The 226,101-nt window shown below is 45.6% G+C and overlaps 16 protein-coding genes and 1 pseudogene across 31 annotated transcripts; 9 read left to right on the top strand and 8 right to left on the bottom strand.

Annotated features, from left to right (window-relative positions):
- Nucleotides 1-11,688: 11,688 nt before the first annotated feature.
- COPS6 (COP9 signalosome subunit 6) lies at nt 11,689-14,377 on the top strand (the record flags this gene model as incomplete). The annotated part of the gene is given in 11 exon segments (XM_081054506.1): nt 11,689-11,706; nt 11,709-11,823; nt 12,046-12,171; nt 12,387-12,518; nt 12,840-12,928; nt 13,029-13,091; nt 13,383-13,430; nt 13,507-13,621; nt 13,713-13,805; nt 13,903-14,003; nt 14,122-14,377. Coding segments are annotated over 11 exon segments (1,041 nt in total). The 3' UTR covers nt 14,263-14,377.
- Nucleotides 14,378-15,322: 945 nt separating this feature from the next.
- On the bottom strand, nt 15,323-22,812 carry MCM7 (minichromosome maintenance complex component 7). 6 transcript variants are annotated; one of them, XM_081054497.1, is made up of 16 exons: nt 22,075-22,203; nt 21,429-21,508; nt 20,918-21,082; nt 20,638-20,762; nt 20,385-20,565; nt 19,927-20,064; nt 19,437-19,586; nt 19,136-19,250; nt 18,926-19,057; nt 18,603-18,686; nt 17,990-18,383; nt 17,614-17,697; nt 16,790-16,958; nt 15,905-16,014; nt 15,564-15,729; nt 15,323-15,460 (listed from the first exon to the last, which is right to left on the bottom strand). In XM_081054497.1, exons 3-16 carry the CDS (start codon nt 21,050-21,052, stop codon nt 15,455-15,457), a joined length of 1,989 nt encoding a protein of 662 aa, XP_080910623.1. In that variant the 5' UTR covers nt 21,053-21,082; nt 21,429-21,508; nt 22,075-22,203; the 3' UTR covers nt 15,323-15,454. The 6 variants fall into 6 exon arrangements, with proteins under 6 accessions (XP_080910623.1, XP_080910624.1, XP_080910619.1 ...); XM_081054498.1 differs by lacking the exon at nt 22,075-22,203 and adding an exon at nt 21,828-21,960; XM_081054493.1 differs by lacking the exon at nt 22,075-22,203 and adding an exon at nt 22,678-22,812 and having other exon boundaries at nt 15,381-15,729.
- A 151-nt stretch (nt 22,813-22,963) lies between these two features.
- AP4M1 (adaptor related protein complex 4 subunit mu 1) lies at nt 22,964-26,989 on the top strand. Its single transcript, XM_081054505.1, has 15 exons — nt 22,964-23,182; nt 23,292-23,380; nt 23,751-23,857; nt 23,937-24,033; nt 24,150-24,260; nt 24,346-24,426; nt 24,637-24,699; nt 24,785-24,851; nt 24,962-25,015; nt 25,165-25,271; nt 25,368-25,462; nt 25,765-25,809; nt 26,052-26,102; nt 26,238-26,349; nt 26,542-26,989. Exons 1-15 carry the CDS (start codon nt 23,125-23,127, stop codon nt 26,764-26,766), a joined length of 1,362 nt encoding a protein of 453 aa, XP_080910631.1. The 5' UTR covers nt 22,964-23,124; the 3' UTR covers nt 26,767-26,989.
- Nucleotides 26,963-35,728, bottom strand: TAF6 (TATA-box binding protein associated factor 6). Of its 6 annotated transcripts, none has more exons than XM_081054500.1 (15): nt 35,428-35,728; nt 31,648-31,871; nt 31,459-31,545; nt 31,169-31,322; nt 30,900-30,956; nt 30,678-30,797; nt 30,303-30,448; nt 30,117-30,194; nt 29,903-30,004; nt 29,614-29,796; nt 29,262-29,336; nt 29,011-29,136; nt 28,274-28,447; nt 27,820-28,017; nt 26,963-27,535 (listed from the first exon to the last, which is right to left on the bottom strand). In XM_081054500.1, the coding sequence occupies exons 2-15, from the start codon at nt 31,801-31,803 to the stop codon at nt 27,155-27,157; spliced, it is 2,037 nt and encodes a 678-aa protein (XP_080910626.1). In that variant the 5' UTR covers nt 31,804-31,871; nt 35,428-35,728; the 3' UTR covers nt 26,963-27,154. The 6 variants fall into 6 exon arrangements, with proteins under 6 accessions (XP_080910626.1, XP_080910630.1, XP_080910627.1 ...); XM_081054504.1 differs by having other exon boundaries at nt 35,631-35,722; XM_081054501.1 differs by having other exon boundaries at nt 34,986-35,720.
- A 2-nt stretch (nt 35,729-35,730) lies between these two features.
- Nucleotides 35,731-40,034, top strand: CNPY4 (canopy FGF signaling regulator 4). Of its 2 annotated transcripts, XM_081054490.1 has the most exons (7): nt 35,736-35,984; nt 36,257-36,452; nt 37,893-38,019; nt 38,118-38,214; nt 38,429-38,551; nt 39,049-39,166; nt 39,256-40,034. In XM_081054490.1, the coding sequence occupies exons 2-7, from the start codon at nt 36,320-36,322 to the stop codon at nt 39,423-39,425; spliced, it is 768 nt and encodes a 255-aa protein (XP_080910616.1). In that variant the 5' UTR covers nt 35,736-35,984; nt 36,257-36,319; the 3' UTR covers nt 39,426-40,034. The 2 variants fall into 2 exon arrangements, with proteins under 2 accessions (XP_080910617.1, XP_080910616.1); XM_081054491.1 differs by lacking the exon at nt 36,257-36,452 and having other exon boundaries at nt 35,731-35,984.
- Nucleotides 40,035-40,156: 122 nt separating this feature from the next.
- MBLAC1 (metallo-beta-lactamase domain containing 1) lies at nt 40,157-44,503 on the top strand. Its single transcript, XM_081054489.1, has one exon. It carries the CDS (start codon nt 40,715-40,717, stop codon nt 41,516-41,518), a length of 804 nt encoding a protein of 267 aa, XP_080910615.1. The 5' UTR covers nt 40,157-40,714; the 3' UTR covers nt 41,519-44,503.
- Nucleotides 44,504-45,416: 913 nt separating this feature from the next.
- LOC308500220 (paired immunoglobulin-like type 2 receptor alpha) lies at nt 45,417-61,116 on the bottom strand. Its single transcript, XM_081054492.1, has 5 exons — nt 60,942-61,116; nt 60,214-60,603; nt 56,352-56,534; nt 46,027-46,057; nt 45,417-45,885 (listed from the first exon to the last, which is right to left on the bottom strand). Exons 1-5 carry the CDS (start codon nt 60,997-60,999, stop codon nt 45,855-45,857), a joined length of 693 nt encoding a protein of 230 aa, XP_080910618.1. The 5' UTR covers nt 61,000-61,116; the 3' UTR covers nt 45,417-45,854.
- On the top strand, nt 47,326-51,432 carry LOC308500156 (melanoregulin-like; annotated as a pseudogene). Its single transcript has 2 exons — nt 47,326-47,407; nt 50,733-51,432. The product of its transcript is annotated as a melanoregulin-like (transcript).
- A 7,302-nt stretch (nt 61,117-68,418) lies between the features above and the next one.
- LOC308499985 (NXPE family member 3-like) lies at nt 68,419-93,326 on the bottom strand (the record flags this gene model as incomplete). Its single annotated transcript, XM_081054021.1, has 5 exons — nt 68,419-68,951; nt 79,787-79,999; nt 80,374-80,453; nt 87,302-88,056; nt 93,258-93,326. 5 exons carry the CDS (start codon nt 93,324-93,326, stop codon nt 68,419-68,421), a joined length of 1,650 nt encoding a protein of 549 aa, XP_080910147.1.
- A 10,984-nt stretch (nt 93,327-104,310) lies between these two features.
- Nucleotides 104,311-107,543, top strand: LAMTOR4 (late endosomal/lysosomal adaptor, MAPK and MTOR activator 4). Of its 4 annotated transcripts, none has more exons than XM_081053682.1 (4): nt 104,311-104,396; nt 104,914-104,994; nt 106,723-106,840; nt 107,195-107,543. In XM_081053682.1, the coding sequence occupies exons 1-4, from the start codon at nt 104,394-104,396 to the stop codon at nt 107,290-107,292; spliced, it is 300 nt and encodes a 99-aa protein (XP_080909808.1). In that variant the 5' UTR covers nt 104,311-104,393; the 3' UTR covers nt 107,293-107,543. The 4 variants fall into 4 exon arrangements, with proteins under 4 accessions (XP_080909808.1, XP_080909810.1, XP_080909807.1 ...); XM_081053684.1 differs by having other exon boundaries at nt 107,178-107,543; XM_081053681.1 differs by having other exon boundaries at nt 104,393-104,772.
- Nucleotides 107,544-107,793: 250 nt separating this feature from the next.
- Nucleotides 107,794-112,186, bottom strand: TRAPPC14 (trafficking protein particle complex subunit 14). Its single transcript, XM_081053679.1, has 11 exons — nt 111,545-112,186; nt 111,234-111,329; nt 111,001-111,130; nt 110,756-110,842; nt 110,477-110,597; nt 110,232-110,379; nt 110,015-110,097; nt 109,761-109,924; nt 109,079-109,233; nt 108,664-108,857; nt 107,794-108,551 (listed from the first exon to the last, which is right to left on the bottom strand). Exons 1-11 carry the CDS (start codon nt 111,950-111,952, stop codon nt 108,398-108,400), a joined length of 1,740 nt encoding a protein of 579 aa, XP_080909805.1. The 5' UTR covers nt 111,953-112,186; the 3' UTR covers nt 107,794-108,397.
- Nucleotides 112,187-112,396: 210 nt separating this feature from the next.
- GAL3ST4 (galactose-3-O-sulfotransferase 4) lies at nt 112,397-118,229 on the bottom strand. Its single transcript, XM_081053680.1, has 4 exons — nt 118,113-118,229; nt 116,583-116,881; nt 116,111-116,414; nt 112,397-113,852 (listed from the first exon to the last, which is right to left on the bottom strand). Exons 2-4 carry the CDS (start codon nt 116,705-116,707, stop codon nt 112,821-112,823), a joined length of 1,461 nt encoding a protein of 486 aa, XP_080909806.1. The 5' UTR covers nt 116,708-116,881; nt 118,113-118,229; the 3' UTR covers nt 112,397-112,820.
- A 1,147-nt stretch (nt 118,230-119,376) lies between these two features.
- On the bottom strand, nt 119,377-125,136 carry GPC2 (glypican 2; the record flags this gene model as incomplete). Its single annotated transcript, XM_081053396.1, has 10 exons — nt 119,377-119,651; nt 120,384-120,559; nt 120,674-120,813; nt 120,897-121,043; nt 121,293-121,423; nt 121,660-121,822; nt 122,595-122,675; nt 123,493-123,815; nt 124,135-124,293; nt 124,971-125,136. The coding sequence occupies 10 exons, from the start codon at nt 125,134-125,136 to the stop codon at nt 119,401-119,403; spliced, it is 1,737 nt and encodes a 578-aa protein (XP_080909522.1). The 3' UTR covers nt 119,377-119,400.
- A 1,587-nt stretch (nt 125,137-126,723) lies between these two features.
- On the top strand, nt 126,724-153,344 carry STAG3 (STAG3 cohesin complex component; the record flags this gene model as incomplete). The annotated part of the gene is made up of 33 exons (XM_081053395.1): nt 126,724-126,899; nt 127,946-128,048; nt 128,432-128,545; nt 132,064-132,160; nt 133,296-133,372; nt 133,662-133,866; nt 134,293-134,444; nt 136,906-136,979; nt 137,988-138,111; nt 138,631-138,729; nt 138,939-139,018; nt 139,351-139,458; nt 139,737-139,851; nt 140,011-140,116; nt 140,301-140,404; nt 140,661-140,753; nt 140,879-140,968; nt 142,524-142,724; nt 142,841-142,911; nt 143,011-143,098; nt 143,606-143,686; nt 143,754-143,861; nt 144,006-144,174; nt 144,298-144,434; nt 145,178-145,279; nt 145,810-145,958; nt 146,197-146,325; nt 146,425-146,582; nt 150,376-150,550; nt 150,808-150,909; nt 151,224-151,302; nt 152,590-152,649; nt 152,917-153,344. 33 exons carry the CDS (start codon nt 126,724-126,726, stop codon nt 152,923-152,925), a joined length of 3,735 nt encoding a protein of 1,244 aa, XP_080909521.1. The 3' UTR covers nt 152,926-153,344.
- Nucleotides 153,345-157,458: 4,114 nt separating this feature from the next.
- On the top strand, nt 157,459-161,833 carry PVRIG (PVR related immunoglobulin domain containing). The gene is made up of 5 exons (XM_081053382.1): nt 157,459-157,666; nt 157,752-158,102; nt 158,191-158,314; nt 158,399-158,456; nt 158,557-161,833. Exons 1-5 carry the CDS (start codon nt 157,606-157,608, stop codon nt 158,869-158,871), a joined length of 909 nt encoding a protein of 302 aa, XP_080909508.1. The 5' UTR covers nt 157,459-157,605; the 3' UTR covers nt 158,872-161,833.
- A 20,050-nt stretch (nt 161,834-181,883) lies between these two features.
- Nucleotides 181,884-199,019, top strand: PILRA (paired immunoglobin like type 2 receptor alpha). Its single transcript, XM_081054330.1, has 7 exons — nt 181,884-182,070; nt 182,406-182,795; nt 194,201-194,416; nt 196,876-196,906; nt 198,013-198,062; nt 198,273-198,304; nt 198,476-199,019. The coding sequence occupies exons 1-7, from the start codon at nt 182,013-182,015 to the stop codon at nt 198,593-198,595; spliced, it is 897 nt and encodes a 298-aa protein (XP_080910456.1). The 5' UTR covers nt 181,884-182,012; the 3' UTR covers nt 198,596-199,019.
- A 591-nt stretch (nt 199,020-199,610) lies between these two features.
- ZCWPW1 (zinc finger CW-type and PWWP domain containing 1) lies at nt 199,611-225,500 on the bottom strand. The gene is made up of 17 exons (XM_081054329.1): nt 225,271-225,500; nt 219,618-219,676; nt 218,600-218,850; nt 218,114-218,192; nt 217,186-217,303; nt 216,724-216,881; nt 216,399-216,521; nt 210,410-210,526; nt 209,547-209,667; nt 208,857-208,932; nt 208,074-208,178; nt 207,245-207,328; nt 206,534-206,600; nt 206,053-206,144; nt 201,213-201,273; nt 200,607-200,741; nt 199,611-200,058 (listed from the first exon to the last, which is right to left on the bottom strand). The coding sequence occupies exons 2-17, from the start codon at nt 219,643-219,645 to the stop codon at nt 199,745-199,747; spliced, it is 1,929 nt and encodes a 642-aa protein (XP_080910455.1). The 5' UTR covers nt 219,646-219,676; nt 225,271-225,500; the 3' UTR covers nt 199,611-199,744.
- Between the last annotated feature and the right edge of the window lie 601 nt (nt 225,501-226,101).

The following is a 226,101-nucleotide window of genomic DNA, read 5'->3' as shown; positions in this document are numbered from 1 at the left end:
ATAAAAAGGATTCATTTGAAATATTGCTGCCAACATTGAGTAGGTGAACAAATCCTTTCTGATTCAAGTGGTTCCCTATTATTCCCCTCCAATAAAATGAGAGGAGGCCAAAAACCATTTCTGTTGATAGATCACAATGTGATTTTGGCATATAAAATTGAAATTGCTATTACCATAGCTCTTTTACCACTCATCTGCTCATTTATGTGACAATGCAAGAACCCTTGTTCTGGATATATATATACACACACATATATAGCCAAAAATGTATACACATTTTAAGAAAGGAAAAAACTGTATTAAAATTGTAATAATATATGCTGATAATAAAAGATGCATATAAGTCACGTTTGACTTCTGCAATTACAAGAGATGCTCAAAGTGGTTACATCCGCATAATTTTAACACAGTTTTTTCCTTTCTTAAAATGCATATACATTTTTTGGCACCCTCCGTATATATCATATATTATGTATGATTTCCTGCCTAATTGGCCTTAAGAAAGATTTTTTAAAAAATTGTCATAGTTGGGCGGACAGGTGGCTCAGTTGGTTAAAGCGTGAGCTCTGGGCAACAGGGCTGCCAGTTCGATTCCCACATGGGCCAACGAGCTGTGCCCTCCACAACTAAAATGAAGTCAACGAGCTGCTGCTGAGCACCCGGGAGGCCAGATGGCTCAGTTGGTTGGAGCACGTGCTCTCAACCACAAGGTTGCTGGTTTGACTCCCGCAAGGGATGCTGGGCTGTGCCCCCTGCAACTAACTACTGGAGCTGAACTGCGCCCTCCACAACTAAGATTGAAAGGACAACAACTTGACTTGATGGAGCTGATGAGTCCTGGGAAAAGCACATGACTGTTCCCCAATAAAAAGTCCTGGAAATACACACTGTTCCCCAATAAAGTCCTATTCCCCTTCCCCAATACAATCTTCAAAAAAGAATTGTCATAGTTTAATTGAGAAAACCATAAGAATTACAAAAAGTTCTTCATAAGAATTACAAAAAAGTAAACATTCATCAAGGTCATGAAAGACAAAGAAAGAATGAGGAAATATGAAAAGCTGGAGGTAACAGGAGACAAGACTCCAAACTGCAACATGGATTCTAGATCAGAAAAGGGACGTTGTGAAAAACAGGTGAATTTCCAATAATGTCTGTAACCCCAGTGATCTGCTCTACCCACTGAGGGTCACAGCCCATCCCAGCACTGGAGCGATATCCACAGCCTGCTTCTGTGCACTCTTAAAAGATTTTAAAATAATTATTATTGAAGTAAAATAGAACATAAAATTTCCCATTTTATCCATTTTTAAGTGTACACTTCAATGGCATTAAGTACATTCACATTGTTGTACAACCGTGACTACCGTCATCTCCAGAACTTTTTCATCTTCCCAACCAGAAATTCTGTACTCACTGAACAACTCCTCATTCCTCTCTCCCCACAGCCTCTGGCAACCACCATTCCACTTTCTGTTTCAATTTGACTACTAACATACTCACAAGTGGAATCATACAGTTTCTGTCCTTTTGTGACTGGCTTATTTCACTCAGCATAATGTCTTCAAGGTTCATCCACGTTGTAGCAGGTGTCAGAATTTCCTTCTTTTTTTTAAGGCTGCATAAGATTCCACTGTATGGATAAACCACTTTTTTTAAATCCATTCATCCTTCAATGGACTTGGGTTGTTTCTACTTTTTTACTACTGTGATTAATGCTGCTGTGAGCACTAGCGTACAAGTCCTGCTTTCAATTCTTTGTGGGTATTTCCAAAGAAAGATTTAAAAACTTTCATTGCCATTTTTTCTTTAGCAAGAGAGGTATCATTTAGGGAGAGAAAATCCCCATGAATTACTGGTCTTTGTTCATTGAAGACCCTGGAGTGGTCTCCCTGAGTTGTATAAATGTGGGCTGCCTTTGTCTGTGGTTTAGCAAAAGCTCCATTGTCTTGTGGAGCTGGTTGCAAGGGAGAAAGTGAATCTGTTTGCATAATAAGTGGACCCCTATCTTTTCCTGCTTCCTGATATGGTTCCTAGTTAGGGAGACTGATCAAGGTCTCAGTAGCAGGAAACAGCACTAGACCTCCGAAATAAACCTAGAAAGGCTGAAGAGAGAAGGGGCCGTTGAGGGAAAGAAGAGGGAACAGGATACTCTGAGGTGGCAAACACTGGAACTGGTCCTCTCTATGCCTCCTGGGCTAGCTTGAGCCCTGGGAAGGGTGTGTGTGTGTGTGTAGGGCTGATGCTAAGATTTGGGGCTGGATAATTCTTTGTGGTGGGGCTATCCTGTGCGTAGTAGGATGTTTAACTTACTCACTCACTAGATGACCTCTACTCACTAGATGCCAGTAGCACCCACTCCCACTTGTGACAACCAAAAGTGTCTCCAGATAGTACCACATATCTTCTGAAGAATACAATCACCCCCAGTTGAGAACCACTGGGTTAGGGTGAAAAGCTCTCTCCATGAGCTTAGTTTGGGGTGACTGTCTCAAACAACTTGAAGATGGGGAAGGGCACCTTGGCTCCAGAGGTAACTGCTGGAGTTGATTACCAGATTCAACAACCAGACTCCAAGCATGACTTTTGGAATAAGGTCGTTGTGCATGCAGTTTGTGCCTTGGGTGGGAGAGATTGAACCACATCTCAGCCACTTTAGGCCAAGCTTCAGCCTCATGCCTGAGACAACTGACACGGAAGCGGCTCCATCGCCACCACTCCAGGGCAGCCTAGCACCCTGGATGTAGGAAAAGACAGAGCTGCTGATTTTAACCCATTTGGTTGGGAGCTGCCTTTACTGAGTGACACACTGCACAGAGAGCAGGTGGCTGGCCTGCACACGCGGTGGCCCTGAGGGCTGGACCCCATACTAGATCCAAGGCCAGCCCAGAAGCAAGACTGGTGCTCTGGAATCCCCACCACCAGGCCAGTTTCTTCCCATCACCTGGCCCCTCCAGCCCAACATTCCAATATAGGACCCGATAGGACATGCATCTGCGTACTCGGGAATCCCAGACTTGTAGAGCGGGAGCAGGCTGAAGCTATGGAGAGGGACAGACAGGACATCCAGAAGTCCTTCTGTTACAGCTCTGTGGGTGTAAGCATTGTGATCAGGGATCCACTTCGATCTCAAACAGAATTAGAGGGCCATTCCAGTTTGTTTTTAGTTATTATTGGAAATGGATGTGTGATTCTATAGTTCTCTTTTACCTTTAAATCAAGTGCCTTAAGATTCTGTATGGGGATGGCATTCTCTGCATGATTTGAATAAAAGGGCCTTTTTTATGTAAACAACAAATACTTTATTTATTTATTTGTTTGTTTGTTTGTTTATTTATAAGGAGGGTGCAGCTCCCACTGGCCCATGCTGGGATTAAACCAGCAACGTTGGTGTTATCAGCACCACGCTCTAACCAAATGAGCTAACCGGCCACCCCAAAAGGGCCCTCTTAATCCTTACCTTTCGGTCAAAACTAATTCCTTTGGATCAGCGCTTTACAGTCCACATCCCCACGGCAACAGCAGCTCTGCCCAGTAATCCTGCAGTGGTTCTGGTGCCCAGGAGTCAGTGCTGCGATCCAGTGCCTCACTGGTGTGTAATAGCCACTCCAGACTTACTCATGAAAAGAGGAGCAGGGGCAGGTGTAGGGCTACAGAGAGCTTATGACTCCAAAGGCAGGATCCCAATCAGAGTTGGGGCTCATGGAACTGCAAGGGAAGCAGCCAGTCTCTTAAGGGATCTGACCCACCTTTCTCCTTTGTTCTCTTCCCTGTGCACAGCCCTCCTGCTTACTCCTGAGCATGCACACAGGACCCCAGGACACATTTGGAGGCACAGTTAGGGGCTCCATCACACCTTATCTATAATGAAGGCTTCCCTGAGGCTAGAGGAAGTGAGGAAATGTATTTTTATATCCAGGAGTGGTTCCCACTGGTGGCCACAGGACAAAAAGGGTGATGTGGGTGCTTAGCTCTGAGTGGGCTGGCAGGTGAGGTCAACTCATTTGTCAGATAGATATTTTCAGTTGTGGCCAAAACTCATATGGGTTTTATGCAATCGTTTCAATGTTGGATAAACAGCCAATGTCCCTGTGATGGCACGTCCCATGAATAAGCAGCTGTGGCTGGGCTGGAGCCCAGAGTCTCTTCGCTTCCTGTGGGTGATGGGCTTTGGCTACCTGCACCTGGCAGTCATCTCCAGGTGGTCACCACTGGGCTGTGGCCCATCCATTTATCTCTACCACTACTGCTCATTCTACTGGGCAGGCCTGTAGCCACTGAGTCATGATTGGCTCCTGTAAGCTGTTCCAGTGAAATTATAGTGAAGTTTCATCCTCTACAGGACGAAGAGATTGATGTAGATGTATATATCTTCTAGGTTAGGTTAGAGATCAGAAAGTTGAGGTAAATCATACCGGAGAGCCTGTATTTTCTGTTAAGCAGGAGGCAGCGTGAAAATAAAGGGTCAAGATTGTGAAAAACGGGGTTCCCACCAGGTGCCCCAGCCTGGGTACCCAGATAAGTCACAGGTAGGCAGAGACATTCTGGGCATTCACGATGGCCCACTCACACTGGCCCAGCAGGTTTTAGGGCATTGCCATCAGAAATAGGAAGGCAGAGGTAGGTATGGGAGATTTTGTTATCGGGAAATGACGTTGAACCTCAGCTCTTCATATTCTTGAAGGAGTGAATTCAATCAAGAGACAGAACTTCGTGCAGCAATGAGATAGCAAGAAGTTTATTAGAAAATGTGAGTATGCTCTGAGACACGGAGGGGGCCGACCCAAAGGTGGGAAGCAGTCTCGCCTTACATTAAGTGAAGGCTTGGATTTCTATGAGTAGAATTGCCTCCCCTTCTCCCCTCTCTTATCTCTCTTTCTCCCCCTGAGGCGCCCCATCCTCTGGCATTTAGCAATGCATTTCTTTGATTAGGGGCATGTGTAAACACATTCCTTGGGGTATGTGAAAACCTGGAATCCTACTGGGCTAGTAAGGTATTGGTGGTTGCGAAAAACAGAATGTATTCTCTGATAAGCTGGATGTCTGTCTCTCTTCTAATGTGTTTCTTTGATTTAGGGACATGTGTAAACACATCCATTTGAGGTGTGTGTAAGCCTGGAATTCTGCTGGGCAGCTGCAAACAGTCTTGACCCAAGTAGGAGCTTCAGCAAGGGGTTTTCTAACCGGGACTAAATTTCTCCTTCTCCTGCTCATTTCTATCTATTTACCTACTCTATCAATTTCATAGAGCTAAAAACAAGAGCACTTGGCAACTGATTAAATATCGAGGATGAGGGACATGGAGGAGAAGAAGAGATTATTATGTTTTGACCATCATTGTGCTGGGACGGGTTCAGGGTCTACTAGTTCCTACAACACCCACTTTGCTCACAACACCCACTTTGCCCACCCACTGCTCACTCTCTTTCTCTAGATTGCCACTCCTAGCGGAGAGGCACATGGACAGATTTATCCTTGTACCTCCACAGAGCCTTAATCAATTAGAAAATTAATTGTCAGTTTATTTACAAATTAAACTCTTCTGGCCACCTCCAGACCTAAATGAAGAGTGAATACCTTATGTCTCTCAGCACTTCCTCCTGGATAAAGAGCTGTAGAGAGAGAGAGAGAGAGAGACAGAGAGACAGAGAGACAGAGAGAATGGTGGTTTGGGTGGAGAAAGTGCCCAGAAGATGTGGACTGCCCGTAGATGACTAGCCCATTGTGGGTTATAGGAACTTGCTCGAAGCCAGTAGCTGGGACAGGGATTCTGTGAGCTGCAGCTGGCCTATGGACCTGATCCTCCCGCCACATGGGGCACTGCCAAAAGTAATGGACTCAGGAGGCCTTTCCAGCCCCTGCCCAATAACAAGGCCACTAGTTTTCATTAAGGGAGTTGTCATAGGTGGCCTTGTGGGACATCGCTTCTCTATGTAAGGCAAGGGTGTCTGTACAGTCACCTTTGCTGCATAAGCCAGTGGTCTGCATGTCCTCTGGGCTGGGCCCACAATCCAGCTGCAGTACCTGGTTCCTGCTGCAGCCCAGATTGGCTGGCAGTATGGACAGGATGCGGGGCACAAGGGTGGCTGAGGTGACAAAAACTGCAGAGTAAAATGCAGCAACATGCACAGGCAAAGAAAGAAAGGGTTCCCTGGGCCGAGGCATTCCTAGGACATCAAAGGGGGAGCGCTGGTCCTGTGAAGGAGGAAGCAGTACTGAATTGTGAGTGCCAATTCTGGAGTGCCAGACCAAGGAAGGAAAAGACTGACAGTTAAATTTCCTCTCTGCTGCGTCTGCCATGCTCTGTAGGCTAGCCCCCCCCTCTGCCCTGCGCTCTCAGCCAGGGGAATTAGCATTGTCTGATACTTGTAGCCCCTGACAAACGTTTGCTAGATTTCTTGGTCCTTGTTCCTGTAAGGGAAGACACGCCCAAATTCAACAGATGGGGTTTGGACAAGGTTTTCAGTGGAGAAGTGAAGCTAAAGTGATTTTGTGTGGAGCCCTATGTCTCTGCTGTTTCTAAACCTAAAGGTGTAGTTGGAATCGATGGGTTATATGCTTGCACTTTTCCAACCTCTTAAGTATTAAAAAAATTTCCCATTCAGGGGTTGCCATATGTAGAGGGTGACAGTGGGACACACAGATCACTCACCAACCCACCTCCCTTTCCTCTCCAGAATGGTCCGTCAGAAACAATAAAGAATGGGGAGGAGAGAAAGGGGAATCACAGTTTTACTTACAAACTCAAGCTGCAGTGTTTGCCGAGGCCATTTATCAGTGCAACATCGCCACCTGCTGGACACATCCATCAGGTACACCTGCTGCTGAAGAACTCCAGACCCAGGAGGCTTTGTAATTCTCCAGCCTGATACCCCCCTTTTGAGGTGAATCGAGTTGAACCTCACGATTAACAATATGGGAAGAGCTTGAAAGGCTTTGCTAGTCAAACAGAAATGGTAATTTTAAGGGTGCAGTCAGCCTGGCCCAAGAAAGGTTTTACATGAAAAAGTGGTAGCTACTGTTTTGGGAGAAACCACTTGAAGCAAAAATGTGGATCAGTGGGGGCCCTCAAGTCTCAGAGGTTCCTCTAAATGCCTGGACTTGGTTCCCTGAAGGCTTAGCTAAGGTAAAACCTAATGGGGTCCACTGAGTGGCTGCTGCTGTCCAGCCTGAGGGCCAGCTATGTAAAACTGAAAGCAGATGTCCCCGCTGTGCTCAGTGTGCAGAACTCAAGGCCGTTCTCATCATGTCCGGCCAGCACCGCCCCTTAATGAGCCGTGTTACATTTTACAGACTTGGGCTGTTAGCCAATGGCCTGGCTACCTGGTCCACCACTTGGAAGATGACAGACATGGAATATTAAAGACACACCCTGTGGGGTGGTGAACTATGGAAACATTCCTTGGGTCTATCTGACAGGTGCGTCACTCATGTGGATGCCCAAGGTGGGGACCTAGTGGTCTCTGATCAGACTGACTGGCAACAAGCTGCTGATCAAGCCTGCATTGCCCAGAAGCTCCCTCCTGCTCCTCTTAAATTGACTCCATTGAACCTTTGACCTAAGGGTTCTCTTGGTGCCAGGGTCCCTGTTTCAGTCTGAACCCCTGACTCAGGCCACATCACTATGGACCTTGAAACTAAACTGTGTCATGTTTCAGGCTTTGCAGACCATCAACAGTCTGACACTGGTGTACCTTTTGTCAACAAAAGCCACTCAACAATGAGCCAAGAGTCAACATTCCACACTCCCTACCACAGGCAGCATCTCATTGCCAAGCACTGGAATGGCCTCCTCCAAAATCAGCTCTACCTCCCTCCCCTCCTCTTGTCCACACACCTTAGTAAGGCAGGCTGGTCACTGAATGTGGCCATCTCCCAAAAGCATTTGTCTCCTCTTGGTCAGTCATCCCTTGGGTAATGATGAAGATAAAAGGGCTGGGGAGCTCTCTAGACTTATTCTGAAAATTAAAGATTCTGCCCTGCCTATTCCTTGGCATGACAACCCCCCCCCCCCCGCCTCCCCTTATAGCTTATAGCCTGGTTGGTAGGCCCTCTGGCTACAGCCAAGCTGCAAGGGAGCCTAGGGCATGCTAATTTAATTCCGGTCTAGCCACCAGCATTCTCTTATTGTTTTGACATGGTTCTAGATCATTTGATTGAGGACACTGCTCTCCTGCTTCCTGACAGTGGCTCACACATGCTGTGGCAGGCTGAACAAGATCCCCCAAAGATATTCAGGTATAATCCTTGGAACTTGTGAATGTTACTTTATATGGCAAAGAGGATTTTACAGCTATGATTAAGTTAAGGATTTTCAGAGGGGGAGATTATCCTGGATTATCCTAGTGGGCACTAAATGTAATCCCAAGTGTAACAGAGTGGTAGGGAGAGATTTTACTAAGAAGGCAATGTGGTGATGGGAACAGAGGGACAAAGATATATGAAGATGCTGCTGAAAATACTGGATTTGAAAATGAGGAAGAGGCCATGATCCAAGTAATGCAAGGAATATAGTTCCAGAAGCTAGAAAAGATGACAGGAAACTAATATATGTGTCAAGGTGGAGGGTATAATGGCCTTTGCAAATTTTGTAAAAATACCCTCTTTCACTCACACCTGACCCTTCTGGACTAAAGGTCTGTATGCAAATAGGGGATAATTGGAGGAAAAGCTACTGGGATGTGACACATTAATTTTGTGGCCATAGAAGAAGAGCAATAACCCAGCACCTGGAAGGGGAACACCTTAGACCCGGGAGGTGCAGGGAGGTGGGAGGAGGATCGCTTAACGTTCTCTTTGTCGTCTAGATCTAGCACCATTGCAGCCGAGCAAGCCCATCTCATGGCTACCTGAGCTAGGCAGCAGCTCTGGCTGGGTTTGCCTGCACTGAAACTCCTCCACGTGAACCCCTCTCCCATTCCGCATGCATGCTGACACACAGACCAGCACAACCTTGTTTCAAACCGACTACTACAAATTCATGCGCTTCTCCTGAGGCCCAAGCGTCCTTGAGTCAGCAAATCCTATTAACTCTACTTTCCAAATGTATCCTGAATTCAATCAGGACTCACAGGTTTTGCCCTGTCCAGGGCAGCTGGGTGAAGGGGCAAGTGGGGACTGAAACCCAGCCTGAGCTTAGAAGAGACGTCCTTTTTTCTTTTTTTTTGGAGAACTTTTAAGATTTCCTCTCTTAACAACTTTCAAATGTGCAATACAGTGCTACTAACTATAGCTGCCGTACTAGAGACTTTTTCCACTACACACCAGGGCATGTGGATAGCTGCAGGCCAGAGTCATCTCCCACCTCTGCCTCTACTGCCCAGGTCCAAACCATGGTCATCTCTCACCTGGATTAGGACAATAGCTCCAGTTTTCCATGTTTCTATGTCCCCTATCATCCGTCTAACCTCCATGCATCAGCCTGGGTGACCCTTTACAGCCTTGAGTCAAATCAAGTCATGCATCTGTTCAGACTGAAAGCCAAAGTTCTTATAATGGCTCACGAGGCCTCACATGGTCTGACGCTGTTACCTCTCTGATTTCATTTCATCTCAGCTCCAGTCATTGGAGAAAGTCATTGACTTTCTCATTATTCGTGGAACACATCATGCAGTCTCTTTCCTGAAGACCTTCGCACTTGTTCTGTTTGGAATACTCTTCCTCCAGGTATCTTTACACCTTGCTCCCTTACTCCATTCTGGTCTTCCCTTCCATGTAAAACACCACCCCTTGAATCCCTTTTAATATCCTTATGTGTGCTTATTGTCTGTTTCTTACAACTGGAGTGTAAGTTTCATGAAATCAGAACTTGGTTGTGTTCAGTGCTGTAACCCCAGCACCTGGAATTGTGCCTGCTGCATAGTAGGCACTTCTAAATATTTGTGAAGTAAATGAATGAATGATGGATGGATGGATGGATGGATGGATGGATGAATGGATGGATGGATGGGTGGATGGATAACCACTGACCCCAAAGAATAGAATTTCTTGACAACACCACAGATTCAAAGCGATCGGTGACATAGTCTGTGTTCTTTCCTGGAGGGCCTTCACTTCAGTCCTTGGTATCTTCTTTGCTGACTCTCTGAGCAGCTATTCCCCACCAGCCCATTTACCTCCACTCTGTAGAAGGAAAAGTTAACAAAACGACAAAATGATGCATTATGTTTAATTTTGTTGGAAGGTAGAAAGAGAACTGTGGGATAAGTTGCCTTAACACAATTTCAACTTGAGTTTTTCTTAGTAGATTTTTAATACAATGCACTTTTAAGAAATGCTCAGTGAGCTTACTTCCAAAGCATGTATAATCAACTGATTCAATTTCAAAATCATCCTGGAATTTCACAACAACCACTGTTTTATGGGTTGTATAATTATCTGTGCAATTTCAACAGCATTTGAAACAACAAAAAGACAAAGAAGTACTTTAATGTGTGAAACAACAACACAAACTGTCAACTTTATTAAGCCTAAAATAATTCTTGTCTTTGTTTTAGCCTTCAATCTAACTGAGAAACTCCTTAAACGCTGCCTATCATGTAAAAGAGATAGATTTTTCTGACCTCATTTTCCCTAAAATGGCATATATGCTTTTCTTCCGTAACTGTCTCGGTTGGCTGGAATGTTTTTCACTGGAGATTAGAATGAGATAAACTCTTTCTCAACTTCCCCTTGGCCAGAAGACCCTTATCCCTGCAGGCTTTCTCAGGCCTCTTCCTTTGAGTGTTGCTGGCCCTTCAACTTTCCTTTATCCAGGCTCCTAAGTGGAGAGATTGCTTAATTCATGTAAGTTATTATTATCACTAGAAAACATCTCCGGTACCTGCTAGTTCTGGGTACCAGAATAGGCTCGCGGGGTCAAGAAACAGGTCTGTACCTGCTTTCTAGAGCTTACATTTTGGGTGGGGTACAGACACATATTAAAAAGCCAACCAGACATGTTGGGGCAGCAGAAGGGGTAAAGGCGGTGTACACAATTTGCATACATGTAAGAGTGGGGAGAGGGCTGGAGTGGTCTTTGCCAGAGGTGAGATTTACGGAGATGGAGAGCACAGGGAGGGTGGAAGGGGTTAGGAGATTCTGGGGATTCCCCTAATACTGTTGTTAATAGTATGATTTGGGAGGAGGAAAGATAGGACATGCAGAGAGCTACTCAAGACCAGGCTCCACCCCAAATTATTCATCCATTTACTCAAAAATTATTTAGGTACCCGTGTAACCCATTATAACCCCGTGTTGTCTTAGGGGTTATAATGATGAACATGACAAAAGGCCCTTAAGAGTTAGTGGGGCGTGTTAAAGGAACCGGTGTGAGAGCTAGTGTGGCTGAAACATGGGGACCAGGGGGCAGAAGCAGGGGCCGAATCATACAGGGCCTTGCAGGCCGCGGTTAGCAGCTCGGATTTTATTCTGAGGGCAGTAACACGACATTTCATTCATTCTGCAATAGACTTCGGAACTAGGCAATCTTAATCGAATTCTGCTGACGAAGACGGAAAGTCTGGCGTAGGGTTAAGTAATTTGTTTAAAGTCAGTCGCCGACGAGAGCCTGGGTCAGGGTCTACGAAACCCTGTCGGCTTCCGGGCCATGCGGGCGTCGGACTTTCGCCGCCGGAGGGCTGCGGGCGGACACCGGGCGGGTAGGACGGCCGCTGTCTCGCGCCACAGCAGGCGCGCGCCCCGGGGACGATGCGCATGCGCCGCCCCGGACGGAAGCCGGGAAGGGGGCGGGGCCGAGGCCGGCGGGCGCGGGGAAAATGGCGGCGGCGGCGGCTGCGGCGAACGGGACTGGGGGGAGCAGCGGGATGGAGGTGGATGCAGCAGGTAACGGGCCCCGCGGGGGCGGCTTCTGGAGACGGCCTTCGAGGTGCGTTAAGGCCGCCTTCCTGGATCCCAGGAGAGGACAGGAGGGTGGACGGTAACATCGCTCCCTGGGATAACTTGCGGGAGGCATATATGGCCCGGCTCTGCCATCTCCCACTGCCGTCTCCTGGGAAGGGCGTGGGGCCCGGAGTCTCACTCTGTCTCCTTTTCCTCCACCTTTAGTAGTCCCCAGCGTGATGGCTTCCGGAGTGACTGGGAGTGTTTCAGTTGCTCTTCATCCCCTGGTCATTCTCAATATCTCAGACCATTGGATTCGCATGCGCTCCCAGGAGGGGCGGCCTATGCAGGGTGAGTGTTCCGCCTAATTCTGCAACCTCCTTTCGCTGGTCACCTCCACCAAACAGTGGTCTGTTCTCCTTCCTTTCCTGAAGATAGTTCTTCCTCGGCCAAATCACCATTTCCCCTGTACTTAGTTCACATTGACTTCACACCCTCCGGCTGTAATGATGAGGTAAGTGTTGGGATTCTTTCCTCTCACCCCTATGTGTCCTTCTCTTCCCCAGTGATTGGGGCTCTGATCGGGAAGCAGGAGGGCCGAAATATCGAGGTGATGAACTCCTTTGAGCTGCTGTCACACACCGTGGAAGAGAAGATTATCATTGACAAGGAATATTATTACACCAAGGAGGAGCAGTGTGAGAGGGGAATAGAAGTGGAAGAGAAGAGTGGGAGGAAAAACAAAAGCAGAGTGGGGAAGATGGAGAGGGTTGGGGAAAAATAAACAGGACATGGGATGAGAACGGTGGGAAAGTGGAGTGCCTGAAGAAATCTCAGAAAAAGAACACATTCAGGTATTCTGCCCCCCAAAAATGAAGGATGAGAGAAGAAAATAACCATTCTAAAATGAGCCAGGATTTGAGGTGGAGGGGAGAAGCTGGTGAAAATACACCAGGAGCTTCAAATTAAGGAAGGATGGTTTAAAGAAATGCTTTGTGCTCTGGCCCCTTCCTCTCCAGTTAAACAGGTATTCAAGGAGCTGGAGTTTCTGGGTTGGTATACCACCGGGGGGCCACCTGACCCCTCCGACATCCACGTCCATAAGCAGGTATACATGCTCACACATGTGCATGCTGGGATAAAGAACAGAGGATGAGGGAAAGAAGAAAGATGGGCATTGACACTTGTCCATCATCCCCCTCTTCCAGGTGTGTGAGATCATCGAGAGCCCCCTCTTTCTTAAGTTGAACCCTATGACCAAGCACACGGATGTGAGTAACACTGACCCAATGCCCATTTGGTCATACTTGTCTATCGCTGTGCTTATCTTTTTTACTCATCCCCTGCTATCTTTTACTGTATGACATCTCTGTTGAATTGAATCTTCATTCTGCCATTTATTAGCTGTGTCTTTGGATTAACCTGCATTTTTCTTATGTGTAAAACAGTGATAATCTGTCCTTCATTGGCCCTTCAATGTGAAACTGCCAATCCCAATTTTTGGCACACACTATAGTTTCCGGTGGATTTGGTGTAAGAGCTGTTCTCCATCTCCTTTACAGCTTCCTGTCAGCGTTTTTGAATCTGTCATCGATATAATCAATGGAGAGGTAATGCCCTACCCTTCAACCCCCAGATCCTGCCCCTGATGTTTCCTGCTTTTGATTCTCCCTATGTGCCCTGTAGGCCACAATGCTGTTTGCTGAACTGACCTACACTCTGGCCACAGAGGAAGCTGAACGCATTGGTGTAGACCATGTCGCCCGAATGACAGCAACAGGCAGTGGAGAGAACTCCACGGGTAATGGAGGCTGGAGGGGCGTACTTGGAAGTGGGGGTGGAAGGAGTGGCCACAAGCCTTTTCAATTATGGCCTGTCCCTGCCCCCTACAGTGGCTGAACACTTGATAGCACAGCACAGCGCCATCAAAATGCTGCACAGTCGCGTCAAGCTCATTTTGGAGTATGTCAAAGCCTCTGAAGCAGGTAGGACGGGGTCTCCCTGGCACTCCTACCACTTTTCCACTCCCTCCTGGGGAAGTGACAGCATCCACATTAATGCAGCCTCTCTTTGTACCTTTAGGAGAGGTCCCCTTTAACCATGAGATCCTGCGGGAGGCCTATGCTTTATGTCACTGCCTCCCAGTACTCAGCACAGACAAGTTCAAGACAGACTTTTATGATGTGAGTGTTAAAACCAGGAAGGTGGGTGGGGCTTGTGCTGTCATTTCTGCATGCAGGACATAGGCCTCAGGTGTTCCCTAGGCATGCTAGGGACCTGGATCTTTCTGTTCCCTCCCAGCAATGCAATGATGTGGGGCTCATGGCCTACCTTGGCACCATCACCAAAACGTGCAACACCATGAACCAGTTCGTGAACAAGTTCAATGTCCTCTATGACCGACAAGGCATCGGCCGGCGGATGCGGGGGCTCTTCTTCTGAGGGTACTTGAAGAGATGACGCACAGGGATCAGAACTGTTCCAGAGGGGATAGGTGTTCCACTCCCCTTAGAGAAACCTGTCATTAATAAAAGGGGAGTGCCCCCTCAGCACCCCTTCCAGTGGCTCTGTCCTCTGTTAGGCACGCATAGGTTTCTCAACTTGGATCTTAAAGGAGGCCCTTGGTTCCAGCCTTGCTCAGAGGCATGACTCCCATTTTATCATCAGTTATTCTCAGCACCTTTCAGTGGTTGGGAGCTCACTGCCACTTGAAGTGACCCCAAGTCTGGTCAGGTAGACTGTCTACATTGAGCCAAAGACTGCCTGCTTCCACCTAAGCAATGGGTTTTGCTCTTTAGTATCTTCCTGTAAACAAATGACCCCTTTCCCAAGCTATTTTTCACACACAAAAAGGGAGATTGGGGGGGAGCGGGATATTAAGCACATTTCTACGAGGGACAACTGAAAGTCTTGATCCTATAGTGAGCACTGAGTATTGCCAAGAGGGAGATGTTTCCCAATTACTGCTAATGTTTGAGTGCTTGCTACAGAATATGTACCTGACCCAGCAGGCACCTCAGCCAGCCCTAGGAGGCAGATACTAGTGTCCATGTCATTTTAGAGATGAGGCCAGATGTAAACATGAAGACTGTCCTATGCAATTACTTGTGCCTCCCTCCAGGTCCTTGATTTTCATTCCCTAACCAGGCCTTTCAAGTTGTATTTGGGGACGAAAGAGGTGGGAGTACTGAGGTGTCTGTTGGAGGTATTTCTGAAGGTAGAAATGGAGGAGCGGGCTTAGAGACTGTTTCATACTGGCAACTGTATCCCCCAGAACTAGAAGGGAGCATAGCACTAGACTCAATATACATTTGAATCTAGAGGGGAGTAAGAGCAGGCAAGGGATCGGAGTGGAGATCCAGTGCAACAGGCTGTACACTGGGATTCTCATTCCTTGCTGAATTCCCAGTGTCTGTCTTGGTATCTGGCAGGGAGAGTAGGTAATTAATATATTTACTGAGTAAATGAAGACGAGCATAAAAGGAATAAGATATTAATCTATAAAATGTACAATACCCAGTTTTATTAGAAGGTGGCAATCTACACACTTTATTAGCAAAAGGAATGTATAAAAACATGTGCAACTCAGGAAAACGGGGGCAAGGGGTGTCCTCCTTTATCCTCAAGGGCATCGTTAGACCTTTAAAGAAAGGGTGGTATTTAGCACGGTACGCAGAGTAGACCCCAGTATCTCAAGTGGGCTGGAATCAGACAAAAGTGATCCGTGTGCGGGCAGTATTAACCTGCCAGACGTTTAACTCCTCATACTCATCTAGAGCTGCCTGGAATTGGGCAGGTGTGAAGCCCCGGGATACGCAGCGCTGCTCTGCCTCAGAAAACCGGACACTCCGGCCCTCTGAGACCAATTCACGGACAGTGGCAAATATCACATCTGCTGGTCTCTGGGTCCTGAAGGAAACAAGTGTGGATGTGTAAGGTCAGGCTACCAACAAAAGCACCCAACATGTCAGAACAGTGGAATTCTGAGGCAATCATATATGTGATTGCAGAAGCCACAAGGATAAGTGGTCTGCTCAGGAAAGTCAAAGTGACTTCTGATTTCCTTCTCCATTAAACCACTCACCTAGCTGTTTGTCCTTTGTCACTTAAAAGTGAGTCCTTTGACATCTCCATTAACCTGATGGCTTCATTCACATCTTCCTTCTCCACTGTGTCCACCATTCGCAGACGTGCCTAAGGGGAAGGTAGGGAGAGATGGGAACGGGAGGAGGGGAGTGGAATAGACAGGGGACCCCCGTGTTTCAGCTTTAAGGCTGGGCAACTCATGGGGTGCCTACGCACAAAACAGGTGGAGGCCCCCTACCCTCCCCTGCAAACATCCGCAGTGTGGGGCCGGCACTGTCAGACCGAGACAAGTGCAATGCCCAGGGCAGCGTCCAGCAATTGCCCAAGTCTCCGCCTCTCAACACTGGCCAGTCCCGGTGTTCAGCTGTCCTGTGAGGGAGACCAGACCCTTCTGAACTCCACTGGGCTCCCCACCATGACAGATGGAGGTTGGGGAGCTCAGCCTAGCAGGTGATTGGCAGAGAGATTGTGTCCCTGGGGCTCGGGAAGTGCTAGCTCAGCAGTAGGTCAGGTAATCACACTACCTGCACGAACAGCACTTTGGAGCCCCCAGGACTAAGTAAGGTCCAAGAGGTGAGGACAGAAATGAACGTTTCTAGCACAGGATTTAGGACACGGGGAATGAAATTCACCCCTCCCACACCGGCAGTGAGGTTTGAGAAGCCAGGCCTTTCCCTCCATGGATGCTGTGCGTGCCCTGCTGGAGCAGCAAGTACCCACAGTGCGGTAGCACGGAGAGGACCACTATCTGCACTGTCAGCACTTTAGCCCCGGCAGGGCTGGAGTGGGAAAAAGGCGGCAACGAGAGGACAATGTTAAGGCAGGCTGCCCAGTAAGTCAAAGCAGACCACCCCTCTAGCAGAACAAAGGATCGGAAACTCACCAGGGCCGTTGACAGTCGCAGGATAGCCAGCAGGGTTCGGGCGGAAGTATAGGTGGCATCCTTACTAGCCCAAGCCTCTCGCCTCATCTCCACGTACGCTGCTGTGATATAGTCTGCCAGAGACTCGGGCACTGTGGGCTGCTTCTCCTGGCACATAGCTATGTAACGTCTGCAGGAGAGGTTCATGGCAAAGCAGAAAAGGAAGATGGGGAGAATATGGCTTTGTTTCTGTGTAAGTTTCCCATTTAAGAAAACTCTTGGGGGTAGGTGGGGAACTTTTAAGTAGAAAAAAAATTAGTGATTATTTGCGTGGCTTGAATATCACTGATGGATTTATCTAAATGGTGCTTTTCAAATTATTTCCAACTTTTAAGGAAAATGGCCTATGCATGAATAAGACATATACACCTGTTACTAGAGATGATCAAGTCCCCTCCTCTGAACATGTATAGTTAAAAGCAGCAAAAAGATACTGTGTTCACTTTGAGACAATTGTTTAAAGAGAATAGGTAAGTGGAGGGTTTACTGGGGGGCCGCGCACAGACCTCTAGAGAAATTTGTGTCATTAAGTATCCATGGAGTAGAATCCAGCTTTGCCTCAAATCTGAACCTGCCTCACCAGTCAGGTCAGGCTGATGGTGTGAAAGGTTGGTTTGGATGTGTTGTGTGGCCAGGATGGGGGTTACCTAGACTCGTGTCCTCAGACCCAGGACACAGAATAGGGCAGAGTGGTGGTGAAACATGTACAGCCTAAGACTGAAAGTTTTTCAGGACACACACACGGCGACTGGTGGAGCACACCTGTCCTTACCCAGCTCTCCTACCTCATAAGCTTCATGTCCAAAGGTTCAAACTGGGTGGGAGGCTGCCGGCTGTGCTGGTGCACATAGGTGATGTGCTGGGCCAACCTAGGAAGAGTGGAGGGAAGGAGGAATACTTTTTGGTGCTATACACACACACACACCTTGTACCCCAACTCTGTATCTTCTCCCCTTAGCTCCACCGTCTCCTCACAGTGTGGCAGGGATGAACTAACTTTTCCCGGAAATCCTCATCTGTGTTTCAGCCCTGACCCACCACTTCCCTAAGAACTGTGGGCCAGTATCCACAAGCAGGGAACTGGAGAGCTTTCCAATTTCTCTTCCCTCCCTCCCTTTAGATCATTCCTAAGGGATGTCTCGAGCATTGAGCTTCATTCACCGTAGGTCATTGTCTCGGTCAGGCCGGTCCTGGATCAACCAGAGGAGGTCAAATCGGGAGAGGAGTGCGGCAGGAAGCTGTATGTTCTGTTCCAGGCTGCGGCGAGGGTTGTAGCGCCCATAGGCAGGGTTGGCGGCAGCCAAGATGGAGCAGCGGGCATTGAGAGTAGTTAGAATGCCTGCTTTGGCAATGGAGATGGTCTGCTGCTCCATGACCTCGTGAATGGCTGTGCGGTCAGCCTCAGCCATTTTGTCAAATTCATCGATGCAGCACACGCCCTGGTCAGCCAGCACGAGGGCACCACCCTCTAAGGTCAGTTCTCCAGTCACAGAGTCTCTGAGCACAGCTGCTGTAAGCCCCACTCCAGAGGAACCTCGGCCTGTTGTATACTGGCCTGAATGGCACGGTCAGGAAAAGAGGACACAAGGAATGGGGACAGAGAGGTGAGGCCTGCACTGGACTGATGTTACCTACCCACCCAAACCTTCTGGGGAAAGCTCTGTGGGGTGTGGGTACTGGCAACATCTGCCTCAACCCCCAAGGAAGAGAATAAACACGGGATAGTGCTATCCCTATCTTCTACATTCACCTCTTTCAGGATCTGATTACTCACTGCGGGGGGCCAGGCGATCAATGTAAGATAACAGCTGAGATTTAGCCACTCCAGGGTCCCCCATCAGGCAGATGTTGATGTTGCCTGAAGAAAGGAAGCCCCCGTATGACTATTTTTTCATGGAAGTTGTCCAACAGAAAATACTTTTGAGGTCTGCCCCCACTCCCATACTCAGCATTGTTTCTTCTGATCCCTCCCTGTGCCCATAAAGCCAAGATGCCAACTCTTTTATTTTGTGACATACAAGGGCACCAATTCTTGTCATCCTTTCCTTCTCCCAAATGTATTCCCTTACCCTGAGCCTCTGTCTCATTTCCTCTTACCCCTGATTTTCATGCCTCGAGGAGACTGGTCCACACCTCCCACCAGCAGGAGCAGCAGCGCCTTCTTTACATCTTCATGCCCATATATTTCGGGAGCGATGGAGGCTGCCAGCTTTTCATAGAAATCCTCCTCTGTGGGAAAATGAAGGTTAGGAAGAAAAAAATGCTAGGAAGAAATTCCCATTTCCGGTCTCCCCTCTGGCCCCTCACCTGCTATTTGCCTCAGCTCCTCTTTGCTCAGCTCTTTAGACCCAGACTCATCATCTTCGCTCTTATTCATCTTCACAATCCGATGGGCTTCCAGGTAAGTTTCCGAGAGTAAACCCTTGAACAGGAAAAGAACAGGATATGAATGAAGTCTCTTTAACTTGCCTATCCACATGATTCCCTCAGGATTTCCTAATAAACCCTTTGTTGTATTTTGCTTTGTTGTTGATAGTATTCTCTGTGGATGTGGTGGGCAAGGGAGAAAAGGGAATATTTCCTCCTCGTTTCAAACTCCCTTTCTTACCTGTACCACCTGTCGGAACCCAGAGCACAAGATTGGCAAGAAGATACCAGTGACACTGACGTGGTCCCCGGGCTGGGCAATCCGTGTGTTCTCTCCTTCTACCAACACTGTGATGCTACGAGGGATATTTCCCACGGGCACTTGGTCACTCTACAGGAGATAAGGGTGCACAGACAAGCAGAAAGGAACATGAGGTCTCCAAGGACGTAACCCTCTTTGCCAACGTATCCCACTCTTCTACTTCTCGTATCCCACTCTTCTACTTCTTGGCATGCCCAGCCTCAGAAGATAAGCCAGACGAGGAGGGAAGCGGAGGTTTCTTTATTTCTTCCTACTCCAATCAGAAAGTTTCAGTCAAACCTCCCTCCTGATCTAGGTGACTTCTCTGCCTCAGCTCTTCTTTTGTTCTTTCTTCCATTCAGTGAGTGAGTACAGTATTTGAATGGACTCTCAAGCTCCACCTTCCCTGGGCAACATATCCCAAACTCACATGTTCTTGCATCTTCATCTCCTGGAATTTGATGAATTTGGAGCCACGTGTCTGCAGATATAGCCGCCCACCAGAGCGGTTGGTCTGGCACTCCTGGCTTGGGCACATGATCAGAGGCATGAAAGTGGGAGATTGGATCTAGGATGTAAGAAAGAAAACACCAAAGAAAGTCAGAAGCAAATGAGCCAATTAGAGTCAGTCACTTGAATCACATTTCCTCTTGATGGCAGATAACCATAAATTGTCAAGAACATCTTGAACTATTCTGGGTCAACATGGATAAGCACCAAGAACACAGAACACATGGAAAGACTACTACATATCACAAAAAGAATGAGAAATATACACACAGATGTGTTTCACGACAGAGAAAATAACAGATCAGCCTCAGCACACAAAACCCTTACAAAAAATACTAACAGAGTTAAGTGTGTTCCTGTTCCTTGCTCCATACATACCGGCTGGTAGGTCTCTGCCCCACACTGGTCACAAGTGTAAGTGGCCACTACCATTCTGGGTTTGACTTCAGACACACGAGTGACGATTCCACGCACAGTCACCAATTTCCCCAGAGAGTCAGCCCGTACTTCCCGGATCACACGAGGCTTGTTACTGCTTGGGCCTTCAAAGTACAGCTCACTAAGGGAAAAAAGTCATTAGCAAGGTCCTGGAGGACAAATTTCCATACCCTTCCCCACTGAGACCACTCACAATCTACGCATGAGTTCAGGAGGGTACTGGTTCTGGGGGCTTCGGGCAGCCGCAGGGTCCCGGCTCCGCTGCTCCATCATCAGCCGGTGCTCAATGTAAACATCCAAAACATCCTTATTTATCACCTACAGGTATACAGAGGAAGATGGGAAAAATGAGTGGCAGGATGGGGCATAAAGAACATCAGGCAGAAATTACTGCCCCCTTCCTCAGTTCAGAAAACGTGAGAAGCTTCCTGACAGAAATCTAAGTTCCTTGCCCTACATTTTCCTGCACTCACCTCCCTCTCCTTGTACTGAGGCAGCAGCTCTTGTATGGTATCAGCAAAGAGCCTTGCATAGCGCTTGGTGTTTTCACAAATTGAGTCCACCAACTCAGGGTCCTCCTCAGCCACATCATCCAGGTCTATGTACATTGCCACTTGCTCCCGATGAGCCAGTTGAACCTGGGGTGGGGAAGAATCAGCAAAACCCCAGAACCAAGTTTATCATGCTCACTAGTGTTCACGTGCAAAGACATATCACCCTGAGTTCAGCATACAGGTTCCAGGCTTCCAAAGGCGAGAAAGAGCGCTGTGAGACAGAGCAATACTCACTTCTCAGCTACCAAAGGGCAGCCTCCCAACTCCTAAAAACACCTTACTTATCACAAATGTAGTATTATATTCACTTAGCATACCACATGGCTGTAAACACACCTCACTTACCAATGGACTTGCTGAAATGAGTCCAGCCTCTTCTTACAGCTCCTGTAAGCAACCAGCCCATCCCTCTACCTCACTGTAGACTTACCAACTGGTTCCCATACTTGAACTGCTTCTTGCCAAACTCATCATCCTGGTAAAACTCTTGTAGGAACTTCTTCACCTTTTCTATAAGGTAAATGTAAAATGATGAGAATCAACCTTGCTTTCTTTCAGATACCCTACTGCAAACCACTCTGATAGAAATCTAAGAAACTCACTTCCATTTAAAACATTTCATTTAAAAAAACTAGTCATATGAACATTTAAATAACCCTGCATAATCCTCCCCAGACTGGGCAGAACTCCTTTTCACGAGTCAGTTTTTCACTAGAGAATAGTCAGGGGCCCCGGACAGTTGAGAGTACCCTCCCCTAGGGGACTTCCAGTCTCTGCCTTAGAAATCTCAGTGCCCTTTCCCAAAGGCCTCCCACTCCCAGCAACACACTCAGGTTTCAAGGTTCTCAGCTTTTCTTCTATGCGTACGGAAGATTCCCCCTTTTCTTTCGTTCCCCTAAATCTCTGCCACTAGGCCCATCCTTCACCCCACCCCCTCTCCCGCCACTGCTTCCGCTCTTAGTAAACAAAGAAGCACATGGGCCCAGATGCCGCCGCCTCACAGCCCGGGATTCCTCCGCTCAGGGCGTGAGCCCCTCCGACTACTGGCCAGCTCGTCCGGGGCCACTCGGTCCCACCTGTTACCTCCTCTCTCGGCCTCTCACTAAAACTCCCAATTGCAGGCACTCCGCAACCCTCAGTAGCTCTCTCCGAGGCCACCGCGCGGAAGGACACTGTTTACACACGACACTCCCTCCAGAGGCGCCGCGCAACTTCCGCCCGCCTGCACTTCCGCTTGGAGGTTGGCCTAACATGGCCAATCCCCGCGCGCAGCGGCCCAGGCCCGCCCGCCCCCGGAGCTTCGGCGCGTCTCAGGAGGACGCGGGCACTCGGAGTGCCTAAGAGTGCGGATGAACGTGAGCCAGGGAGGGCTCCACACTGCGCCTTGGACAGGGTCTCCTGAGGTCCCGGTCTCTCCTGGGCGCGACCCTCCCCACTGGAGCCACCAAGCCGGGCGGCTTTCCCTCGCCCCACTTTTTTCCCGGGCACGGTCACCAGGTCTTCTCCGACCTTAGTCTTCCACGTGCCTCCCAGGCAACGTCTTCCTCAGCTCCACCGCTTCGGGCTCGGGGTCTGGCCTCGCGCTGAGCCCGGGCCCCCAGGACGCCAGCTCACACCAACAGGTGTTGGTCGGGACGCTTCCCGCGCAGGACGCCCCTCCCAGACTTGCAGACCCTCACCTTTCTCAAGCGCGTAGTCCTTGAGTGCCATCGCTGCCGAGAGCCCTACGGCAGCAGTTAGCGGGCTCAAGGATCACCACTTCTCCCCCAGCAGCGAACGTCCGCGCGGCGGACTGTGGCTGACCAACCGAAATTGGCGCGAAACGTCGCCCAACACGTGACCGGCGCCGCTGCGAGCGGGCCAATCCGAGAAGAGGCCCTCCGTCCCTCCCACTCACCGCAGGCTCCAGCCTCCGCCAATCACCGAGGGAGCCTGGGCTGAGTGACGGGGAGGTGGTGCGGCCGTCTGAAGGGACAGATTGGGCAAGGCGGGGCGGGCACCGGGTTTCCCGCGTTGGAGGAGAATCGCTCTTAAAGGGCCAGTCCACGAGCGTCCTTTTGTTCCCGGATAGCAGGGAGGGGCAGGCCCAACATTCGCTGTCTCCTTGTCTACTCTCCAGAACGGCAATGATTTCCCAGTTCTTCATTCTGTCCTCCAAGGGGGACCCGCTCATCTACAAGGACTGTATCCTTGACCCACAGGTCCGTGGGGGGAGGGAGGGTGGGCTGGATGGGAGTAGTGCCCCAGAGCCAGTCCGTGTCGCCAGCTCCTTAGCTGTCCTTCAACCCGTCAGTCCGTGGGGATAGTGGCGGCCGGGATGTGGCTGAGCTCTTCTACCGGAAGCTGACGGGACTGCCCGGAGACGAGTCCCCGGTTGTCATGGTAACCACACGGGGGTGGGAGTGGTACTCCAGGCAAGCTCGAGTAGGGGGGCGCCTCCTCCCTCCTGCGGCTTCCTTGAGAGCTTCCCGTTGGGGGATGCATACCTCCAAATAATATTAACGAGTTTACTGAGCGCTAACTATATAGCAGGCACAGCTCCTCCCACGTCTTAATCCTCAGCACCTCTGGGGTAGGAACTATTATTAACTCCACTTACTCTTGGGGAGCGGGGCCCCGGGGAGATTTCTAGTTTGCCCTAGGTCGCACTGCTCTGAAGTAGGGGCATCAGGCCACCAGCCCAAGTCTCCTGGGTCCTTAAGCACAGCTTTGTTTTCCTGACGCTTTCTCCCCCTCCCCGCCTTTGCCTCAGCACCACGATGACCGTCATTTTATTCACATCAGACACAGCGGCCTTTATTTGGTGGCCACGACTTCAGAAAACATTTCTCCCTTCAGTCTCCTAGAGCTGCTCTCTCGGTGAGGAGGGCAGGGCTGGGCAGCGGGGCTTGGGGGTCTGAGAGGAGGAGAAGATGCACACTCCATTCTTTCCCCTCAGGTTAGCCACTCTCCTGGGCGACTACTGTGGCTCCCTGGGTGAGGGCACCATCTCCCGCAATGTGGCGCTTGTCTATGAACTCCTGGATGAAGTGCTGGTAAGGCCCAAGGATTTTCCTCATTGTCCCTGTTCCTCGGATGGGAGGCTAAGTTCACTCCTTTTCACCCCTTTCCTCCGCTGGTCATGCAAAGACTGTTCTTCCTGTGCCCCTAGGACTATGGCTATGTACAGACCACATCCACAGAGATGCTAAGGAACTTCATCCAGACCGAGGCTGTGGTCAGCAAGCCCTTCAGCCTCTTTGACCTCAGCAGTGTTGGCTTGGTCAGTGGAGGAAAGAGGACCAGGAGGGGGAAGGGATGGCAGGGAGTGTCAGACCTGAGGACTGATTGCTTTGGGTGCTTTCCAGTTTGGGGCTGAGACACAACAGAGCAAAGTGGCCCCCAGCAGTGCAGCCAGCCGCCCCGTCCTGTCCAGCCGCTCTGACCAGGTGAGAGAGGGATGGACGGGTTCAGACCCTCGGATTTTTTTCTGGGACCTCAGAGTCTACTTTCCCAGTGTATCTTTCCACCTCCCTCAGATGTGGATGATCCAACCCCTTCTCTTTGTGTTCCCGCCCCAGGGCCCTAGCCTCCACTGCCCGGTCCTTTAGCACGCAGGTGGTTCAGCCTCCAACCCCCCAATCTCCTCTCTTCCTCAGAGCCAAAAGAATGAAGTGTTTTTGGATGTGGTCGAGAGACTGTCTGTGCTGATAGCATCTAATGTAAGTTCTCCGGAGCTGAGGTCAAATGTATCTGGGAAACTAGTGGGGAGGTTGCCGCTGGGCATTAATCTCCGGCCACTCTCAGGGCTCGCTGCTGAAGGTGGATGTGCAGGGAGAGATCCGACTCAAGAGCTTTCTTCCCAGTGGCTCTGGTGAGAAGTTTGCAGGTTGGGCCCAGGGTTGGGTTTGGGACAGCCTCCTTGATGATATGTGCGGTGGTATTTGGTGGCCTTTTCTGACCTGATGTCCTTTCCTCTGACAGAGATGCGCATTGGCTTGACAGAAGAATTTTGTGTGGGCAAGTCAGAACTGAGAGGTGCGGAGAAAGTGGGTCTTTCTCTCCTAGGCATGGGTCACTGCCAGAGGTTTTGTGGAGAGAAGTTAGAGACAGATCCCCACCCCACCCCACCCCTGCTCTTCTCTCCCAGAATATGGGTTAGGAGAGGAGTCCTTTTGTCTTTCCAGGTTATGGGCCGGGAATTCGGGTGGATGAGGTCTCGTTTCACAGCTCGGTGCACCTTGATGAGTTTGAGTCTCACCGAATCCTCCACTTGCAGCCACCTCAGGGCGAGGTCAGGATGGGCTGGCTTAGATGTTCCATCTCCTCGGGACGGGAGGCAGCTCAGGTGTAAGGGGACCAACCTGGCTCTGTTCCTCCCTGGTCTCAGCTTACCGTGATGCGGTACCAACTGTCAGATGACCTCCCCTCCCCGCTCCCGTTCCGGCTCTTTCCCTCTGTGCAGTGGGACCGAGGTTCTGGCAGGTGAGACCATTTCCTCTGTTCTAGAACTTCTGTAGAACTGAAGCCAATATATATGTTCCCAAGTCTTATTGTGGAGGGGTGGTGGTGGTAGTGGTATAGAATACAAGTTAGAAAAAGGTACCCTCCTCCCCAGTGGACTTAGCGCCATGAACTCTAGTGACTAGTGGAGTTGGGTAGATTTCAGCCTTTCTCTCTCCTTCCTGGGGCACAACCAACACAGCCACACATGGGGGCCTTGGGTGGAGGATGGTGAGACGCCAGTAGGATATGGCCCAAGTAACACTATCTGTACTCTCACCTAGGCTCCAGGTTTATCTGAAGTTGCGATGTGACCTGCCCCCAAAGAGGTACGAGTGGGGGTGGTAGCCAAGACTAGTTCAGCTATGGGGGGTAGGAGACAGGGCCCAGATACCTATTGCTTCCACCTTCAGATGCAGCCACCAGCTTCGGAATCCAGTTTAGTTTGAGGCTCGAGAGTTTGGGAAGGGGATGAGGTGGCCCTTGTACTGCATTCCAGCTGTGACATTAATGAAGTGTGGGGACAAGTCACTACTTTCCTGGGGCTGACTCTGTTCCTTTCACTGTGCAGCCAGGCTCTCAATGTCAGGCTGCACCTTCCCCTACCTCGAGGGGTGCTCAGGTGAGTGTGTGTTTATTGTGGGGGTTTGCTTGGGTGGCTTTACTAACTTCCTTGGACAAGAAGGTGGCATTGGGGAGGAAAGTGTGCACTGTGTCCTGTCCCCAAGGCCCAGCACCTTTCGTCTCCAAACTCCAGCCTATCTCAGGAGCTGAGCAGCCCAGAACAGAAGGCAGAGCTGGGGGATGGAGCCCTTCGCTGGGACCTGCCTCGGGTACAAGGAGGTTCTCAGCTCTCAGGCCTTTTCCAGGTATTAGCGGCTGATTCTCTAAAGCCCTCTTGTCCCACCTCCATTTTCAGCCCCCTGACCCAACCCTGCTAATGCAGTTGCTGCATTGTTCCCGCCAGCATGGTCAGCTTTCTGGCCCCTTGACTTCCCTGCCCACCTTCCTCTCCCTCTCTGTGCCTTCAGCACCCCTCCCCCTGCCTCTGCCTCCCACAGATGGACGTCCCAGGCCTGCCTGGGCCTCCCCGTCAAGGGCACTCCACCTCAGCCCCTCCTCTGGGGCTGGGCCCGGCAAGCCTCTCCTTTGAACTTCCGCGGCACACGTGCTCTGGCCTCCAGGTTCGCTTCCTCAGACTGGCCTTCAGACCCTGCAGCAATGCCAACCCCCACAAGTGGGTGCGACACCTGAGCCACAGTGATGCCTATGTCATTCGGATCTGAGGCTCCCCAAATGAGGACATAGGCAGCAAAGGCGGTGGTCCATGGCTGGGGAGGAGGATGATACTGTCTATTCCAGGCTTCCGGTGTGTGGCTATGGATCTGATTGGAAGAATCTAAGTCCTAGAGACCACGAGGGCTCAACAGGTTAGACCCTCTCATAGTTCTGGTCACAGGAAAGACTGAGGTGGAACAGAACTTATAAATCAATCTTTTATTCTGAAAAGCTGGCTGTACAATATCTAAAAAGAAAGTTAAGGTGGGGGAAGCAGGTTGCTACTTCCTTCCATCTAGTAAGTGTGTGTGTGTGTGTGTGTGTGTATGTGTGTGTGTGTGTGTGTAGGTTGTAAGAGAATCTGAGGAAGAGAATGTTGACAGATGTTTGACTGCATCAAGGTGCAGGCTGAGGAGAGCCAGATCCAGGGGGTTGGGAGCCATTAGCCTTTGGAGTCCCTGGAGCTGGAGGGGGGCTATCTCCAGCTTCCTGTTTCCCCCCACAGAGGGCACTGCCCCCAAGTGGGGAGGGGGCTGAGGATGGCGGAGGGACTGGAGAAGGATGGGAGGTGGGGCCTCCTTTGCCCTCCCCTGTTGGGGGAAGAGAGACCACTATGTATTTCTGGACACTGCCGGGGCCCGAGGGGGCAGTGCTAGGGGGAGCAGCTGTGGCGGTGGAGACCAGCTTGACAATGGGCTGCACGCTGGGGACAGTGGTGGTAACGGGAGAGGTAGTGGTAGAGCCTGAGCCAGGAGCTGAGGTGCTGAGGGACAGGACCTGGGGAAAAAAGGAAAGGCAGTGCCTGTTGCCTCGCACCCTCCCCATTCCCCAGGCCTGGGGGAATCTTCACTTGCTCCAACCCAACAATCCACCCTGAGTCTTGCTCAGGAGTAGCCACAGCCTTGCAGGCCCCTAGGAAGTGCTCCTTCTAGTTCCTTCTTTGGGCCCAGAGGTGACTGGGCTCTACTCTGGGGCCCACGGGGTGCTCTGAGGTAACCCCAGGTTTTTCAGGGCAGCCTGGTGACATGCTCCCCACCCCTGGTCCCACACACTCCACGTACCTGTTGGGTGGATGAGGCGCTGGAGGAGGATGACATTACAATAAACTTAGTTGGAGGAGGGGAAGGCTGAGGTGGGGCAGCTGCTCGTGCAGACACCAGCGTCTGGACAGGCAGTGCGATGGAGCCGGGGACCTTCAGCAAGCCAGGCGTCCGAGGCCCAGGCTGAGGGGCCTGTGAGAGGGTCAGCGTGGGCCGGGGCTGCAGTAACAAGAGGCAAGAAGACAATGTCAACATCTAAGAAAAAGAAAGGCTCTTGGCTCCTCGGTCTGTCTCACTGGGATTGAGGGGCGAGCCTCCCCCAAGACTGACTCAGAGGGCCCTGGGTTTTACACAGTTCATTCCCACCCTGATGGGAACCATGGCTCTACCCCACCCCACCCCACCCCCTTTTTCTTCATGTCTCCTTACTCCTCTCCACTCGGTCACCCTTTCTCCGCCCTGCACTGTCACTGACCTGAGTGATGGTCAGAGTAGTCCTGTTGACCTGCTGAGCCTGCAGAGCAGCTTGGGCCCGGGCCTTGACCACATGGGAGCAGAGGAGGGGTCCAAGGGACCCAAATTCGCCCCGATAGGCATCCTGATTATCAGGCGGTGGGCGCAGCTTTGCCAGGACAGGGGCACAGTGTTTCTGCAAAGACAAAAAAAAAAAAAAAGCCAGGTAGAGGGAGGGTTGGGACGAATTGTGGTGAGGGGGTGAAAAAGGACATTACCCATCATTTCATTATGTTCCTCTTGGAGACCAAACTTATTTCACTAAGTTCCTGTTGGAGGTCAAATTGCTGGGATAGCAGTGTGTGCAAGGAATGCCGTGTTGTTTTTTTCATGAGGAAACACAGGCACCAACTGGTGTGAACAGAGAACCTGCTGAACACCCTGGTAATATCTAAGGGGTGGTTGGCCCATAGGGCATTTGCCTTGCACAGAAAGGGCCATAGTGATGCAGAAGCGTCGGGGACAGTGTGTCTAAAAGTCACAGCTGAGGTTAAAACCTCATTTCTTACTTAACCCCTTTGTGCCTCAGTCTTTCCATCTGCAAAACAGTATTGGACTGTGAGGTGTGCTCTGAATAAAGGAGGCAAAGATGGGATAAGTGAATAAAAGATACCACATGCTTGCTAAACATTGCACCTATGTGTGTTGGTGTGTGTGTGTTGGGGGGGGTTAGTGGGAAGGGCAGGGGGCTCTGGTCACCAGAAGGAGGCTCTGCACGTGGTCAGCTCCGATGCGGTCAATGTTGCTTAGCACAGGGCCGTCCAGGACACTGCGGATCCGCTCCCCCTCCTGCTGCAGCCGGGGCAGAATCAGAGTCTTAATCACCTGTGGGAAAGCAAGGCGAGAAGCCAGGGGGCTGGGGTCACCACGGGGCTTCCCATGTCGAGGGCTATTACCCACTATGCCCTCGTGATACCTCCCTCCCCCAGTGCATCCCCCTGGGGTCTGACATCATGTCCCAGCTCGGCCAGGCCTGCAATGGAGCCGTATCGCGTGGTCCACGGCGTCTTCTCGTCCACCCAGCTCTGTAAGGGGATGGAAAATAAATCCAGAATAAAGGGGCCTGAAAGGCTAATTGGTAAGGACCTAAATCTCTTATAAACACTTCCCTTGTAGATCACTAAGTCGTTAGGACCGGGCTCAAGTCCCAGTCCCACTGCCCCTGGCCTCTGCTGCTTGTTTTCAGAGTCAATGCCCCCAGCCACGACTGATCTCCCACTGGTTTGGGTGAAGCTGTCGTGGTGACAACCCGTGGTAGAGATGTGAGAGGGCTTCCTTCCGCTCCTTGTTCCCCTGGCTCACCTTGGTGAAGGTCTTGGTGATCCGGGACTGGATGTTGTTCGTGGTTGTGCTGAAATGCTTGCAGATCTGGGCTACCAGGCGGGCAGCGAAGTCCCGAAGTGCCCAGTGATTGTCCACATCTGGCCGCAGGCACAGCTGTCTGCTCACGATGCAGGTCATCACAGCTGGAATCAACTCATGCACCTAAGGGAGAAGTGCCGAGTCAGCTAATTCTGACAAATGGCTTCCTGTTGATGGCAGTGAGGTCCCTGAACCCTGGCCTGAGAGGCGGGTGGGCAGGACCACTCACGTATTTTTCTAGATACAGCGTAGGGTTATCCATCAGTGCCTTCACCATGCGCATCAGGTAGATGAGCAGGGCCAGGTTGTTCTGCACCACGTTCACACGGACCTGTGGGAGGGAGAAGTGACAGGGCAGTGAGACCCTTCAGATGAGCATTCCCTGCCACCTCCTCACCCCCTGGAACCTCATCCGAGGTCCTGGCCTTCCTTTATCTTCTCACCCCCTCTGAGATGAAGGTGCTGAATCGTGGCAGCATCTGATACAGCCCCGGGTCTGTTGCAATGCTCTGAAGAGCTTCCTGTGGGAGGAGGGGAATGAGTGACGTGGGGACAGACACCATGGAATGAATTTGTGCGGCCTCCAAGAGAAGGAGTCTCAGGGTAAAGGCAGGATGGTTGGGCCTCACCGCTCTCTTGGCTTCACATGACCCCACACAGGCTTCGGTGATCTCCTTATAGTACAGCTGCTGCTCCACAGACAACTCATGGATACTTCGAGGCTTTAGTCGCAGAGGACCTCCTTCCAGCAGGGGTGGTGCCTTCTTCTCTTTCCCTGTGTGTATTGGGAAGATAGATTTGAAAAAGAAAGCTCTAGAAGAAGCCTCAGTACCAGACAAACCCTGACCCTCCACTCCCCCACTTAGAGAGACCCAGTTTCCATTAGGTTCCTTTCTGAGGCTCTCTGGTCTGAGGTCTCTCTCCTTACCCTGACCTCACCAACTTTTCAAATGACCACCTGGCTTTGGGGCAAGAGCTGAGAGGCCTGGCCTACTAGGACTGACCTTTGCCATCAGCTGGAGCAGCCCCTTGACCTTTGCCTTTCAAGGGTCCATCTTCCTCCTGGCCTGGCTTTGCTGACTTCAGGGGTTCTGTGGCTTCAGCCTTCTGCTGCTCTTTGGGAGCTGGTGGGAAAGCAGTCACAACAGGAGTGTCGAAAGCGGCAGATGTAAAGCAAGAAGGGAGAGTGAATATAGAGAGAGGTGGGCTCTGGGAATGGAGGTTACCTGGGGGTGGGTTCTCGGGGATAGCGGGCTGGCAGCCTTCAATGCTCAACCAATGAGCTGCAAGGAAGGAAGGTGTCAAGTTGAACTGCTGGACATGGACACTAGGGAGTCACTCCACACTAAGGAATGTGTTTTCAATCCTGTGCCCACTTCCTGCAACTCACCAGGGATCTCACACTGAGGGTTTCTTCCTTGTGAGCTTTCTCAAACCCATGTGCATTGTGCCCCCCTTTCCTTCTCCCCACCACCCTGCTCTCCTCTCCCCCAACCTTTGAGGCAGACGTCCAGGGGTACCCGGGGCAGAGGGGTATTGATGATGTCACTCAGGTCAACCTCCTTCTCCTCGTAAAAGTAAAGCTCCCGGCCCCCACCAGAGGCAAACCGGAAAGGAATGAACTCCTGAGCGTGGAAGCCATAGAGTGGCTAAATCAGGAGAGAGAGAGACAGACACTGGGATGAGAAGGGAGCCCCTGGAGGCATGGCGGAAGGCACATGCAGTGTCTGGGAGGACTGCTCTCACCACCCTGCCCCTCATCTCTGTCCTGCGCGTCTCAATCACCTCAACATTCTTAAGCTTCAGTGCGTAGTCAATGTCACTGGTGGTGAGCTTCTGCCGCTTCCCCATGTGCATGAACTTCAAGGCATCCTGGAGGTGGGAGAACAGATGTCAGCCCAAGACCCTGAGGAAGAAGGGGGCCTGGGTAACATCCTCAATACAATGCAGGGCTTGGTAGAGGGGCCACATTACCTGTGCAATCTCCTTGATGCGGTAGCTGACCTCATCCGTCAGCAGCTGGCAGGTTTCCTCCTGAATCTGGGCAATGCCCATTGACTCGGCCACCACCTTCATTGACTCCGAGGGCAGCACCGTATTGCTGAGCTTAAGCTTCTTCTCCTCAGCCATTCTGGAGCCCCTCCTCCCTCCCCCGAAGGATGATGCCCCCAGGGTGAAGAGATGGAGAGATGGAGACCCTGGCAGGGGGGGTGGGGGAAAAGAAGAGATAAAACGAAACGTGAGACCCAAAGAAGAGAGGCTATCTAGCCAGGAGAGGTCACAATAAATGAAGGGCAATGGGGATGCAAGGGAAGTAACTCAGGGTGTCTTCTGTCCGTCTCAACATGAGTCAGCACTGGGTGTAACAGAAGGAGCTAGCAACACAATCCAATTCAACATAATTTATTGAGCTCTGGCAGGCACTGTGCATGTGAGGTACAGAATGATCTCGGCCCTCAATTTAAATCCCAGCCCTAGCACTACCTAGCTAGGTTACTTGGGCAGATTACTTAAATTGTCCCAGTTTTGGGTTTCTTCTCTGTAAAATGTGGAAAACGCTTTTTTCCTAAGGTTGTTTAGCGCATACCTTCATCTCTCTTGCCCCTTCTTGCATCATTATTCATGCTTGACACAAACACAATATTGGTTAAATACAATTCTCCCACTCTGAGCTTATATACCCATACAATTCAACGTGATGTGAAAAACATAAAACCATCATGACTAATTCCCACTTTAAATTAACGGCCATAAACTTCAAGTGGGTCCTTAATGCTGCCAATCACCTATACCTCTATGCACTCAGTTGCCTTCTGTCCTATGTGACATCTTTTTTCCTTCCTCACTTTCAGCCATCAGAAGGGACCGCCACACACTCCCAGCACCATGTCCACCCCCAGCAGCACTGGTGCCCACATACTCTGCCTTCCCACCTGTTACTACCGTGTTCCCCAAAAATAGGACCTAGCCGTACAATCAACTCTAATGTGTCTTTTGGAGCAAAAATTAATATAAGACCTTATTTTACTTATAGTAAAATAAGACTGTTTTGTCTCACATAATACCAGATCTTATATTAATTTTTGCTCCAAAAGATGCATTAGAGCTGATTGTCCGGCTAGGTCTTATTTTCGGGGAAACAGTGTATAAACTGTTCATGCTAGTGATCAACTCAAGCTTTGCTCCAGCATTTCTCCCATCTCCCTGCACCATCAATTTCTTAACCTACCAGATTGTTCCCATCAGCCTACAAAATGCAGTTATTTCTCCCATCTTAAAAAAACAAAACAGTGGTATATGTACAGTGGATTATTATTCAGCCTTAAAAAGGAAGGAAATTCTGACACCTACTACAACATGGATGAACCCTGAGGACATTATTCTGAGTGAAATAAGCCAGTCACAAAAGGACAAATATGGTATGATTCCACTTGTGTGAGGGTCTCAGAGTAGTCAAACTCAGAGTCAAAAGGAGGGAGGGAGGATGGGAAGTTATTGTTTAATAGGTAGACTTTCAGTTTTACAACACGAAAAGAGTTCTGGAGATGAATAGTGATAGTTGCACAACAAAGTGAATGTATTTAATGCCACTAAATTACACTTAAAAGTGGTTAAGATGGTAAGTTTTATGTGCCTTTTCACCAAATTATACATTAAAAAAATACTTTCTTCATTTCACTTTCTCTACATCATGCTATACCCCATTTTTGGCTCCTTCTTGCAATAAAACTTCCTACAAGAGTTGTCTTAACTCTGTTTCTAATTTATCTCCTCTCTTGGACCTATTTCAATCAGGTTTCTCACCCCACTGGGTCCCTGAAACCGCTTAAGGTCAATGACGCATCACATTGCCAAATCTGAGGCCCACTCTCCGTTCCATCTTCCTTACTCTCTCAGCAGCACAGGGCATAGCTCACTACTCTCTTCTGCCAACACGTTTTTAATCCACTGCTGCACCACCATCTCCTGGTTTTCCTCCTACCCCACTCCCTTTTGGTTTCCTTTACTGGTTCTTCCTCTTGTCTGTTTAATGTTGGAATGCCCTACACTCAATCCTTAGTCTTCTTCTGTAGCTATACTTACTCGCTGGTGACCTCAACTTCTGTTTTCAGTATCCCTTATAGGCTGATGATGGCCAAATTTATCCCCAGCACAGAGCATTCTTTCTAGCTCCAGGCTTGTATGTCAAACTGTCTACTTAAAATCTCCAGGCTTGTATGTCAAACTGTCTACTTAAAATCTCCACTAAAACTGAACTTCTGATCTCCCCCTACCCCCTCCTCCAGCCTCAGCTTTCGTCTTTGTAGTGCCACCATCCATGCAGGAGCTCACTCTCTATGTGAGCCCTCACATCAAGTTCACCAGGTGACCCAAACTGATTCCTCCATTCCCACTACTTGGTTAGGTCCCCAACATCTATTATCTGGGTAACTTCAATAGCCTCCTGATAAGCTTTTCCTGCTTCCTGCTACATCTATTCCCAATATAGCAGCCAGAGTGATTCTGTCAAATTATAAATCAGACTGGGTCATTTATCTGCTCAAACCCTGTAATGGCTCCCCATTTGCCATCGAGTAAAATCCAAAATTCTCACATGGTCTACAAGGCACTGCATGATTTGTCCTCTCCATTACATCTCTGATCTCCTTTCCTTCCTTCTTCCACCTAGATCCAGCCCCACTGTCCTGCCTGCTGTTCAAAACTGACAGGCCTGCTCTTGATTTATGGGCTTTGCTGTTCCTTCAGCCTGGAATGCTCTTCCCCAGATGTCAGCTTAGCTGCCTATTCCTACCACCCTATTTAATACTGCACCCCCACACACACACACTGCTCTTCCCCCGCCCCGGAGCACTGAACATCTAATATATCCTGTATTTCTTATTGTTTATCACCACCACACACATCCCCTCCTGCACCGTGTGGACATAGATCTTTGTTATGTCCACTGATATATTCCAAGACCACAGACTGTTGCCTGAGACACCTTAGATAACGCACATTTGTTGAATAAATGAATGAATGGTGAGGTTTAGAGATGTACATACTCAGTACCACTATTAAGACGAACAAGACACAGGCCCAAGTTTTAAAATCTATTCGGCGGTAAAAAGAAAAGGGGCTTGCTTGAAGCTGGCATTAGGAAGACTAATGTCAAAAGTGTTTAGGGCTGATTGCAGGGTGTAGGTGGGGGCGTGCTGGAGGGGTGAGAGGATAGAGGCGAAAGAGAATTTGGTTCTTCTCAAACCATCCCAGGTCTCCTCTCCCACTTTTGTAGGTTTTATCTGCGGGGAACACATTTATTCAACACATACTCTGTTCCTGGAACCGGGTATCCAAGAAGCGGTCGTGTCCCAGTTTCCTGGCGAAGTCCCACTAATCCTTCAATACCCTGCGGTACCCTCTGCCAGTAAAGGCTCATAAAACACGTGACGGCCTAGGAGCCCCTCAGGTCAGGGGAGTCGGCAGGAAGGCTTCACAGAGGAGGCTTAACTTGATCTAGATCTTTGTAGTTCCCTCAGCAGGGAAGTGGGTCGAAGATCCCCAGGCAATGGGTCCAGCGCGAAAGAAGCAGCAGAGAGCCCACCTCATCCCCCAACATCCCTCCAATGCAAATACACAGAATCCACGCGCACGGACACACAACCAACCGTCTTCCTCCGGGTCCCCACACAGGCCCGTCATAGGGTCTATTCTCAGGTACCACTCAGACCCACCCCCGCCAGCCGAGCGCCCCGCTCAGGAAAAGACTCTCACCGCAGCCAAAGCGCCGCTCACCCGGCGCTCGGCGCCATGTTGGCCCCGCCCCCTCCCGGGAGCAGGTCCTGGCAGAGATGGGAAGCAAGTCACTGCCCTTTCTCCGAATCGGAGTAAGTCCCTTAGGCTCACGGCCTGAAACGATATAAAAAACGCTGTTCCGCTGTCTACGTGTAAAGAGCACAGCCCCCTGCTATAATTACTTCTGTTTATCCCTTCACTATCGGGCGGCCAGGACCTTCGCGAAGCGCCACAAAATTGAGGTGGGGATGTCCTGAACACAGAGAGGCCCCACCCCTTCTTGGGCCGGCACTGCGCATGCGCCTCCTGTGCTAGGCTGGATTAAAGTTAGCGCTGACAGCCTTGGAATTTAAAGGGCCCGCTGTCTTCCCGAAGTTGGTTTGAAGGCAAAGGGTGGTTGGTTGTGGACAGCACTTCTGTCATGGGACCTGTGCGGTTGGGAATGCTGCTTTTCATTTTGGCTGTGTACGGTGCTTGGGCTGGGACGCCGAAGGAGGAGGACGATGACACAGAACGCCTGCCCAGCAAATGCGAAGGTATCTGAAGGGAGTAGCCCCTATTTGCATCCCTCTGCCCCAGTCCTTTGTCTGGGCCGGACCAGAAAGACCAAGACGGGTGGGTCACTGGACCTCCTTAAAGATCCGAGGAAGGTTCTGGTGGAGTTTGGCGGAAATCGAATGGGATCAAGGGAGGCAACTCATAGCGCTACCCCAAAATTATGGCACTATAATTCCCGTGAGACACCCAGAAAGGGCCCGCTTTTTCTGGCTGGCTTGTGACCCAATGGTTTGTGGGAATTCTCGTTCAGGGACTATCTGCGCAGGACCGCCCACTCTACTGAGCATCTTCAGTGTGTGTGTGTGTTTCCCCCATGCCACTGGACCTAAATCTGGAGAGCCTGCAGGAGCGTGGTGTGACGCTCATACCTTGTGGACATCTCTGCTCCACCCCGGCAGAGACGCTCCCAAATTACAGGTCCCACGTTCTCCTGAGGGGGTTTAGAGGTGAGTAAGTCAGCCCTTGAAGCTCATAAGTAAAAGAGGAGGCCACACAGCTAGGAGAGGTTCCCCATACGTTTGAGGCTTTGCAAAGGTTGTATACTGTATGAATTTTACAGCAGACAGTATCTTCTGTGGCTGCATGAAGTTTGAGGTCCAGCTCAGAGGGGGCACTTCAGAGCTGGACCATTGAGTGCTGTGGTTCTCTAGTTTGTTGGCTTCCTGACATTAATTTCTCCCCTGAATTCTTTTACCCTTAACCTAAATTTCAATATCAGTGTTCCTCAAGACTTGGTCCTACTCTTCTCCCCCCATCTCTGTCAGTTTTTCTAAACATATACACAATCTTGTCAGTCCTTCCGTCAGTCCTTGTTTTAACACCTCTGCAGGCCTCCTGCTGTGTTCAGACTACAGCCCACATTTTTTTGGGCAGAGCATATGTCTCTTTATTGTATGCCCCCACCTTTCTTTCATTTCCGTACCCCAACTCCCATCCTCAAAGTTCCCATGCTTAAGCCACACTGAACTTCTTAGTGGTCACTGAGCTTGCCTTATCTTTTTGAACCTCTGTGCCTTTACCGTTGTTTTTCCCTTTGCCTGGAATGACCCTCTCCCTTCTGTATGTGGTTCTTCAAGATCCAATTTAAATGTCACCTCCTTTGGAAGTCTTGTTTCTTATCTATCACCTCCAACCACATTGTAAGCCCTCGGAGGGAAGGAGAGTACCTGTGTCTCCCAGATCCTAGTATAGTGCCTGGCACATTTTAGGCACTTTTGTTACTTGCCTTTGTGTTTAGTTCACTTGGCACTTTTGTATAGGCCACACTCCCTTTCTTGAGACCTATCACATGCCAGGTCACATGCTAGGTGCTGGAAAGACAGAGGTGGAACAGATGCAATGCTCGCCTTAAGGAAATTGCAGGTTAGTAGGAAGTCAGTATGTGACCACTGAATGAATTTTGCATTTTCTAATGAGATTATGTCTCTTGGTCTTAATCCCTAGTGTAGGGTCCTGCACACCATATTGTTGTCTTTTATCTGTCCCCAACAATATTGGCAGTGTCCCATGGATAGAGATCGTGGGTTTTATTGTGCTCTGTATTGCTATTGTGCATCCAGAAGGAGCTCAATAAATAACTGCAGAACAGCAACAAAGACTAATACAGTGCTCACTGTGTGCCTGGCACTAGTCTAAGGGCTTTCCATAGACTGATTTGTTTAATCCTGACCACACCCCTGTGAAAAGGTACTGTTCTCTATTTTAGAGGTGAAGAAACCAAGGCACAGCAGGATTGTCATACAGCTACTAAGTGGCTGACTCAGGATTGCAACCCAGCTGGGCTGGCTCCAGAGTCTGCACTTATAACTATCATGCTCTATTGCCTTTGCTCATCTGCAGAATGAGTTGCTGGCATGTTTATTTCTCACCTTCCCTTTAACATCTAGTGTGTAAGCTGCTGAGCCTGGAGCTACAGGAAGAGCTGAGTCGCACTGGCCAATCTCGAGAGGTGCTGGAGCTGGGGCAGGTGCTGGACACAGGCAAGAGGAAGAGACATGTCCCTTACAGCGTTTCGTGAGTCCTTCTTGGTGCCCCTCCACCTTCCAACCCCCAAAGGAGTCCTAGGAGCTCGTACAATATTCAGGGAATCTTTGTTTCTCCTTTTCCCACAGAGAGACAAGGCTAGAAGAGGCCTTGGAGAATTTATGTGAGCGGATCCTGGATTACAGTGTTCATGCTGAGCGCAAGGGCTCACTGAGATATGCCAAGGTCAGACTCTTCCCCAGGGGAGGATCCTACTTCTCAGACCTGTATTCTCTGGGGCCCACCTCCCCCAGCTCTCGACTGTCCCCTCCATTGTTAAGACTCCCTCATCTCACCCTCAAGAATTCACCCAAGTCTCCAGTAGTTGACAAATCTGATATGGTGGAAATGGACAGAGGTGGGTAGTGGGCTGTGCTGATCCCAAATTCCCATCTCTCAGGGGCAGAGTCAGACCATGGCAACGCTGAAAGGCCTGGTACAGAAGGGGGTGAAGGTGGATCTGGGGATCCCTCTGGAGCTGTGGGATGAGCCCAGCGTGGAGGTCACATTCCTCAAGAAGCAGGTAAGATAGGATACTGCACTGACCAAGGAGGTGAGAAGGGAACCTGAAAGGGGTGCTAGGCCCTAGGGAGGTCTGTCCCTGAGCAGGGAGAAGGGGCGAGAGTGAGGACTCTGCCATTAATTGCAGGAGCATATCAAGAAGTAATAATGAGGCTAATAACATATACTACCACTTACCAAGCACCTACTGTGTCCTAAATTCAAAGCTACATACATTTCAGATGCTGCCTCATTTTATCCTCACAATAGCCTTATTACCATTTCCCATTTTACAAGAAAGGAGCTGAGACTCAGAGTTTATTAATAACCTACCCGGCAGAGTAGGTGCTAGTAAATGTTTGTTGAATGAATGAGGATCACATATCTAGTAAGCCCAATTTAACCTTCTGGCTACCTGTCTCTCTAAGGTGGGGTGGGGAGACAGGGAGTGAAGAGCAAAGAGGAGGGTTTCCAAAGCCCAGGGGAGCAGATACCCTTCTGACCCTTCTACTTGACCAGTGTGAGACGATGCTGGAGGAGTTTGAAGATGTGGTGGGAGACTGGTACTTCCACCATCAGGAGCAGCCCCTACAGCATTTTCTCTGTGAAGGTCATGTGCTTCCAGCTGCTGAAACTGGTAAGTGTGTGGGCTGGCCCTTTCCTGCCAGGTGACAACATCCCCTACCCGCAGGACACATCTAAATTGTTTCCTATTACGCAACCTAGCGTGTCTACAGGAAACTTGGACTGGAAAGGAAAAGATCACGGATGGGCAAGAGAAGACAGAAGGAAAGGAGGAGCAAGAACAAGAGGAGAAGGAGGAGGAAGAGGAGAACGAGGAAGAAGAGAGGACCAACACACCAGGTCACTCCAAGCATGACCCAGAAGATCTTTGACCCTTGCTTTTGATCCCCAGGAAGGGCAGGGCTCACAGAGAAGAACTCTCTGAAGTCTGAGTTCTCCCTGCCCCCTAGTTTTAAGGGTGATGTTGTGAGTGATCCAACCAAGAGCTTGTAGCTGTTCTCTCCCATCTGGTCTCAGGCAGGATCCTGATGGTACAGCATGGCTATGGGAAGAAAGGTGTGTACAGTAGGTGAAAGCCCAACCCCAACAGATGAGCACTCTGCTTGCTGACTAGCTCCTTCGTTGTAGGTGTGTGTGGTGACAGTATTGAAGGCTTTCCCCTTTAAATATCTTTACTACTACCCCTCCCCCCGCCCACTAGAGGTCAGGATGGTATAGGAGTTGTGGGCCGTGGGAAAGTCACTTTGCCCGTTTTTTTAGACCCAGAGAGTATTCTCTAGGACATAAACACCGCCTGCATCCAGGTTACATGCCAACAAACTGTAACCGAGGGGACATTGGATGGGGATGGGGTGATGTTGGTAAATTAGGTGGAGTAGATACTTGATGTACTAAGTATTCATTTCACCGAGGGCCCACCACATAATTTCACAGGTGCCACATTTTCTATATCGCTAGTAAACTTAAAAAAATACACATCATCTGGGTCCAAAGTTTCAAAACAACTGCCGAGCACACAGCATACCTAACTGGCCCACGTGGCAGCGCCCAGAGAATAGGGCCGTGGGCCGCCTTCCGGGTAGAAGCGAGTAGAGCTCCGTAATGCTGCCACCGGAGGAGGCTGGTGGGGAAAACACGGCTGACGGCCCTATTTCCGCTTGGCTCCGGGCAGCCCCTGCCTGCGCACGTCTGAGACTGCGCGGGGATTCCAACTCTGTGCGTGGTGCCCCCCCCCCCCCCCGGCCGCAATAAGTGGATTTACGGCACCTCGCACAGGACAAAATCCTTCCCGCCTCTCCGATTTCTGTTCTTTCCTTGGAACGAGGCAAGGCCCAAGGGAGACGACAAAACTAGGTCTAAGGTAGAGTGGCTTCCATTAGAGCGAGGGAAATAAAAAGTCCATCCCCGGGAGGATGACGAGTGCACCTACCACGCGAAAGAAGCGGGTCGGGGGCCGAAAACGCTGACGTACAGGTGGATTAACGCGGAAGAAAGGGGTGGGCGGTACCATCTTCGGAAGGGTAGAGGGAGATACCACCTTAAAGGTGCAAGGGGTTGGCAAAGAACTGAGATTAGGAGGTGCCACTTGGCCGAGGCCGGGGGCGTGTTGGAACCCGAGAGTACTGGACAGTCGCCCACAGCCCCACGTCTTTCTCCGGCCATGAGCAGTCTACTGCGGACCGAGCCGCTGCGCGGGGAGCTCCCTCTGCGAGTGTCCGGCGACCCCTACTCTGTGGTGGTTCTGCTGCGGGGCTACGCGGAGCCGGAGGGCGCGGGCGACGCGGTGCACGCCGACGGTTCTGTGACCCTTATCCTCCCCGGGACCTGGGGCTCGGACTCCAGCCATCGAGAGGCCCGGTCCACGGGCGGCGAGGCGAAGACGGCCCTGGAGGAGGCAGCCCGTGGCCCCATCCTCGTGGACACTGCGGGGCCCTGGGCTCGGGAAGCGCTCCTGGGGGCCCTTGCCGGGCAGGGAGTGACCCCCGCAGACGTGACTTTGGTGGTGGGGACCCATGGACACTCGGATCACATCGGGAACCTGGGGCTGTTTCCCGCGGCGGCCCTGTTGGTCTCGCACGACTTCTGCCTCCCCGGAGGCCACTACCTCCCCCACGGGCTGGGTGAGGAACGGCCCCTGCGGCTGGGGCCGGGACTCGAGGTGTGGGCCACGCCGGGCCACGGCGGCCAGCGGGACGTGAGCGTGCTGGTGGCGGGCACGGCCCTGGGCACCGTAATGGTGGTAGGTGATGTGTTTGAACGCGATGGGGACGAAGACTCGTGGCAGGCGCTAAGTGAAGACCCGGCGGCCCAGGAGCGGAGCCGGAAGAGGGTCTTAGGCACTGCTGACGTGGTCGTGCCTGGTCACGGAGCCCCCTTCAGGGTGGTCAGGGAAGCCTGGAATCCAGACACAAAGGGTCCAGGGAACAGCCGGCGGGATTCCGCGGTTGTAGACAGGCGCCCGTAGTGCACGGATAAGCCCTGGAAGAGACTGGGCTCGTGTCAGGGAAGCTCCCCCGCCCCTCAGCCAAAGAACCCCCGTCCAGGACACTGAGAGGACCCGGTCGGCCAGAGTCAGAGAGTCAGGGTGGCAACTACCAGCCTTTCCGGGAGGCCGCTTTTCCAGCTAGGTCAGAGTGCTTCTGCCACTGCTGTCACCAGTACCGTGATTTTTGCAACCAAACTGGGACCAAGGACTGGATCTGCTATGTGCCACCTCTCCAGGCTCCATTGATAAAGTGGGAGAATGTTCTTGGGAGGGTCCTCCCAAATAAAAAATAGGGAACTACATTGAAAATGATAACTGCCCTGTTGTAACCCTGAAGCATTAATAGTGACAGTCATGCAAATGTGATCAGCAACTGCAACACTGGCCATTGCTTATTTCTCATGGGATGCGTGTTGCTGAGAGAAGGTTCAGGGCATGGAAGTAACAGCTTAGTCATCTGACTTTCATTCATTCGTTCAGTCAATGAATATTTAACACCTGCAAGGTCTCAAGCACTGCTCTAGGTAACGGGGATACAGCAGTGAGCAAGCTAGACAAACTCCCTGCCCCTCCTGGAGAAGAGATTCTACCGAGACAAGTAACAATAATAGTAGTAAACTAAATAATTACAAGTTGTAGTTAGTGATAGGAGAAAAAGGCTGAGAAGGGGATAGAGTGCTGGGGTGGGAGAGTGGGAAGGGAAAGCCACTGAGGAGATGATGTTTGATCAGAGAACTGAATGAAAAGAAAGCCAGCCATATGAGGATCAGGGAATGGGGCCTTCAAGACACAGGAAAAGCAGATATAAAAGCCCTGAGACAGGGCAGCTTGACCTGCTTGAGCAGCAGGAATCCATGGGGTTGGTTGAGTGGCAATAAATGAGGATTCAGAGTTAGGCAGGGCCTTTATGCAGGGCCTCATGGACCATGGTGAGGGGTTTGGATTTTTACTGGGCTCGAAACTTTTGGGTTTTGAGCAGGCTAATGACCTGGTCTCATTTATGTTTCAAAATAATTACTTGTTCTGAGTGGAAAAGGGGTAGGACTGGAGCAAGAATAGAATCAGCTGTAGTTAGGAAGTTATTGCCATCTTCCAGGGGAGACAAATTGATGGTACCTGCCCGTATCCCAGAAGTCCTATTAGGACAGGTCCTCTTCACAACTCTCCCGGTATCCAGGCCCTCTATCCACGCAGCCCCAGGACTGACAGAAGCATTCGGGGGGTAGATGAGGAAAGGAGGAAGTCTGCCTTGTGGATGATGAGGCGCCCTGGGTGGCTGCGGTTGGGCATGGCCAGGCTAGAGGTCATTTCCCAGGCGTCCACAAAGGCCACACAGGTCAGCAAAGGCAGCTCGGAGGAGCTGGTTCAGCGGGAAGATGAATCATTCGCTGCCATACACAGACTTGTAGCTGGTGTTGACCAGCTTGAGAACCACAAGATTGCAACCACAGCGGCCCAGATCCCTGTCAGTCATCAGATAAAGAAGGATTCAGGGAAGGTGATAAAGTGGGCCCCAGCACTACCATGCTTTGGGAGTCCCCAGCCAGGTCCCCCAGCTCTGGGGCCACAGAGTGCAGGGAGACCGCTGGTGTGCGGACGGAGCGCAAGGGCCTGACAATGCAGCACTATGTTCCGAGTGGTGTCCACGGCCATCAGGGGCCCGACTGATATGTGGCGTGTAGATCCATGGGCTTTAGGGCTGTGGAGAGGAAGAGAGAGGAGAGGTCAGGGGTTATTTAGAGCTATGCACTGGGAATGTGGACAAATAGAAATTCCAGCCCTGACTTACTTTCCACAACATAGGTATTCTGCTCATGACTCAGGCCTGGTCAGGACAACACATCCCTCTGGCCACACTGATTGTCTCCAGGTTGGATGGGTCACCCGAGCTAGTCCACTCTTGGTAATCTTGCTGGAGCCAGTGGAAAAGAGTCTAGTTTTTTTCCTGCACGATTCATGTGGGAGGATGGAACATCTTGCTACCTTCTTGGGAGAGCCCCCTGCTGCTGGGGCCACCAAATGGGGACAGAATGAAGCTAAACAGTAGGGGGCAGAAGTGAGCAGTTAAGAGAAACAGACCTGAGGACAAGTTTGAGCCTTCAAAGTCAGATCTACCGCTTAACCCATCAACTTCTCTCCTGCCTCAGCTACTTTGTATTTTCAGCACCTTGCAGCAAGAGGAGGCCTGAATGGATACAAACACTGGTGGAAATGATCCATTAGAGACAAGCAGTGAGGACAGTGTGGAGAGAGGTTTGATAACAGGGAAAGCAGTACTTAAGATACTGTGAGGTTGGGCCTAGAGTGTACTCTTAGAAGTTTCTTTCAAGCTTTTTTTCTTATTTCTTTTTCTTTCTTTCTTTCTCCTCTCTCTCTCTCTCTCTCCCCCCCCCCTTCCTCCTTCCTTCCCTCCCTCCCTCCCTCCCTCCTTCCCTCCCTCCCTCTCTTTCCTTCTTTCTTTTCTTTCTGAAAACTCTCAGGAAAACTTGACCTATATGATTAGATTCCTCTAATCACAAATATTGAATGGCTTCACATAGCCTGCAGAATAACCCAAACTTTCTCTCCTAGTCCTTTTCAAGTGAAGTCTGCTCCAGTTTGCCTGGACTGCCTGCTGCCTTCCACACAAGCCAGCATCCTCCTTCTCTCCTCCAGGCCTTTCATCCTTTTCTCCCCTGCTGTCTTCTCTTTCTTCTCCACCATCCCAACCATCCAGGCTCAGCTCAGCTCATCACTTACAGAAAACCTACCCTGATTGTTCTAACCGTACTTTAAATTCTTGTAATGCATTCTCTGTATTATTCTCTTAGCATTAGATAATGCTGGTGTTGGTCATTTTTTTCTGGAAATGTCCTCTCTTCACGGTCCCCCTTGAGAGCAGAATTTATGCAAGATACTTCTCTGAATGCTCCAGAGCTGTGTTTCGTCTATAAATGCCATGAAATAAATACATGCTGTGTCTGATCTACCTAGTTTTTTGTTACCTGTGGCCCAGTTCTGACTCCTTGTCCAGGACTCAGGTATCTGTCCCTGCCCATCCTCTGAGAAGTTCCAACATCCTGTCCATTTTGCAAACAAAGGGGTGTTTTCCAAAGCCCACTCTTTTCACCTCTTTCTTTGTGAGGCTCCAAGTGTCCTACCCTCTCCTGTCACAGCCACTCACAGGGCACAGTGTTATGTAGATACTTCCTCCACTGCCACAGCATGGAGTCCCGCATCACGTGGACCACATGGCCAACCAGGCAGCCTAGGATGTTGTCAACAGTGAAGAAGTAACAGCTGGAGTGGGACAACAAGTGCACCATATCTCACTGGTAGAAGCCAGAGGGTTTGGGGGCCGGGAACCCGGGGTGGAATGGGTTCGAGGTGCCAGGGCTACAGAAAAGGAGTAAAATGTAATAGGCTAAATAGTAAAAAGCTAAAAATTATTGCCTGTGCTGGGTTCATGTACGATAACTGTCCTCTTAAAAATAGATAGGAAAATTAAATGAAGCGAGTTAGTAAATGTCAGAGTAAGCATGTGACTTTGGTGGTGGGTACCCATGGACACAAGTTTAATTGACTCAAGTCAGAGTTGTGCAGTTTATGGGTTAAACAGTTTAGTGGTTTACTTGGTTTGGTCATCTCTAACAAGATGCTCCCTTTTAATTTCTCTTTCTTGTCCATGTTACTGACATCATTTCTGGTGGGAGGCCTGCACAGTACAGGAATCTGGGAAGGCAATGACACCTGAGTCCTGGGAGAAGGACATCGAGAAGGGCAGGTTTGGGTTCAAATCCTGGCAAACCATTTACCAGCTGTGCTGCCTTGTGAAAAACACCGTAACCATTCTGGCTCCTTGTTTCATGCCTCAAATGAGTACTTTCTATACCATATTCAGGGTTGTTCATTATCTTTAATAAGGTAATACACACAAAGGCTTAACATGATACATGCCAACTATTATTGTAAGGGGAATAGACGGTTAAATTGGGGGCAGACCTTGGGTTCTGGGCTGCCTACCGGTATCTGGAGACTTAGTGTTTTCAGGCCTGAGGCAGTCACTGGACAGGGGTACTAGAGGAGGGATCTTATAGTTTATTTTGGTGAGAAGGACAGATGTTGAAGGTGATATCAGTTTTCTCCTTAGATGCATTCAGGCAAATCTTACAGGTACTTTTATTTTGTGTGCAAGAGTAGGAGGTTGTACAGGAAATTGGAGCAGATGGCTGTTTCTCTCAGTTCCTTGGTGGCTTTCAACCTCTGCTGGCTTCTGAGTTGTCAGCGTCTGGCCGGGGTCATTATGGGAAGCGATGATCACTCTGTTCAGCTGACTCTAAGGAGCTTCAGGAAGTGAAGAGCCAGGCCTATCGGGGCATATGAGGATGTGAATAAGAAAGTGGAGGATGAGAACAGCTGAGAAAGTCTCCCCAGTTCTCTTCTCATAAAGACACTGTTTCCGAAACCACACCTCCCCCCACCCCAGCCCTTGGAGGACAAGCACTCACCTGGCTGGGGCTCTGGCATTAGTCCGCAGACCTGTAGAGGGACCAACAGAGTGTCAGTGTGCCATCCATGGTGGCATCTCTCCTCCCTGCCTTCTATCCTCGTCTGACTCTGAGACCATCCTTGGAGAGATCTGGGCAGCAAAGCGGCTCTGCTGACACCCATCTGGGAAGAGCCTGAGACTCAGAGCGGGCACCCAGCTGGCACCGAGGCCACCCACACCTGTCCTGCTATTGTCCTCAACACCAAATGAGGGGAGCAGCTCTTCTCTGCACCCTGTGTCCCTTTATCCTGCCCTCTCTCCCCCACCTTTCCCTGTGCATTCTTCTCCCTTCCTCGAACTCTTCCAGGATCCCACAACCTGTTCCTTCCACTGCTGAGCCCTGGTCCCCTCCTCCCCCATCCTGTCACAGGCACCACTGCTCCCTCCTGCCCTGACAAACCAGCTTCTTGCGCTTCCTCTGAGTGGTGGCTGTTTCTCTCTCCCACCTCATAAACGTCATGGCTGCAATCTGTGTTTGCCCTGCAGCCCATTCCCCTCCATTTCTTCCGCTGAAACCTCTGCTGTTCCTCCCGGACCCTCCCCCCGCTACAACCTCAAGTGTCCCTGCAGCATTTCCCAAGGATTTGGCTCCAGTTCACACCCATCCTCTCCATCACCCTTCACCTTCCTGGGAGGATCATCCTCCATGGGACAAACCTTTAATGCACTGGACTTGCCTGTATCCCAACTCCAGTGACCTCCACTCCCCTGAGTTATACCCTGGACTTTATATGTGTAATCACGGGGACTGCTGAGGACTCTGAAATATTAAATGATAGTATCGTTTTTATGCTACAGCTTTCTTTCCTTCCAGTTCTCTCATGTCATCATCCCCTACACCTGCGCTTTGATCTCCCTGAGTTCATGTTCCTTGATCACCCACTTTCTTTGAGGTTATTCAAGCTCCCCGCTGAGCCCTCCACCCTCTCACCAGCTCCTTGACCTCCTGCCTTCCCTTGTCCTTCTGCCACACTGAGTTGACAAATTCCAATCCTGCATGTCTCCCATGGCAGGCAGTGCTATTTGCTGTCCTAATATCCACTCACTTCTTACTCAGTGACAGAACCTTGATTTTATTTGGAGTGGCAAGCGCTCCCCTACAGTTAGATGTGGGACATATGACCAAATTCTAGCCAGTAAGATATAAGGGGGAGTGTGGGTGCGACTAGGAAGGCTCCTTAAATTGAAGACAGACAACTGGGGCATAGTCTTTTTTCCTGTCCTCTTTCATTATGTTTCCTGCTTGGATTCAGAAATAATGGCCAGAATCTTAGCAGCCTTCTTGGACGATGAGGCAATCTTCAAGACAGAAGCTGGTATGCAGGAGAGTGAGCAGAGAGGTAGGAGCTTGAATGCCTAAGACAGTGGCCTCTGCTGTTTGCCTCCAGGTCCTTTTATATGAAGGAAAAACTATAAACTCTGTGGTATTTAAGCTATTGTGGCTTCAGGTCTCTAGTACTAGCAGCTAAACAGAACTCCTAATTGACAGATGCTAAAAGTTACTAAACTACATGGTTGAATACATGTGGGGAAAAACACAATCATGTGCAAAGATATCTCTGCTGATTCATGGCTTCTTATGTGAGTTGAGTCATTAAATAACATCTTCCATTTCCTCAGTGACAATGTCAGATTTTCTCTTCAACTTTGACCCTCATTCTTACTCTCAGGAGAAAACTATGGGTTTTTTTTTGTTGTTGTTTGTTTCTTTTCTTTTTTCTTTTGCAGTTAAAAAAACAATTTATATGGAGTTGAACTTATCAGTATTTTTATTCACGGCTTTTGGGTTTTATGTTTTACTTAAAGAGGTCATTTCTGCTCCACGATTCTACAATAGTCTCGCATGCTTTCTTTTAGTACTAGGGTTATTTTTCCCCCTATTTTGAATCTTTGACCTTCATGGAATTAATTCTGGTGCAAATATGGGGTATGGAGATAGCGTTATTTTTTCTCAGATTGCTACGCAATTGTTCCAACACTATGTGTTGAATTACTCACCTTTCCCCATTGATTAGAAATGTTACCTTTTGGAGTTCCAGTCACATTGGTGGAGTAGATAAACACTTCTTGCATCTTCTCCTGACCACATCAAAATCAAAACTAAACTACAGAACAACCATCAATGAAAATTGCCTGAAGTCTAGCTGAATAGAAGTCCTGCAGCTCAGGATATATAGAAGAAGAAATATCAAGATAGGTAGTAGTGGCAGAGATGTAGAATGGGCTGGTCCCACACCAGCATGGCAGTCGAAAATCCGGAAAGGGTATTTTGGCTGTGGAGGTACCCCCTAAGGAGTGAGGGGACCCAGACCCACACCAGGCTCCCCAGCCCAGAGTTCCATGCCGGGAACAGAATTCCCCATTAGGGAGGATAAAGAGCCTAGGGAACCCACCCCCTACAGAATATAATGTGAGGCACCTACATAGTTTGTTTCATTTCACAAGAAACAGTAACCAGCACCTGCAACTAGAGAAAAAGAAGAGAAGAGAAAAACAAGAACAAGTTTTATCCGGCAGGGCCAGCATCCCTGACCAGAACCTATCCTTTAGCTAATTTTAATGTCATTTACATTGTGGTGACTGTGACTCCCATCATGCATCTGATGCCATGACAGATCTGGAGGAACCAAATAAGGAAGAAACAGCAGGAAACAGAGAGTCCTGCCCAGGGATAGCAGAAAACAATGGGATGTCATAAAGTCCTCCCCTGGGAGGGATTAAAACCCCCTGATCAGGACTTCCTTCAGGTGATTCAATTTCTGAGTTCATTTGCAGTGTTTTTTTTGTTGTTGTTGTTTTTGCTTCAATAAGCTCCCTGTGCTTTCCTGCATCTGTCTCACTCTTGAATTCTTTCTTGGGTGGAGACAAGAACCTTTACACCATTGCTCTGGGTTGAGTCCTGTGTTGGACATCCTGTGAGCCTCTGGCAACACGCACAACTTCTGGGTGTGAAAACAAGAGGAGATTGGAGCTGAGTTAATGGAAGGCGGCTGCACTGCCAGATGCTCCTCTTAAAGGGCCCGTGCGTGGACTTACTCATTGTGGACTCACTCGCTCTGAGCTCCAGTGTTGGGGCAGGAGCTTGAAAGGTGCCAGGGACATACGCAGAGGAATTGAATTGTCCGTCTTCAGGTCAAAGGCTTGAGGGTCAGCTTTCTCCCAGAAAGAAGTGCTGGCAGAATCCATTATTCCTTTGTTCAGCTGTCCTCCTTCTCAACATGCAGACTTAAGTGTGTGACGTAGCTGAGTTTCCATCAACATACCTAACTCTCTTTGCCCCACCCTGGTGATTCTCTGAAACCCTGCCCACCCCACCCAACTTTCAGATCCACCCAACGGAGCTTCCCGTGGCTTTTCTACACAACTGGACTGTCTTGGCGCATACTGCAGACTTTCATAAAATCTCGCAAAGTCTAACAAACCCCAAACCAACAGCATATGGCCTTCGCATACCCTGTACCTCTTGCTGAGCAGCCCCAAGCCTGGTAGCGGCAGAAGCGGGCCTCAATTCAAGTCTTGGCCTCCCCCAGGCACCACCACGCCCAGCATGTGTGGTGGCCACCTGCAAATTGCTTTATGTCTCATACCACCTGGCATTGTGAAAGGCTCAGGGTGTGTTGAACTTGACCATTTGTGAGGCCATGCCCAAGAGGCCCCAGGACCAGCACACCAAGTGGCCAGCTTCAGACTGAGCTGGAGCACCTCCCAAACACCTCCACACACAACACACCCAAAGGGCTGACTTGGCAGTCACTAGAACACCCCTAAAATGAATCCTGCTCTATAGGGTCAGCGCTTGCCAACACCTCCTCTACTATAGCCACAAAGAGTTCTCACAAACAATCAGCATGAGGATCAACCCCTTCCATTGATGTACAAAGAGCAACCAAGGCTCAACTACAACAGGAGGGCACATGCAACCCACACAAGGGACACACCTAGAGCACCTCGCTCAGGTGGCCAGGAAGACTATGCCACTAGGCCCCACAGACGCCTACTATATTAGGCCACTCTATTAAGTCTGGGAGGCATAGAAGCCCTGCTTAACACATAGAAATAAACTCAGGGAAGCAGCCAAAAGGAGGCAACAAAGAAACATGTCCCAAATGAAAGAACAGAATAAAGCTCCAGAAAAAGAACTAAACAAAATGGAGACAAGCAATCCACCAGGTGCAGAGTTCAAAACACTGGTTATAAGAATGTTCAGGTTTTAGCTTTGGTGGTGTCAGGCAGACTTGGAAAAACAGGATGGCTCTGAGAACCAGTGGATGAGCTGTGTCTGGTTCCCTGTAAGTTTCTCTTTTCCCCATCGCTCTGATCCCCCAGTCACATCCTAGACCCCATACTTTCTGAACTGCACCTGGAGAGATTTAAGGAGCACTGCTCAGCCTCCAGTCTCTCAGCCTTCTGCCTGACTCAGGTAGACAATGTCCAATGTCCTTGGAGCCCTCCTGCTGGCTTGGGTTCCAAGATCCCATTCTCTCTTTGCCCCAGTTTTCATGCGTGGGTCCACTGGTTGGCTCTCCCAAATCTGAGTCCTGACTGGTAGCTTGATCTGTACCCCATCATTTTAGTGCTGGAGCCCCTCCCTTGCTGGGAGGGTTCCTGCTGTTGAACCCCAATTTGGAGACTGGGACATCACATCCTGTTACAAGATTTCCTTAGTGCCAACTTGTGAGTATCTCAGTGACAACAATCCATATTCTTCATTTGGAGCAACTCTGGTGAGGGATGATGAAAAGAATTTGTGGAGTGTGCCTCACAATGTGTCCCACACAGAGGCAGATGATGACAGAATCCTGTACAATTTGATAGTCGTTTGTAATCAGCAGGCCAAAGATTCAGAGGAATTGGCTCACACAATTGTGGCAGCTTGGTGAATCTGAAATCTGATGGAGGGGGCTGCAAGCTGGAAAGTCAGGGAAGAACTGCGTTTCACGTCCAAAGGCAATGTGCTGGCATGATTCCTTCTTGTGCAGAGGAGTGGCAAAAACTCAACCATGATATCTACAACTTGTGACATATTCGAAGGGAAGTGAGAAACAGATGAAAACGCATTTTATAAGATTTCAAAAAAAAAAAAAGCAGACTCTTTGTTGTCAGTGACGAAGCTCAGCACCATCAGTGATTCTGAGAACACAAGAGGAGCTTGGGAGATATTGGTAAAACTGGCTGAAAAGACCACTATTTTCCCAAGTTAGGAGTTCTCAGAAATATATCTCTGTGTTGTGGACCATCTCATCACTCATAATGCTGCAGAAGAGTTCTTTAAAATTGCCCTGTGAGCCTATCCCAAGCTGCCTGGGGTGCCATACCTGGCAGATGGCCAGAAGAATTGCACTACCTTCCATTTCTAAGTCCCTAGAGGAAAGGCTAGAAGATACAATTGGAATTCTTCCACTGGAACTCAGCAGCCAACCACAGTTGGACAGGTGCATGCAGATGAGAGTGCACAAATAGAGGACCTAATGAAAAATGATTCTGAATTCTACAAAAATCTAAGGATTTGGATATCTGGTCTTCACAAGTACTTTACTCTGTGAGATGTTCAGGTTGCATTAAAATGCCCTGGTGATCTTGCATCAGTGAGTCGGTCATCAGGATAGTTCATCATGGGTGATTAGATTCCAAGAACCCATTGCTCTTGTTTTGTTTTTTGTTGTACAGCAGGCCCTAATGATTAATTTTATTGAGAGAGTGGGATATTCTAGTTAATAAAACAATAAGATTATACTGACAGCTCTTATTGAGCACACCATGGAATACCAATTTTTAAATAATTGTTATATAATATAGGCCAACGCCAAAATAATACCAGGCACTATGTGACCTTTCTTTAATTTGGAAGAACCTACAGACCTTGGAGGGTGTCAGAGGCATCATTTTTGAGTGTTAGTTATTATGGTTATTCAGAAATACCAAAATACTAGATAATAGAAAAGACTAGAAGTGCTGCTCAGATGTGAGTTCCAAATAGAATGATTCCAAGTAGAGCTTCCAGCAGCTACATAAAAAAGGCTCTGTCTTCAGGCGTCTATCTTCTCAGCATTATTGATATCTGATTACCTCCTTTGTGCTTATTGTCCATTTCTCGTCCAAAAGCTCTTGGTATTTTATCCAGGATAGCATCTGTAAACAGAAGTCTTTGACCTCTACTTTCCTCTCTTTAATCTATTTCTGGCTTATCGGCTAAGACTTGCACCTGCCCAGGGACCTCTAGTGGAGACTTGCAGCTGTGCAGGCAGTGATGCACCAAAGGAGGTCATTGCTGGACTTTCATTCTCAAGATGGAGCCGTGCTGCCAATACAACTTTCGTCTATCCACAGATTGAGACATCCAGCTGTAGAAGTTACTTGCCCCTTAGGGAAGGAGCTTGCCAAGAAATCCTGGTTCATTTTATTGAAAAGATTTTCAGAATCTAGTAGATTGCTGAGAAGAATGGCAATATTGTTACTTTCACAGATCTTGCTCTTCTGATTTCAGGTTAACAAGTAACTTGTTGTTTTATCTATCCCAGGGGATTGTGGCTTGAAAATTTCCATATCCTCACTAGCGATTTTGGTAGTGTCTACACTGTTTTAAGCTATTTGTTACAGGAGATATATGTTCTGCATTGATTAATGTGTTGCAGACCAATTTAACTGGCATGTTTCAGGAAAATTCTTCCTAGTTTAATAAGTTAGCTAAAAGTCTTATTTTTTCATACTTAGTGCTTAGTCCCTCTCATGTTGTTTAAAATTAACCTGCAAATGCTTTCCCTCACTTCCGTGAGCTCTTGCAAGATAAACATACAAATAGTGACACAAACAATAAAAACAAACAATAAAATAAGTTTAAAAACTGGAAAATCATATTGTTTTCATCTCTGTTTTGTCTTTCTGCCTTTTTTGATGTCAAAATAGATGAGATTGTTTGCATCTATAGATAATAAATTGTAACCATAATCTTTATTTTTGGTAATGAATGAGTAAGGATAAGATCGTCTCTATGATTATAAAAACAAATGGAATTATCCAGGAAATTTCCCTTTCCAGGAATTAAAAGTTTTCCATATTAAAAAAAAAAAAAAGAATGTTCAATGACCTCAGTAAGAACTTCAAGAAAGGGATAAGAAACATAAAAATGGAGAGAGAAAACAAAAAGCAACCAATCAGAAATATAGAATACAATAACGGAAATGAAGAATTCATTACATTGAATCAATAGTAGATTAGATGAAACAGAGGATCCAGTCAGCAATTTGGAAGACAAGGTAGCAAAAAGCACCCAATCAGAACAGCAAAAAGAACAAAAAGAATCTATAAAAAATGAGGGTAGTTTGAGGGACTTCTGAGACAACATCAAGTGTAACAACCTCGTATCATATGGGATACCAGGAGGAGAAGAGAGAGCAAAGAATTAAAAACCTATTTGTAGAAATAATGATGAAAACTTTTCCTAAGTTGGCAAAGGAAATAGACATACAAGCCCAGGAAGCACAGAGTCCCAAACAAGATGAACCCAAAGAGGACCACACCAAGTCACATTTAGTACCCATTTGATATCATACATACTTATTACAATATTATTGATTCTATTCCTCATGCTATACTTTACATTCCCATGACTATTTTGTAACTACTAATTTGTATTTCTTAATTCCTTCCCTTTCTCACCCAACCCCTAACCCCTCTCCCATCTGTCAAAGGTTAATGGTTAAAGACAAAGAGAGAATCTTCAAAGCAGCAAGAGAAAAGCAGTTAGGTATCTACAAGGGAGCTCCCATAAGACTGTCAGTTGATTTCTCAACAGAAACTTTGCAGGCCAGAAGGGATTGGCACAAAATATTCAACGTGATGAAAAACAAGGATTTACAACCAAGGATACTCTACCCAGCAAGCCTATCATTTAGAATTGAAGGACAGATAAAGAGTTTCCTAGAAAAGTTAAAGAAAAAGTTAAAGGAGTTCAATAACACAAAACCAGTATTACAAGAAATATTGAAAGTTCTTTAAGAAGAAGGAAAAAAAGGGTAAAAAAATATAATAAAATGGCAATAACTACATATCTATCAACAGTTATTTTAATGTAAATCGGTTAAATGCTCCAATGAACAGAGTTGTTGAATGTATAAAAAAAACAAGGACCTTATAAACTCTGCCTACAAGAGACACACTTCAGATCGAAAGACCATACAGACTGATAGTAAAGGGATGGAAAAATATATTTCATGAAAATTGAAATGCAAAACAAATAAACAAAACAAAACTGGTGTAGCATTACTTATACTAGACAAAATAGACTTTAAAACAAAGGCTATAGCAGGAGACAAAGAATGACCCAGTAATTCCACTTCTGGGTATTTATCCAAAGAAACCCAAAACACTACTTGGAAGGGACATGTGCATCCATATGTTCATTGTAGCATTATTTATAAAGGAAACAAACTCATAGATACAGAGAGCATTTTGATGTTTGCCAGATGGGAGGGAGGATGGGTGAGAAGAGGGAAGGAATAAAGAAGTATAAATTAAATAGTCATGGGCATGTAAAGTATAGCATAAGGAATATAACCAATAATATTGTAACAAGTATGTATGATATCAAATGGGTTATTTTTAGATTAATAGGAGTGATCACTCAGTATGTAATATCAATTTCTAATCACTATATTGTACACCTGAAACTAATATAATATTGTATATGAACTGTAATTAAAAATTATTTTAAAAACAAACAACAACAACAACAAGAAACAAATGCGACCTTTAGCCTATAAAATTCCTATATACATTTTGGCCTGTTTTCACACTACCTATATTTGGATTTTTCTCTTTTCTTCCACTGATTTCTCTATGTATTAATATGCCAACATTACATCATTTTAATTACGGTAACTGAAAAATTATAAGTGCTAATGCTCATATGGTGCTTACTCTGTGCCAAGATCTATTCTAAATACATTATATTTAATTGTTATGACAATCCCAGGTCATGACTATTATTATCCCCATTTTACTGACGAGTAAGCTGAGGCACAGAGTAATAGTACCATTGTGCCAGAGTTGACCCATCCAGGATTGACTTCAGGAACTCAGATTTTATGCTCTTCACCTCTGTGCTTTAATATGTAATATAGCAAATCTCCTTTCATTGAAAATTTTCTTTAAAATCAATTTTGGTGGGTGTTGGGACACAAATAATTAATGCCTCTAGCTCTGTCCTCTCTGCGCTGTAAATGGATACATCCAGATTTCTGGTGGACATCTCTATTCAGATACAACAAAGGTATCTTAAATATAACCTATTCCAAATTAGAGGAGGTCACTGACTTCCTGTTTCCTGATGCACTTAGTGGTTTCATCACTCCCTCCTTCACCCAAGTTGTAAACATAGGAATTCTTCCTGCTCCCTCACCCCTACATCAATCCAATCCCCAAGTCTTACTGTCCCCTCTTAACCTTTTTCAGAATCTGGCTCTCTCCCTCCACCCACACTGCCACTGCATTAGACTGGCTCAAGCCTGGCCCACCTCCATCCTTTCCACCACAGACTGATGTATCTGCAAGGCAGTGAGGTTGTCCCTTGGCTGCTTCATGTTGGTTCTGGGATCCGAGGCTCTTGGGTATGATTTACAGTGTCCTCTATTCCTGCCTCCTCCAAAGCACTGAGCTGCTTACAGTCCCCAGAATGGTTTCCTCTGCTTGGAAAAACAGTGACTTCAACACCACGCTCACCACTTCCCTGGCTAATTCCTTTTATTCTTTGAGAATTTCTGCCGGCATCACTTCCTCTGGGAAGTCCTCCTTGATTACTCCTCCTTTATCCCCAATGAGGCAACTTCCCCGTCTCCTGCTTTATCCACTGTGTTCCTTCAAATAAGGGCTTCTGCTTTACTTACTAGTATCTCCAATCACAAGCCAGACCCTAGAAAATGGGCATTTAACCAATATTTGCTGAGCTGAGCTAACTTCCATCTGCTCTCTCCTTACTTTTCTCAAGGCAGACCTTTCCCCTCCCCATGAACCAAAAGGTGAGCACTGATGAGAAATGATTAGGTCAAGAGACAACTACTTGAAAATGATCAGATTAGTGGAGAGGGATCAGTCTGGAGCGGTAGTTCTCAACCTTGCTCACTCAGAGACTCCACTGAGAAGACTGTTAACACTGCAGATTCCCATGTCCAGACCTCACCCCGCAGGGATTTGCATGTTTAATGGGCACCAGTGGTCATTCTGATGCAGGTGGGTTCTCAGAAAGATCCAGCTGGGAAGCTTGGGAGAGAGGGGTCTTTGAGCACTTACCTTTGCTTCTGTTCCACCTGAGGTAGACCAACACTCCCAAAATTGCAATTTTGAGCAGAGCGATGAAGAGTGCCACGACGACCACAGCTTCTGTACTCAGGCAAGACCCTGAGCTCCTTTTGCCCCCAGTGACACAGAGGCCATCGGCGGTGTTGGTGGGGCCTTGGGTGGTTTTGTTGGGGGCTGAGAAGACATGAGAAATAAACAAATTCTCCCCTGGAGGACTGGAGGTATCTGGGTGAAACTGTCACACCTTGTTCCCCAGTTTGGGGAATATTGGGGGTGGGGAGCAACCCTCTGAAGCTCTCACACAGGGAGGGGAGTAACAAGGTGAAATGCTGAAGGCTGAATCCACATTACTCATTTTAAATCCTGACTCTACCACTGATCTGTGGTCTGACCTCAGAACCTCATTTCATCACTCACAAATAGTGTCGTGCAGGGCGGCCTGCAGGGTCTTTAGTCCCTCTCCCCACATAAGAACGCTGGATATGGTGAGGCCATAAAGGAACACCCACGGAGCCATAGGTAGGGGAGTCATACCACTATATTCTATCTGGTGGCATCCGCCTCTCTGCAATCCGCTCTTGCTAGCTCCGCCACCATCTTCTTGTTAGCCCCCATCTTCCTGCTAGCATAGCCATGGCAGTTATATTAGTGGCCAATGGCTCACTGGTTACAGCTGCCGGCCAACTAGCCACAGCTGATGGCCATTTACTACCTGAGCCAGCACTTTTCTATGTGAGGCCGAGAGCCTGAAAACTGCTCTCTGTGGCTCTGTCCCCACACTCCACCCATACAGGGTCTTGCCTCACAATCTACGCAACAAGCGTCTTCCGCGAGGGGCCCTGTGCGAGGAGCCTGGAGCTGAATGCAATATCCTGGACACAGCCAGGCTCTCTGGGCACAGCCAGGGCTTCTCAGGGCACCACCAGTACTTCTGGGCACAGCCAGACTTCCTGGGCTTCTTAGGGTACCACTAGTCTTCCCGGGCATAGCTAGGGCCTCTCAGGGCACTGCCACTCTCTCTGGGCACAGCCAGACTTCCTGGACTCAGCCAGGACTCTCAGGGCACTGCCACTCTCTCTGGCACAGCCAGACTTCCTGGGCACAGCCACAGGGCACTGCCACTCTCTCTGGGCACAGCCAGGGCTCTCAGGGCACTGCCACTCTCTCTGGGCACAGCCAGACTTCCTGGGCACAGCCAGGGCTCTCAGGGCACTGCCATTCTCTCTGGCACAGCCAGACTTCCTGGGCACAGCCAGGGCTCTCAGGGCACTGCCATTCTCTCTGGCACAGCCAGACTTCCTGGGCACAGCCAGGGCTCTCAGGGCACTGCCATTCTCTCTGGACACAGCCAGACTTCCTGGGCACAGCCAGGGCTCTCAGGTCACTGCCACTCTCTCTGGCACAGCCAGACTTCCTGGACTCAGCCAGGGTTCTCAGGGCACTGCCACTCTCTCTCTCGGGGTACCGTGCTGAAACAACAGCGGCTCACAGTCAAGATGCTTACATATTCTTGATGGCGGCTGCTCAAGACACAAAGGCAAATATCCGCCAGTTCCACTACACGGTGGTATGTTCCCAAACAAACAGTCAAGCAGTCCATTAAATCAGGGTTAGAAGGCGATTCCCCATAGTCCATAGTCATTCGCCAGGGCTGTCCTGAGGGTGAGGGATGACCTTGACCTCACCCTCATCTCCCACGGAGGACTCAGCAAGCGTTTCCTCCTGGGACTACAAGTCCTGCATCACAGCTGCCTCAGCAAGCACCTCCCAGCCCACAGGGCTGCAACGACCTTTGCTTTCTCCGGCCTCTGCTGGTTAGGGAACCATCCACGTCTTCCCACCCCTCCATGGGGCTCCAGCTCTCCAGCAGCTGCTCCTCCTGGTCTTCCTGAGACTGAGTGTTCATATGCACAAACTGCTCACTGCCCTTCGGAGAGTTTCAGCCAACACCGTACCCTGCTCAATGCTCCACGTGTGGTGCGGGAAGTCACGCAGGGCGGCCTGCAGAGTCTTTAGTTCTGCTCCCCACATAAGAACGCAGGATATGGTGAGGCCATAAAGGAACACCCACGGAGCCATAGGTAGGGGAGTCATATCACTATATTCTCTCTGGCGGCATCCGCCTCTCTGCAATCCGCTCTTGCCAGCTCAGCCACCATCTTCTTGCTAGCCCCCATTTTCTACTAGCGTAGCCACAGCAGTTATATTAATGGCCAATGGCTCACTGGTTACAGCTGACGGCCAACTAGCCACAGCTGATGGCCAACCATTCACAGTTGATGGCCATTTACTACCTGAGCCAGAACTTTTCTATGTGAGGCCGAGAGCCTGGAAACTGCTCTCTGCGGCTCTGTCCCCACAAATAGTAAGTGATGAACTATAACTTACATTCAACTATAACACAGGTTAAAGAATTTTATTGTGGTAAAAGACACATAACAAAACTCACCACTTTAACCATATTTAAGTATACAGCTCAATGGCATTCGGTACATTCACATTGTTGTACAACTCTCACCACTATCCGTCTGCAGAACTTTTTCATCTTCCCAAACTGAAACTCTGTCCCCACTAAACAACAAGTGCCCCTGCCCTTCATAATGTCTAGTCTACTTTCTGTCTCTATGAATCTGCCTACTCTAGGGACCTCACCTAAGTAGAATCAAACTGTATTAACCCTTTTACAGGATTGTTTTTCAATGAATGAGAAAACATGTGTAAAGCTCCTAGTGTACACTGGAATGTGATTTTGGTGTTAAATTAATATTTAAGTCCTAGAAACAGCATGGTGGTCAAGATGGGGCCGTGGTTTACCCAGGAAGGGCACAAAGAGTGTCCTCCCAGCCGGAGCAGTAATTCATTACTGTCGTATTAATACTTTAGAATTAGCAGGGCAAGTGATTATAAAAAGCAAACCAATTTAGTTAATTGTTAGTTTTCTAAAAAGTTTTCTACGGACAACACACCCACTCATTGCCTCCGCCTGGGAGACAGCCCCTCCCCCACTGCCCTGGAGCCAGATAAATCCAGTTCAAGTTCTGATGCCCACTGAGTAACTAGGAAGATCTATTAATGCAACACCCTCCATCGTTAGGTTAAAAATGGGAAAAACCACAAGATGATCAAGTCAGTAAGTGAGGCTGATTGGCTCTTGGTTAAGAGAGAAGACTCTAAAGTTAAACTAGTTTCAAATCTCACCTGCATCACAAAAGCAACTTTGGGCAGGTGTTTAGACTCTGCAGGCCTCAGTTTCCCCATCTGGAACAGTACCCGCTGTTATTGTGGGGTTGTGCAGGTTAACTAGCGCAATGCAGACCAAGGTGTCAGCCGGGTCGTGACGCACAGTAAGTGGGAGCTGCTGTTATTGCTGCTACAGAGGGGCCTCTTACGACCAGGACAGGGGAGCAGGATCAGAGTGGAGAAGGGGACAACACAGGGCCTCCTGTGGGAGAGGTGGGGACTGGGGGGTCAGCGAGAGGCTAGGAGGGTAAGGAGGATGGAGACAGGAAGAGGGAGATGGCGAAGGGGAAGAAAGAGATGGGACCAGGGCGGGGAGCACTGGAGGCCGTGTTCTGGGGAGCAGAGTGGGAGAAGGAAGCAGGGGGATTGGGAAAAAAGGTGATGGGATGTTACCAGGGAATCGGGGGCTCCTCAGGGCGTTGTTGGGTACGTATTATGTGTGTCAGGCTGAGCTCATGGCTTCGGGGAGACACAGATATGGGAATAGCTGGACAGGAGTAGTGGCTAGGGAAAGGAGTTTGAGAGAAGGGTCAGCGAGTGGCGCCTGGAGCAGGCCTAGGGGATGAGGACACCAGTGGCCATCGAAAGCCTCAGCCAGGGCAGCGGGACTCACCGGGGGTGATGATGAGGTTGGTCCCATGGATGGACTGCCACGTCTGCTTGTCATGATTCTGGGTGGTCAAGTGCACTCGGCAGAAGTATATACTCTTGTCCTGCTTCCGCAGGTTAGAGATCTGGAGGGAGCCGTTCCTCCTGTTCTCTGTCCAGTTCAGGAAGAGCCGATTCTCGAAATCCTTATGGATGAAAGGTGGGGTTGTGCTGTAGATGTACTCCCCATGGAAATGTTTCCATCTCCGGGATATATTCATGTTAAGAACACTGGGTAACTCCGGGGGGTGACACAAGTAGAAGGGGATCTGGATGGAGCCACCTTCAGGGGCTGAGAGTTGCTCTGGTTGTTTGACGTCATAGCGCAACTGAGAATTGCACTTTGTTGAGCGACCTGAAGGTGAGATGGAGGGGGAGAAACCTTCAAGTGGGGGTGGTGGTGGGTGGGGGACAAAGAAGGAGCCGCGACCAGCTGGCACCCTCACCCAAGGGCAGAAATGTGACAGATGGTAGGAATGGTCCTCTATCTGGGTGTCCTTCTCTCCAGATTAGGGGGTAGGGGGAGGATTAGGGGTGGGGATCCCAGCACTGTGGGACCAGCCCTTTGCTTGTGGGGGATGGGAGGCCTGGCCGGCCACCCCAGAAGACACCTTCTCCAGACACCCAGCATAAGCCCCTCCCGGGGGCTCCCCCATGGCCCTGGGCAGAGCCAGGACGGTCCTGGCCACTCACCAGCCTGCAGAGACACCAGCAGCAGCAGCAGCAGGGGCAGCAGCAGGGGCAGACCCATCGCCTTGCTCTCCTCCAGGGAGATGAGAAGACAAGCACAGACCTCAAGGCCAGAGAGGAGGCCCGGCAGAGGGGCCACCTCAGGGAAGTCTGGGCAGCAGGAGAGGGACAATCCGGCTCCTTCAGAGGACAGAGGAAGGGTGGGAGCCTTCCCCAATTTGGTGTCCCAGGGTGACCAGCACTTCCTGTATCAATCTAGCTTCTTCTTTTCTTCTATTGCAAAAGGGCCTCCCTTGTGGTCAGTGCAAAGGGAGCCATGATGTAAGTGTCCAGCCTCCATCTTCATACTGAAGGGCATGATCCTGACCTTGGCTTGTTGGGGCCTCTCCTCTCCCACCTCAGCTGCCTGCCTCTGCCAGCGCCCTCCTCATCTTAGTAGTCAGTCTCCATCTCTCTCTGTCTCTCACTCTCTCTCCCTTTCTCCTCTTCTCTGAGTGTCTCTCAGCCTCTGTTTCTCTCTCTGACCCCAGGGGGAGGGGCAGCAGCAGGACCAGCTCAGGCTCCTTCAGGAAAGGGAAGGCGGCCCTGAGTCTCTGCCCAGCTACAGCCCCTTAGAGGGAAGGAGGAGGGAGCCGCTGTGGTCAGATGCCCTCGGGCGCCATCCCCAGCACCAGGGGCACCCAGCTTGCTCTTGGCCCCTCTCCCTTCCCTGCAGTCCCCAGGGTGAACCATGCCCAGCAGGCCAGTCTGTTCCCCTGGGCAGTGTCTCACCCTCCCTGAGGTTAAGAAGTGAGCGTGGGCTCACACTCCCACCTCCCCGGAGAGTGGGCCTCCTGGAGGCCATGTCTCCCCCCACGGGACCTGCAGGGCCCTCTGGCCTCTCCACTCTACAGATGTGAGACCAAAGCTCGGGAGACTCTGCCCCAAGTCCATGACTCAAGTGACAGGTGCGGGACTCGAACTGCAGTCTCGCTGACTTCACAGAGCCTTCTGCTGCTTCTGGATGTTTCTGTCTGGTTGTTCCACTGAATCTCTGGGCCTCAGCTTCTGAGTGCAGACCTCTGGGGGTGAGTCCCAGAGGCTGTGTCTCTGTAATGCTCCTAAGGTGATTCCATGGACAGCTGTTAGAGCCCTGGCTAATGCAGAGCCTTCCTTGGACACAGGGGATGAAGACTCAGAGCAGTAACGATTCACCCCAGCGACAGTCCCTGGGACTGCCTCCAATCAGGGCACTGCCAGCCTGTGACAGGTGGTGGATGGGCTGAGAGGTGGGGGCTGGGACCACTGGTGACCTACAGGGCTGGCTCCACAGGAGCCCCTGCCCAGCCCTCTCCAGGATGAGGTGGGCATCAGCCTACTGTGTAGACCGTGGGCCTGGGAGGACATGGTTTCATCAGAGGACGTGGCTTTGATCTCCTAGAGGTGGAAGCAGCAGACCGACTTTCTTTTTCCTTTTCTCAGTTTCTTCCCCAATCCTAATAGCTTTCTTCTAAGCTTTCCCCACCGTCAGCCAGGCAGCCCCCGCCCTCTCTCTGTGTCTGCTTTTCTTATCCCTCCTCCCAGGCCCAAGAAGAGAGGTTCCAAATTTTCATGGAATCTGCTTATCTGAGCCAGGCCCTAAACATCCATTGCCTCATTTTCAGTTTGACAACATTCTGTAGTTGGTATGTCGTTATCTCCATTTTACCCTTGGGGAAACTGAGTCACAGAGCCTTGATGTCATGGAGTCCTCTGGGCTGTGAAAGATGCTTGAGTCAATTGTTAAGAGCTGGAAATGTGGACAGAAGAGAGGACAAGGGACCCACTGGCTTGGCAGCAGGACCCTAAAGGGTGGCCTGCCCTATTTGAGGGGTGATTTCTGGGTTCTATGCCTGCCGTACCCCACTAACTGTGGGACCTGAATGGATAGTCTCTTCTTTTCCAGGCTGCCAGAGGAGGGTGCTGCACCCCACCAGGGGTCATAACTGCTCATTCCATTGGGCAGCACAGACCATTTAAAGAGGTTCTGGGTAATCTTCACAGAGTACCTGCTGTCCAGGTGCCTCCTGCCCAACTGCTCCCATGTCTGGTCTCCCTAGATGCAAGCTGCGTATTTCATTGATCCCCATGAGTGTGGAATTGTGAGGTGTGATTTGCACCTTTTGACCTCCTTCACCCATTTCACTTAAACGTCATACCCCACCCTTGGCAACCACCAGTCTATTCTCTGTCATCTGTGAGCTCATTTTTTTGGTTCTTTTGCTTTGCACATGCAGGTGAGATCATATGATATTTGTCTTTCTCTGTTTGGCTTATCTCACTTAGCATAATGCCCTCATTGTCCACCCATGTTGTTGCAAATGGCAAGAGTTCTCTTTTTTTGTTGCTGAAAAATATTCCATTGTGTGTATATATCACATCTTCTTTATTCATCCATGAATGTACACTTAGGTTGCTTCCGTTTTGAATATTACAAATAACGCTGCAATGAAAATGGGCGTGCAGATATCTTTGTGAGTTAGTTTTTCCTTTCCTTCAGATAAATACCCAAGAGTGGAATAGCTGGATTATATCTCATACCAGAAATCTCTTGTCTGAATGAAGTTTGACTTTTGTCATTAATTTAGAAAATCAACCATATTTCCTGAGTTAGTAGATATTGAAATGTTCGTGTGTTGTTTTGTAGCTGAATAGTACGTAAGCGGAGTTTAAACTTCCTATAGTTTTTAGTGTGTGGGCTTTGCAAGCATTGTTCCACTGTCTTCTAGTGTTGAATGTTGCTGCTTATTAATCTAAGTCAATATAAATTTTTTCTTATAGGTTATTATTTAAACCTTTTTTGCTTCAATGCCCAAAGGATTCTTTATTTATTTATTTTCCCCCTCTTCTTCCGCTCCCCTACCCCCTCATGTTCAAGCCATTGTTTCTGTCTAGTTGTGTAGGGCACAGCTCCCTGGCCCATGCTAGTATTATGAGCCTTGCGCTCCCGGCCGGCTGAGGCAGTGGGAGGGTGGTCCACTCACAGTGGCTCTCCCTGCCTGCTCACGATGGTTGCTGGCCATTCACGCTGACTGCAGGCCGCTCCTGGCAGCACTTAGCAGCCCACAGCAGCTCCCTGAGACCTCCAGCTTCTCATGCAGCCCAACTCCAAAGAGAGCTGTTGTTCACAATCATAGCTGTAGAGGGCGCAGCTCACTGGCCCGTGTGGGAATAGAACAGATGAACTTGGCATTGGGAGCCCGACGCTCCAACCACCTGAGCCACCAGGCCAGCCCGATTATTTCTTTATTTTTAAAAGCCAGTGATTTTATAAGGGATGCCCTGATGTTGGCTGTTTTGTGTTAAATTTTCTTGTATGCACGTAATAACATGAACTTCAAGCATGTGAACGAAAAATGGTCTAAATTGCAAGAAGTTGAAAAATCCACAACTGTGCGAGTTGTGCTCTGAGTTCAGCTGTGAATTACACAAACAAACAAATTCCAGGAGCTTACACAAATTAGAAAAAAATCATTTTTCTCACATAATGAGAAGTCTGGAAGTAGGCAGCCTAGGACTGGCTCAGCAGATCTGTGATACCAGTAAAGACCCTAACTCTCTGTATCTTTCATTTCAACCAACTTTAGCATGTGCTTTGTTTCCTGTGGTCATAAGATTCCTGCCCGGGGCTTCCAGGCAGCTGTGGCTGCGCCGCTGGCCCGGGAGCCCCGCACTCTCGTGGTCATCAAACTGGCCAACACTGCTTTCAAGTCCGTATATGGCAGCGACTGGTTCACCTGCAGGTGAACTGGCTCCTCCGAGCTGCCTGTGCTGACCTCCGTGTGGCCTTTGTGGATGCCTGGGAAATGACCTCCATTGTAGTCGCACAATAGCCTAGCCAACTGTCCCCCCGTGTCTTTCCTTAAGGAAAAAAGAGTCTGTAAGACTGCCTTTCTGGGACTCTGTTCCATCCTTGTGTTTACCCCTTGTGTCTCTCTGTCTGGTCCCCAAAAGATGGTTTGCAGCCAAAGACGGGTAAGATATCTCACGGGAGATACAACCTAAGCCAGGCGGAGCCGAGTGGGGACCCCCAATGAGCTGCCTTAAAAAAATATGGGAAAGGGCCTTGCCTCCCCATCCCCTTGCCTGGGAAAGTCTGTTGCGGGCTCTGGCTTTTTCCTTGCACTTGTTTGTGAGAGAAGTCATGAAGACAATAAAGATCAGTTCTCTTCACTTACTCAACGGAGCTGTTACAATGTGAGAGACTTGACCCTCAGAAGGTACATACCTTAGGTAAGGCATCATGGAAACTTGTGCTTTGGCTGTTTACAGACAAAGGGTGATTGGAATAAACATTTTTCTACTATGATGTAGGAGTCTCACAGACCTTGTAAGAAGCATTGTTACTTTCTTGTATTTGTATACCTATCAATAAAAACCTTCAGTCTGCCTTATTCTGGGCTCCAGTCCTCTGAGACTGAGAGACCCCTGGCCTTCTGAGAGATTTAACTACATTAAGTCTCTGTTTGTTTCTTTCTTAAAAACTTAACCCAGTCACCCCTTCTCGCACCCTCACTTCCCGTGTTGCGCTGGACGCGACACTCCATCCTGGCTGTATCCGACAACATCCACCCAGGGAAGCTCAGCATCGTAACTGCCTCTTAGGAGACAAAAATAAGAAAGACCAAAGAGCAAAAGACATTTACCAGCCAAGTCTCTATGCTTGCTTAAGAACTTTTCTGAAGCCCAATTCAGCTCATACAGGTCAATGGCTAGAACTGTGTCACATGGCAATCTCTAGTTGCAAGAAAGTCTGGGAAATATGGCTTTTTTCACCCAGTGATTGGCTACCCTAGGGTGGAGGGGGTGGAGGGGCAGGAAATCAAGATTTTTGTTGGTAAGGAGGAAAGAATGGGCTTGAGTGAGAAACTATTAGCTTCTGCCATATTGTCCCTTTAATTTAAACTTTAAATAATAAAATATTTGGAAAAACTTGACATTGCATTTTGTTTCTTTTTTAATCTGGAAATATAGTTCAGCCACATGGGGACTGTGGCAGCCATGAGAAAGTGGCTCACAGACATCCAATTACATAATTGACCAAGGGTCCACTGCCATGCTCTGAAAGGGCCAGTGGTCCATCCTCACAGGTTTGGATGTGTAGTGCAGGAGCAGATTTCCTTTTCCTGCCTGCAGAGCCTGAGCCAGCACTACTATCCTGGAGCTTGTTGATTATAGTCCATTTGGGGATCCACAGAATCCCACACAGGTTAGCTCCCAACTAGGCGATGCACTTCTCAGAGAAGGAGTCGTGGGATGAGGCCCTGACTATGGAATCCCCTGCTCATATCACATGCTACCTCACTCGGAGGCAGCCAGCCTCGCAGAACCCTTGAATGGCCGTTGTGAGGTACCGCAGAAGCCCCAGCCTGGAGGAAACACTCTGATAGGATGACATGCCATCCTTCAGTGTATTTGTTAGATCAGAGACCCCTATGTGGGGTTGTGTCTCTGTTAGGAATCAGGGGTTGGCAGCATCGCACCCAATGATTCCCTGGGGATTCTGTGCTTCTTATCCCTGCAACTCTGGGCTCTGTAGAGTTAGAGGTCTTCATCCCCAAAGGGGGCACACTCTTGCTCGGGGATACAGCAACGATGCCATTGAATTGCACACTTACTGTTGCCATCAGGACACTTTGGACTCTTGTGCAAGAGAAGTCATCAACTTGGCAGGGATAGTTGATCAACAAGGGGAGATGGGGCCACTTTCAAACCATGGGAGCAGGGAAGAACCTGTGGAATGCAGGTGGTCCCCTTGGCCACCTCCTGGTACTGCATACAGCACTGTACCTGTGAACAGATACGTGGAGCAAACCCACTGTGAGAAGGGCATATTATCAATGGTTCATGTCCTTCAGGGACAAAGCTTTGGACCAACTACCAAGTAAGCCACCAAGATATGCTGAGGGGAGAACTGAGGATGAAGGAATGTAGAATAAAGAGTGGAGGAAGGAGAGGCCGGCCTGGTGGCTTAGGTGATTGGAGGACCATGCTCCTAATGCTGAGGTTGCTGGTTCAATTCCCACATGGGCCAGTGAGCTGCGCCCTCCGCAACTAGAATGGAGTCAATGAGCTGCCACTCAGCTCCCAGGTGGCCAGATGGCTCAGTTGGTTGGAGCACATGCTCTCAACCACAAGCTTGTCGGTTCGACTCCAGCAAGGGATGGTGGCAAGGGATGGTGGGCTGTGCCCCCCTGCAACTAACAATGGGCAACTGGATCTGGAACTGAGCTGTGCCCTCCACAACTAAGATTGAAAGGACAACAACTTGACTTGGAAAAAGCCCTAGAAGTACACACTGCTCCCCAATAAAGTCCTGTTCCCTTTCCCCGATAAAAAAATATAAATAAATAAATAAGAATCATAGTTAAAATTCAGTGAGCACTTATGTGTCAGACAGCAGGCTAAGTACCTGACATGTGTTATCTCGCGAAATTCTCAAAAAAAAAACCCACAAAAAACAGTGGAGGAGGGAGAGAACGAGCACCAGTTGCGGCCCTGAGACCCACTGCAGCAAAGGCTCATACTTGTAGGTACTTCAACAGTGATTATCTCCCAGTCATGGGATTCTAGGTAATTTTTATTTTCTTTGTTAATTGTTTCAGTCTTTTTCAAATTTTCTACAAAGAGCATGTATTACTTTTTTTTAAAAAAAGATTTTATTGGGGAAGGGGAACAGGACTTTATTGAGGAACAGTGTGTACTTCCAGCATTTTTTTCCAAGTCAAGACGATGTCCTTTTAATCTTAGTTGTGGAGGGTGCCGTTCAGCTTCAGGTTGCTGTCCTTTCAGTCTTAGTTGTGGAGGGCGCAGCTCAGCTCCAGGTCCAGTTGCCGTTGCTAGTTGCAGGAGGAGCAGCCCACCATTTCTTGACGGAGTCGAACCGGCAACCTTGTGGTTGAGAGCCCAGTGGCCCATGTGGGATTCGAACTGGCAGCCTTCGGAGTCAGGAGCATGGAGCTCCAACCACCTCAAACACCGGGCCGGCGCCAAGCATGTATTACTTTTGACAAAAAGGAGAAATATTTTATTTTACCAATCAGTCCATAAAAGTCTTTACATATACATTCAGGCTTTCCACTAGGGAGGCTCTGATAGACTGCAATGGAATCCATGTCTTAGGCCTTTGCAAGGCTTGTTGACACTCCACAGAGAAACTCCAACACATAAAATGACAATCCTCATATGCACTGACGTAATAGGTGTTGCCAGCTCTGTCCCTACCCTCACCCTCTTAGCACTGCTTTTCCGTGTGGGAACTAAACCTCTCAAGATGCACTGGACCACTGCGAGGCTGCTCTCCCCGGCCACCACCTACATCCCAATTCTTGCTGGATGATTTTATGGCCTGTTCATTAGAAACAGGTCAGGGAAGGGGTACAGTCTGCTCAGGGAAGGGCTTGCAGGCTTGATCATCCCACCAGCTTCTCCAACCACACAGTGCCAAGACCCGCAGAAGCGCTCAGGTGGGGCAGACGAAGGACAGGAGGAGGTCCACTTCATTGCCCACGATGAGCCGCCCTGGGTGGATGTTGTCGGGCACGGCCAGGCTGGAGGTCATTTCCCAGGCGTCCACAAAGGCAACACGGAGGTTGGCAAAGGCAGCTCGGAGGAGCCGGTTCACCTGCAGGGTGAACCAGTCGCTGCCATATACGGACTTGTAGCCAGTGTTGGCCAGTTTGATGACCACGAGAGTGCGGGGCTCCCGGGCCAGCAGTGCAGCCACAGCTGCCCGGATCCCTGCCAGCCGTCGGGCAAAGATGGATGGAGGGAAGGTGGTGAAGTGGGCGCCCAATCCCAGCACCACCACGGTGTGGGGGCCCCCCGCCAGGCCACCCAGCTCTCGGGCTACAGAGTGCAGGGAGGCCACTGGTGTGCGGGTGGAGCGCAGAGGCCAGCTGTGGGCCCGCCAGTGTAGCACTATGTTCCGAGTGGTCTCCACGGCCATCAGGGGCCCTGTCTGATATGTGGCGTGTAGATCCATGGGCTTTAGGGCTGTGGAGAGGAACAGAGAGGAGGCCTAGGGGTTAGTATAGGACTGTATACCATCCTCTTGTACAAATGAAATTTCTGGTCCCCAAATCCCAGGGCATAAGCATTCTGTCTCTAAACCCTTACCTGCCCCACCCCCAAGTTTTCAAGGTTGCCAAGGACCTCACTATTATCCATCCAAATGCCTATTCAGTTTCCTTTTATTTCTCTAAGACATTTGACTTCTCCATGTTGAGTGACCTCTTGCAGAAACGTTTCTTTCTTGCCTTAACACTACATTATCCCATTTTTTTCTACCATTCTAGTCACTGTTTGTTCAATTGTTAGCTTCATATTTTCTTTGCATTCTGTAAATGTGGTATTCCCTAAAATCCTATCACTATCATCCACATTTCTTTACTATCTTCCCTTTGGGGAATTCATTCACTGCTACCTCCTCATTTTCTGTCTAAGCCCTGATGGCTTCCTGAGCTTGGATTCCACACTTCCAATTGTCCAGGCAATATTTTCTCTCTAATGGCCACCATGGTTTTGAATATTTTGTACATTGCCTTGATAGATGAATCTATCATTTTAGCACGCAAAATCTCTCTCTATGTCCTGAACTTCCCCTTACTGTCCCACACCAGTCAGCTCTTGCTTTGGTGACTTTCCAATGTGTTGTTGTTTTTTTCTTAGCTCTCCATGGGGAGGGCTTTAGTCATATTTAATTCCTCTCGGTGTCTCAGTCTGAACTCAGATAATTAACCAAGTCTCATTCATTATTCATTGTTAAGATTTGCTATGTGCAACTCCTTCATCCAACGTTTAGTTTAGGCTCTTAGTAACTCTTGGCTACATTGATCTAGCAATAACTTACATGTACAAATTGGCAGTGTTCTGGGTACTTTTGTATACAATGGTGAGAAAGAGACAGACATCCTTGCCCTCAGGGAGATTACTGTCTCTAGGGAGAGAGAGATTTCCTGATGCAGAAGGGAGGTTAGAAATTGTGAGGAACTGAAAGGAGGTTGGTGCTCCTGGAGCGTAATGAATGGCACGAGGTGAGGTTAAGATATAGGCAAGGTCTGGTCACGTAGTTCCTTATAGGTCATGTTAATGATTTTGATTTTTGTCTCAAGTAAATTTAAAGTGAAGCTGAATAGCATGATCCAATTTACATTTTAAAAAGCTTTTGCTTGCTCCTTTGTGAAAACCTGGGGTGAAATGGGGAGCCTGGTTTAAAGGACTTTGTGATAGGCTTGGCAATGGTCAAGGATGAGGAGAAATAGGAATAGAAGCAAGAGGGTGACATTTATGTATATATATTTTATATGTATATATATATATACACACACACACATATATAATATATATACACATATATATAATATATCCATATATACTATATATTATAATATGTAACTTTTTTCTTTTGGTAGCTAAATTTTTCCAACTTTGTTGAAGTATAATTAACAAATACAAATTGCCTATATTTAAGGTGCACAACAGGATGTTTTGAGAGGATTTACCACAATTAAACTAATTAACATATTTTCCACCTTACAGTTACCATTTTGTGTGTGTGATAAGAACACTTAAGATCGACCTTTTTACAACTTTCAAATATACAATGCAGAATTGTTAACTTCAGTCACCATGCTGTTCATTAGATCTCTAGAACTTTCTCATTCTGAATAACCGAAACAGATATATTTTTGATGTGGAGTAGACAGGATTAGATAAGTAATTGGAAGCTAGCATCAAAGAACAGGAGGTATTAGTGAGTCCCAGGTGTCTAGTTTTAGCAATTGGGAGATAATGGTATGTGTTACCTTTTGCTAATGGTGCACTGTGAGACTTGGTCCACATACCCTGATGAAGACAATTTTAAAAAGTAATTTTAAAAGTTTTTAAAACTTGTAAAAGAAGAGAGCCAGAATTGAAGATCAAAGAGATAGATTAGGGGCCGGCCCGGTGGCTCAGGCTGTTAGAGCTCCATGCTCCTAACTCCGAAGGCTGCTGGTTCGATTCCCACATGGGCCAGTGGGCTCTCAACCACAAGGTTGCCGGTTCAACTCCTTGAGTCCTGCAAGGGATGGTGGGCAGCGCCCCCTGCAACTAAGATTGAACACGGACTGCACCTTGAGCTGAGCTGGCGCTGAGCTCCCAGATGGCTCAATTGGTTGGAATGTGTCCTCTCAACCACCAGGTTGCCGATAAGACTCCCTCAAGGGATAGTGCTCTGCGCCCCCTGCAACTAGCAATGGCAACTGGACCTGGAGCTGAGCTGCGCCCTCCACAACTAAGACTGAAAGGACAACAACTTGAAGCTGAACAGCATCCTCCACAACTAGGATTCAAAGGACAACAACTTGACTTGGAAAAACATCCTGGAAGTATGCACTTTTCCTCAATAAAGTCCTGTTCCCCTTACCCAATAAAAATCTTTTTTTAAAAGAAGAGATAGATTAGAGCTGATTCTTAGCTGGGGTATTTGTGAGTAAAGACACCAGAGAAAGGAATACTTTTTCTGCTTTTGGCTGAGACCCCAAAAGACTGACCTGGGATCATTTTCCAATCCATGGAAGTTCACTGAAAAGCAGATATGTATTCTGGTGGCTTTGAAGGAGGGAAATTAGCATCCCCCAAAGGGGCAACCCTTGTGTAATATTCCCTGTACTGGGCTAGAAACAGAAGAACTTTACTATGGATGGTGGTATGTACTGTACTCAGAGGGATTATCTAGATGGTTCACAAAACTTCGAACTTTGTTTCTAAACTGTAAGCACTCTTAGATGTCTGCCACAATGAAAACCTTTCTTCAAAATAAGATAACATTGCCTTAGGTCTTACATTATACACAAAAGTATTTCGTCAAATAAAACATCCAGAAAACAATAAAATATCACAAGACACTTGAAGAGGCAAAAAAAAAAAAAAAAAGATAAATGCAGTAGAAACAATAGACAACAGAAAGAAGCCTATGGGGACTCCAGATACTGGAATTATCAGACACAAACTGTAAAGCAACTATGCTTACTATGTTCAAGGAAATAAATGTCTATTTTGAAAATCTCAGCAATGAACCAGAAACTATAAAAGAGATGTTGAAGATTTGAAAAAGAATCATCTGAAATTATGGAAGTAAAAAAAATACAGTAAGTAAAACTTAGAACCAATGGTTGGGTTTAATAGCAGGTTGGACACAACAAGAGAAAGGTAGTGAGGTGATACACAGATTGGAAAGAAAGACCCAGAATGAGTGAAGAGGGAAAAAGATGAAAAGTACAGAAGAGAGGGAAGATACAGAGAAGAGAGTGAGAAAAATAGAACACAATATAATTGGAGTCTCAGAGAAAAGGATGAAAAACAGGAAGAGGTAATATTTGAAAAGATCGTGGCTGAGAATTTCCCAGAAACAATTAAAAACATAATGAAAGGCATCGTCTACTGTTTCAAAGATCCCAACAAAGCCAAAGTAGAATTTGTTGAAAAATCCATATCTAATCACATTTGATTGAAAATACAGAAAAAATCAAATGAAAATAAGAGAAGACAAAAATTACCAATGTCAGGAATAGAACAGAGGCTATCACTAGACTCTGCAGGCATCAAAGTATAATGAGAGAGTACTACAAACAACTCTACACACACAAATTTGACATCTTAGATGAAATGGACCAATTTATCAAAAAGCACAAACTATTACAATTCACCTAGTGTGTAACAGATAATTTGAATAGCACTATAACCATTAAGACAAATGTAAGAAACTTAACCAAATGCAATGTGTGTACCTTGCTTGAATCTAGAAGAAAAAAGATAAAGCATGCAAATAGTTACCAAAGAAAGTTGACACAGACCTTAAGGCAACTAGGAATAAGAAATTCTTTTTCAGAATGATAAAAAGTCCAATTTTCCAGGAATTTGTAATAACTCTAAAAAGCTTTGCATCTAATAATATAGCATTAAATAAATAAATAAAGCAAATTTCAAAATACACGTCAAAAAATGGGAAAAAATCACAATCATTCTGGGAGATTTTTACACTTACTGGCAAATCGTTGTCTACTTACGGGCAAAGTAAGTAGACAACAATTAGTAATGATGTAAAGATTTGAACAACATGATTTAAAAAACATCCCTATTTAGACACTGAAACTATCAATTGCAGAATACCTATGTGGAACATTTACAAAATTGATGGTATACTGGTCCAAAAAGTGAGTTTTCATCAAATCTCAAAATATTTCAAAATTTAAAACTATGTCCTTTGGTCACAATGCAATTACATTAGCATCAATAGCTAAAACAGTATTAACCGAAAGATATATCATGTTCAAACATCTCAGTTGGAAGCAAATTGAACTACAGGTTCAATATAATCACAATTAAAATCACAACAGGAAATTTTTTTTTTCCAATTCCATAAGTTGCTTAAAAGGGTCGTATGGCAGCACAAAGGACCACAAAAAGGCCAAGGCTCTTTTAAAGAAGAGTAGAAATGTAGGTCCTGTCCACCAGAAATCCAAAATTATTACAACACTATAGTAATAAAGACTGGCTTGTATTCGTGCTGATACAAGCAACTAGATTCACTAAACAGAATAGAAATTCCCCCAAACAGACATAAGGACACCTGCTTTATGACGAAGGACACCTGCTTTATGACGAAGGACACCTGCTTTATGATGAAGCTGCCCTGCAGAACTCTGGGGAAAAGATGGTTTGTCAGTCAACAGTGCCAGGTCAATCAGATACCCCAATATCCAAAACTTAAACAAAAATAAAAGGTGTTCTCTCATGACTAATCAGAAAAATTCAAATGAAAACCACACAAGCCATTGCTACACATCCATAATTTTTGCCAAATATTAAAAATGATAATATCAAATGCTGGGCAAGAATGTGGAACAAGAACCACTGGTGAAAGAGTAAACTGGTAAAACCACTTTTTAAACATTGGCAGAATCCAAAAATTCTAGATACACCTACTTTCTGATCAGCAAAACCATCACCAGGTGACATCCTACAAAACCACAAGCTCATGTGGACTTGTTAAGTTACTTGTACAAGAACATTTATAGCAGCATTTTTCATGATAGTCCCATCAACAGTAGAATGTAAAAATATAGTGTGATATAATCATACAACGAAATACCATGTAGCAGTGAAAATGAATGGGCTACAATCACGAGAAAGACTATAGATGAATCTCAAATACAAAAAAAAAAAAAAAAAACCCAGACACAACAGAAATCATAGTGTATATTTTCATTTATATGAAGTTGGAATTCAGGCAAAATTCATCTAGTTTATTGTTTTTATGAATGCCTAATAAGTTGGCAAAACTATAAAGAAAAACAAGGACTTAAATATTATAACAGAATGATGATTTCTAGAATAATGGGAGAGAGAGAGAGAAAGGGAGTTATAACTCGGAGGAGACATGGTATCAGGAGGGCTTCTGGAGTGAGAGTCTTGTTCTCTTTCTTATTTGGGGTGGAAGTTATATAGATGATCATTTTATAACAATGTAAACTGTTTTATGCATTTTCTATGTTTTGTTATATTTTATAAAATTTTTGAAATTATGCACTTCCATTAATATACAAGGTCTATCAATTAAGTTCATGAACTTGCCACCTGCACTTATATAGGCAGCCCTGTACAAACAGCTCGGGAAGGTTTCCTAACTTTGGTATGTCAGTGTCTCACAGGTATGTTCACGTCGATGTGTGAAGGTGTCTTGCTGGGTGGTGTTCATTATTGTTGTTTCATGTTTTTGTGTGCTGTTGCGAAAATGTCTGAGTTTGAATTAGAGCAACAAACAAACATTAAATTTCTTGTTAAACTTGGCAAGAGTGGAAGTGAAATCAGGGACATGTTAGTACAAATTTATGGAGATAATACCATGAAGAAAACAGCAGTGTATAAATGGAGTAAATGTTTTTTTCAGGGCAGAGAAAATGTTACTGATGACGATAGGTCAGGGCAGCCAGTAAGGAGAAGAACTGATGAAAACATTGCAAAAATGTTTCAAGTTCTGTGTCAAAATCATTGGCTCACTGTGAGAAGCATAGCAGACCAGGTAAACATCGATAATGAAACAGTTAGGAAACTCTGAACTGAAAATCTTGGTGTGAGAAAAGTGTGTGCAAAAACGGTCCTGAGGAGCTCACTGATGAACAAAAGCAAAGGAGAGCTGAAGTTTGCCAAGACCTTTTGGAGAGGCAAGATGATGTTTTGGGCTGTGTTATCACTGGTGATGAAACATGGATGTACCAATACGACCCTGAAACAAAGCGTCTAAGTGCACAATGGAAGTCAGCCAATTCTCCACAACCAAAAAACTTCATTCAGTCTAAACCAAAAGTCAAAACGATGTTGCTAATCTTTACTAATATCTGAGCGATTATGCATTAGGAATTTGTACCAATAGGACAAACAGTTAACCAACTTTACTATTTGGAAGTGCTGAAAAGGCTGCGTGAAAAAGTTAGACAACCTGAACTTTTCACCAAAAATTCACGGCTCTTGCATCACTACAATGCACCAGCTCACATGGCACTGTCTGTGAGGGAGTTTTTAGTCATTAAACAAGTAACTGTATTGGAACACCCTCCCTACTCATTGATCTGGCCCCCAGTGACTTCTTTATTTACCCGAAGATACAGGAAATATCGAAAGAAAGACATTTTGATGACATTCAGGACATCAAGGTTAATACTATGACAGCTCTGATGGCCATTCCAGCAAAAGAGTTCCAAAATTGCTTTGAAGGGTGGACCAGGCGCTGGCATCAGTGCATAGCTTCCCAAGGGGAGTACTTCGAAGGTGACCATAGTGATATTCAGCAGTGAGGTATGGGGCACTTTTTGTAGGATTAGTTCGTGAACTAAATTGTCCGACCTCGTATGCTGATGGGAACGTGATGGAAATTATGCTATTGAGAGGGAGGGTGATTTAGGAGAGAGGGGAGAAATTGGCAGAGAGATGTCCTTGAATGGGCAAGAGGGGAGGAGACCTAGAGCTGAAGTAGAAGGAGCATGGAGAGTTCATTTTCAAAAACAGGTGGGAATACAGAAAATACTAGTACAGATGCTGGTAAGAGAGGAAATGTGGTGGTGGAAATCTGATTGCTTTGTTTTGTAAAGTAAATATGTAGGGTCAGCAGCTGACCGTGAGGATGAAGAAGGTTTCGGGAAAGGAGAAGCTGTGACATGGTCAACAAGGACGGTGGTTCAGTCGTCCTAGGACAGTGGCTCTCTAACTTCAGTGCCCATCAGAATCACCTGGAGACTTGTTGCAACACAGACTGAGCATCTCCCCAGCATTTCTGATTCAGTAGGTCTGGGATGGGGCCTGAGAGGTTGCGTTTCTAACAAGCTCCCAGGTGATGCTGAGGCAGCTGGCCTGGGGACCACGTCTGAGAACTGCTGGGATTACTGTGCAGCATTAGTGCATCCTAGAGGTGTGTGGTCATGCATTTCTAGTGAACAGTCAGCATGCTGGAATGAAACTGCCTCAGAAGCATCTTTCCCGACCATTTATCTATCTTCCTCTGCTTCACCACCTTCTACTTTCACCGTATTTTTTCTCACAGGACTTTTCACTATCTGTGACTTGTTTCTGAGTCTTTCCATCACCGTTTATGCACAACAAAACAGGAATATTAGTATTTTTGTTGTTGGTCACTGTTATGTTTCCAGAACATAGAATAGAGCCTGAATATCACACGTGCTCAATAAATATTTACCAATGAAAAACAAGAAAGGATGGAAGGAAGGAAGGAAGGAAGGAAAGAAGGAAGGAAGGAAGGAAGGAAGGAAGGAAGGAAGGAAGGAAGGAAGGAAGGAAAGAAGGAAAGAAAAAAGTAAGGAAGAGGAGAGGAAAAACAACTTACCATACAAGCAACTAAAAAAGGAAGGAAGAGAAAAAACAAATTATCATACAAGCAACTAAATTATCGTATTAGTTTTGACTATAAAGAGAAAAATATTTACATAATTATAAATATAAACACAGTTCACTGATATGTTTAAAATTAACATAAATATATTGGAAGGGTGGGAACAGGAAAATAGCTAGTAGCTTACCACTGTATTTTCTTTTCCTGACGACTATATTTCCCAAATTCTCTGTTTGGACCATGACTGGGTTATGGTCATTGGAACTTGAGCAGTAAAGATGTACGCCACTTCCATGCCTGGACATAAAGCACCCAAACAAGTCTCTGTTCTCTCTCCCTCTCCCTTTTCCTCTCTTTCTCGGTCTCTTTCTCCTCATCAATGGTTTGGACACAGAGGATCCAGTAGCGATCTCGCAAAATATCTAGTTGGTTCTTTGTAATATATGAGGAATTCAAAGTAACACATACATTGATTAAAATACAATTCACTCCAGGAGGGATCCGAGTTTCCATTCCCACTTGGTAGCAACATGGCATAAAACAGGTGGAGTGAAGAAATGCCAGTTGGCCCTGTGCTTGCCCACCCCTGGTGTCAGTAGGGCAAAGTGTGGAGCTAAACTTAAACTTGGACCTTCACCCCGTGGCAGCAAGGCCATGGAATTGGTGCTCCATTTTCACTGGGATGGCATCAGCAGGACCCAAAAGGGAGCTGAACATACACCTGGACCTGCATGCTACACCTACACAGGGCGAGTGCTTGCTAAAAAGAACAAAGGTAAAATAAGACCCAGAGTCTCACAACATAATACCCACAATGTCCAGTAAACAATAGATAATCATCCATCATACCAAAAATCACGATAATCACAAATTTGAATAAGAAAAGACTATTGCCGGGCCGACCCGGTGGCGCAGGCGGTTAGAGCTCCGTGCTCCTAACCCTGAAGGCTGCCGGTTCGATTCCCACATGGGCCAGTGGGCTCTCAACAAAAAAAAAAACAAAAAAAAAGTGACACTTTAAAAAAAAAAAAAAGAAGAAAAGAAAAGACTATTGCCAAGTGCCAACACCAAGGTTCTTTAGATGTAGGAATTATCTGACAAGGATTTTTAAAGCAGCAATCATAAAAAATGCTCGAGTAAGCCATTATGAACACCACACACCTATTAGTATAGCTAAAATTTAAAAGGTTGACTTTTCCAAGTGTGGGTGAGAATACAGAGCAACTGGGGAAATATATGGTGGAAACATAAAGTGCTATAGCAAGTTTGGACAAGTTTGGCAGTTTCTTAAAAAATTAAACATATACCTACCATATGATCTAGACATTCCATCTTCAGGTATTTACTCAAGAGAAATGAAAGCATGTGCCCATACAAACATTTGTGCACAAATATTCATTTAGCTTTATTTTCAATAGCTAAAAATTGGAAACAGCCCAAATGTGCATCAACAGAGGAATGGATAAACAAATAATGGTATATCCATCCATACAATGGAATACTACACAACAACAAATAGGGAACGAACTATTGCCACGTTCAGAAATGTGAACAAATCTCAGTATAATTATGCTGAGTAAAAGAAGCCACACACAGAAAAGAGTACACATTGTGTGGTTCCATTTATATGAAGTTCTAGCAAATGCAAACTAAACTAAAAAGGCAGAAAGCAGATGTGTGGGTTGCCTGGGGACAGAGAAGGGTAAAAGGGAGGGATTAGCAAGGACTACCAGGAAAGCTTTCTGAGTGGTGGATATGTTAATTGTCTTATGTGTGGACATTGTTTTCCAGATGTACATACTCGTATGTTATAACTTATCAAGCTGTCTACTTTAAATATCTGCTGTGTATGACTTGTCGGTTACACCTCGATAAACTGTTTAAAATAAAGGGGAACCTCAAATTAGGCCTAGTGTCTGAGGGTGACGATATGGTAAATTTCTAAACTTTGCAGGAAGACAGGATTGTATCTGTACCTCCCACCCGAGATTGGAGATAATATGCTGAAGTGGACTTTCCTCACACACACGGTAAGTAAGGACCACAAGTAGCCGGTTGCTAACTTGACAACTGAGTTCACAGAAATTAAGACCACTGAATAGTGGGCCAAGTCCAACAAGCATTCAGGCTAGCTTTGCTGTTCTACCTTCCCCCTCAGGTATCTTCAAGACTTGTAGTAACTTTGGAGTAGGTGCTAGATGCGTGGATATAATTTTATTTAAAATAACCACTATAGATGCTAAGTGTTTGTTTTCCTTTTCTAAATGAGAGGTTATTCACAAGTTCTGTCTGTGATCATTTTCTGTTTTCCATTAATCTTGACTTTTTAGAAAAATGGCACACATGGAAGAGTTGAGATTGGATTAATTTAACTTTGGAGGGGCTGAGGAAATGACGCTCATTCAGCAAAAGTCAGTCAGGTTTTAGGTGCTAAGAGAACCATAGCTCTATCAGCTCCTGGTCAAGACACAACAGTGAGGGAAAGAAAGGAGAGAGAGAGAAAAGAGAGGAGGAAAGGAGAGGAGAGGGGAACGGAGGGAAAAAGGAAGGAGGAAGAAATTGAGAGAGGTAGGGTACAAAAATCTGAACTTTATTTCTTTCATGTTAATTTTACTTAAGAGAGTAAATGGGGATTTTATTTAAAGACTACATTGGGAACTGTTCTTGTATTATCAGGAATTGTATTATTTGAAAGGGTTTTCCTTTAATGCTGTCACATGAGTTCATTACGTAACTTCTGGTCAACCAAACTGGAAAGGAAGCTTGGTGATGATAATTACATTCTCCCAGCTCTGATTCCTTTGCTCATTTGCCCTTGGAAAATTCCCAGCGTACTGCCCCAACTTCTGCAAGCATAGGAGTCTTGTCTCGCAAAGCCCTCCCTGTTCACCTCTTCCTTCCTGAGGCTACAGGTATCCCGCCCTCTCCCCTCAGGGCCACTCACAGGGCACTTTGTCACGCAGATACTCCCACCACTGCCGAAGTGTGGAGTCTCCCATCATGTGGACAACGTGGCCAGCCAGGCAGCCCAGGATGCTGTCAGCAGTGGAAAAGGAGCGGCTGGAGCAGGACAGCGAGTGCCACACTTCTTGGTGGTAGAAGCCAGAGGGTTTTGTAGCCGGGAGCCCAGGATGGCATGGGGGCCGTGGGGACAGGGCTACAGGAAAGGGGAAAACAGAATATAGCTAACGTTTATAAATTACAAAATGTCAGGTACTCCTCTACGCTCTTTACATATATTATGTTATTTCATTTACTCTTTGACAAAAATCCATGAAGTAGTATTCTTATCTTCATTAACAAGTGGGGACACTGAGGTCCTGAATTATTAATTAATTTACCCATCATCAAGAATAGTGACTGGCAGAGATAGCATTTTAATCCCAAAAGTCTGACTTTACAGCCTGTGTTACTAACCACTAATCTATACTGCCCTATCAGGAGGGGCTGGGGCTCAACTCCCAATCAAGGAACAAAACCCCTCCAAATCTATTACCCACCCAACCCCCAGCATGTGCCAGCCCCACTCACCCAGACTGCTGTTCCCTGGGGCTGCCATTCTGACCTGGATTGGAGAAATGCCCTGAGGGAGCACCTTGTCTGTTACTTTCCTGGAGAAACACCAAAAGCGAGCATTGAGGGAGGGTGACCAGGTGAAAGCTGGAGACTAGTATGAGAATATGATGGTTGAATTGTGATTTCTACTCTAAGTCCAAAGTTTGAGGTCGGTACAATACAATTAGCACATTTACACTGTGAAGCTATTACAATAAAGAGTCAAAAAATGATGGAAGGAAGAGAAAAATCATACCAGGAATCTGGACTTTATGCAATCAATCTACCCTTTGTTTCTTAGTCCAGGTAATAAAAGAACATCGAAGCTGGGTTGTGTAGTTCTCTTTCTCTGATAAATGGAGGTACCCAAGCATGCCAGGAAAGACAAACTTCCTGGAAGAAACACTAAGCAGAATAATTTTCTGTTACGTGAAAACTCACAAAGAGCACCATGTGGAATAACCAGGTTAATATCAACATTTGTAAATCAAGTTGCTAGTATGTACCCTTGATACGATGTGATGAAAACGTAACCTTATCTCTGTGATCTTCCTCCCCCAAGCTCATAACCCACCTCCGATTATACAAAACAAGTCAGACAAATTTCAATAGAGAGGAATATTACAATACGAGTATAATTAACCAATACCCCTCAAAGCTGTCAAGGTCATCAACAACAAGGAAAGTATGAGAAAATGTCACAGCCAAGAAGAGCCTCGGGAGACATGACAACTAAATGTAATATGGTATTCTGGATGGGATCCTGGAACAGAAAAAGGACATTAGATTAAAACTAAGGAAAGCTAAGTAAACCATGGATTTTACCTAATAATAATGTATCAGTATTGGTTCATGAATTGTAAGAGATATAACACACTACTCCAAGATGTTAATAATAGGAAAATTGTGGGGGAAAGTGGATATGGGAACTCTGCATGATCTGCTCAATGTTGTAAACCAAAACCATAAGCTCTAGTAATAAAAAAATTCCAGAATTCCACACACAGGTGTTTATCTAAGAGAAATGAAAATATTTGCCCACAAAATTGTTGTAGGCAAAAATTGTTAAAGTTAAACAAGAACTCATAGACACAGACAATAGTTTAGTGGTTACCAGAGGGTAAGGGGGGTGGGGGGAGGGAGATGAGGGTAAGGGGGATCAAATATATGGTGATGGAAGGAGAACTGACTCTGGGTGGTGAACACACAATGGGATTTATAGATAAGATGTAATACAGAATTGTACACCTGAAATTATGTAATTTTATTAACAATTGTCACCCCAATAAATTAAAAAAAAATTGTTAAAGTTGCACAGAGTTGACAGCAACTTTATTCATAATAGCCAAAATCTGGAAACCCAAATGTTCATCAAGAGGTGAAAGGATAAACAAACTGTGGTCTATCCATACAATGGAACACTTTTTATTAATAAAAAAGAAAGAAAGGAGAAAATTACTGATATGCAACAATATGGATGAATCGCAAAAAAATTTTACTGAGAAAAAGAAGTCAGATACAAGAGTACAAACTGCATGATTCCATTTTTATGCAATTCTAGAAAAGGCAAAACTAACACATACTTTCAGAAAGGAAATCAGTGTTTGCCTGGGTTGGGGGTGGGTGAGGGAATTTGACTGTGAAGGGACACAAGGGAATCCTTAGAGGTGGTGGAAATGTTCTGTATCTTGGTTGTGGTGACAGTGACACAAGTGTACACATTTATCAGAACTCAATGACCTGCACATTTGAAACAAGGACATTTCATTGTATATAAATTACACTTCAATAAACTATATTTAAAATTTTTTATCAAAACAAAAAATTCAGACAATAGGATTATGAACTGCTGAGTAGTCTGTAATTAAATAAATAGCTATTAAGAATAAGTATCTGTAGCATGAATGTATGAGTGAACTGCTGTCTCTAAAATTGATGGGCTAGAGTTCCAGTGAGGCAGGAAGTGCTGTTCGGCTATCTTTTTGAGTGTTTCCACCTTAGCTGTCTCTCCCAGTCCTCAAAGCTGAGATTGGCCGCTTACCGATGTTTCTTCCCTTGCTTCCCAAGGGAGGGGAGAGAGGGGCAGGGGCAGCATTTTCATTTACAGGAGCTTTCTCAACATTAACTCCCTTACCAGAATATATATCAACCGGCACCCATCCTGACTTCCTACTCGCCGCATTTTGGAGAAGAGGTGACACTGTAACCTAATGCTACCTCCTTCTGCAGCTTTTAGATTGCACCACTTTCTTTCATCCTCCTCCTCCTCCTTTTTTGCACCATCTTCAACTTCCCTCCAGTTCTTTTTTCCCCAGAATATAAATATAATTACATGTGCTGCACTGAATGAAACACCTCTTCCACTACCTCTTCCTGTATCTACAACTCAGTCAGTTTCCTTTCCTTCAAAGGACAACTTCTTGAAAGACTCATCTGCCCTTGTTACCTGCCTTATTTTCCACTTTTTATGCACATTTTTAAAGTTACTTTATTATGTACCCAGCATCTAGCTCTATAGGATCTTAACATTTAGCCAGGTTTGAACTAGATCTCTCTTTAGATATAAATAAATCAATCACTAAAATAAAAAATGATGTAAAGACCAAATTTTGGGGAATGTCGCGTCTTGCATGACGAGAGTTGTGTGGAGTCAGTAGGGCGGCGCAAGGTTAAGAAAAGACAGCAGCCATGAATGGAGTTGAAATGTGGAGACCAAGGGACCGGCAGCCTCAAGCTCTGCACTGTGACACCAGGTCGTGCCTGGGCAATAACTTTTATTAGTTAGGTGGGGAAGCAAAGGAGATAAAACTTGTCAATCTCAAGAGTCAATCACCCTTGCCTGCAGACAGCTGGACCTTAAGTCTCAACTTCCCCAAGGGACAAAACCTATATGCATATGAATAGATGGAGAGCCCCTCATTGAACCACTTCCCTTGCAGGTTCTGGGAAGGAATGCAGCCACAGAGGCTGAGGCTTTCTTTAGCCTGAGGAAGGTCGGGGGCTGTGCCCACCTCCTTGAACCCCATGGATTCTCTTGTTGGTCCCCATGACTGGGTTTGACTTGAGTTGTCCCCCATGTGGGGAATCTTACTCATCATTGACTGTCCAGTCATTTTTCTGGGACCAAACAGGGAAGCATAAGGTGCAAACACAAAGGTTTAGCAAAGTCCCTGAAAGGATCCATCTTACAGACTCTCCTTTCTTTGGGGGCAGATAGAAGGAAACAAAACGGTTAAGCTGTTGCCTGGAGAGATTAAACTGCTGCATGGTGACAGGGTAGTGTGCAGAAAAACTGGACCTCTAAGACATTGCTGGTGGGAATGTAAAATGGTCTGGCCACTCTAGAAAATAGTTTGGCAGTTTCTTATGAAATTAAATATCCACTAATTACACAACCCAACAATTGCACACAGACATTTATTCCAGAGAAGTGAAAACTTATGTTCACATAAACATCTACCTATGAATATTCATGGTAGCTTTAATTACAATAGTTACAAACTGGAAACAACCCGAATGTCCTTCAATGGGTGAATAGTTTAAAAAACTGATATGATGAAATATCAGGCTGCCATAAAAAAGGATGGATTATTGATGTATGCAATAACTATTTTCTATTGTAAGTACTAATTCTGTGTCAATTATGTGTGTTATAGATATAATCTCCCAGCTTATATCTTGATTTAAACTATGTTTATGGGACTTTTTGTCATGGAGAAGTTTTTAATTTATATATCACCCCCTAATGAATATTTTCTTTTATGATTTATGCCTTTTGTTATGTCTAAAATAATATTTTCATAATCCAAAATCATAAAGATATTTTCTGCTATAACCTTTTCTGAGTTTTAAGGTTGCTTTTTTGTATTCAGGTCTTTAATCCTCCTGACATTGATCTTTATGTATATACACTGAGGTTCAGATCTAGTTATATTCTTTTCTGTTTATTTCTATTCAATGCATTCCCCATTGGTTTGAATGCCTATTATGTTTAGGTAAAGTTACTTATCTTCATGGATCTAGTCTTTTCTATGATTTATTTAACTACACCTAAACAAATGCCACATTCCATGTCAAGAGACTATTTCACACACACAAAAACATTGAAATATAAAAAAAAGGGGTATGCCATGCCAATTCTAAGAAAGTGAAAGCTCTTCTAGCAATATTCATAGTGTAAAAATTAGTACTTAAGACAAAAAGCAAGAAAGTAACACAAATAATTTACCATTATCATAAAACAATCACAAAGTTGAATGCATTTAACAACAGAGCCTTGAAATAAATAAAATGAATACTTCCTGAATTACAATGAGAAACAGTCAAATCTACAAACCTACAAACACAATGTAATATATTTATGTCTGAAACTAATAGAGTAAGCAGACAAAAAAAATAGTGTAGTTATATGTGTTTGGAATAAAAAACTTAACAAGTTAAATCAAATAGGTTCAGAATTTCATTCTGAAGAAATAGAGAATACAAATTATTTTTAAGGGAATATAGAATACAAACAAAAAATTAGTCATCTGTTGGGTCACAAATAAATTCTCAACAAATTTCAAAGAATCAATACTAGAAACCATACTTCTAGTCATAATGCAAAGAAATTAAGAAAAAATACAAAGATGGCTGCCTCCCTATCCTATATCCAGAAACTAAAAATAATTCCTAAATAATTCATGGTTTAAGGAGGAAATCACTGTAGTGTTGCGGAAAAGCAGTGAAGACCGAGAGACTCAAGCAACACGCAGAGATCAGGGAGAACACAGCTTTATTACGCCCGTAGGCTCAGCGGGATTGTTCTCAAAGACTGATCACTTACTGGGGTCGGATGCTTTGTTTTATAGTGTTAGGCCTCCGGGTTGGGGGCGGAATCTGGCCGGGGTGCCCGGGAGGTCCGTCCCTAACAGCTGAGATCCCACAACACTATTTTGACAGGAAAGCTTCTAACTGCTGTGTCTGCAAGAAATTGCTCCGATAAGGTATCGGAGGAGGAGGGGGACAGAAAGCTCCTACCGGCTGTGCCCGCAGGAAAAAAAAAATCCCGTCAGTAGAAGTGATAAAACATATAATACTGAATAAAATGAAGCTCCCATATGCAAAATATGGAGAATACAGCTAAAACTGTACTCAGAGGGAAAATTTATAACCTTAACTATAAATTTTTATCCCATATAAAGAGGATTGATATATTAGTTAATTGTTCTGAATCGTGAAATTAGAAAAGGGAAATAAATCTTAAAAGAAATAGAAACAACAAATACTAAAGTTACCAACGGAAACAAATAAAATAGAATGGGGACTTAATTTTCCTGGTAATATGGCAGACCCAAGTATTCACAACAACCTTTACACTGAGAACTACTGAAAATTCTGGACAAAAAGTTTTTTAAAAAAATATTTTTAAAAATGGATTTTTAAATAATTGAAAAGCTAACAAAATAAAGAAAAATCAGATGAAAAGCTTAGTGTAGGCAGGAGTTTAAAGAAATGAATGATGCACTCCAGCCACTTTTGCCCTGAGGTCATTCACTCTGCCTTGAATAGTTCATTTCTTGTCTTTCCTGGAGAATTCCAGATCAACTGTAACCTTCCTAACTGGATAGCCGGACTAGGTTTTTGTGATATATATACTGTGTTTCCCCAAAAATAAGACCTAGCTGGACAATTAGCTCCAATGCATCTTTTGGAGCAAAAATTAATACAAGACTTGGTCTTATTTTGCTATAAGACCGAGTGTTACATAATATAATAAATATAATGTAATAATCTAATCTAGACTAATCTAATCTAATCTAAGCTAATATAATACCGGGTCTTATATTAAGTTTTGCTCCAAAAGACGCATTAGAGCTGATTGTCCGCCTAGGTCTTATTTTTGGGGAAACGGTATCTATGTGTGTAGAAAAGTCTGTCACATAACGTGCTAAAAAAGCATGTGTTGAATGAGAGTATAAATAAATGAGGGTGTAACCTGGGGAGGGCCATTGGGTCACAGGGACAATATTGAAAAGGAAGGATGTGGGGGCCCTCGCGGGGGGAAGCTGGCCGGCTGCCACGTGACCCCGGCTGGGAGAGGACAGGCAGATCCCGGAGACCCACGGGCAGGTGCAGGGGACCGGATCGCAGCCTGGGGTCGCGGAGGAGGCGGCTCCACCCTCCCTGTAATTCGCTGGGCAGACCGCTGAGTTCTCTCTGGAGGAAGAGGGAGGGAAGGGGGCTGCCTTCTTGAGCTGTTCCTCTGGGTGCGGGAAGGGAGGAGGCTGCGCAGTTTGTGCTCCATTACCGCGTGTATCCCAGCCCAGGCCCCGCTAAAGATGCCCTGCAGATAGAGCGGAAGGGTGACAAGGGACGTCGGGGAATCTTGGGCAGCGGAAGTTGGGCCCTCGCTGCCTTTCATTAATCCAGTTTACTACTTTGCTAGGTGCTGAACAAACAGCACAGTGGAACGGGATGCTGTTGTCGCTAACCTCGAACTGCTCGCACTCAGACTGTTTAGAGCTGGGAAGGACGTGACTACCTGATTCAAACCTACATTTTACGGATCAGGCAACTGAGGCTTAGAGGGCATTGGTGAAGACCTCCCCAAGGTCACACAGCTAGGTAGTGGGAGAGCTGGGACTATGGTTGAATTTCTGTGGCTACTAGTCCTGAAGCATGTGTTGGGGTGCTTCTGCTGACAAATACTGGTCTCTATAAACTGTAAACTCCAGGACGGCTTTTCGACTATTAAAGACTATTCGACTTTAATACCTCGTACACTGTAAATGCTGAATAAAGGTGTTCAATACATAAAAATAAATAAATAAATAAATAAATAAATAAATAAATAAATAAATAAATAAATGGAAGGATGTGGCTTAGGTTTGGGGCAGGTGTCCCAGATTCTGGGTTTTCTTACCATGCCAGCAGGGCCTCATCATGTGGTGTAGTCACGTTCAGGTAATGCCCACTTGAGTGCCCAACTAAAGAGTTGCAAGGCAGGGTAGGGGGTTGAGCACAGAACCAGAGGTCACCCGAATCCACATCCCTGTACTGGCAGGTAGGCCGTCTTGTTCCAGTTGACTGGGGGTCAACATTGCAAATCACTGTCTCTTCAGTTCCTGTGGGGCCCCGAAAGTAGCCCACAAAATCAACTGTGGCCCTTTTCTCTCTCCAGATTCTTCGCAGAACCCCAACTGCCTCGCTGGAGTGGATCAGGCGCACCTGTACTTGGGCCTTCCCAGACCAGAGCAGGGGGAAGGACAGCAAGTATGTGCCGTTCTCCAGATCCTCGACATCCCCAGGGACCCCAGCCTTCAAGTCAGGACCCAACAGCTGCGCCCGAAACAGATCCCCACCATGGGTCTTGGGTCTGCCCCGGTGGTCTCTGGCAATAAGGATGGCCTCTAGGTAACCTCTCAGGGCATAGCTGGTCTGGGCAGGACCCCTTAGGTGGTAGGTGGAGGACTGGGGGCTGGTGGAGGCCAAAAAGTCCCCCTCATCTTCTGGGGTCAGAGGCCAGTACAGGAGGTGGGTGAGGTTAGCCAGCTCCTGGGGGAGAGAGTCCAAGAGGGAGGGAGATTCTGTGGACTCAAAGGCAGATTGAGAGGCAGGGCGGGGTGCTGGGGGCCGAGGGACGGTGGCGTCAGGCCAAGACATCTTGAAATAGAGGATCTGTGGGTAGAGAAAGGAGAATCTATCAGTGGTTTGTGTTTCCCTCACTTTCTTCTGGGTAGGAGATGTCCACTCCCCAAAGCTAGTCCCCTCTGCCAGGAGTCCTATCCTGCCTGCGCCAGGCTGTCTGTCACTCATCAGCCTAGTGTCTCAGTCATTACCACATTCATCTTGTGTGAAGGTAAAGTTATGTCTCTGGATCTCAACTGTCTCCTTATCTCAGCCTTATTTCCTCTACTACCGCCTTCCCCACCCCCCACCTCCCCCCCTTAGCAACAACATACACAGAGATAAGTTCAAGTCTGTGTCCAACTGTCACATCTATAGCTTTCCTCACGCCTCACAAGTCTTGCTTTCCTTCCAGAACCTGGCATTCTGATTAAGTGTCCTCTTTTTTCTTCCTAGTCCCTCTCTCCCATCATCTGCACCCTAGATTTCCAGCAGAGTTGTGGGTGAGCAATCTCATGACTCAGTGCTGCAGAGGGTTAAGAAGAAGGAGGTTAGACCATTCCGAGAGAACTCCCTCTCTAACTGGACTCAGATTCAACTATAAAAAACACTGGAAAAGTGAGAAGCTATAGAAAGGCACTGACACACGAGTGAGTTTGAAAAAGGACTGAGATATGGCAGATTCTTTTCTAGGAAGAAATGGTGTTTGCTACAACAAACAGTCTCCTCCGGGGGCTTAGAGCTCTCTGGTATCATCTTCTGAGAAACACAACCTTATAAATACAGACCAGAGAAGTGTGAGGATCCAAACAGGAAGAGCAGTAGAGAGAGGCCATGTTCTGTGTAATGGAGGGTGGTAACAGATGTGAGAGGAAGCCTGTGTGCCTGGCCTATCAGATACTCGCCTACACCCACCATAGTCCCCTCTGCTCAGACAAGTGTTATTCAGACAAGTCTCAAAATCCATGGCGGCACATGGAGGGTGTGTTTGAGGCTGCAGTCTCTGATTTGATCGCTGGAGGAGAAACACTCACAGGACTGGCTCATTTCTGGGCTGGAAAGGAGCAGGAATGAATATCACAGAGTCTGGGCTCCAAGTCCAGTACTGTGTGGTTCCCTGGGATGCTTGGCCCACACAGGCCAGTGGCATCTTGGGGGAAGTACAAGCTTGGACAATTAAGTTTGCGAACTCATCGTAGAAAAAGTGCTACATACATCATTGCTGAATATCACTATGGTCACCTTCGAAGGACTCCCCTTGGGAAGCTATGCACTGACGCCAGCGCCTAGTCCACCCTTCAAAGCAATTTTGGAACTCTTTTACTGGAATGGCCATCAGAGTTTTCATCATATTACCCTTGATGTCTTGAATGTCATAAAAAATGTCTTCCTTTCAATATTTCCTGTATCTTTGGGTAAAGAAAAAAGTCATTGGGAGCCAGATCAGGTAAGTAGGGACGGTGTGCCAATACAGTTATTTGTTTACTGGCTAAAAACTCCCTCACAGACAGTGCCATGTGAGCTGGTACATTGTCATGACGCAAGAACCGTGAATTGTTGGCAAAAAGTTCAGGTTGTCTAACTTTTCCACACAGCCTTTTCAGCATTTCCAAATAGTCAACTTGGTTAACTGTTTGTCCAATTGGTACAAATTCATAATGAATAATCTCTCTGATATCAAAAAGGTTAGCAACATCGTTGCAAAAAATTTGCGCGCTTAATTGTCAGATGTTGTACACCTTGTAAGGTGCCTGATCCTTATGGAGCCTGTTCACAGGCCCTCATCCTGGGCTGGGAGAATACCAGGAGGGCCACTGAACTGGGAGATCATAGATGAGAATGGCTCCCTGTCCATCACTAACAAATGGCAAAAAAAAGTGCAGGTGAACATGACCCATGTTCCCAGAAGCAGAGACTGTTTTTCCTCCTGCCACTTGCAGCTTTGCCACCACACAAAGGGTCCTGAAGATTTGAACTGACCAGTAATAGAGGCCAAGAGTTCTGGTTACAGCAAATTCGAACAGATCGGAGAGAGAAAGACCAAGAATAACTGTGTAACATGCAAAGAATTATTACGTATGGGAGTATACATGGATGTTTGTTTTATTATTCCTGGTATGTCATATACATTATATATAATATATATATACATATATATATAAAATGTGTATGTATGTATACATATAATGTGTGTGTATATATACACACCATATATATACCATATATATATACCACATATATACATATATACCATATATATATATATATATATATATATATATATATATATATATATATATGTATTCTTTGGTATGTGCAAAGTATTTCAAGTTTTAAAAATCCTCTGCTTAATTTCTCTTTAACCAAAGAGGAATTATAAAAAGAAAAATACAATTTGTGTACATAGAAATAAAAAGAGAAAACTTCAGGAGTGACATCTTTTAGGTGGCAAAGTAGGAAGCTCTGGATCCTCTTTACCTCCAGGAACACACAGATTCAAGAATAATTCACAGACAAATTCCCTTTGTGAGAAATAATAAAACTAACTGAGAAGCTCCAACACTCTAGGCCCACTTGAAAGCAGACTTACCTAAATTGGTAGAGAGACTCAGGACACCCTCTTGCCTCAGTACACTGCCTTGGGATCAGGAAGAGAAACCTTAGCTCACAGCTTCAAACCTGCCTGACTTACTCCCCCTTTCCTATATCAGAAAAAGCTAACCTGAAGTTAGTGCAGCTGTCCACGCTCAGGCTCTGGACTCTGCCCCTGTGCACCCCAGCCCTTGACACTCCATTGGTGTTTCTCTTCTTATTACCCGAGGCAGCCGACATCTTTGGACACTGCCATGGGCATTCTCTCTCCGCCCTAACTTTATAAAAACTTCCTTTGTGGAGTCTGTGGATGCTTTCAGCTTTTGTGAATGACCAGGGGTTAATGCCACACCAGGACTGTTACCATAGCTCCTCATCTTGGCTCCACACCGTCCCTGTGCTGTGTGAAAAGCCAGTCACAGAAAGACGAATATCACATGATCGATTCCCTTTATATGAAGTATCTAAAATCGTCAAATTTATAGAACAGAATTGTGGAGTGTTGTTTGCCAGGGTCTAGGGAGAGGGGGGATGGGGAGTTACTAATTAATGGGTAGAAAGTTACAGTTAAGCAAGAGGAGTAAGTGCTACAGATCTGCTGTACAATACTGTTCCTGTAATGTCATGTTGTATATTTTAAGAAATTGTTAAGCAGGTAGATCTCCTGTTAAGTGTTTTTATCACAATAAAATAAAATTTAAAAATAAAAAGATAATTTCTTTTAATCAAAAGACACTATTAGAGAGAAAGGCAAGGACAACACTGAGCTGGAGAAGATATTTGCAACATGTACAACAAATGGAGGAGCTTGTATCCCAAATCTGTAAAGAATTTCTACAAATTAATAAGGAAAGACAGACAACTCAATTACAAATGGGTAGAAGATACTTTAATAGCATTTCACAATAGAGGACCAATGACCAATAAACATGTGAATAGGTGCTCAGCTAAACTGGTAAGAAAAGGAATGCAAATTAAAATCACATATTCAAAGAAAGGCTACAACTAAAAGACGACTATACCAATGTTACTGAGGATCTGAAGCAACTGAATCTCTCAGATCATGCTGGTGAGAGCATAAATTGCAGAAACCACTTGGAAAACTATTTGACAGTATGTACTGAAATTTAACAGATGCATGCTTTAGGACCAAGCAGGTTAGTTCGTATATCCAACAGAAAGGCATGCATACGTGCACGAAGCTATATTTAAAATAGCCCTCCCCAAAAATCCATCTACAGTAGAATGGATAAACAAATTGTCATATATTCATACACTGGAGTACTAGAATGAAATGAAAATTAACAATAATAGCCTTACACTACAACAAAATACTTCCTCAATTGCTCTCCCTTCAATCTCTGCCACATAACCATTATGATGTTTATGATTTCCATATAAGTTCTATATCAACCTAAAATGTATCCATCAAATATATATGTACATATACATACACACAAAAAATATGTGTATGTAGATGAGTCGCAGAAAAATATTGAATGAAAGTAGACAAACATAAAAGAGTTCATAGTGTATGATTTCATTTCTATAAAATGCAAAATCATGCAAAAATACACTATAATGTTTATAGTTGAAAAGAAGAGAAGGTAGTAGTGATGGAGAGGGAGGCAAAAGAGGGAGTTTCTGGGTGTACTGATAATTTTTAGTTTTTGATTGAATGATCATTATACAGGTATGAGATCTTTTATTTAGTTGAGCACTGTGATTTATATATTTTTTATGTATGTTATAATTCAACTTTTTTTAAAAGGTGGGATGTTTTGACTGCTGCACCAAGATGTCTTCTCTCTCTCTCACAATGAAAGGTTACTCTGGTAATGCAACCAACATTTTCTTTGGACCAGTTTATTAAGGAATTAGGATTTCCCTGCCAAATTCCCTCATGCTCTTAGAATAAAGACCAATTTATGGACCTATCTTGCCAGATCAACCACTTTTTAATAGAGACCAGAAATCCATGTTTTCATGTGAAATCTCCTACTATTTAATTATCCAATAACCCATTTAACTGTTTTAAACCTGAATTTAAACAGGCCAAACAAAGTCCATCTATAGCTACATTAAGCACCACAACTCCAGTTTTGACCTAAGGACAAAAACGGAAAAGCCTTTTCGTGGAGGTAACTCACCATAGCTGAGTTCCCAAAAGACACAATAAAGGTCACTCCAGCCAATTGCCCATTCTTTCCAGACAAAGATTTTTCCCCTAAAGTCCTATCTCTTTTTCTCAGAGTTTTCCCCTGACGCCCTGTCTCTTTTTCTCTGTGCTAAAAAGCAGGACTGGGCACCATAGAGGTCTACCTCTTTCTCTTACAGTTCAGCAGAAAAGGTGAGAGAGCCGAGAACAATGTGAATAGCTTCTTTTTTTCTCCACTGTAATTTCCCTGAACAATCTCTTCCAGGTTTGTGTTTCTAATCCCCTGATAGACCCCAACACCCAACCACTCACCCGCCTCCTACGGATGACATCCCACCCTGCAATTGCTGACATGGAGTCACACAGGGGCAGAGAGAAGATTGAAAGCTCCCTCAGTCCCTTCTCCCAGATTGAGGCAGTAATCAATCCATATTTGTGGCTACATAAGGAGACAACAAATAAGCCAGTGATCAGAGGGAGTGGAGGCAAGGGTAGTACTCACCCAGACCAGAAAGACCAACCCCACAGTCAGAATCTTGTACCCCTTACACTGCCGGATGGATGGACCCATAGCAGCCTAGACTCTTCTCCGAAATATCCAGTATGAACCAGGGACCCACGTGGAGCATAAAACAGTAACCGTTTATAATAGCCCCTCCCACTTATAGAGTTTGTTATCTCTGGTAATTTTCCAAGAGGGGTACATGTTCTGCCTGATACTGCAAACTATTTCGGGCCCTGTGTCTCTCAAAATCCACCATTCGAAACCCTAGCTTTCCCCTAGAATTTAGAGTTTCACTTCCTGGACTTACAAATCATTGCAGCTTCCTGTAAGCAAGTAGATTCTATTTGGGGATGCTAAGGTCACCCCTGGGTCTTTGCACTAATGACCTCTTTCACAATTATTTTAGATAATAATTCACCATACCCAAAAGTCATCAGTGAGAGAACTTACATTTTTTCATTCACATGTAAATTTTCATAAAATATATTTGGTGTTCATTGTAGATTTTGTGATTGATATACTGTGACTCCATAATGGGAGGGTTTGGGCATAAGGGAAGAGAAGGCATCTACCTGGGAGTCAGCCTGGGTTATTCCAGAGAATAATGGAGAGGTGACTGAGGTCTGCAAGAGTCAGGGCGGGATTCAGCATGTGTCAGTGCTCACTGCCCTGAAATACATAAGATGAAATAATGTAAGGTGGAGTAGAGAACTGGAATATCAAATCTAAAGAAAAAGAATACAAATATGCTAAAACAATGACCAATATTGTGATTGTTGATTGAACTTCGATGTAGTTCTGAGACCCTGAATCACCTGGAGTAAAAAAAGGGACAGTGAAAAGTGTATTGGTATTTTCCAACCTCCAGTCATGCACTAGGAATTTCACATGATTTTGTCATACACATATCCTGTCTACACTATTTTTAACTTAATGTTTTTCCTTAAAGTTACTTATTGTAAAAATTCAAAGACAAAAAGAATAGAAAAGCAATGATGCCTACAAAAGTAAAGGAGTAGGTATATATTATATTTATGAAAATTTCAACTTACAGAGAAGTGTAAGAAAATAACAACAAAATGCCCTCCACCCAGCTCTATCAAATTGTAGTTTGCTACACCTCAGATTTGTGTAAAGAAATGAAATGTGTTCACAATTGCTCTCCCTTCAATCTCTCCCAGATAACCATTATGATATTTATGATTTCCATATAAATTCTATATCATCCCTAAATTGTATTCATCAAATATGTATATATGTAATATATGTATATATACATATACACATAAAAGATGTGTGTATATGTACATGTATATGATTGTCTTTACCAGACAAACAACAACATATCTGTTTCTGCAATTTTTTTCAATATGTTTTTGAGATTTATTCCTGTTGATATATGTAGCTCTGGTTTCTTACTCATCCCCTTCCTTGTTTCCTACTTCTCCCTCTTTCTGCAGTGGTCATATTGTCATTTCTTTGAGGCGAGCAGAGTCACCAAATTTGGCTGCCTTACTACCTCTTGTGTGTGGCTTCATGGAAGAGGAGGTGTAGATGAAGGGGAGGGAGATAGCTATTCCTGCTATCTGGAAAAGAGATACATGGAAATTATGTTTGTCGACCTGAATATTGTTTTATTTGCTTTTGTTTTGTCCAATTTTGAGACAATATTGCCCCAGTTTATGAACATGTTCTTAATTTGGAGGTTTCTAATAGCAGCCCTGAGCTGAGGTTTCGTGGATGAAAAGAGGATGAATTGACAGTGTCGAACACAAGTAATATAGAGCTATTCCTCCACAAATGCAAGAAAAAGGTTATTTAATAAGTCCACAGTGGTACCAATGAACCAAAGGGACTCCATTCATTTTACCCCCATGGGGTCATGTGCGCTAGCCGCTCTGGGAATAAGACATCTTCATCTTACCACCAGATTCCTTTAAATACAGATGCCTGCCCCAACCAATATCCGCTCACCTTCTTTCTAATGGAGCCAGGAAAAAAGCTCCTCCTTACCCTAGCTCCCAGTCTGCCTACTCACTTAGTTGTCACTGACTGGCTGTCCCTGGCTTGGTCCTGTGGCTCACCATACTACTCCTCTGAGATCACGTTTGCCCACCCTCCCCTGCCTCACTCCCAGATCCACTTTTTTTTTTTTTTTTTTGCAGTGTAAGTATTTATTGGGAGCCAATTGGAACATTATTTTTTATCTTTTGTGTTGCTTTGCAGGTTGTTATTCTTTACAGCTGCTAAAGTCCAACTTAAATCATTCTTCACAGTCACACAGGCAAAGTCAACATTACTGATAATTGTGATAGCTCAGTGGTCACGAAAACCCTGATAAGAAAAGGTCAGCCCAAAAGATTACCAGTGTTCCATGGAATAAGTGTCCAATTAAAAGTCTACTGCACATGAACATAGAGATTTTTCCTTTAAGCTAGTAAATGTACTTTTTTCTCTTTTTAAGATTGTTGATCTTATCAATAGGTTAAAAAGCTAAGAAAATATAGTTTCATATTACACAATAGCTAGAAAATAAGTTAGTTGCCAATAAGCAATTTTTTTTTAATTTTAATTAATTTATTTATTTATTAGTTTCAGGTGTACAAAACAAGGTAATACTTAGACGTTCATCATTTATATCCCTCATACTGTGAACCCCCCTCCCCCCCAGATCCACTTTTTTGACCAGGAATGAATGTCAAGCTAATAATTTTTCAGGGCCTTTCAGATCCCACTGCAAGTTTCTCCTGCTATCTGTCAGCCACCATGTCCGTCCTTTCACTTCTAAACAGTGTCAACTCCTGACTCAATCCATCTAACTCACCATCTGTCCTAACACTCAGCGATTTCAAACTCCATGGAAGTGAACCTTTCAACATTATGGCGTTTCAGTTCTGGAAGCTGAATGACCTTGTCATCCAGACTTTCTCAGCTATTCCCTCTTGGCTAACCATTGCACACCTGAGTCTGTGTTTTCAAACTCCAAGTACTCCACCTCATCCTCTCTCTCAAAGACCATGGTTCCCACTTCTGAAAAAATGTTACACACTCTCCCGCCCACAATCTATCCACCTATCAGCATCTGCATCCATATAATCAGCCTGCCCGTCTCTTACCATGGATGAACTGTCTATACTCTTATCTAACCCTTCGCTACACTCTATCCTTTCTCACCTTCACGAGGACATTGCCCGAGAAATTCTCCTCACTCTTTCTCTCTTGCAGATATTACAATGGTCTGTGGCCTTTCAGGGCCACAGTACATCAACAAATATGTTTTATCTGTGGTACTAAAATTGTATGGAAGGGTAGCAATTAGGAAAATAAAATCTAGAAAGACTCCTAAGGAGAGCCTTTTAAAAGGTTAACAACCACTAACTCAGAGGAAAAATAAAAAATTTACATGGTCCTTCGTAATCTGGTCCCCAGTGCCTCCCTGAGGTCGGCTCCTACTACTCTCCCGCTTGAACATTCAGCTCCAACCACATGGCCTCTTTGACAATTCTCAAATATTAATACCTTAGGCGAGCAAGTACATCCGCGCACACTGAACCTTTGCGTTTGCTGTAACCTCGGCCGTGGACATCTCTCCCAGGTTTCCTCCAGATGGACTTCCTCACCTCCTTCCAGTCTTTGCTTGACCCTTCTCAGTGTCTCCTCAGAGAGAACTACTATGATCCCCCTATTTAATATTGCAGCATGCCCCCCTTACATCCACACTCTGGGCCCCATTTACCCTAATCTACTTTTGCTTCTTTTTTTTCATAGCACGTACTATCTTCTAACATACTGTTTCATTTTCCTTTTATGTGTACTGCTTGTTTTCTGTCTCCATCCACTAGAATATAAACTACATGAAGGTAGAGATCTTTGTCTCTTCTATTCACAGCCCCTAGAACAGTACCCCGCACAGAGTAGCTCTAAATGATGAAACAAATGAATTCTTTCCAGCCTTAGGGGGAAAAGCTTAAGTCCTAGAAGAAGCTACAAATTTACTGAGTTGAATCTATAACTGGGTAGAAAGTATGAGGCCAGGGCTGAGGCTGTGACTCATGACCACATAATTCATTCTGTCTGGCACCCCCCCCTCCTTAGGGCTGTAAGAACAACTAGAAATTGAGGCATGTTAAAGATGTTTCTGGAGCCTAACGCAGGGCAAGAGGGACTTTTTGCCTGGTCCTCACATTCATGAGAAGCCTCAGATGTAGGTTTTGAACATTCTCTCTAAAGGGGGGTTCATTATATATTCAGCCAGAGTAATACCCACAAGAAAGGAAAGAGATTTTCAGTTTACAACTTAATGGTATCTCATTACAGCATTCTGTCCCATGGATCAACTTGTTAAACCCTGTAATTATCGCATGACTATCAAAATCATAAAGCTTTATAAAATGTCTCTGTGTTAAAAGCATTCATTTATTAAATATAACTATTTCAATTATGCTACAATTTTGGAACCCTCCTTTTATTTCCCTTTGGTTTTTTACATACTGCTAAATTTGAGAAATGGAAGACACCTGGGCTTTAAAAGAGCCTGAGCATATCAGATTGGCTATGTCCTCTCTTGGCCACAGAGAACCAAGGAGGTGGACACTGCAATATTATATGAGCTCATGGCACTTACAGGCTGCTGCGCCCCAGACACTCCAATGCCTCCTTCCATTCTGGCTCACCAATGCATCCCCAAAATATGTACTTACAAAACATATTCCTTCCCCTGTGCTCCATTATCCCACAATACTCCTGGGTGGGGGCAGGAATAAAAGATGGAGAACCAGGGAGGAGAACTCAGAAGTGTAGGCCCACATGTAAATGCTGCTACGGAGACTATCCCAGGAAAGGAACAACCGTCCTCTCTGGGTTTTGTGGCTCTGATGGTTCATTTTATGTGTCAGTCTAGCTAGGCTATGGTACCCAGCTGTTTGGTCAAACACCAGTCTAGGCGTTAGGCGTTGCTGTTGAAGGAAATCACAATATGTCACCGTAAAATATGCCTCTTGGACAAAAAACTATTAGTTTGAGGTAAAAGGTATTTTTTTAAAAAAAGAAACAGTAGGTGTAAGAAGGGCATTCTGACTCTCCCCTTTTTCTTTCTGAAAGCAGGAGCTAAAACTAACATATGGAAGATGTCAGAAGAGAAGTAACATTCTCTTAACAAGAATAGGAAGTTCACACCTAGAGAATTCTGTAAAGCAGGACTTATTAAAATAATTCTTATCTTCCTTTAGCCTTCTCATAGTTTAGTCACATTTCCACAACTACTTCTCTTTTCTCAACCTAGTATAAAAGCATTTAGCTTTTGCCACTTCTTTGGGTCTTCATTTCCTTATGAGTGCTCCTGTGTCACATAAAATTTATATGAAAGAAGTTTGTATGCCTTTCTCCTGTAAATCTATGTCAATTTAATTTTCAGACCAGCTGAAAACCCTAAGAGGGCAGAGGTAACATTTTCCTCCTGTCCACTGTGAAGGTCGTTTTTAGACACGATGAATATTTAATTTTGAATAAAGCAGATTAGCCTCCATAATGTGGATGGGCATCATCTAATTGTTTAAAAGCCTTAAGAAAAAGGACTGAGGTTTCCCAGAGAAAAAGGAGTTCTCCTGAAGACTGAAATAACATAGAAACACTGCCTGAGTTCCAGTCTGCTGCCCTGCAGAAAGAATTTGGACTCCAGATTGCAACATCAACTCTTGCCTGAATTTCCAGCCTGCCAGCCTACCCTACAGATTTCAGACTTGCCAACCCCCTGTATAGAGCATTAATTATTAACATAACATCGACTCTAATAATTCCAATGGCTATGTCAGTCAAAAAGTGACAGCCATGCCAGAGCATCACGTGCAAAGCGCACCCAATGAACACCCAAATCAGATTCAGGGTGGGGTGTGACCACTGCATGGCTTTATGGGACTGCAGATGGGTGCACTGCACCCAGTCTTGAGCATAAAATCAGAGCTCTCTGGCGGCTTCTCACTTAGGCCTCAACTGAGGAGCTGACAGCCGCATCTGCACTCGTTTCAGACGGAGCGCTTGGCATATCGCCTCCTGGTGTCTCACCAGCCCTGCCCGATGCCCGATACTCCACACCCCAGCAACTAGGGACTTTCGTTGAACACCGGACTCTCTCATCTTCTTGCATAAGACTCTGTTTACCTTGCCTAACCCTATTACTTGCAAACTTGTGTGACCCTTTTGTGTGAAACCGCTGTCAACTATTGGAGACTATCCTCTGGTCAGAGCCTTGGTTAAGGCTCATGGTAAACTGAGTCAATAGGACTAGATCCATGGCTTTATTCTAATAAAGTCTGACATTGTGGAGAGACACAAACGTGTGTGAGACTGCTACTTTGATAGACACATCCCACACACAACACCCCTATAATTGTGTGAGCTAATTCCTTAAAATATCTCTCTATTTCTCCCTCATTCTCTGGAGAACGCTGACCAATGTAGTGGTTAACTTGTGGCTAGTTTCTGTTGGTTTTGTGTCTTTGCTGTCTCCTTTAGCACTCTTCTTTTTTGTGTTTGTTTGCTTGAAACTAGACCTCCTTGCCTCTCGCATACACCCTCCTTTTCTCTTCCTAATATCAATTATTACACTATTAAACAGCCATCAACAGACTTCCCAACCCCAATTCTGCCTTTCTTGGTTCTCTTAACCCTGACACATTCATTCAACCAGCACATTTCAAAGATTACAGGGAATAAAATGTTGAAAACATCACAGCCACTCAGTGTGCCAGTGAGCTAGGCAGGCAAAGAAGGAGTTGCAGTGAAGTGTAGTAAGTGGCTATACTAGAGATATGAGCCCCTTAGGTCCTGGTGGGACAAGCGTTGTGTGTTGGGAGGGGCTGAGTTGGGAGTAAATAAAGGCATGCATGGTTTTCAGTCAGGATGCTCTACAAGGCTGAGAGAGGGAGAGTTGGCATCACATGGAAACAGCTTGCACAGGAAGGAGGAGGCCAGCTCTGTCGCTAGAATGGATGGAAACACGTTATTTCACATCTTAGAATTTGTTCCCTCCTCTTCAGAAGAAGAAAGTACCATGGAAGGGTAAAAAAGCAGAGTTAGAGAGAGACCACGAGACCAAAGGAAAATTCTCTAAAACCAGACGGGAGCCCTGGAAGCAACTGGAACAATAAAGAAAAAACTGTTCAATTTTTAGGTTAGCAATGTGCTAGGTACTGAGGTAAACAGTGGAATCTCGAAGGCAGACCAGGGCCTACTTTCAAGGAATTCATAGACAAGTTGCACAAGCATTCACCAGAATATTCTTTCCCCAGTAGATAAATAACAGCATGGTGCATTCCTCCAGGTCTCTGTTTAGTTGTCACCTCATCAGAGAGGTTGTTCCTGCCCACTTGATATAAATTCGCACACACACTGCCCTCCACCCCAACCTTCTATATCCTCCCTCTCAACCTTTTTAAAAATGTTTATAGTAAACTATAATACACATACAGGAAAAATTCATATCATACGTGTACAATTCACTAAATTTTCATAAACTGAATGCACACAAAACAGGTATGTAGCACTTTTTCTAGGATGAGTTCGCAAATTTAATTGTCATACCTTGTACATCCCTATTGTTTATATATATATTGTTTATATATATATATTGTTTATATATATATATATATATATATATATATATATATATATATATATATGTATGTATTGGGGCAGATGGTTAGCTCAGTTGGTTACAGCGCAGTGCTCTTAACAAGGTTGCCAGTTCGATCCCCACATAGGGGATCCCTGTCTTAACATGGAGGGGCTGCGCCCTCCACAACTAGATTGAAACAACTACTTGACTTAGAGCTGATGGGTCCTGGAAAAACACACTTAAAATAAATCAAAGTTAAAAAAACGAACAAACAAACATGTATCTCCCTAAATAATATATTATTTTGTTTTTCATGTTTTTCAACTTAGTGTAAATGGAACTCTTCTGTATTTTTCTTCATAGCACTTCTCAACAATTAACATTTATTTTCTTATTTATTGATTGATTGATTGATTGTCTGGCTCACCCTCTCCCTCACAGCTTCTTGAAAACAAAACCAAAAAAAGTCTTGTTTTTATTCACTATTGTACCTTCAATTCCAAGAAGAGTGCTCAATTAACACTCGTAGAATGAAAGAATGAGAAACTTGGCTCTCTACATGACTAGTATGATTTAAGCTGTTTGTGAAAATGAAATAATTTTAATGATGGCTGATAAGCATTGCCCTGCTAAGCATTCCTTTGTGTCGAGAAAAATGAGTGCAGAAGTTCTGAGGTAATATTAAATGTAGCTTTAAAATAATACTAAGTGTATTTGGCCCATGGAGCAATAGAAAAAGCATCAGCCTCACCGTCAGCAAACTTAGACTGGAATCTGGCTCTGTCACTTATCAAATGTGTCCCTATGAGCAAGGCTCAACCTCTCTCAAGTTTCCACTTCCTCATCTGCAAAATGGGGATAGTATTACAGGGTAGTTAACATGAAGGTAAATGAGTGCATGGATGAAAATACTCTGAACAGTAAGTGCAAAAAACATGATGTTACAAACTGTCATCAATATCTTAAATCCAGGGAAGGCTTTGCAAATTAATCATCTCCACAAAATTCTTTCTCTCTATGTTCCCTCCAGTTTAAATTTTATATTATAAACATACCTCATTTTCAAAAGGGCAGCCATCTTCTCTAATTAGCTTTCCCCTCAAGAAACACTACACAATTTTATTTTATTGAGATATAATTCACATACAGTAAAATTCACTATTTTTAAAGTGTACAATTCAATTGTTATTACATTCACAAGGTTGTGCAATCATCATCACTATATAATTCCAGAGCATTTTTGTCACTCAAAAAGAAACCCCCTAACTCATTAGCAATCACTCCCCATTACCCTCTTCCCCAGTCCCTAGCAATTACTAATCTGCTTTCTGTCTCTACGGATTTGCCTAGTCTAGACATTTCACATGAAGAGAATCATACAATATGTGGCCTTGTGTCTGATATCTTTCACTTAGCATGTTTTCAATGTTTATCCATGTTGTAGCATGTACAAGGTGTGATCAAACCATACGGTGAATGTTTAAATTAAAAAAAAATATTACAGTAAAAGACACATTGCCATTAATCCGCCTCAAAATACTATCCTCTGCTCCTCTGCTTCAAACACACTTATGGCATCATTCTCGCCACATTCTGAAGCAGTTCTGGAAGTCCTCTTTCGTGAGTGTCTGTCATGCAGGGAGGGACTCTGCTCCCGCTCCCCACACAAGAATGCAGGATATGGTGAGGCCAAAAAGGAACACCCACGGAGCCATAGAGGAGTCATACCACTATTGTCTCGACAGCAGCTGGGTTAGAGACACAGGAAGCAGGAGCCACACGATCCAGTCGTCCACTTCTCTCTGCCAACCAAGCCCCCTAGCGTAGCCATGGGTAGTTATATTAGTGGCCAATGGCTACCTGGTTACAGCTAATGGCCAACTAGCCACAGCTGACAGCCATCTACTACCCAAGCCAGCACCTTTCCATGTGAGGCAGAGAGCCTGGAAACTGCTCTCGGGGGCTCTGTCCCCACAGTGTCTTTAGTTGCACTGTTGTGGCTGCCTCGATGTCCAATGTCCTGAATCGATTCAAAACATTTACCTTTCATAATCATTTTGACTCTGCGAAAGAGCCAGAAGTTGTAGGTGCCAGATGTGGTGAGTAAGGTGGATGAGAACACACCATAATGTTTTTATTTGACAGAAATTGCTGTATATTAGAAGCAATGTGTGACACAGAGCATTGTCATGATGGAAGATGAAGGTAAGATACTCACAAAAGAGACTTCCAGAACTGCTTCAGAAAGTGGCAAGAACAGTGGGATAAGTGTGTTCGAAGTGAGGGGCAGGATTTTAAGGGGGATTCATGGCAATGTCTTTTACTGTAATAATTTTTTTTTAATTTAAACATTCACCATATTGTTTGATGACTCCTCATGTCAGTATTGCATTCCTTTTTTATGGCTAGATAAAATTCCTTTGTATAGATATGCCACGTTTTATTTATCCATTCTTCAGTTTGTGGATATTTGAGTTGTTTCCATCTCAGGGGTAGTATGAATAATGATGTTATAAATATTGTGTACAAGTTTTTGTGTGAACATGTTTTCAATTATCTTATATATCTAGGAGCAATTCCATATTTAACTTTTAGTAACTCCATATTTAGTAATTCCATATGTAACTTTTAGTAACTCCATATTTAGTAACTCCATATTTAACTTTTCCAGGAACCGCTGATGTTTTCCACAGCAGCTGAACCAGTTTACATTCCCATCAGCAACGTAGGAAGACTCCAATTTTTCCACATCCTCCCCCAAGTACTTACTATTAATAGTTCTAGAATCCGTTTTTCATTTCACCTTTCCAACGCTGCCTGTCACATTAGTATTGCAGCCGGTTTAGAAACTAAATTAAAACAAAAATTCCTATGTGATACTCACATATTAAACAGTAACTCCAAGGTATTGTTTCTAATTTTTCCTGGCAGAGAATATTCAGTATTAAAATTGTCTTGCCCAGCGCGGTACTCAATTTCCCATCACACCGTTCCTCACAAAACCCCGTGAGGAAACGCTTTTGGGGGAACAAATCCCTGTCTTAAACGGAGAGCTGTCTCGAATAGGCAGAAGAGTAGCATTCGAAAGGCTTTTCACACGCACGTCACGCCACTTCATTTAACTCTCTTGCTTCTGCTCACATCCGTGGGCAGTCTCACCCCGGCAGAACCCGTTCCCCTCCCACACACACTAGGCGCGCAGGCGCACAGCCTCAGCCCACCCTCTCCCTCCGGCCCCGCCCCTCCAGGCCTTCCCCTAAGCCGACACTCCCCCCTACCGCCCAGAGCTCTGCGGTTGAGGGGCGGGGAGATGGGTGTTTGCGTGCGTCTTGGAAAACAGGCTTTCCGCATTGGCAGATTAAGTCTGATGACGTAGTCAAGCTCCAATCCGTATTCTGGGGGCGGGACTAAAGTCCGGCGACGCAGGGCAGAAGAAGACCTCCCCGTGGAAGCACGTGACCTGGGTCTGGAGCCGGAAGCTACCTATCTGGTTTGGTGTTTCCCCAGCACCTAAGGCTGAGATGGTGAGTGAGGACGCATGCGCGAGAGTACGCTTTGGGGGGTTCCGTGTCCCTGTTCCCCAATCTCTTTGGGTGCCCGTTCCTCGGCCCGCACTTCGTCTTCCCCTCCTCTCCGTCCCGGACAGAGAGGGAATGGAGATGGCAGGGATGGCGATGTAGAGAGCTGAGGAGCGATCTGTGGGAGGGTGTACGGGGGCTGGGGAGTAGTCTGCGGACGACGGGGGGCCACATGGGGAATTGGAGAGGGAGCTGGAGAGGGGCCAGTGGGGCTGCTGAAGGCGTCCGGTGGTAGCAAAGGTGGGATGTGAAAGAACGAGGGAGCCCAGAGGGTGAGGACAGATGGAGGTGCAGGAAGATGAGTGTGGAAGGCCATGTAGAGGTAAGAGGGGCTGGAAGGGCCCTAACTGGGGAAAGGGGTCTGGGCGCGGCGGGTCCTGTCATGAGAGACGGGTTGCAAGTGAAGAGTATCGAGGGCCATCTTCCTGGCATGCTTGTCACTGATTGCATCTTTACACGCTAGACTTCTGCACTGACCCAGGGGCTGGAGCGAATCCCAGATCAACTCGGTTACCTGGTGCTGAGTGAAGGCGCGGTGCTGGCGGTGCGTTCTGGGCAAGGGAGGGGGTCCCCCCACGTACACATGGCCCGGTGATCGTTTCTGACATTGCCCAGTTTAGCCTAATTTCCCGCTGTTACTGATTTTAGTTGGTATCATGCCTGGCATGTAGTAAGCTTTCAGCAATTAAATGAATCTCTGGAATCGTAGTGTGGTAAATGTTCTGAGGTAAAAGGGTTTACTAACTTTACCCAAGTCAGACAACTGGCTACAGGTTGGTTGCTAACTGATTACCTGGGTTATTCTCCAATATGCCTTTGTTTGGTATTTATTAAAGAGCCTTTGTATTTTGTTCCATAGTACAATAAAAGGTTAGCTCTCTAGAAGTTTTTTAAAATTTAGCTAGAGACAAGGCTTAAGGTTAGAAGTTGAAAGCAATGTGAGTAGTAAAGAGTACTGAAAGAGTCCAGAAAATGAAAGATTCAATCCTTCGTGATATAACTTGTGTTATGACAAGGAATCCTTCTTGGAGGAGGTAAAAATCCAGCCGGGCTTAAAGGATGGATGGTTGTGAACAGGCAGAAAAGGAGAGTATGCAGGATGTATTTGCAGGAATGTGACATCAGCCTGTCTGAATTGGTGGATTTGTGTTAAAATTTGAAAAGGTTTAGGGGAAGAGAATATAGTAAGGAAAGATCTGATTATGGAGGACTTTCAAGGCCAAGTTAACACATTTGGGGTAATCTTGAGGATAATAGGAGCTTTGAAGGGTTTTTGAACAGAAACATGAGCTGATGAAATAGTTGAGCAAGATTGTTCTATTAAGTATGACGATGGGCTGGAAGGGGCAGGACCCAGTAGCAGAGAGGCTGCTGCGGAAATCAGGTATGAGATTGAGCTGGAGACACTGAGGAGCAAGGAGAGAAGAGAATTTAAAGACTGAGCATGTCTTGGTAATGACTAGAGATACTTCCACCCAGTAAGACTTTGAACGCAAGCCTAGGATGATGGTGCCTTAATAGGAAGTTATTAAAGGAGGTTGATTGGGGAGGGGGAGAGGTAAGGGAATTTTGATGGCTTGACTTTAGACATTGAGTTTGGTTTGACATAGAATAAGAGTAGTTAACATATATTGCTAGGCGCTGTTCTGAGCAGCTTGCCAATATTATCTCACGTAACCTTCACGAGCCCATAAGATAGGTACCGTTGTCTCCAAGTTACAGATGAGGAAACTGAGTGACCTAGTGAGAGGCCCATATTGAGGAGGTAGGAAGAAGTTGTGACAGTCACCAGAAAAGAGGAAGCCCGGGCCACTGTCACATCATTACCCAAGGGCTAGGTAATATGAAGGGGTTCAAGGACAAAGGGGACGTTTATTTCAGATTCCGCAGACAGGGTAACAAGTAGGAAGACTAAGGAAAAGCAGCCTTGAACAAGCCAGTGGTGAGGGGCACTGATTTTGAAAATATGATTTTACAAATAAGTGGGGACAGGGAGAGATAAGGAGTTTCAGGGATTAGGAAAGAATGGTCAGTAAAGAAATGGATGAGAGTCACTGCTCATCGGGGAAGCCCAGTATGAGAAACGATGGCATCAAGGGGCAACATCATAGGAAAGTTTTAGGTTTGTTTTTCCAAAACTGGGGTGACCTCAGGGGTGCCAGGACCTGGTGAGGGAGAGAATACCAATGCTAGAGCCAGAGTGACTGTTCCCTAGAAATTGCCAATTCTGTTCCCTAATTTTTGTCATCCTGTCTCCTCCATCTTCATGCAGTCATCTGGGGATCTAGAGAATGATGAGCAAGCAGCCAGTGCCATCTCTGAGCTGGTCAGCACGGCCTGCGGTTTCCGGCTGCACCATGGCATGAACGTACCCTTCAAGCGCCTGTCAGGTGAGCCCTAGTCCCCGCCCCTGGTGGTGGTGATAGGAAGTGGGATGCTCCCAGAGGTGGGGTGCGCTCCTCGGGGGAAAAAACACTTATCTCCTCCCAACCTCCCACCATCTCCCCTTGGCCACTGTCTTCCCTTTGGGATTCACCACTGCATCAGAAGTATGAAAAAGCAAGAGAAGGAAGGGGATTGAATGGAGACCTTCCATCTTCAGATCTCTGAGCCTTGAACCATCGGATTTGTTTGGTGTTTGATCCCAGCCAGGTTGTGTGTGACCCGATGGAGGCCACTGCACTCCACTAACTGTGTGTTCCCTTCCCTCTCTCGGGGTGGGGGAAGGTATATCTCCCCTGCAGTGGTCTTTGGAGAACACACGCTGCTGGTGACTGTGTCAGGACAGAGGGTGTTTGTGGTGAAGAGACAGAACCGAGGCCGGGAGCCCATTGATGTCTGAACCTGCCAAGGGCGAGGGGCAGAGGTATACTGGGTCCATGAGCCTCTGCGATGAGGAAGATACAAACTTCTTCCACCTTTTTCTTGGCCTGCTGCTAGAACTAAGGCTTTCTGTTCACCCACTGCCCCACCCGTTACCTGGAAGGGCAGAGGCCTGGGGACTCTGTGCTGTGTTGAGGATAGTGAGGACAGGGGACCTCCCTCTTCCCTCCCTTTCTCCCTCCTAATAAACATGTATCTGATGTTCTCAGGGCCAGGGATGTGTGTGCTGTTGTGTGTGGTGGGGAGGGTATTACACCTCATCATGTCTTATACTTTCTGGGGAGAAAATCGAAAATCATGTATCTCAGCCCAGAGGGGTGGAGCTAGGCCATCTCTGGGAATCAAAAAAAAAAAAAGGTGGGAAGAGAGCTGAGAGAAGCTATTTGGTATGTATGCTGAAGGGAATCATTTTGAGCCCCTGGGTCTCTGCTCCTGCCACCAACACACAAACCACATTCTTCTCCCTCCTGAACAGGCATTTAATAGTCTTATTTCAGTTGGAAGCAGTAGTTGGAGAATAAGTTACTGGAACAGACCAAAAAAACAAAAACAAAAAACCCACACAACTTAAAGTGCTTCAGGCTGCAAACGTAAACATGAGGGATGGGAGGAGGCCACCTAGCTATCGTCCCTCACCCCTGATATAGGAGGGTCATTATCAGGGTCCCGTTACCATGACCACCTTTTAATCTCAGCCCTGGGGTGGATGGGTGGGAGGGAATGTCAAAGGTGGGAAAGACAACTTAATAGGAATGAGAAGACACTTTGTAAACTTAGAACCAGGGTGCAAGGCAGGGGGCAAGGGAGCTCTTGGAGCCCTTGCCCTGGCCAAGAGGAGGGGCCAGCCCCCCTCAGGAAGTCAGGGAAATACTGTTGGCGTAGTGCTGCAGCCATACCCGCCCATTTCACAGCTTCTTCCCTCATCAGCAGACACAGACAGACAGCCCAGTTGGGCCTCCTCACCCACAGTGGGAGGCATCCCTGGGGAGGCACAGCCTAGAGCGAGGACCCCCACTGGGGGCGTTGGGTTTCTGGGAATGTAAGAGGGAGGAGTCCGCATGGTGCTACTTGACAGGCTCCACCACCAGGACCTTGCACTCACGCTTGGCAATCTTGTCCAGAGAGAGCACAGCCTTGTCCGGGGGCAGGTAGAGGGGACGGCCGACAGGGGAGGCCACAGGAGGCGTGATGGCCCTGCGCTCCATGACGCTGCCCGACCTGGGAGAACGCAGAGGCTTTGGGCTCTGGTTAGACCTCAGGACCCCTTCCTGCTTCCTCTCCAATTCTGGCTTCTACCGAGGCCAATAGCACCCCTCCCGAAGTTCCATACCTCATGAGGTGGCTGCGGGAAGGCTGTTGGTGGGAGAAGGACTGAGAGCGGCCCAGGCTAGCCTGGTGCCTCTCCACCAAGTCCCGGACAGCAGGGCTGCTGGGGCTGCTCTTGCGAGAGAGGGGCCGGGCCTCAGGAGGAGGGTGGGACACGCTGGCAGTGAACTGCAGCTTCAGTTTCATATGCTGGCTCAGCTGGGATGGAGACACACCGGTCAGCATTCCCACTCAGCTTCTAGGCCCCAGGCCTCCTCTCAAATCATTGTCCCCCTTGATAGGCCAATGCTGGATCTAAATTCTACCTTTCCTCTGCCTGGCTTTGTAGTACCACGCATTGTAGAAGCTAGCAGGCCTGCCACCTCCTACGCCGACATTCCACATTACCCACCACAGCCCCCAGCCCCTCCCCAGCCCACCTCAAAAAGCCCCGTCCTTAGAGCCTGGAAGGCCACACTGAAGGTGAGTGCACTGCCTTTCCGCGAAAAGCCAAGGTTGTTGAGGGGTGTGTGGCACACAATGGAGTCTAGGGCGGCCTGCATGGCTCGGCGCTCCTCCTCACACAGCTGCTTTCCTGGGGGGCAGAAACAGCGACCAGTAAACATCTGTACAGTGTTGCTCATTTCACAAAGCAACTCCATGAGCAGTTCTTGTTGGATCTTCAAAGCCACCCTGTGGAATACACTAAGTATATCTTTTGCCTATTTTATAAATAACAACATACAGCTAATGTTTACTGTATGCTAAGGTCTATTCTAACCATTTCACATATAATATATCTTTAATGCATCATAATAACCCCATGAGGTGTTATTTTTTTTCTGTTTTAGAGATGAGAAATCAGAGGCTCAGAGAGTTTAAGTAACCTACCCAAGGTCACACAGCTAGTAAATGGCAGAGGTAGAAATCAAACATACCAGGGAGCCCAACTCTAGTGTTAGGGCCCTTAAATCATTCTGCCCCGCTACCTCTCTAAACTCTCCATCTGTGACACTGGAGACCACCCAGGTACAGAGCCAAAGCAGCCTGCTACAAGTCACCTACCTCCATGATTTCTTCCTTTCCCCTCCCCTTCTTTGGGACAGTCTGGCAGCAACCTACCAGCCTGTGCGTGCTCCGGGGTCCACACGAGCCTCACAGCAAGGAAGTCTTGGAGATTGTTAAGCAGCGTGTAGGTGACAGTGAAACGCTCGTAGGTCCGAACAGGGGACTCACATGAAGCAGTCATCACAAAGCACGGACGGTCCAGGCGGATGCTGGGCAGGCTAGAAGCAGTGAGAGGAAAGCAGGATGTGTGTGCGAGTTGCAAAACAAAGGTGAACGGAATGGTGCCCTGGGGGTTCCCACATACTCACCGGTAGTGGGTGTAGATGCTCTGAGTGAAGGGCAGCTTCGGGGTGGACCACTGAACCACGGCGATCAGGGGGACTTCTAGGCCCTGTGGGATGGACAGAGGAAACCACAAGTATCAGAGGTTGTCCCCCTCTCATCTTTAGTCACTCCCCCTGGCCTTTCCCTCCTACTGCTTTTCCTTAACCTTTTTCCTTGAACACACCAGTCCCTTATACTTACCTCCTTGCCCCCTGGAGGTGGCTGCTCACCCCCTCTCAGCTGAAACAGGAAGTTGTGTTCCTCCAGGGCACTGAGCGGGCAGGGGAAGCAGCCAGAGGTACCAGGGAGCCGACAGAATGAGCCCATGGAGATCTCCCCAGACTGGTGACTAGTTCAGAAGAAGGGACAGAGCTCATCTTTCCATGCCAAAGTTCTCAGCCCCCATTCCCACCATTCCGAAGCCCTGTCCCTCCCCAGGACCTCACCAGACATTGTCCACCAGCAGCACAGAGCCATCCGGCATGACAGGTAGATAACTGGCATTGAAGTTTGGGAGAATGCGGATATCTCGGATGGAAATTTCCTCCTGGGAGGAGCTGTTCAGCACTGTCGGAGGTAACCAGCTCAGCTCAGAGTATCTGGACCCATAAGACCCCACTTTAATCCCCCCAAAATGGACCTATCCCCACCAGCCTGCACAGAGTAACTGCCACCCAGTCAGTGCCCTTGCTGCTGCCCAAGACCTGAGCCACGGATCTGCTCACCCTTGAGAACGGTCAAGTGTTTTCCAGCCACAGTGAACTGGCGGCATTTCAGAACTGGAGGGGGCAGCAGAGTCAGCAGGGTGCTCACTGCAGGAGAGGGCGAGGCAAGAACTGACGGGCTGGGCACAAACCTCACCTCTAACAGTTCTAATCTCCCTCTTCTCAGATCAGGCACTCGCCAACATCAACCCTCCACTCTGTTCCCCCAATTCCAGACTAGCGTTTTCTTCCTGAATTCTCCCCACCTTGGGCCTTGAAAGCGCTCTGCTCGCCCCGAAAGGTCTCCCCAGGAGATCGGGTCTGTAGCAAGCGCAGGTAGCCTTGATCTCTGACCTCTGGTGCCTCAACCTCCCGCTTCCACACAGTCACTACAATCTGAGCAAAGGGGACACAGGACCAGTCAAAAGGAGAGACAGCCAGCCAGCCTTAGAAAGAGCATCTGAATTAGGACAACAGCTCCACCCCTTGCCAATCTTACCTTGGCCTTAGGTGTCCCTGGGGGCAGTCTATCCAGTGAAACAGTAAGTGGGAAGATGACCTCATCTGTGGACACAATTGGTTCCTCCACAGGCAGCTGGGGGCAGGGGTGTGTGAAAAGGGGTGAAGAGGTCAAGAGAAAGAGGCAGCCCGCTGCGTTCCCTTTAAGATCTGCGGTGCGTGGTTCTTCTTTCCCTCCCCTCTTCATCCGTCATCTGCCTCTTGCTTCCCTCCAGCGTCCCTCTCTTCTCCCGTCTTTGGAGCCCAGCAAACCTCCCCGCCGCCCTGTGCCGTGTCACCCCGGCTCCTCACCGTGGTCGCTCCCCCTGAGGTAGCAGGGCCCGGGCCGTGGGTGAGAAGGGGGCTGCAGCCTCGAAACAACCCACCGCCGGGATCCCCGCCCCCTGGGGGTTCAGGATCCTGGTCGCCGGAGCCACCGCCACCGGGCGCCCCGCCTCCGGCGCTGACCGAGGCCAGGGCGGCCAGGGCAGTCGCCAATTCCGCCCAGGCCCCACGGGACCCCAAGCCCGGGCCACCCCCGGCGCCGGAGCCCGCGCCGCCACGGCAACGCAGCACCAGCAAGAAACGGACAGTCTCCCCCAGGTAGAGATGGTTGCGCCGGGGCAGCGCCCGGTACCGGCCTGGGTCCCCCGCCAGCTCCGCGCGCGGCGGCAGCGGCACGGCCGGGAAGTACATCGAGTAGTCGCACTGGGACTCCATGGGGCGGCGAGGACTGCGCCGGCCGGGGGCGAAGTGGGCCGGGGCGGCGGAGGGCGAGGGGCCGCTGGGGTGGGTCCGGGGAGCCCGACACCTGACGGGGGCTGCGCGCGGCCGCGCCGGTTCAAGAGACCCGTTGGGGCCCGGAACCGGCGCAATGAACTAGGAACCGCGACCCGGCGGGGCCGGAACCGGGTGCGGGGCCGAATGACTGGGGAAAATCCGGAAGCGGAAGGGGCGTGGCCTCTGAGGCCCCGGAATTTGTGGGTGACCGGACCCTGGAGGAGCGGGGCGGGGTCCGGCCAGCGTTCGGCTGCAGCAAGAAGGATTTGGGAGAGACTACAGACAGACTTCCTAAAGAAGACATATTAAAGAACTCTCTCCAACCCCGCTTCTCCCAAGAAAATGTTCCATCCCCTCCCCTTTCCTTCCTACATAAAGCAAGTCCAAGTTTCAAATTATTTATTCATTCAACAAACATTTCATAGTGAAATGAGCATAGCTCAGTAACAAATGTTTCATAGAGAAATGGAGGTATTATTCCAATCCACCGAATCCCAAACTTTGTCTGGTTTACACCATGGTTTGCTCCTCCAGGGACCCTTTGAGAGTGTTACACGGACCTGCCAGGCGACTGGAAAGGGTTAGAGGCAAAATGGGGGTTGGGGTTGCTGCTAGCTGCTGATCGACTAGATTCCTTGGCACAGGATTGGAGTGCTTTGGGCCCACCTCCGTGCAAACTTCCATTTGTCCTCTAGGGAGCAGATATGTTTTCTGACGGAAGCAGAAATGTCATCTGGCTGCCCCACACTAATCACTTGTGTCCTTGTAACGTAGCTGGTCTTCAACCTAAGACTTAGTGGTTTAATGCTTAGGGGGAGAATAGCCTTGAAGTCTTGAGGGGCAGAGTGACTGTTGGGGGGAACTGCTTGGCATCTAACTTGTCTTTGTACTGTAGCTCAGGGGTGGCCAGGCGCTCACACTCCTTCTGGTCATGGAGGCTCAGTCCACTCTGAAGTACATAGCCTAAAACCTTACCTGACCCAAACTGGAAAGGGCGGAACCGTTGGTCAGTGATGTATTTGGGGTCTAAAGCCTCACCCCCCACCAGACAATGTTTAGCCAGGGCCTCTCGGCGAGCCCGGAGCTCTGCCACTGCACTCTCCAGCCGGCTCTGGCCATATTGCTTTATTCGTGCCCACAGACTGTGGTTGAAGTGAACATAAAGGGCCCAGTCCAAGTTGTTCCAGGCTCGGGCCCGTGCAGTCAGATGCCTCTTTTCAGCCGTCAGTCCACCATCGCTGCCAGCGCTTGTGCCCTGCTCGCTTCCAGCCTGGGCATTGTGCATGAAGCCCACCACATCATCTAGACCCCAGCACAGAGCATCTGCCAATAGAACCAATGACTCGTCAAAGTACTCAGCCACCAAAACCAGGTCAAAGACAGAGTCCAGCCAGGCCAGACTCCACTGAATGAAGGACGAAGACCCCAAATCTAAAGTGATAGGGCTGGATGTCTGGCTGCGACCATCAGCAGCAGTGGGAGCAGGATGGAAGAGAGCATTGGGATCCAGGGTGTGGACTCGAGGGCCAGCACCAGAAGGCAGGACACGCAGTTGTGGGGGATTAAGGTCTCTGGGAGGATGAGGATTTCCTCTCTTGGTCCTCATCTCTGGAGGGAAGGGGAGGCCAAAGTCAAACCATAGCAAGTTGCGTGCATAGTGGTCCCCACGGGCCCCAGGCCGGTAGAAGGCTCGAGGATTGGCCAGGAAAGCAGCCAAGGAAGGTGCCTTGCGGAAGGCTGACGAGGTGGATTTATAGTAGGAGAAGGCAGAGCGGGCCAGAGCTGCTGGGTCTCGGACAATGGAAAAGAAGAAGCTGTCAGAAGGCATGACCTGGAGTACCTGCAGAGGAGAAAAAACATATAGGGAGAAAGAACTGGGCCAGGAAGAAACTAAGTGCAAGCCCAATGCCTGCAAATCGCCTAGCCTTCTCAGACCTCTTCCTGGCAGCTCTAATAGGAAACACCACCTCCCACCCACCCCCACCCCCACCCTCGCCATCTTCTTTCACTAGTTGATAGATCTTGGGCCAGTTACTTAATGCCTCTGAGAACAGTTTGCTCATCTTCAAAACAGGGATACTCATACCTTCCTCCCAGCTGATTATGGAGGTTGCATGAGATAAAGGATATAAAGGAACCTGGAACATGGGAAGCTCCTAGAGAACATTTATTTTCTTGGGCCTTTCTCTCTGCCTTGGTCAGTAAAACTTCTAGGAATCAAACTTTGTGTTCATTTCTCCAACAAAAAACTATTGAGTACCTACCGTGGGACTCTTGATCACAGCTCCAAGAAAAGAACGGGCCTTAGGCCTCCTGGGGGCCGGGGAGGGGGAGTTCACAGGCAGCAAAGAGAAAGGAGAGGGGGAAACTATAATGTTGTCTCAGGTATAGGTGTCAGGTGAGCAAGATGGCCAAAGGACAGGGCACTTCTGGGGCTTTTGGGCATCTTGGAGAACAAAAGACACCCCTGGACTGGACACTGGGAAGCCATGGCCACCTGGTAGGGGGCTTCCCTGAGGCCTGGGCCATTTGATCATACTTCTTAGCAAGAAGTAATGTGGGAATTGGACTGAGCCAGGTAGATCCATGTCAGAAACCAGCTCCTGGACTTCTGGAAGTGTTTTTGCCTCTGAACATGACGTCTGTCATTGAACCTGACTCCATCACTTGATGTCCTCCAATTTGATCTGCTAATGTGGGCATGCCTGCAGGGCAGAGCCTATAAATTGTGTGTCTCTGAAGGCAGAGAAGAACAGTGCAGAGAATGGTCTGTGGCATCAGGTGGACCTGGAATAAAATCCCGATTTAGCTCTTTACCAGTTATGTTAACTTTGGGCAGTTTATTGAACTTCTCAGAGCCTTCATTCCTCCATCTATAAATCTGAGTTAATATTTACCCTGAAGAATGTAGAAGTAGATGGAACAAGGTAGGTATTCAATAAATGGTGGTGACAACGAAGGTCATCATCCTAACCTCCAGAGAAATCTCCCTCAAAGATTGTTGCCATCACCTCACTCCTAGCAGTGGCCTCTTGCTAACCATTAGATCACACTCATGCTCCTCAGCCGCTTTCTTCAGCTCCAGCTTCAACAGGAGTGTGTTTTAGCCCCCGCTGAAGTTCTACCTCCTCTATACGCTCCCCCCTTAAAACCACCACCACCATCACCACCACCACCACCGTCTTTGCCGACATTTTGTTCCCTCTTAAGTATGCCGGACGTTCTCCTTACTACAAAATCATGTCCATCCTTTCCTTTAAAACCTACCTCTCCAGAAAGCTCCACCTCTTTTGATGAATATTGTCCCCACAGTTCCAAATACAAACATACATACACATGCACACATGCCATAGAAGGCGCTTTGACTTTGGAGCAAATGGGCCTGGGTTCAAATCTGGTTAACAGAGACCAGTCATGTAGCCTCTCTGAGACTCGATTTCCTCATCTGTATATAATGGAAACACAATGCTTTCCTGGCAAGGTGATGGTGAGATTAATACTTAGCACTCAAGAAGTATTCAATAAAAGTTAGTCCCTGTATGTTTTCATTTGCGCATTGACTTTCTCCGAGAGCTCTCGGGTTCCTGTGTTGTACATGTGAGTGCATGTACTCGTCTCCCCTATAGAAGTAAGGCTCTAAGGGGCGAGGGCTTGGCGTATAACTGATCCTTAAAATCTGGCAGACATGGTGAGGGGAGTGAGAGTAAGATGGGGCAGAGGGCAGTGGCTGAGCAGAGGTCCTGGTAGTGTCAGTGGAAGGGGCCAAGAAGGGCCAGGGGACACCTGGAGGGAGAGTTCTGGGTGGGGCGGGTGGGGTCAGAGCTGGCAGGGCACTGACACCAGCAGTATATATTGGTTAAGAAAGGAGACTGAGTAAGCTCCAGATGGGAGAGGGCAGGACTTCAGCTCTCAGAAATTACTGAGGGACAGCTGAGTAAAGGAGAACAGGAAACCTCACCTTTGTGGCCCCAATGCCCAACTTTTGGGTGAACTGATGCCTGGGGAGCCCCCAGGCCTGGGGCCTCCTCACCAGATTGTCTTGTCCACAGACCTGATCTCTCTCCAGTCCCACCCACCCACCCCTCTACACCCCCTCACCTCTTTCAGGTTGAACCTCATGTGATGACAGAGGATGTCGAAAGGGGGCTGGGTGCCTCCACCCTCAGGGTGGTAGCCTTTGACCCGAGAGGCCTGGAAAAGCCTTGGGTAGCCGAACTGGTAGCGGGCAGGGAGGGCAAAACGCAGCCCATGTCGGTCCCCGTAGCGATGAAGCAGGCTTAACACAGAGCTGCTCCCGGATTTATGTGTCTTCAGGAACACCAGTCGCTGCCTGGGAGGGCAGGATGGAACAGCTGGCCCTGGGGATGGGACCCAGGGTTGTCGGAGCTGCAGCCCGGGTAGCCTGGGAAGAGACAGGAGGGGAAGTGTCCTGTCCCTCACCAGAAGGTGGATGGGTGTCTAGTGGAGCAAGGACAAAGGATGTGGAGTTCCCAGGAGTCATAGCTCCAGGTGGGATTGGGAGGAGCAAGTGGGCGGCATCTATGGGGCGCTGGGAGAAGATGAAACTCACCTCCTCTGGAAGGGCCCCCCCCAGAGCTGGAGGGCAAATCCGATGGTCATGAAGACTCCCAAAGCCACCCCCAGGCTCCGAGGCCCCCAGAGACGCATGGTCCTGGTAGGAGACAGAGGGCCCATGTGGCACAGGGAAGGGTGACAGGGCGATGGCCAGGCACAGAGGCAGAGACAGCTTGAGATAGCCGTGCAGCCACAGAAGGCGCAGGTTCGAGATCAGGGGTCATTCCCCAGGCCTGCTTGCAGCCCTGGTTGAGTCTGCCCCCTGAGTTAGCAGATTTTTGCCTCTGTCAGCGTCTAGAAGGGAAATGAGGGGAAGGAGGGGAGTCTAAGGAGAGGGTAGAGCCTTCTCTCTGGCTGCTGCAACTGAAACCTAATTCATGCAGCGGGCTGGCTCCGAGAGGGGTGTGTTCACTATAGACATATCTTCGAGGCGGCCCCACAACTACTTCTCTGCTGTCAGCCTCCATCTCCCTCAACCACCACCTACAGTTTCTCCCTGAGCCTCAGGGATTTGGAAGGGAAGGAGAGAAAGACAGAGACCCTGTGAGAAAGATCAGACCACTCTGCTCATAAGACACTGAGGTGGAGGACATGGCCAGGCCACTGACTTCCTTCTCAGCCTCTGTCTGTGACGGATTGGGATGAAGAGCCCCATTAGGAGGCTGAAAGCGGTAACCATAAGGAAAGAATGCGGGTCAGATGAAGCGGGGAGGTGAGGCCACAGGAGGGAGTGTAATGAGTAAGTCAGCCATCTGGTCTAAACTCAGACATCTCTTTTCCCTCTTGGAACAGGGCAGTCCCCAGTGTGGAAGGGGCAGGGGAGACGTGGGGTTACTTATGAAACCCAGTTCCCGCAACACAGCCCCACACACACCCGTTCCCACTTTCCAACCCTATCAATGCACCCAGAAGAGATTGAGAGAGTGGGGCTAGGGGGAAGGAGGGAGGGAGGGACGGAAGGAGGAAGGGAGGGAGGGAGAGAGAGAGAGAGACAGAGAGAGAGAGAGAGACAGAGAGACAGAGAAACTCTGGAGACAAAGATACTGACAGACACAAACACTGAGCTTGGAATTCTTTCCCAGGCCCCAGTTTCCTAATCAATTGGGAGTCCAGACCCACCCCTTCAGATTATAACCCACAAACACAGGCCACAGCCCCTCCAACAAGCCTTGGCAGCCCCCTTCCAGCGCCAGGAGTAACCCCAGACAGAGAGAACCCATACTTGCTACCTAGAGACCCGCCCCCTCTGGCATCACTCCACAACTCCCTCCCCCAACACAGCCCCCAGGATCCAGCCCAGCACAGGACTCCATATCCAGATTTCTTCTATTCCTTCCACCCATCTCTGTCTCCTCCCGTTACCCTTGATTCCAGCCCTCTGTCCCCTCCAACCTTGGTGACTCCTCAGTCACCAGCCCTTTGTTGGCCCCTCTCGGGTGCTATGAACCCCCTCCACCCAAGACTCCTCCCATAAATTCCAGAATCCCTCCACTGGCTGCAGCCTAGGTGTCACTTGCCCACTCACCATGCCACCTGAGGAGCAGCAGGCAAATCGGGGTCTGGCCCTCCCACTCACCCACCCCAGACACCGCCCGGCTCCTCCTGCTCTGCTCAACTTTCCCCATAAACTTTCTCAGTGCCCAGGCTCCTCCCCCTCCCTCCCTTTGTCTGGCCAGTGCCTGCAGCTGCTTCAGCTTTGATTGCTTCTCTGGGTCTCTCACTCGCTCCAACTTTTCCTCCTCAGGGCACCCAGCCCACTCTTGGAAGACACCGCTTCTCTTTCACACTTAGGAATCAATTATACCTTTTTCTCTCTTCCTTTTTCTGCAGAACAAAAAACTCATTCAGGAGACAGAAAGAAAGGAGAAAGTAACAGACAAGAGTTGAAAGCAGACATTGTCAAAGACTTTTGACAAGGTAGCCAGAGGCTGACTTGCAGAGAACAGCCCCCCAGCCTGGAAGGCAGGGCGCAGTGGGGTTGTAAAATATCGATTCCTGGTGTTCAAAAAGAATTTTGCCAGTGACAAGGTGCTTCCTCACACAGTTCCTATTTGGGCCCCACCCCTCTCCCCATTTTATGGATGAAGGTTCTCAGATCTACAGGGTGGACAGCTTGCCCAAACTCAGTATCAGGGGTTCCATGACAGGAGAGAAGCAGGCAGAAAATGAGCCGGTCACGGAGGCTCTGGGGCCTCTGCCAGGAGCCAGGGCTCAGGGAGGGATGCTGAAGTTACAGAAAGTCACACTTGGGGTCCAATAAATTATTTATTTGTAAAATGCAAAATTTGTGAAGGATGTGGATGGCAGAGGTCATGAGTTGTAACTTTCTTTTTTGTATTTTAGTTTAAGAAATTGATACTGAAAAAACGCAACAGAACCCAGACCTGTAGATCCTGACTTCCTATTCACACACTCCAGTCCCCTGCCCTGCACCTGGTCAGCAGCCAGCTTTGTCCATTTCTGAGACCAGGTGCTCCTACCCCTCCCCACTTCCAACTTCCTTCAAACCCCACCCACCAAATGATACCCTAAAGCTTCTCCCCTTCTCTTCCTCGGGGCTCAGTTGGAGATCACACCTCCTTCCTAAATAAATACCCCACCACGCCCCGTCCCTAGACACCAAATGAAAAAAATAAATACTGTGAACACCTACACACTCCCAATGGGAATCTCCTGGACTTGGGGCCCCAGCCATTCACCCAAAAAGTCCCTTCTCTATCTTCTCTGCAGCCCCTTCAACTCCTCCCCAGACCCAGCAGAGCGGGGAGGAAAAGGGCCATGAACCCTTCTAATGCCAGGGCACCCCTCCCCTGTTATCGGGGTCCAAGTAGGGCCAGGGCTGAAAGAAGGAGAATGAGGATGGGTTGGGTGTGAAAACCAATAGATGTCCCCCCAGTCCTGCTCCTGCCCTGGTTGTGTCGGATGATGACACCTCCGCCTTTGCCTCCAGCACCATCTCTTCGAGGAGGGCGAGGAGGCCGGGCTGGGGGGGCCACAGCTGCTGCCCCAGCCATCCAGTCATCTGCATAGTGCTGTCCCTCTCCAGAGCCGCTGGCGTCCTCATCTGCAGGGAGGGAGAGGATCAGAGGGAGAGAATCAGAGACAGACAGGGATCGGTAAGAGGGGCAGTGACAGACAGAGCGAGAGAGATAGACAGAAAGATGAAAACAGTAAGAAAGAGAGTGGCAGGAGAGACACAGATAGATAGTTGGAGGTTGGGAGGAGGGAGAAAGTGACAAGAAGGCAGGGAGAGAGAGATCAGGCAGAGATGGGAATGAGGGAAGGTGATGGGAAACAGGAAAAGAGACAATGAGACAGAGACAGAAAAGAGAGACAGATGGGAAGAGAGGGTAGACAGGAAAAGACAAAACAGACATACACAGAAGCAGCCAGCAGACAGCAAGAGGGGTGGGGGAGGAGAGACGAGGAGACACAGAGACAGACAGTGGGAGAAAGAAAACGAATGTCCTTGCCTTGCTTCTCTGGCAAACTCTACCTACCAGGCGGAGCCACCGAATGGCACTCCCACCAGGCTCCCCTGCCTTGCTGGCGTTGCTCGCCCTTGCCAACCTCCTAAAGCCCTTTGCCCATTGTTCTGTAAGAATATTTTGGAGTCCTCCCAAAGAGACCCTCTCTCTCATTGGTTTCTACCACTTACCTGTAAGGTAAGTAATGCTAGTTTGTAAAATGAATGAGGGAGTGAATGAATGATAACTGAGATGAGAGGGGAGGGACTCAGAAGGCAGTGGGCGGGGCCGGGTCTAATCACAGGCCCAAGGGCCCTCCAGGGTCTTACCCCAGTCCTCCAGTTCCAGGTCGCGTCCCAGAGCGGCTGCCTTCATCCTGATGGTGGCTGCCCGGAGATGCAGCCGCCGCGTCCGCGTCTGGAGGTCGGGGTTCGAAGCTTCCACATTCACCTCTGGGTTGTTGAGCTGCTCGGTCAGAGAGCCTCCGACCACGGGCAACAAGTACCTACGAGCAGAGCAGCCCCCGAAGGATCCCGCCTGACCCGGCGGGCCCGCCCCGCCCCCAGATTCGGGTCTAGGCAGCCCGCAGCCGCCGCCCGCCTGCCCGCCCCACTCTCACCGGCCCCGCCCGGTTCCAGTCCAGCAGGGCGCGGCCTCCTGCGTGATGTCCGCCGCCATGCGGGGGTCCCCGCACACCGTCAGGGGCAGCCCGGCCCAGAAGCCCCGGACCCGGCCCAGCCGCTCGCGGAGCTCCCACACCTGGACAAGCAGAGAGAGTGGGCGGAGCTGCAGCGTGCCCACCCACCAACCTGATGCCCCCGCGCTGCCTGCCCCCCACTCACCAGCCGGGGCAGGCTGTTGCCCGCTGCCATCGTGGGCCGCTCCTCCTCCACCCCAGCCGTCCAGAGCCGGCCCACCTCTTCCGGGGGTGCCGGGGCTCGGCGGGACCGGGCAGGTGTCTTTGGGGGCCCCCCACATTCCTGAAACACCTGTAGCACAGGGAAGAGGAGTACCCCAAGCGGTGAAACCCACACTGTATCCCTGCTCCAACACCTCAATCTCCCCTGACACCCCACTTTCCCCAGATACCCAACAGTGTCTCCCTGACACTCCACAATGTACCTCCAACCACAGGTCCTCGCCTCCACATTCTCTCTCCTGTACCTGAGCTGACACCTCCATACTATCTCCCCTACCCTCGGGGCTGGACACTCCCACGCTTCTCAAGGCCCCTGTACCTGGGTGGACACCGCTACACTGTTCTCCTGCAGATACATCAAACCTTCTGAGATCTTCACCCCAATGGACTGGGCTGCCTGCTCAAAGGAAAAGGGGCCCTGGATCTTCTCAGCCAGAAACAGGAGACCATCTTGAAGGAGGGGGAGAAAGACAAAGGGTGAACTGAGGGGACAGCCAGGGAAGTACCCACTGAACTAAGAAGTTCCCACAAATCCTGACCTGGGAGCAAGGTGTTGGACTGGGAAGACTCACATGAGAAGAACTACCACCCCAAATTCCCCTTCAGTGTGGCTTAAAACTCCCTCCCAGTCCGTCCCCATTCACCCCTACACAGACAGCCTTCCAAAGGCTTTCCTGTGTCCTCACCCAGATAGGCCCCCCAGTCAGGGTCCAGTCCCTGGCTGCTGAGACAGCCGTGGGCCACGTTGAGGCAGAAGCCCCGGCAAGGCAGCAGCAAGGGGACCCCCCGACAAAGGGGACAGCCCGTCAGACGCATCACAGCCCGCTTGCAGCTTGCGGACATGGGCACCTGGGGGAAGAGAGCTGGGCTGTGTCATCCACAAACACTGAGGCTGCCCTCAGCCAAGCTTGGTGCTGGGCACAGAGAGAAATCAAATACCGCACCCCACCTTCCCAGGCCCTAAGTGGAGAACTGACTTGAATGGCTAGGGTTGGTGACTCCATGTGGAAGCAGGTGAGACCCCAAAAGACTGAAGGGAAATTCCTAGAGGTCAGGTTGCAGATATGCCTCTTGGTAGGGATGAAGCTAGAGAGGCAGTAGTGGTGGTGGTGGTGGTGGACAGCCTCTGAGAAAAGGTTTAAAGACAAGAGTGAGTCCATTATGGTTGGGGAAGGAAGACGGGATGCAGGTCATAAGGCTGGGAGGTTGGGAAGAGACTGGGCAGTGGAGACAGAGCCTTGAAGACCAGGTCAGGAATCTGGCCTTCAGTAGCAGGGAAAGTGGAGCCACTGAGGGGGTGTGGAGGAAACCAAGGGAGCCAGTACTCCCATCTCGGGATGCTATGGAGACGGCAAGGCCCCTGGAGGCTGGCGGAGTATGTGTCCTCAGAGGTGCAGGAGAGGGTCAGAGGTGGGAGGTGGTCATGAATCATGACACAGGGGAGACTTCACTTTGGCCCCCTTCCTTCCTGATTCATTCTGGATGGACGCCATGGCCTCAAGGCTAATAGGGGAAGGCCATAGGTCCCTCCTGCCAGCTGGCTCCTAACTCCTCCACAAGGGGCACCTCCTACTCCGCCTCTCCCTCCCTGAGCCCCACCTACACTCAGGCCCCCTCTAACCTTAAGCGCTTCACTGACCACATCTCTTCCGGTCTCCAGGCCCTGGATAAATGCCCGGGCAGCCACCATAGCCCGGGTAATCTGGGGGAGAAGAAAGAAGGTAAGAAAAACCACAAGATTATCATGTGTCAGTCAAGACTGTGGCCAAGAGATTGCACCAAGGGGACGAGGGATGGGGTTAAATTTGTGGAGTTACCTTGGGATGGTTAGGAGTGTCAAGTGGTACAGGGAGGCAGGTTCAAGAGGCTCAGAGGATTATAGTCTGGAAGGATGAAGGGGAACTGGGCTTGGCAAGAGATGGAGGGAACTGAGTTTTATGGGGTTTGGAGACAGACTGCATAGAACAAAGACTGAACTTGAAGCCAGAAGACAGGGGTATGAAACACAGCTCTACCATTTACTGGCAGTGAGACCTTAACTTCTGGGAAGCTCAGTTTTCTTACCTGTATAACAGGGATACTACCATCTACCTTGCAGAGTTACTATGACAATTAAATGAGATACTATAAAATGAAAATCCTTCTCAAATATTAGTGCCTAATTCACAATTAGTTGAACCAAAGAAAGTCAAGATATTAGGATGAGGGAAGAATTGGCAGAAAGGTGGCTGGGGGCCAAGAGCAGGTGAATGGGTCAGGGATGTGTGTGAAACGATAGCACAGGATAAGAGTGGGGGTACCTCCAATTAAAGGAGACTAAGGAGCGTTAGGACAGGCAGGGGTGGCTGGGGCTCAAGATAGGGGTCATCAGGTCAGAGACGGCTGCCATGCAGGATGTGAGGATCACCAGGTCAGGGGTGACTGGGGCAAGAAGGAGGGTCATTAGGTTGGAGGTGAGTACACAGTTCAGAGGTTACAAGGTCAGAGGTGGCTGAAACTTAGGCCTTAGGACCCCTCACCTGCAGGCGGAGGCGGCGGGGTGAGTCCCCAAAAGGCTTCAGAGAGTCATCAGCAGAGGAGGCGAGGCGTGTGAGGCAGAACAGGTAGTCAGGGGAGAAGATGTACTGTGGGTGCAGCAGGGGGAACATTCTCTCCAGGAGCTGCGCCCAGAAATCCACCAAGGCGTCATCTAACCCCTCACCGGACTTCTCATAGTAGTCCCGCAGCCGAGAGAACAGGCTGCTGAATAAGGGGGTGTGCTGGGAGTACAGGCGGCCATAGGAGCGGTGGAAGAGCAGGGCCAGGGAGTGCTCAGCTGATGAGAGCATCTCCCGAAAAACCTCTGTGGCAAATGTGAAGAAAAGGATGGGAGGTGAGGTAAGGCCAGAGAAAGATGGAAAAGTGGAAGGGCAGAGGCAGGAAGAGATTGGGGGTGGGAGAGAAGAGAAAAGACAAGTGAGTTAGAAACTGAGCAACTCGCAGAGACCTGGGCAGACTGGGAATGGGATGGGGCAGGACCCTGGAGAGAGCCTGTGGTGGCCGGGCTAAGCCAGGGCTGGGGTGCCTTACTGATGGAGTAGGAAGTGGGGACAGTATGCTTGCTGGGGTCACGAGCACAGAGAGGAGGTGTGTGGCCAGGTTTGGGGACCCCAAATCCTCACCATCAAATTTCCTGTGCCGGGCAGCCAGCGTGTGTACCAGGAAGGAGCCACTCTCCTCCACCAGGCCTCGGAAGGTAGCCTCAGTGTCCCAGGTCAGCCTCTCCTCTATCTCACTGGAACAGCAAGTGTATTCCTGGGGACAGATCCGGAGGTGCTCACCTGGAGAGAGGAGACACAAGGAATGGTAGGAAATGATAGGGAATGGTGGGAGGTGATGTTATAAAATTCCTTCCTTCTGCCTATCTCTGGGGGCCATCCCTTCTCTTTCACCTGTCTGGTTTCTTTTCTATTGTCTGCACCCTCATCCCCACTTGACCCTATCCCCACATTATTCCCTCACCCATCCCAAGTCCACTGTCATTAGCCAAGGGATGAATAGTGATGGGCCAAATTAGTGATCAGAGGTTCCTCAGGGGACCTTCCCCAACATCACATACCCCAGGCCTCTATAGACTTACAAGGATGGCTTACAGGGCAGCTTCTATGGGAAGAATGGGGTTTGGAGAGGCGGAGTTACTTGGTGAGCAAGAAAGTATTATAGTAGTGCTCTTAAAAATAGAGAGGGGAACAAATTGGGCTGTAAAGAAACAGAGGCGGATGCTAATTACTAGAAAGGTATTCCCGGGGTGGGGGTGGAGTAAGAGTGCCATTATGTGAACAGGAGCGTTATTGTGATCCTGGTAAGGAAGTTCAGAAGGAGGAGAGATGTTATTACTATGGGATTTAAAGATTATTATAGCGGTCACTCTGAAGAGGAAGAATTATTGTGAGATGAGGAAGACCCGCCCCGCCCCCTCCCTTGCCCCCAATTCTCTAGTCTTCCTCTTTCTCCTCACCTGAGATCAGGGCGGGAGGGAGTAGGCTTAAGCTATATCCCCGGGCGCCCAGAATCTGCCGGGTCTCAGTGCAACTCCGGGTGACCTTTGCCTCGCTCCCGCGTCCAGGACCAGGACCGGGACACAGAGGCAGCAGTAGAAGCAGAAGAGTTCGCAGCGCGAACATAGCTGCTGCGACCCTGGAACAGCAAAGTGAGTCTTAAGGAGTAAAGAAGAGCCGCCCGAACTCAGAAAGCCGGTTCTCTGCCGTGGGAACCTCCCGCCAGCCACAGAAAGAGCACGACCTCGGAAAACTGAACACCCACCACGATAGCTAGAACCAGAAGCATCTGCGGAGACAATGGGAGCGGGGAGCCGGACAAGGGGCGGGGCCGGGGCGGAGCTCTGCCAATGATGGTTAGGAATAGGCCTCAGGGGCGGGGTCAAGGGAGAAATTAAGCCAATGTAGTGGGGAAGCTCGGCAGAGGGGAGGGACTCGGTTGAATTTAGGAGGTTGGTGGGAGCGTGGTCTTTTTCAGGGGCGTGGCGACCCGGTTCTAAAGGTGGGGCCTGGGTGGAGCCCAGCCTATGGCAGTTGAGAAGCCAGATTGAAGGAGCTACTGGTAGCCTAGTGAGAAGACCCGCCGAAGTGGGGGAGAGGGGAAAAAGGGGGCGGAATATTGAGGGTAGAGGGGCGGGGATGGGGTGGAGGAGGGTTGAAGCTGGCGGCCAGCGCGCCTGAGCCCACGTGATAGGGCGGCAGGCGGGAGAGCTGGTGGCCGCACGAGGCGGCAGGAGCGGTGTGACTGGAACGTGGTGAGCACGAGCTCTTACACGTCCAAACCTCGCGACAATTACCAACCCTGGGACTAGACGTTGGGCTCGCGCCTGCGCGCAACGCGCCTCGTGCATTCCCGCGTTTTTCTGGATTCTTCCGCCACCAGAAGGGAAGCGGCAGGCGCCTCTGCCGCAGGTGGGGTGACTACAGGGACCCGAGGGACCCCAGGCGGTGACTTTTCCTCAACCCTGCTCTCCCAGAAGTCGCTGTTCCGGGTTCAGAGAGTGAGGCTTCTCTTTAACCCAAGAATACGGCCGCCCCCCACCCCCATCGCCGCACTGCGGTCTCTGAGATAGGGACCTCCCTCCTCCATGAATCCGTAGCTTCCTCCACCTCCGGTCCCCACGAGACTGATAGTCACTCTTGTGAGCGGTTAGAAGGCTCCTCCGCCCAAAGAAACTTACCCTGGGGAGGGTTAGAAGTACCACTATCTGGAAAAGTAGAGAAGGAGAGCTTTCATTTACTCCTTCAGCGTTTCTGGCCCTATTCTAATCGCGCCTCCACCTCCAAAGCGTCCCATTAAGAGCGTCCCATTCCATTCCATACGGAATCAGGTAGCACTAGCTTTCCAGAAATGAACGTCTGGGTTCTTTTTAATTTATTTTTTGTTTGTAACACGTGAGCTGCTGGTTCACTTACACCAGGCAATTTAGCTTCCGAATCGGGAGAGGGACCTGCTTTAAGCTGCTGTGGTGTGTGCCTTGCTCTGTGCTTGGAGAGCAACTCCAAACCCGTGCTCTGCGTCTGGGGCGGTGGTTTCTTTAATCTCCTGATGCCTTAGTCAAGACTCTCATTTTTGTGTGTGTCTCCCCCACCCCCCCGCCAATCTGAGTTTCAGGGCAGTTCCCTTGGAAAGACGGGCTGGAAGGGGCTGGGGAGGGAGGAAGTAGTGGGGTAGGAGCCCCTTTCTCTCTTTCTTCCCTCAGTTGGACCACCATGCCTACCCTTCGATCCTCCTCCTCCAGTCTCCGTAGCTCCGCCTCCCCGAGCAGTGTGTCCTCCCCACTGCAAAGAGCAATGGGAGGTGGGCAGAGGGGCTTGTTGTCTGCGTCTTCTAGTTTGTCTGCCAGTGTGCCCTGTGATGACAGGGACTTGGACCAGATTTCAGAGGGGTGAGTAGAGTTGGTAAGAAATTGTTACTTGGGCGGCGTTCTCCGGCATCATCGGCAGCTTTCCCCTCTGTCATTTTACGGCCTTGATAGTAATATGCGTGTGACTGTATGAAAACGTAAAAGATGATCTGCGGGTTCACAATGACCCCCTGCCAGCTTTGCTGGCTGGTTTTGGTTGCCCTACATGTTGTAGGCATCAGGAATAATACATCTTGTTCTAAGTCCATCACCCAACTTGTGCAAACCTTTCTCCAACACATTTATGTTCAGTGTGTGCAACTTCTGGTGGGGGTGGGGAGGTAGGGGAAGAGGAAGTAAAGAATTATTTTTTGTGGCCTGACAAATAAGGGATACTTTATAGTTGGTGTCCTGTAGTTTCTTTTTGGGGATTTTATATACAGGTCCATCTATCTTTATTTGTTATCATTTATGAGCTTTTTTTGGTGAAGGTTGTAATAATATATCTTGGTTTTTCTAATCTTTCCAGGAAAAAATTAATCTCATACAAGATCTGGTTTAGCCCCTGGTTATTTTAATTGTTTTCCTCTGAATCATGTCTGTTTCTGTCAGTGCTAGTGTTGAGGGCCAGTTTATGTCTGTATTATTAACTCTAAATCAATTAGACATGTGAATTTGTTTTAAGGAGCGGAATTTAACTCCAGGTGCACATTAATCTCCTGTTTATGTGTGAATAATATACGACTTCCCAACCATGCTGGTTTTTCTCCACACAGCAGTGATCCTTCTACCTGCTTCCGTGAATATCATTTGATTTTCTTATTCAGAGACTCTCAGGAAAGGGTTATCCTTCACCCACCACAGTCCCTCATTCTTTATCTCCATTGCTTTATTCAAGTGAAAGTTTTCTTTTAAGACTTTGTCCCTACTTTCTGGTAACAGTAAACTCATCTCTTCTTAAAGAAAAAAAATAAATATATTTTTCTAATGGAGAGGGGTTACAGCTAGAAACAAAGAGAAATAATAATTACCCTTTTCTATGGAGGGACTGGGGTGTTGTATCTAAGGAGAACCATACTCCTTCATAGGGATAGTGATTCTTTGTCAGCTGATGAAGGCAGTGACTTCGAAGACACCTTGAGACCCAATGTGAAGAAGAGAGCAGCAAAACGACCACTCAAAACAACCCCAGTGAGTCAATTGGTTTTGTTTTGTTTTGGAACCTGGTCTGGGGAATGGCAAAAGGAAACCTAGAAGAAACTCAGGAGATATGTTTGATGAAAGGGCAAGACTTAAAGAGTGTTAAGAGACAAAGTAGGAAGAAGGCAAATTTTGAAGAGAAAAGAATGAAAGAGGACGGTATTAGGATTCAGAGGAATAAGAGTAGGGCTAAAGGTCTTTTATAAGGAGAAAAAGAAATAAAGTTCACAGTATAAAAATCAGTTATTTTAAGTCTGTGATAAACTCGCCTGTGTTATTGGCAGCTTAAGCCTACCTGTGTGATCATGAGACCAAGTGTTAATGTCACTTTCACTTTTTAAAAATATTTCTGATCTCTTTATACTTATTAGGTGGCAAAACATCCAAAGAAGGGGTCCCAAGTGGTACGTGGTCATAGCCAGAAAGAGTCAGAGCCACTAGCCAGTGATCTCTTTGAGGCTGTGAAAGCTGCCAAAAGTGACATGCAGGTAAACCAGTGTCTCACCTGTTTCTTAATACCATCCACCCCTTGTAGGATGGAAAGATAAGGACAAGTGTCTACAAACTTGATTTAATGTGAACATTTTAATGAACATAACCTATATCAGGAAAGACAGGTAAGACTCTGGAGTGAATCCTTGGAATTATATAAGGGAGACCTGGGATGAGAGAGAATGTTTCTTTCCTAAAATTATCAAAGAGCAAGATTGATTTTGCTTTTATTGATTGATAAAGGAGGCAAGGAGAGGCATTGGATAATCTAGAGAGAAAGCTTGAATGTGGGTGGCAGCTTGTTCACCCTTGTCACTTTTTAGCTCCATTTTAGCAATTATACCTAATTCTTTTTCCCTCCCCACATTTCTTTTTTTTATAACTTATTGTAATTTTATTTCATCTGAAGGTGTATAAAGGCTTATAAATAGTTTACAAAAATTTTAAATGATCACCCAAAAGTGAAACATTAATAGTGCTTTAGAGGCCCTTGTATAGCTTCTCTTTACCCTACCCCACAGTCTCCTCACCACCCAGAGATAACCACTAGAGTGAACTTTCTGTTAATGATTCCCTTGTCTTTTCATTATAGTTTTATCACGAATTAGTGTGTTCCTTAGTTTAAATAAATGAATCATTTTCTATATAGTCCTCTGTGACTTAATTATTTCGGTTGTTTAAGATTCACCCATATTGGTATGTAATGTAGATTTTTATAGTTTTTAGAAAAGTTTTAAATTTTTAAACATGGAGTTTTTCTATATTTTTGTTGTTTCATATTTTTGTTACTGATTTCTAACTGTATTGCATTGTAGTCAGAAAATGTGGTATTTGAAACTTAGAGAGATTAGCTTTATGACTTAGCATTTAGTCCTTTTCCAAAACGATTTTACATGTTTATGAAGAGAATGTGTGTTCTCCATTTGTTGGGTCCAGTGTTCTCTTGGGTGAGATAAAAAATGTTAAATGTCATACTGCTTTGCTATTTCTACTAGTCTGGGTTTTGGGAGGTTTTTTGGTCTGTGTGATATATCAGTTAGAGAGGTTTGTTAAAAAGGTGATTTTTCAATTCTTTTGTATTCAGACCTATCTTTGCTTTAAATATTTTGAGGCTTTGTTTCCTGGTAAATCAAACCTTTTATTGTTATATACTGACACTTGTTTATCTCTATACTTTAAGACAAAAATTGTTTTTTTTTTTTGTATTAACATATTTATACTAGCTTTATTTTTGGTTAATATTTGCCTAGTATCTTTTTCTTTTCTTTTTTACTTTCAATCTTTCTATGTATGTTTGGAGTCTGTCTTCTGCATACAGTATATATCTGGATTATGTTATTTAATCCATTCTGCCAATCTGTCTTAACAAGAGTTTAATTCATTTGTATTTGTTGTTTGTACTGATATATTTGAATTTATTTCTTCCATTTTATGTGCTTTCTCTTAATCTTGCCTTTCCTGTTTCTTTTTCCCTTTTTCTTGCTTGCTTTTGGATTTCTATCTTCTACAAGGACCTAAGCACATTTTAATTCCCATTTCCCCTTCCAGTTTACATGCTGTTGTACAGTGTTTTAGTTCTATCTATTCCTCTTCTCCCAGCAAAAGAGACATTACTATTTTATACAATGTTTGTTTCTACTTACTTACATTTTTATCATTTTCTTTGTCCATCATTCCTTCTCAAATCTTCTGTATGGAATGATTCTCTTGCTGTCCAAAGTTTATTCTTTAAAATTTCCTTTAGATACAGTTTATTAACAAACTCATGTTTTGCTTGTATAAAATGTCTTTACCCTGTTCTTGAAAGATTGTTTGCTGTGTATAGAATTCTAAGATGATCTTTTTTCCTCTGAGCACATTAAAAAGATTATTCCACAGCCTTCTAATTTCCTTTATCGCTGCCGAAAGTCAGCTGTCAAAGTTAGCACTGTCTAATACAACAGTTTGTAAGTATGAAAATGTTCTATATCACCATTGTCTAGTACAGTATTCTTTAGCCACATGTGGCTATTAAGCACTTGATACGTAGCTGGTGTGACTTAAGAACTGGATTTTTAATTTTTATTTGATTTAATTTTAATAGCCAGATATGGCTAGGGGGCTACTGTTTTGGTTTGTAAATGTTAAATGCAAATCCTTTGTAAGTGATCTCTTTTTGCTATTACTGTTTTCAAGACTTTTTCTTCTTTTGTGTTATGTTTTATATGATGTTTTATTTCTCATGCTTCAGATCTGTTAGCTTTCTGGCTCTGAGAATTGGTGTCATTCAACAACTACGGAAAATTCTTTTCAAATAGTGCCTCTTCTTCATTCTGTTACCTTCAAGAATTCAATTAGACATCATTTGAATTTCTTACTTTATTTTCCATGTCTCTTAATAGCTCTTTCATTATTTTTGTTAGTCTCTGGACTGCATTTTAGATAATTTCTTTGACTTAATTTTCCAATTCACTCATCTTCTGTGTGCTGTGTCCAATCTGCTTTTAATTCATTCATTTAAATTTTAAATCTTATATTTCTTATTTCAACAAATTTTTTTGGCCCTTTTCAGAATTAGTTGTTCTTTGCTTCTACTTTCAAGCTTCTCTTTCATTTCTTTAACCATAGTAAGCATAATTTATAATCTGTGATAACTTCAGTGTCTAAAGTCTGTGAATATAATTCTACTCTCTGTTTTCCGTGCTGATTCTTACTTTCAGTGCCTTGTTTCTTTACTAGGTTTTACTGTAAACCACTCATTTCCAATGGAATTCTATATGTTAGAATTCTTTGGGGTCTGGGTTGAAGGTGGGTTTTAAGAGATGAACCAGCATTTGCTTCTGGTAGTTGCCTGGGGGCACTCCAGAATCACTTTTAAGTAAATTGTCTGAGTGAGCTTATTCTGATCATATAGGTAGTGTGGATCTGGACTGAAAATCCAGATCTGAGAGCTGGTTTATGGTTATGAATTCTCAAGGAAAAATTCTCTTTTTTCCCTCAACCCCACACTGAGGTCATAACAAGCTAGTTTTCTTGCTGTTCTTTTCTGACCTATAGGTTTATTTCTCATTCTTGCTGTCATGAGGATGTGACTCTTTGCAGGTTATAGCTTTATGCAGGAGCCTCCTTTTGGACCATTCTTGGAAAGCCCATAGGCTTGATCTCCTGTGCTCTGCATTCCATGCAGCCATCTAGACAGAAAGTCAGGGTTCCCAGGGTTAATAGAAACCCTCAGGGCAAAAGTCAGCGTACTTATCTTAAAGGATTGCTGCCTTCACTTTGTTTTTAGCCTATGTGGAGTTCTATTAGGTTGGTGCAAAAGTAATCATGGTTTTTGCAATTTTTTTTTAAAACCTTTTAAACTGAAATTACTTTTGCGTCAACCTCATACCTTTCATTCCAGTTCAGCAATACATTTTAAAAGATGTTTTTAATGTTTTAATCAGAAGTTTAAATGCTTCAATTGGGAAGATCGTGTAGGATTTCTAGTCTGTCATATTGCTGGAAATAGAAGTCATCCACATTGTTTTCCCAGTCTCTGGTGGATGAGTGGCTGGAGAACTACAAGCAAGACCAGGATGCAGGATTCCTGGAGCTCATTAACTTTGTCATCCGGTCGTGTGGATGTAAAGGTGAGCCAAGTCCTACCTCTTTCTAGTCTCCAGCCTTCTGCTCCTATGTTATAAAACTTTTCCTCCATTTAGATGACTAGGATTGGGCATTCCCTAAATGAAGGGTGAAGGTAAAGCATAAGCAAAAGTTCAATTATTTAACTATATTGTTGATTGGCAAATATGGAAGTGATCCAGTAGGGAACTGTGTTGGTTGGAGACAAGACTCTTTGCAGAAAAATAATCATGCTAGGGCTGGGCCAGTGGCTCAGGCGGTTAGAGCTCCATGCTCCTAACTCCGAAGGCTGCCAGTTCAATTCCCACATGTGCCAGTGGGCTCTCAACCACAAGGTTGCCGGTTCAATTCCTTGAGTCCCACAAGGGATGGTGGGCTCTGCCTGCTGCAACTAAAATTGAACACGGCACCTTGAGCTGAGCTGCTGCTGAGCTCCCAGATGGCTCAGTTGGTTGGAGCGCGTCCTCTCAACCACAAGGTTGCCGGTTTCGACTCCCACCAGGGCTGTGCCCCCTGCAACTAGCAAGGGCAACTGGACCTGGAGCTGAGCTGCGCCCTCCACAACTAAGACTGAAAGGACAACAACTTGACTTGGAAAAAAGTCCTGGAAGTACACACTGTTCCCCAATTAAAAAAAAAAAGTCCTATTCCCCTTCCCCAATAAAATCTTTAAAAAGAATAATAAACATAATCCTGCTAATAATATTCACACATTTAAAAATGGACCATCAGATACCTTTTAGTCTTCCTTTCTCTAGATGAAACAATTTTCTTAGTCCTTATTTCTCAGCCACTAAATTGCGTATTTCTCCACTGAAGCTGTGGACCCCCTGAGGCCATGACCTAATTTATTGGGGCAGATAGTCTTAGGCAGGTTGTGTTATAAGAATCCAGAATCTGGTATAGTTTTTCTTTCTTTATTTGTTTGGATTTTTTTTTTTAATAACTAGTTTTCCACTGCTCAATTCCTTTGGGTTTTCTAGAGTGGTTGCATTATAGCAGATACACGGTTAGATGCTAGCACATTTGGATCTTCTGATTCCCCACCTATGCTCTTTTCAATATATTCCCTAGGTCATCTTCAGATGTCTATTAAATAGTCATGGTATCCTGTTATTTTTCTTATCCTCCATTCCTTAGGCACTGTGACCCGCGAGATGTTCAAGAAGATGTCCAACTCAGAGATCATTCGGCACCTAACAGAACAGTTTAATGAGGTGGAAGGAGATGACCACGATTACCATGCCACTCTTATTTCAAAATACAAGGCTTATCAGTCTCTTCTTTCTGTTTCTGGGAAATAAAATAGCTTTTCAAAGGAGGAATTCAGTCTCTCGGGGGCAAAGGACACCCATAGATATTATCTGAATATGCCTCAAGAGTTGAGAATAGCAGGAAATGAAGTATAACAGAGATAACATTCTTACTGTACTATTGGGTTTTGACATCCAGTGTCCCTATGGCCTGGTAATAACTTGCCCATCCTTTTCATAAACCCTTCTGTAGGACTCAGGAGACTATCCCCTGATAGCTTCAGGTCCATCCTGGAAGAAGTTCCAGGGAAGTTTCTGTGAATTTGTGAAGACATTGGTCTTCCAGTGCCAGTACAGCCTCCTGTATGATAGCTTCCCTATGGACGACCTCATCTCCCTGCTCACTGGCCTCTCAGACTCCCAAGTTCGTGCCTTCCGTCACACTAGCACCCTGGCTGGTGAGCGCTCAGTTTTACTCTATAAATGTTCTCCTGGAGATTGGTAGGCCTTTCCTCTCTTCTCCAGTCCTGGATCTTCTTTCCTACCTGCATCTTCACTCTTGATTTCAAGGCCATGCTTCTTTATTCCAAACCCAATTGAGTTTCTCACAAGTGGAATTGTAATAAAAGGGTGGAACACAGTGACAATTTACAGCTATAACATGTTTCTTATAGCTCATCACGGGGAATATGCTGAGGATTAAAAGATGCCCGAGAGAGAGAGGCAGAAAAAAGTTTACTCCAGAACATTAAGTCTTGGGATTTAATAGTCACCTTGCTCTAGCCTTTTATTTTCATTGCCCTTTAGTTCCTTCTTTTTTGAACCTACCTTCCCTTCTCTGACTCAAGTAATGATTTCCATATCTTGTTTTTCCTGACTGCAAGCCATGAAGCTGATGACCTCTCTCGTGAGAGTTGCCCTCCAAGTGAGTTTGCACAAAGACAACAACCAGCGTCAGTATGAAGCTGAACGAAATAAGGGGCCGGGACAGAGAGCGCCTGAGCGGCTGGAGAGCCTGTTAGAGAAACGCAAAGAGGTGAGAATTGTTCCCTGCCTCTTTCTTCCCTCTCTACCAGCTTCCATCCACTGCTTCCACAGCCCACCTTAACAGTTCCCAGGAGCTTCTCTCTGGTGAGGCACAGATCCCCCAGCAACCTTAATGGAGGCTGGCAAGTTTAATAGGCCCATCCTTGTCAGAGGTCATTGGATGCTCATCTTGTTTCTGGGATGCAGGCTCAGTTATTATCATTTCTAATTTAGAGTAAACTTTAGAGATCTCTATAATTCAAAACCTGATCTCAGTTTCCATTGTCTATATTCTTTATCAGAAGTGTTTAAGTGTTGTGCCTGTGTCTCATGCAAGGAGTTAAGTTTTGACTTTCATGTCAAATGTACAGTATACAGGTCATCATAGGAGTGTCAAAGGCCAGCCACTGACGGGGAAGCCAAGTTTTTAAGAAATAGAAAGGGCAGTGGCCTTTCAGTCACTCCTGAGTAAATTCTGTTCCAGTTAGCTACTAGCTCCATGGCCTTATGTAACACTTCCAAGCTTCAGTTTCCTTTTTTTCTTTTTTCAAAAGGGGAATAACTCTACCCTTTTGTGAAGATAAAATGAGATGATGAATAAATTGCCTAGCCTGGCACATAGTAGGTACTTGCTTAGTTCCCTCTTTAAAAAAGACCAGTGGAATACATAAGACCTCACGAAATCTTTTATACTAATAAAACCTTCAAACTGCTGTCTATCATGAGACAGACATGATTTCCACCGCCGTCCTCTCCCTTAGTATCTGAATCTCCCCCAGCGTGAGGTGGCAGGAGTCACCATGTCTAACTGTACCACCTGCCTTTTTCCAGCCCTCACCAAAGATCTCTTCTGTGCTAAATCATTATAGGAGGAAACTTTCTATTTTCCACATTTTCTATTGTCACTGTCAGTATGCTCTTAAACCTTATGTATATTCTGTCTCAAATCTTAGTACACTAGTATAAGTCTTTTTTTTTTTACTGCTCTAGCCTCTTGCTTCATCAATTACCATTCTCTTTTTTTGTCTTTAATCTCTCCCTCCCCACTGTTTTCTTCTCTCCATTTATAAATATATATATATATATATATATTTATAAATATATAAATATATTTTCTTCATTCCTCTCCTCTGTGAGCTACATTTCTATCCTTTTACAAAGTGTTTCCTTACTGCCTTAATATCCAGTACCATCCTTTTTGCTGCCTAGCTTCTCTCCTCATTTTTCATTGAAATTATTCTCAAACCAGTGATGACTTTCTAATCCCTATAGCCAATGGCCTTTTCTCAATCCCTCTTTCCCAAATGTCTATAGAAATTGGTACTGATGACCCACCTTTTTCTCCTTCCCTCTTCCCTCTCCTTTTTCTTTCAAATATGAAAATTGTCAAACATTCAGAAAAATGGAGTCACTGGCAGAATGAACACTATATACAAATTATCTAGATTTAACAACTAATATTTTACTATATTTACATCATTTATTTTTTTACTATTTTATAGTAAATTATGGACATATTGGTTTTTCAACCTAAAGACTTAAGTATGTCCTCTAAAAAAAAATGGCATGTTCCTACATAATCCCAGTACCATTTTCACATCCCAAAATATTAAGTGATTCCCTAAATTGTTCTTAATTCTAACTTATATTAAAAGTTCCCCATTTGCCCCCCAAATGCTTTTTATATCTGATTAGTTCCAACCAGAGTTTAAGGACTATGCATTTAATTGTTATGTTTCTTCAGTCTCTTAGTCTTATACGGAACTTTACTTCCCCTCTTTTTCCCCCAATATGTTGATTTATTGAAGAGGTAGAATTAGTTGTCTTAAAGAACATCTCCTTATAATTCTGCTTCCCTGTAATTCCTGTAATTCTTATAATTCTGTTTCTTTGGTACATGTTATTCATCTAGTCTAGGGTTTCTCATTAGTGACAGTTGACATTGGAGGGCTGTCCTTGCGTTGCAGGATGTTTAGCTGCATTCCTGGCTTTTATCTGCTAGATGGCAGTAGTAACCCCCCAGTAGTAACAACCAAAAATGTTTTCAGACATTGCTAAATGTGCCCTGGGGGACCTCCAGTTGAGAACCACTGACCTAATCTCTTCCTTCTCCTTTTTTGCTAATTCCACTTCTATCAAACGAACTGCATTTGTTAAAATTTCATTTCCCCAGTTGTTAGTCAAAATCATATGTAACTACCAGCTAGGGCCTCTGAATAGCCAAAGATAGTCAAAATAACTGGACACAGAGGGGATATTATTTTTTCCAAACACAAAGAAATCTCTGAGGTATTAGTTGACTATACAGCTTCTTCCATAATTAGAAGGTTTAAAAGGGAACATAGGGTACCAAGGGTTCAGACTGTCCTGTGGTAAATAGAAGTACGGTGGAAGCCATACTTTTCCATATTTTTATGGCCTTATGTTGTTGGGGTACAAGAGAGATTGACCTGCTCCTTCTTGTCCTCCAGCTCCAAGAACATCAAGAAGAGATTGAGGGGATGATGAATGCCCTCTTCAGGGGGGTCTTTGTACATCGGTACAGGTGAGTTAATAGGCTCCTCTAGTTTTTGGTTATAGAGTCTGCAGAAGTAACAAGGCCCTCTCCTAACTCTGAGTTATTTGGTCAGTCCCAGAGCTAATGCAGCTGGAGGAAAAACTAACACGTATTTCAATTTAACGAGGTTTAGTTTATCCCCACCTACGAGGGATTTTGTAAGCTCTTCTGGGAGAGAAAATGAGGATAAGGCATTGCTGAGTATTCTTCTGAACCAGCTTTGCCCAAGGCCTTCCCTCTCACATCTTCCTGGGACTAGAGACTTAAGAGGACAAGAGTAGAGAGCCAAAAGGCAGGGCTTTTCGGAGGGTATGCAGCTTCGCAAGCCTTTTCCTAACCCAGCCTGCTGTTTCGCTGCTAAAGGCAGGGAGTTTTATACTGTTTAAAGAGCGGGTAGAATTAAGTTTTAAAAAGCAGCTGTATTTGTTTCTCATTCTTATCTAGATTTTATCCTTTGCCTTTTCATAACCCTTCAGCTGATTTAATTTTTTTCTTGAAGTGGAATTAAAACACACACACTGTTCGGCCAACAGTTAAAGTAACTTCCAAAATCAGTTTTTAAAGGGGGCATGGAGGATAAGTTCAACTACCGTGTTTCCCCGAAAATAAGACCTAGCCGGACCATCAGCTCTAATGCGTCTTTTGGAGCAAAAATTAATAAAGACCCAGTCTTTATATTAAAGAGTCTATATTAAAATAAGACTGGGTATAATATAATATAATACTGGATCTTATATTAATTTTTGCTCCAAAAGAAGCATTAGAGCTGATTGTCTGGCTAGGTCTTATTTTCGGGGAAACATGGTCTATGAGCTGGTTACAGAAATAAAGTATTTACTTTTTTATATGTTATATTTACATCTGGAGGAGGAAATGAAATACATGGTGCATGGTGTTTAATCAGGAAAATAAATTCTCTGACAAGGAGATTATCTGGTTGGATGGAAAATGAGTTAGGAGAAGGGTGATCAGGTCAATTTATCACGCTGTGCCTAGGGACGTCCTTCCTGAGATCCGTGCTATCTGCATTGAGGAGATTGGGTCTTGGATGGAAAGCTACAGCACTTCCTTCCTCACTGACAGCTATTTAAAATACATTGGCTGGACCCTGCACGATAAGGTGAGTCGAGTCAGTCTCCTTTCTCCTATTCCCCGCATCCTCTTCCCTGCCCGAGGACACTTCAGCTTTTCCTGGTTCTACCACTTAGTGTTTCACTAGTGATCAGTAATCAACCCATACAGGCACTGAACCTTGAAACTTCCCTAGTATCGAGGAGGGTAGGATAAGGTAAAAGAGAGAAAGACCTATCCAGTAAATTAAACGCCTCAAAACCAGAGTAGAGAGGAGAAAGACTTTCCCTATGAAAAAGCAAGAATGTCATTGATGGGTTGGTAATACAGGTGCTCCAGTGGTAAGCAGAGGATCCTTTTCATCATGGTTGCTAAATTTTGCTGTCATCCTTCTTTTTTTTTTTTTTTTTTGAGTAAGAAGACAGCTGTGCATTGTCTTTGAGGTATCTCAGAATCCTCAGTAGAAGGGGACACCCAGGCCCAGAAAGAGTAATCCGAGAGGGGAGTATGGGGGCCCAGTGAGGGTGAGCACAGGAGTAGTCAGTCATACTTGCGTTTTCCTCAACAGCATCGAGAAGTCCGTCTGAAGTGCCTGAAGGCTCTCAAAGGGCTGTACAGCAACCGGGACTTGACAGCACGTCTGGAGCTCTTTACCAACCGCTTCAAGGTGAAACTGGGACAGTCCTCCTGTGCTCGATTCTTTCTTCTGCTTCCTGTTTCCTCACCTCATCTTTGTGTTTCTGTTGCGCTTACATATCTGTAGCTACCCCAGCATCTTCTTCTACACCCTCTCTTTAGGAGTCTCTGGGATTCTAGGAGAACATAATTTAGGAGATGGATACAGTGAGGTTTTGATCAGTGTTCTCCTTCCTGCAGGACCGGATGGTTTCCATGGTCATGGACCGGGAGTACGATGTGGCAGTGGAGGCCGTCAGATTGCTAACACTTATCCTTAAGTGAGTCCTGGGAAGAGGGGGTGCAAGCATCTCAGACTTTTAACTTTTCAGCATCAGACAAACCCTTCCAGAGTCCTATCCCTCCACCTAGCATAAGTCGACTCTTCCTTATGTACAGGTTGAAAGACAGAGGTCATTCGTGAGTTGCAAGACCTCCAGGGGGAAAATTTCCTATCCTCTCTAACTCTCCATCTCCTCTGTCTTCCACTCTTCATTTTAAAGTTATTTGTGAGTTAATCCTCGTTGTTTTTGCCTCTTTTTGTTTCTAACCTTAGTTGTGCTAGAAGACTACACCCATATCTACCTGCTCTTTCTCTTTTTTCTCTTGGCAGGAACATGGAAGGGGTGCTGACAGATGCAGATTGTGAGACTATCTACCCTGTTGTGTATGCCTCTAACCGAGCCCTGGCCTCTGCTGCAGGGGAATTTCTGTACTGGAAGTGAGTGGGCTTCTTTCCTTTGTTCCTTTAACACCATCCTCTGTTGTTTTCTCTCCCTCATCTGCTGCTGCTTTTCCCAAGAACTCCCCACACCTACTAAAACCTATTAAAGTGTCTCTTAGGGGCTCCTTTTCCCTCTCACCTCCTTAGGGCTTTCTTGAGTTCTGTATCTCTTTTTCCTTTATACCTCTCCTTGGATTGTTTCTTCCCTCCATGGTGGTTATTCCACTCCTTGTTTTCTTCTGTGCTGTGCCCTTTCCTTGTGTCCATTCTACCAGGCTCTTCTACCCTGAGTGTGAGACAAGAACGCCGGGTGGGAGACAGCGACGCCGAAGTCCACATACCCAGAGGACTTTCTTCCACCTTCTGCTGTCCTTTTTTGTGGAGAGTGAGGTGACGTATAAGAAGGAGCTGTTTGGCTGTTGTGCATAAGACCTGCAGGTGGAGAAGGATGGGAGCTGGCACAACAGGAAGGAGAGACATGGTTAATCACTGGGCACTTCCTAGAGTTTTTAATGTGACCAGTATCTTCACGTGTACGTCCTTCCACAGCTCCATGACCACGCTGCTTACTTAATAGACAGCCTGTGGGACTGTGCAGGGTCTCAGCTGAAGGACTGGGAGAGTCTGACGAGCTTGCTGCTGGAGAAGGACCAAAGTGCGTGTCACATGGTACCCGGGGAGGGGACCTTTCACCTCCTAGTAGGAAACCAGGAGAGATTTCTTTTCCTGTCCTGTGAAAGAAAGGTGTGGTGGGCAGTAGGGAGGAAAGGGTGGGGGAGGACTTGGAGTTGGAGGGTGGCTAATCTATGATTCTGTGTTTCATTCTCCTGCCAACCCAGACTTGGGCGATGTGCAGGAGAGCACGCTGATAGAAATCCTTGTGTCCAGTGTCCGGCAAGCTTCCGAGGGTCACCCCCCTGTGGGGCGGGTCACGGGGAGGAAGGTATGGCGTGAGTGGTGGGTTGGATTGATTGATGATATTAAATCCAGACGAGTATTATCCATCCTTATCTTCAGGTCTTGGCTTAGGGAGCCCCTTCCTCTGCCCTGCAAAGAATTCCATCTTAAGAAAAAGAAATCTGAAGGGGGCTCCTGAATTCTCTTTTCCTTCCTGGGCAGATAAGTTTGTGGGGAGGAGGGACACACACACACCCTCTGGACCCAGTGTTTCTCCACACCCCAAATGACTCTAATTCTAGGGCTTAACCTCTAAAGAACGTAAAATCCAAGCAGATGACAAGGTGAAGCTGACTGAACACCTTATTCCGCTGCTACCACAGCTCCTGGCCAAGGTGAAGCTGCCCCACTGTTCAGCTGCTGGGAGTGAGACTGAAAGAAAATGGTCTCCGATGAGGAATGGAAGTAAGAATTAGCAACAGATTAGCTAATAAGTCAGTCTCCCTCTCAATCACCACAGTTCTCAGCTGACGCAGAGAAGGTTGCTCCCCTGCTCCAGCTTCTCAACTACTTTGACCTCAACATCTACTGCACCAGGCGCTTAGAGAAGGTGAGGAGGGAGGACAACACATGTCCTCTGCCTTGCTGCTTCCCTGCTAGGGCCAAAGGTCCTACTGCCAGTATTTGGTTCTTCTCAAGAACCTGGGTTTCAGAAAAATCAGTAAGTCTTCTCTTTCTTAGGTATCTTACCCTTGAAGTTGAATGCTTTTGATCCTATTTTTTTCTTTTGTTAAATAATTTTTTATTTTTCATTATAAATAATTATAATTGACATACAACATTGTATTAGCTTCAAGTGTGCAACATAGTGATTAGAACATTTATATAACTTACGAAGTGATCACCTCAATAAGTCTAGTGCCCGTCTGACATCATACAGTTATTACAATACTGTTGCCTGTACTTTATTTTTTACGCTGTACTTTATGTCCCCATGACTGTCTTGTAACTACCAATGTGTGCTTCTTAATCCTTTCACCTTTTTCACCCAATTCCCTAACCCGCCTCTTGTCTAGCAACCATCAAAATATTCCCTGTATCTATGAGTTTGTTTCTGTTTTGTTTGTTCATTTAGATTCGTTCTTTAGATTCCACGTATTAGTGAAGTCATATGGTATTTATCTTTCTTTGACTTATTTCACTTAGCATAATACCCTCTAGAGCAGGGGGGTCCAAACTGCGGCCCGCGGGCCAACTGCGGCCCGCAATCCATTGGTAATTGGCCCGCAGCAAATTCCAAAAATATATTTAGTTTACTTAAATAAACCAGGTGAGGCAATACGTACTTCACCTCGAGTGAGTGGCCCGGCTGTTTGTGTATTTTACCGCATATGGCCCTTGGTGAAAAACGTTGAAAAAAGTTTGGATACCCCTGCTCTAGATCCATCCATGTTGTTACAAATAGCAAGACTTCATTATTTTTTTATGGCCGAATAATATTCCATTGCAAAGAAGTACCACTTCTTCTTTTTCCATTCCTCTACTGATGGACACTTAGGTTGCTTCCATATCTTGGCTGTTGTAAATAATGCTACAGTGGAGATACGGATTTATATGTCTTTTTGATTAGTGTTTTGGGTTTTTTCAGATAAATACCCAGAAATGGAATTACTGGGTCCTCAATCTCTTGTTATTATCTTTGTTTTAAAGTTTACTTTGTCTGGTATAAGTATTGCTGCCCCAGCTTTTTGTTGTTGTTTCCATTTTCATGAAGTCTTTTTCCATCACTCTATTTTCAGTCTCTGTCTTCTGAGCTGAAGTGAATCTCTTATAAGGATCTTGTAAGGGTCTTATTTTCTTATCCATTCAGCCACTCTGTGTCTTTTCGTTGGAGCATTCAGTCCCTTTCCATTTAAAGTAATTGTTGATAGATATGTGGTTGTTGCCATTATTCATATTTTTGATCATTTTTTTCTCCTTCTTAAAGAAGTCCCTTTAACATTTCTTATCATACTGGTTCGGTGGTGATGAACTCCTTTAGCTTTTTCTTGTCTGGGATCAACCCAATTTCTTATCTCTCTTAGCTGTACTCCATTCCAGAAGAGTTGTCTTCCCCACTTCTCCAAAAAACTACCTAGCTTCTTTCACCTTCTCTTCTCTCTCAGCACCTGGAGCTGTTCTTGCAGCAGCTCCAGGAGGTGGTGGTGAAGCATGCAGATCCCGCAGTGCTCGAGGCTGGAGCTCATGCCCTCTACATGCTCTGTAATCCCGAGTTCACGTTCTTCAGCCGGGTGGACTTTGCCCGCAGCCAACTGCTGGATCTGCTGACCGACCGCTTCCAGCAGGAACTTGAAGAGCTGTTGCAGGTAGGAACTGGGGCTGAATGACAGGACACCTCAAACTCAGGAGGGAGAGGGCCCCAGACGGGGACCATGGGTCTGGGAGTTCTCGGGAAAACCTCCTTGCGCACCTTTTTCTTCAGTCGTCCTTCCTCGACGAGGATGAGGTGTACAGCCTGGCGGCCACTCTGAAGCGCCTCTCTGCCTTCTACAAGTGAGCAGCTCACCTCCTGCTTCCTCTTCGATGTCTCCTGCCGTCCGTAGAACTGATTCTGTTCCAGTATCACATTGCCCTCCTCTCTCGCCCCTCAAGTGCTCATGACCTAACACGCTGGGAACTCTCTGAGCCGTGCTCCCGACTCCTCCGGAAGGCTGTGGACACAGGAGAGGTTCCTCACCAGGCAAGTGCACAAGTTGGAGATGTGGAGGCGGAGAGGAGCTGTTAAGGGCCCTGTGTCCTAGGTGACTGTGGAACCCAGGCAACTGCAGTACCAGAGACGTGGGGCAGACACAAGGGAAGAAGACGATGTGGGTATTGCCCCTCCATTGCACCCCGGAAGGTGAACTGTACCTTCCAGTGCCCACAAACAGCCATCCTCTCTGGGGTCCTGGGAGTCAAGGATAATACTGAAGGGTTCTAGGAGACTTCAGATAAATTCAGGAGAGGTGACGTTTTTACCTAGGATAAAATCCTCTAAAGATTGTCTGGAATCACCTCTTTTCCTCCAGAAAAGGAATTGGGGCTCCCCTAATCTTATTTTCTCTCTTCTTCACTGATTTTGTCTCTATTCACTACTTTGTGTGTGCCTGCCTGTCTGTCTCTCCCTCTCTCTCTCTTCCTCTCCCTCCCTATCTGCCCCTTATTCTCCGGACACATCCCTCATTTTAGTAATATTCGGTTGTTACAGGTGATTCTGCCAGCACTGACTCTCGTCTATTTTTCCATTCTCTGGACACTAACCCATCTTTCCGGATCAGGTGCTTCCCAGGTGAATATGGGTCTGAGAAGGGGAAACAGGAATGAAAGAGCCTGTGGCTTCATTCCTCCCCTTGAAGCCACTGTCTCCACAGATGCAGCTGTTGAGTTTGAAGGGCAGAATGGTGGCCTTCTGTGAACTCTGCCAGAGCTGCCTCTCAGATGTGGTTCCTGAGATCCAGGAGCAGGTGAGCATTTACTTAAGTGGGACCAAGGAGATAAGTCTTTCCGCATGGTCTGAGGACTCCTCATTCTAAGATGAAATTAGGTGTGTAATTTCGATGTTAGTCAATGTTCTGTCCTTTTTAAGCATTCCTTTTTTCCCCCAACAGGCTTTTATCTTACTAAGTGATCTACTTCTCATCTTCAGCCCTCAGATGATTGTAGGGGGCCGCGATTTCCTTAGGCCCCTTGTCTTTCTTCCTGAAGCCTCTCTCCAGTCTGAGCTAGCCAGCTTCCTCATGGACCATGTCTTCCTGCAGCCTGGAGAACTGGGCAGGGGTACAAGGATCCTATACCTGGGGCTCAGAAAGTGGCTGGGGCGTGGGCCTGCCTCAGGCACGTAGGGCAGGGGGCCTAAATCTGTGGTTCTGATATTTCCATTCTGCATTTGCCATGAGCCAGGTCATTCCCAGGAGGACCATTTACAGATAGAACAGCTGCACCAGCGGCGCCGCCTCCTGGCCGGGTTCTGCAAGCTGGTCCTTTACGGGGTGCTAGAGATGGAAGCAGCCTCCGATGTTTTCAAACACTATAACAAGGTACAGTGAAGCCCTCGCTTAGACTGCAGGCCCTGTATTACTGCAGAAAGGAGGGTGGGGAGAAGAGGGCATCAGGCTTAAAGGAGAAACAGGAGGGAAAGGGCAATAGAAGTTTAGAATAAAGGGACAAAGAAAGTGTTAGGAGGAAACAATTCATTGGAGGGGAAATATCTTATTCTTCCTGTCCAGAATTTTTTTTCCCTGTGAATCCAGTTTATGGAAGGCGGTAATGTAAGAAGGAAAAATAGAATGGAAGAGGGGTCAGTTTTCACAAGATACCTAGACGTGTACCTCCGTTTCCTCAGCCTCCATTGTATTGGTTTCTGTTTGGTGAGCACCTACCCCGTACCAAGCACCATTCCCAGCACTAAGGACACAGCAGTGAACAAAATAGACACAAGTTCCTGCTTCATGGAGCTTCTGTCCTAGTGGGCTGAAACTAGAAATGAAGGCTTCAGAGCTGGATGAGAGTGGGCACTGGCAGGCTTACTACTCTTCTCCAAGAAATGGGTTCAGGGCAGAGTGTCTTCCCTTATTTATTTGGCTAAACTCTGATTTATTTTGGGCTTTACACCTATTGGCTAGAAATGAGGTCTAGTCTGGGTTGTTTTATATTATACTCATGTTTTCCTACCTAAGTCACTTTTGGAAGGAGACGTAATTAGGAAGGTGAAGGAAGGCACAAAACAGAAACGGTCTTTTCCTGTGATCAGACACTATCTCCTCCATTTCTCCTTCCTCAGTTTCACAGTGACTATGGGGACATAATCAAGGAAACGTTAACTAGAGCAAGGCAGATCGACCGAAGTCACTGCTCCCAAGTCCTGCTGCTGAGCCTCAAACAGGTATTCCTTCTGCCACGAAGGCCACAAACCCACGCCGTGCCGTCCTTGTAGCTGGCAGCCTCTGTCAAGCCCCGGCCGTTCAGGATGTGAGATCCTTAAGAACAGGAACTTTATCATTTATTTTGACTGTTACTTTGTATGGCCATCTCTTTCATAACTAGTAGAGCCATAGAAAGTATTTGTTAACTGACTGGGTAGTTTCCACCCCACCTTGATAGAAAGTCAACTTAGAAGCGCTGACAGTAAAGTGATAGGAAATTCCTATTTTTTTTCTAATCTGTTCTCTCTCAGTCTCCTTTGGTTACTATAGACATTTTTATTTCTTGTTACGGAGCAGAGGTGAAGGCTCTCTCTGCTGTAAGGGGTAAGGGGTAGGGGAAGTGTACACTAGGAGGAAGGAAAGAGTAAAAGTAGCAGATGGCATCCCAAGCCCTTCAGAATTTCTAAGCAGAGAAGGGAATGTTCTACTTTTTTCCCTGTTTCCACCTTGTTCCTCCCTCTCTCAAATGTACCATGTCTCCTGGACACAGGTGTACACAGAACTGCTGCAGGAACAGGGGCCCCAGGGCCTGAATGAGCTTCCGGCTTTCACTGAGATGAGGGACCTGGCCCGGAGGTTTGCCTTGAGCTTTGGACCCCACCAGCTACAGAACCGTGACCTTGTGGTCATGCTACACAAGTAAGGCAGTACTGGTTGGAAGTTAGTGTACTTCAATTTTTTGGCTAAGCCAAAGGCTATATACCGGGAGAGCTGGGAGTAAGATCTTGGAGGGAGGATAGCATGTTGAGAAGTAGCGATCAGGTTGGCAGGGGGATAGTTCTGGGAGACAAGCTGGGAACGGGTTTGGTTCACTTGGACAGCCCTGGGACTGAAGTAGGAAGGGACTATCTTCCTAAAATAATTCTGCTCTACCAAGGGAAGGCATCAAGTTCTCCTTGTCCGAGCTTTCACCAGCTGGCCCCTCTGGTCAGCCCCCCAATCTGGCATTCTTGGAACTCCTTTCAGAGTTTTCCCCCCGGCTCTTCCATCAGGACAAGCAGCTACTGTAAGTTATGGGTAGGTGGATAAAGAAGTGGATTAGGGAAGAAGGGCATGGTGAGGGCCCGCTGATCACTTCAGCCTCCTCATCCCACCCCTTCATTAGATTGTCCTACCTGGAAAAGTGTCTGCAGCCTGTCTCCCAGGCACCTGGCTATCCCTGGGGTCCAGTCACCACCTATTGCCACTCCCTCAGCCCTGTGGAGAGCACAGCAGAGGCCACCCCTCAGGGCTACCCCCACTCCAAGAAGAGGCGCATTGAAGGTAAAGTAATGCGTGTGTATGCTGTGTGTACACGAATATCAGGGTCCCCAGAAATACTTCCTTTATGCCACTACTTAGGTAAGTAGTATATGGCCTTTTGCCACCTTCAAACTTTTGCATTTGGTTAAGTAAAAAAAATTTATTGAGCATGTACTATCATTACTTCATAGCTTTTTACCTTCAGATCACTACCTGTCTTATAATTTATCTAAGGTTTTTTTCTTTAAACTGATTTTTCTATTTTATATAGTCTCATCGTAAGTGATAATATTGTAGAAATCACAAGTTTGATGTGTTAGTACGTTTTCTCTAGTGACATTTAAAGATACTGATAGTCATTCCCCATTTTCCCCATACCCGCAACCCTTGGCAGGACCATTAACCTCCTTCCTATCTCTGAATTTGCCTGTTTTAGACATTTCATAAAAACGGAATCATACAATATGTGGCCTTGTGTGTCTGACTTCTTTCACTTAGCATAATGTCTTCAAGGTTCATCCATGCTCTAGCATATAACAACAGTATCTCATACCTTTTTATGGTTAAATCATATTCTATCGTATGGGTAGGATACATTCATCCATTCATCAGCTCATTGATATTTGGGTTGTTTCCACTCTGTGACTATTATGCATAATGTTGCTATCGACATTCATGTACAAGCTTTTGCATGAACATATGTTTTCAATTCTCTTGAGACATACCTAGGAGTGAAATTGCTGGATCAGATGGTAACTCCATGTTGAACTTTTTGAGGAACTGCCAAACTGTTTTCCAAAGTGCCTACGTCATTTTGTAATCCCAACAGCGATGGATGAGGACCCCGTTTCTCCATGTGCTTGCCAATACTTGTTATTGTCTGTCTGTATTCTATCCATCTCCCAGTGGCTGTGAAGTGGTATCCCGTTGTGGTTTACATTTGCATTTCCCTAATAACTAATGATGTTGAGCTGCTTTCATGGGCTTATTGGCTGTTTGTATTCTTCTTTAGAGAAATGTCTATTCAAATCCCTTGCTCATTTTAAAATTGGGTTATTTGTCTTTTTGTTGAGTTGTAAGAGACTTTATATATTCTAGATACAAGTCCCTTGTCAGACATATGATATACAAAAACTTTCTCCCGTTCCATGGGTTGTCTTTTCATTTTTTTTATGGTGGTCCTTTAAAACACAAAAGTTACTAATTTTGATGAAATCCAGCTTATCTAGTTTTTCCTTGGTTGTTTGTGCTTTTGATGTCTTATGTTAAGAAATCATTGCCTAATCCAAGGTCACAAAGATTTACATCTATATTTTCTTCTAAGAGTTTTCTAGTTTTAGCCCTTATATTTAGGTCTGTGATCCATTTTGAGTTAATTTTTGTATATGATGTGAAGTAAAGTGTGACTTCTTTTTAATGTCTTCTACATACCACCTAAAAGTATCCCTTGTACCCCCAGGAAACTTTAATCAGTTAGCTCATAATATTTGTTAAGGACCTACTATGTGCAAGATACTGTGTTAGGTGTTTTAGAAATCATGAAGGATCCTCAAGTAGCTTACCATCTAGTAGAAAAGAGAAAAACATATTTATAGAAAAGTCTGAATTATAAACAGTCACCAGTAAATAATTTCTTGAGGGTTTGAGAATTGACAGATGAATGCTAAAGAATACAAAGAAGGAAGTTACCGCTGTATGTTTAGTTGATCTATGAAGGCTTCCCCAAGAATATGGAATTTAAGCTGGAGCTTAAAAAATGGGTAAGATTTATATAAGCTGAACAAGGGAAGAATGAATATCATGGGTTAGCAGAATAGCATAAGCAAAACATAGGAAAGTATGTGTTAGCCAGAGCACGTGGATGTATTGGCTGGTTTGCCTAAAACAGGATTTGTAAAGGCAGGATGAAACTAAAAAGGTCGGTTCCGTTGTTTAGTCAACAGATACTTATTGAGCACCATGTGCTGGGAATACAGTAGTGAACAAAAAAGATACTGTCGAGTGTCAGGTAGTGATACGTGCTGTGGCGCAAAAGCAGGGAAGAAGATAAGAAATGCAGTTGAGGTGGGGATTGCGGTCTTATAACGAGTGATCAGGGGAAAGCCTCACAGAGAGTGTGAATGTTGGGCAAAAACCTAAAGGAAGTGAGGGAGGGTGCCTAGTGTATATCAGAGTAGGGTATGAGAGGGGGCAACCAGTCCAAGGCCATGATGGGGGATGTGCCTGGCATGTTCAGGAAACAGCAGAGAAGACCAATATAGCCTAATGGAGAGAGTGGGCAATAAGGCCAAAGAGGTAGTAGGAATCCAGAACATAGGAGTGAGTAAAGACTGGACTTCACATGGAATGAAATGGGAAAGCATTGGAGGATTTGAGCTGAGGAGTGACGAGATCTGCCTCTCGTTTTGAAAGCATCCTTTCTGGCTACTGTGTTGAGAATTGACCAGAGGGCAAAGGGTAGAAGCAAAGGAGCCAGTGAGAAGGCTGTTGTAGGCTTCCAGACAAGAGCGTCGGGGCGTAGACTGGGGCAATGGCAGAGGTGGTGAGAAGTGGCCAGTTTCTGGATATATTTCCAAAAAGATACCACTAATAGGACTTCCTAACAAACTAGAAGTGTGATGTCAGACAGGATTTGAGCATGACTCCATGCATTTTTGCCTAACAGTTGGAAGGATGGCATTGATAGCAACTGAGATGGGGAAGGATGTGAGATTAGGGCGATGGTTATTAGCTGTGTTCTCACAGGTGGGGGTGTTGGACAGCCAGCCGGGGATAGGAATCGGAAGTTCAGGCTAGAGGCAGAAGCTTGAGATGAACTTAGGAGTTGACATTTAAAGGCATGAACGTGAATGTTGAGGAAGCCAGTGAGGGTGGAGCAGAGGAGAGGCCCAGGGGCGGATCCCTTGGACGTTACACCATTAATAGCCTGGGAGATGAGAAGGACCTGCCTGGGAGCCGAGATTTCCTCTCTGGGGTTACTACAAACTCAGGGGTGTGGGTCTTTCCTGTTGTCTGGAGCCCTCTGCTTAAACCAGCAGCAGCTTACTTTCTGGGGTTTGGATTTCAGCTTATAAACGTTGCCATGGTGAGGAAGGGTAATGGGGGTGTGACTATTGAAGGTTGAGAAATATTTATATTAATATCAATTTGACTCATGTTTTAAAATAGTATAACGTGGGTTTTCAGAGACATTTTAGATTCTTTCCCCTCCTCCACCTCGTCGGATCTCTGCAGGAAAGAGATTTGTAACATTTTGAGCTTCGGGTCCTCCACTTACCCTTCATACCAGCACTGTGTTGATATTACAGTCATCTCATTTTGTTTTTCTAGCTTTTTGAAAATCCAGTCTTCCATTTTTCTGTTCCTCCCTACTCTTCATACTTCCGTCCTAGCATCAGGTCCCAAAACTCTTATTTGCAATTTCAAGCTTTTTCTCACCACAGAAGTCTTAAATGATTAGGACCTCAAATGTCTTCGTTGACTCACTGAAACTTCTGTCTTAGGTGAGTCCAACCCTCTCTGCCATTCGTGTCCAAATGTTACTGTTTATGTGTGAAAATATATCTCTTTCCATCTTGTTTTCTAAGCTGTGTGGTAAGTTTTTCTTGATACAAGTCTAGACATAATTCTGTAAACCTTATTCTTAGTACATAGGGCTATGCTCATGGTTTTAGGCATAACATAATGCGGCCATATACGTTTTCCATTCCCTTCCTAACTTTCACTAACCAAATCCTAGGCCGGTCTTGAAAAATGAAAACCATCTGCGGCGGTACGTGGTCTGCAGTTACCATGTGCATCTGCTTCTTCTCAGGCCCCTCAAGGCGGCACAGAGAGGACATCTCTTCACCCCAGGAGGAAAGCCTGCAGCTGCACAGCGTCCCGCCCACACCCACCCTCACCTCCACAGCTGTGAGGAGTAGGCAGCCCCTGGGGGGCGTGGAAGAGATGGAAGAAGAAGGCAGCTCAGAATCCGAGTCTACCCAAGGGTGAGGGCCGAGGGAGAAGAATCTGGGGGTCTGATTGCCCAGTTTGGTGCCTCGCCATCTCCATCTTACTGTTTCTGTTCTGTTGTTCTCTCCTGCAGCACTCGCTCATTCTTGAGTTCTTCTCCAGTCCTTTTCCAGTTGTTTGGCTTTCCTTTTTCTGCACTCTGAGCTTTCTCCCTTTAATGCTGGCCACCTTCCCTCCTCTTTTTACCCTTGAATTTTGTTTACTGTCACTTATCCTACATCATTCCCAACAGCCAGCCCCTTTCAGGCACCCAGACGTCAAGGTTCTTGAGCCCACAACATCTCCAGACTCCACTCAACCCCTCAGGGCCTGGTCTGGGCAAGCAGCTGACCCGGTGAGCTTTTCTCATCATCTTCTAGCTTTACTTCAGATCTGTCAGCCACGGTGAGGAGATTCTCCTCTTATCCAGTGCTTCTATGCCAGTGCTTTTTGGACTTGTTTTAATCATAAAACACTTCCTTCCAGCATAATGTGGGACCCTAGTATGTAAAACTGATATGAGTAGAACTGTTGATTAAAGCAGGAGTGGGAACCTAGAGTCCTGCTCTATTTATTGCCCAACTCTTCTCCCCTGGGGTGCCTCTGAGAAACTGTCAGGGGTCTTTAAAGAGCAGTTTGGAAACCTCTACTCTTTGCTACTGCCATCAGCCTCAGCCTCATGGAAGAGGACGAAGAAGAGTTAGAAATTCAGAATGAGTCAGGTGAAGAATGGCAAGATCCAGACGAGGTGAGTGAGCCCAGCATCCCCTTCTCCCTCTAGAACTAGAGGCAGATACGAGAAGAAGAAATGAGAGTGATTCTCCTCTATCAGCCCTGATGATGCCTTTGTCTCTGAAAGCTGCTTAGGACTTTTTGAAAGAATCAAAGTAGAGAAGGGAGGTTTGCATTTTGCTAGGACTTTACTTTTATTAAAGAAAGAGAGTAAAGAAATTAAAAATACCAGGGGTGGCCGGTTTTCCCAGTGGTTAGAGCGCTGTGCTCGTAACACCAAGGTCCCTTGTTCAATCCCCACATGGGCCAGTGAGCTGCGCCCTCCACAACCAGATTGAAAAACGACTTGTCTTGGAGCTGAGCTGCGCTCTCCACAACTAGATTGAAAACAACAACTTGACTTGGAGCTGATAGGTTCTGGAAAAACACGCTGTTTCCCAATATTCCACAATAAAATTTTTAAAAAATTAAAATACCAGAAAGGACTGGAGTGGCACTACCCCTCTCAGTCCCCAAATAAGAATTGAAAGGAGTCCTAGAGCTAGAGCTGGGGGGTCATCTAGCCTAGCCTTGTAGCCCATGCAGTCAGTTTCTTCATAACGCACATGCACACACAGGCACACGGGCACCCTGCCTTCCCTCCTGTCTCCTAGAGGGCTGCCCTGGTCCCTGTTTCTCCACTCACTCTGCTTTCAACCCCAGCCTGACTGCTTCCCCAAGAGAACATGCCAGAATAGTAGGAAGAGCGTGGAATTTGAGTGAGGTGACCTGAGAGTCCTCAGTCCACCTCTTTATCAGGTTAGCTCCTGAGCTGCTCTCAACCTCCTCATCTTTGCAATGGAGCTTTTACCCAAACACCAAGTGAAGGCATCTTATAAACGGAAAAGGATTATGTGTCTGCTGCTGCTATTCTGCTCCCTTCTCTGCTCTTTGAGGAGGGGGAAAGGACAGGATAAAGCAGGGGAATGGAGGTCGTGTGAGACTAGAGAGCAAGGCCCCTGTTAGAATACTGTAATCTTTCCTAAGTCCTCTCAGGAAAAATCCCATCTGCAGGTCCCAAATCTGCATGAATGTTAGGGGCTCAGTCAGCAGGTCAGAGGAGGCGCTTCTTTGATGACTCCAACAAGTCTAGGCCTGAACCTCCTGCCCACACTGCGTTTTCTAGTCTGCCCTCCATGACTGCTTCAGGGACCCCTACAGGCCTTGCACTTGTTACTGTGAGACTGGGAGGGGAACTTTGTTACTTTGCCATGTGACGGAAGTGGGGGAGGACCTTTCTAACTTCGGACCCCATTCTCTCTAGCACTCTTCTCCAAGTGAGCCTGGGCTGGACCTCTTAGATTCTGCAGAGCTGAACACTGAGGTGAGCATACCCCGAACAGACTGCGGAAGGAGGAGTTGTGGTCCTTGGGAAATGCTGGCAGGGAACCCAAGTATCTGTCAAGTAGGTGGAGAGAAAGGCCACAGCCCATGGCCTGTGCGCTCAGCTGTGTCCAGAGATTTAGGAGTAGCCCTGGACAGAGGGCAGGAGGGGAATTCGAGTACTTTCCTGGAGGACCTTGCAGCCATCTCTTTGCCCCATAGTCTGTCATCATTTCTCTGTGTTTGCCTTTTATCTTTCTCCTTACAGGATTTCTGACAGGACTCGTGCCCCTCCGCAGCACCACCCTCTACCTCCAGGACATGACCACTTGGAAAAGGCTGACAGGAGAAGGGAACAAAAGGAACCATTACTTGAGGCCCCACCCATGGTCTCTGAGGGGAAGGAGAGGTGGGCTTTGCCTTTCTAACCTAACCTTTCTCGCATTTTGTTAGGATAGAGAAGCCTTAAGCCCGGTCCTTCTTTGTGCACCGTGGCTCTGGCCCTCCTTGTTTGAGCAGAGTGCCCATTTCCAGCTGTGTTGGAGGGGTGGGGGCTTCACCTCACTATCTGAGAGGGTCACTGCCTCCCTGTGTTTAATGGAAAGAGCCTAATATTTCTCCTGTATTTTGAGAACATCTTTCCTATCCTCTTTTGTGCCCTAGTGTTAGGTCAATAAATACGTTTGAATCAGCTGTTCCCAGAGTGTGCCTTGAGATTGTCAAACTGGTGGACGTCAGGTCTTTGCTGGTGTCTCAGGCAGCCCTGCCCAGCCCCATGGCCCAGTGCAGGTGCAGCATTGTGTACCCCCAGGTGTTAGTGTACTGGCTCCTGAGAATCCATTGCTTAGTCCTGAGAGACTGGGTGGGGCATAGGAGTTAGGGAGAGACACTGGCTGCCTCCAATAGTTCAGGCTGAAGAGAGGAGGTAGTGACTTGATCGCCTGGAGGGTAGACCTGCCTGTCTCACCTACATCGAGGCCAGGCCAGTCCACAATCTTGGCAGAAATCTTGCCAAGAAATCTTGGCAGCTTTCACCCAACAGTTCTTTCCAGGGGTAATTTCGTGCCCTTATCCCAAAAACACTTGTCATAATTTGAAATTTTATAGAATCTCAATATCTGAAAGTCAGGAGGAAACTTAGAAGTTATTCTAAATGTCTGATCCAAAAACCCAAGTTTCTGACATCACCTCCTTTATCCTTACCTTCCCCCGCTAGTTCTCACCAAGTCCTGTCAAGTTGTTCTCCAAAATATCTGTCTGATCTGTGTCTTTTCTCCTTGTCGCCATCGTGTCTCACCTAGACGGCCACAACACAGCCTCTGGAAACCAGCCTCCTTGAAACTCGGACTTGTTTGTTCTGCCTTTTGGGGCAGCACAGCACCTCTGTTCTCTCTCCCCCCTGACAAGCAATCACATATATGAAGACATTTTTGTCACTTTCTACTTTGACTGTTTTCTTCTGTGGTTTAAGGAAACTTCAGCCTCTTCTTTTAGATAGAATTTCCTGTTCTTTCCTGTCCTGGGCATCTGATTTAATTCCAAGTTCTCACTGTGGTCTCCCAGGCTGAAGACAGTCATCCAGCTAGTGGTCTCTGTAGGAAGGAATCATGACTTCCTGTGATCAGATGGTCACTCAGCCAAACCCATTTCTTCCTCCTTCTCCCTTTCTCTCCCCAGATAAAAGCTAGAAGTTGGGTTTGTGAGTCTCCTTTTGGAAAGGCAGCCTACCAGTACTCTGGGGGCAGCCAATCCATTCAAAGATCTTTACCCCGAGAGAGAGGCGTCTTTTCTATGGGATCTGGGAACAGAGTGGGAAAACTGAGGTGAAGATATGGAGGTCACTAAGCATCCCGGAGGGGAGAGATGCCTGGGTTAAATACCAACCAAGCTGAGGATACTTCACAAGATCAAAAGAGAAACTTTTACTTCTGAAGCTCTGTAAATGGAGATCTTTATGTAGCCAGACAGCCCAGTGTAGTGGATTGAGCCCCAAGCTGAGAATTCGTGCAAGTGTTATACCATGCTCCTCAGACTGTTTGCTGCTCTGTACTAAGAGATTGGATTCTAAGTCCTCTCCCCTTGAATGTAGGATCTGTGATTGCTTGATTAATAGAATTTGGTGCAGTGATAATGCTATGCCAGTTTCCAAGCCCAGACCTTAAAGAAACTGGCAGCTTCCATGTCCTATTTCTTGAGATAATCACTCTTGAAACCCAGTCACCATGCTGTGAGAAAGCCCCAAACAGTCGCATGGTAAGGCCATGTGTAGGTGTCCAGCCAGCAGCTCTAGCTGAGGCCCCAGCCTACTTCCAGCATCAACAACCAGACATGATTCAGATGTGAATCAGACCCTGCTTTTGAGTCTTCCATCTGAGGCCCCAGGCATCAGGGAGCAGAGATAAGCTATCTTTCTGTGCCTTTCCAAAATCCTGAGCCATAGAACCTATGAGCATGATAAAAGGGTGGTGGTGTTTACACCACTAAATTTACGATGATTTGTTACGTAGCACTAGGAACTGAAACAGAACCTTGGCTTCTTCAGACTCAAATATTTGGGCTTTATCAGTTAAAACTTTTATATGTTATATTAACATCTACTATTTGTTTTATTTACTATACACATTAAAAATATGGGGCTGGCCCGGTGGCTCAGGCGGTTAGAGCTCCATGCTCCTAACTCCGAAGGCTGCCAGTTCGATTCCCACATGGGCCAGTGGGCTCTCAACCACAAGGTTGCCAGTTCAACTCCTGGAGTCCTGTAAGGGATGGTGGGCAGCACCCCCTGCAACTAAGATTGAACACGGCACCTTGAGCTGAGCTGCCGCTGAGCTCCCGGATGGCTCAGTTGGTTGGAGTGCGTCCTCTCAACCACAAGGTTGCTGGTTCGTCTCCCGCGGGGGATGGTGGACTGTGCCCCCTGCAACTAGCAACAGCAACTGGACCTGGAGCTGAGCTGCGCCCTCCACAACTAAGACTGAAAGGACAACAACTTGACTTGGAAAAAACTCCTGGAACTACACACTGTTCCCCAATAAAGTAAAAAATAAATAAATAAATAAAATATAAAATATAAACTTTAAAAAAATCCAGAAATGATAAAAGGTTGACAGCTTTAACTTCATGACAATTAAAATGAGGGGAACAGGGATCAGTAGGCTAGTGAAGGAGAGTTTTGATATTTTCTAATCTTCTACATTGTTTGAATCGTATACAATGAGCTTATTGAGGGAACAACGTGGCTTATAGATGGGGAGAAAATGGAAAATGTTGGTGAGTAACTTTGTGCCATGGCCTTTAATCCATTGATCACCAAGTATTGAGCTCCCTTATGTACTAGGACTGTGTGGGGGTGAGTAAAAGAGCCACCACTAGGGCCTATCATCTGTGAGTCAGTTGTCCAAGAAGAAAAAGTTCCTGGAGGTAGAGGGATTTGAGCTGGGCCTTGCAAAGTGGGGACGATTTCAGTGGGTCCAAAACAAGAGTCTTCCAGGCTAGGGAGGCTGAAGCTGGCAGTGCCACGTGTCCCAGTGCTCTGCACCCACACTGGGCTGGGCCACCTTGAAGTGAGTCAGCGCTGCATAGGTCTCCCACCCCGTCAAGGGAACGCAGTGGAGGAAGTGGGGAGAGCAGATCTGAGTCAGGTTTGGAGTTTGGGACATCAGGCCTGGACGAAGGTCAAAGGTTCATGAGAACGCTAAGCTGGGAGCAGTGAACTGATTGGTCTTGGGGTCCTGCTTAGCTACGTTCTCAGATGTGGGTAGGGTGACAGTTTCCCCAAGAGACTGACTGTTTATGGCTAACACCACAGGATTAAACAAAGATGCTGAATCAGGCAAGTGGGCAAGCCAGGCCTCAGAAAGGTGACCACAGCCCTGGGGCAGGGCCACCTCTCAGTGCTCACCACACCCTGAGCAAGAGAGTCTTCAACACCCCCGCCCCCTCGGCTCTAAACCTGAGCTCACCAAGCTACTCTCATGGCAGAGTCAAGTTCAGCACAAGATAAGCATTCTGCTCACTTGTCACTGCTTATACAGCAGCATTCTGGTCAGTTTGCAGTCTGTAAATGAATATAAACAGAAGCAATTTGGAGAAACACTTGGTGGAAAGAGATGGCCTGCGTCAGGGAGGTGGCAATAGGAAATGGCAAAAGGTTAGGTAGTCACAATGGGAAGCCCTCAAAATTTCCTGATGGGCTGGAGATGAAAGAGAAGGTCACAGATGATGATGCTTTGGGCCTCAACAGCTGGAAACCAGTGGCCCTGGACTGTGGTGGAGGGGAAAGGCTGCAGGCGGGGCAGAGTTCAGCTTGGGGAATGTTTGTGATGTTTGGCGGGAGGGAAGTCTGGGCTGGAGATTTAAACAGGATGGGCAGCAAGGACAGTGTGGAAGCCTGTCAGGTGTCCTCGGTAGATAAGTGATGGGTCAGGCGGGGCTCCGCTCCTGGGACCTCCCCTGCTGTCTTCCTGCTTGCAGGGCTTCTTCTCAAGTTCCTTCACATTCCCTACCCCTTAGCTGGGGAGGGCCAGAGGCAGAGCCTTCTTCCTAAGGAGAAACCAGGGGCCCCACCCTCCTGAGGAAGGAGATTCTTTTCGGTCCCTCTGCAAAGTTCTTCCCTACTCCACTCCTCACCCTTCCCCAGGGCCTAGTCTGCCCAGGTTGTTACCCACAGACAGGGCCGGAAACGAACCTGAGCTGCCTGCCCTGCTCACACCAAAGTACAGCGTGCGGACAGGAAAAACCTTGTCACTGTCACTTTAAGTCTCCTGAGGGAGGGGGTCCATCACCCCGTGTGCACTAGCTGAGGTAGACTGAGAGAAGGAAGTGGAGCTGGGTGGCAGAAAGCACCGGGCGCAGCTGCTCCTGGGCCTGCTCACACGTGAAAACTTCCTGCAATGAGCGGAAACACAGGTGCTGCCCCCACCACGACAGCCCCCAGAGCCCGGGTCGGCGGGCAGCCATGGACAGGCCGCGGGCCCTGGTTCTGCTCCTGGCACTGCTGACGCTCTGCATCACTGCTGGTGAGTGGGAGCCAGAGAGAAGCAGAGGTGGTGGGGACATGGTGTAGACTCAGCCCTTGGCCCTTCCTGTGTCTGTGCCTTACAGGGACCCCGGAAGTGTGGGTGCAAATTCAGATGGAGTCCACCGAGTCCCCATTCTTCACTGTCCGCTGTGGGTTCCTGGGATCTAACGCTATCACCCAGGTGACTGTGAGCTGCAGGGGGCCCGATGCTGCTGGAGGGACCAAGCTGGCTGTGTTGCACCCAGAATTCGGCAGCCAGAAGTGGCCCCCTGCTCGCCAGGTCCGCTGGGAAACCAGAACGAGCATCTCCCTCACCATGGAAGGGTCTGAAGGGAGAAGCCCTAGTCCCAACACCACGGTCTGCTGCACGTTTACTTCCTTCCCCGAGGGCTCCCAGGAGGCCTGTGGTAACCACCTCCTCGACTCAGACCCAGGTGGGGCTGATAAGGAGCTGGGCCCAGGGAGGGCAGGGAAGGCGTCGGGGCACTGGCCGCCATCTGCTCTGTCTTTATCTGTGCACAGGGCTCGCTGCCACTAGCCCCGACCCTATTCTGCGGGCTGACTTGGCCGGGATCTTGGGCGCCTCAGGGGTCCTTCTCTTTGGCTGCGTCTACCTCCTACACTTACTTCACCGGCAGAGGCACTGGTAAGATACGCCCTGGCCAGGCCCAGTCTAAATCCCCACAGCGCCGGGTTAGACACATGCTTTGCTTCTGACCCCCTCTCTCAGGTCCGTCACAAAGCTTCCGCCATCTCTCAGCAGGCCCCAGACACAGACAGGAGCAAGGGTAAGTGTCGGGAATCGCTTTGGAGCCGGGAACAGAGTGGCTGGATCTGGGGGCCCTGAGGTGAACCTCACTTGAGCTTCTTTCCCCATCACCCCTGCAGGCAGCCAGCCAAGTCTCCCTGGCCTCTTTCCACACCCCCTATGCCACCGTTACCACCAACTACTGCCCAGCAACTCTGGACACGGTCCTCCCACCCCAGCCCCTGTCTAGGTGGGTGCCACTCCCCACCAACACGGCACGCCAACCTGCCCCGTGGGCACCTCTGCCAGCCTCTGCTCGAAGCAGTTTCATCTCCGTCGAAAATGGACTCTATGCTCAGGCAGGAGAGAGGCCTCCCCACACGGGCCCCAACCTTATCTCTTTCCCTGACCGTCTGGGGCGCAGAGTTATGGAGGGGCGTTTAGAAGTTCGATGACAGGAGCCCCAAATCCACTTGACCTTCCTCCCCTCCCAGGCTTCTGGGACTCTTTTCTGTTGATGTCTGTGTCTTGGGCACCCACCGTTTGCACATTTTATTAGGCCTCCAATAAGTGTCTCCACACATACCTGGCCAGGGCCCACTTGCCGCGGATGTGGTCACCGTGTGTGCTGATGTAGGTACATGTGAGCACACGTGTGTGTACGAGGTGACAAAACCGCATCCTAAGTTTCCTGTTTTCAAGTCCCCAGCCCTCCCAGTTGATGTCGATAATTAAGTGAACAAAAATGGTTTCTCTGGGGCCACGGCTGGGCCTTTTCTTTGGGAGGTTGAGGTTAGAGACAGTTTCAACCCCCAGGAGACAGGCACCAGGTTAGAGCTGGAGGGGAACAGGGTCTCAGCACCAGTGATCTCTCCTCTGCACCCAACACCCCGCCCAGCCAGGGGGTTCCTGGAACTGGCAGGGGACTCCTGACCTTGCAGACCTTGCTGAGGGACACCAAGTGGGAAGACAATATTAGGGGACTGGTGGCCTCAGGCAGGATGGTCCATATCAAATCCCACCATGTCCTAGGACGGCAGAAAGGGATTCTGGGGTTTCAACCCAAGAAAAGGCCCTGTGGTCTGACCTGGTGTCCCTATGACAGGGTTCCCTGAGATGGCCTGGGAGTGGAGCCCTGATGCCCCCATCCAGAGTTGACACTCAGAGGTGGGGAACCCACCTCATATCTGCCCAGAGTGTCTTCCTCTGGCTCCTCTCCTTTTACTAAGTCACCAGTACTCCTCCCCATGGGCCCCTGGAAGACAGAGGCCCACTTGACACAGGGACATCACAGGGTGAGGGGTGGTGAAGGGCTTATTGGACCTGCCTCCTTCAGCCAGTGACCATCATTCTCTGAGAAGGCCTCGGCACTGGCCTAGACAGCTCAGTAGTCCCTGCAGGCTGGACGCTGAAGGGAGAGAACAGGGGTGCTGCAGAGGTCCCTGAGGGGGCTCAAGGTGTATAGCTCAGGGCCCAGCAGCCTTGGGACCATGTCAAGACCAGGAATGGATGAGGGGGCAATGGAGCTTGCAAGGTTTCAGGAGGTTTTGGAGGAGCTCAATTCCCTAGGAAGGGAATGCTCATGGGACAAGGCAGGGGGCCCTGAGGGGATCCCCAGCCCTCAGCCCAGCTCCCAGCCAGGCCATTTGCCTCTCATGGAGCCCAGGGACAAGCCCCATAGCCTGCTCAGGAAGCCACAGCCCACCCTGGTCCCAGTGGTTCGTGCAACCAAAAACCTGGGGACCCAGGAAGTTTCTGCCGCTTCCCTGCTCCCCCCATCCAGCCCCAAGTGCCAACCCAGTAGTGCTGAAGGGACCAGCTGAGAGAGACATGTGGTGGCACGAAGCTGTGGGGACAAGGCTGGACACAGCCCCAGAGATCAGTCCATGCCGCCTTCTCAGACCCACTGTGGGACATCATGCTCCGATTTGTTCAACAAGTGTGGAAATTGAGGCCCAAGAGAGAACACTTGCTTAAGGGGATAGAACTGAATCAGCCCAGCACCTCCAGGGGCAGGTATCCAGCACATGCCCTCAGCCATAATCCAAGATAAGGCTTGCGCTTTGAACTGACCAGGTTTGCCTCCCAGAGTCTACTCCCTGTGTGTGGGACTTGGAGGGTTTACTTAGCCTCTCCCAGGTCCTCTGCTCATCTGGCACGTAGTAAGGGTGATAAGGCCTGAGAAGAGTGTAAAGATTGTCACCAAGTCCAAGTGCTAAGCAACTTTGCACAGAGTATCTCATTTAGAACAACCCAGGGGGAAGGTATTTTCAGTAAAGTCCATGTAACAGACGCGGAGCCTGAGCTGAGATGCGCTTTGCTAGAAGAGGAGGCGCGGGTCCACCAGACTGAGCCTGGACGCATTCGCTGCTGGGCTCAGCCTGCGGCGCGGCCTCGCTGGGCCGGTGGGGAGAGGCCGAGCGGAATGTCGGGGACCCTCGGGAACCCAGCCGGGCCGGGGGCGGGAGGCCAGGCGTGCGGAGACCACGAGGAGGCCCTCTGCTGGTGGCCACGCACAGGAAATGCGGGCGCCACCAACTGCACCGCTGACACCGGCTGAAGTGGTACGGCTGCCCCAGGAGTCCCCGGAGGTCCTTCTGCAGAAAACGCCAGCCCCGCCCGAGAGAATAACATTTTCAGAGACGCTGCAGGGGTCGCGGGGACAGAGTTGTGATCCTCTCTGCAACGGTCCCGCAGCCCCACGGTCGCCCAGCACCCACGCTCGCCCCCACCCCTTGACCGCCTCCACCCGCGGTCAGCTGCTCGGCCCCAACGGCACCTCACTACGGTCCAGCCCCGGGTCCTAGAACATGCGCGCCCCGAGAGTCTGTCCCTCCGTGACCCCGGAGCCTTCCCTCCGCTGTGCAGCCCCAGCTTCTCTCGGGCTCGTCCGCACCCGTCCAGCCCGCAGTCCTCCTCTCCCCACCCCAGCCCGCGCTCACCCTCCGTGTGGCCCCGTGCTGGTCTCAGCCGTCCCTGCTGCTCACGGCTCTGAACCCTCAGTTGCCATCGCCCTGTCCGGAAATCACAAGTCACGGATCAAGGTGCGGGGCAACCACCTTCCGGGCCCACACGTCTGTCCCTCCGGGGACCCACTGAGAAGAGCCACAGACCCAGGCGGAGACCGGGGCACCACGACCATCCGCCGGCTGTGTGACCTCTGGCTGCCTGTCGCCCTGGGAGCCTTGGACCCTTGCAGGGTGCGCTGCAGAACGCTGGGCGACGCCTTGGCCTTGCCCGCTGCCCTTTGGGGGCGCCCACTCCGCTGGTGCTGAGGTGGCCGGGAGACGGAAACAGTGAATGGAGAAAAGTAAATAAACAACATCACAAACGTTCAAAGGAAAAGATCAGGGTGCTCTGAGAAGGAATAATGGGGCCTCTCTGAGTAGACATTTAAAATAAAACTGAAGTGAGAGTTATCTATGTTAAGATTGTGGGGAGACCATTCCAAGCAGGGAGAGGCAAGTCCAAAGGCCCAGAGGCTGAAAAGAGCTCAGCATTGCCAGGACCCAACGCAGGTCAGTGTGTTTGAAACAAGGGGAGTGAGAGCAGCAGCCAAAGCCTACAGACGGGATCTGGCTTTTATTGTGAGGGCATTATTATAGAATGGGGTATTAAGCAGAAAACCCCCGTGTGGGAGGGAGGACAGAAAAGTGGAAGTAGGAACAATTGGTAAGCTACGGCAGTAATCCAGGAGGGAGATGGGGGTGTTCAAGTCAACGTTGGTGGAGTATAGATGGCAAGAAGTGGGCGGATTCAAAATGTGTTTCATAGGCAGAGTTGTTCCTGGCTGCTGGGAGGAAAATCAGGATGGTCTCAAGGGTGATGCCCAGTTTCCCAGCTTGAGCCACTACCGTGTTTCCCCGAAAATAAGACCTAGCCCTACAATCAGCTCTAATGCATCTTCTGGATGCAAAAGTTAATATAAGATCCGGTCTTATTTTACTATAAGACCGGGAATATAATTCTATATAATTAATATAATATAATAAATTAATATCATATCATATCATATCATATATACCGGGTCTTATATTAATTTTTGGTCCAAAAGACGCATTACACCTGATTGTCCGGCTGGTTCTTATTTTCAGGGAAACACGGTAGGTAGGAGAAATGCCATTCACTGAGATGGGAGATTGAGAGGAGCATGTTCTAGGAGAAGAGGTGACAATCAAGGAGCCAATAAGAAGCGGCTTAAGTTGAGATGCCTGAGACACAGATGAGCTGTGGGCATGTCGAAGCCTCCTCAGAGCCTTGGCCTTGTCTTAGCTGAAGGGGTAAAAGTTGTATGCAAAAACCTGATGAGAGAAATTAAAGGTTCTAAATAAATGGAAAGATGTACTATGTTTATAGATCCAAAGGCTCACTGTTAAGAGGTCATTTCTCCCCAAATGGATCTACAAAATCAAAACATTCTTTTTCTTTCTTTTTTAGATTTTATTGGGGAAGAGGAACAGGACTTTATTGGGGAACAGTGTGTACTTCCAGGATTTTTTTCAAGTCAACTTGTTGTCCTTTCAATCTTAGTTGTAGAGGGTGCCGTTCAGCTTCAAGTTGTTGTCCTTTCAGTCTTAGTTGTGGAGGACACAGCTCAGCTCCAGGTCCAGTTGCCATTGTTAGTTGCAGGGGACGCAGCCCACCATCCCTTGGGGGAGTCGAGGAATCCAACTGGCAACCTTGTGGTTGAGAGCCCACTGGCCCATGTGGGAATCGAACTGGCAGCCTTTGGCGTTAGGAGCACGGAGCTCCAACTTCCTGAGCCACCAGGCCAGCCCCCAAAACATTCTTAATTGAAATTCCAGCAGGCTTCTTTGTAGAAATTGACCAACAGATTGTAAAACTTACAGGGATAAACAAAAGTACCTAGAAAAACCAAAACAATTTTGAAAAAAAAAAACAAAGTTGGAGGACTTATACTATTGGATTCAAAACTAAAAGCTAAACAATTCCAAGGGTTTGGAGAACTGTGAGCCAAGAACTGTGGATGAAGAGCACATATATATGAGAAAAAAATTTGGTCAACTGAATGACCCAATATATATTTATCAATCACAATATCACAAACGTAAAAGGCAAGTTGCAAATGAAAGTATCCCGGAAGATATCTTGTATCAATCGTTCAATCCCCAGGGACCCAAACATAAAGTCTGGGCTTTAGCTGGCCTCAAAATCTCTAATGACAAGAAACAAAGCCTGGGCCAGAGCAAGATGTACATCAGATGAGACCTCTGCACAAAACAGGACCAAAACACTAGACCCTCAGATAGCTAGAAGAAAACTGTCATGAAAAGGAAGGTGTAGGATTGATTCTTGGTTCTGGGGAAAAAATGAAAAGTCTCTCGCAAGAGCACCCCTAATCACTCATCCACACTCTTGAGGGTTTAGGTCAGAAGTCACAGTGCCTGTGATGCTTGAAAAATACAAAGCCAACAATATCACTTAATGTGACCCTCGATGGGTAGCACACCTGCCCTGGGCAGATGTAAACACAGATCCTCTCTGGAGAAAGGTACTTACAGATAAGCCTCAAAGAATTCCCACAGATTGTGTTCACCACCCAGAGTCAGTTCTCCTTCCATCACCATATATTTGACATTCTTTACCCTCTTCTACCATCCCCACCCTGCTGACTATTTGGTAACCACTGAACAGTTTGTCTGTGTCTGTGAATTTTTGTTTGTCTTGTTCGTTTGTTGATGTCAGTTTTATATCCCACAGATGAGTGAAGTCATATGGTTCTTGATGTTTTATGTCTGACTTATTTTGTTAGTATAATAATCTCAAGTTCCATACATGTTGTTGCAAAAGGCAGAATTTTATCTTTTCTTATGGCTAATATTCCATTGTGTATATATACCACATCTTCTTTATCTAATCATCTATCAAAGACACTGGTTATTTCCATGTCTTGGCCATGTTACTGTTTTGCATAGTGGCTGCACCAATTTACATTTCCTTGGTTTTATTTTTAATCCCACCCAACTCTGCCCTGAGGCAAGTCCATGTCCCAAAGATGCACTCCTGTCACTGTAGTAGCAACATAGCAGGAGCAGCAGCAGCAGCAGTAGACTGACCACAGTGACAGAGAAACTAGGAGAGGAAAAAAACCTTCTCTCTGACCATAAAAACTGGTGAAGGGAGCCCTCGTGGTGGAAAAAGTGTGGGGGAAATCCCCTTGCAATTTTCTCTCCCTTTTTTCCCACTACTTCCCCCCAAGAGGCAAATGTAGTCACAGGAAGTGGCATGACAAGAAGTGCATGAGAAAACTATCTTTACGAAAGCTTTTTCTATTTTTCAAAGGAGGAAGCTTGAGAAAGGGATTCCATAAGCTGCATATAAAGTGCCAAGCCCACATCCAAGATACACATACATGGAACTGGTCCATAAAAACATACCTAAGGCTTTTAGAACTAAAGTGTGATATAGATTCTCACCCCATCTCAGAATGGCCCAGGTGCAGGGTGCGGGGGACACGGGAGAGGAGGGGGGGTTGGATGCATGCACAGCACAGATCCAAACACCACAGAAAAGTTTTTGAAAATGGAAACGACATTGGAACCACAGTCCACAGAGGACATGTTGGAATTTGTGGTCTGAACTTAACTCAGTTGTCTACCAAAACAGAGAAATCAACATTCTCTAGAGGATTTGAACAGGGCACAGCATCTCATAGAATAATACTTTAAATATCCTGGATGTAATTTAAAATTATTTGACATACAAAGAAACAAGTAAATCTCCACAATGCACAGGTGAAAGACGCTAAACCCAAAATGACACAAATGTTGGAATTATTAGACAAATACTTTAACAGATATTTGCACCATGCTCCATAAAATAAACACAAACAGTCTTGAAATAAATGGAAAGACAAACATTCTCAGCAGAAAGTAAAAGCCATAAAAAGAGAGCCAAATGGAAATTTTAAAGCTGACAAATATGGTAAGTGAGACAAAAAGTTAATTGGAAGAGTTCAAAAGCAGTGTGAAGATGAAAAAGAAAGAACCAATAAACTTAAAAATAGATAAAAAGAAATGATCCATTAACCAATGTTACCCCAATAGATTTAATAAAAAAACAAAAAAAAAATGATCCAACCTGAACAGCCAGGAAAAACAAAATTTTTAAAAATGAACAGAGCTTTAGAGACACATGGGACAACATAAAAAAGTCTAATGTATGTGTCATTGGAATTCTGGAAGAAAAGGAGATAGAGATCAATGTAAAAAAAAAATTTGAACAAGCAATAGCTGAAAACTTCTCAAATGTGGTGGCAGACATAAATTTAGAGATTTAAGAAGTTCTCTTTCCCAGGCAGGATAAAATCAAAGAAAACCATGTCCAGACACAGCATAATCAAACTACTGAAAACTGAAGATAAAGAAATGAATGTTGAAAGCAGCCAGAGAATAACAAAGCATTACATGCAGGGAAACAACAGTTTACATGACTGCAGGTTTTTCATCAGAAACTGTGGAGGCAGGAAGATGGCAGAACTGTGTTTTTAAAGTGCTTGAAAGAAAAGAACTGTCAACCCATGATTCTATACCCAGTGAAAACATCCTTCAGTAATGAAGGTGAAATGAGGGTATTCTCAAATGTTTCTTGTAGTATCTGTCTTGGCATAGAATTAACCCCTGGTGGTTTGCAGAACATGAAAGCATTCACGAGACTACAAAGCAGGAGAGCAAGAAAGCTTTATCAAAAGTCAGGCAGAGAGAGAGAGTTCTGTTTGGAACTAGCAAAAGGAGTTTTGTCAAGGCAGTCTGATAGGGAGAGCTGCTTGAGATGGGGTGGGGGTGGGGGTAAGAGAGATACTGGCAGAAGTTTGCCAGGGTAGAGTCTAATGGAGATAGGTGCGCTGATGAGGAGTGCTGGGTTTTTATATTTTCCCATGCAGGATGTAGGGTGCTTGTCCGTTTGCAGGAGGGCTATCGTTACAATTATCTTCTCCTAGGAACTGTTCTGTTCCCACCTATGATGGATGTAAGGTGCTTGTCAGCTTGCAGGTGCAGTGCTAACCAGGGCAGTGAGAGCCAAGGTTAATTTTTAAGCTAGTTCCTGCTAACTCACAAGCTTGCTCCGGTTAACTCTTTGCCTGTCCCAACCTGCCAGCTCACAAGCCCAGTCCTGTTAACTCTTCACTTGTCTTATCAATATCCTTAACTGGTTTTGATAAGGGTAATATTGGCCTCATAAAATGAGTTTGGAAGTGTTCCCTCTTCAATTTTTTGTAGAGTTTGGGAAGGTCTAGCATTAATCTTTCTTTAAATGTTTGGTAGTATTTTCAATGAAACCATCTAATCCTGGGGGCATTTCTTTGTTGGTAGATTTGTAATTACTGCTTCAATCTCCTTACTCATTATTGGTCTGATCAGATTTTCTATTTCTTTATGATCTGACATTTGTAGATTAAATGTTTCTAGGAATTTATTTTTTTCTTGGATATGCAAATTTTTGGTGTATGATTTTTTTTTTATAATCTCATTTTTTTGTATTTCTGTAGTGTCAGTTGTGGTTTGTCCTCTTTCATTTATAATTTTTTATACTTTTATTTTTTAAGTAATTTTTTCCAGTTTTATAATTGACATACATCACTGTATAAGTTTAAGGTGTACTGCACAATGATTTGACTTATATCATGAAATGATTACCACAATAACTTTAATTAACATCCATCTCAGTTTTTTTTCAGAAGACATTGTCAAATGAAGGAAAACGAAATGGATTTATAGACAGCACACATGCTGTAAAAAAAATGCTAAAGAAAGTTCTTTACAGGGAAGGGAATGACACCACAGGGAAACTTGGAACTTTAAGAATGTAGCATGAGCAACAGAAATGATAATTATCTAGGTAATATAAGAGATTCTTTTTCTCCTCTTAAATTCTTTAAAATATATATGACTATTGAAAGCAAAAATTATAACATTATCTGGTGGGATTTTCCATGATTGTAGATTTTATACATATGACAATTACAACATAAAAAGAAGAGTCTAGAGGGATCTATATGGTTGTAAGTTTTCTTCATTTCACTTGAAGTGGTAAAATATTAATTCTAACTAGACTGTGAAAAGTATATATTATAATCCCTACAGCAATCACTAAAAAAAAACAAAACAAAACAAAAAACTATTCAAGTTGTCTTCAATAAATGGTACTGGGATAACTGGATATCCACGTGTAAAAGAAAAATTTAGGGTGATGAAAAAGTTTTGGAAATAGATTGTGGTGATTGTTGTACAACATTGAGAGTGTAAGTACTGATGCTGAATTATACACTAAAAATGTTAAAATGGAAAAATGTATGTCATGTATATTTTATCACAAGTTTTAAAAATTAATAGTGTAATATGCCCAAAAACTTTGAACTGTACACTTCAAATGAGTGGGTTTTATGGTATGTGAATTATATCTCAATAAAGCTGTGTGTGTTTTTTAATGGGACCAAAAAATTCTTAACTCCATGTACTTGAAAATGAAGAGACACAGTCTCAAATAACTCTTGAATCAAAAAGAAATTAAAATGGAAATAACAAACCACTTAGTAATAAAAAGGAAAACACATCATAACCAAACCTTGGGACACAATGAAAGCTGTATGAAGAGAAAAACGTCCTATCTTAAAAGCAATCATTATTAAAGAAGAAAGCTGAAAAAAATAAAGTGTGGGGATTTGGCAGAGACTGTCATGTGTTCCTCAAAACCTAGATCATTTTCCTACTAGACACACAATAGTGTGGGCCCTATGTACATGTTTTCATGTATTTTTAATGGCTAATTTTTAAAGAACATTAAAGAGCTGTAAAAATATTGAAAAATTGAAAAGGAGATCTATTAAAACTCACAACACTATTTTAAGTTTAAATATTTTATTTATACCCAAAACAGAATTTATTATAATTTTACCTTCCTGGCTTTAATGAAAGCTGACTCATTAATATTTTTAAAAATCTACTGAGTTTTTTGGCATCCCCTTAAGTCTTCAGTTCTCCCTTGCCTCACCAAGATCCTGGTCCCACATCTAAACACATTTCCTAGCCTCTCACAGATAGGGGGTCAGACAACTGATTTCTGGCCAATGCAGTGTGGGAGGAAGTGACATGCACTACCTCCAGAGCAAGTGATGTAACCCCACTGGTGCAATCCTCCACGTTCTCTGTCTCTCCATTTGCCAGGTGGATGGAGAGAACCTGAAGGCACTAGAGGAGGTGAAGCTGCAAGATGGAAGAAGCCTCGGTCCCTGAATCACTGATTGGATGAGAGTTGCCCCGGAAGCCTTGGACCAGAAACATCCACACTGGAATGTTATATGATCCAGGACTGAACTTCCACTGTGTTAAACTACAGGCACTTGGGTTTGTTTGTTACAGCAGCATTAATCTTTCTTATGGAAATCATACCAATCCCTTACATACCAATAAGTAGGGTTTACTTTATTCCATGTACCTAAGATCCAAAAGTGAAAAAACATAAGATAAATCTTCTAATGACTATAAACCCCTTTTCTTCCTGTCGACATTGTGGCTCTTTCCCAGTCTACATTGTGGCTCTGCTCTCCCGCAGCATGGTTTTCTGCAGTAAATAGAACAAAGAGCTGTACATTTCCCTTTGTTTCTAACACATTTTGCCAACAGTGAGTTCACATTCCACATGCCTTTGTCTAGTCAAGAAACAGGGTGGATCCTGGCTGGAAACAGATGGTCTCCCAGATGAAGACAGCTTAAGAAAGGGGATACTTGACCTGAGTAAGGTGCGGATGGTTCCTGTCATCTCCTTGAAGGCCATGTCTGGCCCTCACTCGGTGCTAGTACTAGGGGTTATTGTAGGGGAGAGACTAGAACAATGGCGGGGAGCCTCCCTGGAGGCACAGGTAGGCGCCTAGCGGGTGGGTGCCAGGGCCTGTGGAAGCTTCTGTCTGGGTGTTCCTGGATGTTAATGTAAGGCTCACCCTCCTGCCCCCAAAGTGGTTGATCATTGGAACGAGAAGAAGGCCATGTTCAAGATGTATGATAATGTCGAGATCTTGGGAAATTTTGAAATGCACCCCAAAGAACTAATCAAGGACCCCAGATGACTTTGAGATTGGAAGGGGAGTGAATTGCAGTGATGTATCCAAAATAAGAAAATGGCTGGAAATCGGATGTTCCTTGATGACCTGCACATCAGCTATCTCTACAAACACTTTAACCGACATGGAAAGTAGCAGTAGAAGAGAAAGCTAGAGACTGTGGAAGAGGCACATCCGTTACCCCGGAGAAGGGGAACAGTACTTTTTCTTATAAGGAAAGGGATTGGTATGATTTCCATAATAAAATGGGGTTCCTTTGGGAAAAATGAAAGAAAAAAAAAACAGAAAGGAGATATTTATAGCGGAAGGGGTGGGCAGGGTGCAGGAACACTAGAAGAGACAGCGTGGTGGTCCAAGGCCGGTCCAGCAAGTCTGCTGTTCCACCTCTAGGCCTAAGGGAGTAGTTACGAGAATACAGAGAGGGAGGGAAAGAGAACTGTGCAGAAAGTGCTGCCTGACAGGAGCTGGGACCAGCGCCACCCCTAGAGTCAGGCAAGGGGAATCCTACCTTGACCCCAGGCTCTAGAAAGTCTTGAACACAAACACACAAGTGAATTTATAAAGCACATATGAACATCTGGGTCTAGCACTACCTGTAACCTGTAAAAAGGAATCTCATGACTAACAGCCCTCTGGTCCCAGAGAAGTGCTTCTCCCCACAGTCTGCCCCATCCTGACCCAGGGGGACTGGACCCAAATGCCATTAGGGTCTGGGGGGTGTGCCCTTGTTGACATAGAAGACTGTCTTTGCAAGGCGCCTGCGTGAAGGAAACAGGCAGAGGAAGTACAGGAGTAACAGAAAAGACAAATTCATTAACCTGTTAAATCTTTCCCTCAGATAGCTGGAATGCGATAGAGTTTTGCAAAACAAATAATTGTCTTCTAGTTGTGTCAAACATCACTTTTTCTTCTCTTCATGTTCCAATTCATGGTTCCAGAGATACTCACAAATTGGCATGCTATGCATAACAGTTGCACATGGCACTGCAGAACTTTAAACAATTCTTACTACATATCTACATACATGCATATGTATGTATATATACATATACGGGTTTGACATATCTATCATACATGAAGCAAGCTGCCAATGTTGCTTTAAAAAGTGGTTAAGATTGAATGATCTAAGTGATAACAATTTGCATCATGAAATTAAAGCATTTAGTAATATTTTCTGTAATAATAACTTCTGATATGTGACCATACTGCAACACACTGAATATGTTGTATAAAATGCATGACATTTCCAAATCTAAGTATTGCTTCTAGAGGTATATTGACAATTCCAGTTGCTGCCTTAAGAAAGAGAGAAGTTTCTCCAAATGAAACGAAAGTTAATAAAACAAAACCACCTCAGAACTACAATGATTCAGGAAAGGTTGTTTAATTTGGCATTACCATCCATAAAAAACAAATTATATGAAAATAGTGGTTATAACAACATATTTAGTGATTTTACTGAGAAAGATAAAAAAATGTTTTACAAAACAAATATGTAATAATTTAAGAATTCCATATGTCTTAATTTAAGAGTCCTGCAAATATCACCAGCCCTTTAACAGAACATCCAGGCTCATGCAATAATAATTAAATACAGGCGTCTTTGTGTTGCTAACTTTCATTGGTATATGTTGTGTCCTGCACGACAAGAGCTGTGGGAAGCAAGAAGGTCGGCACAAGTTTAAGAAAGACAGTAGCCAAGAATAGAGTGCAAGCAGGGCCAAGGGACTCAAGCCTCAAGGATGGAGCCCCAAATCGGGCCAACACGCCAACGCACAGCTTTTATTGGTTAACAAATGAGGAAGAAAAACTTGTTAATCTCAAGATCTGTGACTTATGTGCCTGCTGGCTATCTTTCCGAAAGTCCCCACTGTGCTCCAACACATACTGCGCCTTCACACACACGCATAACTCCAGGGGATCCATTAAAGGGGAGGGACAGATATTATTTCATCCATCTCAGTGTGCCGAGACACCCCCTCAAGGGAGCTTTATTGATATCTTTTCATCGAGCCTCAGTTTGCTGAAGCACTCCCTTGTGAAATCCTGGGAAGAGCCCGGGGCAACAAATGGTTTGGCAGCTGTAAGGCAACAGGTATAAAAACATATATTTCTCAATTTTGTTTCAGGAAGGTATGCTTCTCAGGGCAGAGAGACAGAACATCTCTTATTTGGCAGATACTGAGCTTGATCGATAACTTAAATATTTTGACATAAAGCATGTGGGCCTCTGGCCATGCTCTGGCCGTGGTCCCACAACTGGAAAGGACAAGCCCACCATCCGCAAGGAAGGTGGCCAGCTCCCGTGAACCTGACCACAACCCTGCCAGGCAGCCCAGGCAGGGGGCCAGGAGACACCCCCTGGGGACCTCACTGTCCTCCCTCCCTCAGATCAGGACCCCACCACTGCTTCTGTTGTCTGAGCACAATAAGACCTCAGTCCATTAGCCCTTGGGTGTGTGTGGGGGGTGGGGGGGGGCAAAGGGGTACATCTCAGTCAGCAATGTCATCCTAGGTCCAACAGTAGGACATGCCCTGTTTTGTTGCAGGAAGCAGAGCTCTGTTAATGCCTTGGTGATTGTGGTATCGTCTCCGCCCTTAGAAACAAAATTCACCAATTTGCACTGAGGCATTGATTTGTGCTTGTACCAAATAATTAGTTATCTGCAGAGATCACAGTTTAATAAAGTCCCAGGACAGATTATGAACTAGGGATGAGGATTGCAGGTGTGCTGACCCCAGTTTTCAGATCCCAGCCCTGGACTTGTGAGAAGCCTTTCTCCTTTATTTTCTCATGTGGAGTCGCCACCCCATCCTTGATCACTCGTCTCTGCAAATACAAACTATCTCCCTTCTCTCTGGGGTCCCATTCACTGTGACAGGTTTGTGTTGTATGCCAATCAGTGTTAACGGTTTCCATCACAACTTCTATGTATCCCTCAGTGAACCACTCGAGAGCCATTGACCCATTTTTGTGAACTGGGAACATAGTGAAGCCCAACTGTGACACAGTAGACTTGGGAGGTGGAGATAGGATGATGAATCTACCAGCCAAGGAATGAGGGTGTTGGAGCCACCTAAAGATGGAAGAGGTGAGAAAGGATCCTCCCTTAGAGCCCTCTGGGAAGCACGACTCGGCCAACACCTTGCTTTTGGACTTTCGGCCTCCAGAACTGTGAGAGAATACATTTCTGTTGTTTCAAACCAAAAACAAATAAATACCACAGGCCAATGACATGCAATGACATGAAATTCTGTGGGCTGAGATGAACTGCAACCTGTGCTCAGAACCTTGGTTCTGAGCCTTGTTAGCACATGCTCAGTCTTTCAGAGTGGAAGTTACTAAAAACACATTTAAAAAAAAGAAAGAAGGGAGGAGAGAAAAGAAAAAGGAGGATTTATGTATCAATCATAATTTGTCTTAAATTTGAATTCTGTGAAATGCACATAAATAAAATCATTTCGTGGCTTTTTCTTCTACTTTTGCCAAGCTACTTGAGGACCAGTTGGGGGACCCCACAGACCGGGGTGTGCTGGAGCTGATTATTAAGCTTTGGGGAATGTTGTGAGCCGTTTGTTAAACACAGCCATTGTTAAAAATTAAATAATATGCACACAACAATGTGAATGTATTTAATGCCAGTGAACTGTAGCTTAAATGTAATTAAAATAGTAAATTTTATACTATATATATTTTATAATAAAAAATTTTAATCAAGAAACAATAATATAAACTTACAAGGGAATAAATTGTATTAAAAAATGAAGGAAGCTCATCCCTTCGTACTTATTTCACCGTGTTTTAGTATTATCTCTGCACTTGAGGTTATTTATGCTGTTGTATCTGCATGGTGGGAGTACTATGTAAAAACTATGCACGTTTCTTCCCAACTCCACGTTCAGTGACTTCACATTGGTACAAGTCAACTCGAGCTGCTACAACAGAATACCACAGACTGTGTGGCTTAAATAACAGAAACTTACTTCTCACAGTTCTGGACGATAAGAAGCCCAAGATCAAGATGCTGGCAGGATAGATTTCATTCTGAGGCCTCTTCCCTTGGCTTGTAGGTGGCCACCATCTTGCAATGTGTTCACATGGCCTTTCCCGACATGGAGAAAGAGTGAATGCAGCACTCTGGTGTCACATCGTATAAGGACACGAATCCTGTTGGATCAGAATCTCTCTCCCCATGACCTCATTTAACCATAATTATTTTCTTAGGGGTCCCATCTCCAAATACAGCCACACTTTCAACATACAAATTTCCAGACGGGGGGACACAAACATTCAATCCGTACAGAACTTAGATCAGTTTTGTGGGAGTTTTGACACACCATGGAAATTGGCAAATGCTACAAATCAGGGTTTCTTTTCTGGAGAGCTGTTTATTGAACATCTACCAGCACACTACTGCCCTGAGGGGGAGGGCAGACCATGATCTGTTCCATTCTCTGTGAGTATCCTTCTCTTTTCCCAGCCTGGTTGCTCAGCAAGGTCAGAGATCAGCCTTTGCTTCCCTGTTCTCAGCCTTTGCTTCCCCTCTGCTCTCATCTCTTAGAAGCTCATTTGGCATTTGTCAGATTGATCAGGAGCTGAAATGTAGCCTGGTGGCATGAGAAGGTGGCTGCCATGTGAGGAAATGTCAGTCACATGACAAATGAAAGTTGTGAATGTGACAGAAGCAGAAGTTACAGATGGCAGGCTCTGGAGTCAGACTGCTGGGGCAAATGACTTCCATTTCCTGAGCCTGTTTTCTCATCTGTAAATCTGTAAAGCGGACAGGCCCCCTGAGAGGGTCTGAAGACAGAAAGGTAACACAGAAAACACTGCCCACTACCTGGAAAGCTACATGGATCATCACACCTGATACTCATCCTTTAAAGAACTCTCCATTCTTTCCACACACATTGGTCAGCACTCACTGTGCCACACACTATGCTGTATGACAAGGACCCAAAGCTCTATGAGCCAGTGCCCCAGTCAGTCCTCAAACATCTCCCTGTGGAGCAGGAGGACAACACAGAAAGGGGAACTCTTGGTTGTTATGTGGCCCAGAGGACTGTTGTCACTGATGGGGAAGTGGTTAGGAGCATGTGCTCTGGGCCCAGACGCAACACCACAACAGACATTAACTGGCAATGTGATTCAGTCAAGACTCATAATCTCACATGGGAAATCAATTTCCTCTTGGGTAAAATGAGGACCATAACAGGCCCTGCCCACTTCCTAGGGTAGTTGGGAGAGTTCAGTGTTATTTTAAAATATACCCTGGATTAGTTTCCATCAGATATGGTAAGACACACAGACACAGAAATGACTGTTATGAAAGAAGATGTTTATACTCACAGATCCCTGAAAACAGGAGGCACAGCACGTCACACAGGGCCACGCAGAGAGTCAGGAGGCAGAAGGAGCCAGAGGAAAACATGGGCAGCAGCCTTTGTTGTAGTTTCTGTGCAAAAGGCAAAGCAAGGTAGGGTGAACAGATTAGGATCGGCTGGTTTGGATAATTGCTGTGGTCTCTGGGAATTAGGGGCTGTCCCTCGTTGTCTGGTACCTGGCCCTGGGTGGTAGGGCAGGGGAATATTGCCTCCTGAAGCACAAGAGCTAGACAGCGAAGGTGGTTCAGGCTGTGGGCTCTGGACTGGTTGGTTTACATACGAAAGGCATGCTCCTGGGCATGTCTATTGCTATCGCTGAGAATTGGGTAGCGCTGGTTAGTGAGGCCCCAGATGTCAGAGCATCAAGAATACAGCAAATAAGGAAACCTCCTGAATACAATTGCAAAGCACCCAGCACCCAGTAAGTGGGAGATAACATCCCCACCTGTTTCAGCACTAGCTTTATGGGGCCTGAGCCTCCCTCCCTCTACTTGTTCCACATGGAGAGTTTTCTCTTTTCAGCTGGACTCTAATTCCTGGAGGATTCATTGTAGGCCTGAGCTTAACCAGGGGCAGGACCAAGCCTCCCTGGACCCTCCCCCAGAGGGAAAACAGGAGGAAGTAAAGAGAGTGCTGATGTCAGCGGAGGCGCACTGACAGTTCATGAGGAAGGGCAGGGACCACGACCTTGCCCCTCACCTCTCCTCCTTCCCTGGCCTTCAGAGAAGATTTGTCACCTGTCTATGGCTCCACTCACCTCACGGGCCTCACTCACATCCCTCCTGCCTTTGTTTCCACAGACCTTGATGAGTGGCAGCTGAATGAAGCGCCAGTGAACAACCCTCTCTAGGAAGGGCTGTGGGAGGAGAGGGGAAAGGAGGGAGGTTAAACTGTGGGGAGTTGAGGGCAATCATTTGGTTACGCACCCAGTTCACAAGGCAGACAGACCTGAACGTGGTCCAAACTCTAGACCTGGACAGTGGAGGAAACCGGAGTCAGTGAGGTGACCTCTTTGAGCCTCTGTTTCTTTCTCTGTCAGGTGGGAATAAAATTTCTTTACCTCACGGGATACTGTGAAACATAAAGGTAACACACAAGGCAGGTCCTCTATCAGAGTCAGTTTCCTTGCCTTAGAGCAGTGGTTCTCGAACTTCAGCAGGTCAGGTGTGGCCTGAGAATGAACATTTCTCACAAGTTCCCAGGTGACACTGACGCTGCTGGTGAACACTGTGATACCTGTACTTGGTATGACTCGGTCATCTAGTAGGTGTGTGTTTAACTTTTAAGGAATGACCAAAGTAGTTGTACCATTTCACGTTCCCACCCCTGGTATGTGAGAGCTCCAGTTGCTCCACATCCTTGCCAACCATCCTTGCCGACGGGTATTATGGTCAGTCCTTTAATTTTAGCCATTTAATAGGTATGTAATGATATCTCAGTGTGGTTGTCATTTGCATTTCCCTAATAACCAGTGATGCCACATATCTACTCGTATGTTTATTAGTTACCTGGTTATCTTCTTTGACACAGTATTCAAATCTTCAGCTCATTTTTTAAATTGGGATTTTGTTTTATCAAATTTTCAGTCATCTGTATATTCTGGATACAAGTCCTTTGTCAGTTATGTGATTTGCAAATATTGTCTCCCAATATCTAGCTTGTCTTTTCATTTTCTTGATAGTATCTTTTGAAGAACAGAAGTTGTTAATTTTGATTTTGATGAACTCTTATTTATCAATATTTTCTCCTATGGATAATTCTTTTGGAGTTGAATCTAAGAAATCTTTGCCTAACCCAAGGTCACAAAGATTTTATCCTATGTTTTTTTTTTTAAGTTTTTTTTTTTGGGGGGGAGGGGAACAGTACTTTATTGGGGAACAGTGTGTACTTCCAGGACTTTTTTCCAAGTCAAGTTGTTGTCCTTTCAATCTTAGTTGTGGAGGATGAAGCTCAGCTCCAGGTTAGTTGCAGGGGGCCCATCCCTTGCGGGAATCGAACCGGCAACCTTGTGGTTGAGAGGACGCGCTCCAACCAACTGAGCCATCTGGGAGCTCAGCGGCAGCTCAGCTCAAGGTGCCGTGTTCAATCTTAGTTGCAGGGGGAGGAGCCCACCATTCCTTGCGAGTTGTTAGGAGCGTGGAGCTCTAACCGCCTGAGCCACCAGGCCTGCCCCTATCCTATGATTTTTTTATTGAGTTATATAATTTTAAGACTTGACATTGAGTTTATTTTTTATATGGTGCACTTTTTCAACATATAAATGTTCAATTGTTCCAGTGCCATTTGTTTAAGACTATCCTTTCTCCACTGAGTTGCTTTCTCATCTCTGTTGGAAATTAATTGACCACATCTATGTGTGTCTATTTTGTACTCTGTTCTCTTCCATTGATCTATTTGTCTATCTTGATACCAATGCCTTTTCATCAACAAATGAAACAAATTCCCATTCTGTTTATTTTTAATACTGACCAGATGCTTAAGTTTTCTTGTACTTCATAGATTATGGTAAACCTGATTAGATTTTTCCTGCCTCATTATATTTCCAGGCTAGGCCATGATACCAGACCCTAGTAAAACTGTCACCTTCTGGGCTGGACTTGACTAGTCGAATCTTAAAACCATTTTTAAAATGATGTATATACATATAATTAGAATGGTGACTTACCCACTAGTGATATTCCTACTACTGAATTGATAGTTAGTGAAAGTTTACACCTGTTTGATGTGTACTATTGCAGAGATTACTGTTTTTAATAAACTTTTGAAAGTTTAAAATGCTTATTGTCACTGATAGAACAATAAATAGTTGAATATCCCAAGTACTTGGAATTGAATTCTCAAGATCAGGGTTTTCATGTATTTTCTGACCGGTGTGCTTCCCTTTCCCCATTTCCCATTATTCCCGTGTGCAGAGTAGTATAGTGGAGTGCATTTGCGATATGGAAGAGTACTAGGAATAGGAAGAGAGAGGCATAAGTAAGTTTTCTAGGACAGGAGGAAATAAGGTCCCAAAGCCTTGTCAATGAGGAATGGAGAAGGAGGTTTGGCTGCCAGGTTTTACTATAAAAGTTTATTTTCATGAACCCTGCTACTGTAGCCCACTTTTATTAATGTTTTCCTGATATTTACCCTGTTAGTTGAGGCTCTTCATTGTTCCTGCACTGAGCTATAGAATTCTCTTTTGTTATAGATTTGCAAACAAGACTTTCCCAACAGACTGAAAGTGAGTTGAGTTTTTTATTTGTCTTTGAAATATGTATGTGTTGCAAGACATAGTTGTTTATATTATATTTATTATTGTAGTTTGTATTTTGGATCACTTTTCATCACAGTGCCTTTATAATAGGTCTTGATGTTGGGTAGTATAAATCCTCCAACTTGGTTCTTCGAAGTTTTTTAGGCTATTTTGGGTACTTTGAATTGCTGTAGGAATGTTAGAATTGGCTTGTCAATTTCTACAAAAAAAAAAGCAAAAGAAAAAAAAGAACACCTGCTGGGGTTTTGATTAAGATTATGTCAAATCTACATATTAATTTAAGGAGAATTGACATCTTAATAGTATTGAGTCCTCTCACGTATGAAATTTCCATTTATTAGTCTTTTTTAATTTCTCAGCATTGTTTTCAGTGTTCAGATATTGCACATCTTCTGTCATATTTCTTCTTAGGTATTTCGTATTTTTGATGCTATTCTAAATGGTATTGTTTTCGTGTCAATTTCTAAATCTTTGTTGTTAGTATATAGAAATACAATTAATTTTTGTATATTTATCTTGTATCCTGCAATCTTGTTTAATTTACTTATAATTCTAGTGTAAATTCCACTTTGTAAATTCCATTGGATTTTCTGCATAAACAATCAAGTCATCCCTGCATAAAGGCAGTTTTTGCTTCCTCCTCTCCAATCTAGATGACTTTTGTCTCAATTTTTGTACTCACAGGATTTTAATTTATAGAGGTGACTGAGTGACAACTCAGAAAGGCTAATTCCATTGAAAGGTTTGTATCACTTACATTTCCTGAGGAGAGGGGGCAAGCCATGCTATACCTGCTCACCTGGTGAAACACAAGCATCAGTCAGGAGACAGAAGCAAGAACAAGGGGAAAGTATGACCACAGCCTTTGTTGTGTTTTCTGTAGGAAAAGCAAGGCAAGACAAGGGAAACAATTTAGGATTGGCTGGTTTGACAAATTCCAGTGGGTTTGGGGCTTTTGGTGCTATTCCTAGTTGTCTGGTACCTGGCCTAGAGTTGATTTAGGACAGGGGAAATGTTGGCTTGGTGTGTGAGAGTTAGATAAAAGAAGTAGTTTAGAGTACGGGGGCCCAGGACTGGTTAGTTTGCATATGACAGGCATGCTTTCAGGAGAACCCTTAGCTATCTCAGAATTGGCTAGCCATGGGAGGAGGGGGGAGTGGAGGGAGGCAGTCTCTCCCCAGGCAGGAAGGCCACAAATGCCAGAGCATCAAGCATATAGAAAATAAGAAAATATGATTAGTACAATTGGCCCTATGATGACTAGATGCCAAACAGATAAGTTCAGAATCTAAGAAAATACTGTTAGAACACTTTTATTTTTCTTTCCTATTGCATGGGCTAGCACCTCCAACACAAGGAAGTGAGAACAAACATCTATGCCTTATTCCTGATCTTGAGGGTGGGGAAGCAGGAGAAGGGTGACCTCCCATGGAGAGGCAAGGGGATAAGACAGTTTTGGGAATAGCCAATGAGGAGAGGAGAATAGAACCTTGGAAGAACTTGGGAAAGATCTAAGGCAGTGTCTTAAAATGTGGTTCATGGATCATACCCCTCCCTCTGTCCTGCTCCTGTTCACACTGCTTCTGACCTCTCCCCCATGGCTACCTGCTGAGCTAAAGAGCTTAATTTAAACTCTTAGCATCACAATCACCAGGCCCTCTTCCTTCCAACAGCCCCTTCAGTGAGTGCAGTCACAACCGAAGGCTGATTCCCAGGCCTTATCATTCTTGTTAGGGGACGAAAGAATGAACAAACCAGGTGACCACATGCTATCTCTGAGCAGAAATCATGCCTCACAATTTCTAGCCTCATGGGGATCAAGCTTGGTCCAGGGGTCTGAATGTGACGTGAAATGTGCAACTTACATCTAGGGAGACCAGACACGGGAGCAGTTGGGCCGGAGGCACCTGGACAGCAGGAACTCTGTGAAGATTACCCAGAGCCTGTTTTGTAAATGGTCTGTGCTGCCCAATGGAATGAGCAGTTATGACCCCTGGTGGGGTGCAGCACCCTCCTCTGGCAGCCTGGAAAAGAAGAGACTATCCATTCAGGTCCCACAGTTAGTGGGGCACAGCAGGCATAGAACCCAGGAGTCACCCCTCACACAGGGCAGGCTACCCTTTGGGATGTTCCATGGGTCCCTTGTCCTCTCTTCTGTCCACATTTCCAGCTCTTACCAATTGACCCAAGAAACTTTCACAGCCCAGAGGACTGCATGACATCAAGGCTCTGTGACTCAGTTTCCCCAAGGGTAAAATGGAGATAACGACATACCAACTACAGAATGTTGTCAAACTGAAAATGAGACAATGGATGTTTAGGGCCTGGCTCAGATAAGCGGATTCCATGAAAATTTGGAACCTCTCTTCTTGGGCCTGGGAGGAGGGATAAGAAAAGCAGACACAGAGAGAGGGCGGGGGCTGCCTGGCTGACGGTGGGGAAAGCTTAGAAGAAAGCTATTAGGATTGGGGAAGAAACTGAGAAAAGGAAAAAGAAAGTCGGTCTGCTGCTTCCACCTCTAGAAGATCAAGGCCACGTCCTCTGATGAAACCATGTCCTCCCAGGCCCACGGTCTACACAGTAGGCTGATGCCCACCTCATCCTGGAGAGGGCTGGGCAGGGCCTCCTGTGGAGCCAGCCCTGTAGGTCACCAGTGGTCCCAACCCCCATCTCTCAGCCCATCCACCACCTGTCACAGGCTGGCAGTGCCCTGATTGGAGGCAGTCCCAGGGACTGTCACTGGGGTGAATCGTTACTGCTCTGAGTCTTCATCCCCTGTGTCCAAGGAAGGCTCTGCATTAGCCAGGGCTCTAACAGCTGTCCATGGAATCACCTTAGGAGCATTACAGAGACACAGCCTCTGGGACTCACCCCCAGAGGTCTGCACTCAGAAGCTGAGGCCCAGAGATTCAGTGGAACAACCAGACGGAAGCATCCAGAAGCAGCAGAAGGCTCTGTGAAGTCAGCGAGACTGCAGTTCGAGTCTCGCACCTGTCACTTGAGTCATGGACTTGGGACTGAGCCTCCCGAGCTTTGGTCTCACATCTGTAGAGTGGAGAGGCCAGAGGGCCCTGCAGGTCCCGTGGGGGGAGACATGGCCTCCAGGAGGCCCACTCTCCGGGGAAGTGGGAGTGTGAACCCACGCTCACTTCTTAACCTCAGGGAGGGTGAGACACTGCCCAGGGGAACAGACCTGGCCTGCTGGGCATGGTTCACCCTGGGGACTGCAGGGAAGAGAGAGGGGCCAAGAGCAAGCTGGGTGCCCCTGGTGCTGGGGATGGCGCCTGAGGGCATCTGACCACAGCGGCTCCCTCCTCCTTCCCTCTAAGGGGCTGTAGCTGGGCAGAGACTCAGGGCCGCCTTCCCTTTCCTGAAGGAGCCTGAGCTGGTCCTGCTGCTGCCTCTCGCCCTGGGATGAAAGAGAGAAACAGAGGCTGAGAGACACTCAGAGAAGAGGAGAAAGGGAGAGAGAGTGAGAGACAGAGAGAGATGGAGACTGACTACTAAGATGAGGAGGGCGCTGGCAGAGGCAGGCAGCTGAGGTGGGAGAGGAGAGGCCCCAACAAGCCAAGGTCAGGATCATGCCCTTCAGTGTGAAAATGGAGGCTGGACACTTGCATCATGGCTCCCTTTGCACTGACCACAAGGGAGGCCCTTTTGCAATAGAGGAAAAGAAGAAGCCAGCTTGATACAGGAAGTGCTGGTCACCCTGGGGCACCAAGGGTGGGGAAGGCTCCCACCCTTCCTCTGTCCTCTGAAGGAGCTAGATTGTCCCTCTCCTGCTGCCCAGACTTCCTGAGGTGGCTCCTTCACGGGGCCTCCTCTCTGGCCTTGAGGTCTGTGCTTGTCTTCTCATCTCCCTGGAGGAGAGCAAGGCGATGGGTCTGCCCCTGCTGCTGCCCCTGCTGCTGCTGCTGCTGGTGTCTCTGCAGGCTGGTGAGTGGCCAAGACCGTCCTGGCTCTGCCCAGGGCCATGGGGGAGCCCCCGGGAGGGGCTTATGCTGGGTGTCTGGAGAAGGTGTCTTCTGGGGTGGCCAGCCAGGCGTCCCATCCCCCACAAGCAAAGGGCTGGTCCCACAGTGAAAGAACCCCCACCTCTACTCCTCCTAACCCCTAGTGTGGAGAGAAGGACACCCAGATAGAAGACCAGTCCTACCATCTGTCACACTTCTGCCCTTGGGTGAGGGTGCCAGCTGGTCGGGGCTCCTTCTTTGTCCCCCACCCACCACCACCTCCACTTTAAGGTTTCTCCCCCTCCATCTCACCTTCAGGTCGCTCAACAAAGTGCAATTCACAGTTGTTCTATGACATGAAACAACCAGAGCAACTCTCAGCCCCTGAAGGTGGCTCTGTCCACATCCCCTTCTCCTTTTGTCACTCCTGGGAGTTATCCAGAAATTCCATCATGAATATATCCTGGAGATGGAAAAATTTCCATGGGGATTTCATCTACAAAAGGACCCCGCCTTTCATCCATAAGAATTTCAAGAACCGGCTCTCCCTGAACTGGACAGAGGGCACGAGGAACGGCTCCCTCCTGATCTCTAACCTGCGGAGGGAGGACATGAGTGTGTACTTCTGCCGAGTGCACTTGACCACCCGGAATCATGACAAGAAGGAGTGGCAGTCCATCAATGGGACCACTCTTACCATCACCCCCGGTGAGTCCCGCTGCCCTGGCTGAGGCTTTTGGAGGCCACTGGTGCCCTCATCCCCCAGGCCTGGTCCAGGCGCCACTCTTGTTGACCTTCTCTCAAACACCTCTCCCTGCCCACCCCAACTCTCCCCCCAGGCCTGTGCCAACTTTATTCTTTTCGTCTTAATCTTCCCCAAATCTGCACTGTCTTGCCCTTTCCCTCACTACCTGCTCCAGATCCAGCCCACACCCTCATCCCCAGACCTCCGCACTTTCTGGGCTCCCCAGTTACTTTCCCTTCTTGCTCCAAATGGGGGCTCCAGCCCTGCCCCCACCCTCATCCCACATCTTCAAGGTGGACTTGACTTCTTCAGGATGTGGTCTCTTTTCTTTTGTCATGTGTCCGTGTGGAGCTCCAGCTATTCCCATATCTGTGTCTCCCCACAGCCATGAGCTCAGCCTGGCACACACAATAGGTACCCAACAACGCCCTGAGGAGCCCCAGATTCCCTGGTAACACCCCATCACCCTCTTTCCCAATCCCCCTGCTTCCTTCTCCCACTCTGCTCCCCAGAACACAGCCTCCAGTGCTCCCCGCCCTGGTCCCATCTCTTTCTTCCCCTTCGCCATCTCCCTCTTCCTGTCTCCATCCTCCTTACCCTCCTAGCCTCTCGCTGACCCCCCAGTCCCCACCTCTCCCACAGGAGGCCCTGTGTTGTCCCCTTCTCTGCTCTGATCCTGCTCCCCTGTCCTGGTCGTAAGAGGCCCCTCTGTAGCAGCAATAACAGCAGCTCCCACTTACTGTGCGTCACGACCCGGCTGACACCTTGGTCTGCATTGCGCTACTTAACCTGCACAACCCCACAATAGCAGCCAGTACTGTTACAATGGGGAAACTGAGGCTCACACCTGCCCAAAGTCACCACTCATGATACAGGCAAACTTTGAACGCAGTTTAACCCCAGAGCCTCCTCTCTTAACCATGAGCCAATCAGCCTCACCTACTGACTTGATCATATTGTTGTTTTGACCTATGTTTAACCTAATGATGGGGTGTGTTGCATTAATAGTTCTTTCTATATTACTCAGCGGCATCAGAACTTGAACCTGAGTTTATCTATCCCCAGGGCAGTGGGGGAGGGGCAGGCCATGGGGATGGGACAGGTGCAGAACGTGAGTGGGTGTGTTGTCTGTAGAAAATTTTGTAGAAAACTAACAATTAACTAAGTTGGTTTGCTTTTCATAATCACTTGCCCTGGTAATTCTAAACTATTAATATGTCAGTGATGAATTACTGCTCCTGGCTGGGAAGGACACTCTTTGTGCCCCACCCAGCCCTCCCTGGGTAAATCACTGCCCATCTTGATTACCAAGCTGGTTTTAGAGCAATTAGAAAATGTCTCACCACCTGGATTAAATGAGAAAGCCTTGGATTTATATTTCCTGCACCTCTTCCATATCTCCTTAAGAGATTATATCTCTTTTTAGAACCATCTTCATGTTTCCCTTATTCTTCCTTTTCTCATTTCTCTGTCACATTTATTAATAGTATGAGTTTTTCATCAATAAATTAACTTTTTAAATTAACACAATTAATAGGAAATCCAGGCTCATTATTTAAAAAAAAGAAATACAGGAAAGTAATAAAAAGAAATGTTTTTAATCCAAGTACCACCATGCAAAGACATAACATTAAGGGAACAGTTGCAGCAAATATAGGTTTGTGATTGGCTCATTAATTTTTTTCTTTTTCTTTTTTTTTTTGTTGTTGAACAATTTTAATCATAGAAGTGAAAGGAAAAGTTTACATGATTATATAAGGCTAATACTTACATTATAGATTTTTTTTAGACTTTTTTTATTAGTTTCAGGTGCACAAAACAAAGTAATACTTAGACATTTATCATTTATATCCCTCACACTGTGTGAACCCCCCCATCCACTATCCCTCTGACATCACACAGAGCCATTACATTTCCACTGTCTCTATTCCTAATACTGTACTCCGCTTCTTGTAGCTATTATATATATAAAATTATAGTTGACATTCATTATTGTTCAGCTTCAGCTTCAGGTGTACAGTGCCGTGATCAGGCATCTACATCATCCCTGAGGGGGTCTCCCTAATGAGACAAGTGTCATTAATTTTTTTACATACAGGTGTTTTCTTTTGTAGCCAAGTGTAAGAGTATTATCCTTTGTAATCTTTTTCTCTCATTTCTTTTTTTTTTTTTTTAAAGATTTTATTGGGGATGGGGAGCAGGACTTTATTGGAGAACAGTGTGTCAATGTTAGTTGTGGAGGGCGCAGCTCAGCTCCAGGTCCAGTTGCTCTTGCTAGTTGCAGGGGGCGCAGCCCACCATCCCTTGTGGGTGTTGAACCAGCAACCTTGTGGTTGAGAGCCCACTGGCCCATGTGGGAATCGAACCGGCAGCCTTCGGATTTAGGAGCACGGAGCTCCAACCGCCTGAGCCACCGGGCCAGCCCTTCTCTCATTTCTAAGCACAAAACACTCTATCCCACTGGGGGTTGAAACTGTTTTAATTTCTTCTAATTTTTGTATGATTTCTTTTCACAATCAAACTCTTTAATGGAGTGAGAATTTATTTTGGTATATGGTGTGAGGTAAAGAACTAAATTGATCTTTATACCAAGAAACTAATCAATTGTCTCAATCCCATTTATTGATTTACTGAATATTCTTTCTCTTCTCCACTGATTCATAGGCCTGACTTTTAAGTTCTTCTGTAGAATAGTATCCATTTCTGGTCTCTCTATTCTGTTTCACTGGTTTTCGTTTGTTTATTTTTCACAGGGTCAAATATTTTTAATGTTCTTTACATAGTTCCTCTTAGAATACTACCCCACAATTTTTTTCCAGTTTTATTGAAAAATAATTGGCAAACATCACTGTACAAGTTTAAGGCATACAGAATGATGGTTTGACTTACAGATATTATGAAATGATTACCACAGTAGGTTCCACTAATATCCATTTGCTCATATAGATATAATAAACAGAAAAGAAGAAAAAGAAGAAAATAATTTCTTGTTGTGATGAGAACTCTTAAGATTTACTCTCTTAACAACTTTCCTATGTATCATAATCAGTGTTAGCTATAATTATTATGTGTATATTGCATCCCTATTACTTATTTGTCTTATAACTAGAAGTTTGTACCTTTTAAATTTCTGATTTTCCCTCCCCCCACCCTCTGCTTCTGATAACCAGACATCTGATATTTTTTTCTATGAGTTTGGTTTTCTGGGTTATTTTTTTAGATATCGTGTAAAAATGAGATCATGCAGTATTTGTATTTTTCTGTCTGACTTATTTCACTTAGCATAATGCCTTCCAGATCCATCCATGTAGTTGCAAATGGTAGGATTTTCTCATTTTGTTATGGCTGAATAATATTCATATATATGTGTATACCACATACCACAACTTCTTTCTCCATTCATCCATCATTAGACACTTAGTTTGTTTCCATGTCTCGGCTTTCGTAAATAATGCTTCTATGAACATAGGGGTGCAGTTAATTTTTCAAGTTAATGTTTTCATTTCCATTGGATATATTCCAAGGAGCAGAATTGCTAGAACATAAGGTTGTTCCATTTTTAATTTTTTGAGGACCCTCCATACTGGTTTACATTCCATGGCGGCTGCACCAATTTCCACTCCCACTAACAGTACACAAGGGTTCCCCTTTCTCCATATCCACTCCAGCATTTGTTATTTCTTGTATTTTTATGATAGCCATTTTAACAGACATGAGGTGATATCTCATTGTGGATTGGGGTGTTTTCTTTCACTTTTAAATCAGTCTTTAATTTTCAATTCGTATATATATGTGTGTGTGTGTGTGTGTGTGTGTGTGTATACACACACACACATATATATATTCAAGTGATAATTCCTATAGTCACATAGCCCATAATACAGCATTTGTGTTTATTGAGAGGAGATGCCATCATTATTAATGGAACATATCTCATTGTGGTTGTAATTTGCATCTCCCTAATGACTAGTGATGTCAAGCATCTTTTCAGTACCTGTTGCCCTTTTGTATGTGTTCTTTGGAGAGATGTCCATTCAGGTCCTTTGCCCATTTTTTAAAAGGGTTTTTTGGGTTTTGCTATTGAGTTGTATGAGTTCTTTATATTTTTTAATATTAACCCCTTATAAGATACGAGATCGGACAATTAAGTTCCCGAACTTTCCACCATACGCTTAGACGGCGGAAAGTTCACAAACTTAATTGTCCGATCTCGTATGTGTCACTTCTATTTTCTTATATCAGTACCACTTGTTTTATTTATTGTAACCTTATCCTATTTCAGTGGCTGATAAGACCACTTCCATCTCAAACACATTACTTCTTCCTCAGCAACTTTATTATTATTGCCTGCCTATTGTTTCACATAAATGTTAGAGTAAGTTTGTTAGAGTAAGTTAGAGTAAGTTCTGAGAAAACACTAATGAGGATTTTTAAAATCAGAATTGCATTAAACCTATAAAGCAATGGACAGACACTAAAATCAGTGTAATATATACAATCTTCCCACCCAGAAACAGGTCGTATTTTATATTCCTCTGTAAAACTTGGTAGTGTTCTTCTAAAGCTCATCTATATTTCTCACAATGTTTTACCATTTATATTCTTGATTTTTATTATTAATGTGCAATATTATTTTTGAATGTTTATCTTTTATAATTTTCATGGTGAAAATAACGTATAAATCTGACCAAGATGGTGGTGTGTTATATGCACATATTTACCTCTACTGCCTCCCAAAATGAGTTAAAATGACAGTAAAGGGAATTTTTTTAAGACAAAAATCCACAAGGACAAAAAATGTGAGCAGGTAGACAAAAACAAAATACAGGAAGCTGAAAACAAATAGACTAATGTAACTGGCTTAGGAGATCATAGGAGCTAAACTCTAAACCAGCAGTAGGGAAACCCAGAAGCAAAGCAGTCTGCACTGTAAATCCCCTTAAAGATTCAGGAATGGCAACCCCAAATACCCCTGAAAGTGGGAGTAAAAGGGCGTCTGAAATCTAGAGGACTAGCTGAAAATCTATTTAGGGAGCAGGCAAACCTCCATACCCCTATCCCCCACCCCAGCAAAAGATTGGAGATTTGCTTTCCAGAAAGAATGAACCAGATAGACACTGGGGTGGCAGTGGTAGGGAGAACCAGGGGCACAACTGGGTGCGAGGGTTCAGCCCTTAAAACTAAAGATTGGGTGAACTGATGAGACCTAAACACCCCCACCCTCTTAGATGCCTTCCTGGGACTCAGGCTGCTGTTCCTCTACCCCAAAAACAAAAGATCAGGAGATTCTCTCTGGGAAATCTACGTGATGGGCTAGGGAAAGATCTAGAACTCTAATACATCACTCTACAACCCACTAGCTGACAAGCACTTTCTCCCATACCACACACACAACTTCCAATTAGCGTGGCTTTCTGCACGCTGGGATCCAACGAGGCAAGGAAATTGGGGTCTCAGCCTTGCACCAAATCCCCCAGCACTGAGGATTGTACCCGCTCTTCAGCTGTGCTTGGGATGCTCAAGGGTAGAGACGCCATCTTAAAATATGGTTAAACATTTAAGGGAAGTTTCTCCCATGAAACATGGAGACCAAAACAAATGGGGGTGGCGAGGATGGGAGGAGTGGTAAAGAAGAACCTGAAAGAAACCAAAACAATGGAGGGAGAATAATACTGTCAAGTAACTCTCATTCTCAGGTCACCCATGCATGTGACAAGAAAGGGTGCTTTATGAAGGAGCTTGCCATACAATAATGGAGTTCTTGGAAATTAGAGATATAATAGCAAAGATGGAAAACTCAATAACAGGCTTGAAAGATAAAATTCATGAAATCTCTCAGAGGGTAAAACAAAAAGGTCAAAGATTTGGAAAGTGTAGTAAGTTGAATAGAGGCCTCCCAAAACAATATGCCCATATCCTAATCCCCAGAACCTATCAATATTCCCTTATATAGTAACAGATGCAATTCACTTAATATAATTAGAAACTATAAGGAAAGATAAGAAAAAATGGGATTGGTCCAAGAGGTCCAACCTCTGAAAAATGCAAGTTGCAGAAACAGAGAAGAGAGAAGCCATGGGGAAGAAAATATCAACACAATTACTCGAGAAATTATTCAGAACACAAGAGCCCAGCAAATGGGTAAAAATAAAAAGACCTGCCTCAGGGCACCGCAACATGAAATTTCAAAATGTCAGGGATAGAAAGAAGATCCAACAAATTCCCAAGGAGGAAAGAAACAGGTCACATGTGGAGATCTAGGAATCAGAATGGCTTCAGATGTCTCAATAGCAACACAAGAAGCTGGAAGATAGTGGTTGAATGCCTTGAAATTCCAAGGGAAAATTATTTCATTCATTCATTTAACAAATATTGATTGAGTGCCTACTACGTGTCATTGCTAATCTGGGCACTGGGGAAACAGCAGTTAAAAAAATTGCCATCAACGATGGATCTTACATTTGAGTGAGAAGACAACCCCCCAAAAAGCAAACAAATTAATTCTATCTGTGTGTTACGTGGTGGTGAAAAGAGAAAAGGAGGAAAATAAAACAGAATCGGTGGGATACAGGTTGCTAGGGGTGCAACGTTATTCAGACGGAACAGGGAAGTCCTGGGGACACTAGTCAGAGTCCCGGCAGGAAGCAGCCATTACCCGGTAGGGAAACCAATCTGGGATGATGAGACACCTCATCAGGAGGAGCAGCAGAGGGAGTAGGTACGGGGCCCCAGTGGGGAGCTGTGGCCTCTGGGGAGATAGAGTCAACATGACCATGATGGTTAGTTTTATGTGTTGACTTGGCTGGGCTAAGGGATGCCCAGATGGTGGTTGAGACATTATTTCTAAATGTGTCTGTGAAGGTGTTTCCAGAAGAGACTAGAGGTGGGCATCACCCAATCCGTTGTGGGCCCAACTAGAACAAAAAGTGCAGGAAGGGGAAATTTGCTCTCCACTTAAGCTGGAACCTCCGTCCATCTTCTCTTGCCTTCAGACGTCAGAGCTCCCGGTTCTCGGGCCTTCAGGATGGACTAGAACTACATCACTGGCTCTCCGAGGCTGTCTTCTTGCAGAAGGCAGATCGTGGAGCCTCTCAGAATCTCGTGAGCCAATCCCTCATGATAAAACGCTTATATCCTATTGGTTCTGTTTCTTTGGAGAACCCTGACTCATACAATACTTATCAGGGAGAGAGCAAAGGGCTATGCCCTGACCTACCCTCTCCGTCTCCTGCTGGTGACCTCCACTGGCCACTGAATGGGAACCAGGGGGCGAGAGAGCCCATGGATGGAGTCTACCAAGACCAGCCTCCAAAGGCACAAAGCTGGTAGAGAAGCCAGCAGAAAAATCCAGATCTGGAGGAAGTGAGGGAGAGGGTCTAGAGACGAATGTTCCAGTCAAAAGGAACCAGCAAGGGCAAAGGCCATGAGCTGGGAAAGTGTGGCTGAAGCAAAGGAAGAGGCTGAGGTGGCAGGAGGTGACATCAGAGGTGGCAGTGGGGCACATCTGGTTGGCTTTGAAAGGCAAGGAAAGAACTTTGACTCAGTGTGAAGACAGCTAGTGAGGGTTTCCTGCAGAGGAATGCAGTGACTTGATTTACACTGTAAAAGTGTTCCTCTGGCTGTTGGATGGAAAACAAGACTATACAGATGAGCAAGGTCAAAAGCAGGAGCACCAGTGAGAGGCGATGTGGCTTGATTAGGGTGTGGGCGATGGTGGGCTGAGAAGCGGCCAGATGCTGGTTACAGACTGAAAATAGAGCAGGCTGAATCTACAGATGACTGGATGTGGGGGGTGAGAAAGAGAGAAGAACCACGGCTGACTGTAAGGCCTGTGACCTGACTCGTGAGGGATGGAATTGCCATTTCCTGAGAAGGGGAAATGGGACGGTGGGGCAGGTTTGGGAGGAAATCAAGAATTCTGTTTGCACATCTTAAATTTGAGATCCTGCTAAACAAACAAACGTAGGCGTGATAAGCCGCAGGACAGATGAGTCTGGAGTGCAGGGCGAGTTGGCTGGATGTGTATGTTTGAGGGTAACCAGCATTCCACTGGTAATTAATGCCGTGGGGCTGTGTGAGACTATCTGGGAGGTGAGTGGAGATAGAGAAGAGGTGCTAGGACTGAACCGTGAGTGGCTCAGGTGGGGAAGACAAGGAGGAACCAAGGAAAAAGACTGAGGAGGAGCTGCTAGGAGGCAGGAGAAGAACCAAGAGAGAATGGTGTCCCAGAAGCCAAGGGAAGAACCCATTTCATGAAAGAGAAAATATCAAATGCTGAGAAGTTGAGTAAAATAGAGAATGGGGGTGTAAAAGATCTAATTCCTCAATTTCAATACTAGGAAGAGAATACATGCTACCTAAAACAACACACTCAAGCAACAGCAGTAAATGCACGTGATTGAGAAACATGAGGTTAATGCCAAAAGAAATAGCTAAAGGTGCTGAAAATAGCTGTCTTTGGCAGAGTGGGAAGGGAGTGAGGAGGCTTATTCAGCGAGTTGCTATTTTTATAAGCTGTCTAGAATTTGTGGACTATTAAAATTATGTGACTATACAACTTTGATAAAAACAAATGTTACATTTTAAAATTAATAAAGTTACTATTAATACTTATACATAATAAAAAATGGTCAAACAACACAGAAGGGAGTCAAATGGAAAGTACATTCCTCTCTCTCCACTTTATCTCCCCAGCCACTACTTCTTTCTGCAGAAATGTTCTTTCTTACAGAAGTGGATGTAGATATAGATATAGATATACATACAAATACAAAATATAGATACATACGTAGTGTGATAAAAAAAATACGGTGAATGTTTACATTTAAAAAATTTATTACCATAAAAGACACATTGCCATTAACCCCCCAAAATACTCCCCCTCACGTCGAACACACTTATCCCATCATTCTTGCCACTTTCTGAAGCGGTTTTGGAAGTCCTCTTTCGTGAGTGTCTTTAGTTGCTCTGTCATGGCTGCCCCCATGTCCTGAATCTACTTGAAACGTTTACCTTTCCTGGTCATTTTGACTTTGGGGAAGAGCCAGTAGTTGTACGGTGCCAGATCCGGTGAATAAGGTGGAGGAGGACACACCATAATATTTTTATTTAACAGAAATTGCCGTACCAGAAGCGATGTGTGACACAGAGCATTGTCATGATGAAGAATGAAGTAAAGACACTCACGAAAGAGGACTTCCAGAACTGCTTCAGAAAATGACATGAATGATGGGATAAGTGTGCTCGAAACGAGGGGGAGTATTTTGAGGGAGATTAATGGCAATGTGTCTTTTTCTGTAATACATTTTTTTTATTTCAACATTCACCGTATGGTTTGATCACATCTTGTATAACACCAATAGAATGAAACTGTATGGTATTCTGCTCTATAACTTGCTTTTTTAGTTGATGTACTTCAAGTATCTTTCCATTTCAGCACATACACATCTGTGCCTTTTTTTTAAAAAATGGCTGCATTTTAAAAAAAATGGCTGCATGGCTCCATTGTAGTCATGTAGCATAACTTACTTAGTTTTCTATTTAAAGACAGTTAGGCTGTTGCCACAACGCAATAGTGCAGCAAAGAACACTCTTTAACGTGGGCCTTTCAATACTTACACCAGGATTTCCATAGGACAAATTCCTAGCACTGAAATCACTGGGTCAAAGGGCACGCATGGGTATTTTACACTTTGATAGATATTCTCAAATGCATTCCCACAGGTTGTGCCACTACTGGGTATTATTCTCCACTCAGATCAGTTTAAAAAATAGCCTTTTGTTTTAATCTTCATTTTTTAAAATTATGAATGAATATTAGCATCAGGGTTATCATTTTATGTAATGAATTAGCATTGCATAGTTTTCCATATTTCTCAATGTTCTGGAATCTTCTGTCTAGGAATTATCTGTTCCTTACATTTGTACAAGAGTTTACCCATAAAATCACCTGAGCATAGAATCTTTATGAAAAATTGTTCCTTAATAGTGTTTCGCTTCTTTGTCTACCTGTCAGTTAAACTTTATTACTTACTAAATCCATTTTTTAAAATTTTTGTTTGTTTCAGAAAATCATCCATTTCACAGAGTTTTTTAAATGTATCAACTTATAATTGAGCATACACTCACAATTTAAACAGACTCTTTTCTTGTTCCAAGAGTCTTGTCTGTTTTCTTGTTTTTTTCCCTAAATAACCACTTCCTATATTTATTCCATCTGCTGTTCTGCTTCCTAATAAGTTTATTTCCACATAAGTTTTCATTACTTTCAAACTGTGAGTTTCCTTAGGGCTGGTTATTTTTTCTTTGGCTGGTTATTTTTTATTTTTTAAAGAAATTTTAAAAATTTCTTCCCATTTTAAATAATGAAAGCATTTAATACTATGCATTTAGCTTAGAGTGCAGTTTTAATGATATTCCAGGAGGGTTTTTGAAATATATATTGCTTTGGTTTTTATTTTCTAAATAGCATGTTGTTATAGATATAGATATATAGATACATATTTCTTTGACCAAAAATTTAAAATTATCTCAATTGACAGATGGTGTTTATGGTTTTATTATTAATTTCTAACCAATGTGGACAGAGAATTTGGTCAATACTAATCTGAAGATTTTATTGGAGTAGATATATTTTCTGCAGCTTCATATTATTTCAGTTTTATTTTTTAGTGGTGCATTAAACATCTACAAAGGTACAACCTGTTTGTAAGAACTAAAATTCAATATATATTAAATTAATGTTAAAAACATATTTCCAATATATATTAGGTTCTTTACAGATGTTTTCTCACTTATTAAAACAATCCTATAAAAGGACACATACTGTTTGATTCCACTTACATGAGGTATCTAGAGTGGTCAAATTCATAGAGATAGAAAGTAGAATGGTGGGTGCTTGGTGCTGGGGTGGGAGAATGGGGAGCTGTAGTTTAGTGGGGACAGAGTTTCAGTTTAGAAAGATGAAAAAGTTCTGCAGACGGATAGTGGTGAGAGTTGTACAACAATGTGAATGTACTGAATGCCACTGAACTGTACAGTTAAATATGGTTAAAGTGGTGAATTTTGTTATGTGTCTTTTACCATAATAAAACTCTTTAACTCTGTGTTATAGTTATCCCTATTTGTAAGTGATGAAATGAGGTTCTGAGGTCAGACCACGGATCAGTGGTAGAGTCAGGATTTAAGCTGAGTAATGTGGATTCAGCCTTCAGCATTTCACCTTGTTACTCTCCTCCCTGTGTGAGAGCTTCAGCGGATTGCTCCCCACCCCCTACATTCCCCAAACTAGGGAACAAGGTGTGACAGTTTCACCCAGATACCTCCAGTCCTCCAGCGGAGAATTTGTTTATTTCTCATGTCTTCTCAGCCCCCAAGAAAACCACCAAAGGCCCCCCTAGCACTGCCGCCTCCACCACCGCCACCACCACCACCACCACCACAGATGGCCTCAGTACCACAGCTGGCATAAAGAGCTCTGGACCCCTGACTGTAGGAGCTATAGTCGGGGTGGCACTGGCTGGTGTTGTGTTCATAATCGCTATTTTGGGAGTGTTGGTCTACCTCAGGTTGAAGAGAAGCAAAGGTAAGTGGTCCTGCCCTCTCCCCAAGCTTCCCAACTGGGTGTTTCTGAGAACCCGCCTGCTCAGAATGGCCACTGGTGCCCGTTAAAAATGCAGATCCCTGCAGGGTGAGGTCCGGACATGGGAATCTGCAGTGTGGACAGTCTCCTCAGTGGAGTCTCTGAGTGAGCAAGGTTGAGAACCACCACTCCAGACCAACCTCTCTCCACTAATCTGATCATTTTCAAGTTCTGTCTCTTGACTTAATCATTTCTCATCAGTGCTCGCCTTTTGGTTATTGGGGAGGGGAAAGGTCTGCCTTGAGAAAAGTAAGGAGAGAGCAGAAGGGACAGGAAGTTGGCTCAGTTCAGCAAGCATTGGTAGGGTGCCCATTTTCCAGAGCCTGGCTTGTGATTGGAGATATAAAAAAGCAGAGCTCTTGCTTTCAAGGAGCTCAGTGGGGGAGGGGGAAGCCTCAAGGGCTAATTGCCTCCTTTGGAAAGAGCTATAGTAGGTTGGGAGGAAGAAGGGGAATCAGGGAGGACTTCCCAGAGGAAGTGATACCAGCAGAAAGTCTCAAAGAAGAAAAGGAATTAGCCAGGGAGTGGTGAGGGTGGTGTAGAAGTCACTGCTTTTCCAAGCAGAGGAAACCATTCTGGGGACTGTAAGCAGTTCAGTGCTTTGGAGGAGGCAAGAATAGAGGACACTGTAAATCACACCCAAGAGCCTTGGATCCCAGAACCAACGTGAAGCAGCCAAGGGACAACCTCACTGCCTTGCAGCTACATCAGTCTGTGGTGGAAAGCATGGAGGTGGGCCAGGCTTGAGCCAGTCTAATGCAGTGGCAGTGTGGGTGGAGGGAGAGAGCCAGATTCTAGAAAAGGTTAAGAGGGGACAGTAAGACTTGGGGATTGGATTGATGTAGGCGTGAGGGAGCAGGAAGAAGTCCATGTTTACAACTTGGGTGAAGCAGGGTGTGATGAAACCACCAAGTGAATCAGGGAACATAGGAGGTCAGAGACCATGTTTGGGAAAGAACAATGCTTCCTCTAATTTGGGATAGGTTATATTTCATATACCTTTCTGGCATATGAGTAGAGATGTCCATCAGAAATTTGGATGTATGTATTTACAGCTCAAAGAAAGGACATGGCTAGAGGCATTAATTATTTATACCTCAACACCCTCCAAAACTAATTTGAAATTAAAGAAAATGTTCAATGAGAGGAAATTTGCCCTATGAGATATTAAAGCACAGAGGTGAAGAGCATAAAATCTGACTTCCTACAGTCAGTCCTGGATGGGTCAACTCTGGCACAGTGGTACTATTACTCTGTGCCTCAACTTACTCGTCATTCTCCACATCTATCTGTAGGGGAGCGCTTGCCACTCCAAATAAAATCAAGGTTCTGTCACTGAGTAAGTGAGTGGATATTAGGAAAGCAAATAGCACTGCCTGCCATGGGAGACATGCAGGATTGGAATTTGTCAACTCAGTGTGGCAGAAGGACAAGGGAACACAGGAGGTCAAGGAGCTGGTGAGAGGGTGGAGGGCTCAGCGGGGAGCTTGAATAACCTCAAAGAAAAGTGGGTGATCAAGGAACATGAACTCCGGGAGATCAAAGCGCAGGTGTAGGGGATGATGACATGAGAGAACTGGAAGGAAAGAAAGCTGTAGCATAAAAACGATACTAGCATTTAATATTTCAGAGGTCTCAGCAGTCCCCGTGATTACACATATAAAGTCCAGGGCATAACTCAGGGGAGTGGAGGTCACTGGAGTTGGGATACAGGCAAGTCCAGTGCATTAGAGGTTTGTCCCGTGGAGGATGATCCTCCCAGGAAGGTGAAGGGTGATGGAGAGGATGGGTGTGAACTGGAGCCAAATCCTTGGGAAATGCTGCAGGGACACTTGAGGTTGTAGCGGGGGGAGGGCCCGGGAGGAACAGCAGAGGTTTAAGCGGAAGAAATGGAGAGGAATGGGCTGCAGGGCAAACACAGATTGCAGCCATGACGTTTATGAGGTGGGAGAGAGAAACAGCTGCCACTCAGAAGGAAAGCACAAGAAGCTGGTTTGTCAGGGCAGGAGGGAGCAGTGGTGCCTGTGACAGGATGGGGGAGGAGGGGACCAGGGCTCAGCAGTGGAAGGAACAGGTTGTGGGATCCTGGAAGAGTTCGAGGAAGGGAGAAGGACGCACAGGGAAAGGTGGGGGGGAGAGGGCAGGATAAAGGGACACAGGGTGCAGAGAAGAGCTGCTCCCCTCATTTGGTGTTGAGGACAATAGCAGGACAGGTGTGGGTGGCCTTGGTGCCAGCTGGGTGCCCGCTCTGAGTCTCAGGCTCTTCCCAGATGGGTGTCAGCAGAGCTGCTTTGCTGCCCAGATCTCTCCAAGGATGGTCTCAGAGTCAGACGAGGATAGAAGGCGGGGAGGAGAGATGCCACCATGGATGGCACACTGACACTCTGTTGGTCCCTCTACAGGTCTGCGGACTAATGCCAGAGCCCCAGCCAAGTGAGTTCTTGTCCTCCAAGGGCTGGGGTGGGGGGAGGTGTGGTTTCGGAAACAGGAAGTGTCTTTATGAGAAGAGAACTGGGGAAGACTTTCTCAGCTGTTCTCATCCTCCACTTTCTTATTCACATCCTCATATGCCCCGATAGGCCCGGCTCTTCACTTCCTGCGGCTCCAGCTCTAAAAAAAGAAAAACCTGAGAACAGTGGACCTAAGTTTCGGGCACTTTCTCTGATTCTTTCCCAGAATGTCTCCCCTTGCTCTTTCTCTGTTATCCACTTTTCTCCTCCTTTTGTCGCCATTTCTAAAGCTTTCCCTTCTTTACATCCTGTGACGTTCCCACCTTGAGCATTACCCTTCCTGAACACATCTGCCTCTGCCACATTTTCTCCTCTTTCTTGCTCATCAGGCTAGGTCTTTTCCCCTGGTGATGTGTCCCAAGGGGCCACAAGAACCCTCTGCCTCCAGCTCCTCTACCTCCTGCCTTTTCTCAGGAGCACCTTCTCCGCTCAGCTCCCAGCCTGCTCTCCTCTCCTCTGCACCCGGATTCCCCTTCCTTTCCTGACCACTGGTCCTCCTAACCCTCCCACAGCTTTCCTTTTCTCCATCCTTCTCCCCATTTCTACACTCTCCCTTCCCACAGGCCATCCCTCATTTCTCTCCCTCCCTGACTTTTGTCAGCTGCCTTTCTCGGGTCCCCTCCCAGGGTGGTGCCTCCTCCTGAGGACCAAGACCTGAGCACCCACCCAGAGGACCTGAGATTATCTTTGCTGGTTTTCCTTCTCCAGTTTTAACTGAGCCAGTGCCAACAGAGAGGACAGGAGCTCACCCTTTCAATTTCTCCTCCTTGTGCTCCTTTCAACAAAAGTTGCTTCTCTAGAACAATCCACTTTAGCTGGGACTCAGGGACCTCTCCTGGGCTACATCCAAATTGCCCCTCAATCCTCTTCCAAGCAGCCTCCTGCTGAGCGTCTTAAACCTTTGCACATAACTTCTCAGCATGTCCAAGCAGATGGCAGAGCCTCCCAGAAGAGAACGAGCCCAATGCATGTTTGAACTCTTTTTTGCCCAGCATTGGACACATTTTCCACCCTTTTGTTTCCATGCAGGGGATTCTTCCAAAACACCGAGGAGAATTATGAGAACACTGGGAACAAAGGTCAGTCCCACCATCACTCCCCTCCTTCACCTGGGCCCTTCTTTCTTCCCACACACATGCCCCTCTGCATTTTCCTCTTTCCCATGCCTCACCCACCCCTCCCTCGTGCCCTGGTCCTGACCTAATAGATGACCTCACTGCTGAGTCCCCAGCCCATTTCTCTATCCTGACTGCCATACCACCTGACCCCAGCACGTCTTTTCTTCCTAGGACGACACAGAGAGCCCAAGCTGGACCCCAAGGTAAGCATTCAGACTAGGGCCTGAAAGAATTAAAGGGAAGCTTGGAACAGGTGGGGTGGAAGAAATAGAGCGACTGTGGGATTGGCAGGGCACCCAGGTGTGGGATCGCTGCTGTAACACGGGGACAACTCCCCCTCCACTGTCTAACCCCTTCTTTCTGTTCTTACCCAGGATGACGTCCTCTATGCCTCCCTTGCCCTGTCCAGCTTGACCTCACGGTCAGCACCTCCCTGCCAGCCTCCCGAAGAGAATCCCCAGGGAGAGACTCTGTACTCTACCCTAAAGAGCTAAGGAGTGGGCCTGGATAGTGACCTCCTTAGCGTAAGCTGCACAGAGGGATCACTGTTTCCCATAATGACCCCTGCCAGACGCAGACAACTCAGAAGCCAGCAGGGGTCGAAAGTCACCAAGGACCTGAGAGAAACAGCCATCTGCTCCAATTCCTTCTACAACTTCCTGCTCTTGCACACAAAATAAAAGTACCTGTAAGATTTGCCTGAATGCATCCAAGGAGAAAACTGATGTCACCTTCAACATCTGTCCTTCTCACCAAAATGAACTATAAGATCCCTCCTCTAGTACCCCTGTCCAGTGACTGCCTCAGGCCTGGAAACACTAAGTCCCCAAACACTGGCCGGCAGCCCAGAGCCCAACATCTGCCCCCTAATCTAACCATTCTGCTTCCCTTACAATAATAAGTGGCATGTATTCTGTTAAGCCTTTGTGTATATTACCTCATTGAAACATCATGAACAACCCTGAATATGGTATAGGAAGTACTCATCGGAGGTATGAAACAAGGAGCCAGAATGGTTACGGTGTTTTTCCCAAGGCAGCACAGCTACCGTGTTTCCCAGAAAATAAGACCTAGCTGGACAATCAGCTCTGATGCATCTTCTGGAGCAAACGTTAATAAGACCTGTTATTATATTATATTATTTTTATATTATATTTATTATATTAAATTATATATATTATATTATATTATATTATCATACCCGGTCTTATATTATAGTAAAATAAGACCGGGTCTTATATTAATTTTTGCTCCAAAAGACACGTTAGAGCTGATTGTCTGGCTAGGTCTTATTTTCAGGGAAACACTGTAGTATTAAGTGGTGAGGCAGGATTTGAACCCAGACCTGCCCTTATCAATGTCCTTCTCCAGGACTCAAGTGTCATTGCCTTCCCAGATTCCTATACTGTGCAGGCCTCCCATCAGAAATGATGATGTGCCACAGTGACACGACGGAGGAGGGAGAGAAGCCAAAAGGAAGCATGTGGTTAGAGACAAACCAAATCAATTAAGCAGGTAACCTATTTTATTAATACATAACCCACACAACTGACTTTAGCTGATTAACTTTGTAGTCAATGACCAATCTCAACAACTCTGCCTCGTGCTCCCAGGGAACAGGGTGAGAACACAAGAGCACAGAACTACTCCTCAAAGAAAGTGAACTCCTCTGCGTCATCTCTATGCTGCGGCTCCACACTCTGCTCCAATTCTTTTCCAATATCTTCCATGAGTTGCTCCAGGTCCAGGTCACTGGAGCCTTCATCGTCAGGGAGGAAGCTTCCAGCCTCCTGAGGTGGTGGCTCCTGGGGTCCAGGCCCTTTCTTCCCCACCGCAGGACAGGCCCCATGATGACCTGGTGGGATCAGGCCCTTTGGCACCATTCTAACCTCTTTTTCTTCAGACAAGCTGGTTACTGAGACTTTGCTCTGGGGAGCTTTAAATTTTTTCTTAGCACCTAAATGAAATAGTGACAAAACTGAGAGTCTTATTAGGTCATCTGTCCTTACCTTTTACAAATCAAACTGCTAAATTTCTATTTCCAAAAAAGTCTCTGGAAAAGATTACCTTTCTCAATAGAAAGAAATAGGCTTTAGAGTCAGAAAGTCCGGGATTCAAGCCATGGACTGGCTATATGCTAGACGTGAGTCTTGAGCAAATTTTAAACTCTTTCAAATGGCAAATATCCAGTCATAGAAATATTTTAAACATTAAAGAGAACAAGCATGGAAGTATCTATCTAGCTAGTGCATTGCAATACTCAGTACAAAAAAAAAAAAGCCTCCTTAGCATTCTCCTGTCCCCGGATCAAATCAAATCAATAACCATTATGTTTCTATAGTATGTGCTGCATTTTACAATCTGAGAGATGCCCTTTTGGCCTAATTTTTGTTCTTTTTGAAGTAATGATAATCAGTAGAATTGTTCAAAAAGGATCCAGGGAGGGGAGATGCAGACAGAAACCTCATTTTCCCACTGTTTTCCGAAGTTTAGATAGAGCCTTACCTGGCTGTTCAGGGTCTGAATTCCTGTGTACTTCCTTACTCCCCGTTATGGGTACAGGAGCAGCTGCAGGTTCATTTACCAGAGATCTCTTCATAGGCTTCCTTTGTGGGGTCCCATCTCGTCCAGCTGCTATGCCTACATCACCCCCAAACCCCAACCATGAAAGACATTTGTTTATTTTTCTCTAAATGACAGCTTGGAAAGGGTCCATGGGACTCCCCACATTTAAGTCTTCTGCCTTGCAGTTTCTACTAATCTTAATCTAGTAAGTTCTCTCAGTTCCTTTTTTTTACCCCCAAATATTTCTTTTTTTCCCCTGTTGGATCTTCTTCTCTTTATGATTCTCCTCAGAGCCTACCTTTTCCAGGAAGTCATCCTTCTTGGCTAAGAATTTAAAACATTCATTCCATCTTTAACGTAAGATTTTATAATTCAATATACAGAAGTGAGGAGGCTACAGCTTCTCCAATTACACTAGCATGAGTCTTGCCTATTTTCTTTGGTTCTGGAGCTGAGACAGTCAGGAAAGTCCAACTACCTGCAGACCCATTCTATTCTTTGCTTCTGCCCTACCTTAACTGTCCCATTTCCAGCTGGCTTGCTTACCTCTTGCATTGGGTTTTTTTGTCTGAACTTTGGCTGGCTTGGGACTGGACAAAGTTAGGTCCTAAGAATGGGGGAGAAAAATTTAAAAAGATAAATAAAGAAAATTGTGTTTTTAACAAAATGGAATGCTACTGAAATGATCGGTGCACGTAATGGACTCAAATTAGATTCTGTGAGCCTGATACTATTTTAATCAATGACAATAAAAATAAAAATGTTCATCCTTCCCATTCTATTTGATATTAATCAATGCAAAGCTTTCTGCACGAGAAGGAAATAAAGCTAGGCCGCAAAATGAAAAAAAAAATGGTAAATTGAAAATTAAAAGAGAGTGAAAATCTATATTTTAGAACTTCAGTTTCCAGTTCTACATATAAGGAGTTTGGAAGTTGCCACTCTGTTCTAACAACAACTAAAAAGCTAAACAGACTAAAAATCCACAACTCTAATTGGATCTATGAGAGGTAAGGACATAGGGCAAACTGCTGCCTTCAAGGCTGAAGAGACAGAGGCAAATACAGGGAGTCATGGCTTACCAGAGCAGAGACTCACAAGCACAAACCACCCCAAGAACCAGTGCCAAGGTAGAAAAACCTCAGCAGCAATAAATGAATTGTTGGAGGCTCAGTGTAAACAAGTCTGAGGGTTAAAAACTCCAGGGAGATCCAGTCATAGGGGGCTCCAGACTTTTGTGAATTTTACCTCCAGCAGCCCTACCAGGTTCTTACAGAAAATAATCAAAGAAAAATTCCTTCATGTTTCACACAGCGGGAGAGAAAAAGAAACCATTTTGAAATATACCAAAGCACTCTGTTTTTCTTAAGGTCTGCCCTCAGGAGAAACTACTTAACAAGGGCCTAAACTATGGGATGAAACCAGATCTGGGGGAGGGAAATACCCAATTCCAGCCCAGTCTAACCAAAACAAAACAAAACTAAGAAACACTTGTGAAGTTCACAGTCCAGAGGCATAGGTTCATTGAAAGACAGAGACCTAATCATAGGACTATAGAACACTTCCCCTCCCCTGACACGTTGCCACATTACTAAAGATATTGACAGCAGTTCCCTTTACAAAGTACATCATGTCTGGCAATCAAGAAAAAAACTACAAGGCATATCAATAAGCAAAAACCATAAATTTGAAGAGACAGAGCAAGTATTAAAACCAAACCTGGCATGAAATTACCAGACTGAAAATTTAAAGCAAATATGATTAATATGCAAAGTGCTCTAATGGATAAAGTAGACGGCGTGCAAGAACAGGTGGGCAATGTAAGCAAAGAGATGGAATTCCCTAAAAAGAATCAAAAGGAAATGTTAGAGATCAAAAACACAGAAATGAAGAATGCCTTTGATGGGCTTATTAGTAGACCATACCTGGCTGAGGAAAGAATCTCTGAACTTGAGGTTCTCTCAACAAAAAACTTCAAAAATGGACAGCAAAGAGAACAAAAACTGAAAAAAAGAATAAAAAAGGACAAAATATCCAAGGATTATAAGATAATTACAAAATGTGCAACATAAGCACAGGGGAATACCAAAAGGAGAAAAAAAAAGAGTAAAGAACTGAAGAAATATTAAAAACACTAATGACTGAGAATTTCCCTAAATTAATGTCAGACACCAAATCACAGATCCAGGAAGCTCAGAGAACACCAAGAAGGATAAATGCCAAAAAGTTACATCTAGGCATATCATTTTCAAACTACAGAAAATCAAAGAAAAAGAAGTCTTGAAAGAAGACTTGAAAGAAGCCAAAGGAAAAAAACAACACCTAACCTGATATGCTAAGGAAGGGGAGAAAATGGAATATAAAACACTTGATCAAAACCACAAAAGGCAGAAAAAGAGTGGAAGACAAAAATAGGAAGAAAGAACAGGGCAATAAATAGAAAACGTAACAAATATTATAGATATTAATCCAAGTATATTAATTATTACTTTGAATGTCAATAGTCCACATGCACCAATTAAAAGAGAGTTTGTCAGAGTAGATGAAAAAACAAGACCCAACTGTATGTTGTCTACAAGAAACCCACTTTAAACATAAAGACAAATATAGATTATGAACTTAAATAAATGGAGAAAAATATACCATACTAACACCCAAAAGAAACCAGAAGGAAGAACTATAACTTTCTTTGTAGATGATATGATGGTCTATATAAATAATCTAAAAGAATCAACAAAAAAACTCCAGGAACTATTAAGCAATTATAGCAAGGTTGCAGAATATAAGGTTAACACTACACAAAAGTTAATAGCTTTCCTATATGCCAGCAATGAACAAGTAGAATTTTATATTAAAAACACAATACCATTTATATTAGCATCAAAAAATGAAATACTTAGGTATAAATCTAACAAAATATGTACAAGATCAATATGAGGAAAACTACAAAACTGATGAATGAAATCAAAGAGAGATAATCCATGTTCATGGATAGGAAACTCAATATTGTCGTGATATTAGTTTTCCCAGCTTGACCTATAGAGTCAATAAAATTGCAGTCAAAACTGCAGCAAGTTATTTTGTGGATATCAACAAACTGTATGTGGAAAGGCAAAAGATTCACAATAGTCAACTCAATATTGAAGGAGAGAAAAATAAAAGTTGGAAAACTGACCCTAGCCAACTTCAAGACTTTCTATAAAGCTACAGTCATCAAGACAGTGTGGTTTTTGCAAAAAAAAAATAGACAAATTGGTGAGTGAAACAGAATAGAGAGCCCAGAAATAAACCCATATAAATATAGTCAGCTGATCTTTGACACGGAGCAAAGGCAGTAAAATGGAGTAAAGGCAGTCTTTTCAACAAATTGTGCTGGAAGATCTGGACATTCACATGCATAAATAAATAAATCTAAACTCAGATCTTATGACCCTCAAAAAAATTAACTCCAAATATATTATAGATCTAAGTGTAAAATGCAAAACTATTAAACTCCTAGACAATATCATGGAGTTAATAACATGGATAAAATTTAGATGACCTGAACATAGTAATGACTTGTTATATACAATACCAAAGGAACAATCCATAAAAGAAATAATTGATAGGCTGAACTTCGTGAACATTAAAAACTTCTGCTCTACGAAAGACAATGTTAAGAGAATGAGAAGACAAGCCACAGACTGAGAAAAAATATTTGCCAAAGGCATACCTGATAAATGAGTGTTAACTAAAATATACAAAGAATCCATAAAACTCAATAGGAAAATAACCCAATTAAAAATGGACTAAACACCTTAATGGACTCCTCACCAAAGGACATATACAGATGGCAAATAAGCATATGTAAAGATGTTAAACATCACATGTCATCAGGGAAATGAAAATTAAAACAATAATGAGACAGTACTACACACCTATTAGGATCGCCAAAATTCAAAACAAAAACACTAACAAACATCAAATGCTGGCAAGGATGTGGAACAACAGGAAGTCTCATTCATTGCTGGTGGGAATGCAAAATGATACAGCCACTTTGGAAGACAGTTTTGTGGTTTCTTACAAAACTAAACATAGTCATACCATACGATCCAGCAGTCAAGCTCCTTGGTATTTACCCAAAAGAGGTGAAAACTTAAGTTCCCACAAAAACCTGTGCACAGATGTTTTTAGCAACTTTATCCATAATGGCTCAAACTTGGACATAATCAAGATGTCCTTCAGTAGGTGAATGGATAAATAAACTGTGGTACATCCAGAAAATGGAATATTATTCAGCAAAAAAAAGAAACGAGCTATCAAGCCATGAAAAGACATGGAGGAACCTTAAATGCAAAATTCTAAGTGAAAGAAGCCAGTTTGAAAAGGCTATATACTGTATGATTCCAACCATATGACATTCTTGAAAAGGCAAAACTATGGAAATGGTAAAAAGAACAGTGGTTGTTAGAGTTTGAGGAATATGGCGGGGGTCGGAGGATGAATAGGTGGAACACACTGGATTTTTAGGGCAGTGCAAACACTCTATATGACACTATAATGATGGATACATGTCACTGATACATTTGTCCAAACCCATAGAATGCATAATACCAAGAGTGAACCGTAATGTAAATTATGAACTTTGGGTGATTATAAGGTGTCAGTGTAGCTCCACTGATTATAAAAAATGTACCACTCTAGCAGGGAATCTTGATAACGGGGAGGGCAGGGGGCAGGGAACTTGCTTGGGGGCAGGGAACTCTGTACCTTCCTTTCAATTTTGCTGTGAATCTAACACCATTCTAAAAAAAAAATCTTTAAATATGAAAAACAAATCTATATTTCACGTGCCTGAAAAGAGACGAAGAAAACAAGTGAATAAATATCCTAAGTGTCCATATAGGGGATAGTGAAGAGAGGCAACCTGCTATTCGCTGAAATTGCTCCAGTAAGAACCAAAGAACTACAGTAGGAACAGAGATGATAATCAAGAAATAAATTCTTGGAGAGGTGGTATATTAGAAAGAATAACTGAGGGGCAGCCGAATGGCTTGGTTGGTTGGGGCGGGTGCTCTGAACAACAGGGTTGCCGGTTCGATTCCCACATGGGCCGGTGGGCTGCGCCCTCCACAATTAGATTGAAGGACAATGACTTGGAGCTGATGGGCACTGGAGAAACACACTGTTCCCCAATATTCCCCAATAAAATTTATAAAAAAAAAAAAAGAAAAAGAAAAGAAAGAATAACTGAGACTCTCCTTCCCTGGAGACCCCTAAGATATAAGACCTATCAGTCATGGCTACCGTGAGGCAGGGCCTGGACTGTGCCTTAGTAAATATAAACCGATACCAACCAGTTGCCCGATAGGAATTTCCTAAAAGGAATCCGAAAGATCAATCTTACTTTTTCCTCTTCCTCCTCCTCCTCCAACTCTGACTCTTCCTCTTCTTTCTCCACGGAGGAACTTGAGCTGTTAGCCCCAGAGAACATTAAATCTAGAACAGGAATAGGAAGGAAAGGCTAAATCATTCATCCAATAAATGAGTTAATGGAGCTGAGCTCCGAGAATGAATCTTCTAATTCTATTTTTCATGTCTAAGTGTTATTTTCTCCATAAAACATGATCCTAGCTTATCATGGTTCCACTCTTTTCAAAGTCCCATCACTATTCAATGTGCACCCTCCCTCCCCACCCCCTTTTCTCCTCCACTTCTCTCTCCACTCATCCATACGTCTATCCATCCCAGACACTTGGTCAATGGGGAGCCTCCTGTTATAGAGTCCAGAACTAAGCTGATGACATCAGATATAAAGATTCAGTTGTTGCCCTCAGGAAGGAATCCCTCCTCGCCCTCATTAGTCCTCATCCTCATACTGACCCTACCTTTTCTTTCCCCACTATTGTCAGATCCACGGTATCGGCTCCAGAAACCAAACAAGTTAACCCGTTCCTGAGGAAACCAAGACACAAAAGCATCATCCACTACTCTCCCAGGGGCTATTGCTGCCCTCTGTCTTCACCGTTTTAGTTACGGAATTTGTATTCCTATTCCATACCATTTTCACTTGAAATTTCACATTAGATTTATCTAGATCTTTGTCGAGATTAACTATTATAATACATTATAGTAAAATAACATATAGTTATATAGTATTATAACATATAATATTATAATGTCTTTTCCCCCTGTATTTATAATTCAGTAAATAACTGGGAAGGGAAAATTCACTGTTTGTCATTCTCCGCCCCACCCCCAAAGGCAGAATTTGAAGGTAAAAACTGACTCTGCATAACAAAGAGGTTAAGGTACATACATGTGAGACTTGAAATCAAATAGGGGGGATGATGCCCCCTACCACAAACTGTCTCTGTCTGCGCTGAGAGAAGATTCAATTTGTCCAAGGGTAGGGAAAAGAATGGAATGAGTTAAGGAATCAAGGGAATTTGGCTTGGGAAGAAAAGGCTATGCAGTTCTAAGACTAACACTGTGTAATATGGAAGGACAAACCAGTTTTCTGAAGTAGGGAATGTATGGTTTGCTTTGGGTCCCAAGTCCCAAAGAGGAGCAGGTATGTGATCCGAATACTCTCCCACCTGAATACTGATCTGTTCTGCTTCTTGAGCCATTATCAGGGCTGCCCTCAATTTGTGGCTGTAGTCTTTGTTCTTGTACTTTCTCTGAAATAGAAGAAGATTCCTGTCAATAATAAATATCAGAGAAGTGACCACATCATGCCGCGACTCACGAGACATTTTCTTTAACTACATTTATTTCTGGTTCCTGGTATTCACATGATACTCTTATCCATCTTTTGAGCTCAAGGCCTGTAAGCTGCTGGGCTTCTGCTCTTTTGTAAGGCTGGTCAAACCCAAAGTGAGTAGAGGAAAGAACTATTATTTAGTTAATATAGGGGTTCTCAACCAGAGTAGGTTTTGCCCCCCAGAAGACATTTGGCAATGTCTAGAGACAATTCTTTGGTTTTCACAATTAGGGGTGGGAGTTGCTACTGTCTAGAGGATAATAGAGCCCAGAGATGCTGCTAAACATCCTGCAATGCACAGGATAGCCCTCCACAACAAAGAATCATCTGGACCAAAATGTCAGTAGTGCCTACACTGAAAAATTCGGAGTTAATCTGTGCCCTCATTTCTGCCACACATGCTTTGGCTAAACTATAGAAAACCAGAGTCTTCAGGAAGGCCTCCCATCTGCAAACAGGGAAGGAGACTAGGAAAAATCATTCTCCTGCTGCAATCCTGGTAGAAAGAAGAGTCCCTCATGAATAACCTCACCCTTACACACTTGGTCAGACATGGGACTTTCTCCCAACATAGCTTCCCCTGAGAGAAAATCAGGTTTAATTAAGGGAGGATTTAGTTTTCAACTTCCCTGTATGACAACTGACCCCCAAGGGTTGCTCACCACTCCAGCTAGCTCCAGAGACAGCTCCTGGAAGTTCTTTAGCATGTTGACTGGGATCCAAGCACGAGAGGCTATTTCTCCAAAAAATGTCACGTGGTACTTAGACTGAAATAAAAGATGGTTCTGTTATGGCCTTTCGTCCTCCTTCCTTTGGCCTGCTAATCAGAAAAGGCAGGGGAAGAATTGAGGAGTCACAGGGAAGGAGGTTCTGGGCCTCCCCTGCTCCCTTAAGCTTGACCCACCTACCCAATCTCATTCCATTGTTCTTCCATTCCGACCTCAGGAATCCTAACCAAGGCATATTTATCAAAACCATAAATGTCCTAGTAATAAATAAGTATTTAATTAGATATAAGTTTGTTTCCATATGTGAGTACTTATTTCTGTGTTTGTCACTCTAACTAGATATCTGTTTCTGTTCGTATCTGCTGGCTGTATCTACCATGTTTCCCGGAAAGTGAGACCTAGCCAGACAATCAGCTCTAACACGTCTTTTGGAGCAAAATAAGATCCGGTCTTACTATAAGACCAGGTATAATATAATATAATAAATATAATATAACAAATATAATAAAGTAAAATAAAATATAATAAAATATAACATATAACATAATACCGGGTCTTATAGTAATTTTTGCTCCAAAAGATGCATTAGAGCTGACTGTCTGGCTAGGTCTTATTTTTGGGGAAACACGTTATGTTTTTAACTCTGTACATCTGTCAGGATGGATTTGTTCATTCCTTTGACCTGAGCACCTACTACCCAGAACCAGGAAAACTCACCGGCAGGGAATCAAGATGAGAAGCAAAAAGAAAATACTCCCCCAGGTCAGGATCAGATTCTACCATGCCTGGCCACCTAGAGAAGACAGATGGGAATAGGGGACAGAAGGGAAAGGGTTAGATGAACAGCATGCAAACTCACCAATATACACGTACAGAAAGAAGCCATGTGCTTTGCAAACAAAAGTTCTCAAAGATAGACCTCCCCTTCTGTCAACCCCTCCCCCCCAGTAGTTGAAGTGACTTCCACCAATGTACAGAATCTTCCTAGTAAAAGTATCTTATCCTTCTAGGCCTTCCAGCAACCCTGAGAACAAAATCTTCTGACTAGGGACATCTCCAAAGAAGAAACTATCCATCCTACCCTTCTTTGTTCTCTGTATTTTGCATATCTCTCATATCTCAATGTTTTAAAAAATGCCTTGGAGCTACTCTCTTCTTTCTACCCAATCAGGGTAGAATTGTTAGGCCCTTTTTTACCAGGGAGATACCACCTTCATTGTGAAACCTCTAGAAAACACATTCTTTCAAAGCCTCCAAGCTTGGTACTTCATCTTTTCTCCCACCCCACGTTCTTTCCAGGGCAGGTAGCATTTCCATTATAAATGCTTTCCATTTCCTTCCCTCTCTGCTTTAATCTACCTCTCCCAAGTTAGGGAAGGGAGCTCTGACTGTGCTGCGGTGCCCTACCAGGGGTAACCATATTGCTTGGCCCAGATGATGGATCCTGGGATGTAGGAGGCATAGGCCACATCACTCTCACGCCCTGCCCAGGTCTCCTCAGGGATATCACAGCGATTATACTCCAAATCTGCCAAAAAGAGAGAAAGAATGAAAGGAAGGAAAGAGCCTCACAAGGTGAAAATCTAGGTGAGGCCAAAAAGAAACAGCAGGTGGGATCAAAAGGGCTCCTGGGAGATGGGCATGGAGGAAGAACAAAGATTCCTGGAGGAAATACAGCCTAGAACCAGGAGAAGTAGGAGTGCAGTGCTGCCTCCTTATACTCTATAGAAAGACATTCCAAACTTCTGCCTATATCCCACATTTTCTGACCCTGTTTCCATCTATGTAACATCATGACAGTAATTTCTCTGAGACTCTGTCTTCTCATTTGTAAAACAAGTGGGCTGGACTAGATCCTCATAATCGCTTCCAAGTAATTCCAAACATTTTAGAATTCTAAGCCACTGGATCTCTTTTACCTCCTTTTCTCCATATAGCTCATATCCCTTCCTATCCACAAACCCAATACCAAAAATCTAATCAAGATTGACGGGGTCAGACCAATGCTGAAGAAGATGGACTTCACTAAGAACATGTGTTTATATTCCACGTCCCTCCCCACAACACTTTTCAGGGTATCTTCTTCTAGCCTATTATCGCAGATTCATCTCGATATGACAGGAAGATTCCCTTCTCTCTCCCAAACACTACAAGGACCCCTGGAGTTGAAACTACTCATACGACATATTTAAGCTGAAGGAGACATGCAGGGAAAGAAAGGGGGAAACAATAAAAAAAGAAAAAAAAAAACCATTTCCACTCCATTCTACCTGTATTCTGGTTACAAGACCAATTCTCTGGAAGGACTGAGGGATCAATGTTCCCACGAAGTCGCCGCCATTTCTCACAATTTGGGAAAGAACACTGGACCCAGACTAGACATTGACCTGTGACAGGAAAAGAAACTGAACTGAGACTCAATTACTTGCTCTTCCTTTTTCAATCCAACAAAATCAATATATCCTCCCCGACCAGAATCACACAGCCTTAGAGATTAAATAGTCCAGTCCTTGACTTATAAATGGGAAAACTAAGGCTCAGTGAAAGTAACTGACTTGCTGCAGATCAGTCTAAGTTGGTGGCAGAGCTGAGCTTATAAGCCAGGTCTCCCATTTCAATCTTTTTACTATACCATGTATCATTTCTCCTCTACCCAAGGCAGAAAGGAATGTTTCTTGTATTGACAGCTCTTTAAAAGGTTGATTGACACCTTTCTGGCTAGTGCCTCATTCTCTGCTGGCATGTCAATACTGAAAAGTTCTTTTGAAGGGCTACCCAGCATCTTTTGTGCACAACATCCAGAGTTCCTATCTGAATCTCAACTGATTTACCCGTCACCAAATTACCAAGTTGCAGCCTTTGGAACCAACAGCCCTGAGTTCACTCCCTCCAAAAGACACAGGTCTAAGTCTATCATTTCTCAAGCAACTATTTCCTTCAAGCAAAGTATTCCTTTTATCCATTACTTTCCAAACCCCCATCCCCACCTTTCTCTATCCCCACATTTTCTAAGTTGACTCAGTGCCCCAGTCAGCCTCTCCTCTCTCCCTCCCAAACACTTCCCCTATGTTCTTTGGAATTCCAGACAAAAGCAAAAGTCCACATATCCTCAACCTCTTCTCTGAACCTCTATCTCCTTTTTGAAACCTGGTGACCCATTGCCTCTACCCAACCTCACCCCCACCCACAGCCCTCTAAGTGGAACTGGTTCCTTCTCATATATTCCATGTCTCTCAGGCCAGAAAATGGGGTCAACATCATCCTTACTCCTCATTGCCACTTCCAGACCATTACTATCCTCCTTCCTATTAAAACCCTTCCTCCTTTGAGGTCCATGATGGAACCACACCACCCTCTCATCTCCCTTGTAAAGATGCTGGCATCTGGTTTAGCCTTCTCCCCTCTACCTCCTGTCCTCATTCCAGATGCCCACATGGTAACTCACAAAGCACCCCATTCCCTGAGTTGCTTGACGTTTCCTGCCACGCCGCCTCAGTAATCCACTTCACTTCAGTGATCGACTACTGCTCTTGGACGCCCCACCCAGTCAGACGCAGGGACTGCACGCTCCCTTGAACTACTCATCCAAACATCTCTCTCTGGTAAAAATTCTCCCTCCTGCCACCTCACTTGCTCCAAGATTTCTATAGCAACTTTTCACTTTATCTAGAGCTCTGATCCACTGGCCACTACTTTCCCCTCAAGCTAGTAGCAACCTCTTTTCTTTACTCTGTACTTACTCAGTTCGATTCCTTAAAATGGTTCGCAGACATCTTCCACTCCTTTTCCCTCTGTCCTTCTCTTACCCAGCAGGTGAAACATAACCCTGAATGAACCCACTTTACCTTTTCTGGCCTATATTCATTAAAATCGAGAGTTGCTAGGGAAAACGCACATAACCAGGCACATAGGTGCACTACATATTCACAAATAACGTCTCCCTAGGAAGTTCACTCTCCCACTGTCAAATTTTACCTTAAATGTGTGATCATAAGGCATACCTTTTATCCCATTGAAATCATCCTTCAGAAAAGCATATTATGGGTCACTTTCTCAATTATTTAATTTTGAACAACAAAGTATTGGATAGGAATAATATATTAGTCCAAAAAGACAATTGCCAATGATAGCTTTAGATATTTATATAAATGACCTAGCAAGACTAGAAAATAAGAATGGGAGGAGTGGGGACCATAAAAGTAAATACAAATCGATAAAATAAATGGTTGGTTGTGAAAATAATGAATATTCATGAGAAAATGAGTGAGGAAAAAATCATTCTAATGATATAGAATTAGATATTTATGGCTTGGGATGCAATTTCCAGTGACAGCAATAAACAGTTCTTTAAAGTTACATTTCAAACAACATAGAAAATGAAGATGATGTGTTTGAAAACTATGTTTAAGGCTCACAATGTGGCTTTCTGATAATGAACACTGATGTCACAGACACGCTAAGAGCATTTCAGTTGACCATTCATTCTTTTTTTAAATTATTTATTACTTTTTTTTCAGTTACAGTTGATATTCAATATTATTTTATATTAGTTTCAGGTGTACAGCATAGTGGTTATTAGTCTTTTCAGACTGATATATCATTCCCAACCAGTACATTGTTCTTCAAAATTAAGTAATTTATATAATTAAGGCATTTATATAGCTTACGCAGTGATCACTCTGATTAGTCTGCAAAGGCTTAACTTTAAGACCCAAAACCATAAAACTCCTAGAAGACCACTGATTTTTGAAACACTCCTTTCCTTGGATTCTGTGATTCCCTCATTCTCCATTCCCCCTCCCCATCTTTCTGGCAGTTCCCTCTTAAGTCTCCTCTACTGGGTTCTCCTTGTTCTTCATTCAGTCTCTAAATGTTGGGGTTCCAAAGCCCAATCATGGGGTGTTTGCTCCCCATGCTACACATTCTTCTGAGGCAAGCTCTCCCATTCCCATAGCTTTGAAATCCATTTTCATACTTGCCAACACACAGATGTATACTCACAGCCTCTGTTCTGAGCTCTAGCTACCTACAGCCACCTTGCTCTTCAACATCCCGATTTGGATATCTCACAGTGATCTCACACCTAATGGGCCCAAACCCAAACGCTTGATCTTATTCCTCAAATTTGCTCTTCCTTCACTTTTTCCCACGTCCTTTCATGTAATTGCTCAAGCCAGAAACCAATCATCTTTAACATACTCTCTCCTCCCTCACACAGCCCATACCCAATTCATTACCAAGGTCTTACAATGTTACCTCTAAAACATATATTAAAACCATCCACTTCTCTGTGTCTACTTTCATCATCCAAGCCACCAAAATATCTCATTTTAATATTAACCTCTTAACCCATCTACTCCTGCCACCCATACTTCATTCTTCAATGAATAACCAAAGTGATCCTTTTAAAACATTAATTTGATGGTGTCACTCCTCCGGTTAAAACCTGCTAGTGGCTTCCCACTGCACTTAGGATAAAATTCTCTTAGGATAAAATTTGTAACATCATCTTTGATCTAATTACTACCTACCTCTTTACATTTATCCAGTGCCACTTTCCTGCCTTGCTTCCCCTTGCTCTCTGAACCCCAATCAAACCAGTTTTCTTTTAGTACCTGGAATATGCCAAACTTCACCCTACCTAAAACTCTTTCTCCAACTCCTACTCTTCCTTCATGTTTCTGCTTAAATGTCGTTTCCTTACAAATGCATTCCCTGACTGCTCCAATCTTAATTAGGTCTCCATTATTTCCTCTCATGACACTCCATGCTTTTCCTTCACTATACTTAACACAAATTGATTGCATTTATCAGATACTTGCTTTTCTATTTCCTACTCCAGGAGCACTCACCTCTCCTTGGCAACTTAAGAAACAGGAAAAGTGGTTCTTTTAGCAAGAGGCTTACACTGTCACTACAATCACAATTTGACTCACAAGAATTGCCTAAGGAGTCAATTTCCATCTTCCAGTCTGAAATCCAATCCTTGCCCTAATACTGGGAGGTTCAGGAGATGGATCAATACCACCCAGAACACCTGACTGTCCAAAGTAGACTAATACCTCCACTTCCTCACATTACCATGTCCTAATAAGACGAGGAACAACTTATTGCCTTGGACTACCTTATTTGGTGCCTGCATAGTCTTTCTATAGCTTTATTTCAAGTGTGTACAAACCATATTATGCTTATATAATTACAATTATATACATACTCGTACACACATACATATTAGACACTAGCTGACTGTTTATTCCATTGTTCCTTACACTTTGGGTTCTGTTTTTTTGGCACAGGACTGTTTTCCTCCAGATTGTTAAGTCTATTTATTTTCAAAGTTTCAAACATACTAATATATTGTATGATCTATTTTATTTCTTGTCCTAAATTTCCCAAGATTACCAACGTTATTTCCTATAAAATATGTGTTTATTATCTGTGTGACACACTAAAACTGAAAATTCTATGAAGTCAGGGATTATCTATTTTGTTCACCACTATAATTCCAGCACCTAGCACAATGCCTGGCACAAAATAGAAGGCATTAATAACTACTGTTAAAAGAATAAATAAATCTGTATCTATCCTTGTCTTCCCTACATCCAATCTCAAAGGTTAAGCTGTCCTTTCTAAGAATAAATCCTCTGGTTCTCTTCTCATCCCCTTCAATCTCTCCCTCTCTATAAACAATTTTCCCTGAGCATATAAACATGCTGACAACACACAGGTCAAGTCTATTTTCTTAAAAAGAAAGTTAGAAAAAGAAAAACTTCCCCTCACCTCTATATCTACTCCCCCTTTTATTTACTATTTTCTCCCTCATAGTTTTCATATCTAAACTAATTCAAAAAAGTATTCTTCAACCAACTATAATCTGCCATTCACCCTTACCAACTGCTCTAATCAAGACCCTAATTACTTCTTAATTGTGTATCCATCAAGCATTTTCAACTTTTTACCCTCTTTGGTGTCTCTGCAGTAGTATTTGACAAAAGCTAAATATACTCCTTTTCTTGAAATTCTCTCCTCCTCTGGCATCTGTGATACCACATTCTCCTAGTTTTTCTTCTACCTTTCTGAATTTTCTCTTAGTTCTTCTTCATTTTCTCTCTGGGCAGCTCTTTCTCTGCTCAACCCTAAACATTATGGTCCCCAGGGATTTTTATTCAGTGCTCTTCTCTTCACTCTACACTTTCTTCTTGGAAAATTTCATCCATTCCTATTGATGCAGATGATTCTCAAATCTCTCTCTCTAACCCAGACTTCTTTCTTGAGCTCTAAATTTCATCACAGACCCCCCAACTTGTCCAAAGCTGAATTCATCATCCTAAACTTGCTCTTTCTTCTATATTCTCCATTTCAGATCATATTTCTTTCAGCTATTCAGTCACACATGCCAGAAAATAGGATCATTCTAGAGGCCTCACTCTTCCTCTGCTCTCACATCCAACTGGCAACCATATCATACTGATCCTGCCTCCTAAATATCTCAAGTTTGTCTATTGCTCTTTACTTCTACTGTCTATCTTCCTTTTGTGGGTAACTATTTCTATGGGTCTAGTACGTCTTCCACGTTAGTGACAGAGTGAACTTTCTAAAATGCAAATCTTATTAAATCTTCCCTACTTAACATCAATGGTTCTTCTTTACCTTTAAAATAAAATCCAAATTCCTTAGCTTCACATATAAGGCCTTTTATGATCTGGGCCTTGCATGTCTCTAGCCTTATCTCCCCAACGCCTATAACCTCTTATCTCACAACATACCTAAAAGGGACAACAATTAGCCCTTCTCCATAACTCTGCCAATAATTATAACTCTGAACCACCCCCCATTCCCACTTTGGTTCACTTGACTAAATTATATTTCAAGATCTGGCTCAAGCAATATCTTTTCTTGGAAACTTTTCCAGGTCTACTCCCAGCTTGTAGCTTTCTTGTCTGCCTTCCTCAGAAGCCAATCTCCCTGTGGCAGGCTTACATTCATTTCCTCTAAGCTTACTCAGCACCTCCTAAAATACCTAGTATATAGTATAATAGAAACCCAACAACTTTGGATTATATGAATGAATTAAATATTTCTCTTCCTCAGCAGCATACCTTCTAACAAGTAGCTGTAGAGAGAGATTCATTATAATCTTTGCAGAATTCCCTCTAATATTCTTACCCTTGCCTCTTCCCTCCAATATTCTTACCCTTGCCTCTTCCCTCCATCTCCAGTTTTCAAGCCCAAGTTTTTCCAAACCGTGGCAGAACTCACCAAAACCACTTTCTTCTCTTTTTTGTTGATCTATGGTCTGAGAATGAACCTGAACCATTTTCTTTGGTTGGTATTTCTGTCTGTGCTCATGTCCACTTTGGGACTTTTGCATTTTCTCATCTTCTGGGAAGATAAAACAAAACATTGTAGGGTAGGAAGATGAAGAAGAGATTCTTTGTAGATAATAAAGTAGGAAGAAGGAAAACTCACAGCATGATAATTTAAAGCCTTGGGCTGTAAATGCTCAGCCTGTCCACTGTCCCATTCCCTAATTTCATGGCTTAAATACTTGAGCCAGATGTCAAAGTATAAATACTATACTTACGAGCTTCCTTCTTTCTTTTACTTAAGGAGAGTCTATTGAATTTCTTCTTGCGAGGTACAGGATCTGGCTGGCCTGGCTTAGATGTCTTTATCTCAGGGATTACTCCATCTTCTTGAGAGGCTGAACTCTCTAGAATATGAGGCGCCATTACCCTCTCTCTGAAAATAAGACTTTTTTTAATGAAAAGGTAAACAGGAGCAATTTGCAGTAAGCACCTTTTTTTCTGGGGAAAAAAAAATCCAAGGAGAAAAGTCAGGAGGATAGAAGAACCATAGGCTTTCTATGGCCTCCTAAGGTCATTTTATCCATTTTCTTGCCTATTTTTCCCAATTCAAACAAGCATCTTTCCTGAGCTGAGAGAAATCTAGAGATGTAAAAAATAACCAGATAGATAAACAGATAGACCATTTATGAATATTAAGTCCACCCTGTGATCAACTTGCATCACAGGGATAAACTTACCCATCAGCATTATCATTATCAGTAGTAGAAGAAGCAATTCCTGGTTCCTTGTCTAACTGGGTACATCTTAGGGGCTGGGCACAGGAAGTCTCTGCAAAATCAAGGCTAGATTCCATCCCTCCCAAAACAAAATACTATAAGCAGAAAAGCAATTAAAGAAAATAACCACTCCATTATATCCAAATTGTACCCTTTCATTAAAATATCTCCCACCTGTTGCCTAGAAGAGTCTCCTTTTGGACTTTTGTCATATCATAAAACTTTTAAGTCTTTAAATTCTCAAGAAAAATTACAAATCTATGTCCTTCTGCAAGCCTTTCCAGATTGATCTGCCTCATTCCAGGACAACTAGGTAATGTTAATTTTATTTTTAATATTGTGTTTTATATCATATGTTCCTCAAACTTTCTCTAGGAATACAAGTACACCTAAGAATTGCTGAAAATGTCAGACCATTCTCCTTAGCCTTCTGGACCTTCTGGAGAGGGTCTCAAGGTCTATGCTATAGAGTTCTTTATTCTAAAAATCAAATCCCTGAGCATATGTTAAAACAGTTTCAAAACAGAAAATGTACAAGGGTAAATGGAAACTAAGTTCTTTAAACTTGGGAGAAACAATTTATCTTTTCTAAATATATTGTAAACATATAAAATTGAATTTAAATTACATTTTTTGAATCTAGAGATGATTATTTTTATATTCTGAAGTCAATGTAATCTACTTTTCTAAAAATCTATACCCCCTATCTAAGGTGTTTTGGCTATAGTCCTGTTGATAGAAGATGAAGTATTTTAAAATATTTCTAAGTTCCATCTAATATTTTCTTACTTAGGAATATGGAGGGAAGGAATGAAGCTGTCAACTTACTCTACACCTCAGGTAACAGTTTTTCCCTTAACTGAAACTTTTTCTCTCACTATAAGCATACCCAAGCTCTGCTGGAGGGACTTCTGTAGCACAAGCTGGACAATCTCCTCAAATTCTGCATTGGTAAGACTTGATGTTTCCTGCAGAGACAAAGGCAGAGGAGGAAAACTGCTCATCTTTTCCCATTCCTCCTCTCTGGCCAGTCAGGGAAGCCTTCTTTAGATGAGGCAATAAGTTCATTGAAATCAATGAACAAACCTAAGGACCCCACGAACTCTATCCCAGATCTCCTGGAAATAAAGGAGTGAAAGGAAAAAGTTGATCAAGTTTCTGTCTACCTCTACTCTCATCTCCAACCCACTTCAGCCCTTACCTACCCATTATTTCCTGCTGAATGCTTTCATCAAAACATTTTTGACCTCTTTGAGGAAAGGAATAAGAAACTGAAACTACAGGATGAATTTCCCCAACATGTAAAGATTCTGTTTGTCTAGGCTAGATGAAGAGGAGAAACTGTCCCACTAAAGCCCATCAATATAACTGATACCTTTTTTTTCTTCTTCGCTTGCTTGTTGTCTTGAGCCTTTACTTTTTTCTCCTGGCCACTGCTTGGACCATTCTTTGTGGTTGCTTTTGCCTTCTTCTCCAACTTGGCCTTTAGCAGGTTTGGCCTGGCTTGTGCCTCTGGAGAACTGATCCCCAGGGTCTCCTCTTTGGGTGAGTTAGGGCTATAGGGCATCAGCCTATGCAATTTTTGTGTAGGTGGGGCAAAGGTTTTTTTTGGTCCTTTCCCATATTCTGAAAGAAATTTGATTATCAAATGGAATTTATGAAACATAGAGATTAATACAGAGATTGCCAAAGAATGCCCATTGACTGGCCATATCAAAAATATCTGGAGAAAAAAGTTAACAAATTCAGATTTCTAGGCTTCTCCTCACCCACACTCACCTCACCTGCCCTGAGATTCTGATGAAGTAGTTTGAAATAAGACCCAAGAATTTGTAATTTTACAAGTCTATCTAGATGATGATTCTGACATACTTCCAGGCTTAGGAACCACTGCCTAACTCAAATGTGATAAATATAAGCATATGGGAAACTGAATTATTCAAATGTGAAAATTTTTAATTTGCTCATTTTAACTTTGGACAAAATTTTACAAGAAATTAGAGAAAATGGAAAAAATTAGTCAAAATCTACAAATGATGCAATGAAAATTGCATTGATCCTCCCCGGTATAATATCTCTTTCTTCTGAGCCTCCATAACACTTTGTACCTGCCTGGTAGCAGTCACCCCATTCAAATTTACATTATAGACATTTAAATGTTTTTTCTATCGCTACAAGTTCATACATTCCTTGAGCAGGACTATTTCTAAAGTAATATATTTCATTCAAAATATATAGAAATGTAGCAACTTTAACAGAGTGGACACAAAATATGTGAACTGAGCTTCCCTTTGGTGGGCATCTGGACCACTTGGTCCAGATGACCATAGCTGAGACAGAAGGGAAAAAATGAGAGAAATGTATAAGGTGAACTTCCCTCACTCTTGACTCACCTTCTTTACTCTGCAATGTTGTCATCATTCAGCTCAGAAGCTATACTTCCTTTGTGCCTCTGTTAGGAAAATTTAAAAAATTAACTTCAATGACTCTGACTGAATATAATTTTAAACTTTCTCCTCTCCCTGTCTTCTTGGGTTCAGGATCTCTTTTCCTGGAACCCCTGAACTACATTTTCTGCATTTTTTTTTTTTTAAGATTTTATTGGGGAAGGGGAACAGGACTTTATTGGAGAACAGTGTGTACTTCCAGGCCTTTTTCCCAAGTCAACTTGTTGTCCTTTCAGTCTTAGTTGTGGAGGGCGCAGCTCAGCTCCAGGTCCAGTTGCCGTTGCTAGTTGCTAGTTGCAGAGGGGGTCAGCCCACCATCCCTTGCGGGAGTCGAACCAGCAACCTTGTGGTTGAGAGCCCACTGGCCCATGTAGGAATCAAACCAGCAGCCTTTGGAGTTAGGAGCATGGAGCTCTAACCGCCTGAGCCACTGGGCCGGCCCCATTTTCTGGCTTCTTGACTACACTTCTCATCAGTGCCAATTACATGCCAGGAAATAATGAGAGCTACTGTTTTAAAGATTAGCAATAAGACTGAGGTAGTAATAGTGGTAGTGATGTGTTTTTTAAAAAAAATTCAACGAAGTAAAATTTGAAGATCTTTTTGGCTTATTAAATGATTCATGAAGCGGGCATCATCCAATCACCCAGACAGAAAGAAGCTCCAGGACGCTATACAAAATAAAAGACTTTTATAGGCAGAAGGGAGAGGAACAAGAAAGTTATACTAGGCAAAAAAGAGGATTGGTTATTGCAAGGTTACTTTCCTTTAGGGGATAGCAGGGATCTATCTGGCAGATTACCTAACTGGTGCCGGTCAGGTAATTACTGATTGACTGGTTTAAGATTCCATTTCTAGGAGGGCTGAAACCGTAATAAAATTATGTCTTGGTTTGGTGACATGGAGCTTAGCATAAGAAACTCCATTTGGGGCCTGTTGTCTTGTTTTTAACAGATGGAAGTATGAACAGTCGTAGGATAGTGTTAGTAGGGTATGGATGATCCTGGGAATTAAAGAGTGAGAGTTTTCTTCAGAGTAATAACCTCATTTCACAAGTTAAATGCTTTTAACCATTTTAACCTCATAGCATACACAAAAAGGATAGATTTTAAAATTTTCCATGTGCTTCAATGTGTACTTTTGTACACACTGAAAATTATATTTCTAGGTACTCTAGAGTGAAAGGCCCAGGCTGTTCACAGCCATAAGCAATGGAGGGATGGAAGTGAGGAACCTCCGATCACATCGTATGCTGGAGATTAGCATGCCCACAGTCATTAATCATCTGTAGCCCAGCAGAGCACCAAGACTCACCTTGTGATATTCCAATAATTTATACATTTTCCAATTTATATTTTCCACTATTGATATTTGTTCTACCCAACTATTTGAAGAGAATTGCCTCTCGTTTTATCAGCCTAAACTCCTTATAATCCTCGACCCAGTTTTCTTTAGGCTTAAAGCACATAATTCACTTTTTAAATTTTTATTGGGGAACAGTGTGTTTTTCCAGGACCCATCAGCTCCAAGTCAAGTCGTTGTTTTCAATCTAGTTCTGGAGGGCGCAGCTCACTGGCCCATGTGGGAATCGAACCGGCGACCTTGGTGTTATGAGCACTGCGCTCTAACCAACTGAGTCAATCGGCTGCCTTTCACTCTTATTTTTAACAGTTATAACAAACACTATAGCTCTAATAGGGTCTTTAGACCTACTAGAGATCATAAAATGCCATCTCCCCCTTTTACAGATTAAAAAATATACAAAGACAGGTTAAGTGGTTTGCCCAAAGCCTCAGTGTTAATACCCAGGCCTTCAGATTTTAAATGATACTAATAGCATATCTATTCTTCTCCATGCTCTTATTTCTTTGAAGGCCCTGGACCTGAAACTCAATCTTCCAACTCTGCCATCTGCCACTAGAAAGAGACCCAAAAGCAGCATGAAATGGATCTTTTAGTTTATATACAGTTCCCTTTAAAGGATCTGGAAATGGTAAAACCCTCAAATGACCAAGCAATAGTAAACACTCAGTTGTTCAGGGTGTAGAGTTCCTCTCCCTAGTTCCCAAGATAAATTCAAAAGGTGTTGGGGCTTGACTTAGTGGGGCCACAGCATGGTTGAATGTAAAGTATTTTTAAATTATATTTTGGTATTTTTCTGTTCCTTCTTTTGGTTCTATAAATGTGAATAATTCAGATGTGCTGTTCTGCAGAACTACTTGTCCTTGATATTAAAGAGCACATTTGCTCACTTTTTCTATTTAACTCTTCACCACCAACCCCCAAACTTACGTGCTCCAGGAAAAAAGGCAAATGGTAAACTGGGGGAGAAACTCTGTAGCAAATTGGTATCCTTCCTTATGGTCATCTTAAATAGAAGTTAGAAACTGAATAAAATTGGCTGCAAAAGGAATTTGACCACAAATGACAAACATATCTTCTCTCAGACTCCAGAATTCCAAAAACAATCCTGAGAAGTCCCTGTGAAGGTAATCTACATCATAAGAGCTATACTGAATGAGAAATGAAAATTAGTGTATTTGAGATATTCTATTTTTTAAAATGTACATCTACATAACTAATATGCTTGTATATCCATAAACTATCCCAAAGAATACACAAGAAATTGACAAAAGGACCTCTGGAGAGTGGAATTGTGTGGCGGGGGTGGAAGCGAGCTTTTTACTGTACCACCTTGTGCATCTCTAGCATTTTATAACATATATATATTACCACTTCAAAAGTAATTTTTTTAATTTTAAGTTCTTTAAATAAAATAAAAAGAGTATTTTGATCAACCTGAAAATGCAAGAATTTCCAATAGTTAGGTTCAAATCATTATCTAAGCCTATACTGACCTCTCTAGGTAAAAGTATGTTACTGGAGCCCCAACCAACTGGATAAAATCGTGGATCATTGTTGACTTAATAAGATGTAGTAAATCTATAATCAGTGATGTATAATTAGAAGGGGGTGGTGACGAAGAACCTTACTTTTAAAGAAAATCTCTAACCTGATCAATAAAGGGAAAGCCAGAAAGTCACTGTCTGACAACTCAAGTTTCTACTCCTCTATTTCAGACTAATTATTTACATCCACAATAACAAATACTGAAATCTAGTTCACAAAGAGAAAAATTTTAAAAGACAGTTAATAAATATACAAAACACCACCAACTTACATCTGATAGCTACTAAATGACTAGGGGCTCTAGCTCCAGGAATAACATTTGAGGCTTTCATTTTTCTTCTCTTACTTTAGATGAAAAAGAGAGGGGGAAAAAATCCAATAAAGCTTTGAGTATGAAAGTAAAAGAAAGTTCCATAAACCAGATGTCATTCACTCCATATAAAAAAGGGTGAATAAGAAGAGGGGAGAGAATTTAGCAACAACAAATAAAGGACACCAAGAGAAGATCAAAGAGGTATTCCAAGAAATAGAAAGTTTTCTCTCACTTAAACATTTAAAAATCATCACACTGTTTTTAAGATAAAATCACCTAGCTCAGCAGTTCTCAAAGTATGATACAAATTTTCCTGAGGGTCTCCTCCCTTTTCCAACTATTTATCTGTGTTAGGCTGAATTTTCTCATATACTTCAACCAAAACAAGATTCAAGCATACCTTGAAGATAACGCAGCTTTGGTTCCAGACCACCATAATAAAGTGAGTACCACAATAAAGCAAACTGTACTCTTTTCGCTGGTGGAAGATCTTGTCTTCAATTTGTAAAAAAAGGACAAAATCTGTGAAGTGCAATAAAGCAGAGGGCAATAAAACAAGGTATGCCTGTATCGTAACGGATTGAATTCAGAAACAGATGAAAATCCAGCTGTCTTCTATTAAGCCAGACATGAAAGATACTTACAAAAATGTAAAACAATGCCATTCTTCACACTAACTTTCCTTTCACTTAGGAAAACATTTTTCATAAAAATGTCATTTATGTTAACATGCAATGGGTTTATTGTCATTTTAATATTAATAAATGTGTAACTTTGTTTAAATATTTCAATACCAATAAGTATGTAAATAGATACAAACCAATTTTTTGGAGTCCTTCATAATCTTTGAGAGTTTAAAAGGGTTCTGAGACCAACATGTTTGAGAACTGATCTAGCTAAATAATTCAGTCTTGCCAATATTTTTCTAAAAGCATTCTCCTCCCTCCTCCCCCTACTTAGAATGTGTTCACAAATTTCCCTCTCCTAACTATCCAATATTCCCTCTTTATATTGTCCCTGGAATCCTAGGTCTAAGAGAACAAAAATAAACCCTTTAGATTTGTTCTCTAACACAGACTCCGTGGACTTCAAAAAACTGTATTTAAAGACTATATTTAAAATCTCCTTTAAGCGGGTGTTGGATTTCCTTTGGGCTTTAATATTTTCATGCCTCTATTAGTAATAGTAGTTTCCTTTCCTCTCCTTTTTATTTATTTATTTTTTTTTTGGTATGTGTGTTCAGCGAGCATGATTTAAAACTTTTAACAAAACAGAGGGAAAAGATTCCAGCTACGCTACTGCCTATATTAGACCACCTAACAAGACATTACTGTCATAACTACGGTGGTTGAACTAAACCTTTTACAGAAGCTTATAAATTAAGGATGAAGTACAGCTTCTTGGTTCACAGAGTGCAAAAAAGCACAGAGATATAGACACTTATCGACAAAATATTCCTTCTTTTGGGCCTCTGATCTCGTTCAGACTCTTGCTGTCTACTGCCAGAGACGCTTCCACGCGTGCCGCGGCGACGGACCTCACACTAGCCTGTTTGTGTTGTTTTCACTTAAAGGAGCACATTCCGCTTCACCTTCCAGCTCCGCGCACCATTGCCCCCTCTCGCGGGGCCGAGGTTTGGAACAGTACAAGGCCTTAATTACACCTTTAAAACCAGACGGAAGACTTTTCGGTGATTCGCATTTTCCCTCTCTTTCCTCACCAATTCTCTCTTAAGGATAAGAATTAAGATCGGAGGTATCAGAGAGTCAAAAATCCTCAACGCCCCTCAAAGGGTGAAATAGTGGCTTTCTAGCTTCTCTTCCCCATCAAGAACCCCACGATGAGAGACTTTCGCCTCCGCTGCCCCTCCCGCTGAGGTACCAGTATCCTCCTTCTCGCTCAGACCGGCGCTGCCTGCCATGAAATTCACTTAAAAGAGCACAGAGATATTGTTTGTTTGTTGAGGGTGAGTCTTGGGGTTAGAGAGTCTAAGGAGCAGGGGTAAGAGTTGGTTGTTGCCCTGAAAAGAAAACTTCTCTTCAGACGAAAGGTTCCGGGATTGGGCGCACCTAGCACCTTCATTTGCAAAGGGAGAGGAGCCAGCAACCTTCTGGAACGAAGAGGACCTAAAGGCGAGGAGCAGAGCGACCTATTTCAGCAATTCCGCAAGCCCCTCCAACCTCGACTCACTTTTCCCGCCACCAAGAAAAGGCGCGAGGCCACACAAAGCTCCACAGCTCCCTCGAGCGGCGAACTCCCACTGCTGAGGCGCATGCGCAGCTGGAAGCCGCTTTGCTCTTGCGCAGCTGAATTTCGGCCTGCTTTCACTAGAACGCCCTCTAAAACTACAAATCCCATAATCCTTGTCGGCCTCACCTTTTTTGTTGTTAAGGCAGCCGCAGCAGCGCCCGACCGTTGAGGAAGTACATCTTTCTTTTCCTAATTTTTCTCTCTCCCAGACTGCCTTTTCCTTCTTCTTTGCGTTCCCTGATTCCTATTCTTCCTTTTAGTCTCCTTCGCACCCTTATTTTAATATTTTATTTGAAACTATACTTAGCCCCACTCTCGCCTCTACTGCTCTCTTCTCAACCACAGGACCCGCACCCCCAAGCACTCTTGGCAGGGAGAACGAGCCACCTAGCACTCAGTGGAAAGAGCATCGAATAGTTTTCTCCCCATTGGCCGAGGCAGGGGCCCAAAGTAGACCAAAACTTCTTCCCCAGCCACACTCGTTTTTCTGGAAAGGGGCGCGAAGCCGCAGCTTGCGCTCGGGAAGGACTGCCTGCGAGAGGATGGCTGTAGTGGGCAAAGGGTCGCAGTCCGCAGGCTAGGGACCCGTGCGCAGGCGTCGGGTGGTGGGCGGAGGCGTTGGGGTCGGGGCTGTGCGTGTGGAAACAGGGAAGGGCGTGGTGTCCCCAGGTGATCGCGACTGGGGAAAGGCGGAGGAGCGAGAGAACAACTCGGCCATTTCGAGGGAAGAGGAAGTTGGACAACATCGGCTGTTTTAGTGCTGATTTTTTTTTTCAGTTCAGCAGCGAATATTTTCCGGGGGGGTGAGTTAAAATGACCGATCGTACTTTACTGAGAACAGTTCATAGGAAGACGGTTTGGACGCTCCTTTCCTTCCCTTCCTTTTTCAAAATTCACTTCTCCGCTCCTCCGAAGCCTTTCTAAGTAGTAGGTGGGCAAAAGGAGGTGGGGGCAACC

Source organism: Rhinolophus hipposideros (genome assembly GCF_964194185.1).
Source record: "Rhinolophus hipposideros genome assembly, chromosome: 7".
In the NCBI taxonomy this organism is placed as follows: Eukaryota; Metazoa; Chordata; class Mammalia; order Chiroptera; family Rhinolophidae; genus Rhinolophus; species Rhinolophus hipposideros.
This window is presented reverse-complemented; position numbering and strand designations above follow the sequence as displayed.

What these genes read in the sequence shown, in the direction of transcription:
- GAL3ST4 (XM_081053680.1), bottom strand. Translation starts at nt 116,707, where the DNA reads ATGGGCCCTCTGTCTCCTACCAGGACCATGCGTCTCTGGGGGCCTCGG. An exon ending in GGGGGGCCCTTCCAGAGGAG is followed by an intron (nt 116,415 to 116,582) that starts GTGAGTTTCATC and finishes GTCTCTTCCCAG; the next exon opens with GCTACCCGGGCTGCAGCTCC. An exon ending in TGAGGTTCAACCTGAAAGAG is followed by an intron (nt 113,853 to 116,110) that starts GTGAGGGGGTGT and finishes TCTCCTCTGCAG; the next exon opens with GTACTCCAGGTCATGCCTTC.
- MBLAC1 (XM_081054489.1), top strand. Translation starts at nt 40,715, where the DNA reads ATGAGCAGTCTACTGCGGACCGAGCCGCTGCGCGGGGAGCTCCCTCTG.
- LAMTOR4 (XM_081053681.1), top strand. Translation starts at nt 104,749, where the DNA reads ATGAGTGTGGAAGGCCATGTAGAG. An exon ending in GTGTGGAAGGCCATGTAGAG is followed by an intron (nt 104,773 to 104,913) that starts GTAAGAGGGGCT and finishes TTTACACGCTAG; the next exon opens with ACTTCTGCACTGACCCAGGG. An exon ending in GTGAAGGCGCGGTGCTGGCG is followed by an intron (nt 104,995 to 106,722) that starts GTGCGTTCTGGG and finishes ATCTTCATGCAG; the next exon opens with TCATCTGGGGATCTAGAGAA.
- MCM7 (XM_081054493.1), bottom strand. Translation starts at nt 22,708, where the DNA reads ATGGCACTCAAGGACTACGCGCTTGAGAAAG. An exon ending in GGACTACGCGCTTGAGAAAG is followed by an intron (nt 21,509 to 22,677) that starts GTGAGGGTCTGC and finishes TTTACCTTATAG; the next exon opens with AAAAGGTGAAGAAGTTCCTA. An exon ending in CTCAGTACAAGGAGAGGGAG is followed by an intron (nt 20,763 to 20,917) that starts GTGAGTGCAGGA and finishes GTATACCTGTAG; the next exon opens with GTGATAAATAAGGATGTTTT.
- CNPY4 (XM_081054490.1), top strand. Translation starts at nt 36,320, where the DNA reads ATGCCACTGGACCTAAATCTGGAGAGCCTGCAGGAGCGTGGTGTGACG. An exon ending in GCTCACTGAGATATGCCAAG is followed by an intron (nt 38,215 to 38,428) that starts GTCAGACTCTTC and finishes CCCATCTCTCAG; the next exon opens with GGGCAGAGTCAGACCATGGC. An exon ending in TCACATTCCTCAAGAAGCAG is followed by an intron (nt 38,552 to 39,048) that starts GTAAGATAGGAT and finishes CTACTTGACCAG; the next exon opens with TGTGAGACGATGCTGGAGGA.
- TRAPPC14 (XM_081053679.1), bottom strand. Translation starts at nt 111,952, where the DNA reads ATGGAGTCCCAGTGCGACTACTCGATGTACTTCCCGGCCGTGCCGCTG. An exon ending in CAGGGACACCTAAGGCCAAG is followed by an intron (nt 111,131 to 111,233) that starts GTAAGATTGGCA and finishes CCCTTTGCTCAG; the next exon opens with ATTGTAGTGACTGTGTGGAA. An exon ending in TCCCGCAGCCACCTCATGAG is followed by an intron (nt 108,552 to 108,663) that starts GTATGGAACTTC and finishes GCGTTCTCCCAG; the next exon opens with GTCGGGCAGCGTCATGGAGC.
- ZCWPW1 (XM_081054329.1), bottom strand. Translation starts at nt 219,645, where the DNA reads ATGATGACAACATTGCAGAGTAAAGAAG. An exon ending in AAGAGAAGAAAGTGGTTTTG is followed by an intron (nt 210,527 to 216,398) that starts GTGAGTTCTGCC and finishes TTCCTGTCACAG; the next exon opens with GTCAATGTCTAGTCTGGGTC. An exon ending in TTCAGACCCTGAACAGCCAG is followed by an intron (nt 200,059 to 200,606) that starts GTAAGGCTCTAT and finishes TATTTCATTTAG; the next exon opens with GTGCTAAGAAAAAATTTAAA.
- PVRIG (XM_081053382.1), top strand. Translation starts at nt 157,606, where the DNA reads ATGGACAGGCCGCGGGCCCTGGTTCTGCTCCTGGCACTGCTGACGCTC. An exon ending in CTTCACCGGCAGAGGCACTG is followed by an intron (nt 158,315 to 158,398) that starts GTAAGATACGCC and finishes CCCCTCTCTCAG; the next exon opens with GTCCGTCACAAAGCTTCCGC. An exon ending in AGACACAGACAGGAGCAAGG is followed by an intron (nt 158,457 to 158,556) that starts GTAAGTGTCGGG and finishes TCACCCCTGCAG; the next exon opens with GCAGCCAGCCAAGTCTCCCT.
- PILRA (XM_081054330.1), top strand. Translation starts at nt 182,013, where the DNA reads ATGGGTCTGCCCCTGCTGCTGCCCCTGCTGCTGCTGCTGCTGGTGTCT. An exon ending in AATGCCAGAGCCCCAGCCAA is followed by an intron (nt 196,907 to 198,012) that starts GTGAGTTCTTGT and finishes GTTTCCATGCAG; the next exon opens with GGGATTCTTCCAAAACACCG. An exon ending in TGAGAACACTGGGAACAAAG is followed by an intron (nt 198,063 to 198,272) that starts GTCAGTCCCACC and finishes TTTTCTTCCTAG; the next exon opens with GACGACACAGAGAGCCCAAG.
- AP4M1 (XM_081054505.1), top strand. Translation starts at nt 23,125, where the DNA reads ATGATTTCCCAGTTCTTCATTCTGTCCTCCAAGGGGGACCCGCTCATC. An exon ending in ACGAGTCCCCGGTTGTCATG is followed by an intron (nt 23,381 to 23,750) that starts GTAACCACACGG and finishes CCTTTGCCTCAG; the next exon opens with CACCACGATGACCGTCATTT. An exon ending in AGCTCTCAGGCCTTTTCCAG is followed by an intron (nt 26,350 to 26,541) that starts GTATTAGCGGCT and finishes TGCCTCCCACAG; the next exon opens with ATGGACGTCCCAGGCCTGCC.
- TAF6 (XM_081054499.1), bottom strand. Translation starts at nt 35,355, where the DNA reads ATGACGGGCCTGTGTGGGGACCCGGAGGAAGACG. An exon ending in CCCCGAGAACCCACCCCCAG is followed by an intron (nt 30,798 to 30,899) that starts GTAACCTCCATT and finishes CTTTCCCACCAG; the next exon opens with CTCCCAAAGAGCAGCAGAAG. An exon ending in CATGTGAAGCCAAGAGAGCG is followed by an intron (nt 30,195 to 30,302) that starts GTGAGGCCCAAC and finishes CTCCTCCCACAG; the next exon opens with GAAGCTCTTCAGAGCATTGC.
- LOC308500220 (XM_081054492.1), bottom strand. Translation starts at nt 60,999, where the DNA reads ATGGGTCTGCCCCTGCTGCTGCCCCTGCTGCTGCTGCTGCTGGTGTCT. An exon ending in CAGGTGGAACAGAAGCAAAG is followed by an intron (nt 46,058 to 56,351) that starts GTAAGTGCTCAA and finishes GTCCCTCTACAG; the next exon opens with GTCTGCGGACTAATGCCAGA. An exon ending in AATGCCAGAGCCCCAGCCAG is followed by an intron (nt 45,886 to 46,026) that starts GTGAGTGCTTGT and finishes ATGCCCCGATAG; the next exon opens with GCCTGGCTCTTCACTTCCTG.